Here is a 262991-nt window from a genome sequence, read left to right as displayed (position 1 = left end):
TTTAGTAATTAAAATTCTATTGCTAAATAACTCAAATTGACATTAGATCTGCTTTTTTTTTATAAATTAAAATACGGTATTTAATTTTTATATGAAAAGACTAATGAACTGTAATAAAAATTTTGAACGTTTTATAAAAGAGTTTAAAAATCTAAGACTAAAATATTGATATTTGGAAAAAACAAAAACCAAAATAAAAACAAAAAATCTGAAAAAATAAAATTCATATTATTGTAAAAAATCTATAACTGTTTGGTGTTCAAAAATTAAAAAATTCAAAAAAAAAATACATATATATATAATACGTATACCATTTTATTTATTTTAAGAAAAATTAAATGTCTGTCTAAAAAATTCAAAAAATTTGTAAAAAAAAAATTAATTTTTTTTTTCGGTATTCATTTCAATTTCGTAAGTTTGACTTCTAGCAAGAGAAAATAAAATCTATTAATATATTCTAAAATATGATTAGATAAAATAGAGTAAAAGATTACAACATAAAGAATCTACAAAAATGCATGAATGTCATTCAGCAATATAAAATATTATAGTTGAAATATTATACTGAATAAGTTAAATTGAAATTAGATTTGCAGTTTCTTAAACCAACCGGATCTAACGTTGAAATTGCAACAATTCTTTATTACTACACGATTCAGTCTATAATTTGTTATATTAACGCTGAATTATGTAGTAATACAGTACTATTACTATAATTTCGATATCAAAATTTAAGGTTATATTAATAGATTTTTAATTATGTATTAAAAAAAATTTCATATTGTTAGTAGTACAGTTACGAAATTTTATTTGATATGAGTACCTTCTATTTTAAATATTTGGCATTTATAAGAAAATTTATAAATACACAAAATTATCCCAAAATTAAGCTTAGTAACAAATATAATATTATATATTATAAAATTTATAAATAAATATATGTACATACACATAAATACTTATATACATACATAATATTCAAAAAATAATCTATCTATTCATACATTTATTATATAGTATATTATTAATTACAATATAATACTTATATTTATGTATATATTAATTCATATATGTATATTAATATTAATAAATTATATATAAATAAAAAAAAAATTTTTATGTTATCATATAATAAATAATAAAAATATTTATCATTATGTGTGTGTCTTCACGTCGCGTATACCTCAAAAACATCATCACTATATATTATTATATTATTATATAAAACAAAAAAAAAATAAATAAATAAATAAATAAAAATAAATGAAATTTAATTAATATACATAATTGTAAGTGTTTGTATATCAAATTAAATTAATGAACAGATGTGAAAATTATTGAAACAAGAGAAAAAAAAAGCAAAAAAAAAAAACAAAAACCTTAGAAAAATATATTATTATTATTTTAAGCTAAAAACAAAAAGAAAACAAAAAAAAAACTTTAAAATTAATAAGAATAGAATTCAAGATAAAAGAAATTTAAAATTAAATAAAAAAGAAAGAAACAAAAACTAAACAAAATTAGTCTAGTAAATATTTGAAAAACAAAAAAAAAAAACAGAACCTTTTTGAAAATTTCTGGCACCAATTTTTGTGACAATGTTTTTTCGTACATTAATACATTGTATTTATTATTATATTTATTATATATATACATGTATAAATATTATATTTATATTTATACATTATATAAACACAATTTTTTGAAAACATATTCTCTCTTTTTAAAAAATACAAACAAAAAAAAATGATAAATTTAAAAAAAAGAAAATTTAAAACAATTTAAAAAATTATAAAAGAAAAGCTTTAAAAAACTTGAAATATTTCAAAATTTTTTACTTAATATTTTTATTTTCTTCTATATTTATTTTCGCCCTTAATACAAATATTAAATTACATATAAAAATAATAAAACAGTAGATTTTTTTTTTATTTTTTGAAATATTTTTAATTTTTTAATAAAATTCTAAATATGAGAGTATCTTGAGTTTTTATCAAACTGACATTAATCATTTTTATATCTCTTTTATTCATGGTGTTCTTATTTATATTTTGGCAATCAAAAAAGAAATATAAATCAGAATTTCTGATAATCCGAGATGCAAGTTATGTTAAAATATAAATTTAAAAATGTTTAATGAGATTATATGAGAGAGATATAAAATTGTAAATATCATTTTTGATTAAAAAAATGTCAAATTACTCTTGAAATTACTCTATATTACATACACATTTACATAAATACATAAATTATTTTTTAAACTTTTAATTTAATAAACGATTCTTTTTAAAGTAAGAATTGTTATAAAATCAAATGCTGATTTTGAAATATGTACACAAATATTTGGTATATGTAAAACAATATAAAAAGTACATATATTATTATCATTATTCTTTAATTTATTATAATATGTTAATCAAATTTTGATTAAACAAAAAATCCAAATTTTTTGAAAAATGAAAAAAAAACAAGGCGCATACACAGTTATTGTTTTCAAATCTTATGTTTTATAAAATTTATTAGAAAAAATATACAAAAAATAATAAATAATATACATAAATATAAAATAACAATATTTTGGTTTCTTCTATAAAATTAATTTGTTTTTCGATTTCTTTCTCTTTTGTCATAAAATTAAAATAATAAAATACACAAAAAAAAAAATTATCTTTGGAAAAATTTTTACATGAATATTAAAAATTATAAATATGTATACAAAAATAACATTTTAAATATTTAGAAAAAAAAAATAAAAACTAAAATCATGGAGAATATAATAAAAAACATTCATCACATTATCAAAATTGCAAAACCAAAAAAAAATATATATTTATTATATTTCTATATTTGTAAAAAGAAAAAATATTTAAAACTATTTAAATGAAATTTCAAAGAAAAAAAAATTCTATATTTCTAAATATTTATTATTATTTTTCTTTCTTACAACAAAAGAAAAACCAATATTCAAATTTTATATTTTTAATAAAAACAAATAATTATTAATAATAAATTATATTAATTACATAAAATAATTATAAAAATATTAATAAAAAATTATTTTCGTTTTATTCTTTAACTTTTTATAAAATTTCAAATTTTTTTTTTTATTTTTTCAAAAATATTTCTTTATTATGATTTCCAATTCGCCAAGATTCTAAAAACAAAATAAAAAAATTTAGAAAATAAATTAAAAACAAAACATGTTTAAGAAAAATGAAGAGAAGGAGAATAAATTTAGTAAAAAAAAATGAATTGAAAACAAATAAAATCAAAAAGAAATGCTATTAAATTTATAATAATAAAAATACATAAAATATAATACATATATACATTTAAATAAAATATATTTAAAAATGAAATTAAAAAAAAACATAAAAAAAATTTAAAAAAAAAAAATTTAAGAAAAATATTTATACATATTTTAGCGACTATCTGTGATTTTTAATCCAAAATTTTGATGTACATTTTCTGAATTATAGAAAATATTAAAAAAAAAAAAAATTTAAAACATATAGAATTGAAATTGTATTATTGATTATTTAAAATATCTGCATATATTTTAAATATACATATATATGTATATATATATACATATGTATACGATATATATATATATATATATATATATATATATATATATATGTATACATATATATATATGAATATATATATATATATATATACATATATATATGAATATATATATATATACATATATTACATATATATATACATATATATATACATATATACATATATATATATATACATATATATGTATATATATACATATATATGCGTACATGTATACATATATATACGAAAAAGAAAAAGTATATATATGTATTTATAGCTATGGAAAATTAATAAAAGATATTTCTATGTAATATATTATATACACACATGTATACAAATAAATAAAAGAAATTCAAATAATATATATAAAATAAAGAATAAATTTATTAAAGATACCAAAAATCTCCACAACATTATTAACAACAAATTGATGGAAAAGAATTATTTGTACTGTTTAACAAAAATAATTAAAAAAAAAACAACAAAATAAATAAAAAATTTATATATGTTTCAAAACTAAATATATATAAATTAATTATATGTATATATAAAAATATAACAAAAACCAAAAATCAAAAAAAGAACAACAATATAAAAACAAATTGGAAACACACAAAAAATACCTATTGCATATTACTTGTATACATATACACAAGTATATTATTTATATATATAAATCTATGTATTTATATATTATAATAAAATATACTAATCGCCTGTTTGAGACTATTATATTGAGAGGTTTTACATAACATATATATGAAAACACATAAAATACATATATATATATATATATATATATATATATATAATATATATTATAATTATATAACATATGTATATATAAAAACTTACTCAAAATAATTCTATATAATTATAGTTTAAATTAAATTAGCTAAATATGTAATTAAATTTTACATGATGTATTTTCAAAAATTTACATGTATAGTTATAAATTTTTAAATTTATCAAAATTATTTTATTTTGTGACAAAAAAAAATATATTATGTATTATATAACTCCCCTCTTTTATATACATATATTTTATTTTTGCCTATACAGCAAATACAAACTATATAAAAAGTAAGTTTTCTTTTTCCTATTTTAAATTTCTTTCTCTTAATTTTTTTTTTCAAATAAATTAATTTCAAAATTAATTTTGTATAAACAAAAATCATGTAAATATGAATGCAATTTTATATTTTATATTATTATTAAATTATTATAATTATTTATATATATATATATCTAATATATACAGTAATAAAAAATAAAATGTATATAATATATATAAACTGTACAATAAAATAAAAATAAAAAAGAAAATAATAATATAAAAAATATATAAATAACTACATATATATATAGATATTTGGATAACCATAAAACTAAATTTGGAAATGTTTGGCACAAAAAAGTAAATAAATATTAAAAGAAAAAAACCAAATAAACTAAAAAGCCTAAAAACTAAAACAAAAAAAAAAAGAAATCTTTCAATCATTCCTGCAGGCGTATATTTTCGATAATTAAACAAAAACCAAAAAAAATTTTTTTATATTTGAACAAAAAAAATAGAAGATACTAAAAAAGTCATTAAAAATATTAAAAATTTAGCATACATACATATAAACATAAATAAATATATTATGGCCATGTAAAAGCAAACTAAATAAATATTTAAAAAAAGAAATTTCTTTATGTTAAAAAAATATTAAGTTTGTTATATAATACATACAAAAACTCTCAACTATTCATTTTTTTCGTCATTTTGCTACAATATTTACTCTTAATGTCAGAATTTTGGAAATCTGTTAAAATAACTTATTTCATTTTTAATCATTCAATACCAAACAGAATTGTTAATTAATTCTTATGAGAATTTTATTTATTCTCTCAAAATTTTTAATAAAAATCTCATTACTCTAACACAATTTTATATTTGACTTGAAAATGCTAATTACTATATTACTAGTATACAGTATTGCAATAGTAAATTTCGATGTTCATAATCCTAATTTTTTAATAAGTGTAGAAAGGAAATTAGAAGAATTTCCAATTGATTAGGATATTAGCAAATTTCAGAGTAGGAGGCATATATAATTTTAAAGACCCTTGTAAGCTTGTAATAAAATATATTGATACAAATTTAAATTTACGATATTGTGTAGCAAATGAATTACGATCATATATTCTGATCGTTTTTTCCAACTAATTATTTTATTGAAAATTTTACAATTCGTTTTCTTCCATTTAAAGATTTATTTAAATTTTTTCTTAAAAAAAAATTTTTGGCACACTCTCATAAATTCAAAAAATTACGGGATTTTTGTATGTAAAGTTGTAATTTCTTTTTTCTTTCATCTTTCACAAACTAGTCTTTTTTTTTTGTATTTTTTATACTTATGTTAACATGTAAAATAAAATTTAATTATATAAAATTTATATAAAGAAATCAAAATGAAAAAAAATAAATAACAACTAAATAAAAATTAACACAACTGTAAAACAAAAACAACAGAATAAACCTGTTTGTAAAGCATTTGTGAAAAAAACATAACAGTTCTTTTATAAACAATTAATATTTTTTTTTTATTTTAATATTGTTTTAATTAAAATTTTTGAAACTTTATATCTAAAATAAGAAACAAAAAAAATAAACAAAATAAATAAATAAATAAATAAATATGTAAGTAAGAAATTTAAAAAAAAAAAAGAATCAACAAAATTTTAAGTGCAATTAGAACGATTTAACAGTAAGAAGTATTTCGTTAATAAAAAAAAAATTAAAACTTAAAAAAAAATCATTAAATAAAATTAAAAAAAAAAAATAAATTAACTTAAAAAAAATAGGGAATAAATAAATAAAAAAAAGAAAAATGTATTCTATTTACATAACATAAAAAAAAAATGCGTAAATACTGTAAAACAAAATGAAAATAAAATATAATCAAAAATATATTAAATTTAATTAATCAAAAAGAAAAGAGAAAACAAAAAACCTATATTGATAAATTATATACAAAAATAATGAAACTGAAAAGAAAAAGTAAGTTGAATGCAGTTGTTATGGATTAAGGATTCAAGTATACTGAAATAAATTGAAAAAACAAAAATATTAAAATAAAGGTATAAAAAAATTTAATATTATTATGAAATGGAAATTAACTATGGAAAAGTGTTTTAGTATGATAAAATAAATTTTGCTTATTAGGTTGCAGTATTCTTTATAGAAAATGTTTAAAAATATTATGTTGATTTTCAATTTTATTTTTTCTTTCATTTTCTTAATATTAATTTTTTTTTTTTTTGGAAATTGATCAATATATATATATATATATATACCAATATGCGATTATTTATAGTCTATAGGGAATTTAATTTAGAGCAGAAATAATAATTAATAAGAATAGTAATTAACAATAATGATAATAATAATAATAATAACAGTATTTGTAATAATAATAATACGCCAATAGTACATATGCCAATATACACGTTCTACCATAATATTATAAAATTAATTCTCTTTCCATGAATTGTATGTATTTTCTAAAATTGGACGAAAACATTAGTTATTATTGAAAAAATCAATTAAATACTATTCGTTAATATGACAGAATATAAAAATCAGCACTCATAATAAATATGTATGTATATAGTTTTCTCAAATAATTTTATTAATTTTAAAATTATACACTCAATGATGGAAAACAAAGTATAATTTTCCTTTTAAACTTCAATTTAAGAAAAAATAAAATATTTTTTTCTTATAGCTTTTTTTTTTAAATATTTTGTTGAAATTGATTTTAGAATAGTTTTACTTAAATATTACAACTAAACAAGTTCATACAATATTTCGAACATTTATGGGCTCATATTCTGAACTTTCAAAATAATTAACATTCAGAAATTTATTTTTCTAAAAATAATCAACAATATGAAATTCATAAATAAATAATTGAAACTTGTGAATTATGATAGAAATTTTATTAGCTATTTTCTTTAAATTTTCGATTAAGAATATATTTAAAAAAAAAATGGGAAATTTATAGCTATAATTTTTATAAATTTTTTAGTAATAAATTTTCCATTTTCAAATAAATTGCTCTCTGGTTCTACTCTTACAAAAGCCAAACAAATAATATCAATAACATTTTTCATTTTCTATACTCAAGCATTAATATAATTAAATGCGATGAGTTAATATGGAATTGGTGGAGATAATAATAATACGAGTAGTACATTTTAGTATATAAAAATAAAAATAATGAATAAATATTATTTTTGTTCTAAAATAAATATCGACTAAAACATAATTTTGTTATTTAGCTGGTTCTCGATTATACATATACATATATTTCATATATAACCGCAATTTATAATAATATTGCATATATATAACTATACTTCAATATAAAAAAAATATATTATTCATGTATAGTTCCTGATTCATCTCGGATTTTATTTTAAAAAATATAAGATTTTCAAAATTTCTATTTTTCAAAATTAAGCTACTATCTAAAATAACTATTGTACTACAATGTATATATACATATATAGTATAACAAATAGTATATACATATTTTCAAAATTATTATTCAAAGTAAATTAAATTTTTTTTTTAAACAAATATACATATTATGTAATTCATTTTGTGACAATAAAAATATCACATTCAAATTAAATATTTTCAAAATTTAATAAATTTAATAAAACTAAAAGAAAAAAAATCAAAACCAAATTTTCATTTCTGTTGGAATTAAATATAACTTCAACCTAATAAACAATTTGATTTAGAAATTTAAAAATTATTAAATCACAATAGTATAATTAAATTTAGTTAAAAAGAAAAAATTGTATAAAAATGAAAAAATAATATGAATTTAAAATAAAAATTGAAAATATTAAATTTTTTTTTTAATATTTTATTTTTTTTTTCGATTTTTTTTTTAATTTGAAATTTTAAACAAAAAAAAACAAATTATTTTTAAATTCAGTAATTTTAAATTAATTATTAAATTTATATAGCTAAATTTGTATAAAGAAAAATTAAAACCATAAAATTGGAATTCCTTATATTCAAATCCAAAAATAAGAATTTCAATAATATGTATAAATAAAATAATATATGAAAATATTATAAAAAAAAAAATAATTTAAATTGATTAAAGTTAAAAAAAAAAATCTTTGTGGTATGTGTTTTATATTCGGAGAGACAAAAGATTGATTATATAAAATTAAATATACATATATACATACAATTGAATTATTTGTAAAAATTAAATAAAAAACAAATCAAATGTTTAAAATACAAAAAATGAATTATGAATTGTTTTTTTTTTTTTATATATTAATTTAATAAATTTCTCAAGTACGTACATAATTTCATTTATGTATTATAAAAGGATATAATCAAATGTAAAAATTAAAAAAAAAAAAATTAAATGCCTTTTAAGTTTTGTTTAAATTATAATATTTTTTTAATTTTCATATTATAATAAAATTAATTAATTAATTTTAAATACGTATATAGAAATTTTGTTTTAAACAATTTAATATTTGAATTATAGAATTATTAATTTCTATTATTTGTATATACATATATAAAAATATATACTTTTATGAAAACAAAACAAAAAGAAAAAAAAAATTTAAACAAAGATTTAAAAACAATTTTATAAACAATTGATTTTAATTTAAATTTATATAGTGCAATTATTTCAAAAATATTATATAATATATAATTACAGAATATTGTGTATAATAATAACTTTTTAAAAATATATACAACTTTTTTTTTTTTATATTATATCTAAATTATACAATTATTAATTAATTAAAAATTACTTAAATTACAAAATAATTATAACAGGAAATTCGGAAAAATATAAAATCCCACACATTTTTAAAATACGTATATAAAATATTTAATATATTATATATAACAAAAAAAAAACAAAATTATATATTTTCGGTATATTGTGAAAAAAAAAAATCAAAAACATATTTTTTACTTCCTCTATAATATATAATAATTTTATGAGCTATATAACCTTTGTGTTAGCAGCAATATAACGTAAATAATTTCATGTTTAATACATACTTAATATTTTAATATATATAATATATACTACGAATGTATAATATAAACTCATATTTAGATCCTATTCAATTCTTTACCTTATATTTCATATGTTAAAAAATATTTTCAAAATTTCTTGGATTAAAATGCGTAAAATTCAATAGTATTTTGCAAATTAAATGATGAGCTTAAAAAACAATTATTGATGACATTTAAAAAATTAATCTACTAAAATTTAGTTAAACAACAATTCTTATTACTTTTTCAAAACCTTATGTATTTATCAAAAAATTTTCCTATGTCTTATAACACAAAAATTAGTATTTTCAGTCCAAAACAATTATACTTGAATTTTTTAATTCAATCCCTCTAATAAAACATTTAAGCAAAGTGTTGTTTGGAAATAATTTCCCATTTTAAAATTTCATTATTTTTCAAATTTATTCTTAAAATTATTGGAATAATTAAAAATTGTTGAAAGAAAGAAAACACCCTGAATGTAATTTATGCTTTATAAAGTCAACTTTTCTTTTTGCTTGTAATATAGTTATGAGTACGCATTCTATTCCACATAAATAATAAAATATAGAACAAAATTTATTAAAATTTTTTATTTAAAATTTTGTAATATATATATATAATATAGTATTTGAATAATAGATAACCAGCTAAACTTTTTAGAAAAACCAAAAATTTTAAAAATAAATTTTTTTAAAAAATAAAAGAAAAATTTTAAAAATGATTATTTTATATTTTTCGAAATGAATAATTGTATGTTAGGAATACTAATAAATTTTATTATTAATCCAAAAGAACTATAATAAATATAAAATAAATATAATATATAATAAAAATAATAAAATAAATAACAAAATTTTCGACAATTTCTTTTCTAAGATGTTAAAATTTCTTTTTTTTTTTTTTTTGTTTCTTTATTAATTTATTATTAATAACTTTTTAAAGAAAGTTTTCTTTCTTATATAATATATACCAATATTAAAATTAACATATATATACAAATATATATAATTATAATAAAATACCACCTAAAAGTTTTCTAGTGTCATTTATTGAAGAAAAAAATTTTATGAAAGTTCAAAAATTTTTTTTGAATTTTAACAAAAATCTTTATTAATTTTTTCTTTTTCCGTTGTATTTCAAATAAAATTCAAAATAACAAAAACACAAAAAAAAAAAACAAAAATGAAACTAAATTTATATTTTTTTAAACACATACTAAATAAGAAAAAAATACCAGTATATTAAAATGAATAATAAAACAAAAAAAAGTCTTCTTTTGATTTAAAATCTAAAACAAACAAAAATTAAAATAAAAAAAAGAAAACTAAAAACAACAACTTTAATAACAACAAATCAAAAAAAAAAAAAAAACAAAAAAAATAAATATCAATCAATAACAATAGCCAGGCCTTTTTTGTATATACATTTTGTATATATAAAAACTCCCTTACACACACACACACATTCACACATTCAACAATAGAACGAAATAAAAATATCAGAAAAAAAAGAATAAAAATAAATAATAAACTTACAATTTGCACAATAGTTTTTATTAATTACAATAAAATATTTTTAAAATAATAATAATTACTTTATAAAATAAAAAAAATGAAAATACAATTACAAATACAAATACAATTTATAATAGTAATCAACTACCCCCCTCCCCTAACTTAATCTAAGCCGACAGTCGATTGTTTGTTTTTAAAAAAAAAAAAGAAAAAGGAAAAAAAAATTATAATAAAAATACAAGAAAAATAATTTTTTCTTTTGTTTTTTAATTTTTTTTTTTTTTAAAAACAACATTTTAATTAAATATTCAAAACATACACACATTTTCACAATAGCCATAACTTAAAATAGATATAGAATTTTTTTTTTTGATTTTTAAATATTAATTTTTTTTTTAATCTTTTTCTTTGTTATTAGTATTTTAAAAAAAAAATTTGTTGGAAATTAAAACCAATAGTTAAAAAATTGGGTGTTTTTTTCTTAAATAATTTTTATTAATTTTAATTTTCAATTTTATTGTTATTTTCCAATAACATTTTACAATTTTTTTTTTTTCATTATCTTTTAAAATTTTTTTGTTAATTTTAAAAATTTTGTTTTTTATAAAAATTCTCATATTCAGTTTATTTATTTACCCGAAAAAAAAAAAAAACAAAAAGTTTGGTTTTCAAATTAACAAAAATGTTAACCTTTTTTAAATGACACAATTTGAATTGTGTGCAATACTTCAAGTTATAGAGAATTCCTATTAATAGCCATTAATATAAAAATATTTTGCAATATAAATTATTGAGCGTTTTCTACAAAATGAAAATTTTAAAAACAACTTCTGTTTATTCAGCAATATTTTCTATTAAAAAAAATTAATTAATGGTGGAAAATTAAAAAACTATTAATATTATAGTAATAATTCTACCTACTAAAAACTATTAATTGCTCTTTATTTAGTTATAACGGTAACAATCACCCGTTACATTCCATATTGCTAATGAAATATATTAAGACAAGACAAGTTTTATTATATGTCAATTGGATGTTTTAATTTTAATTGAATAATTTTTAATTATTTTATTATTATATCTACATATATCTTCTACATATGAATGCATCACAAAAAAATAATTATTTCTCAAAGTTAATAAAATATTATTTTTTCCTGCAATAAATTTTAATAATACTATTTTAAAAGTAAAAGTATAGAATTATTCAATAATGCAATTTAAATTAATATTAAATAACAACAATCATTTCTAATGTCATTATTTATAATATTAAAATGGAATTCTCTAAACTTATAAAATCGAAAATTTTTTTAATTTAAAGAAAATAAATAAAGTTTTTTTTTATTTTTATTTTTAATAACGTTAAAATATCTTTACACAAATACATATATATTTTTTTCATTACTTTAAGTAATTCTATGTTTTAAAACACATTTTTACTATTTTTTTTTTAATTGTTTTTAATAATTTATAATATTTTAATTTTTTTTTAAAAAAGCTGTTTAATTTTTTTTTAATCTCTTTATTATGTTTTTAATTCTTTTTTTAATTTTTTATAATTATTTTTTTTTCTCTTTCTTTAATATTGCATATTTTCATGTTTATTGTAATTTTCTTCTTGTTCTTTAATATTAAAAATAGATTTTTTTTCAATAGAAATTCAGTTAAAAAGTTATTAAATAAAAAAGAAATCAACTATTAATAAAAACTTAACACGTTAATGTAATATAAAAAAGATTTGTTCTTTTTTAATTTAAAAATATATAGAAGCCTTCAAAAACATACCAAAATAATTCATTTTATTTTATATTAATATGTTTTAAAAAAAAATACATTTTTTTTTGGTTTTTTTTTTACATTAAACAGTAAAAAAATAATTATAATTTTAACTGTACAAGTACAATTTATCATTTAAGATTACAAAAAAAAATAAATAACATTAATATAAATAAAATAATTAACAATTAAATATAAATGTTAAATTTAATTTACAATACAATATATTGAATAAAAATATAAAATAGAATATATAAAGTTAAAAAATAAAAAAAAAGACGCAAGAACACAAAATATAAATGAATAAATAAAATGAAGCAAAATATAAATAAACAAAATGAGAAGAAGCAAAAACTAAGAAATATAACAAAAAAAAAACAAACAAACAATAGTCCGTAAGTTTAACAGTTATTCTTTAAGGATAACATAACAAAATTGCGCGAATAAATCAACAAATAAAATTTAAATAATAGAAACAAAAATTTTCTCTTTTATTTAATTAAAAATAATTTTTATAATCAATCAATAATTATATTAAATACATAATTATATTCAATATAATAATACTTACACTCATATATATGAAAAAATTAATTTTACTAAAAATAAAAATTACATCAACAATATTTTGATTATAACAAATTAAATTAATTGGACAAAAATTCAAATTATTTTTTTACATACATAATTCAGTTTTTCTTTTCAAGAACAACTTTATATATATATATATATATATATATATATCATTTATATAAATATCACATATATATATATATATATATGTATATATATATATGTATATATATCAATAAATAATCACATATAGATATATATGTATATATATCGATATATATCACATATACATATATATATATAGATATATATATATATATATATATATATATATATATATATATGGAATATTAAAAATGTTTACGTTCTAAAAAAAAAAATCTACAAACATTCTGAATTATAAATTTCCATAAAATTAAATTAATTAAACAAAAATGAGAAAAAAAAAAAAACACGGCTGGAGAAAAAAAGAAAATTTTTAATATTTAAAGAAAAAATTTCTCAAAACCAATTAACTATTTTTTACTGACTCACTATTGTATATTAATTCTTTAGTTCAAATTTAAAATACAAAAAAAAAGAGAAATATCAAAATACTTAACTAATTATAAATTTTACATTTCAATGTTTTTTTTTTAAACAACTCTCCGAAATTTTCATAAAAACTTCTTATAACAATTCTCCGAAATTACAAAAAAAAAAGAAATGATTTTAATGCATCACATTAATTCTCAGAGTAAATTCAATTACATAATATATTTTCAATAGAAAACATATTGGAAATATATATATATATATCAAACAGTTAAAAAGAAAACTGAAATATTCTACAAAGTTTAATAAACCAATCCAAAATATAAAATAAATTTAATATATATATTCCTTTTTTTTTTGAAAAATGTATACTTAAAAATTAAATAATTTTAAATATTTAAATCTATTTTAAATATGTCAGCTTTATATATATATTTATCGTATATATATCATACTACCACATTCAAAAAAATCGCAAATAATTATTATTCTCTTTAAAAAGAAATACAAAAATCTTTATTATACATTCTTATATTTTAAAATTTTATGCATTTTTTTTTTTCCAAAATGCATTTAATTAAGAACAAAAGTAAAAAAATAAAAAATTTGTTAATCAGCTTACAAAACATAATTACAGTTACATTCTCAACACATCTTTATATATATATATATATTATTAAATAAGTATATAATGAATTATTAAATTTATTTTTTATATGTTTTATAATTTTTATAATAGTTTTTTTTATTTTATTATTTAAATGGTAAAGAAATAATGGAAAAAAATTATTTTAATTATAATTATATTTTTACATTATTATAATGATATGGTCTTTTTTTTCATTAATATATAATAATATATTTTAATATATAATTTCTAATTGTATAAATATTTTTAATTAATTAAATAAAATATTAATTTTATATATAAAAGTACACATAAATATTTGATCAATTATTTTTAAATTTGATCAAAATAAATTGTTTTCCATTATTATAAATTGATTAATTAATCAATTTAAAAATAATTTTTCTTTAATATATATATATTTTTTTTATAAGTACATATTATATAATTTTAATATTTAGATTTAAATATTATTATAATTTCTTTTTTTTTTAATTATTATTAATCTTTAATTTTTAAAAATTTTAATTTTTAATTTTTGTAATTTGTATAAAATTTTAAGCTGTTTTTATTCGTTATTCAGTTTACATTATTATTATTATTATTTTTAATTTTATTATTATTAAATAAATTTTAAAATCTAAAATAAAGTATAATTATAATTAATATGTATTGGTAAAGATTAAACTAAAATTTAAAGAAAAAAACAACAAAAATATAAAATGTATACATAATATATATAATATATGCTTAGATTAATGTTAAATCAAATTTTAAAAAAGAAAAAGAAAACCATTTATACAAAAAAAAAATAAATAAACAAATTGTAATGTATTTTTAACTCTTAATTTCATTTTTTTTTTTTTGGAAATATGATTTTTTTTATTAAAAACGAGAAATTTTTGTTTGTTTTATTTTATTTTTTTATTTATTTTTCAGTTTTACTTTATGAACTTTGAATAATTGCAATAATGTCTTTGAGTTCAGGATTTAAATAATTTTTCATTTGCCTTTGCATACACAATACAACAACGGTTGTGTTGAGTTGACGATTTCAAATTATATTTAATCGTTTCAAACGATTCATTGGTTAACAAAAGCTCTTCATATTATGTGGAAGTTACAGCAAAAAAATAATAACATTACTGTATCCATGTTGAACTACTTCAAAAGTTTTCGATTCTTTGACATTTTATGTCCTTAAGAATGCTCTTTAAAATGTCTCATCTACAATTTAAAAAGTTGGTGCATAAATAATTGAATAAAAAATTTTGATCATTAATAATCTAAGCGGTGCTATACAAAGAATTGAATTTTAAATCGGAATTATTAATTATTTACAAATTTATTGACTGTTTTTCATAATTAATCGAAATTTGAAAACATATAATGGGCTATAATATTTAATGGGACATGAAAATATTACATGATAACGGACGAGTTACCAAATAACAAATTTACAGGAAGTCTCCTAAATGAATAATTATAAAGTATAGTGTTAGACATGATGGTATTTTCTTAAAGGACAGTATTTTCTCTTTAAAAATTTTTGTATACGTTGTATACTCATAATATAAATTCTGATGACAATTCAAACACATTGAGCGCAATGAACCAATAAAAAAGAGAATTAATTTAACGAAATATATGGTGAATGTTAATCGGTACTTCATACATTAAATACAATATTCTTAACTAGATAATTAAAATAAGTAAAAATCTCTCACCATATACTATTATAAGAGAACAAGAGAAATTATACTGTTTGGAACGAATTCTCTATTCAATCTCTATAATATCTACATACGTATTTTGATATTTACTCTAATTTCATGAATAAAGTGAATTAACAAAAAAAATAACTTTATATTAATACTTATATATATATAACAATGTAAATATAAATATATATAAACAACATACATATAATTTTTATTTTAAAAATTTATCATTAAATTTCTTATTACATATTATCAAAACAAAAAAACCAACACAATAAAAACAAACAAAAAAAAAATAATTTGCAATAGATCTAGAAATATTTAAAATTATCATTATTAATTACATATAACTATTGAATAATTAATTATAATCATTCATATTATTAACTTATTAACAAAAAATCAAAAACAAAAAAAATAAAAAAAACAGTTAATATACAAATTATATTACTAACAATAGCCCAAACTAAATAGTCACATATTTATTTATAAAATAAAATCTAAAATATTAATTTTTAATTAATTTAATTCTTAAATAATTAAATGTTAAAAATAAGTTGTTATATAATATTTTATTAACATTTTATACATTAATGATTTTTACAAATATAACAATCAGTGTAATCTTTTTAAATTAGCTTTATAATAAAATATTTATTAATATTTCAATTTAATTATTATAATGTATAGGTGCTCAATTTCGAGTTCATTTTTTTATTTTCTTTAATTAAATCATGAATTGAAAAAGGTTTGTATTATAAATATTATTACAAAATTTAAGTTTGCCTTTTTATACCCTGCACTTCGTGAAGGGTATATTAACTTTGGTATGGAGTTTGTAACTACTTGAAGGAGTCATCTGCGGTATGGACATATATATATATTCTTGCTCAGCGTAAAATTCTGCGTCGATTTAGACATGTCCGTCCGTCCGTCCGTCCGTCCGTCCGTCCGTCCGTCCGATCGCACGATAACTCAAAAACGAATAATGCAATCGACACCAAACTTTCACAAGTTTTTTCTTTTGTGCCAAGGACGAACCCTATTGTTATTGGACTAAATCGGACAACGGGTTCGGGTAGCTGCCATACAACTCCAAGAGTTTATTTTAATTATTTCAAAAACCAATAAAGCTATAAATATAAAATTTTGTATACGTGTGTCCAATTATATTCTACACATGCTCTAAAAATTATAATGGGATAGCTGCACCGGTTCGGGTGGCTGCCATACAACTCCAATAGCAAATTTTTTATATTCGGCAAAATAATAAAGTCAGATTCATGAAACTTGGCAGTCATGTGTCCAATTATAGGTCAAATATATTTCTGAAGTTTTAGAGGAATCGCTTGACAGGTTCGGGTACCTGCCATACAACTCCAGAAGCTAATTTTAAATATTTGGAAAAATAATAAAGTCAGATTCATGAAACTTGGCAGTCATGTGTCCAATTATGGCTCAAATATATTTCTAAAGTTTTGGTGGAATTGCTCGACAGGTTCGAGTAGCTCCCATACAAGTCCAAAAACTTGTTTTAAATATTTGGAAAAATAATAAAGTCAGATTCATGAAACTTGGCAGTTGTGTGTCCGATTATAGATCAGATATATTTGTGAAGTTTTGACGGAATTGCTTGACAGGTTCAGGTACTTGCCATAAAACTCCAAAAGCTTATTTTACATATTTGGAAAAATAATAAAGTCAGATTCATGAAATTTGGCAGTTGTGTGTCCGATTATAGATCAGATATATTTGTGAAGTTTTAGTGAAATTGCTTGACAGGTTCGGGTACTTGCCATACAACTCCAAAAGCTTATTTTACATATTTGGAAAAATAATAAAGTCAGATTCACGAAACTTGGCAGTTGTATGTCGAGTTATAGGTCACATATATTTCTGAAGTTTTGGTGGAATTGCTTAACAGGTTCGAGTAGATCTCATACAAGTCTAAAAGCTTATTCTTAATATTTGGAAAAATAATAAAGTCAGATTCATGAAACTTGGCAGTTGTGTGTCCGATTATAGATCAGACATGTCCGTGAAGTTTCTATTGAATGATTTCAGAGGTTTGGGTAATTGCTACACAATAACGAAAGGTGCAGGGTATAATTCAATCGGTTTATACCGACTGAAACGTTTTTACTTGTTTAATTTTTAAATAAACAATTAAATAATAATTAATTCTTAATTTATTTTAATTTTTTTTTTTAATGAAAACACAAATTCACACATTTGTTTTCAATTATTAAATTTCCTATATCATATATATTGTTAAATTTATAATTATATTGCTTATACACATTATTTTATTAAGTTTGCCTCCATTTTGTTTTATTTACATTATATTACTCTAATATTATTATGCTTATTTATTTTATATTATATAGTTTTAAAATATTTTTCAAAATTTAATTTTATATAATATTATATAAATTAATAGTTGTGACTATTTTTTTAACAATAGACTAAAAAATAATTTCAAATAAAATTTAATTTTAATTATATGTATACTTATTCGTATAAATATAATATGTATATACAATTTATGCAATATACTCGTATAATAAAGTAAAGATTTTTGAAAAAAAAAAAAGAAAATCATGAAAAAAACAAATAAAAAATAAATGAATATAAAATAAAAGTGTTATAAAAAATTGAAGAAAAATTAAAATTAATTATGATTTATTTATAAAAATTTATTTAAAAAATGCAATATTATATTTAATATAAAAAATTAAAAATTTAATAAAAAATTGTTTTTTTTTTAATTCTAAAACTTAAATTGACATATTCAATAATTTTTCTTATAGCCAGTACGTAAAATTCCATAATAAAAAATTAATAAAAAATTTTCAATTGTTAAACACGGGAAATAAAACCATTCGATTGCAAGTATTATACAATTTCCTTGTTGTATATGAGACAAATTAGGACAAAAAATATACTGTTCAAATTTTATATATTCCCAATATACAAATTTCTATTAAATTTGTTGATGTACAGAGAATGTTTCAGTTTATTTATGAAAAACAAATTGTTATATCAACAGTATGTTACCAATTCTATTACCTATTCATTAATTATTTAAAAAAAAATATATTTAAATTCCTATTGGAATAAATTTTAATTTAGAAAGCCCCCTAAGTGTTAAGGGGGTAAGTATTAAAAGAATTTATTTCAAGAATATTAGAATTTTTAAAATTAATTTTATTATGGATTCGGCATAAACGTACAATTCTTTTATTTTTTAATATTTAATTTATCACTTTTATATTTTACATTATAATACCTTATATTCAGAGGTATTATAATAAAAAATCATGTTCCGAAAATTATGTGAATTAAGAGAACATTTATGAAAATATTGAAGCTACAATATTACTTACATATATACATTATCGTATATATACATTTAAATTTCATAAATTTTATTTTAATAAAATTTAGTTTGCTTTATGGAAATTGAAGCTTTTATAATTTGAAAATATTATACATATATATATATATATATATATAGCAATGATTCTATATATTATGTTAGTATATATTATTAATGGCAAAAAGGTTAAAACACCAGATTCATAAAATACATATAAAAATTTTCCAATTTTTATCTTCTCCCAATATGATTATGTTTTATTTATTTATATACAAATAATAATTTTTCTTTTTGATATTTAATTTAAATTTTAAAAATGTAAATTCGGAACCAAAATTCTCTGAATTCATAATTGCAGTATTTTACGATATTAATATACATTTCAGCAATTACAACTCTTAAGCTGAATTATTTTTTAATATCGTATTATTGGAATTTTGAATTCAGGGAATCCAATCATTATTACACAAAAAACCAAGAAAAAAAAAAAATTAAAAAGAAATGATCAAACATATAAAATATATTCTTTAAAAATCTTCAAAAAAAAAATTTTAATACATACATACAAACATATATGGAATAACAAAAATTATTCACAAAATATTGACTTTTTCAAGAAAAAAAAATCAAACAAAAAAAAAGAGAAAAAAAATGAAAAACTTATAAAAATTAATTAAGGATTAAAATCAAAAAAAAATTAATTTTAATATTATTCATACGGTATGATGTAAAAAATTATATAAATATATTTATAAACACAATACATACATACATATATGTATAAATTAAAAATAAATATTTTGAAATAAAGAGAAATGTAAAAAGAATAACAATATTGTAATAATAAAACATTATAAAACTATATAATATTTAATAATAATAAAAAAAATAATATTAATATAGTAAATTTGATATAAGAAAAAAAAAGGAAGAAGAAATAATAAATAAAAAATACACCACTACAAACATATAAAAAAGATCAAATACACATTAAGAAATTTGACATCAAATAAATAAATAATTAAGATATATAAATATACATACATATATATGTATATATATATATATATATCAAACAAAATCTTCATTAAAAAAAAATAAAAAGCAAAAAAAAAATTAATTAAATTAAAGAAAAAAAAAACAAATATAATGAACAGATGATACTGTAATATATTTATAGTGTGAATTTTGAGTATAATCAGTATTTATTATACTGTATAAAATAACAAAAACAAACAAAAAAAAAATACAAAAAAAATATATATATTTAAGAAAAAAAAAACATTAAATCAATAAAGTGTTAAAAGATAATTTTTAAAGCGTATTTTCATTTTTATTATCAAATAAAATAATTAAAGAGAAGTGAAAAATAAAAAGATCAGGTTAAGCTATAACTCACGAGAAACATACTCTCGTTCCCTTTTCAAACTCCTGAAAATAGGTAAAAAAATGATTTGCATTACAGATAATATACAAGAGAGAGTAATATGAAGTATTTTTCATGTTACTCTCTCTTGCATATCTCGACGCCTAAAATTCTGCAATTTTCATTGATGTGTTTTCATAATATAAACACAGTAGCAATGATGTGTTATATATTTATATAAAATTAACTTAATTATACGCACAGATAGATTCATAAAGTATCTAGTTTATAGATTCCTCGGTGATTCGACAAAAAATATGAAAGAGCATTAAAAATTGAAAAATATTCTTATGATATGCTCACGCTACACCGTAAAGTCATTAAAAAAATGTTTTTAGTACAGATTACGAAAAGTTATTACTTTTTTTTTCATTAACAAAATAATCACATTACTTATTCATAACATATAAATGGAAATAATTATAGATAAGGGTCGACAACGGAGATAAGGGGTAGCTTACAACGGAGTATTTGAAGACGTTAAGACAAAGATTATTGAAATTGACCTATTTGTAAACGAATTTTTCTATAAATACTCATATCGTCAGCATAATATGTAGATATTTATGTCACAATTTTTTAATACCCGAGTAACATCATTTATACTAATAATAAATAGAACAGAGCCCAAATGATTACCCTGAAGTACACCAGAATTAGCAACAAAGTAATTGGAGATGCAAGAACAAAGGTTATGAATTAAAATTACAATAATTATAAAATATCATAATCAATTGTGATTTGACCTTAATAGTTATACTCGTATATGTTATATTAAATAATTAAAAAATCGGAAATTCAACAAAGTATATTAATTTTCATTGCTTTAAAAAACGTTTAACAACATATTTAAAAATAAATTTAAAAATTTAAAGTAAAAAAAACCTTGTTCAAAATATATTTACAATATGACAAAAGAATATGTACACAAATATATATATACACAATGTACATCCACATGTACATATATACGAAAATATTGAAGTATAACAATTTATATTCAAGTATCATTCAAATCATAATGCAATACTATACATATACCTATTCGAATTTTGCTCTTTTCATACGAAATTGTTAAATGTAGTACAAAATGATCATGATTCGCAAATTATAAGTCTTTTCCTACAAAAACAAAAACAAAGAAAAGGCAACAAACAAACAAAAAAGAAAGCTTTTTAGAATAACCATAAGAATCATCAGTTTGTTTGCTCCCATTGCATTTTACATAACATATATGAGCCCATCTAATCATAGATATCTCTAGGTCTAAATAGATGTATGTATGTAAGTGTATGCATTTGTGAACGACAATATTTTAGCAAAATTCTTTATTTTTGCAGTTTTTCAGTTCATTTTTTGCTGTACTTTTATATTATATGCATGCTGCATAGCATATATGTATACATACATGCAAACAATGTCGTCAATTTTATCGGCACATTAGGTTCGTACTGATATTATGTAAGTATATATATGTATATAAATTTGTACACAATACAGGTGCATACCTTTATCTATTTTTGACTTCAATACCTTCGCTCTGTAGATGTTCATTGCTTTTTCGCATATACAAAATATTGTATTAAAAGTATATACAAACTTCTAAAAAGATAACAAACAAAAATACCAACAGAACAAATAAACGCTTAAAAAAAAGAAATAAGTAGATATAAAAAAAAAAAAAAACAACTGAATTCGCACAAACAAGAAAAAAAAAGCAACTTAAAAAAAAAATTTTTTTTTGTGAACAGGTGAAAAAATGCGCGTGATAAAAAACGATTCGTATACAAAAAACAAAAACGACAAAGCAAAATAAAGAGAATTTGGTACACAAAAATAACGAGCCAAAAGAAAGAATAAGACAACAAAATAATAGCAGCAACCTATTTGGAGTTAAGTAAGGTTAGTACACTCTTTGCTAAAAGAAAAAAAAAAAAGTAAGTATGTGTATAAATTTTTTTTATTCTTGTTTTGCGTTTACACTATATTGTTGCTCTTCCCGTATTTTGCCTTTTAGTTTTCTTTTTTGTTATTTATTTGTTTGTTTGCATGGTATTAAATGCGGCAAAAATACAGAACCTACCTCAACTTAAATTGACTTTTAATGGAATAAATACATACCTATATTAACATACACACACACTTATTGTATAAAAAGAAGAAACTATAAAATTAAAGAAAAAAAAAGAACATAAGAAATGTTTTCAAATCTATTTGGTTTTGGACATTTTAGTTAAAATTATATTTTCTTTTTGTTTTCATTTAAATCTCATATGTCTGGTGGATTTTAGAACGAATTGAAAAATATGCTACATATACTAATTTGAAAAGATAAGTCTTTAATGAGAATTGCCAAAATTTTTTTTATTCTAATTTAATGTATGGTAGATATCTAGTAGTTTATAATTGTATTACGCTTTTCTGTTATACAGGCAATTCTGTTATACAGAGATAGCAAATATTAGTAATATATAAAAAATATTATGTAAATAAATTCAAATTGCAAAATAATTATTATGTAAATGATTATTTGAAGAATTTGATTATTTTGATTTGAAATTTTGAATTTCTTAATATTAGAAGATGCACATCCTTATTCTGTATATCTGATAGCACAACCAATAAAATGTATAGCACGTATACCTTATTATATCAAACAAACTGAAATTTAGTTGAATTGTTCATCAAAAATTTCATACTTCTTTACTTGGATTGGTACAATTAAAGAGAATAGATTTTACAATATTGGCCCCTAAAAGTAGATAACCAAATTTTAATATTATTCCAATAATATGTAAATAAATATTGCATATTATAGAGCAACATAAAACATAATTTAAATAAACAATACTAATATCGAAATATATACAAAAATAAATTCAAAGCAGATTAACCATAGGGACAATCGTAAAACATCGAAATTTCTACTAAATCTGAAATTATAATTTAATTTTAAAAATACGGATCCAAATTAAATTTATTTTTATGGATAATATCCAAGAAAATTTCAAATCAAAAACAATGCACAGATAATACTGAAAACCGACACCTTTGCTTGAATTTAATTAATTTAAGCAAAGGTGTTGAATTTCTTCCCTTCCCCCTTAAATTTAATTAATTTCAAAATATAAACTGAAAATTTTTTTTTTTTAAAACAATTATACCTTTTTAATTCAATAATGAATTTCAAATAAATTAATAGACTAACAAACCATAATATTCATGAAAAGCATATTTTCCAAAAACAGAATTCCATTTTTTAATAGAAATGTGAATTTTAAAAAAGAAAAGAGAAAAATTCTTAAAAACAAAATTTATTCACAAAAAAAAAACCAAAAACATAAAAAGAAAATAAACCTATAAAAGAATCAGGTGTAAAAGGTTAAGTTACATGAAAACATCTTTTGTACTTTTTATTCCAGTTTTCGTTGATAAAATATAATGTTATACGTAAACATATTACAAGATATTACAATGTAATATAGCGTTCCAAGATATTACAGTATGTACACACGTATATCTGCTTACTCTCTGTGTAAAATAGAATAAAGAAATATGAGAAAATATGAAAAATATGAAAATTTCTTTTTTTTTGTACACAAACTGTATATAAGCACTTTCTTTACCACCACCTTTAGAATAGTATCGCATCAGTCAATATACACTATATAGTATATAATATAATAACATAGATACACAAACTTAGAACAAACGTATTCTATACCACATGTATAGCAAAATCTACTTTAAATATATGAACAGTACGTAGGAAGAAAAATCTATAATAGTAGAGGAAAAAACAATTTAATGATAGTCGAATTCTTGTATATTTGAAGAACTATTTATTATTGCTATAGGATTTCATTGCTCCTGTTTTGTTCTCTTTTTTTTTTTGTTTTTTATTCGTTTTTCGTATTAAATAAGTTTTCCGTTCAATTTCTCAATGAAAATGTATGTTGCATGTACACATATAAAAAGGAAGAAAGAGTTCTTAAAAATTTTCGTACAAGGGAAAAAAAAATTGTTTGGTTTTTCATTTTTCGGTAGGTCTTCTATAAAATATGCCTTTTTTTTTTAATTTTTATATTTGCTCTTTACAGCCAACATATGTGTACTTAAACTGTTAAATACAGGTGAACAGTATTCAAAAGAAAAATTGAGAAAAAAAAAACCAAAAATGAGTAAAAGACTAAAACAAAATAAGCAATGCAAACTGTTGTTTGCTTGAATCTACGGCGATGTCTATTACATCCGGTCAGTTGAGCATTCTGTAGGGTGATTAAATTTAAAAAAAAAAAATGAAATAAAGGAAAAGCAAAAACAAAACAAGGAATGTTAAAGGAAATTAGAACTAGAATGCTCTTCTGGATGTTTTTTGTCATATTTTTGTTTATAAATTTGCAAAAGGAAATGTAAAAACAAAAAAAAAACAAAAATAATAGATTTGAATTTTTCGTTTTTTTTTTTTTCAATTTCAAAAATGGATGGTTTCTTGTTTTTTTGTATTTCACTTCAATACAATTGGACACTATAGGTGAGGCATTCACTTTCAACTACAAAGAAAGGACGCAGGCTAAACATATTGAAGCTACAATAAATTCAAAAGATATCAATGATTCGCAAATAGTTGAATAATCATATTGTATAAATGTATATGGGTATATGTACAATACTAAATAGACTCAATTATAAAAGATCTTTATAAAAAACGGAGCTTTTATGAATGAAAATAGGAAATCTTAAAACAAAAACCAATTAAAATATTATTGACGATTGCCTTATTAAAACTATCTTACTGAAACCTATCATCTTTTATATATACATATATTATAATATATATATATTATTGGTCTTTTCATAAACGCAATATATCTCAGTATATAGCGAAAATTGCAGTATATTTTATTTTAAGCTTATACATATATTATAATATATGTATATATATTATTGGTCTTTTCATAAACGCAATATATCTCAGTATATATAGCGAAAATCGCAGTATATTTTATTTTAAGTTTATTCATCATGTGAAATCAAGCTTATTCATAAACATTGAAGTTAAATCATATGAACTGTTTTATTTTTATAAAATTGTCAAAACTATATTGCATATTGCATATCCATCATGTTATGTTTTTGCAGTACATATTGCGTTTATGAATAACTCAAGGAAAGTTTCAAGTAAAAGACATTTAAGTTTAGCAAAAAATCTGTTATTCAAAAATGTTCTTTGAAGGTTTTTTTTTAAATATTAATTTTTAAATTTTCATTTACATATATATGTATATGTTTATAAAAACTATTATACAAAAAATATATGTATGTAAAGAAATATGATATATAAAAACTAGATATAAACACTTCATTCACAATATTAGATTCTATATTAGAACAAATAAACTACTAATATATCATTCATTTCGAAAAAAATAACTTTAAATTTTATTTACGAATCCTAATTACTAAACTTAATTTTTATGTAATTTGAGTTAATTCTTTCGTAGTGTTTCTAATTTTTACTTCAAGCATATTTGAATAAAATTTTATAAGAACCCGAAATATGAAATTATAACAAATCCAAAATACTACAATTTTACTTCTGCCTACATTATTTCGACTCTCAGTTTCTGTTCAAAATCAATAGATGGCTTAATTATTTGATTAAAAACTTTTCTATTACACAAACATACGAGTATAAATTAATTAAGCCCAAATAAAAGTTTATAATTGATAAATTTGATTGATAATTTTGCTCTTTGTCCAATGATGTTGTCATATTGTATAGTACAGATTTGCATACGCATGTTTTATTTATCAATAGAATTTTTTCAATATTTCACACATTTCGAATATACCTTTAAAATATTGTTAGGTATATGTAGCTTGGAACAATGTAACTCTCAAAATTAAATAAAAAATTCTAATTTCATATGTATCAGTAATAATATTAAAATATTATGATTATAAATATAATTAAGAATAAATAAACGCATAATCTACATAATATATAGGTACCAAGTATGTATGAGCACTTAGTGTTTTATAGGTTTTTACGTATTAATATAAGTATGTATTTATATTTCCCTTATAAAAAGAAGATAAGAGAAATGGCATCAAAATAACTTTTCAATTCAGCAATTAAATTAATTTTTTAAAAGACAATATTAACGTACTATAATTATTTAAATTAACAAAAATACAAATACCTATAGGTACATGTATATACTTACCTCCACATAATACGATATGTCTTTATTATATTTATATTAGGTACATAATATTTCATGTGTGTGTATATGTAATTATATGACTTCATCCAAACTTAAACAAAATAATTTATTCGTTATGTATAAAAATATCGCAAACAATAATAAATATGATGAAAAATTTCCATTTCTGCCAATATTTTTTCGTATTGCATTTTCTTTTTCTTACATTTTTGACATTTATTTCAAACTTCCCCTTTTTAAAGTAAATTATCAAAAAAAAAGAGTAAAAAATCATAACAATGAGAAAAAAAATTTAACAAAATTACATTAAAAAATATAAAAAATAAATAAAAATTCTAAAAATACTTAAAAAAAAAATTTTTTTCTTATAATTTTTAACACAAAACAGACACAAAAATACAACAAGACCGAATCTTTAAGAACTGACCATGGGCAATAACATTGACCCCGTATATATGATTCGTGTATATGAGTGTGTATATTAAGTTATAAAAGAGTGGTCGTTGGCCCGATTAACCGCCTTGCCGGTATCAAGTTAAAATATTTTTGTTTTTTATATTTTTATTTTACATTTTTTTTTTTAAGTTTTGTGTATTTTGGCCCGAAATGTTTATTTTGTAAAAAAAAAAAAAATAATCGCTGTATTTTTTTGTCTGCTATTTTCTTTATAATTCATTTTTTGTGTATTTTTGCGAAATCTTTGGAACTTAAAAGTCTCATATTTTTTTATATTTTGCATTTCTTTTTCGTTAACAAAATTCATTTTTTTATTTTTTTCTTTATTTTTTTATTCTTAATTTTATATATTTTTACTTATGCGAATTGTTTACTCAAAAATTCACACTTAACCATTAGCACTCTCTGCTTCTCTATAGTTGTATTTTATAAAATATTTAGCATTTTTTTTTTATTTTACTTTTCATTTATAAATATGCGTGCTGCTAAATAAGGAAAAATTTGTAAATAGAATTTTAAAGTTTAATTTGCGGTTTTGTTTCCCAGTAAGAATTTTTAAGAAAAATTTATTTAACAATGGTAAATAATGGTATAATGACGCATTTTGCCAATTTTTGTATAATTAAATTTTTAAAAAAAATTTAACATCACAATTCGTTGATGATGAAGCTTTTAATAGTTTTCTAACAAGGTACTACTTGACGAATTATAAATTATAATAAATAATTATACAGATTTTCTCACAAACTCAATCGTTTTCAATATGATTATTTGATAAAAATGGTGATCGACACAAAAAATTTAAAGCAAAAACATAATCTGTTAGGATTTTTTGAAAAATGATTATTGCCACCGAAATTTTCATTGTCAATTCTTTTAGGATTAAGGTGATCAGATGATTACAATAGATTTTCTATATGTACTCGGTTGATTCGCCTAGTAACTACTAGAAAATTCGCCTCGTTTGAAGTTGAAAAGCATTATCAGTTTTTGCAAATGGATCTTCAAAAATATATTCAAAAAATTTTTTTATTTTTAATACATTCATATAAACTTACTTATTTAGGTATGCACTTATTTTTATGCTACAAAATTACTATACAAAGCATAATTATTTTTCTGTTAATTTTTTTTTATTCGTTTTTATTTAAATTCCCATGAATAATTTTAAATTTTTACGATAATTGAAATTGTATTGTAACTAGAACTTGTCCATTTTGCGTAGAAGCAGGTGATTTCAGTTTAAGGGACTAAAAAGCCGTCATTATTAGTTACTTTTTGTAATTATTAAAAAAATAAAAAAATTTTAATCTTTTGTTTGGTCAATCATTTAATAAAATGGGACATTTCACATAATATTTAGTGAAATGTCCCATTTTATTAAATGATCATAAAATTACGAGAATTCATATTTATATATGTATGTATATTTTTTATGCAATGTATATTACTTTGAGCACTTAAATTAAAAGATACATGAAATTCCTAAACACTAGACAAAAATTGAATGATTAAAAATGCATGATAACCAAGCCCTTATCAGTTGTTTATTTTAGATTAAAGGATCATTGTTAATTGGATAAATGTCCGGCTTATAAGGTTTTAAATTGCATCATTTTAAAACAGGTTTTGATTTATTGAAAGGATTGTTCTAAACATTTTTAAAAATCCTGTTGTTTCCTTTTAGTTGCAAATTTACAAAATAAGAGCTTTGAATTGAAAGAAAAATGACAAATTTGTGAAATTCTTCGTTACTTTTGAGTAATCAGAAAAAAACTTCAAACAGAAATATCTTCCTAATAGTTTTATTTTAAATTAATAAAAGCGTATGTTTAGATGAAAAACTATTTTAATTTTTACATCTCCTCTTTTAATTTAAAAACGGTGCACCAAGGACCACATACATACTCAGCTACTACAGAAACATTTATATTTTCTATTGGAATAAATACATCTACAATGTCTTCGTTGTTTTCTGTTTCTTTTATTATACCTAGTTGATTGTAAGCGTTCCAGCCTGATCCATATATAATTCCGCAACTCATTTGAACTATAGTGTGACGAACTCCACATTTAATACTAACTGCACAACAGTCATTGATTTCATTTACATTTTTATCTTTGCAACAGTTGCAATCTATATCTACTATCTTTGGTAAAGGATAAAGAGTAGGATTCCTAGAAATGTTCTTTTCAGGATTTAAAACACTTGTCTTGTTACAGCAGATTCCCAACTGGCCATGAACATTACTACCCCAAATGTAAAGATCTCCGAAAGCAGATATAGCACCACTATGCCAACCTCCGGCAGAAATGTATATTATCTAGAAAAAAATCATTTAAGTCTTATATCAATCACAGTACAAAATGAATAAGTTTCTACTTTAATTCCTGCTAAAGCATCAACAATTGTTGGACAATCCACATTATCTAATTCGACATGACCCAGTTGTCCTCGTCTAGAACATGTTGAAAATATGTACATAATTATATTTTTGAATTATGTATTTATTTTCATAAGTATATTTACGATCCATTCCCCCAAGAATAAACGTCTCCGTTACTGTTTAATAGTAAAAAATGTTCAAGCCCAGATACTAAATACTTAATTTTCATATGACTTGGAAACTGATAAATCTTATCTGGCAAACAATAAACAGAACCATTGCTAGTAATGGCAATAAAAGCCGAAATACAACATGCTAAGTGCGTCACGGTGTCTAATTTACAAATTTGCTCACCAAAAATTGAACGCTTTTTTCCTGGATTTGTTATACGAAAGTTTACCTCATTCAATGACTTTTTCATCAAATCAAATTTTAACATCTTCTCACTTTTTAATAAAATTAAGCAAATTTTCTCGTTAGAACATATTTGTTTAATATCATCTTCGAGCTCTATTTTGGTAACCTGTTTTGAATTTCCATCAATAAAACCACAAATTAACAAAATTTTATCACAGGCAAATATGTTAAATGACCATAAGCAATTTATCAATACGTTTTTGTTTCCTTGCATGTGTGGAATTTCGAAAACTGAAAATATTAAAATATTTAATTTGTTTCTTTTATTCGCATATGATCAAAAAATCACCTGTTGGTTCAGTAGTTTTGTTAGTTGTGCAGCCAGGAAACTGCTGAAATCCATTAAAGCCGCAAAATTTTAATGACATTATGAAACTCTGCAAAATTATTTATTTCTTATTAACTAAATATGTAGAAATTTTTTAAGAACTGTCAGTTAGTTGCACAATTTGCTTGGTTCTAGTTCCTCAAGGCAACATTGATATCCTTTGAATCCCGGTTTTCGACGTATTTTAGAACTTGATTTCGAGTTTTTTTGGAAATTTTTAGCCAATTTATAATAGAATGGTAAGTAAACAATTTTCAAAAGGGAACCAATTAATCCAAAACAAAATTTTAAATTCTAAAAATTACATTTTTCCTTGTATAAAATTAATAACAAATATTTGTATCCATGCGACCAATTTAATTCTCAATTACCCAAACAAATAATGACAGTTTGACACTTCAAATTTTGCAGACAGTCAGCGATTGGCTGTCATTTTAAACAGAATTTCTCAAACATTTCAGACAATCATTGAGTTAGCGATGTACAATAATTCACTCCAAAACTTTAATAAATTAGAAACATATTGAAAACGAAGTGATTATTAAAACAATATCTTTGTGCCATTTTGAATCAACTGCTCAGAAAATTTATTTTGAATAGGAAAATTTTTGTTTTTTTCTTACAAAATATGATTTTCAAACGTTAGATTGAAAAAAATTAATAATAAGAATTGTTTTATATTATTTACTAAAAATTTCGTATTAATCTGTTTAATTCTTCTTATTATGATTCTGAGTATTAACACTTAACAAGCCGATAAAATATATCACCAATTTCGGAGTTAACAAAAAGGACAGTGGCATCTTTGTTACAGAATTGCCAAACTTCCAAAAAGGATAGAGGAATATTATTTTTACTTATAGAATTAGCATTGCTTTGAGATTTAAAAGCCATTTTTATGTTCATCAAATTTAAATAACCTACTTAAGGATAATTAATAATGTACTTGGTAAAAAAATTTTAAAATCTTACATACAGGGTCTGCTATCTTTATTGCGTAAAATACGTTCTAGTCCAGAAAAAGAAGCTCGAATATTACTACTTGGTTTAGATAATGCCGGAAAAACAACTCTTTTAAAACAACTAGCAAACGAAGAAGTTACACATGTAATTTAGAAAAATAAACATAAAATAAAGCTTTTTATGATTCCCGACTTTATTTTTAAAAGGTTACTCCAACAGCTGGGTTTAACATAAAGTCTGTTGCTGCAGATGGATTTAAACTAAATGTATGGGATATAGGAGGACAAGCTAAAATTCGTCCATATTGGAAAAATTATTTTGAAAATACAGATGTTTTAGTAATTATAATTAAATTTTGAAGTGTGCATATGATTTTGATTTTCGTGTTTTAGATTTATGTTATTGATTGTAGCGATAGAATAAGATTAAAAGAAACTGGTGATGAACTACTAGAAATAATAAATGATGAAAAGATGAAAGATGTTCCTTTACTTGTTTTTGCTAACAAACAAGATCTTCCAAATGCTATGACAGCTTCGGAAGTTGCAGAACATATTGGTCTAATTACCTTAGAAAATAAAACATGGCAAATTCAAGCTTGTTCAGCTGTTGACGGGACAGGTGTAAAGGTAATAACAATATAAATAATAAGTATTTTTAATTAAAATGTTTTCTTGCATTTTAGGAAGGAATGGATTGGGCATGCAAAAATATGAAAAAATAATCTTTTTTTTTTCTTTTTTATGTAAAATTCCTTACTCTCTAAATACTTGCAGAATTTAAAATTATATTGAAAATATGTTCACCTCAGCACTTTTAAATATAAAAAAGTATAACCCTTACTTTTATATTATAAATGTAAGGGTTTTAATTCATTTCTATTTATACTGAATAAAAACGGATACTTTAACTTTTGCATTTGAATTAAGTTTAAATTTACGATATTACAATAAAAGTACAAATAATTCAGTACATACTCGAATTCAGTACAAATTGTATTGCTGCAAAAATAAAACCTAACTGAATAAAAACTGATATCGTGAAAAAATACTACATATTACGTGTAAACACAAACCAATAATTTCATCTGATTCGTGTCTACGATAAATTTAGCAAATAAATTTTGTGTGAAAATATTTATGGCGAAATTTCAATAGCAAAATTTCTTTAAAATTTTCAGTTTCCACATCTATGGTAAAGCGATCAACGCTTTATCAACTTTATCGTAAAATTTCACACGAAGTGCTACACTAAAATAGTTCAATTTGCTTTCTCAACAAAAACTCCACAATTAATCCCAAAACTTTATCTTTTACGTATAATTTTACGATCAAAATAAAAATTTAAACAAATTTAACGGTATTTTATTAAGTTTTATTCAGTTTATATCAAAATATGAATCTTATACAAAAAGAATATATGTATGTATGTAAATCATGCCTATCACAATTGAATAAGAGATGTAATTGAAAAATTTACCACGAAAACGTATACCTTATAAAATTTAATTGACTATTTTACTATTATTCAAACATATGAAATGTAATGTATCATGTAAATTAAAATTGAATTTATAAATTTATTTTAATTGTATTGAGTATTTTTGAACATTATATTTTTATAACATTTATATATACATATAGTAACTCGATTTTACCTTCACGATTCAAATTTTGTTTTTTTTTGCGCCATAAAAATGTAAAATATAATTTTGTATACGTAAACAAATTTTAATTGAAAATGAGAGCAAATTACTAAAAATATTTTTTAACAAATTGTTTAAAAAATAGGATTTTTTTTTCAATGTGGTCTTTGATTAATTCTAAATTTGACATTATATACAAATTACTTAAATAATTAAGATATTCTCATTAATTTATATTTTAAAGTTCATTGTGAATATATTCTGTTGTTACTTTAGCTTCTCCTTCATGAAATCCTGTACAATCATACGGATATTTCGCCTAAAAAGAAAACAAAAAATAAAATACATAGTTTCAAATTATTTTATTTATATTATATATTTGTAATATTATGTGTATATTTCTCAGATGAAATATAGTGCTCATAATAATTATTGAAGCTAAACGCACGGTTTAGCTAACAAAGACCGTAGTAAAGGTCATATTTTACTAATTTTTATAAGTTCTCGTAATCATTAATTGTCTTTTTAAGTGAGAAGGTTTCTATACCTTAGAAGTATAATAAAGTTGGGTCAAACCAATGGTTTGTAAAGTAGCAATTTTCCCTTGAATAAGTGAAAATACTGATCTATGTTTACCTATTGCACTATTAAAATTAATTTCATTCATATACAAAATTACTTCAAGAATTGCATATATTTGGGATGAATGATTTATGCAGTTTTTGAAATAAAGTAAAAATAAATTTAAGAGTTAATTGCGTGATTTAAGAAAAATAATTATATTTTTTAATGCCATGGAATTTATCGTTAGCCCTCTGCGTTTATATAAATTAGAAAAACCCTACAGTTTCGGAAATGTAAGGTAATCTTTAGTAAAGAAAAAATTCTCTTTTGGGATTGTGGAATACCTTAATACCTTAATTGTACGTTGATTACATTAATTGTGCTTCTTAATTAGCATATTTCAAACTTTTGCTAAAAATTCTTTAACTTAACCAATATTTGCATTATTAATAAATAATATTTCATTAATTAATGTTTTCAATTTTCATTAATTACCTGACAATTATAAGGTTCATTAATAACACCAAATAGATTCCAAAACGGTGTTCCTGTTTCTGTACTTACAAACCATGCTGCAGTCATACTACCAACTTTTGTTATACCAGATTTAATACCAGGTAAACCTAATTTTTCATTTGGATCATGTGAATTTAATTCACATAAAACATATTTGTCACATTGTGGATTTTCTGTAGCGAAACGATAAGCTCGATGTACTTTTAATACAGGTTCAATAACCTAAAAAATAAATAAAGAATATAAAAATAAAGTAAAGAGAATACAAAAACATAATATGTACATATAATATGTGAAAAACTATATATATGAACGTATGTGTTTATAAATATATATTTATATAAATGTATGAAAACAGGCTTGCAAAAATCATTGAAGAGAAAAAATATAGAACAAGTTAATGTGCAATATATTGTAAGTATAATGTGTAATAAAAAAATGTTAAAATAACCATGAAATATGAAATACTTACGCCTTTTGGCATAAATTTTTTATAACAATTAAATATAACATTTATATTTTTATATATAATTTTCTTTTATAACATTTTGAATGAATCATCTTCGTATTAATATAGCAATTGAAACTATTAAAAAATGAAAATTTGAGTAAAATACTATACGAATACCTACATATATATAGTTTTTACTAATAATTGACATTTACTTTAAAATATGTACAAGAGTATGTGCACAAAATTTTTTACATTATAGAAAATTATTTTGTTTGAAAAATATTTACTAATGATTCTTAATTTCCAACTCATTAAATTTTCGTACCGAGCCCGAAAGTGCCAGAAAATTAACAAACAACATGTAAAAATTCAATTTGACGTTACACAAAACTTTGTTTTTAAATTTACAGTTGCAATTTCTGCTTCCAATTACTGTTAACGGTACTAATGACGTAAATAATTCCCAGTTGTTACTGGATGACGTCAATAGTCAAATACTGCCGTATTTTTTTAAAAACTAATTGTAATACGCATAATTTATAAAACGTAATAATAATATCGTAAAATAATATATAGTAATATTGTTATAAATTAAACAACTTCTATGTAGCTCTAACCACACTATACATATGTAAAAAAAACACAATCAGTATATTTGAGAATACACTAAAATTTAAGTAAATATGTACAAGTATTTAAAAAATTTTAAACTAAACCGGCAAATTTTCATCCGGTAAATTAAATTTTTAATTAACGCCACATATTATTTACTAACTATGAAAGTTTTATAGTGCTATCAAATAGAAATTATACATTTGCCTATAGTTAAGGTACATGAATCTATATATTTGACTTATACATGCATATTATTAATTTATAACATATTTTTATTATTCATACATAGTGTTTCATTCAAAATTACTGAAATTATTATTGTCTCCCCTAGTGAATAATCGTTAAATACTAGTATACTGTATAAGTAAATCACGAATCCATACGTTTATCTATACATCGGCATTGATGCTAATTAAATAAACGTTATTAGTTCATTACATATTATAGTTGAGCTTATACAAATTGGTTATGATACCTATGGGTAAAGTACAGTACATAATATAAGCAATCTTGAACTAGTGAAAAAATGTGAAAATCATAGATCGAAAAAAAATTCAGTTATTATTTAACAATTTAATTTTTTTGATTAATAAATTTTTATATCCCACTTAATTTATACATTTTTGTTTTCAATCTTTTTTTTTGGAATCTTCAAGAATTTTTGGTTTTTTTTTTATTCAAACAATTTAACCTATATTTTCTTTTTAAACTGGTCGATATTTAAAATTTAAATATTTTGTAGAAATTTTCATTTCAACATTTATTTGTGTATAATTTGTAACAGTTTTATAATTATTCCACCAATCCCCCCAAAAAAATAAAGATTAAAAAAAGAAGAAGGTGAACCAAAATTTTTTTTTCAATTCAAATTGATTTTTTTTTTACAAAATAATATTTATGAAGAAAAAACAAAAAATCATGTGCGGTTTTAGAAAGAAGAATTTTATTATTTGTAGGCACACAATGTTACGCTTATTTTCTTACTTATACAAATGCAAATAAAGTCAAAGCTAAAATCAGTAACAATAATGTGAATTACTATTCCAAAGAAGAAGATAAAAAAAATTAAAAAAAAAAAAATTCGATAAGAATGAACATCACCACCAAAAGAAAGTTATAAAATTCAATTTCACCCAAATTATAAAAATAAAGAAAAAAAAATTGGGACCAACTTTTTGTAATAAAAATTCAAAAAAAAAAAAAACAAAAAAACATGAACAAAAGAGAAATATGTAAAAAAAAATTAATTTAGAGTTCTTAATCACTTCTTTTTATACATATCTGTGACAACAAGGCAAAACTTCCTAAAATTTAATTGTCAAAGTTTAAATAAAATTCTGTAGCTCAATTGGTAGAGCATTCGCCTAGAAAGCGATAGGTTACTGATTCGAGTCCGGTTCGAGGAGAAAATTTTTTAATTTTTCTGTCTTTAACTCGTTCCTTTGATTAAGTCATCCATCTGTTCTGCACTTATATGAAGAAATTTCCATTAAGTTAATATTATTAGTGTAATAGGCACATTACTTATTAATTAAACAACTAGACGTTGTATTAGAATTCAAAATAAAACTCCTTTAAAAAACTGCATCAAAAAATTTTTTTAAAGAAACTTTATGATTTCGAAAATTTTGTTAAATTAAACAAAAAATTACAAAATCCCTGGCGTTGTAAATATCTTAAAGACATTCGGACACAATGTCACATGATCAAAAATGTTCAATGAAACCTCATTAAAGCTTTCGCCATTGTCACTCCGTCTTTCACATATTCGTATGTTTTCAAAAGATCGGAATAAATACAAAGTGCTAAAATAGCACTTCTTTCTCAACAAATTTACTTTTATGAAACCAAAATAAATTTAGCTGCATATCATTGTACATTGATAAAGTTACTTTTTATTTTTAACTAAAATAGAGAATAAATAGAGCTGACCGTGTCAACTCTGTGAATATATACTGTGATGTGCGAAAAAATATGCCATAATTGACTATGGGACAGACTATGACTTTAAGCTGCCGTATTACCCTACTAATTTATACGAAATTTCAGTATTGTGTTTTTCAAAATTTCAATATTTTCTATGAGAAACCAGTCAAGAAATTTCAATGATTTTTATCACATATAACAGCCCTAACAATACACTTATTTTGACAAGATTTCTATATGATAATTTCAATTACTTCTGAGTTAATGCCAAATGACTTTTAGAGTTTTATGGGTGCTACCAGAAAGAGTTAAGCAATTTCAACGACATTTATCCAATACATTGGTCCTATTAATATATTTACTTGTGCATAGTTTCTAAGATATAGTCAAATAAATTTTTAAGTCGTATGGCAGCTACCCGAACCAGTACCAAGATCATGTCCAATTTAAATAGGGTTCTGGAACTTATTACAATAAATCATTTGTGAAAATTTATTCAATTAGTTTTTGAGTCACGTTGGGACGGACGGACGGAAGAAAATTGCTAATGTTCACTTATGTATGTATTTTATTTAAATATTCGAATTTTTGGATAAAAAAAAAATTTATTGACTGAAAATTTGTAAGTAATGAAAATAATCAAATCTTAAACTTAAAGTAGTTTTGCCTGATAGCCACAGAGACATCTATATACATAAATACATGTGTATAATTATGTTGTGCGTATGATTGTATTAAATGAACAAATTTATATAAAATATTTATGTGCATATTTTACCTATAACACCTTCTTTCTTTTCTTTATTTTCTTATGAATCATTTTAAAGAAATTCAAAACATATACACACAATATATTATTATATAAACTTACCTCTAAATTTAACGTATCAGTTAATTTATCACTTAATTCTGTTGAATTGAATTTCTGTAAAAGACCTCTAGATTGACCTAATTTTAAAAGTTCTTTTGTATATGAAACGGCTGGTTTAACATAATCTCTTGTATCAACTTTAATACTAAGATGAGTTTTTGCTATATGATTTAATAGCGATGTAATAGTTTCACTTGGACGATTTGGATCAAAATATGTTGTTTTTGGATAACCTTGTGATTTAAGAAAACCATTTAGCATTATTTGAGCTGTTTGGAAATACCTAAAATTTTTAGAAATTAAAAATAGTATTGATTTTGTATGAAACTGATTATTTCATTGAATTTTAATATTTTAAAATTTTTAAATGAAAACAAAAAATTAAAATTTTATCCATTGAAATTAAAACTAAAAAAATTTTAACAATTCTTGCAAACAATCTTATTAAATATTTCATTTTTAAAACAAATTTAATCTACCATTATTGAAAAGCAATAAATGAATGAGATTTCATGTAATAATTCGAAATTAAATGGTAGATGTTATACATGGCATTCTCAATTAGAATCTGCCATTCGAATTTATAGTTACCATATTTAAAAACTGTAACTTTCAACAGTGATTTTTTCTAAAATTGCCACATTGCATTGAAAGTATAACAAAACCAATTTTCCAAGAATAGAACTCAAATCTATTTTGTATGAAAATTTCGCATTTAATCATATACATATTTAGATAGGTATGTGTATATGTATTGATATATAGTATATAATATATAAATATTATGTACATAATTTCTAATATGAGTACGTGTTTTGTTAATATACATAAAATTGAACCAGTTCTTATCTATATTTTTAGATATAATAAATGGAAAAATAAAAAAGGTCTTTAATAAAAATTAATATACGTTTTCAGAAAATAAAAGCGACAATGTTTCAGGTATTTTTATAATAAGTATTTTCGCAGTGAAGAAAATTATTTTAAAACTGTTCGATATTAAATATAGAATTAAATTTACCTTTGATAAACTTCTGGCTCTGCAATATAATTTGCCCAATCAGCTAAATATAAGGTAGCAGCTTTAATCCATCTTCTTCTAAATGATTGATTATTTAAGGATTCAAATAATTTATTATAATCTAATCTACCGTCACGTCCAGTAAAACCCTGAAAATAATTTTTTGAGTAGTTAATATAACACCTTAACATTTCACAGATTTAATATAATTTGAATAATATTTTTAAATATGTGTTCGTCTTATTGCGTATGTAAATTGTATTTAAAAGTTATTGATATACTAATATGAGAAATAAAAACAAATCGATCGAACTTAGCAAAAAATTTAAAAATGAGTCGTATACTGTAAATGAACAAGCTTAAAACCTTTAAGTTACATCAGCTGATGAAATACATATATTTCAATGATGTGTGCATGGAACTATGTACCTTAAATATTGTATGAATTCCAGATTTTTGCCATAATGCATTAGCTAACTCTGAATTACTAAAATGATCCCATAAAACATGAATTTGTTCTAAAAATGGTGGTAAAACCCATGCATGATCTTTATGTTTCTCTTGAGTTTGTTGTCCTTCTGGTCCATTAAATGAATTAATTGCTTGAAATATCATTGGTAATAATGTCATAAAATTATTATCATTATTAGAATTTTGATTATTCTTTTGAGATTTTGTTGGACCTTGATTTGAATTTGGTTGATTATTCATAAATGCAGATGCTATTTGAATAATTGATTCTAATCCAATACCAGAATCTTCTTGTTCTTGTTGACTTTTATTATTAATATTACGTTTTTCTCTTACATTATTATTTCTATTATTATTATTATTATTATTGTTATTATTATCGGATGAAGTTGTAAACATTTCAATAATATTTCCAATTAATGAAGGATCAAATCCAACTGAATTAGTAGAACTTCTACCATTTTTATTATTATTATTATTTGCTGCATTTAATCCAGCAATAATACTACCAATGCCTGATAAAATTGCAGCACTAGAATCTTGTCCGCCACCACTAGAAGATTTTGCTCCACTACCATTTGCTTGCATAAATGCTCCAATTAAAGAGGCAGCAAGTCCAGCACCACCACCATTCATATTTAAACCATTACTACCAGAATTTCCATTTTGTTGACTTAATGCATCTGTTATAAATGCTGATGCCATATCAATAAATGGATTAGAATCATCATCATCATTACCATCACGATTTGGACGTTGTGTTGTATGACCAAATGATATATTTATCCATAAAAGTGATAAAATAAGTAAGTGTTTCACTAACATTTTTAAAAAACTATTATTTTTATTTTTATAATTTTTATTTTATAAATTATTTATATAACAAAAAAATCAATTTGAAAGAACTTTAAACTCTGCTTTTTTTTCTCACTATTTATTTATATGTATCCAATATTCTTATAAATGTATGCAAGTATGTGTTTATTTCGTTACTTTATTTAACAAAAACGACTTAAATATGTGTCAAGTAACGGTATATCTCTCCGTCTTATGACGTTCTTAAAAAAAAAAAGTAACTTCTCTTTTTATTAAAATGAAATTTTAATTTTAATTACACACAACAAAATTATTTATTTTAAAAATTAGAATATTTTTAGGGTCCGAATTAAAATTTATTTTAAATTTAGAATAATTTCACAAAATTATAAAATATTAATATGTATGTATATTTAAGTGACTAATAAATTTAATTTCCGATATTAAAATATTTTTACTCAACAACGTCCACCTTTCTCCAATGTCTTTCTTCTTCTGACTCAATAAAATAAGTAAGAGAATTTTATTTATCTTTTATTTTTTTTTTCTTAAGTTTGAGTTAGACTTAAAATACTCTATAAAATTAAACGTAATTTACAATACATAAAAACGGAGGTAAGAATTTTTCAATTAACATGTTTGTATGTAGCTATTACCAAAAGAAAGTATATAATCAAAATTTAAAAATTCAGGTAAATTGTACACTATAAGTAAAAAGTGGTAAACTTAAATTTTTTAAACCTATGGTAAAGCTGAATTATTTAAGTGAAATATTAAATTTAATTGAAATTTAATATAAATTTCATATTTTACTACAAATTTTCATTATGAGACAATATTGTCAATTATTATTTGCAAAATATTTTAAATATTAGTAGATTTATTCATATTAAACCATTAAACCTAATGATTCAATATGAATAAATAATCTAATTAGTTAATTTGAAATTACCTTAACACCTAATGACCTATGTTTCAATGGAAATGTATTTCAGAAATCAACTTCTTTTATATAAAAATGTTTTATAAAAAAAATATTTATTTATGTATTTTACGAAACCATTTGATTTTTTGTTGACATACCTGGGTTATGTCAGGCTCACGAGTAGAATAACCAACTCTTGTGCAAAATCAAATATCCTATATGATATTACTATGTTATTTTAGTATCTACTTGTTTGTTTAGTACCTATTTGTTTGTTTAGTATATTTTCCTTTCTAAAATTAACAATATATTTAAAAAAAAATTTAATGCAGAAAATTAAAAAAATATTAATATAGATTATACTACCATGCTTTTTAGTCCCTTATTTTCACCAGTTTATTTAATTTTATATTACGCCATTGTACTAGACTATTACAAAATTTCTTCAATAAAATAATAAACAATAATTTCAAAATTATCAAAGGAATTCTTTTTATTACCGAATGAGTTATTCAAATATCAATTTATTAACATTTTGTAAGATTTAGTGACTTACGTGATTTTATTTTATATTGAATAAGTTTTGTAACTTTTCAATCAGTCTGTACAGAAAAAGTTTACTATATATTGCATTTTATATAGTCTGACTCAACGAATATAAATGCAAAAGAGAATTAATGATTAGATACTGGTATACAAATTTCTTTTTTTTTTTTCTTAGCTAAACCAACCTTCGTCTATATACGACGATGGTAATTTTCTTTATTTCTTTTCTTTTGAACTTCATTTCTTTGTAAGCTGTTATTTGTATAATAATATGTATCTTATATATTTAGGTATATTAAGTATATAAATATCGAAATATCGTAAAATTTTTACGATATTTTATTATAAGATAAAAATATTCACTTCTTTATTATAGAATAAAATTTCAAAATTAATAAAAAATAAATGTTACGTGAATTTTGTAAGAGTTGAGTGTTTACTCAAATGTTTTGATTGTCAATTTTTTAATTAAAAAAATTGTGTCGGTTTTAAAAATTTTTAAAAATCTTTTTTAAATTCTTATTTGTCATTTTATTTTAATGACATTTCAATTTAAATGTGGAGTAAAACAAATGATTTAAGCGAGAAACTTCAAAATTTATAGTGAACACACACTTATTTAGTTCAATATTCTTTTGTCAGTAATAACTTGTTATTTTTGTTATTTAAGTTAAAAAAACATTTCTGTTATAAAAATTTTTTCTAACATTATTTATTTACCTTTTCATTAATTATTTGTATATAGTATTATGTACATATTCAAATTATAAAAAAAGTATATTTATTTTTTTTTTTTTTTAAATGTCAATTTCAGTTTTTTATTCTTTCAAATTATTCCGTTTATTTATTCATAATCGAATATTAAATCTGTGCCTTTGGTATTTTTCTCAATCCATTCATCAAAACGTTCCAATAAATCTCCTTTAATATAATTTTTCCAATCACCAATTTGTCCTTTACGTATAAATTTTATTTGTTCACAATTTCCATTATCCGAACATTCAATACCATTTTGAATAATTGGATTATTAATAATTGGATCCAAATTAACAGCTGGATTTGATTGCATTTTATCAAATTTTAAATGTTCACACATTCTTTCCATATCAGAATTACTTAATTTATAATCGATTTCTAAAAATTTAGCACATTCATGAATTATTTCTGGTAAATTTCTTTTCATATCTTCATATTTTAAAAATAAAATATTTTTATCGTAACGTTTCTCCCAAAATGGTAATATATGTGACCAATATGATCCAATTGGTGATGTTTCATCAATAAATAATTCACAAAAATCTTCGAATGGTGCATATAAACCATGTACCAATTTGCAATAATGATAGAATGATACACATAAATCTTTTGGATTTCTTGCCGTATAAACAATCTAAAAAAAACAGAAATTATAATAAGCGTTCTTAATAATATTACTTTAATAAATAAATTAAGTATACTATTTCTTTAATAAAAAAGTTTAGATTTTGTTAAAAGAACAATTTCTTTATAAATAAATAAAATTTACCTTCGGTTTTATTTCTTTTAATTGTACTGGTAGAAGTTGAGATGGTAAATGTGATCTAGCAAATCTTGGTCGTGGCATATTTTTTACACATTCTACCGTGTTTCCTATAGAAGATCTTTAAATAAATGGAATATGTATATACATATTTATAAAATATATATCCAAATTCACATATAGGAAACACAATACTTACGCAACCCATTCATGATGATCTTCTCCAAATATTGCCGTTAGTTCTAATAACGGTGAACGAATTTGTTGAATTTGTTTAGCTCCTTCAAAATCTAAACCATTTCCTAATAACCAAATCATTTCTTGTGCCCATGTTGATCCTGAAAAATTAAAAAAAAGAACGTATTGGTGATTGGATGCATAACTCTAAAAATTCAAACTAAAACATTGTTACCAAGGATTTATAAAAAAATAACAATTGAATATTATTAATAGGGCACAAAATATATTCAAGTAGAAATCTATGAAAAACTAATTCAATAGAAAAGTATATTGAGAATATTAAAAAACAAAATTATTAAACACTGAAGCGCACTTCCCAGTGACGTACTAATAATTTTGGAAAACAACTATATTAGGCTTTATCATAAACGTAGTACATAGCGAAAAATGCGCAATATTTTTATTCATAAACAAATATTGCTAACCTAATTTCTTCATAATCATGACTAATATTGCGCAATATAGTAAAATTTGCATGAGTAGCGCAGTTAAATCATATGAGCTTTTTTAATTTTATGGAATACTGTAGTTAAAAATGTAATACACTTTCATCGTGCTATGTTTCTGCAGTATTGCTTTAGTATTGTGTTTATGAAAATCCGCATTCATTATTTAATAGAATTTCGTTCTATTGAAAATTTAAATATAAACAAAAATAAAATTAATTCCGCTCTGCCTTTTCATTTGACACAATCTATACAGTTTTTCATTTAATCGAAAAATTTGAGTCATATACAAAATTAATCTGTTGACAATGTTCTGTTGATGGCATATTTTTGCTGAATAATTCAAAGATTATTAAAATTTACAAAAAAATTTGTATTATGGCTGAAGTTTCATATAATATTAGAACTATGCCGTAAAAAAAAGCCTAATACTTGTGAAGAATGAATACATTTTTTAATATTTATTAATTGATTAAAATATTATTTTCAAATTTTTTTATTTTATGACTGGCATTTCTTTTTAATATTAATATAAAAATCAAGTTTTTAGCTAAAAATTTTTGTGTAATATTTTATTTGACAACGCACTTATATCGCTTTATTGATAAAAAAAAAAGAAAAACAAAATAATTTTTAATACCGTTATGTCTATTTGAACATATAACAGTTAACAAATAATAAAATTTAAATCCCAAAAAATTATTTTTTTAGTAGATCTTTTTATTAAATCCAATATTGTACTTAACTATTCCATAAAATCCCTTTAGGAATCATTCCATTTTCATAAATTTTCATAAATTAAGAAAGAAAAATTTTTAAATTACCAGTTCTTGGATATGATATCAACCATACATCATCCGAATGAATAGGTAAATCCAAAATTGATTGTCCAATATCAATGTATTTTCGTGGTAAAATTACTTTTCCTGGATTAACTTCAATAAAACAATTTTGAACTGGAAAAAAATTATACAATTTTTCTGCAACATGTTGATCAACATTTTTATATGAAAATTTCATTTTTAATATTTTTAATTTTTTTCTTCTTTTTGCGAAATATTTTCTTATAATAATATTTTCAATATTAATTAAATTTATAATTTGTTTTCAAATTAAAATTAAACAAATTTAATTTGATTTTGTTAAATATAAATAAAATTCGAATATAAATAAAAGAGAAAAATTTATATTGGAAAAACAACGTAAAAAAAATTACAAATTTCACCGAAATGATAAAAATACTTCATTTATGTCCAAGAAACAAAATTCAACTAAAATGCAATCCGAAGGAGATATTTTTCGCAAATTAAAATTTTTAAAAACAACTAAGACTTCTATTAAATATATTGCTATGTTAAAATAAAATTCAAATGTTTACAGAGTGTCTAATCATAATTTTTATACTAAAAATTAATAGGTATATACTAAAAAATTTTTCAGCCTTATAACACTAAGCGCATTGAAGAGCGCTCTTTCTTTCTATAATACAATATCCAAATAGTGGTTCGAATTACTATTGCGCCAACCGAATAATAGCCGATTATTTCATGTTATTGTGCCATAAATTTTGTCTATTCGTGATTTATGAATAATTTTAATATGTCCTAATTGGGACCATGAAATTATTTATTATAAAATACAATTAAAAAATCATCTACGATATTATATTTTTATTTATTCAAAACTTTAGAATCTAAATTAAATAATTGCTGCATTAATACTTTAATTTTTCATGAAATTATAAAAAACAATATTATTTTTCTATATTAAAATTAATTTTCATTTTCAGAACTTTGAAATTTTAATCACAAAAAATTTATTTAAATTATAACATTACGTACGAGTATGTATATCACGCTTCTACTACAAAATTTATAGATTCCATAATTAGTATAATATGAAACACCTTGTATATTCAATCTTAGATTTCCTAACTATTGAAATCAAAAAATCTACCATCCATAGCATAGATTGCAGCATTGCATATATCAGATTTAGAGAAAGTGATTTTTATATACAAATAAAATTATAAAGAAAAATAATATAATAAGAAAAATAATAATAAAAAAAAAAGAAAATAAATAAGAAAAAATAAAAATAAAACACAACAGTCTTGAGTTATATTTTACGCTAACATTAATTTCAAAAAAAAATATTATTAGACTTTAGTTGCATCTAACTGGTTTCGAAATATCGAAAATAAAACAGGTATATTTGCCATTTATACAAAAATTTATCCTAAATCTAATATAACGGCTTTTTTTTTTTTTAATAAATGCCTTGTTAATGTTGGTATGTTGAATTTCTTAACAGCGTCATATAAAATATTGCACAAAAAAACAATCTATGCATATAGTTATTGGTTAATACTAACTATACTTAGTTGCGCTTAAAATCGTAACAAGCAATTCAATTTATTTCTTATTCATTACCTTATTCGTTATTTAAAGTAAAAAATTAGGTTAAAATTTTTATAAGATTAGAAATAATTGAAAATATTATTTATTTGAAAAAAAAAAAAACAAATTCTCCTTAATCATATTATTTTATATGAAAGAAATGATAATATGAAATTTTTGAATAAAATTTTATATAGTTATACATAGACTGATATTAGTGGGGCTGTAATATTAAGCAAACGACTATTAAAATTAAAAAAATAATGGTAAAATATCAAAACATAAAGTCTTTACTATAACAAATTAAAAAATGTGTTTAGTGCAATTAATGCATCTAATAAAAGAATTATAAAAGCTATGAATCGCTCTCCTTCCTTAAAATCTTAAAAATAAACCAAAGCTAATTATTTGGGTTAAATAGATTCACATGAATTATTGTATACATATTATAAATATTAGAGTTTATGTAATATGAATGCTTAGATTTATGTTTATAGTACAATAATTTATTTTCCAATTATGAATGCTAGTTTATGTAAGTAGTAAAATTATTTTACCAATTATTTTAAATTACGTATACAATTGATTTTTTTCTTTACTTAGCTTACATTTTGAATATCTTAAAATGAACTATTTAAATTTTAATTTTTTATAGAACTTTTAATCATAAAAAAAATATTTCAATATCCATTAATTATTTCGTATAAATAAATTATCAATTTCATATCGAATTGCTTATTTACTTAATACAAAATAATTTTACTATCGAAACTATTAATTCTAATTTATCAATATTTCTATGTAATAATGGGTATTAACGAATTAAATGAATTAATTATGAAAAATGTTCAATTTTCAATAAAAAACATAATGCATAAAAATAAAGAAAAATAATAACATTTATTGTAAATATATATAATACCAATTACGCATTCTGATATCGTAAAAAACTAGTTAACACTTTATTTGTAAACATTTTTTTGTTACAATTACATTGCAAAAATGTAAGATGACTAACTACAATTGTGAAAAGTAAACATTTTGTAGAAAAACATTGAATCATATGAACACTAGTTCCATATAAAAGCCTAAAGGAAATAAAAAACAAAAAATTATTTCAAGAAAAATAAATTAATTGTAATCATTTGAAATTATGTATATACATATATACTTGAACATATGTATTATCTATCTGATATTTATGTTATATATAACAATGCATTAACAATATTATATATAAAAGCAAAATTAATAATGTTTATTTATTATTGCAATGCACTACGTTTGATATGTATATATATATACGTATATTAAATCAATTATTAATTATGCAGCAATACAAAATAATATTGATGTCTTACTTTTTCTTGCAGCAATGAACTTGAAAAATTCTCGTGATCTATACATACATCATTTGGTTTAAATTTAATTATTGTACTACAAATGTATTGGGGTGTTCTTATACTATTATTGGAACAAAAGCAATTTTTTGGTAAATGTACTCAAAAACAAGTAAAAACGTTTCAGTCGGTATAAACCGATTGAATTATACCCTGCACCTTTCATTATTGTGTAGCAATTACTCGAACCTCTGAAATCATTCAATAGAAACTTCACGGACATGTCTGATCTATAATCGGACACACAACTGCCAAGTTTCATGAATCTGACTTTATTATTTTTCCAAATATTAAGAATAAGCTTTTAGACTTGTATGGGATCTACTTGAACCTGTTAAGCAATTCCACCAAAACTTCAGAAATATATGTGACCTATAACTCGACATACAACTGACAAGTTTCATGAATCTGACTTTATTATATTTCCAAATATTTAAAATTAGCTTTTGGAGTTGTATGGCAAGTACCCGAACCTGTTAAGCAATTCCACTAAAACTTCACAAATATATCTGATCTATAATCGGACACACAACTGCCAAGTTTCATGAATCTGACTTTATTATTTTTCCAAATATGTAAAATAAGCTTTTGGAGTTTTATGGCAAGTACCTGAACCTGTCAAGCAATTCCATCAAAACTTCAGAAATATATCTGATCTATAATCGGACACACAACTGCCAAGTTTCATGAATCTGACTTTATTATTTTTCCAAATATTTAAAATAAGCTTTTAGACTTGTATGGGAGCTACTCGAACCTGTAGAGCAATTCCACCAAAACTTCAGAAATACATTTGAGTCATAATTGGACACATGACTGCCCAGTTTCATGAATCTGACTTTATTATTTTTCCAAATATTTAAAATTAGCTTCTGGAGTTGTATGGCAGGTACCCGAACCTGTCAAGCGATTCCTCTAAAACTTCAGAAATATATTTGACCTATAATTGGACACATGACTGCCAAGTTTCATGAATCTGACTTTATTATTTTGTCGAATATAAAAAATTTGCTATTGGAGTTGTATGGCAGCCACCCGAACCGGTGCAGCTATCCCATTATAATTTTTAGAGCATGTGTAGAATATAATTGGACACATGTATACAAAATTTTATATTTATAGCTTTATTAGTTTTTGAAATATTTAAAATAAACTCTTGGAGTTGTATGGCAGCTACCCGAACCCGTTGTCCGATTTAGTCCAATAACAATAGGGTTCGTCCTTGGCACAAAAGAAAAAACTTGTGAAAATTTGGTGTCGATTGCATTATTCGTTTTTGAGTTATCGTGCGATCGGACGGACGGACGGACGGACGGACGGACGGACGGACGGACGGACGGACGGACGGACGGACGGACGGACGGACGGACGGACGGACGGACGGACGGACATGTCTAAATCGACGCAGAATTTTACGCTGAGCAAGAATATATATATATGTCCATACCGCAGATGACTCCTTCAAGTAGTTACAAACTCCATACCAAAGTTAATATACCCTTCACGAAGTGCAGGGTATAATAATCTATTTGCACAATTATTTATTTTAGTAACACTAAAAATTTGACCTATCACCAATATACCAAATTGTTACTTTTTATTTTAAATTACAATTACAATATCTTAAATGTTAAATTTATTAAATACAGTAATTAATATTGTACATTCGAATTAAAATATTTTCTAACGTGTGCATGTGTGTTTACATTTAATTTACGTAGTGTAGGTATTTAGAAAACTGATATACATACATACATTGGGTTTAACCAATTTTAAATTTAATAATCATTCAACAAAAGCTTAAAATTTCAAAAAAAATTAATAGCTTCCTTTTATATTTTTTTAGAGAGGATTTAGAATACACACAACTTGTATGATTTAGAAAGTTTAAATTTTTACTTTTCTTTGGAAAAAGAAAAATTAATAAATGAAAAAAATCAATTAATGGATTAGTTTTTTTTTAATTTTCCTTCGTTTTTCGAAAAATTATTAATTTCAATAATTAAACATGTTTTTTCTATATTAAGAAAATATCCTTTATTTAAATATATTAAAAAAAAATACTCATTCAATAATTAAGTACAAAAATGTAGTACAACTAAAATTATGTACATTATCCAACATTATACAAAAAGAAAAATATAATAGTAATAATAATGTCTGCTTGAATTATTATTATGAATTTATACTTTTGGTTTTTTTGTTGAATGACCACCTTCCATAGACATTCGACAACGAGCATGAACTTCATCCGCCATTAATGTACATTCACTATTACGCTTTCTCGGTGGAGTTATTTTCTCTGGGGATTTTTGTTTCAAACATTCAACGTCATTAAAAACTACTTGTGCCCCACCAGCAGCAGTTGGAATAACATTTCCCTTGTATAATTTTGTTTCTATTTCACCATCTGTATCAGCTTCTTGAGATATCAAGCAATATTTGGATAATTTGGGGTTTGTTATGTCTTTTGCATCAGTAAGTTTTGTAACAAATTTTTTATTTTTAAGGTAAGGCTGCAATATTGTCCCAAGCGGTACTGGGTGCGGTGAACGATGTTCCAACCATTTTTCTCCAGTTGATTTTGATCTTCTATGGCGTAAATTCGCAACAGGTACTCCCTACAAAAAAAATTAAAAATTTATATAAACTCATAATTTTATCTCTTTAAATTTGTTGTTATTGTATACCTTAGTTGTTGAATAAATTGCTTGACGAGAACGTATTTCAGATGGAACTACGTTTTTTACTACAGTTAAATCTTCGGTGCTACGTGATCTTCTTACGTTTGGTAATTCTGCATCTCGAGAAGCTTTCATTATTGTATTGATTTGTTCAAATTTTTTTTCGTCTAATTTAATTCGTTCCTCTAATTCTGAACGCTGTTTGCTCATTTTGATTTCTAATTCACTTTTCATTTTATCTTTTTCAACGGCCAATTTCGATGTAAATTTCTTTCTTTGCTTTTGCTTTTCCATCTCTTTTCGGTCAAGTTCAAATTCTTTATCATTTAGCATTCTTTGAAGTTCTTTTATTTTATCATCTTTTTGGCGCATTTTTATGTTTAAATCATCTAAAGAACTTTCATATACAATAATTTTATTTTCCATAGAACGAGTTTTGTGTCTTTCTGTTTGGTAAGCAGCTTTAGCAGCCGCTAACTCAGTTCGTAGTGATATGTTTTCCTTTTCCATTTCAAATAATGTCATTCTGAATCTATTACATCTATTTTCAAAATCTCCTATTAATAACTTCCTTTTTTGAATTCGTCGTTCTAAATGTTTCATAAGATCTGTAATAACATTTTCCATTTCCGGTGAATCAATTTTGAAGTCAGGAAAGTTTGGTCCTAAATTGTAAACCAACCCAATATCGGTATCTAATTTACGTGCTTCTGCGAGACCTATTGAGTTAAGATTTTCGACGGCGGTCTTGAATATTTTGTTGGCCTTTCTTCGTCCTGGTGTTAAGCCAAAATCTGTTTTCATTGGTGTATTTCTTGTTATTTGAACTTCTTGTGACATTTCAGCAAACTTCATCACTTGCTGGAATAAGTAAATATTAAAATTAAAACTTCATAAAAAAAAATAAATTACCGAATTTTCGTCAAAATCTTCAGCTCTGGGATTAATACACACTATCATAGATATAAGACCTTCTCCTTCAAAAAAATTTTTGAACAAATGTGTGAGTTTTGAATCTCTATAAGGTATTTTCCTGTTAGCATTATTCAGTTGATTTTCTCTTAGGTATTCCATGCAAGTTCTCAAAGTCATTAGAGAGTTATTTATATTTCCAGCTTCTCTTAATCGTTGACCGGTGTTTTTTGTTCGGTTGGTACGTTCACTTCCTGCTAAATCAACTAAAGATAATTGACTTACAGTTATTACACTTTTATCACGCATTATATCTTCTCCTTGACTATCAACTGGTGCCTGAACTAACCTAATGGTAAATACAGAGTGACTTCTACTTGATTCAGCATTTAATATGGTATGGCCCATTCGTTTACGTTTCTGACCCGTTTGAAAAATTTCTAAAGCTTCTTCCATTGATTTGATTTCAACCTCCGTCACTCCGTGAACAAACATATTATGATTTGCATCTTCTCTAACAATCTTACTTTGAAGGGTTCTAAAATTAAAGAATTATATAAAATAACAATCACAAAAAAATAAAAACGACTGCAATTTTTGAGTTTACCTTTGAATTCCAGTTTCTTCTAATAGATCAAAAACACTGTTGTTATATATTTCGACATATGTAATAAACACTGCATACATATTGTCTTCATCCAAACCATCTATAGGTTTTGCTTCGGTTGAAGCTTTGGATGCTATTTCAGGATCAGAATCTTTTCGTTTTGGCTTAGCAAAACGAGAATTCATTTCCGCTTGACGCTCCAGTAAAGCATCTGCGTCAGAAAGAATTTCGAAGCCATTCAAACGATCTGGTTTGAAGACAAATTTCTTTGTTTGATAATCGGATATTGTTTTGAATAATGCATCTAAACATCTTGGCATAATTCCTTGCTCTTTTGTATCGCCTGTCATGGTAAATGTTTTGCCGCTACCAGTAACACCATAAGTAAATAAAAGGCTATTTTTACCACGAACCAAATTTTCTACTAATGGTCTAGCAACTTTCTCATACACTGCCCGTTGTCCAGAATTTTCTTGGAAAACATACTTGAAGATATATTGCATTTCCTTGCAATTTAATTTGTAGTTTACCGCGATTTCAGGGGGAGAGAGAATTACTGTATTGAATTAATTACAATATATAAGTTCATGTGTATATAATATATAGTAACAATAATTGTACCCGTATTGAAATCCTTTACTTTAACACATTTCATGTCAGCTTCGGAAAGCAAAGGTCGCAATCTGCAAAATACTTGCACTGGTTGTTTAGGTGATTCGTTCGCTTTTTTCAATTTTACTCTATAAAATAAAAATACTATATTATAATTAATTATATTAATTTGAATTTTACAAATTACCTTTCCATGTTATCTATTAAAAAACAATACTTTTAAATAATACTATCGTAAGAGCTGATTTTGGTTTTATTTTCGGCACCTATAGAAAAAAATCGGTTAAAAATTTCAAACTTTAATTGTCAAATTGTCAAAATCAGGCTGGCCAGCTTTATTAAAGAACTTTGAACAACAACCTTGTTTATTGGGTTTTAGTAGTCAATAATAACATTTTATATAGCCTGTAAATAGTTTCAAACATGACATACTCTTTTATGCAAATTTATCTTGAACAGAATTGTTTAAAAAACTATGAACTAGCAAAAACGTCAGTATGTATAAGTATAATTAGTTAGTAGGTATAAGACATTTTTTTTAACCTTTATTGAAAAAAATGTATTTTTGTGTTAGATTTTCTTTTGAAATTTACAGCTGTATATTATAAATAATACTACTATAACACCAAAATAAAGGTAGTTGCGCCAATAAAAATTAAAATGCAACATAATCTAAAATCAAATATCATAAGGCAAACTAACCAAGGATTGTCAAAAAAAATAAAAAAACAATAGCCTATTTCCTACAAATTTTGAACTTTCACAGAATTACAAACAAAAAGGGACTGCCTTTTGCAATGAAGTAACAAACACTTACTGGATCATAAATTTTCAATAGAATATTTCAGAATTCAATAAAATATTTATTCATACACGGTTCAAAAAATTTATCAAATTGAACCAGCCAGAAAAATTAAACAAAAACTATTTTACTTAAGTTGCACATTCAACTTTCAAAATTGTTGTGAAATATATCATACATCAGGGATATGCAGTTGACTTTCAGTCAAAGTGTTCTGTTGGAATTCTTAAAACGTTAAGATTCAAAATGTTTTGCAAGATCGGCAAATTGTTTAAAATATGAAAAGATGTCAGGTTTTCAAAAATTTAAAAATTAAAGATTATATAACGCCCTACATTGTTGAGGTCAACAAAATTCCGAACTATATAAAATTGTGTTTACACTCGACATCAAGTTCTTTCAACGATAACTACAAAATTTAAAACTGCAAAGTATTTTTGAGAAAATTTTGACATTGAGAAAATTAATTCTCATTTATTAAAGTTCTCAGAATGTTAAAATATACCTAAAATGTAGGATTTTTAAATTATTCGTAAGTTGTTAAACTACAGTTTAAAAATCTTTTAAACACTCGTTCCGTCTAAATTTATTAACAAAACTGATCAACTTATGAAAGTTCTATGAATTTCAAATCCAAAGTTTTACTATCCATGTATTGTCAAACAAATTTTAAGAATGCATTTGGAAATATTTTGACATAAAATGTCGGAAATACATGTTTATATACAAGTACAGGCATCTTAGTTAGCAGTGTCGTTTGACATTTATTTCAGAAAAACATTTTGGTATACCAACTTATTTAATCATAAAACCAGTGATGGTTACATAATATATTTTCTTCTGTTTGTCAGCGAATATGCCAAATATGAGAAATTTCCTATTCTTTTTGTTGTTGCTGGAAAATTGTACGAGTATATCTTATAGTTTGGTAATGCTGAATTAAATGTCAAAATAGTTTCGTTCAAAGAAAATTTTATACAATTTTTATTACAATTTCTGATTGGAAATTTTTTTTTTAAATTTTAAAATATTTATCAATTTCGTAAATTTTTTATTTGTACCAAATCATAAATGTTAGAAATTAAATGAATTCAAGCACTTTTAGTGATTTGTGTAGCTCATACACAAATAAAATTTTCAATTCTCCGAATTCGTTATTATGCAAAATAAAGAGTACAAATCATGAACTGTGAGTATTTGAATTATTTTGAAAATAAAATTAGTCGCAATTTGTTAATGTAACCATATCAAATATTTAAAAATATCTATTTTAATAGTGTTGAACAATGTAAAAGGGCTATAGAAGGTTCACAACTAACTAAAGGTTTGAGAGACGAATTAGAAAGTTTGCCTAGAGAAATCAGACGTGAAATCGTAAAGAAAGTGCGAAACGGATGTGCTCCATTGTTTTTGGTATATTTTATCAACATTGCGTTATATTGATCCCCCACCTTGATTCCAATATTCACATAAAAACAGTAACTTTTGAAAAAATATGGAATATTTTAGTCGAATATTGTGCCTTAATATAAATTCTAGTAATCAATATTTAAATAAAATAATGATTTATTACTATTATTCTTTAGGTATGCAAGAGAGGTTGCGTAGAAATCGCGGAGTATTTAGTAACAGTTTGTGATGCTGATATTGAACAACGGGGACTTTACGAAGTTCCTGAAGATAGGTCATTTCATTTTGGGACACCTTTGTGGTGCGCTGCAGTTTCTGGAAAGCTGGCAATTGTAAAGTATTTGGTTAGCATTGGTTGCGATATTAATGCGCCATCGGATTCAGGTTCTACCCCAGGTAAAAATGCTTGGAATAATTTTTTTGTTGTAATTACTTATGATGTTATTTTAATATAGTTAGAAGCGCTTGTTTTATGACTCATATTGATATAGGTAAGTCAATATTTAATAAATGTTTCATAACTTGTTAGATATTCTTACGAAATCATAATTTGTTTTCAGTTGAATATTTAGTGGAAAATGGAGCTGATATTAGTAAGCCAAATATAAATGGTGGGACATGTTTAATAAACTCAGTGCAATCAGTGTCTCTATGCCAATTCTTGATTTCAAAAGGGGCAGATGTGAATGCCAAGGATATCCAAGATAAAACCGCTTTACATTACTCTATTCAAGAGCATAGGTAAAATTAAATAATATCAAAATATATGTAAAGACATTTTATCGTTATAAATTATAATATATAACATTCAAACTTGCAGATTAGAAACAACTAAACTGCTATTAGAAAAAGGAGCTGATCCGTTTGCCAAAAGTCGTTCAGGGGATGACGCATTGCAAACAGCATGTTTGAAAGGTGCTCATCGAATATTTGATTATCTTAAATCAAAACTACCTTATCCACTTGAAAGACTTGCTGATGCTCATGAGTTGATTGGATGTACATTTCTCGATGAACATAACGAAACACGCTTAGCCATTTTGCATTGGAGATTGGCACTTCATATGCGACATAGGGATGAAGATTTTATCGGTATTAGATTTCAATACACATTCAAATTTTAATTAAAGGCACATTTTTATTTTTAAGAAAAAAAACCTGTTATCCCATTACGTGCTGCTTATGGTTATGCTACTGAATTTAAAACCGCAGAGGAATTAAATAATATTTCAACAGACGTTGACGCTATGCGTATCCAAAGTTTGTTAATATGCGAAAGAATATTAGGAATTAGTCATAAAGATATGTTGTTTCGATTAATGTTTCGGTATAAATACGAATTTATTGAAAATTTTTCATTTTTTATTTATGAAATTTAATTCTAGTGGGGCGTCATATGCTGATGCGTTACGATTTCAAAGATGTATTGATCTCTGGCGTTTGACATTAGAAATTCGTATTGAAAGGTTTTCAATGCTATATTCTGATACATGTTTTACCGGTAAGATAGCTTTTTATTTAATTTTTCAAAATATTTCACGATTATTTTGCAGCCCAAGCCCTTGTACGTCTTATGTTAGATTTATTTTCTCGATATAATAATTTATCGCCAAATGATTTCAATGAACAAGAGTTGCCAACTTTTAGCGATGTACTAGCCGTTTTTTTATTATTAACAAATGATATAATGGAAGCACAGAAATTGCTTCAAATCAAGCCAGTTTTTCGTAAACAACAAGAAAATTTTGATCGTGTTCTTAAATGCATTACTCATTTAATATATTTATTAATTTGCATTGCTAATTCAAAAAGCGAAAAACAACTAGTTATTCAATCTGTTCATGCCATAAATAGGTAATTACGTAACAATGTTTTTTGTTTCAATGTTTGAATAAAAAAAAAACAAAATTGCAATTTTTAGACAAAAAATTAGAAGTGCATGCACAAGTGATTCTCTTTTACATTTATGTGTATCTCGTTTAAATGTGATAAAAAGCACGTATTTCACAGACGAAAATAATGTTAGAGTAAGTGGCTCATAATAAAATAATGTAGTATATTATACTTTATAAGTTTTTTTTTTAGAGTATATTCCCAAATTTTGATGTAGTCAAATTATTAGTAGAGACTGGGTCTGAAATTAATGCAAAAAACGAAGCCAAATCGACACCCTTACACGTAGCATCTTTGCCATACAATTATGAAAATGATGTAATTTTTAAATTTGCTTGAATTTCAAATAATTTTACACATACATAATTATGTACATAAAATTGAATGTTTTTATATAAAACTTTTTTCATACTTGTATTTTAGATTGTTTTATATCTTTTACAAAATGGAGCTGATCTTGATCAACCGAATAAATCAGATGAACGTCCAATTAATATGATAGCTAGCAATCCGCTCAATAAAATTCCATTAATGAATTTTATAAATTTAAAATGTCTTTCAGCAACAATAATCAATAAATATCGTATACCATATAGAAATCAAATACCAAAATGTTTAGACGATTTTGTTAAGCAGCACGAAGTTTAAAATATCTAGCACTTTCATTTTTTTTTTTTTTATAAATCATTATGATACAATTAAATATCAAATTAATAACGTCATTTAACATTACTAAATCATTATAATAATCTATATTTATTTTTTTAATATATTTATAAGTAACATTATAAACTTTAAAGACGTTTATTAAACATACATATATCGTTATATGCTCTGGTATATTTAAAAACTTTGAGAAAATAAAATTTGAAATTCAAAATATTTTAAAATGCTAATAAAGAGATTAATATAAAATTTAAAATGTTCATGAATATAGAAAAACCATATACATAATTATATTAACATTTAATATAAATTAATAAATTGTAATTTCTTTTTTTTTTTACTTTTGAATATAAAAATTAATTTTAAAATTTGTAACCGATCATGTGCTCTTTCGTTTTTGACTTATTTGTTAATTCTAAAATTTTAAATTATATATTATGAAAAAAATTTAATAATTAAAATTGACTGTTGTATATAATATATAAAAATTTTTAATAAATTATAATAAAAAAATAATTTTTAGTTTTCTTATTTCTAAATTTTGTTTGATCTTGCTTTAATCTTGCTTAAGAGCACCTGAATTATTTGCCTGTATTGGATACATGCAAAAACCATTTTCGATTCTCACTTTACTTTATATTTCCTAAAATCGTCTCGTTATTGTTACTTTTAAAAATATTTTTAGGCTCAACTGATATTTGTCTTGAAAATTTTATTTTGAATAGTTACACAGGAGGAATCAAGTGATGAACTAAGATCTTTGGTATTCCGCAATTGGGTACAACTACAGTATTTAATTACAAAAACTTAAACGTTCAAGTAATTATTTAGCAGATCATCGCAATAGCTGCATTTTTTTTTTTAATTAAAATCAAAAATTTACTAATAGAAATTTAAATTCGTTTATTGTGTTTTTTTTTATAAAAATATTTTGATCGATACTAAATTTTTTATGTACATGCATACATACATATATGTACGTAATGATTCAGTCATAAATTTTTACAAAAATATTATACTTTATATTACATATAATTTATTATTTAAAATATCATACATATAAAATAAGCCCATATATAATAAATATGAACTAATTGGTTGATGTTGAATATCTACAATACTATTTCTTGCATAACTATCAATAATATGAATTTTCCATCCCATATTTGCATGCGTAAAACTGTTATAATAAACTGTATCTGGCCATGAAGAATTCGGTGTGATTTCTAAAATAGCTGGCTCACCATCTTCACAATGATATTGTAAAGTTCGATTGAATTTTTTGAAAGTTGGGAAACGATCATCAAAACGCCTATCATAACCTGCTGGATATGATCCCAAACATAATGGCCCAGCTAAAAATATTTTTTCGTTAAATATTTATTCGTATTGAATATAATGTAGGTATGTATATATATATATAAAATTTAGTTCAAATTTATTTGGATTCTGACCAGCTTTTGGTTTTGGACGACCTCTTCGTGTAAATTCCACCCCAGCTAAAACGCGTATTTCACTTTGTTTAGCATCTGAAAGTCGATCGAATCCGCCTCGGGGCTCATCAGTTATAACTAAAGGATGATAGTATTCTGGTGAATGAGGATTATTACCGCCTCGAACCTAAATTTAAATCGATAGTTTTATACCATAAAATTTAAAAAGTTTAAAATAAATTTTTTCAAGTTTATACATATGTATGTACAGTAAAAAATTTTATTTGAAACTTACTTTAAACGCATATGTTAATCCCCTTCTTAGCCACAATTCTGGAATTAAATATCCATTGATATACCATGCCAAACCATTAGAAACATGACCTTAAATAAAATTCATAGATTTATAAATTTTTATATTAAATGTGGTTGCACAATTTCTACCTGTCAATCCTTGGTATCCTCTTTTTCCGGCAGATGGACCCAAAATTGCAGTAAATGATCGAATTGCTCTAAAGTATTTTTTTACAAAGCTCATATTATTGTTTACTTTTTTTGTTTTATGTTAATTATTTCATATTATAGAACAAATATAAACTTGCCTGTCTGTTATATGTACTTGATCCCAAATTTCTAGTGTTTCTTTGGGTTCACTTTTTGTAAAAGCAAAACAGTCATTTACTGGTTCACTTGTATTAAAATGAATTTTTACATCACCTTTCGGGAAAATATCATGATAAGCTGGTTCATTATTTGAATCTAGTTCTCCTAAGGCCCAAACAATATACATATCTCGATCAAGACGAAATTCTTTATCCCCACTATCAGCTAAAAAATTTTTTTTAAATTACTTCACTTAATTAGAACAACTACTTATATGCTTAATAACAAATTGTTGTAAATTTAAAATTTCGTTATTTCATTCTGAAACATACGTGAGATTAAAGTTCTTCTAAAATTTATTGTATTAATTCCATTTTCCCTTTTATATGTATTTAATTGAAAACTATCATAGCCTCCAACAGCATCATCCCGACAAACGCCTTTGTTTTGACCTAAAACTTGAACACACTAAAAGTACATATAAACGGTTGGTGAGATAAATTTAAAAATGATTAAAATATTTGCTCTACTTTACCGGAGCCAATGAGGTTATATTATAATCAGTTGCGTATCCTCGTATACTGTCAATATATGCAACGACAACATCTGCTCCAATCATTTGACTTCGACTTTCAGATCCAGAGATACCAAAAGACATATAATCATTTTCATTAATTTGTCCTGATAATTGTATCGTTATTTGAGGCCCAAAAACTTCCCATGAAACATGAAAATCTTTATGAAGTTGACGACAGTTAGGCAGTGCATCTATATGCGGATATACTTTTGCTAATGACGGTGGAACATTTAAACCATCTATAATAATAATAGAACCAAAATTTTCGTTTGTCTCCAAATCAAATACACTAATCCAATCTATATCAAAAATAGTTGTTTCACCAGGAAGTTCTAAAATAATGGTTTGTTTTTCATATTTTCCAAGTGGATCCAAACTAAAAATATAACATGTATATATATTAATTGTAATCACCTATAATCAATTTACAAAGAATTATTAAAGTTCTTACTATCCCAATTCATTGGGAATCTTATTTCCTTTACTCGATGGTTGCGGTCCGACACCAGTCCAAAAATGTGCTCTTTTACCATTACCATCATAATTAAAATCGGTAATACGAATTGTTTTTGAATCTAAAATCTCAATTTCACTACTACTAACATTATGGCTACGTTTCGACAAGGTACCAATTCTTTGTGGCATTGGAGGCTCAAATTCATCCGGTATATAAATATCACCAAAATTATTTTGACTATTTAAATCATAAATTGCTAACCATTTGATTTCGGTAATTTTCTTTTTATCGGGCAGTGATATTGTGAATTCTTTATTAAAATAACGTTCTAAAATATTTGTTCTAAAAAGAGTTTTGTGCATTATTGTATACATATATGTATATATATATATATTTATTTGTCATATTACTTTCCATATTCGTCAGGAACAATAAAACCTTGCGGTCCAGGTCTATTAGATGCTCCTGCCCAAAAAAAAGTATCAGCACCGTTTCCATCATAATTAAAATTTGATAACAGAAATTTATATTCATTTACAGCGTATACTTCACCAGAAACCTTTGAATTTATAAAAAGAAAATTAAAATAATTGCAAATTTTGATAATTAAATATTCAAGTACCTGATGATGATAAGAATTTAATTTCCCAATTAGTTTTCCTTGATATGGTCCATCATCTTCACGAGCAGATTCTGTAATTTATTTTAATGTGTTAGGTGAATGTGATAGAAAATTTGTAATTTGCACATTTTTTGAAAAAAAAAATATTATTATAAAAATGCAATATGAAATAAAATTTAATAAAAGTTAAGATTCAGTATTATATTTATTAAGTGCATGCATCATATGGGATTCAAAGGTTTTAAAAATGAATTTCATTATATTATGCTCTACTCTTCACTCATGTTTATCTTATTTATTTCTACAGTGGCCTACTTGCAAAAGTGACATTTCGAGTAAACATTGCGACTAAAATATAATAGACAAAAACGAACTTAAGTCAACATAGAGTGAAAAGAGGAATAACCTAAACAATTCGAAAATGTAAGACAATTCTTTAGGCCATTACAGCTCTATTGAACATAATAACTCATTTAGCAAAAATGTTAGATAGACAACTAATGTGCTGAGCACCACAAATAACAGTTCAGTTCTGCTTTCATAGTACATACTTTTCTTTTGGTTAACTAACGATCTATACTCATAAATAATAAATATTAAGGAATTAATTCAACCGATACCATATAGAGTTAGTTTTCGGATTTTAAGAATATCGAAGCGTAAATCTATATTGTCTGACTAATTTAATACTATTAATTTGAGGAATTACTCAAATTAATAGTATATGCTTTTCTGTAGATTCAACAGTACAAATCTATGTAAATATTTTAATATAATAATTTTTGTATATAATATGAATTGAACATACATATAGTGATTTATATACCAGTACATATACTATATAACTTTATTCAATACTCCAACATGATATTTATTATTAAAATGAAATAGCGTTAATGTTTTTATATAATTAAATATTATAAAAATTATTTTTTTTATGTTCTAATAATTTTACAACTTTATTATCGATAATTTACCATTGCTATATAGACATGCAAGGCACTTTCATTTTAAATTAATATTCCAACTGTTATACATATTAATATAACATAAATACAAACAGAAGTTTATAAATAAATATATTATCTCTATACATACATACAAATTATATATTTGTTAAATTGACTTTTAAAATACTGCAATTGTAATTACAAGTTATTGATTTTGATTCAAGCAGTATAATATTCTTATAATTTTGAAAATTTTTCAAAAATTTTTAGACTAACAAGAAAGTTTTCAAAACAAAATATTAGGCAAAAATAAATGCAGTATATCGCTATGTATAATGTAAACTGCAGTAAATTTATGTTTATAAACAAATATTGCTGACGTAGATTATCCACCAACATTGCTAGATAATGAACAATATAGTGAAATTGTTAGATATATGGGTAGCACAGTTAAATCTCATATGAACTGTTTTGATTTTATAGAATAATTATTAAAAATACATTCATGTTATGTTTTTGCAGTATTTCGTTTTACAGTGTTATTGTTTTGCATTAAGTATTGGCGTTTCTGAAAGTATCTATTATTTTAACTTCATTAAATTTTATATTATAAATAAAATTATAAAATTATTTTAATTTGTCGACCCACTTAATATAAATGTAGAGCAAAATTTTGTTCTAAATCGAATTAAAGAGCATATTATGTAAATTATAAAAGTATTTATACTAATAGCTTTATTTTGCTTTGCTCAAAAAATTTATGAGATTGTAAGTATAAATAATTTATAAGTAAGAATCATTTTATAGAGATTTAACTGTTTATATATTTATTTATTTACAAATAATACAAATCATTATCAATTTGTCATACAAATTATTGTGATTCACCCTATACTCAAACCTTTTTTGGTTTTTTCTCTTTATTTTTGTTTGATTGAAGCATTTTTTTTTTTTGTATACGTTAATTGAATGCTTAATCATTTTCTAACTATAATATTCTTTAATACAATTTTCTTATTCGAAAAAGTTCATTAAACTTAACATAAATAATGTTTAACTTGTATATACATATATATATATATATACATACATAAACATCCATAAGATTAATCCACACCGGAAATAATTGAACATCGGATTGAATTGAAAATTTTTGTTTTGTTTGTAGAAAAATGTAGTTAATTGTAAATATTTATTGGAGTTAAAAATTAAAAGAGTTGCTGTAAATAAATTGTAATCCCTATAGCACAAATTCACTTCGATCTAGAAAACTTCCATATACTTCCATTTCTAAAATTTTTAATATAAAATTCCTTACTTAAACATTTAAATCTTGCTAATAAATAACCCAAAATTTAAGAGTTAACTTTTTCCAATTTAATATAATAGTTTGGTATAAACCTCTGTTTTAACAATTTTGCTTTCGAAAATCGAAAATTTTCAATCAAATTTTTAAAATATTTAAAAAATCAAAGTATTTACGTTTATTAATTTTTATTTCGTATATTGTTATACAAACTATATATTTTAATTTAATCACGGATCTTCACTCGCAAAAGTGTAAAAGATCGTATATCGATTTATTTATACCTATATAATCAGAGCAAAACTTTGAAATTTCTTCACTATATTGCATAAAGTATTTGCTTTACAGAACGTAGTGTAAACAACAGCAATAAGGAAAATCAGTTTTGGTAAAATGCGTATGTAGCGTACAAAATTCTTATATTAGCAAAAATAAAATTATTCTATTTTTGCTAAAAAAGGATTTTTTCTTTTTATACACCTAAAAAAAAATTTTTAGTATAAAATATTTTTTGCCTGAACAAAATTTTAAAAATGACATTTAAAAAAATTTCATTTTATCAAATTTTTTTGTTGCACGTTCCCTATTAAATGTCAATTTGTAAATACAAAAAAAATATATATTTAAAAACATATTTCCGAACCTAAAAATTCTTAAATATTTCCGAAAATAAAAATTGTACGACTGTCAAATTTTTACGATAAATTTTATATCGAAAATTCCTTTATGTCATTTGCTAATTTGAGAAAATAAAATTTTTTTGCTTTGTTTTTTGCACTAATGAGTGGAAACCCTTAATAATGTATTTTAATAATTATTTTTAAGGTTAGAGTAATAAAAATTAAAATAAAATACAGAATATAATTTAGGTGTCATTTTATAATTAATCGAATTTCAAAGTATTTTTAATGCGTATTTATACGCAAAATATTTTTAATAAATATAATTAAATATTTTGAATAAAAATATTAACTATTTTGTCATCACATTATATAAGTCATAAATAATTTACTTCGTATATAAGTATGTATGTATAACAATAATAAATTTTTTGAATAAACTACAATAGTAAAATAACTAATTTAAATATATTCTATACTCCAATTATTCACATTCCAATATTTACATGAATAAATAGCATTCATTATGGCATTCATATTTAAATTAGGTTTAGTAGCTTAATATTATATATTTGGCAAGAAGTTAGTGTTTACTTTTATACTATTATAAAACATTCTTAAGAATAATGTAGGTTTATGTGTATAAAATAATCAAATCAAGTTTTCTTTATTTTAACGTAAAAAAAAAACTAAATAAAAAATGTTTCCTGTCTCGTGCACTGAAGTCTTTGGTTTTTAATATTTTCTTTCAATTGTTGCTTTTGTTTTTTAGCTTGCTTGTTGATTGTTTTCTGAACTAGTTTTATAAAAACAAATAAAATGACCATGAGGAGTTTATTCTTTAATACTTATAACTTTTATGAAAAATGTGCGTATGGGTGTGTGTGTATAGTGAATAGAATAATAAGAACAACAATAAAATAAAACAAAAAAAAAAATACTTTCTATTTCACTAAAAGCAAAAAAAAAAGAAAAGTAAAAATACTAAATTAAATTTTTCTCAACTATTACTTTCGTTTCCATTGTATTAACAAGTTCATTTCATTACTTACATACATACCTATATAAATATATATATTTAACTGTTAAAAGAGCTTTGCAATTAATATGAATCTTAATTCTCAAGTTAAATACCTAGCTTATCTTTTTCTAATAAGTTTTTCTTAACAATAAACTCATGAGAGAATCGAACTAGTGTCAACTTTATTAGTACGACAAAACAGCAAAATTTAAAATTTTTGTCCATAATAATTTCGGGTTTTTTTTTTCTTTCCTTTCAAAATTTTATTAAAACATCCTAATCTTGTTTAAGAATAACAATAAAGTACAATAATTTTTTGCTTACTGATTCAAAGATAAATGAGTCTATGACTAATGAAACAATATGCAGAAATTTATTGGATTTTCCAAATTAATGCGATTATCGACTCACATAAGATTGAAATTTCAATTAATTCCTCGAAGTCACCATTGGTGAGACAAGTGTACTCTTAATATACTTAATTAATTTGTTTCTCATTCAATAATATTATGTATGTGTGTATATATATGTATTCTACGTATGTGCATGCAAAATAAATTGGAAATGTTGCAAAAATGATTTGTTGGTAAGTTTATCTCTTATAGCTAAGACTATTCAAAAATTGGTGATTTTAAAAGATAGAAATGATTTTTTTTTGTCGCAACTTACCTGTACAGAAAAAACATGAAATTAATGTTATGGCAAAAAAACTTAACATTTTTAATTATTTCTTTTTTTTTTTGCAATTTTTAATTCGTAGGTACCTACTCTAGTTATTTTGAAACACTTTCTCTGAAATATTGCTTAATTTTATAGATATACACATATAAACGAATTGTATACATAAGTATAGATAATATTTTTCATGTCCAAATTTTTTTTACTTTTAATCTTAAATTAAATTGGTATTTGTTAATATTGGAATTAGTTGTTTTTTTTCAGATTTTTTTTTAATAAAATTTTAAAAAATTAACCATGTTTGTTTTTTATTTTTTTTTTTCTTTTATTTTATTATAGTAACATTATTTTAAATTAATTTTATATTAAAATTATTTCTTCGTAAAATTTATTTGCATTAAATACTTTGCGTTTGAACACCTCGTATGACAATCCACTCCGAACTAAAATTTAGCTTTGTTAAAATGTTCATACGAACTGAAAAATTAAAAAATTTTATCTACAAGAACAACAATGTTATTTTGTAAGCTTTTTAATGTGTCCAACCAAACCACGTTTAAGCACAGATTAGAAAAACTTTTCTTTTCTTTATTAATTTTTTTCTTTTTCTTTTATTCGCAAAATATGTATGTACATAATATTAAGAAACAATGTTGCCGTTGTTAAAAAAATTTTTTTTTTTTAATTTTAAATTTAACGTTAAATATTTGAGCATGTTATATATGTATATATGTATATATACATAGTATTTATTGCTTCATTAACATGTAATCAATAGTAAAAATAATATAAGTAACTAAACTAAGAAAAATCATCTTTTGCTTAAACTTTACAATTCCAAAGATAAAACCACTTGGCGTCGGCACTAAAAATGAGAGTATGTACATTTGTATGTAAGTACTCATTTTATTTTAATACTTTAGTATTTTTAAGCGTGCATTAGGGTATGTAGTTCTTACGATTATGAGTCTCAAAACTTTTTTTTTACCTTTCATGCATATTAACCTTTTCAATAACTTTTTAAAATTTTGGGCATCAAATAAAAATTTAATAGACATATTCTATACCAGATCTGGGAATTTTTTTTTATTCTCGGAGGTCATATTTAAAAAAAAACAAATCAAATTTAAATTCAGTCTTTCTTCGATTAATTAAAATAATCGACTACCTTAAATATCATTTAAAGAACTTTACGGTGAAAGGCGCGCTACAGGCTCTCCATCTCTGAATTTTTAATAATTATAATAAACCCATTTAATAGTTCATCCTTTAAAAATACATATAATTTTAACATCAATCCTCTAATCTTTATTCAATCTCTTATTTCAAATCAATCCTCAAATTTTTTTGACATGAGTCCTCAAATAAATTTAAAATTAAATCTATAATAAAAGTTTTTTGTTTTTTCTTTCTCGGACTTTCTTGGGTACTATTAGCGTTATAAATCAAATTTTTTTTTTATTTGAAAAAAGAATTTTTTTTTTTGGTTTAGGTCCAAAATTTTCTAAAAATGGTTTATAGAAAAATGTGAGTGTTAAATTACATACGTATATGTACATATAAGCATATGTAATATAACTATTTGGAATATGGTAAGTAGGGTAGTTATTTCATTTACAAATTTTTTGTTTGTTTCACATGGGCATTTTCGCTAATTCAGTTCTAACTTAAGTCCTTATAAATACATATATGTATAGCACGTCCGACAAATTCAAACTGTAACATAAAGCAAGTTCGAAAATGACAGTTTCGCTTAAAATTCTAAAAGTTTTATAACTAATAAAATAAGAAGCATAATAGAAATATGTTTGATATTGAAAAATTACTCGACTTACTAAAATGGTGTTAAAAGAATTTTGAGACTAAATTTAGAACTTTCAGTGCATGTTTCAATGAATTATCCAAAATCTCTTACTTATGTATAAGTTTGTTATGTCTCTTTTTGCTAACAAAATAGACTTAAGAACAGTTAAGATGCCCGCAAGGGGAAAAAAAATCAATATTTTATTTTCAAAGAAATGTTCTGTAATTACTTTCAAAAATCCTTTTTTGCATAATCTTTTTTCTGTTTTTTATTTTTTTGTGTTTTTTTTTTTTTTGGTTTTTCTTTTTTTCTTTTTTGAGGTTATGGAATTCTATAAAAAATATTTTGTTCTTGTGTTTGCCATCAAACTCTAGTAACATTTATTGCATCGTTATAACATCGTTTTGTGTTTCTTTCATTTTCAATTGATTTTCAGCAGGTAATTAAAAAGTTTTTTTTTTCAATTTATTTTTATTTTTTATTTTTTTTTTTTGTGTTTTTTAAGTAAATTTTATTTTTGTTTTTCATTAAAAAAAGTTTGCCACATTTTTTATGTGAAATCAAGGCTACATATATATTTTCTTATTTCTTATTTGAGTTATTTTTTTTTATAATTTTTATTTTTATCTTTTTTTATTTCTTGTTTTAGTCCTTGGAAATAAATAACTAAAATATGTTCAACATTGCATACTTAAGCCAAAATTATTTGATTAAAGCTTTTTGTTTCTTAAGTTATCTTTCCGACTTCCGAATCTGTTAAGATAACAAAGCAAATTTTAATTTGTATTTGTTTAGTTTTTTTATTTATTTTTTTTAATATAAAAGAGAAAATTTGTGTAACTTATAAAAATTTTGGCTCAAATACACATTGAATCCTTGCTTGTTTTTTTTTTATTAAGCCAGTATGTATATTATTTCTTTATGTTCAAATTTTTCTTCTAAAACAACTTCCAAATTAAATAAATCATCATAAAAATATGTGTTTAATTTTTTTTTTTCAATTTTATAAATATGGCAAAAATTTTTATATCAATTTTTATTAATTTTTTTTATTTTTTGTATTTGTTTTTTTTTTTTTTTATAAATTTTTATTCGATTCATAAACTATAAATTTGTATATTACTTAACACTGTAAACTAAAAATGAGAAACTAAAATAGAATTTTATTAGAAAAATATTAAATTTTGTTTTTTAAGCAAAATTATAATTATATTTTTATTCGTTCTTTCTTCTTTTTTTTTTCCCCTTTATTTATTATCTAATAAAAATTTTTTTATTTCGTTTTTAAATTAGCCAATTTGCAATATTCCTATAAAAAAAAAAATTGTCCATGAAATGAACATGGAAAAATTCCCAAAAATGTTTTTTATGTTGTTCATATTATTAAAGTTACCTTATTGTGTGTGTACTATGAAACAAAATAATTTTGAAGATTAAGCCATAATATATTGGATCATAACATTTCCTAAATTAAAAACTTGGAAGAACTTTGAATTTAAAAAAATAATAAACATTTAATAATGTTCTTAATACCAAGTTTATAAAAAAGTTTTCAATTTTAATATTTTTATCTAATTTTTTTCGATTAATTAAAAAATAAAAATTTTGGATCATTAATATATTTTTTAATATAATGTAAAAATGAAGTTTTCAATTAAAAAAAAAAAAAACACATTTTGAGTAGAAAATTCTGTACTTAAAATAATTAGTTCTCTTACAATAATACAAGATCTTAAAGTTTATATTTTAAATATAATAAATTTCATGGTGTAATGAAGGAGGAAGACTCATTTAAATGAAGATAAAAAATTTTTTTTTTTTTTTTTAATGAATCTATTCTTTGATACTCATATGTATGGATGTAATTTCCTGATTGTATGTAAAATTTTGGATTTTACAATCATGGGAGAGTTTTTAATCAAAATAAAATAATCTATACTTTTCTCATAACAATGTTTCTTATACAAATTTACAATTATTTACAATATTGTTGTTATGATCCATTTTTTCTTGTATGCATGTATAGAAAAAGAAAAAAATACAAAATTGTAACAAACTGGAATGTTAAAAGTCTAAATGAAAATAGATAACATTTTTAAAAACAAAAAAAAAAAAAATTATTATAAAAATAATTAAGTTAATTTTAACTGTTTTATTTTATATTTAATTTGCCCTCCTAATGTATTTGTTGATTTTATTTTAATACTATCTTCTCATCGTGATGCTCTTTCAAGTATAAAATTCTATTATGAAGATTTCTTTTTTTGCACTTAAATTAGAATTTAACATTACATCTTAAGTTTTATTAAAAAATAAAAGTATTTTATAAAAATTTCTGTGTATAAAGCAAATGCAAAAATTAAAAAAAAAATATTAAAGAAAAAAAAAATGAAATTGATTTGATGTAGCCACTTAAAAAAAATTTAATTAAAATCGGGTTAATTGCCAGATTAGCAAAATCTTTAAGTATAAAAACTGATTGCAAGTCTGGTAAATAAAGGTGTAAAACTACTCTACATTTTTTAACTGATTGTATGTATTTACATGATTTCGAAAGATTATTTTACATTTATATCGAAAAAATTAAAAACACAAACGAAAAATATGCTTAATTTTTAATTCATTTAATTTGCTGTTTTAAATCTTACATACAAAAAACAATTAACTTCAATAGATTAGTATAATTATTCAAATATTGTTTTTAAAATTTTTGTCAAAATATTAAATCCATAAAAAAAAATATTTATCTTTTACTTAAATGATTTTGTTGACCAGACTGTGTGTAGGTTGAAAACAAAAGCAAATTTAAAGTTATTTTTTTTATAACTTAAATTCTCGTAGAAAAATCAACAAATCAATAAACTAACTCAATATGCTAACTAAAAACTAATTCTATTGAAAATAAAAATTAATTCTATTGAAAATAAAAATTAATTTGATTAACATTTTTGGAAAATTTTCATTTAATGCTTTTTTATTATTATTTTTAATATGATGAAAATTGATTTGAAACAAGTACATTCATTTTTTTTTTTGTGTATAAAATAGAAAATAACAAAACAAAGTCCTTGTTCGTTTTTTGTTTAAATGTTTAATATTCTTGCATAACATATAATTAATATGCATGCATGTTTAAATATATTTATGCACGTATAATTATATATATATATATACATATATATATGTATATATGTGTACACGCTATATTATACGTATAATTTTTACCTATTTATCTATTTAAAAAATTAATATTAACTTAATTCCTCCTTTAAATCAAACATAATTTTAAGTATTAAACTTGTTTTTTTCTTGTTGTTACATAATTTTTATTTTATTTTTTTTTTGCTCTTATTATAAAATCAAATGTATAAACTATATTATTTATGTAGGTATATAATTCTTATGTTTGTTTTTAAAACAAATAATAAAAATTTAATATTGAATTTATAATAAACTATAAATTGAAAGGTTTTATAAATTTAAAATATCATTTTGAAAATATGATTTTACAAAACAAAAAAAAAATTTATATTTTTTAATTTTTTAGGGCAGCGGCAGGATAAAACCGTTTGAAGAAAAAGTACTGAAACAAAATGCAAATTTTTACATGTAAAAATAATAGTAGAATTATTTTTTTTTGTTGTATTTTATAGATTTTATTTTTATAAGTTATTTTTATTACAATGCTTTTCATATGAAAAAAAAAATCAGGCTCTAAAATATTCTAAATAATCATTTTTTATTTCCTTTTCAAATCATCTTATTATATTGTTTCTTATTATTGTTATTAGTTTTTTTTTGGTTTATGAAATTTTCTATTTATTAAATTTTCATTGATTCTGTTTTTGTATGAATGAAGCATAAAATCTATTCCCTTTTTTTAATGTTAGTGATAACTATTTATATATGAAATTTCGTTTTGCTTATTAACAATTTATAATTCTTTTTTATCTTGAAAATAATTAATTGAAAAATGTAAAATAAATTTCGATTAAATTATCTTTTTTGTTTTTGTAAAAAAAAAATTTTAAGCTTAAATAAACCAAAAAAAAAAAAAAGGATAGTAAAAAACTATAATAAAATTATATTTCTCGTTTTTTGTGTTTTGTTTTATTTTTTGTTTTTTTAAGGAATTTTTTAAATTTTTGTAAAAGTTTTATTAAATTTTTATTTATTTTTATATTATTTATTAAGGTTTGATTATTTTTATTATCATCTTTTTTTTTATTATTAATTTTATTTTTATTAAAAACAACTGTTAGCTAAAACTTATCTTGAAATATGAATAAATTATTTGTAGCTGCAACAGCAATAATATTTTCTAAAGGATGCCAGGCCGTATGCAATATTTTTTTATTAAAGTCCAAACAATCAACACTGATCTCATCTTTTTTACGTTTTCCACCAGTACAAACTTTACGAGGTTTTAATATTGTTTTCGGTTTAATAATATCCCTTGACGCTTCTAATGTTACATCTTTTTTAGTATTACGATCAAAAACTCTAAAGAAATTATTATAACTGCCAGTCATTATTGAAGTATCATTACCATTCCAACAGCATTCAAATTTATCAAAAATACAATCATTTTCATATAACGAACATAGTTTTGCTCTTAAATACTCATGAACCTAAAAAGAACATAAATATTTTAAAGATAGAAAGTTTATATTTTTTTTTAAATTTAATTAGATGGAAAAAAATTTGTATTTGAGAAAACTATTTGATATAATATATATTAAATATGTTCATAACTATATAAATTTCATATAAATTGAATTTAACAAAATTCTATTTAAAACATTCAAAATTTTTTGTAACCGTGAAAATTAAAACCTAATGGTTTAAAACTAAAATAATATGGACTGATGGATGAAGCAAAATTTCTTAATTTTTCAAAACTTGTGGTATAGTTACAGAGTCGTAAAACACTTCTATAAAAAAAATCTAAATTGCTGCAAAGCAAAATAGGTTTATAAATATTCAATAAAACGCGGCAATCGAATAATTTTAATTGTTACTTTTGAAAGTGTATATCATTTGTACTATCTTAAAAAAAAAAATCAAAATATTTTAATGCAGATCTTACCGGGTACGTTTCAATTGGTTTAGTTTCCATATGCAAATCCCATACTTTAATGCTTAAATAATCTCTAGAGATCATATAACGACCAGAATTACTTAATTTGACATCACTAATCGAACTAATTATTTCACTGAAAAAACTACGATTTGTTGGATTTTCTGGTTCTTCAAATTGTTTAGCATGACGATCACATAACGCCGATGATCTCATATCACATAAACGTATTGTGCCCTTACTACTTGAATATACAAAAATATTGCAATCATTTGGATGAAATTCAGCTGCTGTTATTACTTCAGTTAATTCTTCCATATTTGTTGGTTTTATATCAACAATATTAAAGCATTGATCGGTTATCTCTAAATTCCATAAATTAATGCGCAAATCATCGGCGGACAAATATGTTTCAAGATCTGAATTAACTGATATTGAATTAATATGATAAGTATGCGCATTAGCAAATATACGCCTAGGTGAAGCTTCAACCATTAACGCAATTTGCTTAATTGAAGGAACTCTTAAAGATGTTATATTATTTGGGTCTTTAATTAAACCGTTTTCTTCTTTTGTATTATAGCCTTCAAAAGCCTTATCACGTTCAGAAACTTTCCATAATTTTATAGTTTTATCGTTAGTTGATAATAAAAAGTGCGCCGGATTTTTCCGCCTAAGCCATCTTATTTTATTGATTTTTTCTTCTATTTCTAATGATTTTAAATAATCGAACTCCGGTTCATGCGATTGAAATGTTGAATAAACATTGTATTCTCCACGTTTTGGAATTGCTGTTTTTGAAGCTGGATCTCTCTGAAACGATATAACAATATAAAATCAATAATAATGATATAATTGAATTGATCATAATTGTATAGAAATATAATTTGGCATCATAATGTAAAAAATGAAAAATTTTCTAATTAAAATCGGCTTTTTAGTAATGTAATCATTTTCTAAATTTAAAACCCTTTTTTAACAAAAATAAAAATTGTTAATAATTTGAAACATACTGCATAACTTCAAAACAACAAACTTTGCTTTGGAACACATGTCAAAATAATTTACAATATGAACAAATCTTAAACTAAAAACGGTTTACTTAAATTTTTATTAGAATATAATTGTTATCAAATTTAGGAATATTTCTACTGATAAAGAATCAATTTCTTATCAAAAAACTAATATTTATTTTTAGAATTGTAAGTAACCATTAGTAGCAAATTTAATATTTGTACTGAGTGACATTTTATTGTGCAAACTACAATGCACTTAATAAGCAAAGTGCTTAAAATAAATCAATAAAGTTTATGTTCTACAAAAATTGTATTCTAATACTTTTATAAATAATATTTTAATTTAGTCTTATAAATACAGAAATTCTTTAGTCTTATAAGTAAAGAAATTCGTACATGTTACTTAAAATATAAAATTTTTCAAAATACTATTTCATAGAGTCTTTTTCTTGTGCTTTAAATTATCATTCTAATTGTTTTTAATTAATTATGTAGGTACTTACCTGGAAAATGACAACTCGTCCACCTTTATCTCCAGTTGCTAACAGTTCACCATCGTGATTATACTCTACACAAGATATGATATCAGCATCAGTCACATCATCATCTAAAGCCCCCTTAATTTGTGAGAAGCACCAGGACGTTTCGCCATTACCTTAAAAAAAAAATTAAATATAAAAGAAAAATGTATTAAAAAATCAAAACTAAAAATTTTTATTTACTTCGATATTTTTGTCTTAAATATAAATTGCAAACAATCATACGAAAATTATTGGGCCACGAAAATTTATGGTGTTAATCGTTGAAAAGTACTTATCATTTAATTGGGAATAAAATATTTTACTTGTGTTTTACTAAAATTAATTTAATAATAATGTAGGTAATTATGAAGATAAAATATTTTACGATAGCTTTCTATATCATTTTTTTTTGTTAACAAAATTATTTGGTAGCTATCTTATCACGTCATTATGTGGTTTATTGATGAGAATATAAAATAATAACTTTAGGGGTATTTAAATAAGCGAACAAATTTAATTAACATTGTTTTATGTTTATAAAGAATTTTCTAAATTCAAATACTTAATTGCTTTAATATTTAAGTTTTCAATTTTATTTAAGTTTAACATTTAAGTTTTTTAAAATTTAATATTAACGCAGTGCAATAAATTATTGAATAAATGTGATAAATAAATATTTAGTTACAAAACTCACAATAAAATTTTGACCATAATAGGTGAAGTTATTTTTATTGCATATTTTAAAAATTTTAAGTGATAAACTATGATTTAATTAAACTATGATGAAATGCCTACATAAATTATTTTGCATTAGAAAAACTACAGAATATACATATCAAAACATTTTGTTGTTTACAGAAACTTTTCTTTTTGTACAATTTATTTTAGGAATGTTTGCTAACAATTTTAAATTTTACATTAAATAATAAATATCGTTATAAAAATTAGAAATTCTATTGCTCCGATTTTAGTCAATCCCGATTGATTTATTTAATTCAATTGAATTTATTGAAATTAATGAATAAAAGTAGACATAACTACCCGAAAGTCTAGTAACATAGGAATAAACAATATAAAAATCATATAATTGATTTTATTTTAAAATAGAATAGCATAAAATAACAGCTGCAATAACATAAATTTTTCTGATGAATAAATCATTACTTTAACTACATTATTTTCCCATTTTCCACCCAAAAAAAAAAAAAAAAAAAAAAAAAAAGAAAAAGTACCTAGACTAGATGGTATACAAAGGTTGATATCTGCATTATATTTATACATTTCTTTTGAGAATTAGTTTTCAAACATAATTTGACATTTTTGGGTTATTCTATATATAGCATGCACTCTTAAAATCAATATAAAATTTTCTGTTTTTACATATTCATATATTTATTTAAGTATGTATGTAGGTATGTCTGATTTGTTAGTTCTATAATGTGATCCTAAATAGGCATTACTTCAAATTTTAATCTATCCGATGAATTCTCATGACTTGATTTACAACGTACATATTTAAAGTAAAATTGTTTTTGTTTCAATTATATTAAATTGCCAATTTCCAAACTAGACAGATTACAATTATTATTTTTTTGTTCAACATAAAATATACTTTAATTTAAAAAAAAAAAAATTGTACCAAAGCTTTTGTAATTACTACTTTAAATTCATAAGCATGCTATAATACTAATGCAAATTAATATATGTACATATACGTTATGTATATATGTATGTATGTACAGACAGGTAGACCTACCTAAATATAAACATGTAAGTATAGGTAGATGTATAACATATATGGATATATATATATATTTTTGTATGTATGTAGCTACTCTGGTATATGCATATGCTTATTACCTTCAAATTTATTAAAGGTAGCTAGGTAGGTATTTATATTTGAATTCTGATTGCGCTAATTACTTTAGATCAACGCTAAGTTATTTTATCAATATTATTTTACGCAATTCATCTATTATCTAAACACAATAATAAATTCTTGGTACCTACCTACCTAGGTATTAATATCTTATAATTTTATATAAAAAAAGCTTTTTCTTTTTTCAAAATAATTTTTGATTTACAAAATTTTCAAATACGAGCTCTAAACTGGACCGCATTGTTTTAAAATTTAAAAAACCTACTGAGTACCAACCTAGCTAGATATTAAGCTTATCATATTTGCAATACACATTTTGGTTTTAGTAAGTACGTAAATCTAAATTGAAATAATTGAATTCAAAATATATTTTTTATCTTCTTTCTATTCAATTTTCTGTAAGCGTGACTTTAATCAAGCTTTTTGTTTTTAAACTGAAAAATAAATAATATTGTATGCTTATAAATGCAAGTGTGCGTTTTTTCTTTTTTATTTTTTATCCACAAGCCACATATAAGTAGTGAGATTGTTTGCTGCCTATTTCATATTTTTTTCTAAAATTGAAACAAAATGAAATTAATGTAAAATAATGAAAAAAAAAAATTTTTTTTTTACTCTATCGTTGCTTTTTATATTTCCATCTGTAAGATTTCATATATTATATTTATATATTGAAATATATTATATATATATATATATATATATATATATATGCATGTGGATATGTATGACTATATTCATATTTATATGTATATATGGATATAATATAGCGATAAACATAAAAAAAAAACCACTTCATACCACTCACACTTTCAATGGCATAGAATTATTTTTTACGCGTGTTTTTTTATTAAGACTTTTCGAGATGAAAATTCATATTGAATTTTAATTGTAAATTGTTTCGGGACTTTACATAGAATTTATAATAGATTAAATATTGTAAATTTTTAATTTTTTTTTTTTAACTCACCGGCCATGTCAAATTAACTGTTCGCACACGGCAAAATTGAATCAGCGGCTCTCATAAATGCAAACATAAAAAGATTGAATTGAATTACTACTTGACGGTAGATATTTTTTTTTATTCTTTTTTCGCTTTTCTTCAAAATTTTTTACTTTTTTCTTTGCAAAAAAAAAATTTATATATAGATATATATACTGTATATATATGTAATTATATATTATCCTCCAACTTTTTGAATTGTAGTGTAAAAATTTTTTTTTCTTTTTTTTTTTAGAAGCACATATATTTGATTAAAAAGTAAAGATTTTATGCACTTTTATTTGATTTCTTATATTCGATTAAATAATAGACTATGCTAATTAAATGTAATAATTCTTTAACAATTTTTTGATTATTTTTTCAATAGAAATCTTGAAAATTTATTATAATTTTCACAAATAAAACAGAACATTTTTGACTTCTCACTCTTTTTTTGTCAAAACTCAAAATCCGAAAGTATATTTTTTTTCTTTTTTGTGATTCCGAAAGTCTAAATTATTCCGAAAATCCGAAATAAATTATGGCGTCCGCGCGGCATTTAAATGTCAGTGCTGCCTATTTTTAAATTAATGACAGCCGATGTCATGTATTTGAAATTTTGTTTTTTTTTTTATTAGAAAAATAAAAAGTGTTACCATATTAACAAAATTTAAAGCGACATCTATTAGAGTAAATAGCACAAATTTTTTGAATATGACAAATAAATTTCTCTAATGATTCTTTCTAGTATATAATTAAAAACAAAATAATATAATTAAATTTATACATACTTGTTTGCGGTTTATTCTTTGAACTATTCATGGCTGTATTGATCATATTTCCAATTTTTGTTAAACTTGATTGCCTCATAAATGTCCTTAATGAAAAAATAAGTAAGAGTTAATTAAAATTATTTTACTGAATAAAAAATAAAGAGTTAAATTTCAATATTTTTTAAGTACAACATAATGTATGTGTCTTATTTAGGACAAAATGAGGAAACTAAAGAATAAACTATGAAATTGGGAGTAAAGTCCAGTATTATTATTTTAATATGTAATTGAATTATTTTTTTTTACTTACTCACCTAGGAGGTAACGGTGGTGGTTCAGGTTCAAGGACAGGACTTTGGCGACCCCATCTTCCCATTGCTATAGAGTTTAATGTTTTTAACACTAAAAATTGAATGGAAAGAAAAAAAAAATAATATCATGATTATCAAAAACGCCCAGTTGAAATAAATTTGAATATAATTTTTTAAAATTAGAATTTTAAATAAAAAGAAAATTTCGAACCAAGCAGAAAATAATTTAAAACATAGGAAAGGCAAAAGAGAAGAAAATTTGTTTAGAATTTTTATATTACAATATTTTACATTTACCAATATAACATGTATGATATATACACATAGACAAACTTAATATTTAACAAATAAATTTGTTATACAATATAAATAGACAATAAATAATTTTGAGGAAAATAATAATATATAAAATGTATTATTAAGCACAAAATAATTGCAATTAATTACACAAATTGATTTTGTTAGTTTCCAAAACAATAATATTCCAAAAAACGAGTATACCATAACATAACAATAGACCATAGACAAAAGCTAATACTTGCGATAATGAGTTTTGTATCAGACTTCTTCATTAAAAATTTCACTATTTTTTATCACTAAGATACTTATGACATCTATATTTTGATAGAAAAATGTTAGTCAATATTAATTTCGATTATTTCTTTGAAATTTATTTTTGATTTTATGATTTAATCGATTTTTTATTTTTTCTTTTACATTTGAATTTAATAAAATTTTTTTCCAATAAAAAAATTTCAGTATTTTTTGTACTAAATTTTTTTTTTTGTTTATTTTTCAATTTTATTTTGATTAAAATTTTTTTTATAGATTTATTTTTGAAATTGCCATTTTTTTGATGAAAGCTTACAAAACAAACATTTTAATCATGAAAATTTTTTAACATTTTTTTTGCTAAAATTTAATTTCCCCTTCGAAAAACTTGAAAAAAATAAATACATAACAAAATGTTATTCATTTATAAAATATTAGCTATTATTATTGGCTTCATGTTATTGTGCGTACATTAAAATGCCTATAAATAATAAATAAAATAAAAATTAAAATCCATATTGAGTACCATTCATAGCAATCAAACCGGTTTATACTTAATATCAAAGTTTATAAATTAATTCATTGCTTAATTTATGCTTTTATAAAAATTTTCATATAGTATAGGAAAATAATAAGTTTTGACTTTAGAGGCGTTTTTATAAATAATAGTCATATTGACGTCAAAATAGAGCATAATTTTGTGACATTTATAAAACTCATCATTGATGGCAGAGTTTCCAATTACAATTTATATCAAATATTTACGACAATCGTTTGTCATTAAAGGAAATTTGCAATATTTAAATTAAAAAATAATTCTTCGGAACTTCAAAGTCATTAGATTGTTATAGGAAAACTAATTGTGTCGAAATCACTAGTATTTTTTGAGTTCCGCAAATGGAGAAAAATAGCAGCTTTCCAATTTTTACTACGAAACATTGTGTTTAAATATAAACAAGTTAAAATAAAAAATATCTTTATATAAAAATCAGACATAAAACTAGTTTCTTTTGCATGGAATATTTCTTTATGACTGACAAACGTTTTACGGTTCCTCTCATTTTTATCTATTTTCATTCTCTTTCAGTTGAATCTGAACGTTTTGCCAGAATTGTAAAACATAATTCATACTTCTCTTTTGAAATTGTTTTGATTCCATAACCGGTTTTGTTCGAATTTAGTCGTATTTTGCCAATTTTTCAATTATACACAACTTAAAATTAATTTATAAGCTTTAGTACTTGATACGCAGTTGAAATTGGAGATTTAATATCAATATTTTCTCTTTTCTAGTATGATAGCGTTTCGAGCTGTATAAAACACAGAAAGAATACATATGCAAAAGTTTTCACGTCCACATTATACTGTGATTCCGGTTGTAACTTTATATAATTAGTTGGTAAATAAACTGTTAAACTGTTGTGTGCGTACCCAGGCTTTATAAATTTTGTTTGATTTTCGTTTACATAGTGTAGCAGATAAATTTTTCGATAAAAATGTTGCAACTTGCAATAACTTTTTAGTTTTTTTTACGATTAAACTTGTGAGAGAAATGTGGGTGAGAAAAAAAGTGTGGGCAAGAAAATGGAGAAGTTTCACGACTTTATTTGAAATTTCAAATAAAAATGCTGAAATTTAAGCTAAAATTGATATTCGGCTACAAACAAAGTATTTAAATTACAAAACTTCTGAATGTTTACCCTTCTTATTCGAATTTGGCTCTTTTTTCTTAAATATTTGACTCATTAATTTTTTAATAGTGACCATCCTGTTATAGTAGCACAGCACGATTCATTTTAGAAGAGAATTATTTTGTGTACTCCACATCATAGCCCCAAAATATATGCAATTTGATTTTAATAACTTACAATACATTGCACTTTTCTTTTTAAGTAACTGTAAATTCAGGGGAAATGTTTTTTGGCTTATAACAAAAATCTGGTCCTGATTTTTAGTTTTGCATAATAATTTAATAATTATGTATGTGTAATTATGTATAATTTAAAATTTATTTTGAATAAACTAAATAAAAACGCCTTCATAATTACACTAAACTAAATATGTTAAATAAACGAAAATCGAATGATTTTTTATATTAAACTTAAATTTTTTGTTATATATAGAGCAAGAACTATCTATACCCTCTTTTTGTTTTGTTATTTTTACTATTTTATTATTATATTATGTTAAAATTTAAGTTTATTCAACGTAAACCGTAATATACTTAATATAAGTAGTTATATAGAGGTACTACTATGTTACTGCATTTAAATATACAAAATGAAATTCATTTTCTTCATAAATTTATATAAGAAAAGTAAGTTAAGTATAATTATTGTTATATTTGTTATATTTCACATTAGTTAGATAAATGGTTTAACAAATATTTTCGCAGCTATATTGACGTTAATTTATTTACTACTCTTCTTTTTTTTTATATTTTGTTGAATTTTTTATTGTAATTTAAATTTAATATTATATTATATATCTTTTTAATGATTCCAGTATTCATAGAAAATTAAACTGCAAAAGAGTATTTTATTATACAAACGTATAACAAATTATTAAATTTTGTTCAACTACACTTACATATATATGTATGCAAAATTCGGTTATGAATAAAATTTCTTTGTATTTAGAATGTTACTTAATATGAATTCCGAAAATTTTAACAACATATTTTAAGTATAGCTTGTATATTGGGTGACATAAAAAATATTTGGTGAATAAAATCAAATATCAAAAAGCTTAAAGAAAGGAAGACATTGTCTTTAGTCTTAAAAGGCAATTAAAATTTCAAGATTTCATTGGGTAGTTTAACCTCTTATAGGTTTAATATATATTATGTATGTGATTTACATACGTCATGAGAACTAGTTTTTTAAACACATAATTGAATGTAATATTTCGTTATATTCGATTAAGACGATATCAAAGGGACTATATTTGTAATTACATTTAATTAAGGACTAAAATAAAAATTAAAATACTAAGAGCAAGCTTTCTTCCTATTTCTCTTCCGAAAAGGTTTAAAGCAGAAAATTGTTCAAGGATCGTTTTGAAAATTTCTAATATCAAGTATTTTGTAAATTAACAAGTATTGCAAAGTTGTGATGCAACCTCTAATTATGCAGTTAAATTTTGCCACAATTTTACTATTGCGAAATTGAAAAATTTATTAAAATTGAAAAACCAATGTAATGACATAGAGATACGAGCTACATATATTTATATGTACATATATCTGGGAATCAATGATTGTCTTTAAGAGTTCAGTTCCATTTTGTTTTACTGTAATATTAAATATCTTGCATTTTTGAAATATACCTTTTTTTAAAACCCGATATTTTAATATAATTAAGTTAAAATTATAAGTTAGAATAAATTAAGGTGTATATGACGAATTAAATTAAAATTTTTGATCCATAAAGTTCAACTTGAACTTTAAATTGTTGATAAACAAGTTCTACAACTTTAAAAAAATTTAATATGTATGTATGTATATATAACCTAATTTTAGTATTTTATCTATTGAATATTTTGCATTTATATACTTAGTGTAAAATTAAAGGTCGTTAGCAAATTCTAATGTACATATACAATTGCATAGTATAGTTAATTTTTTAATGTCAAACATATAAACGTAATGTGTACATTATGTACATATATACATATTTATTTATACACATTATATTTTAATAAATATACTTATATATAAATGAGCTGGAATTAAAAATTTGTTGCAATTATCCTTGTAAAATAATTTATTATTAATTTTTACTTTTCTTTTATGTTAATTTCTTTAGCAAAATTTTATTAAACCTACGCATTAAAAACATTTACTTTTACAAATATAATTATTCAAATTATTATATAATTTTCATTTTAATATATAAATATAAATGTACATGTATATATTGATACATACAAACGTACATGTGAAAAAAATCAATTTAATGTTTATAACATTGACATTAATTTTATTAAAATCATTATGTTATACACATACATACATCTATGTTCATAAATATGGAAAATTTGTGCATTTTTGCACATAGTTTGTGTGATTGTAAACATATTGTAAATATATACATATGTATATATTTTTTTGTATTTACAAAAATAGTCATTGTAAAATACGAAAGCATAAATATAAATTCTAGATTCTCGATAGAAAATTTATGAAAATCTTAATATGACATTAATTTTTATAGCAAAGAATTATAATTTAATTACGACGCTATTAAAATGCTATTGGTAATAATATTTTATATATTTATATGTATATGTACATAATGTAAAATTACTTTTATTTTTATTGAGCAATATTATTTATTTCTTGCGATTTATGAAAGTATGATAATTATTCGCGAAATTATTTGGGGAGGAGGGGGGCAAAATGAATTGATTTCAGAGAATGATCTAAGGTATTCAAAATATTGGCATGCTGTGTACATAAAACAAATTTTCGTTTTATTTAATTGTATAATATGCAATCTATCAGAAAAAAAGCTCAGAGGGTAAGTATATCAAAAATAATTTCCAAATTGGACTATAATTTCCAAATTGGTGTGAAGCAAATTTGATTAATATTTTTAATTATGTTGATTCTAAATATTTAAATATTATCTAAAAAATCGATTGGTATAAAGTCGCAAGAGAAATTCAATTGAAAACTTTTTAAATCAATTGAGAAATTGCGTATTCCGATTGAAATATTATTTTTGTATATTTGAATCGGAATACTTCGGAATCATATAAAATGTTACTTAAGCACTCTTTTTGTAAATTTTGTTACCTTAGAATCACTATTTTGGAAAATGATTTCAGATTTGCGGCGTGATAAATATGTGAATGTGTATGGTATATTTTGACACGGTCAATTTGTATTTTTGTTCTGATCAATGTACATTTGACGGAAAGTACTTTGCGATCTATAATTATTGTAATTTTTATGATTTGCCATATTTTTCTTTCCCATTTACACAATGCCTTAACTCAACCTACATATGGATAACGTATAAGTTATGATTACCATGAATCACACAAAATATTATGTACCTCATGAAGTGCCATTAAAACACTTATGGGCAATTAAAATTTTGTTGAACAAAGGAATTTTTATTGCGTTTTCGACAATAATTATTTGTGTATTTTTAATAATTCAGTAATTATTTGTTTTTCATTTTTTTTTTACTCATTCACCAATATTTTTTTTGAATGATTTGTTATCTTTATATTTGTTAGCGCGAAAATTATAATCAAATAGTAATAATATAAGGTATAATAAATAGTATTACTTTATAATCAGATTAGAAATATAGCGTGGTGATCATAAATTAAATATATTACATTAGATTAGATTATATTAGGCTATAGGTATGATATGTTTTTTGAAGTACACTTTAAAACAATTAAGTAAATTTTTAACATTATTATAAGTAAAATGAGTCAAAATTTATAAGTGAGTTACATAATACAAGTGAATTTGAGTTAAAATTTTCTTATTTTCTTTAAAATATAATTGAGAGATCAATTCTATGAGAGTCTAGCGAAAAATAGATCTAACATCGATTTGACTTATAGAGCAATTAAAATTGTATTACGGAATAAATCAATTTGAATTTAGATTTCAATTTTGGTAAATGCCCAATATTTTCGAAGTTGCAATTTTTCATTATTGCGATTTCAAAATTTTAAAATAAGTTCTTGAGTAGTAAAGTAGCTTGACCAGATTTTCATACAATAAAGACTACATATTTGCATATATTTTTTTCTGTAACGAAATATTTCAATTTTTGAAATGAAAGTTTTTAATTATTGGGTTTATTTTATTGTTCTGGAAAATTTCAAGAGCTTTAAAATGTTAGTGTTTCGATATAAAATCAAAATTCAGCAGTGAATATTTTTTATAATTAACTGAGAATCTGCTGTATGTACATATTAAAATATAAATAATATGCAAAAAAAAATTTAAAAAATTAAATCATAAATTCACTGACAGTTTTAGATTAAATTAAAATTAATAATTAAAATTGCTTATCCAAAATTATCGTTCGAAATATTCAAGATTCGCAACTACTCTCTTTTGATTTAAAATCATTCGTGTTAAAAGTCTTGATATTACGAAATATGAATGGAAGAATCAATAAAGATATTAAAAATTACAAAATTATTACAGAAAAAATTGCGACATGCTTCTTCTGCTGCGGCATAGCATCATTTTAAGTATTTAAATGACAAAATTGCCCTTAAAACAGTTGTCTAAAATCCGTGCTTTTTTTAATTTTTGATAATGTTTTTCGTCTGCTTACTTAATTGCGTGAGTTACAATTACCCCTTGAATTAACCATTGCACATAATATGCAATAATTTGTGATTTGTTGTATTCCAATAAAAGTAATATATAATGTAGCAAATTACTTTTAAAAGCAGTATTTTCGTTTGCTCAAAGAAAATGTGCCCCTTTACAAACCATTGGTTTGACTCAATTTATTTACCTATCACTTGGGATCACAATTAAATTATTTGTCATTGTAAATAACGTAAATTAAAGTTTCTAGCATCATACGTATAAATGTATATATATACATACCTTCACATTATGCATAAACAATTATTTTATCTATTAATTTGAATTAAACAAAAATAATTTTGTATAAAATAATTGAAATGAAAAATACATAAATGCAATTAATAAATTGTATTTAGTGGTATGTACATATGACGTAATAAATGTTTTTCTAAATAAATATATCGTATATATGTACAAACGTACAATAATTTTCTTATTCTGCAATTTTGTTGCAGTAGTTTTGTTTAGAAACCGTTCTAAATTTCAATGTTCACACTGAAAAACATTTTTTATAAAAATTAATAGAACTTTATTGTTTTTTATGATGCTTACATGAACACAGCGCGTATATTTTACATTTATATGTACTACAATCTACATTCGTATATACATATATATATATATACATATGCATTTGATAATTGTATTTAACCTTATATAAAACTGGTAATAAAAATTTAAAATGGCATTGATCTCTAAATTTAGCAAATTTTTATTTTTCTCTAGACTGCATTTAATGTCCACATATTTAGAATTTGAAGTTTATGTTGTAAACAGATAAATATAATATGTAATGCTTGTATTTCATATGTAGATATTTATGATATTGTGTACATATATAAAATTATTTTCCTATATTCACACCTGTAATTAAAATATTATTGTTTGTTATGGAATTTTGTGTATTTATGTAATTGGACTTATAAAAGTTTAGAGTGTAATGAAATGGAAAAAATTAAATTTATTATAAATTTGAAAATTTCATTTAATTTGAATAAAATATGTTGTCCAACTTTGAATCAATTCTGATAGATTGCTGAATTTTGTATTAGTGTAATATTTTCTCAAAACCAACGTATTTGGGGCTAAATTGTGCCTACTCGACAATTTAAAATAATAGTGTCCTAATATGAGTTTTGTCATTTGTATGCCTATAGCGAAACTTGATTAAACCCTGTTGCTGCAACTAATTTTATTGTTTAATGTATCAGATTAAATAATTGAAAAAAAAACGTAATCGTTCGTTGACATCAACATATTGAATTTATTTATTGATTGCTGTTTATGGAGTAAATGGAGTTTAATTGCAGTGAAATGTTATTTTATGCTGATGATATGAAAATTTTCAAAAAATCCATTCTTTGTATAATGCAATTTCTCTTCAATATGATCTTAATAACTTTTACATATGGTGTACTATGTAATTACAACTTGAAAATGAACGTCAGAAAGTGCAAGCTAATGTGTTATTCCAGACAAAGACAACCAATAATTTCAGATTATACATTAAATAGCCAGATTTTTAGACGAGCTGAGATTCACTTAAAAACCTGGGAAGCTATCATTCACCAATTATTACCATGTGATTGGAAAGGAAGTTCTATGTTGGGATTTATTGAAAAGGAATTCTGTTTTCTAAAAGAAAATTTTAAATTATATAAGTATAGAAATTTAAAAATATTGAAGAACATTTGATGAGTATAGAGTTGTTGATTGGTATAATCAAATAGAAATTGTAGAAAATGTTATTTTACTCTCTATATTACGCAGTCCGTTTTTTTTCTCGTATTTATGATGAGTCACGATTCTCCTTTATCTTATAAAGATTAAAATTAAAACGTAAATAAAATAAAAATTAAAATATTTTTTTTTTATGAGAGACCGTGTAAGCATTTTGATTAATCTACACCATTAAAACAGGGGTGAAATTAATTCACTTTTTTATTTAGGATGAGGCATACATTATGATTTTGTTATATTAGGTCTATATTATGAACTCGTATATTCACGTTTAATTTAAATGTTTAAATAATATTTTTAATTTAATTACAACTTATTTTTTTTTTATTATATTTTTTAATTTCGAAATTAAAAGTTATCTTTCTTTCTGTACAAATTCTTAAAATTTTTTTTTATTTGTTGACATCAGGAGATTAGCAATAAATTTGCAATTTGTTAACCATATTTTAATAAAATTTTAATTTTATTTTATTAAATTTTTTTATTAATTAATTTCATATTATTGGAAATTTACCAAAAACGAATATAATTTGGCATATAGATAAATCATTTTTTTATAAATTAGCAGGAGTAATTAAAAATAAGAAAAACAACATGTGTATTCGATACATATTCGATACGTCATTATTGTGCAACATTTTTCTTAAAGCATAATTCCTTCGAATCTCTTGCAAAATAACAACAAAAATTAAACCTTCAAATTTTAAATAAACATTGCAGTAAATACATTTTCCTTGTTTACTTAGCTAAACCATAAAATTAATCATTAAAAAACGCATAAAAACGTCTTGTATTTTAAAATTGAAGCAAAAATTCGAATATTAATACTACAGTAGACTCTTGTTTATATTAACATACACTTAAATGAACGCTCAATTCAATGAACAAAAAATTTGCAGCCTAAATCAGTTAGGCGAGACCGATGATTAGTGACGCACGTCTTTTCCTTCGGCATATAACATATTTGTTTTCAAATATTTTGTTAGATGTGGTTTGTATCTGGGAGATACATATTTTAGCTATTTATAGCAATAACAACACCTGTTGAAAACCAAAAATTAGAGATGAAAAACTAACACCGGCTCCAATAAGGTCCTATAAAACAACATTTGGGTGCCGTAGTGCTAACATTTTTTGAAAAAAAAAAACAAAATTGAAGATTGAAAAAAAAAAAATTTGAGATTCACTAAAAATGACACAGATGTCTGTTGTTAGCTAAAAATTTTTGAAGTATCTAAGTATTTGAAATTCAAAGTTTTATGTTTTATGATTGTCAAATTCCTTTGGCTTATAGCTCGTGAACTGCACCATTGTTCAACTTGCCACTGATGCTTTAAATAACCATGTATATCTCAGATCAATAAAACTCACAATATTTGCTTTAAAAGTTCCAAGTAAGTATGTATATTCAAATGAAAATATAGAAAAGAAATTTGGTTATATAGAAAACATTCGGTTTCTTTTTAAAAAAACACTACCATGAAAATTTTAGAAAATTTAAAAAAAATGATAACGTGTGCGCAGTCTACAACTATTGAGAAACGCATTTAAAATGAAGATGACAGGAAAAGAGAAATTAATATCGCAGAGAAAAAAGGTATTAAAATAAAAGAATGAAGCTAGAAAAACCACTGCATAACATGAGCCAGTTTAGAACAGCCTCCCCATTACACAATTAAAATTTGGAATTAGGATAATTATAACAATAATAGAAATATTGAACTGGAAAAAAGCAATTCGCTTAATGAACTTTCAGATTCATTTGATTTCAACAAAATTCTCGGGTTCAGATTACCGTAAAATAAGCTATTGAAGTTTTGAGAGCAATTTGAGACAATAGAATTGATTTCGGTGGCTTATTAGCCTTAAAAAGAATTCGGAACTGTGTTAGCGTCTTTAAAAAAAATAAAATAAAAACAGACAAAGATTTCAAAATAGTGTCAATTACTTTGCAATTATTTTTGGTTTTACATTTTTATTTTAGTAAAGTTGATTAATTTACATTTAGATTAAAGTTGATAAATTTACAAAACTATACTACAAAAATTAGTGAAAACTCACTCACTCATAAAACACACACACTCATATCAGCCACTCAATTATATCAACGGCCTTCAGTTCATATAACTAAGAGTTTACTGTATTTACTTATTTACAGAATAAATTTTTTAAAGGTTTCTGTAACGATATACATATACATATAAAACATTGCATCATTAAAACAAAAACATAGAAAATAAGTTTACATATATACGTTAGTATTTCAATAGAAGCCAAAATTATTTTTAAATAACAAAAAATGATTAACGGAATGAATCTTTGAACAGATGACGTTAATAAAATGTTAAACTTTTTATTTTGTTTAAAATAGAATTTACACATACACATACGTATATAAAAATTATTTTTGGGGTTATTTCGTAATTTCTAAAACCTTTTCTTCACCTGTTTTTTTAGTAAATTTTTTTTTTAATCAAATCAATAATTAATTAATTTCATATACGAGTAATTTAACACCTATAAATGTGCGACAACGTTTTTTTAAAGGTAAGTTTTTTGTGTAAAGCATGATTTCTTTGTGAACAGATCATTAATAAACAGGGTGGTTCGGACTGATGCTAAATTTCTCAGGAGGTGATTCTTTGGAGTTTTGAATTATTTTTCTTAACCACTTAAAATCACCTCTATAGATGTCCGAGTTGATCACCCCCAAACGAACAATTTTTTTATAATAAACTTCAAAGAATCACTTCCAGAGAGCTTTAGCGTCATTCAATTTCGCTCTTTTCATTCATTTTGGAAATTGGGGATTAAATTATTGTGGTGTTTTGATTATTTCACTTTACCATAAAATTAGACTTAAATGAACTAAATGAAGAATATTTTACTTTTATTTTTATCTTACAGTTTTGGTAAAAGAAAACAGTGGGCCTTCTTTGAATAAGGTCTATAATATCTTTGGAATTAATGCCAAATATATGATTTCGAAAGTTTATTTGAAGGAATCATTAAGTATGAAATGAAAAAAAAATATATACATATATAAGTACTTTATTGAGATTTTAATACGTCATATGAAAATTTGGCAGACTTTATTTGAACAGGTGCTAATAATCAATATCTGTCTACTATTTTTAGTTATAATATATTGTATGTGGTATATACAACTTATATCTTTTTGCTTAATATATGAAAAAGACTTTGAATTTTTAACATAATTATTTTACTATTGAAACTATATTTTATCCATTACATCAAAAAAATTATAATTAAGTACAAGTCTATTTAAATTATTAAGAAGATTGGGCTACCTTCTATCAGACTGAAGAGACCTGAAGAAAGTACTGAGGGCATAGTCTGATTAGATAAGCCTGTCGTGATAACAACACAGGCTGGGTCCAAAGTCTCGAATAAACAACTCTATCCAAAGAATCTTTGCCATTTTTTTCACTATAGATACGAGGGTAATTATGACCTTTTAGTAATTTTAATTATATTTGAAAAGATCGTTCGCGACTTGGCTAATCTGCGTAATATGCTCACCAATTAAACAATGTTCCGTTGTCATAACTAATTTATCCTCTCAATGACATTTAATTCTCCGTTAGGCACAGATCAGGTTTGGCTACTTAATATTCTGGCCGAGTTGCATCTTCTTCTGTTTACTCTTCTATACGATTAGCAAATATAATTTCCGTAGTTGTTTAACTCATCTGTTCATAAAACCTGATGTGCCGGATCCCAAATCAGATTAATTTCAGTTTTAAAATTGAACGTTACTCATTTCGATAATCAAAACACACCGCAAAATTACTGATATTTTTATAAATTACTTTATAATCAAGAACAATATGCCAATATTAAATTTTTAATCACAATTTCAAGTACAGTTAATCCTTTTGAAAATTAATTTAATCTACTGTTTTATATAATTTGAAGTACGCTCATATAAAGACATTTTATAAAATAAAATTTTGAAAATTATTCGGTTGGTACTAATTTATAAGAATGTACGGATAATGTACAGGAAGAAGGGGAGCAATGGAACTTTAACTGATCTCAAATGAAGTGTAAAATTTTATGTTAATTATTTTTATTCGGTATCATCCTTTATTGTTTTTTTTATTAAAAATGGTCGCTATATTTAGGCAAAAAATATCAATACTTATTGTATAAAATATGTGTATATAGAGAAAACGAATTAAACGAAAGACGTTAACTACATGTATAAATTATGGATTTAGATCTTAAAATATTTTCATTAACTTTAGAATTACAAAAATAGATATGAGACCTTTTGAAGGTAAAATTAAATTAAGAACAAAAAAAAAAAATAACAAATTTATTTATATATATTTTTTATTTTTTCTTGTTTTTTATTTAAAATTAAACTCGTGATTCAAAAAGCTCGTCATTTCGATAAATGCTTTCTTTTTTTTTGGGAAATAAACGAACAGTGATACGAGTATAACAGTTTTCTTTAATTTTGAAGGCCAAGGTTCTTAATTATTTATAAAAGACGTAAAATTATGAACTGTTCTCGTAAATAATTTGAAAAGCTTTATTATTTCCAATGAGATCCTTGGCAAATGAATACGATGGCGAGTATATAATGATTATATTATGGAGAAATTTTAAAGAAATTTGAACATTTAAAATTTTCCAACGGTATGTTGATTTTCAGAAAATTCACCAAGTACTTTATATTTTGTAGTCAGCAAGAATTTGTGCAATTAAATTGTTAATTTTTTTCAATTTTTTATTGAAGATTGTTATAAAAATTTAGTGCTTTACTATAAGGCAATTTTCTATTTTATTCGAATAAGAATTCCCGTTTTTCTAATTTTATTTCGATTTATTTTAAAATATTTTTTATGCAGAATACAATTAGTAAACGTGCCCAATTCGCTACATTTCCTTTATGAAAACTAAATGAAAAGATTTCAAAGGAAATGAAAATCATAATTCAATTATTGTTAAAATTAGCAAAAGTTCAAAAAAATAAATTTACTAATTTTACAATTAATAATTAGTTTTAATTTATAAGATATTAAAAAATTAAATTTTTTGTTTCTTAAGGCTTCTCAAAAAATATTTGTAAAATAAACATTTCAATGTTTTGAAAAGATTTGCGTCATTAAAAAATATTATTTGCGTCATCATTAATTACCAAAACTCTATTTTTTTATTAAGAATTACTAAGAGATATACAAATATAATGAGATTTTATTTAATTTTTAGCTAAATCGTAAATATTTTACTTGTTATTCTAATTAAAATATTGCTTTAAAAGATGGTAGTTATCCGCACAAAAATGTTACGCATTGTAAGACTTTTTAAGATGATTTTTATTTGAGGAAATGACGAAAAAAGTAAATGTAATAATTTTAAACCAAAATTTTTGATTGTAAGCATGAGCCATATACTCGTAAAGGGCTACTACGAGAGCTTCAATAAATTTCACTTATTTACATATATGTGCATAAGCCAACATTAAAACCAGAAATATATTTGAAAAAATATTCCGTAACATGTTTTTTCCTTACTTTAAAAGAGTTGGGACAATTTTAAGCGATCACACCAGTGATGAGCAACAAGCGGCCCACGGGCCGCATCCTGCCCGACAAATTTTTTTTTTGAGACTTAAAAAAAAAATTAAGTTTGTTTAACTTATTCACTTATTTACTTATTGTTTAAAAAAAGATTTCACAAATTGAATTGCAATGTAAAAGCGACCTTAAAAATAAATTTCGAGAAGTTAGTCTCATCGATTTTTATAAATTGTACTTCCCCGCCGAGAAATTCGAGATATTATCTGATCATGCAAGAATGATGGGTAGTCTCTTCGGAAGTACGTATCTTTGCGAACAGCTTTTTTCAAAAATGAATATTATCAAAAGCTCAAAATCGACTGAATGATGAAAGGTTTCCAACCTTTACGTGTCGCAGTTTCTAATACACCCGCAAATATTTCTAAACTTGTCGACAAGAAGCAGTGCCAAATTTCTCATTAAAATTTTTAATATTTATTTTTATTTTTTCTTATTAAAATTTTTTCAATCACTATTGTTTAAGTTTAAGAAAATAATTATAATATCTAAGATACATTCATTAATAATTTAATAATAACTACAAAATGCCTTGAAATTACTTATTACTGAAACTAGAAAATAAATCTGCTATAACTGCGGCCCCGGAAACGATTGCTTTTTCTCATTTAGCCCAATTTAAAAAAAGGTTGCTCGTCACTATAGAACACAATTTGGAAAAAATTAGTTTTTTTGACACAAAATTTTTTCCATAGAAAAGCTATGGAAGAATATTTTTTTATAAATTAAGTAGCATATATCAAGAAAAAAAATGTTCTTGCATATTTTTCGAACACAAATTAAAGGCAAAGCATGCTTTGTCTATTATTTCAGAAATAATTTTTGCTTTGTTTTCCCGAACTTTAATATTATTTTTCCGTATTTTAATACTAATTTCGAAACAATAACTCTACATTACGTACATACATTATATACGTTGTAAGTGGAATTTTGCAACTTTCAAATACGTGCATATACAACAATTAACCGAACAATTCATATATAAAATTAATAACTGGAAAAATGTATCAAGAAATTTTCAACATTTTCAACAATTTTCAACAATTTATATAATTATAATTTTGAATCCTAATTATTCTAATAATGTGAATTTCTCTTTCTTCGTTGTCATTTTAAAGTACGTACTCGATCAAACAGGCGTGCAATATTTTAGAAAACTTGTTATTTTATATTTATAACCTATGCCGATATATATGTATATACATGTGTGTATATTGTGCCGATATGTGAGGGAACGTTGTAGTTTTGTTTTTAAGAACCCATATAAAAGTTTTAATAAAAAAATATTTTAAAGTATATAAATAAACATTTTTAATAAACGAAAAAGAAGGAAGAAAAATATGCACCCGTCAATATTAAAAAAAAAATATACTAAAAATAAAGTGGGTCGATGGATTACCTATCCGAATGAGATTGCACACTTCACATGAGTTTTTGTTTTTTTATAATAAACTTGTGCATGGTGTATATTTATGTACACATGTATAATCTTTGTGTGTAATGGATTGCGTGTTCAAAGAAAGTTTATGGACAGTGAATATACTTAATTAGAAAAAAAAAAATTTAATATAATTTAAAATTTAGAAAATGCATATTGCAAATAAAAATTTAAATTTGTGGAAACTATGACTCTTAATTAAGGTCACATAATACAAGAACTATTGAATTTTTTGTTTCAAAATATTTTAAAAATTTTATTCGTGTATAATATTTCAACATGTCTCGATTGCCAACATTAATCATTAAGAAGAATAGTCAAATGTCAGGCTTTACTATTTTAAATTTTTTTTTGTGTTCTAAAGATGTCATTGTTTCTCATATGATATTTTAAATATATTTTTTAATTGTTTACGATTTTTGAACTGTTCACTTAAGCACAAAATTAACTAAAGACTAATGGAATTAGAATTTAAATCAAGATGGGTGCCGAGATTAATTATTAGATTAAGAATTATAAGTTAAAAATTATTAAGCGAAATTATATAAGCTCAGTCTAACAATAAAATAAGTTACATAACTTTTTAAAGAAATCAGGTATCAACAAGTGGTCTTTTACTACGGGCCAAATTTACTTTTCTGCTCATATGCTGCGAAATGGTCAACCATTTGAAATTTGATTTTTAAAATCTATGGTTATTAAAGAAATGGACCAGTAAATTTTTTGAAAATGTCAGGGTTCGGAAACAGAGCTTTCGCTGGAGATCAATTTTACATATATTATACGTATTATATTTCGAGAACCACATGACGAAATTTTTTTAAATTTAATTGAAACTGTTCAATCAATACAGTCGGCTGTATGAGGTTCACATCAGATTTTTTAATACAATTGTTTCGACTTTTATTAATGATTAATGAATTAGAATAGTTTTGTAATTGTTCCATCATTATTTAAAGAAAATTTATTCAAGGCAGATTTCTAGAAACGCATTTCGCTTATTCTGGTAAACTTTATTGTATACGTTTAAAAATATGTGTATAAAAGTATGTATTTATGTAGTTTAATATTAAAATATAATACTTATACGTATATTTTACTCATATACAAATTGTGAATTTTTTTCCCAAAGTGCATTTACTAAATTCCTAATAAATATTAAGAACGTTTGTCTTCTTTAAGTAAGTATATAGCTTTTAATTTCGAAAATTATGGTTTTAGATTCTTTTCCTTAAATTTATTTTGAATAACTTTCTCTACTTGTAAGCTCAATTGCTTCTATATTAACTACGTTAATATAGTAAGAGACCAATAATATCTAAAACAACAGAATTTTATTTAATATTTTTTTTTCAATATTGTAAATGTGGTATACTTGAATGTCACAGGGATAAAGGTATAATGTGTAAATACTTAATATTAGAATTCAATTTTTTGAACAACACAATACACACAAGCTTTATGTATATTAGGTACATACAAACGTAGAAAACTTTTATTTTAATTTCGCAATTTTTTAACATGCTTATATAAAAGTTGTTCACTTATTATTACATACATATATGAATTGGATAGCAATTTAATAAGCAAATTGCGTCTTTTGTTTCACATTTTTCTAATCAAATATTAATAGATTTTACCTTGTATATCGCGCATTTATAATTTCCATAACATATTGAAAAGTAACGTGAATAGAAAAAAAAATATTTCATAGATATGTGAAATTATATTTTTCTATTTCAAGTATACAAAAATACATTCATGTACGTAAAAATAAAATAAAAAAAAAATCTGATGTGATCAGCCCATAACAAACCGCAACGTGTATTGGCTAGTCTAACGTAAGAAGATTATGAAAATGCGATTTAAACAATTCTTAGAAAAATTGTTAGAACACTAGTAAGCTATTAGTTAACTTTTCTCGAAAAATGTAAATTTAGCTCTTAGTGGAGTTTTACTTTATACTATTCGAGTTTCCTGAAAAATTCGTCAGGTAGTTTCGGTAATAACCAGAACCATCAATTACTTCCATAGGTTCCATCAATTAGTACCTTAGATATTATAATAAAAAATGTAAAATTTGTCCAAAAAAATGTATACGTTATTTGAAAAAAAGGTCCAGTTCCCCGGACTTGGCATATCCCAAAAGTTGATGAATCCGTGACATATAGCCAAAATAAACACATATAAAAGTTGATCAAAATTAGTTCATCGAAACCCCAGACATACGTGTGTACTCACAGACCGACCGACACATAAACAGATAGAAAAACAGGAAACAGATGCTACTTTATCATGGAGAAATTCGTTTTCACAAAAAGCGCGATATTCAAAATTTGATGCCATCACACCACCTTCCTTATCGTATGTAATGCGGTCGGCAATAAGAATTCACTTTTTTTTAATTTTGTAATTCTTAGTAATTCTTAGAGATAGTAAAGCGCATTTTGCAAATATTTACCCTTATAAACAAAACAAAAAAGAAAAAATATTTACTCATATACGTGATTTACCAAGTGATAAAATTGAAACAATTACTTGACATTTTTGAAAATTTTATAACCAGTAGATGCCAGTTAAACATCTAGTTATAACTAAAAATTTGTACAAAAAAAAAATTAACTTTAATTTCATTATTAAGTTAGTCATTGAAGTTTGGGAAGTTTTTTTTAGCGCATAATATTTAAAATTATTCAGAAGAATCTCGTATAAATTTCCTTCTAACATAATAGGTTGCATTTTAATATAATACATTCCTTATTTAAATTTACTGAATATTAATATAAAAAATTACTGAATATAAACAATTGATTTTTTAACCTTACGGTATAGGAATAGATATAGGAACGGTATAGGTAATTAATTTTGGAACAAATAAATTTTTTTTGTTACATTACTTGTACTCGTATAAAAGGTTGTAGAAATATTTATTGTTAAAATACATTGCGATTTTGTCTTATGCTTTTAAGACCCAGTTTAACGATATTAAAATGAAACCGTTATCATCGTAAATTAGGTCAATAAAATTTTGTATTTGATCTTGTTAATGTTATGCACAAATGTTCCCTGTGAAAGTGAAAAGACACCGAATCATATACTTGATATTAAGTATAATGAAATTTTTTCGGCATTATGTAGCTATTCCTTACATAACATGTTAAAAATTAGAAAACTTGAGACATAATCAAGTAATGCCGGAATTCCTCCTATATTGCGTTGTTTTTGGTACCGAAAAGCTTTTAATTCAAGTAAAATTAAAAAGCTAATGCCTTCTGTTACACATAACTTATAATTATTAGTGTTCTTGTCGATCCATAATTATCGAGTTAAGAACAGTTTCTGTGTCCGTTTTCTTAAAAGTACGAAAGTTTTCTTAAAAGTAGTTTCTACGAAAATCTCACGAAAAAAAGTTTTATTAAACGACGTAAAAATTATATTAAATGAAAATAGATTGGAAAAACAAAAATCTTTATAGGACGCATTACCGTAATTTGGTATACATAAGTATGTATATTTAGAATGTTTATTATTGACTGACATTTTAAATGTTTTCCTATACAATACATAAAATCAACATAATGAACTTTATATCACTATTTGTTTATAGAAAAAATTTATGCTGCATAATTTGATTTTACCACATCGGTGGTCTTCCTGTTTAAAAAAATATTGAGATATGTATATTATATAAATGTGGTCTATTTAGAAATACTAATTTAGTAAATCAAAACAAATTCTTTGAGATTTTCAATGTTATCAGCAATCATACTGAAATCGAAAGCAAAATTAATGAAACTGTGCTTTACAATATAAATGCGGTAACAAAATACGCCTAATTGAACTAAACGATCAGGGTTTAAATGTTAATTACTTTGCAATACAAATAATATAAAGTTACTCCAGGGTTAAAGTATTAATTTAAGAAATTTGAATGAACGCAATTATAATATTAACTGAGCGTCGACAACTTTTTAAATAAATTATTACATAATATTTATTATATATTATTATTACATAATATTACATAATATATTATACGTATAAAATTAAAAATTGTACAATAAAAAGTTTACTGGTTGTCCACATTTGAGGCTATTAGTGGGTGTACTCACTGAACATTGCCTTTTGATGAACAGGATGTGAGGTTTGCCGTCTCTGGATGGAATAGGGTGAAACAGCTGAACGCCCTTTTATGTGAATGCAATGCTGCTGGCTTATGACTGAAATGATTTATTCAGAAAGGGTTTTGCGACATCGATGGAAGTTTTACGGCTTGTGTTGGCTACTCTACTGCCATTCAATATAGGGCATAGATACAGTACAAATTTAGAAGGTGGCTGAAATTACAAAATATCCTATGGATCGATTGAGAAAGGCCTAAGGATCTCGGTCTCCTAACGGAGAAAAGAAGAAAGAAATCTTATATAAACGTTTTGTATATACTTAAACTCAATTATTATCCATTCTAATTTTAATATTATAATTATATATGAATAATTAGGAAAATATGTAATCAGTACATCTATTAAACTTATAGAATTTAAAATTTCGAAAATTTCAATAAAAATTATTTTTTATTTTTATATATGTACATACATATGTGTATAATGAATTGACCTAGTCAACAAACACAAGCTATTCTAATTTTAATCAAAATTTATAATGTACATTTTATGTTTTTCAAATTAAATTTCTTTAATTATAATTTGTTTTAAATTACATTTATAAAAAGTTCACCGAGACCGGCTAAATAAAAAATCATGCGTATATATTTTTATCTATATGGAAGAGAAAAAACTGGATTCAACTAAACTATAAAAAATCTAAAATAAAATTTAAATATTTAATTAATGTATAAGTATGTACAAGTATATAGGGTATGTTTTCTAGATGAAATTTGTTTTTTCAAAAATTTATGTGTGTACATATGTTAATGTCACGTACATGTGTACTTTTTATTTTATATAAATATAGCCTTGAAAAAAACATATAAGTATGTATGTGTATTAATGGTCATATAGACTCAAGATCAATTACTTCTGCAGCAATAAAAATATTTTGCGGGTAATTTTATGTGTTACAAATTAGATGAGTAAAATTAACCGAAATACGAAATTTCTTAACATTTTTTACATACACACATATGTATATAGAAAATGCGAGGTAAACAATTTTATACATTTGCATTTTACATAACGTACTATATAAGAATTCCTCCATTTGTTATTGTTTAGGGGATTTTTATTACTTTGGAATTTTCAGTAAATCTTTTTTAAGTGATCTTTTCCCACGCTTTGTCTATAACAATATTATCTGGGTAAGCTCAAATAAAATATGTTCTCTGAACTTTCTCTAGTTTATTTGAAATTTATTTTTGAGCCATGAATTATGCAAGTTTTTGTTCTTATTGAATCACAATAAATTTTCCTAAATCTGGATTCGAATTGCAAATTCGGTAATGAATTTTGAATATAAGAGCGTGCATACATGCGTACATACAAATTATACTTGTACAATATGATTAAATCTTTTCGGATATTCTATAAGTAGAGTGGTAGTAGGTTAGTATCGTGAACTTTAAAATATTATTTATCAATTTATTTTATTTATTTGCGTACATACATACAAATGTACTTAATGATAAAAAATTGTTTTTTTTTTTAGATATTCTTTGGTCATAAGTAAATGTTTTTTTTTTGTTTTGTAAACATTTTTAGACATACTTATTTCACTTAGTAAATTTTGACAAGGTTAAAAAACTTTTTTTTTTCGACAAAGTAAGTAAAGCACAATTTATCTTAAGCTTTGATTTGATCAAACATAAAAAATTTAAATTAATTTTTGTATTTGTTATTAAAATTCAAGAGCAAGTACCTATCTATCCAGGTACGTTTGTTTTTTAAGTAGAGCAAAAATTTCAATGACATATAAAAATTTCAGTTTAAAAAAAATTTATGTAAAATACTTAATACGAACTTATTTAACATACCAACATTGGTAAAAGAGAGAGTAAAACTGTAAAATGCAAAATTGTAAATATGTTTTTTAAGATATGTATTTAGAATTAGGTTTCATTGTTGTATAGCAGTTACAGGAACTTGCTAAACCATTCTATAGAAACTACACGAAAATGTCATGCGACTGCCAAGTTTATGAATTTCACTTTATTATTTTTCCGAATATTTAAAATTAGTTTTTAGAGTTGTATGCCATTCAATTAAATTTTCATAGTATATGTAATATGTGATATAACACACCCTTACAAATTTTAATTTTAATATCTTTATTAGTTTTTGAAATATTTTAAAAAACCTTTTTGAGTTCTATGGAAGCTATCCGAACCCATTGTTCCAATTGGTGCAATTACAATAGCAACCGTAATTGGCAGAAAAGAAACAGCTTTAAGAAATTTTAAGTCAATTGCATTATTCGTTATTAAGTTATTGTGCGATCGGATAAGTCAACATGTCTAAATCAACGGAGAATTTTTTACACTGAGCAAGAATATATGTATATATACATATTCATACCGAAGACGACTCCTTTAAATTGTTACAAATTCTGTTTCAAAATTAATATACTCTAATAATTAATTTTCATTGCTTTTATAATCAGTGTTGCCATATAATTCAAACTCAGAACAAAAGAGTATAAAATTGTAATTTAAAAATTCTTCTTGATGATCACTTTTCTAGCATATTTTGGAAAAATTTTAAAAAATGTTTTTTTTTTGTTAGCTTCATTCCGATTGTGTGTTGGTTCCGATTGTATCTAAAGCTTTTTACATAAAATATACATAAACATATGTTTACAAAAATATCAGATCTAGACTTACGTTGTTATATTTTACAACCCGTATAGTTGTTATGGACAACGTTGTTACATACTTATTCATTGTGGTTTTTTTTTTCGATTGGGATTTTTATTTCTTAGCTGGGGAATAACTTTAATTACGTATATTAAAAATTATACTAAAGCAAGTAACAAAAAATCATTTCAAAGTTACTTGATTATTTCGAGATAATTGATTAATTAATTGAAAATATTATAAATGTGAAATAAGTTATAAAATTTAATTTTAAACATTATAAATCACTTTAGTTTTAAAATAAAGAAAAAGAAAATTTTTTTTTACATTAATTTTCAGAAATTTTAGCATTTTTTTCATCGCCTTATCGATGCTTATTAGTATAAATTAACTATACTAGTCTAGATCAAATCGAACATGTTTCTTATGAACAGGTTTATAGTATACATACATATTTACAAATTTCTTAATAATTTTGCTTGTCACAAAAAAATTATGAACTTATTTTTAAAAAAATCTAATAATTCGGATGATTAACTTTTCATTGAAATTATTTTATAAATTTTTGAAGTTTTTTTTTTAACAAAAACATGTAGGTTTAAAAAATGTTTAACCTTTTCAAAGGTTAAAGTCAAACCAAAGTACTAAACGAAACACTTAAGATTTCAGTTTCAATTGTTTTAAGATTTCAATAAAAAGTTTTAATTAAATTCAAGTTTTATTATAACAATAATTTTAAAGTCTAAAATGTGCCTCTAGATTTAAAAGGGTTAATATTTCATTTTCGAATTTGACAATTTTAATAATTTAACAATTTCAAAAAATTTTGTCATAATGAATGAAAATCAATTTTGAATATTCAATTCTACATTATCATGTATACGAGTAGTACCGTATATCGGATATCGTGTTTATTAATAATAACAAAATTTCTTTGATTATTCAACCATTTTCGTACACCTAATCGAAATTCTTATATATATATTGTGTTTAGACTCTTAGAGTCAAAATAAAATAGAAAAAATAATATTAGTGGGATAGCAAAAAAAAAAACAGGTGATAATATCGAAAAGGAATTACAAAAAACAAAAAAACAAGAACAAAAGGGCAAAAATCAAAGCAAAACAAAGCAAAATACAAAAATTCAGGAAATGCTTTAGTTATAAGGTAATTTGGAATAAAAAAAAAATAATAAAACAAAAACACAAACAAATAAAATACATGAATATTATTGAATAAAATTAAATTTTTTTATAAAAAAATCGAAAAAGTAAATAAAAATTTATTCATAATAAAAATACAAAAATTTTTTATATATTTTTTATACACAGAAAAAAAAAAATATACCATTCAATCAAAAATTTAATGTGATTTATTTTTGTAATATGTTGGTAATCCAAAACAAATCACAAATGATCGTATTACAGATGGGTACAGATGCAATAATTTATTGATATTGATGAAGGTTTAGGTATACACAGGATGCGTTAACTTAAGTGATTAAGTGTGATGATGATGTTGCGAAAATTCTTTTAAAATTTGTTTTTTTTTTTGTATATTTTACTCAATTTCTGCTTTTCCTTATTTTTAACTTGTTTTCCTTGCTTTTAGTTGAAATTTCAAAATGTTTTCGGTAGAGAAATTTTTAAATATTTTTTAATTTTATTATATGTACACAAAAATTGAATTTTTAAAGAAAAAAAAAATTTTTTTTTTTCAATTTTAAAATTTTAATTTTAAATCACTTTTAATTGACCTTCCGAGAATTTCTTCTGTGATAATAAACAATTAAATTGTTATAATAATATTTTTTTAATTCATTTTAGAATAATACAGAATTTATTTAAATTTTTAACAAGTTTAAATTTTTTTTTTGGTTTGTTTGTATTAAATTTGTAATAAAAATCTAAAATAATTATTATTAAGGTGTTGAAATTCTTCACTAATATGTTTTTTATTTATTTATTTATTTTTTTTAATTTTTACTGAATAATGTACAATTTGCTTTTATATGTATACAAATATGTGCTGTGATTCTATATTTAAATGATTTTTAAAAATCTGAAAACAGAAATGTGAATAAATTTCAGTTTTAAAATTAAAAAAAAATAAATAAATAAATAAATATAAAATTAATTATCATGTTATGACGAATTATAAGTAATTATAAATGTATGTATAATTTATGATTTTCGTATATACCTGCATATGTATAAATGTTATAATATGAAGGTAAAATTATTATCGTCATACTTTATATGTTACGGTAAAAGAAAAATTTTCATAACATTCATTTTAAATTATTGTGTTAAATTTTGGACAGTTGTTTATTCATGAGTTTTGTTTGATTTGGTTAACATGTCATGTAAGTTGTATGGGAGAAATTTGATTCCTTTCAAACAAAACTCACAATTTGATGTCCACATAATTCGAATACCTGTCTTAAATTTAATACGGTATTATGTATAATAATATAATAATATAAACAGTTTAAGGTGATGGGTGATTCCCCGATTCAATTTAAGAGAAAATTTTATATTTTTAATTATAAGTAATTAAAAATATAAATGACATAATTAATGACGTTTTCGGAGTACGAAGCGAATTATCCGAATTATAAAGTTTATATCGTATACTATATCGTATGTTCTTTAATCTTTATGTTTCTGATATTTTTTATTTTATTGCTTTGTGTACTACATCATAATTTATTATTTTATTTATAATAATATTAGTTTCATTTAGAAATACATAAGCTTTTGAATTTGAAAAGGTCACCGAAATATTTCAAAAATAAATACGCAAATCAATTTAATTTCAGAAAAGGTGAAAACAAGAAATACGTGACTACATCCATTAAATAATAAAGTATAAAAAGGTTCTTTTTTTTGTGGGAGGGTTATGAAAATATATTCGCGCATAATGTTGTGCACTAATAGGTTACTGTAAGCAAATAAGATTTTTAACTAAAGACAATTTTAATTTAAGTAAATAATTGCTTTGATTGCGTAGCAGGCTTATTCAACTTGTTAATTATAAGTAATTTAAAATTTAAAAAATATGAAATTGAATAACAGGGAAATAAGAGTATGTTGGGATTATAATGTTTGAGAAAAATGCTGAACGCAATGAAATAACGCTCACAAATCTAATTAGAACAAATTTTTAAAACATAGTGTGCGTGTAGAAAATTTTTGAGTATTAAAATACGAAAATAAAAATTTTAAAGAATTAAATAAGGATTTGCTATATTATATGGTGATATAAATGTGTTTAATAATTATTAATAATTTTTACCGTAACATATAAATTATAACCAGATATATTGTGTAGTTATTCATGTTGTTGATCGAGAAAGCATACAACAAAATACAATAGTTATATACACCGATACATATTTTTAAATTATTTAAACTCGAAGGTGTTATATACAAAACTAATAAATATTGTAAATAATTTTTTTTTAAATACAGCTTATTTTAAAAAAAAATAACAAAATTATCTATTTAACACACTTTTCATTCATCACAATTTTTTTCTTTTCAAGTTTTAACATTTTTTACAGCCAGAAAATATTTTTTTTTTTAATAATAATGTTATAATAATTATATATATACATATGTATATGTATGTATTGTATATGATCACTTTATTTATTAAGTAGCTTTTTTAAAAATTTTAAAAAACTTTTTGCTATTTATCTTATGTTAATTATATCGAAAATTGGAAGTTAATCATTTCTCTTCATCATTATATTTAATAATAACTAATACGTATATATAAAGTGGTATACAATAACTATATTATAAATATCTATTAATAGTATATTAATATATAATTTGTATATATGTAAAATATTTGTATATAATGTGTAAAATGTCAAATATTTTATGAAAATTAATTTATTTTAAAATTTTATGGAGCAGATAATTTGAATTATCATCATTAATAATAAAAATAAATAAAAACAAATACATTGGATATTTTATATTATAAATTACAGTGAAACCTCGTTTTTTGCTTTTAATAAGTAAATAATATAAAGTAAAGGAAATTTCCTATATTGTATAACAATTATGTATGTACAATATTATGTGTTCATGTAGGTTTGTGGCATGTGAAAAGTAAATTTGTTTAAAATAAATATTTGATCAAAAATTTTTTTAAAGAATTTTATTATTGATTTTTTCAATTATTTTTGAATGATTATTAAATTAATTCGATAAAAAGTTCAATGATAAAATTTTAATGGCAAAAAAAAAATTTTTTTTTATAATAATTGTAAATTTTATACAACAATTATAAATTTATTAAAATAAACAATATTCTAAAGGTTAAAACATAAGTTTTAAGAAATTTTACTTATACAATGTCTATATTTAGTCAAAATATTATTCTATTTTTAGGCAAAATATTTATTTCGAAAATCTTTAGAGTGAAGTGTAAAATATTTAATGATTTCTCTATAAATCTTTTATTTTTTGGTTTCATATCTATTATATGAAGCATTACTGACAATTACTACTACTTTACAAAATATAGAATTTTTTCAGATATTAATTTATTCTATGGTGATTTCAAAATGATTTTGACTTAAGAGAAAATTAAAATTTAAGGGTTAATATCTGAGAATATTGCGTTAATTTAAATAAACACAAAAATTTACATTTTTAGATTTCATAAATTCACTCTTGTATGTATATACAGTGGAGTCCGCTTATAGTCACACAAAAAATTTCATAAAAATGTGTGACTATAAGCATCATATGCCTATAAGCGTCAGTAGAAAAAAAAATTTATAAATAAAACTCAAAACTTTATTTTTTTTTTAATTTAATTTTAAATTAAGTACTTATGTATATGATAATGTACATAAATAAAAAACCCATTTGCAACAAATATTGTAATTAAACTATTTGCCGTAAAGTAGGTAGTAAAACTACTTACCGCTTTAAAAAAAAAAGGCGTTCAGAGTATGTGACTATAAGCGACTTCAAATATATGAATTAAGCAATATGGTTCACAAAAAATCAATCCAATAACCGTATGTGACTATAAACATTTGTGACTATAAACAAATGAAAATACATGAAAATATAATAAAAAAGATGTTGACAACGAAATTGTTGACTGTAACCGAATTATGACTATAAACAGTAGTGACTATAAGCGGCTTCCACTGTACATATTATATATTTACTCTTTAAAAAAAAAATAATATATTCCAGATATGAGACACGAAGATCAAAATGATTTTAACATATATCGTAAAATAATTTTTTTAAATAGTCCAAATTCCAAGGAGTTAATCCCATTTCATATTACTTAAGTATTCATCTCTATTTTTGAGTAATACATATATACTTACTCATAAAGTATGTTTTGAAATTAAATTGAAATCACAAATATTATTCACAAAATGACTAAATCATGGTGTATTATAAACAATTAAAAATTTATAGTGTTTATAGAAATTTTCTGTATGTTATTAATTTTTAAGTGAATAAGTCACTTTTTTTATGTACATATATATTCACTATAAAAAATATAATTAATAATAAATAAATTGAACGCGTTATAGAAAATACGAGTACATTTGAATTTATTAGAAATTGTTTTGGTTTATACAAAATATTTGTTACGTGCTTCTAATCATATTTACGATATTATGAGGAGTAAGTATATTACGAGCAGTAAAAGTGTAGAACCTAAAGTACAATGTTGATGTTTTCTCAATCAATTTTAAAAAAAAAAAATTTGTTTTTGTACTTTAGGTGTTAACAGTAGTTCAAGCATAACAGTAAAAATATTTTTTTCAAAATTTTAGTTTATATTTAAAATTTCATTATGTTTATTTTGATTTCAATTAATGTTTTGTTTTCTAACATTGTTAAATATGTAGCTATGCGTTAAAAATACAAAATATTTGTGCTTTTAGAGTATTGGAAAGAGCTATGATGCTTAATCATTTCAATAGATTTTGAATCATAAATATATATATATATATATATATATATATATGTATTGTGGTAATAAGTATTAATAATAATAGTAATAACAAAATTAATAATAATAAAATTATTTGAATTATATTGAATTTTAATATATGAGCCTGTTACTCGTATCTGCTATTTTCCTTTCTTTTCCGACAATGAATGTCATGTAATATGTAAAGATATGTAAGTAAAAAACTTAAAATAAAATTTATTTGATAGGGTTTGGAGAGCCCAATTAATTAATAATATAATTTTGTTACTTAACGTTTTGTCGATAGTAATCGATCGTTCTAGGTTCTAGACTATGCTCTAAGAAAGCCCAAGGACATCTCGGGTAAAATAACCGAATACAATTTTGCGTAAAATAAAGAAAAACATTATTTTAATTTTGATTGATTTTGCTCACAAACACAATAAAGGCTGATATTTCGCAAGCTACTTCATAGATCATATTTGTAATTTGACATATTGCAAAACTAGATCCCTCTTAATTTAATTGGTTAGCTAAATTTGAGATGTTAATTTTTTTTTTTAATTTTCTGAATTGAAATTTTATTTCATTTATCATTCATTATTATTTCACAGCTGATCACTCATTTTTTCTGGAAAATATTTTATTAAATCACTTTATTCACGGTAAATTATTTATTCATAAACACCATTATTATCATATTAAATTATTAATAATTTCTGAAATTAATACAATTTAAATAGTATGATAATTTTAAAAGGTAAAATATCGAATAAATTCTTTCTTTTTAAAATAATTTCTTTTTTTTGCCATTTTATAATAATTTTTGGAAAATAAAATATTCGCTAATTAACATGTCTACGTATGTACATTTCTTTAATATTTGTTTATTTTAATTTTAAATACTTTTGAGGTGTACTTATATAGGTGTGGATAAAGAATTCAATATGTCTTAAATTTTTAATAAAAAAAAATTTAAATGCAAATAACATTAATAACATTATATGAGAAAGTTAAAATATTGTTAAGTTATACAAAAACTAAAATCTACATAATGTAAGTCAAATTTCAAATATTTCAAACTTTTCTTTATTGTACCCCCTGCTATAATTCATGCTAATACACAAACTTTAATACAATTTATGTACATACATACATATGTATACGTAAATAAATTCAAGTACGATAGTTTTACGTTTTAATGTTATTAATTTGTTTTTGTTAGATTTGGTCTAGATTTATTATGACGGTTGAAAATTTGACAATGTTTCACTGTCAAAGGTCTGTTATAAATTCTGTAGTCTATTCTTTCTATATTCTGTTATAAATATAATAGAATTCTTTCTATAGTCAGGATCAATTGTTTATGTGGGTTATTGAAAGCAGCAATTTACAATAAATAAATTCATTGTGCCTGGAAACTTATTTGCAGTTGAGCTGCCCAGGTATATTTGTTTTTTCCATAAAACTTAATTGTTATAGGTGTATACATATACCTATGTAAATTTAAAAAATTTTTTGTGAAAATTTTATAGTTTTTGAATTTGTTTATTTACACATTCATATACATATCTACACATTTGTTTACTATTTGGCATATAAACAAAATGATCATAGTTAAATTAATTGGAATTCCAAAAAAATTTAAAATTCTTAGAATTTTTGAAACTTCTTTCAAATCTACATACGCATACACACCTATAAAATATATATATATGTGTACAGTTCATTTACATACACTTGTATAGTTTTGTAATTTTTATTTCTCGCCTGTCTATAATCTTGAATAAATTTGGCAAGAATATACAGAATTGTAAATATGCCAAAAAAAATGTAAAGGATCTTCTTAAATAAGATGTATGTACATTTTATATGTATTTAAGGATTTTATTAAATTATTCAAAAAAAAATATTAGCTTATAAAAGATTATTGAACTCATATTTAACTATAATCAAAAGAGAGAAATAAATTAAGAATTAAACAGGCTGCTCACATGTTTTTTTTTTTGGAAAAAATAAAGCTCTTTCTTGTTTTAAAAGTTTCTGCTGGCATAACTTTTTAATTTTTTGCAATTTATGAAGAAATTATACATATGTATGTATTTATAAAAAACCATATGTACATATGTATGTTTGTACATTATGTATTTATGTTGAATTTCTTTTATAACTTCAAAAAACATGTGTGTAAAGGCCAAAGATTAAATTAAAAACTATTAAATAAGAAAAAAATTAGGTCAGACAAATGTTTATGAAAATAGTTTTAATATTATTAGGTAAGTATGTGCGATTGAAAATTCTTCCAATTAAATTTAAATATAGATTTATGTATGTATATGTAAGTGTATAATTCGATTTTTTTTTATGAAATACCTACAAAATACATGTATTTAGATGAAGATGTTGAACGGGAAAACTTAAAATTAAACAAAATTTTTTAAATATTGTGATTTAAGAAAAAAATTTTTTTTTGAAATAAAATTCAACTTTTTTAGGCTATTGAACTTCGAATGTCGTCAGTTAAATTTTTTTTTTTTAATTTTATATTTATGTTACAATTTTTTGATTACATAAACTAAATCTAAACGTATACATACATATTATATGTTTACAGTCGGACCCATTTATAAACACATCAAAAATTTCCTCAATTTTCGTTGTTTTATATCCCGGTTTTTCTTATAAACTAGTTCAGTTACAAGAAAAAATTTTTCTCCCAAGGGAATTTTCAACTTATATGCACAGCATGACAAGTATTTACCCGAATGACAATTTTGTGTTATAAAATTTTTGTTTTTATAAAAGGACCTTCATAAAAAATAAGAACGAGATAAATGCGGAAAATTTATTCGTGTTAATAAAACGTTTTTGTTTGTAACCGAAGTATTTGGAAGCATGTAAATTACGAACAAAAACAATTTCTTTTTGTTAATAAAGAAGTTTTATTTTTATACGAATATCTGTATAAACGGATCTGACTGTATTATAATTTATGGAAACATTTATAGCAATTTAGAATAGAATTAAAAGTAGGCGATATTACTTGTGTCATTTTTATATTTTGATCGCACTTCATGTTATAATAATTTATCACACGATGCGGGGAATATTATAAGTACAACACTATCAGTTTTATATACTTAGATACATTATGATCATGCTCGCATTATTATGAATATGGTAACAATATGAAAATAAATTGAAATTTTTTTTGGATATAGTAACCGGGAAAATGAAATAGATTTCGGAATATACTTGAAAATAAACGATATTACAGTATTTAAATAAAGATTCGGCAAAGTATTATACCAATATAATAAAAAAGGAATCGCGAAGTTTCATTACGTAGGGTAGATTTCCAATCCAAGACTTGTAGTAAGGCAATACTAATAAATATACGTGTATAATATTCTAATCAATCGCTATTAAAGTGTTTTCACACCTTTTTTAACTTAATGGAAATTTCTTCATGCAACTGCAGAAGAGATGGATGACGTAATCAAAGGAACGAGATAAAGGCAGAAAAATTAATTAAAAAATTTTTCTCCTCGGTTTCACACCATTTAAACTAAAATCCGTTTGAGAATTATTAATATAAGATCAAACAACATTTATATTGCTTTGGCGTTTTCGTGTAGTTCTAATAACTCTTTTTAGTTACTTTATACTTCTATGAATTTCTAACTTCTATATAAGCTTGTATTTATTTATACAATATATTAATTGTAGTAATAGAATAACTAAACGTTCATATACAATTAAATATCGCATGTTCTTATCTTAAATAAAAAATACACTTTATATAAAACATAAAAAGAAATTCAGGTTAAAAAAATAATAAAGATTTAATTTAAAAAAAAAAAAAGGTGGAAAACAAAAGACGGTGGAATTGATTTTGTTTACATTGTACATTGTGCATACACAATTGTAGTAAAACATTAAAAAAAAAAAAGCAAGACCTTAAAAAGTAATCAGAAGAAGAGAAAACAAAAATATTTTAATGAGGTCGTTCTGTCATAACTTTTACTTGTTTATATTATACACAGAGGATTTTAATTGCAAATTTTACTTTATATACATATGTAAGTGTATCGAAGTTGTGGATATGAAAAATTATTCAAAAGTAATGACATATTCGGAATTTATATAAAATGATCGATCCCATTAATGGTGGCTTTAACTTTTTTCGATTATTATGTTTTTACTTTTTATACGTATAGGGCGGACATAACATTATTATGTGGTGTTTACACATTATGTAATGTCATATTTATATATCTATCAGGTTATGAAGCTGAAATTATTTTCCGAAATATTCTGAAACCGAAGTAACAAAATTTACGAAAATAATGCTTAATGTTCCGAAGTATTCCGATACTCTCCGAGTTGACATTGTATAATGTGATATACATAATTCTATTTTTTTTTGTTCAAATATTAAGTAGCTGCTCTCAATTTTTCGAAAACCTCCTAAAAATATATTATTAATTGCTTATTTTTTTTTAATTTTTGCGAATTGCAAAAAAAAAATGGTCGAAATGGTTTTGAATTTTAAAAATTTTTAAATTAAAATTTTTTTACTGTAATTCATACTTTGCCCTTACAGGAAAGGTCCAATCAGAGGCAATAAATTTTTTAAATACATACATTTTTCTCATGAATTGCCAAACCACTATTTTTAGATTTAGATCGTAACATAAGGATGTAACTCTAACAATAGGATTTTCGTTGTAGAAATTAAAATTTCACCAGAAATAATGCTCAAATTTACTTTTATTAAAACGATCAAATCTGAGGCTTACAAAAATTTTACTTTGATTTCTTAAACATAAGAACTTCCTATACGATTTAGGGGAAAATTTCAGATTTGACAATAATCCAATTTTTTTGGGTCTTTAATAATTCTTTATCGAAGAAAACGTTTCGCATTTTAAATGAAGTTTTGTCTGAAATAATAAATTTTGGCACTTCTATTCAATTAATAATTCCGATTGCAGATTTTGATTGTCAATCACAGCTTTAAAAATTTTTTTATAAAATTTATTCCTAAATTTTCGACACAAGAAATATTAAACTATGCTTGCATAATTTTAATTACAATAGTCACTATACTTATTGTACAAAAATATTTTATAAATTGCTTCCTTTCTCTGTCAAAGATATGCGACAAATCAACTGGTAATCATACTCGTTTAATACTCGTTTATTTATAAGAAAAATAATGAAAATAATAACAAAAATTTGTAATATTCGTGAATTCAGGATTGTGATTCGTTATATTCCCACGCGTTCGATAAAAATAAACACAATATATAGTGCGATGAGAATCAATTGTTGCTATATAGATATACTCTATATATACACTTTTTTAATATAAACTATAATTCTCTTTGGGTCAATTCAAATTTACAATAGCGTTATATTGCTTAATTGTTTGAAAAAGGATAAAATTGTATATTATGTCGTCAATTACGTCATTTTTTAGTCGTTATGTCGAAAAAAAAATAATTTTTATTTTAAATTATTTAACATTGTATGCGTATGTATACAGAGTGATACAGAAATATATTAAGCTATACGTAGCATCAGAGCAGGGGATCAGACGTGGGTAGATGCAAAATCTTAATAGTTAGCGAAATTCAGTTATTTTAAAGAAATTTTTTAGAATTTTTGCAGGTTCTTCTTATTCGGTTTAAGAAAGGTATGGGCTTCGAACAAGCACTCTTTTGAAAAATCTTATTAAGAGCTTTAAGATAACGGATAACTTATTTTCGTGCTCCTTGTTATACTTTTCCCATTGAGATTTCGCACCCATCCCAGAATAAAAGCTTTATTCATTTCATAGATTCTCTAACCAGTATAGTTAGTATTGGTGCTTAACTTTTGGAACCACCTTGTATATGTATAATAAATAATAAAAATATTCTTACATTTTTACTATTTTCATTTTTTATATTTCATGTGCTCTACTTACATATATGTATATGTTTAGAGTATGCTGTTTGTTTACTATTAAAAATTTTGCAAAAATATATTTTTAACGTATGTGTGTCATATGTTTGTAGTTAAGTAAGCATAGAAAGAGTACCCTCCTTTAACCTATCAACATTGTCATATAGCAATAGAACTGTTGTTTTAGATTACTCTACAGTTTCAGGAAAGTACATAATATGAATTTTTATATCTTTACTTAAATGAGCTCGAGTTTGGTGATCCTATATAGGTATAAGAAAGCTATTATATTTCATAAATGGGAGTTTTTTTTCGGCCACACTGTAGTTCTTATTAATAAATGAAACTATTTTTGCTTACTAAAATATTAATATATATTATTTTATTTGTCAAACTATAACATTTAGTTCTAGATTAACTTTATCTTATCTTAAAACAAAATAAAATTTTTGCCTTCAGTTTACAATTGTTTTTTCTTTTTTGTTGGAACACTATTTGTTTTGTAATTAAAATTATTCTAATGAAGTTAAGAAACTTCTATAAGGCGATAAAATATTTAATTGTTACTCAGATTTCATAAACAATATGTGTTTGTACAAAATGAAGTATAAATAAGAAATACTTTGTTTTTCGATTAAAAATTTATTAATTTAAATTATAAGACTTCTCTATTTAAACTCATTTTTTGTTTTGGGCTTGTTAAATGACTAATTTAATTGTCCCGAAGCAAAGATTATACACAGGGTGTCCGAGACATTATAGTTCTCTCGCAATAGGATGATAGAATTACTCAAAACGAATAAGAAACATTTTGATTTTTAAGCTCTTCTTCCCGAGTTGTGAGTCCTCAAAATTAGAATTTATAAAAAACATCTAATTTTTATATTTTTATTGATAACTTAGCAAATATGATAGGTAAAGCCAACTTTTCATACTTATTTTGAAACAATAAGCAAGGAGAATCAAACTTCCACATACTAAGAATTTTTAAGAATAATAATATTGATAATTAATATTAACCTCTGTAACAGTTCTAATATAAAAGCTGGTATAGTAGAGGCCAAAAATTGTCTAATTGTAAGTAAGTACATTCTAAATGCAATAGATTCATAATAACATACATTGTTTAGTAGAAAAACTGATATACTATATAAAAAGAATCTCGCAATATAATCAAGTATTGAAACAAATTTGGACGCTCTAAAAGGAAGTCGGAAAAAATTAATATTACAATTTACCGAACATTTTGACCTATTTTAGTTTAGTTTTTTTCGGAAACATTTAAGAAATATTTTCATATATTTTATATGTATGTCCGTACTCTATACAATAAAAGCTCCTAGCAAAGCTCCTATTAAACTATAAAGGAATATAAAATGAAAATTGAGGATTTTTGAAAATTAGAAATGTGATAAATTTGCTTGTACGACGTTTTATATATGTTATCAATAAGTAAATAGTTAATTAGTTAAGGCTAGAGACTGGCAATAACTGAAACGGTTAATAAATCTTTATGAAATCTTATAAACGCTAAATGCTTATACTGTTTATACCATTTACTTTTTTTCGACAAGATTATTTTCAGGAAGGGTCAAATTTTAAATATATTATAAGTAATACATTTATACGCATGTACTATAAAAATTTTTAACCCGGAAATAATAATTTTGAATATTTATCTAAAAAAAAAAAATATACTTGATTGTGTGTATGGTAGGTACAAAAAATTTTTGCAAGAGAAAAATATTTTGATAATACTCGTATAGTAATCAAAAATAAATTTGTAAAAATATAAACATTCATAAAAAATATTTTTTAAATTTAAATTGAAACTTTTAATAGCAGAAATATAAATAACACCGGAAAACCTTCTCACATACTTTTATATGGTTACTTTGTTGTATTAAAATTATAAAAAAAAAAAATTTAAAAATTTTAGAAAATCACTAATAACAAAATGATATTTTTTATATTCTCAAGATCAAGATTAATTTTTAATTCAAATTTTATAAAGAAAATATTATTCATCTTGAAACAATGACGTTGCAGCAGTCACAAAAAAAAAATTTTTTTTTATTTATAACTTAAAGTTTTTTGGTACATAAGTAATGAAGACTTGATACATATATATTTGCAAATATGATTTGAGTTTACCATCTAGTACACAGCTGCAAGCCACATGAAATATATGTAAGTGAATAAATTATAATGAGTGCCAATATTTAAGTGCTTTATTTTTTCGAAATAACTTGTGTATGATGAATGCTTGTTTATATAAACAAATATGTACCTACATGTTTTTATGTTCATACACATGTATGCAATGTTTCCAAATATATATTATTTACATATATTATGTACTTAAACATATATGCACACATATGCATACAATTATTTTTTATTTGTGTATATTATAAATTTTTGGCGGTAAGCCATTTTATAATTTTAATTGCTAATAAAATTTTCTTTTATTATTTTCTTTTAATTTTATTTTTGGAAACAAGTATAGAAAAAATAAGGCATGTTTAAATATAAAAATTATATTATATACAAATAATAATAATAATAAGAGTTATTTTTAGAGGATAATAATAAAAAAAAATTCATCTAGCTATTTGTTTTAAGTACAATTTTTTTGTTTTTTTTTAAATTGTCCAATTGTAAAATTTTTTTTTGTTTTTTGAGTTAAACATTTTATTATGATTAAAGCCATACCTTTTAAAAAAATTGTTATTCAGTTGGATCATGGTTTTTAAAGTAGCACTTTCAGTAATAATATATTAGTTGCATTATTTAAATTACTTTTATTCATATTCCAAAATATATCTATTTATTGCATACATTTGGGCTTTAAAAAATTTTAAGAAGAGTTAACATAATGATCAACAGTAACAGTAAGTTGTACCGTTACGTTTTCGCTTTTTTAGAAATTTGAAAAAGTTTCCAATTTCGGAAACATAATGTGCTGAAAATTCAAATTTTACGAATTTTGTGAGGCGATAGCTTGAAAGGGGTGAAGATGAAAAAAAATAAATTTTTTATTAGTGTCTAAAAGCTGCTAAAATTTCAGACTACCATGCAAGTACCCACTAGAAAGAAAACGATATGATAAATATTATGAATAATGGTTAATTTTAACGGTTAAATGCCTGTTTAACATTCAATCAAGCGTGCCTAAGCCAGCTGACGGACGGACGGGCTAATAGGAGCTTTTTTCAATTTTTTTTTTTTGGAAAAGGGCTAAAATCTATATTTACTCATGAGAGAAGCAATATGAAAATGAATTAAAACTAAGTATACGTATAGTTAAATGTAAACAAAGAAAAAGTTCATAAGGGATGGGCTATTTTATACTTAGGTGCCAGTCACTAATTCATTTTAAAGCTTACAGTAGAAATTTATATAAAGAGACAAAATTACTTGAATTAATATTGGCAGAATGTAAATTTGACAAATTTTATATAAATACACATGTATACTTTACAATCCGATTAGAAAAATAAAAAATACAGATATTAAAATAAATTTTAGGAAACATAGTTCTTGAACCATATACCATCGGGTAGACAGATGAAAATGAATAAAATTTTTGTTGGAATATAGTGTCAAATCCGAAACGTTTTCGAGCTGCAGCGATTTTAAGTAAATTTGGCGAAATTTTAATATACGTAAGTTTTTTTTTAATAATTTGAATTTTCTTTATTTTTTATGTTATAACATTTTTTTTATTCCAACACTTTCTCATGAAATTTTTTGAAACTTCCAAAATCCTTTTTACAGAATCTTCCCTCTCTGTTTAAGCTTTAGTTACAGTCGCTAAACGTTAAAAAATTTTTTATAGCGAAAAATCTTTTTTAAAAATAATTGACACATTTAAGAACTCCATTACACTAAAACATAGTATAAATATAAAATTGTATAATATTAAACATATGCATACATGAGCTCTAACAGAATATTTTACATTTTCATTTTTATGTAATATATAAAAAATTAACGTAAATTCTTTTATGTTTTTATGTACATAATAAACACATACATATAATAACAAATTAATGTTAATTAATTGAAATTCAAATTAATGACACATTAAAATTTCTTAAATATTTACTACCATTTTACATATTGCCCATGTATATGTTGTGTGTACATGTGAGCACATAATATCACATATTTATGTACATTTTTTTATTCTCATTCAATTTTTGAAATTTTTTCTTCTCTTGATTTTGATAAAATTACAAGAATTTAATTTTCATTGTCATTTTATAAACACAATCGAAATCAAATCAAGCAAACAAAAGCATTTATTTTATTTATTTAAAATTTAAATTAAGAAGAAAAATTTAATTTATTTAAATTTGGATTTCATTTAAATTGGTAATATACTACATACAACTAGGACATACACACATATATAAGAGTAAAATCACAAAAATTATAAGTAAATTACAATATTTTCTTGTTTTTACATTTAAATTTTAAATTTTTCTCTTTAATATAGAAAACTATTAAAATTAGGTTATACTTTATAAGTGCATAAAAATTTTGCGTATACACAAAAATATACAAAGTGATTTAAAATAATTAAAATATTTTAATTATTTTTTTTATAGAAACATGCCTTTAAGAATTTTATTTTGAACGTATAACAAAAAAACATGTTAATATGTATAAATAAAAATGACATTAATTGAATAAAAATAAATAATTAAAATAAATAATTTGAAAAAATAAAAATAATAAGACTTACAATGTCACCGTGTAAAATTTTAAGAAATAAATACCTCAGAAATTAAATTATTAAAATAATTTATTTTGGCGGGAACTACTATAAAATAAAAGAAAAACAGGAATTAAATTAAATAAAGTTGAGTCAAATGAATGGTTTGTAAAGTAGCATTTTTCCTTTGAACAAAAAACAATACTTCTTTTTAAAGAATATCGCCTAATTATTATTTCCTAAAAAAACAAAAATTATATTATGAAAAAAAATATTGCATACTTTTAGGAGAGAGAGAGAGAAAAAGCGGAGGGAATTGGAAAATACCATTGCCATAATAGTCGGTTAATTTGACAGTTAATTGTCTTGTTGAAATTTTTATATTCATTGAAATTTGAAAAAGCACGCCTTTGTTAATGCATATACAAGGGGCCGAAAAATAAATTTTGCCAATTTCGAAGAATGAGGAAAAAAATAATCTTGAAATGTAATAAATTATTTATTAATATCTAGAAGCTACACAAAATTTCAGCCTTTTTTTTGTACAATACTTAATTAAAAAAATTGTATTTTTAGAATTTTTAGAGGTTATAACATTTCAAGGGGACGCGAGAAATAAGGATTTACAGAAATAAGTTTTCACCAAAGATCTATACTTTTTTCTTTTTAAAATTTTAATTTTCTATGTCAAAATAGAGGTTTTGTAAATAGAAGCACGGACTGACGAACGGACGGAGTGATCCCAATAAACTCGTTTATTTCCAGCTTTGTTTGAAAATAGAATGTAAACAACAAGACAATATTAAAAAAAAATTAATTACATATGGACATAAATATATAATTACAATCATTGTAAGAAAGGATAAGAGAAAATTTGTAAAGAAAATGACATATGCATTTGACACATAGCCATTTTATACACCTAGCTTTTTACCAATCACAATAGTAATAAGTAAGGAAAATATTGCCATCGCACAAAATTTCACAAGTTTTAAACGGAATATTGTAATTGAACTGAATTTCATAGGGGTTAGAGTTAATGTTTGCGAAGGGATGTGATTTTAATTCATTTTCAGAAAATAATTCCTTGAAATTTTATGTATAGATCACCGTGCGGTGTTACAATATAACGAATAAATAAAATTTTAAACTAACTCATCGAAACAATTGGAGTACAGATAATAAATGGCTACTAAAAAACATTTTTGCATTTGTGTTGGTCTACATGAATATTGTTAAATAAGCGGAAGTTTAGGAATAAGTGTACCAAAGACGTACTTCATTATCTTATGCAGCTACCTTTCGCTAAACTAGTAAATATTTTACAGAAATGCTGTCGGTTATGCGATACCTTATCAGATTTGTTTTTCATCTTTTGCGTATGCAATGTACCTGCACATGCATATAATTCGAACGTATATAAATAAAATATTTTAAATATAGATTTTACATACATATTTTTTTTTTCTATTTATTTTATTATTTGAAAATAAAAATGTGTTCAAAATGAAAAATTTAATTACGAAAAAATATTTACCATGAAATATTTCACGTGTTTTTGTATACTCTTATTTAAAATAAAAATATGAAAAGAAAATCAGAATATAATTGATGGTCAACTTAATACAAAAATAGATAGGTCTAGTTAATACGTAATAAAAAAACAACAAGAACTGTATAGTCTATACTTTTATGTATTGCAAATAAATAATTAAAAAAAAAACAATAGTCAAGTACATGCAATATACAAATAGCAAAAATAATTCAGTTAATTTATTATTTATTGCAAATCAAAGAAATTAATAGTTGGCATAGCTTACTTTAAGATATTAAGTACATTATATATGTCTTTCTTAATTAATAAGATAATAACAATATTTTATGCCAGACTATATTAATTTTTTATTCTTAAGAAATTAAGTCTTCCATTTTAATTTTAATGTTATATACGAGTACATTCCAAAAAATTTAATTTACTCTTCCATTTCTTAAAACTTATGCAAACAAAATGAAATCTTTCATTCAAGTGATTCTAAACTAATTAAATTTTTTCTAAGATTTAAAAAATAAATATTTTATGCATACGATGAGCTCTACATATTTCGTATGGGAACTCAATAAGTAACGTACTCATAGATTCGAATCCAAATCATAACATAATGGACTTTGGAAAGAATTTTTTTGTGTAAAATATATTGGAAATGCGTCTGCTCGAAAAGCCTTAAATCTGAAAAAATTCAAATGGAATTCTATATTCGACCCAGATTTTTTTTTTTTAATATATAAAAGGTAATTATAAGCAGAAAAAAATTTGGGAATTTTGTAAATTTTTGAAATAATTTGAGTACATAACGTACGCTACGCCTATGTACACCAGCAACAGCTGTAATTAAAAAATTTGCCAATAATATACACACTTATTTAAATACCGAACATTTATTAGTCACATTTTCACAGACATTTTAAAAATAAGTATAGAACCTTTTCAATTCTTATTACTGTGTAAGAACAAATTTTTTATATTATACAATAATTTTTTAAATCAACATTAATAACAAATAATTGGCAAATAGGTATTCGAAAAGAAAACAAAAAAAAAATTTTTTTTGGCGAATTATTAAAATAGTCTTAAACTTGAAAAGCTCAATTTTTCCCTCCAAATTTTACGATATTAATAAATTATTAAAGAAAATAAACTAATAAATTAAAAAACAAAACCTTTTTTGTTTCTCTACACTCAATTGACTAAAATTATTTTGAATAGAAAATAATATACAAATGAAATATGTATACTATATGTATATGTATATTCGTATATACATTAGAGTCTAGTTCAAGACAATTAATTTCTTCATGATACTTTAAGTTTTTAAACGTAAAATATTTTTTTACATTGTTTGCGAATAAGTAAATATTTAGCGAAAATAGTTTTTGTATGTTTTTAAAAATCAATGGCATATGATTGAAAAATATGGTAATTTTTTGGTATTTAAATCATTTATTTGTGTATTTATTTTGTATAGTTTATATATTCGATATACAAATATTATATTCTTAGAAAAAAATATAAAAAAACGCAGTGTGAATATAGCAAAAATACATTATATACATAGCGTACAAGGTTTCGAAAGAAAAAAAAATATCAAAATAAAATACGGAACAAATTGGTATACCTACATATATAATTATATATATATATATAAACCTCGTGTATAGTGTGTTGTACAGATTTATATAATATACAAATCTGTTTATATATAATATAATTATACTTACTTATTTTTTGTTAAAAAATAGAAAAACAAACCATTTTTATTCTCGTATTTAAATTTAATTTACGATATTGAGTGTAAGTGAAATGAAAATTTTCAAATATTACATGTTATGTATATAACAATAAATAATTATATATGTATAAATACATAAGTATTATATACATATATTACAAAGAAATTATTATTTGTATATACATATGTAAAGTAAGTATTTTTTTGTTTTCAAATCATGAAATGCTCAAAAAAGGCCTACACGCGCTTTATAGAATTGAAGATGATTACTCACTGCATGTACGTAAATGATTTTGTTTTTTTTGTTTTTCATTTTAAACAATCCTTTAAAGTTCTATGAGTATTAATATATATTTATTTTCAGATTTTATGTACATGTTCTAAACGTGAAGAAGCTTAAGGTTTCAATGTCAGAAAGTATAGATTTTACAAGTTTAAATTGAGATAATTTTCAGCAAAATTTTTTTTTTGAAGTAACAAAATTTAGATGTTATTTAAAACGAAATGAGCTTCTGAAATTTTTGATTCACTTATGTCAAAAACAAGAAAGTCACCATACACAAATGTCATCAAATGTTGAAGACATTCTCATTTTATTATTCCCAAAATTTGCAATATTATTCCGAAAAGGACTCCCCAAATTCGAATTTTATTATACATTATCGCAGATATCGTGACGTTAAATATAACTCTTGAGGAAAGCATAATAAACGTAGTTTAAACGTAAATAAAACAAAGGCTATGATAATTAATAGTTGCAAAATAATTTAAAAACAAGTAAAACGTTTCAGTCGGTATAAACCGATTGAATTATACCCTGCACCTTTCGTTATTGTGTAGCAATTACTTGAACCTCTAAAATCATTCTATAGAAACTTCACGGACATGTCTGACCTATAATTGGACATACGACTGCCAAGTTTCATGAATCTGACCTTATAATTTTTCCAAATATTTAAAATTAGCTTTTGGAGTTGTATGGTAAGTACCTGAACCTGCCAAGCAGTTCCACCAAACCTTCACAAATATATCTGATCTATAATCGGACAAACAACTGCCAAGTTTCATGAATCTGACTTTATTATTTTTCCAAATATTAAGAATAAGCTTTTAGACTTGTATGGGATCTACTCGAACCTGTTAAGCAATTCCACCAAAACTTCAGAAATATATGTGACCTATAACTCAACATACAACTGCCAAGTTTCATGAATCTGACTTTATTATTATTCCAAATATGTAAAATAAGCTTTTGGAGTTGTATGGCAAGCACCCGAACCTGTCAAGCAATTTCACTAAAACTTCACAAATATATCTGATCTATTATCGGACATACAACTGCCAAGTTTCATGAATCTGACTTTATTATTTTTCCAAATATGTAAAATAAGCTTTTGGAGTTTTATGGCAAGTACCTGAACCTGTCAAGCAATTCCATCAAAACTTCACAAAAATATCTGATCTATAATCGGACACACAAATGCCAAGTTTCATGAATCTGACTTTATTATTTTTCCAAATATTAAGAATAAGCTTTTAGACTTGCATGGGAGCTACTCGAACCTGTCAAGCAATCGCACCAAAACTTTAGAAATATGTCGGACCTATAATTGGACACACGACTGCCAAGTCTAATGAATTTGACTTTATTATTTTTCCAAATATTTAAAATAAGCTTTTAGACTTGTATGGGAGCTACTCGAACCTGTCGAGCAATTCCACCAAAACTTCAGAAATGTATTTGAGCCATAATTGGACACATGATTGCCAAGTTTCATGAATCTGACTTTATTATTTTTCCAAATATTAAGAATAAGCTTTTAGACTTGCATGGGAGCTACTCGAACCTGTCAAGCAATCGCACCAAAACTTTAGAAATATGTCGGACCTATAATTGGACACACGACTGCCAAGTCTAATGAATTTGACTTTATTATTTTTCCAAATATTTAAAATTAGCTTCTGGAGTTGTATGGCAGGTACCCGAACCTGTCAAGCGATTCCTCTAAAACTTCAGAAATATATTTGACCTATAATTGGACACATGACTGCCAAGTTTCATGAATCTGACTTTATTATTTTGCCGAATATAAAAAATTTGCTGTTGAAGTTGTATGGCAGCCACCCGAACCAGTGCAGCTATCCCATTATAATTTTCATAGCATGTGTAGAATATAATTGGACGCATGTATACAAAATTTTATATTTATACCTTTATTAGTTTTTGAAATATTTAAAATAAACTCTTTGAGTTGTATGGCAGCTACCCGAACCCGTTGTCCGAATTAGTCCAATAACAATAGGGCTCGTCCTTGGCACAAAAGAAAAAACTTGTGAAAGTTTGGTGTCGATTGCATTATTCGTTTTTGAGTTATCGTGCGATCGGACGGACGGACGGACGGACGGACGGACGGACGGACGGACGGACGGACGGACGGACGGACAGACGGACATGTCTAAATCGACTCAGAATTTTACGCTGAGCAAGAATATATATATATGTCCATACCGCAGATGACTCCTTCAAGTAGTTACAAACTCCATACCAAAGTTAATATACCCTTCACGAAGTGCAGGGTATAATTAACAATGAATTTATTGAAATTGTGAAGTAGATCAAATATTTGGGTGTCATAATTATTGACGATAATGTGAATTTCGAGAACAACTTGGATTTTATGTGCAGAAAAATTTTTAAGAAATTGAATTTTTTTGTGAATAAATAGGAAATCAATTATTGATTTGTTCTGATAACTTTTTCGTCTAATGAAATACATTAATCGCTTACAAAAAGTTCCGAAATTTGTGGATTTTCCTTTTATCTCAATCATAAATATGATAAAATTTATTATTTTTATGACTATTATAAAATTATATTTTCGGGAAATCAGCTAATTTTTTTCAATAAATTTTTTAATTCTTTTAAAAAAAACAAATCATGAATTTATTAAAAAGGAAGAAAATTTTATTATACACCTGCATTGTGATAGTCTATCATTTCTAATATAAATTTCTAATTATGATTGAAAATTTTTAATCATTATTAATTATTTTACATCCAGGTTGTTAAAGGATTTTCTTTAAGTACTTGTTAATTTTTTACTCAAAAATGTGAGGGCAGTAGAATAGTTTCTATAGGACATTGAAATTCATGTTGATTATAATACGAGTAAGGGCCAAATGTAACTATGTATATTTCTTTTTGTTAGTTATTTAATTATGTATAGCAATCCAATTTGGTATTATTGTTAACAATATAGTATGTAAGTTCTGTAACCAGAGCTTTAATTTTTTTTGTTTAATGTACGTATTGCGTTGCGTTGGTTATGCGGTTAAAATATTAAATTTTATTATGGTTTATGGAAATGTAATTAATATTTTAGTAAATTTGACATATTATATGAGTTTTATAAACTAAACAATAAATTTTTTATCAATATATTGTTTTGATTCTAATTAACGTACATACATATACATTATAATGTAATATATAATTTATTGTTCAATGTATGACCAAATTATGGCCAATAATGAAATTTATAATATAAACAATGTGTATATTTATTATGAATTTTATTATTAAAAGATAAAACTTATTAAAATTTTGGAAATTTTATTGGAAATTGCGTTTGTTCAAAATATTATTATTCCATAATAAAATACAGATTACGCGATTATTATAACTTTTTATATCTAAATGGAATACTTATATATAATTAACAAATATGTATGTCAATCAATCAATGTAACCATTATAACATTTAATAAAAATTTTGAATCGTGTATTAAAATCTTGTCTGTAAAATGTAATTTAATAGTAGCCAGAAGCAGATGTTTCTATATTATTTTTAACAGAAAATTATTTTGAAAAGTAATTTTTTAAAAATGTTGTATAATTATAGTGCACTTATAAACAGCTATACTTCTAATATTAAGGGTATAAAAATATAAAAACTCTAAAAAATTTTAAAAGTTTTTTCTTTAATTTAATCACTTGAAATTGTTTTGTGTAACCAAAAAGTATTAACACACTTAATTATGTAAAAATTGTTTTATAAAAACTTTAAAGAAAACATATTTTGTTCATATACACCACCTAGAGTGTATATGAACAAAATATGTTTGAATAGAACATAATCGGCGGCCCCTGCTTATAAAATTTGAGAAATTCTGGTTTTGAAAGGAATAAATCGCTTTCCTCTTTTGACTCCATCATAAATTCTTTACAGTAAGAGGCTGTTAACTTCTGATAAACTGAGGGTTTATGAATTATGTATATTATGTCAAAAACTGGTTCGCGAAAGAATTTTTTTTTTATAAGAATTTAATTATTATGATTAAAATATTTCTTGCTTAATTTTAAAACTTACAAGAATTATCCTAAATATTGCGTATGAGACAAGTGCTCAGCACTTTTTTTAACTGTTTCTATTTACTATAAATAAATAAAAAAAATAAACAAACTAATAAACGTCATTTAAACGTAATGTCATTAAAATTTTAATCATTTCGATTTTTTTCCTTAAATAATTTAAATAAATATATGTAGCAATGTTGCACAAAATAGGTTCCTCATTAATACATAAAATTTGTTTATATTTCAAGACTGTATACATAATTATTTTGTATATTATATAATGTATATTCCCAATTTTAATAAAGTCTACAAAGGCATTATCTCACGAATGTTAATAATGATTTAATTTATTAATTAATTTGACAAGATTATCATATGATTAAATAATTAATTTTGAACGGACATAAACCTTCTTTCAGTATAAAAATAGTCCACAGGAGTATAATTAAATCCAATAAATAAAGAGCTCAGCGCATTAGTGACCAACTTGAAAAAATGACATTTTGATTAAATTGAAATTGAATGTTAAATATTTAATTTTTAAGAAAATTTTTAAAAGGCAAAAACAAAACTTATGTCCAAATAGAATGAAAAGAGGAGTAAACTAAGTTTTTTGAAAAATACAGCGAAAAGGGAATAACATAATAACTCCTTTCTGGAAAAATTTTGGTTAGGCTACTAATTCGCTGAGCGCCTCAAATATAATTGCTACTTAATATTATTAACTTTTATATAAAAAATCATTTAATTACAATGCATAGTTAAACATTTATGTAATAATTTTAAAAAAAATTGTCATTATTGTTTCATGCTATTTTCTATTTTGATTCTGAATTATATCAATTCATTTATTAAATATAACATTTATATTAAATTTAGTATATAAATGCGTACCCACATAAATCTTATGTACTTGAATAAATTTTATTTTTAGCGAGATTTTAACTTGAAATTTGATTAGAAAATCAAATACATTTAAGTGATTTGTATTTAAAAAATTATTTGACGCTTGTCTTACATACAAAACACATTGTCTTTGTTAATAATTTATACAATTGTTTTTAATTACGTATTAATTAATTGAGTATTAAATTGACATTATAATATAATTTATAATATATTTTTTAATATTCAATTTTAAATTTTTTTTAATTAAAATTTATTATTAATTATTATTTACTTTCTCAAAAAAAAAAAAATATTTTCTGGCTTTTTCACTCCTAATAATTAAAACTATTTTATTTTATATTAAAATTCGCTTATATCGTAAAAAAACAAAAATATATCAAATTAATCTATTTTATAAATTTGTTAAAAATTACAAAAAACAAAATTTTATAATAGCACACACATTGTTAAATAAATTTTTAATAATAAATAATAATTAAATATTATATAATTATTATATTTATATAAATAAAATAATCTATATATTAATATGCTAATTAATAATATTATATAAAATTTATATCATACTTTTATTTAAGAGATGTCAAAATAAATATTTTTAGAGAAAAAAAAATTATATTTTATTTTTTTCTAATTATAGTTAATTACCGATTAATGTTAATTAAATATGAAATATCAAATATAAAATAATTATGTAATTATATTTTTAACACTAATATACTACTTTTTAATACTAATTTTTTGTATATAAGGATAGTTATTAATATATATATTTAAATATTTTGTTATCAAAAATATTCTACACTCTTTTAAAATTTTTAAGTATTATTATTGTGTAAATATACAAAAGAATTTTAGAATTTATTTATTTTTCAAAAAAATTTCCAAAAAAATGCACAATTTTCCAAATACGATATTTATACTTGTTATATTTAAAATTGACGTTTTTGGTAACATGGAACACTGTACAACTTTTTTTTTTACAATAATTACGTGTAAGGATCAACAGGTGTTTTGTTTTTCGTAACAACTGAATAATTCACAAGTTTTATATGTTTGCCAAATAAAAATTTTCAAAATATTTGGAGATTATTGTTGTTCTTTTTTTTTACATTAAATAATATATCGGCATGTAATACTAATTTTTTTGTTCGTTTCAAAAATTAAATAAGAAATTTTTATAATTTTTCTTATAGCTTGAAATTTAACTTTTTGGTATAAATCTTTTGGTAAAGCTTTAGATTATGTGACAAATTATATTTAAATTTCTCTAAATTCTTATCACTTTTTCATTATTTACAATCATGAACCAGGTTTACAATAAAATTATAATTGAAAATTCTTTTTTTTTATTTAATAAAATAAAATTTTTAATTAATTAAAAAACAAATAATTCGTAAAATTCAAATTTTTCTATTTTATCATTTTATTTTTAATATTTTTAAATTAACATAAAATTTACCGCAAAAAGTTCAAGTTAAACGTTTGAAGTTCTTTAAATGACTAGACTAGACTTTACAGTCTCACATATTTCATGGTCACCTGAAAAACAAAAAAAAAGGAAAAAAAAAAATAGCAATAATAAAATTTAATAATAACAATAAAAAATAAAAGAAAATAGAATAAAAAGCGAAAATATACATTGTCTGTATAACGTATGTATATGTGTATGTATGTATAATTGCTATGATATAATTGACAGTGAATATTTTTTGTATGAATGTTTAAATATGTATGTATGTATATATGAGGAGCTTTTAATCGTCAAACTTACCATATGTTTTTTTCTCTTCAAATTTTATACTGTTGATTATATTTTTATTCTTTTTACTGTTGCTTTCTCTATATTGTTGTTGTTGCTTTTGCTTTTCATTTTCTTTTCTTTCTTCTTTCATGTGATAAGATGTATGAATATATGTAGGTATATATTTTGTATATATACGTTTATTATTTATAATATTATAGATTGATTTTGCGAATAGGGTATTAAAAAATTGTTTTATTGTTTATTCTTTTTCTAAAGTATACGGTATGAAATTATTACTTTAACATTCTAGGCCTTTTTAAACATGTTTAATATGTTTTAAAGGCAATCTCATAGTTATGAGAGATAAAGAAAAATGTTATTTGTATTATTTTTTAGTATTAGCTCTCATCGTAGCGCATTAGTTTTCGAGAAATTTCGAGTTTTTAAAAAAAAAATTTCAAAAGAAAACTAAAAATCTGATCTAAATGAGTTTTATCTCGAAAACCATGGCTCAGATCAAATTAACTGTATAACTGTAGCTGGAAAACGAATATATCTGCACTCCACCCATACAATTTTTGATAAAAGAATCGCCTCTGTAATTATTTGCCCCCTGTATATTGCTGATGTTATGTTTTTGTAGTATTGCTTTTATGAAAATTTTTTCTATGTAGTTAAGAAAAAAGTACCAAATTGTTGGTAAAATAACTTATGTACTAACAATTTTTTTATTTTTTCTTAATCAGCATATCGAAGATTTGGAAAATTTCAATTTTCTAAAATTTTGCATAATTTTAGGTCACCATCTCTAATTACATGTTCTAATTTGATTCCATAATAAAAATATTTTAAATGATTTGTATTTAAATTATATTAACAATATTTTGAGATTTATTTTAATTAATTACGGTAAAATATTTAAGATTTTTCTATTTTTTCCTTGATGTAACCGGGAACTGCAATATTCTTCTGTCGATTTTCCCAACGTTCCGTTCTTGATCAAAGGGTTTTATTTTTTAAATTGTTTTAATTAATTTTTATTTATTTTTCAAATTAATTAATTCGATTTTATTAATCTAACATTTTCTTATTATTTATCAGTTATTTTTACTTTAAAACTTTTTATAAATTTTATATCCCATAGTACACTGAATTATATTATTATAGCGTTCAATATATTCATCATTAAAATACGATAATGTAGGGCAAGAGTAATAAAATAATAAAAAATACACAATTATAGTTAAATATATTATTTTTCAAGTGATAATAATAATAATAATGACTTTTAGGGTGTACAAGCATGCATTAGATATTTTGTCGCCTAAAAACGAAAGAAAAAAGAATGTTGTCCATAGTTGATTATTGTTTAAAAAATTAAATTCAGAAATTTTAATTTGCACATAGGTACATACTTAATATGGATTACATCATTTATATTCTTTAAATCAATTCACAATAATTATTTTTAACAGAGTGCGTATAGTCTCATACATAGGTATATGTAAATATATGCGCGTTCGTACATATAACATAACTTAAGTGCATTGTAACACGTACGATAACCCAAATGTATGCAATTTTATTCATAGTTACGACTATGTTTACGTTTCTTCAATAATATAAAACGTAAATTAATACTTATGTATCAAATGTGCTTATATATAAGATATGTATATACTTTTATGTAAATATGTATAATAAATGACATATTTACCTACATATTGAGCTATATGTACATAATATGTTTAATTGTTAAGATGGGGTTCCATGAAATTGAACTTATGTATAGAAAATTATCCTGATTGACAATAAAAATTTATCAGGAAAAATTATAATTTGTTATATGTATATAGTATATGTATATAGTATACATATACATATTTATGTATTTCCATTAGCTTGAAACTATTTGCATGTCCATATTATTCTATGTTACAAAGGGGTGTACATTTATATTGTGTATGGAAAAATACGAAAAGAAATTTGTAGGAGAATAATTAAATACCAAAAAGGAAATTTAAAAATACAATAATAAAATAATATTAAAAATTAAATTATGCAGAAAAGTGTAGAAAACTGATTATTTTGTTTGTATATATATGTGTATAAAATTGTTTTAAATCTACCAATACTTGTCTTTTTTAATTATATATTTTACTATTAAACATACGTCATGTTACACGTGCAGGGTACAGATTTTCTGTTAATAATATGGGTAGTCTACGCGACAATTTTATTTTTGTACCGTTACGTGGTATTAAAAAATTTAAAATATAGATTCATTAAATAAAAATAGAAAAACTACGCACGTTCGATTTATAAAGAAAACTTAATATATACACATATGGTATATAAGGAATGTGTATATGCCCCTAATACCCACAGTTAGTGGTAGCAAAAAAATAATAATTTTTAAAAATAAAAAATTTTGATTTTTTTGCTAGATTGATGGACATAAAAAATATAATTTAATAAAATATAATTGTATATTTTACTAAAATGTAAATAATTCATTAAATGTATAATTTCCACATTTCAAAATTTAATACATAAAACTACAATTTCATCAAATTCTTTTACCGTTAAAAATCCTTGTTTTTGCTTATATTAGTCAAAAAATTAAATTGTACCATTGTTTTTTTCAAACATTACTTGACATTTTTCGTATTATATTGGATTTAATCCTTGATTTATATAAATTTTTCTCTTATATCAAATAAAATATCTACATATATGCAAATATATTAACATAATATGCATACGAGTACATAACATACATAATATTACAGATTTTGTACTTTGGCACGATGTACAAACATTCTGTAGTGAGAACAAAATATGAGTAAAAATTTAAGCTTTGAAAAAATGCAAAGCTTTTGCAGAATAAGATCATTATGTGTTTTAAAAATTTCTGTAATGGCGAATTATAAGAACATAATAGGTCTATCTAGTACAAGAAAGTTTTTGCATGAAAAGCGTCTGGGATAATATTTTTTGAACAAAAATTGTAAAGTAAAATTCAGTGTCTTAAAAATCCTACAGCTGTCGAAACATATGTTTTTCTTGGTTAGGTCAGAAGGTTTTTTCAATTAAAAATAAAATAAAATAACCAAAGTGGGTTCACAAATGGTATTTTTTAAGTTTCAAGCTTTTATAATCTAAAATTAAAATTTTCAGTTTTTGTATAACCAAAAAATATTTATGTATGTTTAATAAATACTTTTTAAATTTGACGTTTATCACATATCCATACATATACATATAAAGTTTTTAAAAGTTTTTTTAAGTTTTCCGTTTGGTTTATTTTTTTTTTAAATGAGAATTTTTTTTCTTTTTGCCAGAAATTTCGTCATTGTTAAAGTTCTTAAAGTTTTTTCAAGTTTTATCCCAGGCAGACCTAATATTATTAAAACTTATGTTTAATTTTTCTTATTTTGTTACGACCTTATTTTACTTTCAATTATGTAGGTATAAGTATAGAAAAAAAAATTAATTATAGGAATTTAAAATATGAAAATTTTTATATAGAACAAAGTTTTTTGCATGTTTATAGTGCTATTTAATAATTTTAATCCTCATAATTTTCTTTTAATATTAAAATTCACATTTACTTAATTCTGATCCTAATTCTTTATACAAATGTTATTTTGAATATTATAACAGATATAAGTACATATGTATTATGTTAAAAAATATTTACTTCATTTAGGTTTTAAACCATTTTATGTTAAAGCAACAGCTACACAGAAATTTTATTATTTTAAAAAGGCTATTTAAGACTTAAACCAATTATAGTCTTTGGCATAAATAATGAAAAAAAAAACAAATGATATTTTATACCTATGCTACCCATCAAACTACAAGATTTAATACATTACGTATGCATGAGTAAGAGAGAGACTCTTTTCTAATTTCAGGCAGGTAAATTTTTCTTTTCATGGCTAATGTTCAAATCCGGTAACATCTGTCGGCAGAAAATAACAACTACTAAAATATTTGAGTCAATGAGCCTTATTCTAGTTGTCGAAGTAGAGCGACAATTGTCGTCACGACTTGAATTTGATATTCTAAATGGCGATTAAAGTGACACGTGTCGTGGAATAGCGGGAAAATGTGTTTCAGGTATATTCCAGTTGTCGTTGTAGAGCGACACATGTCGTAGTGAAACGACGTTTTTTGTCGAAAAGTATTTAACAAGTGACAAGCGAGATGGATACACCAAAAATGTAAGTTTAAACAATTTAATAAAAATATAAAAAATTATAAATTTTGTAATTTAATACATAAATTAAACCATATAATGTATGGTTTGAAAGTCTGTAATAGCTTATAAATCTGTGAATAAAATAAAATGTTTGTAACTAATGTATTTGAAAAAATTATTATCTTACACTCCATTTAGCAAATCCAATGGATTAGAGCTGTCCCTAATCTTAAATCTTTTGATCCTTAATTGTTGCTTTTTTTTCAATTTCATCACTCTCGGAGTCTGATGAATCCATAAACCATAATGCAAATGACGACATTTTTTATTTCCGTATTTAAAAAAATAAATATATACACCGAATTTTTTTTTTTAGTTTGAACTTTACTCGCCAAAATTTCTTTTTAAAATGTATCAATTTCACTTGAAACGTTTCATTTTCGTTTATTTCTCGCAGTCACGTCACTCGACAACTAGAATACCATATTTCAAATGATGTGACAACGACAACGACAAATGTCACGTAAGTGACGCGACAACTAGAATAAGGCTCAATATCTTTACATTCCAAAGATAAAAGACTGACTGCAAATTATTTAAGCATTTTAACAAAAATGAAAATAATAATATACGGAAGGTTTTTATAAGTCAATTTTTCATATTTGACAGCATAAAAGAATTTTGGGCGAATCAAAAAATTGTAAAAATTTGATCTTATTGTTTTTTAAAATCGTTTATTTCAACATTAAGTTAAAGTATCCATGTTTTTTATTTATCATTACTTAAAAATCGATACGATTTTTTTTTTTGTATTAAACCAATTATTCAGTTTTGTTAAACATTTTACGAATAAATTTTCAAATTCACTCATGTACTTAAATGCATTCGAACTTATCCACTTATCAAAAAAATGCTTTTCTTTTGATGGATGAATAGTGTGAAGCTTAACAATGACATATTAATTATTTACAAGTTTGAATATTTTTGTGAATGTTAAGTTGTCTGATCCTATACTATCAAGCCTATTTCATTGAAGTGTTATAAAAGTAACTTTTGAAGTGTCAAAACGTCAATGTTCAAAGTACAAAACAGCGAAATTTACATATAAAAGGCAAATGAAATTAGTTGTTTTTTTAATGAAAAGTAAAATAAAATTATTCTGCTAATCAAAAATTTCAAGGAACAATTCAAAAGTAACGAAAGCCGCCTAAAACAAAATTGAAAAGGACGGTTTTGTGGTACAAAGCTGTGGTTTTAAACATGTATTTTATAGCATTCATATTTTTGTTACTTATTTCTTAGCGATCTATGGATTGGTATTTAATAAATGAGGATATTAAAATTTAAAACGAAATTATCATTCAACTTTTGGTTCTAATATATTTCTTGTCAATATTTGACTGTTCATACTCTTAATGTCATCAGCGACATCTAACATAAAAACTCAAATTTTATTTAATTTCTTGTTTTGACGTTGCGTGTTCAAAAAGGAAAATATACCCAATTAACAAATCAAAATGACATTCCATTAAATTGCCGATTCTGTGTTTTCTGGTTTGTTCTACCTTTCTAAAGTCTACGTTCGGCGTTTTAAAACCACATGGATTGTATGGGAATTGAAAATTTTTAATATTTCATTGTAAAATACAAAAAAGCGATGTTAAAATATTGAAAAAAATTTAACAATAAGTGTTTTCATAAATTGAGAAAAAAAACTTTATAAAAACAATCAATAAATTAGTGGAAAAATTTTATAAAAAAAAAATTGTTCTACAAGAGCTCTCCATAATAGATTTTTCTGTAGTGTTGTGTGTGATTTTGACACATTTGATTTTACGCATTTTAAAAAAAAAGTGGATTTTACATAATTTCGGAAAATTTAAAAATTAATCACTAATATTTAAATTATAACATTTATAAGTTTATTTGATATTGATTTTTGATTTATCCAGTTGGAGGAGTTAATACGTACATACATACTTTTTTGTAACCTTTCAAAAATTCTGTTTAGGGAAGAAAATACTACTTTATTTTGATATGATCTTTGATTGTATGTGCGAGGATTAAAAAGCCAACAAGAAAAAAAAAATCAAGAAAACGTTTGAAGTGGTGGTAGTGTGTTGACATTTTTATTTACGTTCTTTGATTAAAAATATATATATAAAAAAAAAACTATTTTGGGTATAGAATTCTTTAAAATATTTGAAATTTTGTGTTTTCGATTTTAAAAATTTTTTGTTTGAAATATTTAGTTGTATCATAAAATATTTTTTACTAATCATTTATTGTTAATAATTAAAATGAAAACCTAAATGAAGTAATGTACGCAAATATAATGTAATTGAAACGTTTTCGACGAGTAATTGTCATTAATATAATAAATATATAAATTATCTAGTCGTACGGCTTTACAATTTTGGATTTAATAACAAATTCAAAAAATTTTGAATTTCGTCAGGAATTGCATTTGTTTTGATTTGTCATACTTTATCTGCGTTTTAATTGGACACCAGAAAAGTTAAATCAAAATAGTAATGTCAAGTACCATGACTAATGAAACATCCAAAACAACGGCAGATGCTGAAAATAAGGAAAAAGTTTCAGCAACTACCGTAACAGAAACGCCGACAAATAATTCTTATGCTACTGTTGCATCAAATATTGAAAAGACTACTGAATCTACAATTCAATTGAATGCAATATCTGATAAAAAGGAGTCTGCATCAGTTATTGATATTGATAATAAAGAAAATATTGGTAACAAAGACAAAATCGATATAATTGAAACAAAGAATGTATCAAAACCAAAACCAATAAAATCATGGCGTGAAGAATGCAATAAAACGTTGGCCGGTAGTATTGGAGCAGCTAGTATAAGTAGCGAAAAACGTTCTTTTAAAGATTCTGAAATTGATGATAATAATGATTTTGTTCCTGTGGTTTCACATAATCGTAGAGATCGTAAAATGCGTCGTAAAGAACGTAATGGACCCGAACGCCCATGGGCAACTGGTGGTGTTGGTTCTCATAATAAAAAGAGTAGTGGAGGTCTTCAACGAGTTGCTAATAGTGGAGCAACTACACAAAATGGTAATCCATCATCATCTGACGAACGTGGTAATAGTGTAGGAAGAAAAGGTCCTTCAAGAAGACAGCGAGATAAACGATCAAAATTGAATAAACAAAATAAAGACTCGATCAATAATAATGCCATTAATAACGATAATAATAAGGATATTAAAGATAATAATCAAACAACTGAAGCAAATGGAGGTGGATCAAGTGGAAGCGGAGGTGAAGGAAAATCGGAAGAGCAAGCAAAAAAATTTATTGCTGCTCCACCACCAAAAGTGAATGCGTGGAAGGTAAGTAGTATTTTTTTTTTTAAATTAAAATACAAAAAAATCAAAAATTAGCTCGGTAAATAGGTAGCTAGTTATTTAAGCTCCTACTAAATTTAGAATAAAAACAGTTGATAATTTTCAAAAACGAATATGATTAGATATAACTTACTTACCTATACAGATTGGTTTAATTAACAATTTTGATTTACTAAGTATGTATACTTAAATAATTTTTATAATTTTTGGAATACATATAAATGTAGTAGATAAGATAGGTCAGGTAGCTTATACATGACTACTGTTTTCGAATAAAATTATTTGATCTTAATCTTATTCTACATTTTCAGCTATTTTTCCTAGACTGTAAGATTACGTCAATATATTTCATCGTACTAAAGTATTTTTTCTATAATTTTATTGCAAATATTTTTGTTCTATCATTTATCTCTCACATATTACTAGTATTTTTACTTACTGGAAGAATTTTGTTATTAGTCAGAAGAAATTTTATTAAAAATGCTTTATTTACTTTAAGTGGGTACTTTTACACATTTAATATTTATTATACTGGTGGGTATCTTCCTATTTCAATGTAAAAATTTCTAATTGAAAATTTTTTGTACAAAATTTGCAAATAATTAGCGAATTTTTTTTCATTAGAATTTTACTTAAACATTAAAAAGAAAAATTGAAAAATATTATGCAATTGTTTACGTTGTTTACGTATCTGTTTAAGTATGAGTTTGTATTTTTTTTTTGCGTTTTTATTGTTCTTATTATCTGCGAAATTCATGATCTTTTCTTGAGAGAATTTTCATCTTTCTGAATCTGAGATCAGACAATTTTCAATACTCATAATGACAGATCTTGTGCCATTAATCTGAAATAATATTAGTTTTACTTTATAATTATTGTGTAGGAAATCAGTAGAAAAATAGCAAGGAAGGTAAATTTTTTTTTGGTTTTAAACTGATGTTTTTTTTGCTTTTTAACATTGATAAATTAATTATTTTTATAGAAATTTTTTTAATATTTTAGAATACATAGGTACATACTAGCTTTATTTTCCATTTTTTTGTTTTTATAGTCTAATTTTTTGTTAACGTGCGGGTGAGCGAAATGTAATGCTTAATTATACTTACATTCATCTGATATAATAATTATTATTTTTTTGTGTTTCTGCTCATAAATTTAGTAGTAAAACGATAGGTAATAAAAAAAAATCACAATTTACTTAATTGAAGTGAACCGAAATGGTGTTTAAATTTTAGAGCTTTGGTTGCAAGTACTAAAAGTCTGTTCGCTTTAATCAATTGGTTTTAATATGGTTTTCATCAAATGTGCATGACTGTGCACTTATAAATTTTTACGTGAACTTTTTGCGATCAATATAAAATTTTCAATATTTCTCGATAATCAAATAAGGTGATTAAAAAAACTATTATCTCAACTCACTATCAAAATAAAAATTTATGATCAAATTTAAGTTCCATACTTATGTTGAATATCTTCCATTAATTTTTATATTTTCTGTATATTTCCAAAATTATTATTTTTTTCAAATTATGTTCAACCTTTTACATTCAAACAAGTCAAAATAATATTGAATGTGAAAAAGCAACCACTTAAAGTAAACAAAGAATTTGTAATAAAATTTCTTCTGTAACTAATTAAACGCACTACTTATCTAAAACTTTTAACATTTTCTTTAAAAATACTTGCAGGGATGTTAGGCAATATTACCTAATTGCTGTTTTTCATAAAGCCCTCTATTCAGCTAATATGACAGATATACTTTTTGACAGAATTTTTTTATTTACAATATGAATAGAATTAGATAAAAAAATTTATATAAAATTTTGTAAATAAATATCTATTTTTAATTAAGTAAGTATGCGAATAAGAATGTCTATAAATTTATTCCATCTTTTATTCGAACCCCTTGAAAAGTTGTAATATTTTCTAAAGATTTATTTTTCATTCTCTTGTGTCTGAAAAGCTTTTTCTTGAATATTTTTCTGTTTTTATTCTTTCCTTTTATTATTTTGCCATTCCAATACTTATTTATTTATATATTATGTATATGTCCGTATAAACATAAATTATAGATACAAGTATACCTACCTGTATATTTTATTCAACTATTTTATTATAATAAAATATTTTTTTGTAAGCAAATATCAATGAAATGAAAAATATCTTTATAGCATTTATCTCTCGTATTTAGACAGAAAAAGACTTAAGTTTATTTCTTCTTATTATTTTTTCGCTTTTATTTCCGAAAAATAAAAAAAAAATATCAAAGTATAAAATATACTTAAATTGCCAACATATGTTTTGCTGTTTTATTATTGTGACACTGTGGCAGTCTGACTGTTCTTCTGCGCCGTCGATTTAAATAAATAAATAAAAAAAAACGGATATGTAAAATAAATGCTGATGAAGTAATTAAATAACAAGAAAAAGCAAAAAAAACTGAAACTGAAAATGTGTTAGAAAATAATTTGTTCTTAGTATTTTATTTTTTTAATAAAAACTAACTAATAGTGTGTTTAAAAAGAAATTATAATTTTATACATACTTACTTATACCTATATACAAAAGAATTATATAAATAAAAATTATAAGACAATTAAAATAAGAAAATCAATAATAAAAGTACAGTTTTGGTGACTTTAGCTGAAGCCAAAGTTAATTTAATCGGAGTAAAGTAAACAACAACAATGGTATGTGTATAGAAAGCAAAGTAGGAACCTACCTTTTTATATTTTGGTATTTTCACAGTAAATATATAAGAACTTTTTCTGGAACAATATTTTCCTGTCTTGTCAACAAGATTCAACTAATTTCTAATATTTTGTGTATAAAATTATGATGTTTTAGTCTTCGATTCAATACCTCACAATGAATATCTCAGTTAACAGTGTTAAAATAAACTTGAATTACGAATGATTGGATTAAGTTTTTAATTAAAAAATAAATATTATAAGAGCTTCTAGGTAGTGTAGTTGCATAAAATAGCTAGAATTTCTTTTATTGCTGTTTATATTATGTTAACAAATTCTTCTTAGGTTTTATTTATCTTAAAATAAGTATACCACTGCTGGTGTACTCAAAATCTAATTATTTTTTTTTGGAATTAATTTTGATAACTCAATTTCAAATAATTTGCAGCCCTCGAATTAAACTTAATAATTATATTAGATAGACATATTTAAAGAAAGAAACCAAAATTTTATTATATTTATAAAATAAATAAGTATGTGGATACCTACATACTTTCAAGAATGTTGAATTTAAGGTGTATTTGCTCAATGTTGCAATTTGTAATTTTACATTTTATTCAATAATTTTTATGTCGTAAGCAAACGCATTATTTTTACATGTTATATACGAAACGTTTATTGACCTCAAATATCCGGTATTTTATATTAAACCCAAGTATGTGTTTTTACTAAGTAAAACATTAGTTACTTAATTGTTATTACTTACTAAGTAAACAAAAATATTCAATTTGATTTTTATGATTTTATTATTTTGTAATATCAAAAAATTTGAAGGCGGTAAATAACATATGTATAAGTATATATATAAGTCAATATATAAGTATATTTATATATAAATATGCACTGTGTATATATAAATATTTTGAAGTAGAGAAAAGAGACTTATTAAATATGTACTTACTTAAATACAAAATTTATTAATTATAAGTGTCCATACTTAAATATAAGTGTTTAGAAAATTTCATTACATTATTTAAAAAAAAAAAACAATAACGTTTTACATTTATTTATATTTTATTTATAATTTTCGCTTTTTAGAATTATAAATATATTAATTACTTATACTTAAGTACAAATACCTATTTAATTGTTATACATTTAAAATACCTTTCATAAGTACACGTGCTTATAAATTTGGTATCGATCAAGTTTTAATAAAAAAAAAAATCGATTAAGTATAAAGGTTAAAATGAATAAGTATGCAAATTAACTTGAAATATTGCTCAATAATTATGTAATAAGTTTATTGTGAAAGATATTTAAAATGAAAAATGATTAATTATTATTCAGTAAATAAGTACTTTATTTATTTTCGTGCTATGAAAATTACGGGGTAAATATTATACACAAATAATTTATATCTTTACAATAATATTTTTCTTAAAAAATATTCGATTGTATTGCATGTTTTCGAAATTCTAAAAATATTCCTCCTTGTTAATTTGATAAAATCCTAAAAGATAAAAGTTAAAGCTACAAAGAATTTAAATTTCAAATAAAGCTGTGAAATACAATTTGAACGGCTTTCCCCTTGTAACCACAGAAATATATTTTATAACTAAGGTAACATATTATGAAAGTAGCAAAAAATTTTGTTTTATTAATTTTTAAATTATATTTTATACAATTTTATCATTCATTTTTGCAATAAAATAACAAAGAAAACAGCAAAAAAAAAACAAGTTAAACACGCTAACAAGTTTTTGTTAGTTCTGAGTGATGGGTGAATTTACAAAAAAAAATTTTTTTTTTTGCTAAAAAATTAAAAATTCTGATAATATTATTATAATTTTTGTTTTAATTTTTTTTATTTTCTCCAATTAACTGAGCCGGATTTCAATCTTTGTATAATTTATGGGGAGATTTATAATGTTAATTTCGTTTTGAAGATTCAAGATATACTTAATTTTATTATTTTTATATTAATACGTAGATGTATATATGTATAAGTCGATATAAGTATTCATATATACATAAGTATAATGTAATTGTATCAGTGGGCACGTTATGTAACATCAAATTTAATAAAGGGTAAACAGGTTAATATTATAATTTAAAAATTTCAAAATATAAAAAATTTTTTAAACTAGATATTTTATTCCATTTGAGTGATTATTCGTTTAAGAAGAAAATAAAAAGAATAAATATTTACGAGAAAACTAAATACTTAAATAGTATAAAAAGTTTTTTTTTAATAAAATTGTTCATAATGGTTTTAAAGATCGATTCGAAATCTCTATTGTCTCTAAGATTTTATTCAAGATCAGAAAAATTTATTGATCTTATTGTGTTCACGAATTTTATTATTATACTTGTTTGTATACAAGAATTCAATTTGTTATACCCTACTTACTACTACTTATTATATTATAAACACGTGCGGTGTAGCATGGGATGGCACCCATCGATCTCATTAATTAAATTGTTGCAGTCATTTCTATAAATTTCTTATGTGTAATTTTTTTTTCTCTAATATTTTAATTCAACTCAACTAACTTTTCTCAACTAATTATTGGAACCCCTAGGCGTAATCAAATCAAAATTTGACAAAAACATTTGCAAAATTTTTGTTACAGTAAGAGTCAAAACTTTAATAACCTATATATACGAGTAGTATACTTATAAAACTAAGTATCTATGTACAATTATAAAAATTTAAAAATAAAAAACTAAAGTAAAAACGTTTGGTGTGATAGCTTTAACTTTGACGAAATGCGAAAGTTTCGAAACCACATTTTTACTTAAAATAACACGTTTAACCAAAGATGTTATAATTAATATGCAATTTATATCGAATTTTAATATATATAATATAATGTAATTTTGACCGAATTAAACCGAAAACAACGAAAATTAAAAGTTCGGTCATAATTTTCTATATAAGTTAATTATTTTATAAATTCGGAACATTTTTATTAAGAACAATTAATTATGCAAATATTTAAAAAAAAAAAAAAACATTTTTTTATTAATAAAATTATGCAATTGTATAAGTACGTATTTTGTTGCTTAACTTGATCTAAATAATTCTTTAAATATTAAGTTCATTATAAATGTTTTAATTATTAACCACTCCATGAGTATTTACGACAATTGACATGTGTTTTTTTTTAATATTTCTAAAAATATGCTAAATTAAAAAAAAATGCAAAATATTTTATTTCTGAACCTGTGGCCGAATTTCGCATATGTTTCGCCTACAGTGTAAACAATTTAAAAAAAAAAATAGAGAAACAGAAATTTAATTTGTATATATATGTATATATGTACATTTATACATAATATTATAATATATGAAATTTAAATTTCAACAACATTAAGTACCCATGTAGTATAATAAAACTTGTTTTTAAATAAAATATTAACATTTATAATAAAAATAAGAGTGTACACCTGTAAATATATTCTCTATTTATATAGTTACATATGTATATGTATATACATTTTAATTTTTGTTTATTTATTAAGAAAATATTTATATTTTTATTTTTGTTTATTTTAGAAAAAGAAATAAAAAAAAATAATAAAAAGCTATTCTATCAAAATAATATTCTTTATTGTAGGCTATTATAATAAAAAGAGAGAAAGTAGAAAAGATCATGAGAGAGTTTTAATAATTATTATTATCGAACTGCTATATGAGTAAAAATTGCTAGAGTCTAACCTAAAAATAAATGTCAAGGTCATAACGTAATAAATTTTTTTTTTTTTTTGAAATTTTGATGATTTCTATGTTTTTTTTTTCTCAGTGTGTATTTTCTATAGTTTTCAGTTGTTTTCGTTTTTATTTTCTGTTTTTTGCCTTCTAAGCGTAAATTAAAATTTGTTTATAGCTTATTTCATTAGTTAAAATTCTATTTAAAAAAAAATAGGAAAAAAAAAGTAAAGCAAAGCAAATATGTACACACATTTTATTTTTCGCGATTTCTAATACTTGCTTATTTGTTGACTAAAAAAAAAAGAAGTGTTCTGTGTGAACGAACAAATGTATTTTTAAATGTGTATTGGTGTTTTTTTTTATGAAGTATGAAATATTGTTGAAATTATTTTTTTATAATTTTTTTTTGTTGTTAATAATTTTTAATTTGTATTAGAATTTTTCTATTTAAATAGATACTTATGTATTTGTATATCCATATATTGAAAAACTAAAAACAAAAATAAATCATATGAAATGTATCATATGAACGTCAAGCAACAAGCGTGTGTTACTGCCGATTATGATCTAATTACGTTCAACAATACACTTGAGTACCTACGTACCTACAAACGTATGCATATGTACATAACTTCTAAGTATGGAAAAAAAAAATAACAAAAAAAAAAATCAGAATGTAGTTAGTCAACGTGTTGAAATTCTGTCAAATTTTTTCTAAATTTTAAAAAGTCAACGCTATAATTTTTTGTTAGATTGTAGATTAGAACTTAATTTTTGAACTAGTATGTGTTTTTTTATAAAAGAATTTCTTTTGATATTTAAGAATCTTTAATAAATGTATGTTTGTTTGTATGTAGGTATAGTAGTTATGTATTCTTTTGCTTATCATTAGAAAATTTTTTATATCAAATATGTGTATATATAAGGTATGCTGTAGGTATGTAAATAGGTACTCTTAAATTTCCAAGTATGTAGTTTTAAATTTTGAAACGTGGACTTTTTTTTTGTGATATTTTATACATAATATTTTCGAATAAATTTACTGACGTTTACTGAACGGAAATTGAAAGGCAAGCATTTTATCATTTAAGATTAATATTGGTTTTATAACTACATACATACATACATCCATACACATTATTTATGTGGCTCATTTAATAGTTTTGTCTCTTCTGAAATTTTAGAATTTTCTTTTTAATATTATTGAGTATTTTTTGGTACATAACTACATAAATATTTGAAATTTTTGATTGAGTTTTATATTAGACATTTATGGTATCAAAATTGATTGAAATACATACATATATATACATAGTTCTCTACACTCATATACACATACATATATAATTTATGTATAAAATTTTAAGTTAACAGTCCCATATTTCTGCAGATAAACAATAAAATCTTGAAATATTTGAATTTAAGAAATATTTTTTGCTTTATTCATTTATTCTAATTTGGTGTACACCAACTTAAGCACTAATTAATTTAAAATAAGTATTTGCTATAAAACTAAAAATAAATAATTTTATTGAAAAATTTGAATGAAAAAATTAATAAAACAAAAAAATTTACCCATATTAAACTACAAATTTGTGCATTTTGAATAGAATCCATATCAGAAATATTGATTTTGAATTTAATTATCTTATTTTATTAATTTTTGGGTTTATTATGTTCGTTTATTCAGAAACATATTTTCGGTTTTATCCACTAACAAATGACTTGTATTTATATCTTCATACATGATTGTATATCCACATTGTGGTACATATACATATCTACCTCATGCCTTATTTTTAATTTATTTATTTATTTAAAAAAAAAAATTAAGGTTAATTTTAATTGGATTTAAAAATATTAAAAAAAAAAAGATATTTGAGATTCATAATTTTAAAATTAATGGAATCTGACAAGAAATGAAATGATAAGACATTTTGAGAAAATTTTAATATTATTATGGTATTTTTTAAAAGTATGTACCTGTATATACATATACATTTAGTTCCATTTAGTTCCACTTAGTTTTAGAATAAAGATTGAATTTAGAAAATCATAAAAAATCCACAGAAATATTTTTGGAAATTGCAAGTTTTTAGTTTTGAAATTTCGTTAATTAAGATATAAAAAATTAATTTTAAATAATTGAAAAGTTTGTCAGATTCCTAGAAATTCAAAAGAAGTATGAAAATGGGTAAATTTTTAAAATTTCTTAAGTTTTGTTTATAAAAAATTACAGGCTTTAAAATTAACGGCAAAGTCGCATTTAAAGGAAAATTATTTATTATATTCATTTTCATTTTTGAAATAAATGTTCCTTGTTCAATTTTATGAACTTCTTTTTCTTTATAAGAGCACACGTACATGTGTGTTGCATAATTTACCATTCATATGTAAAGTATGAATTTGTAGGAAAATGAAAATTGTAAATATTGTTTTTTTTTTTATTATTACTAAAATAATAGCTAAATTTAATAATTAGAAATTAGTAAGCAGCGTGGAAAATGTTTTTATTGCTTTACATTTTTTATTTTTAACTTTTTAAATTTTTTTTTTGTTAAAATTTTTTGATAACATTTTTACTTGGTTCTTATTCAAATTTGTAATCTATTGTTTTACATTGTTTAAACTTTCCGAATGGACTGCAGATGCTGGTTATTTATTATATTTTCTTCAAAATTAATTCTAAATAATTTTTAAAATTAAGTAGTTCTAAATAATGAAATTATAACTAAATTTCTATTGATACTTTATTAATAGAAATTTCCCATTAACATAAATTTAGAAAAATTTAACAAATAATTTTGATAGATCTAAAAATTTTTAAAGATTTTTTATTTCTGAAACTTTCATTGCGCGTAAATGTTTTCTCTATTCGCTTCTCAATTGATTTAACTTTTTGGTAGAAATTTTTGAAACTATTTTAATTCAAAAAATGAGCTTCATTCAAAGCAGATTAATACGACGAAGAAATAGTAGAAATTCAGTTCTATGCATACACGTATGCGTATAACTGCGTATAACATGAATCCTTGAAATTCTGTTTTTCTGCTGTTAATGCGATATTTGCTTGCGGGTTATAAGAAAACACTATCGGTTATAATACTGCTTCAATTTGCAAGATTTTCAATTGACCTCTATATGATAGCAAACAGTGTGTTATGCATATACATACCTACATCATATTAAACTTGTGTTCTTAAAAATTGAAAGAAGAATTCAATCCGCTTGTTTTATGATTGATCAAGTGTTTTTCTTTTGCTATGCAGGTGTAAGATGTTGTGTTTAGTTTTCAATTAACTGAAAAAAGAGCACTTATGTAGTGGTTTAGATCAGACGAAACGTGACGAAAGAAAATTATTGAAATGTAGTAACTTTTTATTCTTTTTTATTTTTATCTACAGTTAAGCTCTTTCATTTTTAGGTTAGATAAATCAAATACAATAGAAAGTTTTCGAAAAACTGTAACAATACAAAAGTCTCTGTGTAAATTTTTATGTAGTGTAATACCTATATAACAATTTGTGCAGATTGTTTTTTCTTTATCTCAAATAAGAAGCGTATTTTTCTAAAGGTAAAGTTAAGCATGAAAAAATAAAATCAGCCGCAACTACAATTAACTAGCAAATTATAATTTGTATTGTGCAGTATATTTTAAATTGCGCCCAATATCGAGTTTTTGAGTCTTGTTGAATATTGCAGTCTTGAAGCATTTAAATATTTTTTCCTAACTCATTTTTTCTGGAATTTCTATTCCAACTTCTTTAAAAATTGTCGAACCAAACTAAAATATAAAGTTTAAAAATATTATCCTAGATTTGATAAAAAATGTCAAATTCCAGTAAACGTGTTCCAGTAAAATCTGTGAATTCATTGTTGTCATAGATATTGTATCAAAAATATCAAAACCCCTATTGGTTATTTGATAATTCATTTACTTCAACCGCATTCTGACGAACAGTTTAGATTTAAAGATTCCTCAAAATTTTTTAACTGAAAGTCAAAATGCCGACATTTCGCTAAAAATTGGATTTTTTTTCTTTATGTCTATATTTCTTTAGTACCTATTTATATTGGAAACTTTACAGAGTTTTTTGTTTATTCGATTATTATATTTTTTTTCAATTTCGATTTTTTTGGGGCCTAACTCTTTCAACATTAAATTATTCAATGAAACCTTTATAAATCTAATAATTTTGCTTTGATTAAAATTTTTATATAAAAAATTTAATTATCAATTGTTATCATTTTAAATTAAAAAACGATAACCGCATATTTACTAAAATTTGTTGACGTGCAAATTTACTAATTTTATGCAGATAATAAGTAGATTCTAAGAACTAACTTAAAAACCAAATGTAATTATATGATGTAAAAACATATTGCATATTCATAAATTATAATTTCTGGGTATAATAGGAATAAATTAGAATTTTTTATTGAAATATAAATATATTATAATTTTTTATGGTTAATAGCAAACAGTAACGAAATATAAATAAGAAAGCTTTTCTTAACACGTATTGTTTCAATATTTGTAACGCAAAATTTTAATAAATAAATTTTTAAGTGGATTTGTTTATAAATTGCAGGACTATTGTTTCCAATTTTATTACTATTATTTTAGGTTTCTAAAATAATAATTACGTTTACAAAATAAGCTCTAGTTCTAATTTAATGATAATTTTATTACTTACCTAATCACATGAACCAGAAAATTTCCAGAAAATTTGCATTCAATTGAAAATCAAAAATATTTAGAACATATGTATGTATTTGTACAAGTCTTATACAAATCGTAATTAATCATGCGGCTATCTAACACAGGAGCGTTTAACTGGTTTTAGTTTTACCAAAAATATCAAAAAATAAAAGAATAAAGTAGAAATTATTTAAGTTCTGTAACTTTGTCTTCATACAAACAAAATTATTACCTATTCATGAGATTCTATACAATGGTCAATAGCTGTGCATTTAGATATGAGACATCCTGTATGAACTTAAATTCTTATGTGTTTAGTTTGTATTATTATCGATTTTAAACTTTTTTTTTTAAATTTTGAATTGAAATTGTAGACCTAACAGAAACTAAAGACATAATTATAACAGTTATTTAATTAAAATACTTTTTTTTTGCGAGATATTTAATTAATTGAATTAAATGTGCTACAAAAAGAAGCAAAAATTGAATTGTATTTGAGCAGCAACTATGTATGTATTTATTACTTTATAATCGTTTTTAACTTATGACCTTGTTCCATGTGCTCTTGCGTAAACATATGTGAAATAATTTTGATTTGAACTGATTTTTTGATACCACACAATTCGATACTTTTGTTTTAACTAAAACGTATGTACATACATACTTTAAGTAACAATTTTGAGCAACTGTTTAACTAACATTAAGAACAGGTTTCACAATTAAATATTTAAGTAAACTAAATTAAATTAAATTTATATGAATGTAGTTTTTACATGTTTGTATTTAAATTTATGTTTGTAGTTTGAAATTTAACAAACCGCTACTCTGTATGAAAATATTGCGTTTAGAACCTGTTTTTTATTTTGGTTTTCTTTATCATTTTATTATTTTTTATTTTTTTATACATTAAGAATATTGATTTCACTACTTACCATGTGCTCTAATAATTAATAGCTTTTATTTAATTTTTGTTTTTTGTTTTATGTTTTTGTTGTCGATAAACAAGTCATATAGAAACAAGTCAGTCTTTTAATAAAGCTGATCATTTTTGATTCCACGTAACAAAAATTTTTTTAACTTGTACGAAAAAGTTTAAATCTTACCAAGCTTACGATCCTCTTGTTGTTGATTGAAATTAATTTAAGTTTATATTGGAATTGCTTTGCTAAACATATGTACTCATGTATATACATATGTAGCAATATGAAATCAATTTACCCTTCTTGTAAAAATAAGATTTTCTGAATTAGTTATACTTAAGTATGTTAAACTATTAAAAGTTAAAGACTTTTTATTCGTGATTAATTTTTGTGAAAAGTTACAAAATAGGATTGTTTTAGTTTAATAAAATTTATATGTTTATTTGATTCATACTACTTTCTTTATTTTAACCACTGATCGAAATGAGGGGGGATGTGATTCCATCCCGGTATTTCTTAATAATTTTACAATCATTCTACTACTTCTTATAGAGAAAAACGCGTTACGGAACATTTTATAAGTTAATTTTTGCCAAGAGAATTTCATACTTTCAACAGAATGTGACAAAAATTTTTTATAAAATATTTTCCAAATATATCTACATATATTATAAATTTCCTTGCCAATTTTCAGGTGCACAAATTTATTTTTAAAAAAAACTTTTAAAAGAAATTCGAAACCTATCATATATTAAACACAAATATATACATATATATCGCATTAATTCTTTAAATTTTATTAGGAAATTTATTTAGTTGTAACTTTTAAGCAATGTATAATAGATCAATAAAAAAATTTGAAAAAATCTTGATGAAGAATAATACGGTGATAAAATCGTGATGGGAAGAGAGAGGCCCCCGATTTACCTACTGTATCAGTCAAACCTAGTGCAAGGACGACAATATATCAAAGGGCGACAATATGTCAAAAGAGCTTATTGTTTTAATGGCCTTAGACTACTGAACTGAAGCACGATGGAATAATCTGCTGGAAATATATGAATAGCTGAAAACAGATTTATTTTAATAATTAATAATACAATTAACGTGCAACCTCGACCACTGATTTTAATATATATATACATATATACATATATATATTTTTTCAATTTATTTACAATTACTTTGAATCGAAATACGAAAAACATAACGTAAAATTTAAATTGTCAAATGCAATAAATTCACAAGCGATTAGATGAAAAAATTCTAACTAAAGATATAAAATTTATACTAGTGGACAAAATGATTTTTTGCATACAAGTAGACTATTTGTGTAAATCAAGTTCTTCCTTTCCACTGTGTTAAACCGACATTATGTATATCAGAAGAAATTTGAGTTAAAAAGTTATTGGTGAATTTTACATACTTATATAAAACTTTTAATATTATAATATTGAAATGGATAAATAATAAAAAATTAACATTACTTGCATTTTTAAAATGACCTCAATCGATTTGATTTAAGTTAAAAATTTTTTGGCAATTTTCATTATGTCTGGGTGTGAGAATTTGGCTATATTCCAAATGTAATTATAAAGAATCTGGTTACATACATGTAGTATATACGTATGCGATTTTTTGCTTTTTATTTTGTTCATTCATCTTATTTTAAAAAAGAAAGAAAATATTGATATTTTTTATTTATACATGTATTTGTAAATACATACATACATGGAAGTATGATGCATCTTCTCTAAGTGAGCTGAACTTATCTGTACTTTCCATTTTTGAGAATGTTTTAAATTATTTATTTAGTAAAATCAATATATATAATTAAAATTAAGATTAGCTTATCATGTACATGAAATTATTAAGAAATTATTTTTTTTTATTTCTACAGGTATCAAAGCAGCCAAGCCCAAAAACTGGTTCCGTTCCTCTTGATAAAAGAGTTCTCCAACCCAAACAACAATCGAAAAATACTAGTAAGATTTAAGTTTAACACTTTCCATTATTATTATGATTAAAAAGTTATTGTTTTTTTTTTTTTTATTTATAGGTAATAAAAATGACTCAAACGAACCGACAATTGTTAAAGCTTCAAAGGATAAAAGAAAGATTAATCAAAAGGTATTTTTTTGTTTGTCTTTTAATTCAGTCAATTTTGTTTTTAACGCGCCATTATATTATAGGCAAGTGATTTTTCAAATGTAGGAGATTGGCCTGTTTTAACTGGTAAGGGAACAAATAACGAAAATCATATTAGAACACGAAAAAATTCGCACAAAACAAAATTATCGAACAGCACAGATTCAACGAAATCAAAATCAAATGCTGAAAATGTAGCACCATCTACTGAGAATTCATCCGCTTTAACAGTTGGAGATCAAAAGCAAACAAAAGCTAAAAGTCCGGTTGCATCTACATCGAGTAATGTACCAAACAGTTCTGAGAGTCAAAATACAAGTAATGGTAATAATAATAACGCATCATCGACATCAAATAATGGTGCTTTGAATAAGAAAATTCCAAAACATAAATGGAAACCACTGCCAATAGATGTTTCAAAATCATCTCGCAACAAAATCTCAAGAAACCGTCGTCCTAACTTTCGCGATCGTGAGCGCAGTGATTATCATCATGAAAATGAAAGTACTGGAAATCGTGGTGAGGGTAATAGTGGTACTGGATATGAAAGAACATCAAAAACTCGGCGTTATAGAACTTCAAATTATCGTGGTCGAGGACCATCAGGTAATTATCGTTCTGGACCAAATCGCAATAGAAATTCACGTGCAGCAAACGGTTACATAAATTATTACACAGAAGGTAAAGGAAGACCGGTTGTATTAATGGGAACACACTATTATAGTGGTATACCTCAAGCTTTTATTGACTTAGATGCATTATCATTAAAAGATGCTATTAAAAAACAAATGTAAGAATTTGTTTACCTATTACACATTTGCATTAGTTACTTTAATTAATTTCGAATTTAAAAAAATTAAATTATTTTTTTATATTTTTAGAGAATATTACTTTAGTGAAGAAAACTTAAGTGGAGATTTCTTTTTGCGAAGAAAAATGGATCCAGAAGGTTTTATACCAGTCACATTAATAGCTTCTTTTCATCGCGTTTTAGCGTTGACTGCTGATGTTGCATTAATTCTGAAGGCTATAAAAGAGTCAGACAAAATCGAATTAGTCGATGGATATAAAGTTCGCACAAAAACAAATCCAACTATATGGCCAATAAATGACGGCGTACAAGTAGCTCAAAATAATCCTCCTATACAAATAGTTTCTACTCCATTGCAGAGTATTCCCCCACCACCTGTGCCTAGAAATTCAAAAAATATTGCAACAGATCAAGACGAGTTATTAGTAGCTGTTCAGGAAGCTGCTGCTGAAGCGAATGAAAGTTCCGAGGAAGTTTCTGAACCAAAAACTTCGCCAGTCGTAATTAGCTCATTAACAAAAACATTTGAGAAACAGTTGAAATTAGAGGCTCAAAAAAATGAAAAAAATGAGAATATTTTATCGCCGGCATCTAGTCAAATTCAAAAGGCTGAACATAAGGATCAAGTAAGAGAAGAAAAATTGCAAAAGTCAGATAAACACACAAACAAAGTACAATCTGAGGAAATTTCGTCGTCACCTTTGAATAAACTTTTAAAAGGCATTTCCGGAAATGGAACTTTCAATTCACCTAATGAAAAGGAAACGGCTCCAAATAGCAAGAAACTTGAGACAACCCCAAAAAATGATGAAGATGATGACTCTCCTTTACCGGAAGGTGTACCTAATTTATGGAAGGAGGTTAAACGTCGAACTAGAAACGCTGGAACAAAAGAAAATGTTGGTAAAGCTTCAACTCCACCTTCTTTCCCACTTACAGTTAATAAACAGCCGGTTGAAAAGGAGGAGTTGGATTTTCAATTTGATGAAGAACTTGATATTCCATCTACTGGTCGTGTTAATAATTTTACAGATAATTGGTCGGGGGACGATGATTCCGATTATGAATTTTCTGATCGTGATATTAATAAATTGCTAATTGTTTCACAAGTTCAACGTGCACCCAAGCATGAAGGTTATGACAGAACTGCTGATTTTACTAGTCGAACAAAAATTACTCAGGATTTAGAACAGGTGATTAACGATGGTTTGACTAATTATGAAGAAGATTTGTGGACAGTTTCAACTGGACCTACTGAATATAAAACGGTTAATGTTATATCTCAGGAAGATTTCCAAAAGATCATTCCAAAACAACCTAGTAAGAAAGCTAATCAAGAAGTTCCTCCTCCACCGCCACCAACTTATATTGATGATGAACAGAACTTGGATGAATCAATGAATTCAACCTTGAATAAATCCGCAAAGAGTAGTGCTCAAAGACGCGCCAGATTTTATGCGGCCCCTAATACAAACGATATTGATCCGCGTACCCCACGTAAACGTAAAACTCGTCATTCAGGAAACCCACCATTTGAAGGTCATATTGGTTGGGTGTTGGATTTTGTTGAACATCGTCCACGTACTTCGAGTATGGGTAGTTCAGCTGGAACTAGTCCTACAACTTCGAGTTACGGATCGTCTGTTCCTCAAAGTTTGCCAGTTTTTCAGCATCCATCTCACGCTTTGCTCAAAGAGAACAATTTTACACAACAAGCATATCATAAATATCATCATAGATGTCTGAAAGAACGTCGTCGTTTAGGATTTGGTCAGTCACAGGAAATGAATACATTGTTTCGTTTCTGGTCATTCTTTTTACGTGAGAATTTCAATAAAAATATGTACAATGAGTTCCGGCAGTTAGCGTTAGAAGATGCAGGTCAAGGTTTTCGTTATGGTTTAGAATGTTTATTCCGATTTTATTCTTATGGATTAGAGAAAAAGTTTCGATCATTTTTGTATGATGATTTTCAAGAGGAAACAATGGCTGATTATGAAAAAGGTAAAATGAAGTTATATCATATATTATTCTCAATTCTCATATTTTTTCAATATTTTAATTTAAAATTGATTATTATGATTTTAGGCCAACTTTATGGACTCGAAAAATTTTGGGCATTTTTAAAATATTACAAAAATGCTCCCAAATTACAAGTTGACCGAAAACTTCAAGAATATTTATCTAAATTTAAAACTATTGAAGATTTTCGAGTTGTTGAACCAGAAATAAACGAAATGTTACAAGGTGTAGGAAACTTACCTCGATCTTCCAATAATCGACGCCATCGTAGCTTATCTGAAAGTGAAAGTTTCCAAGCTACTGGTAGAAGCTCAAGCTCAGGTAGTGGAAAACGCCCTAATACAACAATTACAAATCGGAGTGATTATATTGGTAATCAAATTCATCAAAATGCACATCAACATAACGCTGCAAGTGGCTACGGATCTAGCAATCGTCGAAGAACCGGATCTTTTGGTTCAAAATATGAAGTAAGAGTACGAAGTGGTTCAATGGGATCTAAACCTCAAATAGTCAATAATAATAAAAGTAATTTTCGACGAAATGGAGGTAGTAATGCTGGTAGCAATAGCAATATATCTTCGAGTATAGGTAGCGGATCCGGTTTCCATAAAATGAATAAGCAAAATCAAAATAGACCGAGAAACAATGCAAACACTGGCAATAAACTTATAGCAACAGCATCTACTGATAACAAAGAAGTACAAAAGGAAAAAAATAGGACAAAAAATGAATCCAGTGATACTACACCGAAAAATGCAACAGCAGTTAAAGCACCAAATTCGATTACAACTACGACGATGGGAGAAGCTAAAAATCTGAAATCTAGACCAGAGATGAATAAAGAAAATGTAATAGAGGATAGTAAATGACTGAACGAAAAAAGTAAAACCAGTGCCAAACGTAAAAAGAAACAAATGATAAACTTGTAGAAAAAAATATAAAAAGGTTTATTAAAAATATAAATGAAATGAAATTGATTAATTCATAAAAACTAACATCAAATGTTATGAGAAAAAAAAATATTTTTACGAGAAAAATTATTTTTTTATATTTTTATTAACTTTAAAGCGAGTTCCAATATTAAATAAAAATTTGAAATTTTGTTAATTGAATTGTAATTTTTCATATTTTTAAGAATACAATATTAAAAAAGAATTATATTTTTTAGCATGATAATTAGAAACAATAAAAGAACATAAGTATGTAAATTCAAATAGAATACTGTATGTATAACATATTTTCTAGATAAGCAACTAGATCACTTTATAATTTGAGTAACTTAATTTCGACTTACTTCCCATTTTGTCATATTTATCATTTTTATCATATTATTATATTTGATAAGAAGTCATATGAACAATATGTCAAAATAAATATCTTTTATATTTTTATGTGCTTCAATAATTAAAGAAACAAAAAGTGTAAACGTCTTTGCTTCTTATAAGTCAAAAATTGTCGATTAATTGATTTACATACTATATTGTGTGATAGTTAATAGAATTATTATTCAATTATAAATCTGTTACAGTAAAATGAAAAATCCTAAATATTGGATTTATAAATACATGAGATACTAAAAAAATATTAAAAAATCTTAAAATTGGAACAATTTTAAAATAAAAAAATTGTGTTTTATAATTTTAAGAAATTTCATAACCTTTTTTGCATTAATTACTTGGTATAAGTTTCGTTTACTAATAAATTTTATTTTGAAGGATTAAATTACTCGGAGAACAAAATAAAGAGTAATCAAAGAAGAAGTAGAAGAACTTGAACAGATCTCTTAAAATGATAAGTGGAAGAATAAGTGAAAAATTCATTTATATCACTTAAAAATTGTGAATTTGCTCAATGCTGTATGTTTACTATAATTTAAATATAATGATTATTAAAAGCCATATATGTATGTACATAAACAAAGAAATATTTCATCATTATCAATAAAACAAGAAATATTCTATCACTATTTTTTTTTCTTATTTGTTAAAAATTTATTCAATTTTATACATTTTTTACTGATTAATATAAATTAATATAACGATTCTTAGGAAATTATATTAAAATTTCATTGATTCGGTCCGAAACAATGTATTTTGTACACAATTTTGATTTTTCAGTAATTTTTTCTCTAAATATCGTGTTTCCGTTTTCTAGATTTCAAAGTATACATTTCATCATTTCTAATTTACAAAATAGAAAAAAATTTAAATTAAGTTTTAAAAATATAAGATCACCAAAAAGTTCCGAAATTATAATGGATTATTTAATTAAGACAAGGTTTATTAAATGATTGCAAATTTTCAGAAATAGTTTAAGAAAATACATACTTTTTAAAATATAAACAACAAAATGATCATTATTTATATTTCTTTTTAAATTAATTTGGTTTTTCATTTATTATGCCAAAAAAAACATGCATACTTTTATATTTTCTGTATTATAAATTAAATTAAATTAGAAAATATTAAATTTTAATTCATAATTTATGATTATAAAAAGCAATATTTAAATGAGCTACAATATTTATACTAAAGTGTAATGTGAACTGCTTTTAACTAAAATTTTTTATTACAAATTAAGTGAACTTATAAAGTTATAAGTAATTTATTCAAAACAAAACTCAATGTACATATATTTATACATAAAAACATACAACATTTTCTTCTAAGAAAATTAATATAATAAAAGGAATAACTAAACAATATTATATTTTTAAATATCGTAATGGATTTGCTTAATATGTGAGTCTAAAAATATTCAATATAAACAATCTATTAGACATGTACACTAATAAAAACTTAAAAATTCTTTTAATGAATTTCGATGTAACGTATTTGGCATATTACATATATGTTATATTGTATAAAACGTTCAAATATCAAAATCATACCTATATATAATATATGAAGTTAAAGTAACAAAACATTACAAAATAGTAAATTTAAAAGTATTGAATTAAATAATAAAATGTTAATAATCAATGAAAATATGTAATTTTTACGAATAATAAGTAATACCATTTCAACAATAGCAAATAAGTGCATAAACAAAAACATATAAATTCACAAAAATATGTAAAAAAAAATAAAATATGTAAATTTAAAATCTATATGTACATAAATTGTATTTAATTAAATTTTTCTTAACGGAATTATAATACCCTTTAAATTAAAGTCATTTTAATAGTTTTTCTTTTAATTTTGGTTTATGCGTGATTATAGAAAGCAAATAACATAAGGTTATGATGTATTTGATACCACAAATGAAATGTGCCTTTTCGTAATTAATAATAATTTAAGACTGCGTGCCACATTTTTAAAATTATTTTGATTTTGAAATATTTACTCAATTAAAATAACGTATTGTGCGTGCCTATTTTTAAAGAAATCATTTTCAATAAATTCTAATTTAAAAAAAACTATTTTATAATGTCAAAAATTAATCGTAAAATATACTGTTATTAAATATTATACATATATAATTTTTTTGGCATATGGGTATCAATTTATTTATTAAAAAAATATTATTACAAATAAATTAGATTTTGAATATAAATTTTTTTCTAATTTGATTTGGAATATTTAATATTTTTTTTTATAACCTTGCGAATCTAAAATGGTCTGTACTTATACGAAAAAAAAACTTTTATTTTCATTCTTAAATATTTAAAAAAATTTGTGATATGGAAAATACTTTGTTTTAGCTCCTATTACAACTTTTATTTTTATTCGAAAATAAATTAAAATTTCGATAAATTTTGGATGAATAATTTTGCTTTCTATTAATTGTTTGAAATGGAATTTCGAAATAAAATTTATGATACTAATTTCGCCGATTTATTGATATAATGAAAAGTATTTATAAAAAATTCTTTTAACACGTTTTCTTGTCTTGTAATATTGACTGTTACATAAAATGAAGCTAAATTCGTGTTCACATAAAATTTGAAATAAAACAAAATTTTTATAACAAAATTTTTGAAATAGTATAGAAATCCAACCATATGTATACCTTTGAATGTTATATTAAGTACTATTTATGAGTTGATTTAAAATAAATTCTGAGAATTGAAGTGAATTATTTCCTTCCATCCTCTTTTTGCTTTTTTTTGTTATATTTTTTTTAGGTAAAATCGTTTTTTTTTTTGTATAAAATTAATTAATAGCGTTGTAGTGAAATTTTCTTAAAATTCTAACAAAATTTGTTTTATTGAAAATTGTAGTAATATTTAAATTTAAGAATTAAAGATTGTATTGATCTATAAAAAAAAAACTATACACAATGAATTATTTTACAAACTCAAAATTCTTTTAAACTGTAACAATTCAAAATTTTCATAGTAACATTAAAAATTTTTCTACAATTTAATTACAAAAAAGCTATAAATCGGCAGCTTAGAATAAATAATTTCAAAAAATTGAAAATTATGTGCAATTTAATTGTACTAAATAATTATAACATAATTTTTTATTTTTTAAAAATAGAAAATCCTAACGCAATCATCTGCTCACTTACGGTTAATTTTGCCATTCGAAAAGTAGGATTATTATTTGAAATAGATTGAAAAGTTTTGCACAAATTATCATGTTAAAATAAAATATTTTCGAGTTGTTACTGTTTTGCAGCAATCAAGCGATATATAAATATTTATAATACATTTTTTGAAAATTTATGAATTATTAAATTTTAAGATTAATTCAAGATTGATTAATGGAGTTTCATTGGTTTAAAAAAAGCACTGGTTTAAAAAAAAATTATTGAAATTTTTTTTTTTTATATATTTTATAACTTATTTTTTTAAGATTGTTAAAATTTTCAAAAATATTTTAAACAAATCGATAATTTGTACATATGTGTGTATAATTTAAAATAGAATAAAGAAAAAATAATTATTATCTATTAGATTTAATAATGAAAACGAAATTTACATTTATACATATATACATATTTGATATTTAGCTAAAGAGAAGATCGGTTCTTTTTAGAAAGAAAATTTTCTAAAAAAAATTGTTTTTCAAAATTTTTTTTTAATTAACTTTTTGTTCCTTAAGTTCGATTTTTTTTTTTATATAATTTTTTATTTCCTTTAACAGTTTGTATTCATTTCTTTTTTTTTTTTAATATTGTAGTTATTCATATTTTGAACATTTTATATTTTTCTTCTTGATTCTAATTAGCTATTATTAGTTGTTATTAAATACTTTAAAATAATTAAATGAAAAAAAAAATAAAAAAAAAATCTTAAAAAAAATTAAATAAAAAAAAAATTTAAAAAGGCTGTAATAAAAATGAAAATTTTCTATTAGCATTTAAGTTATAATATGAAAACTGAAAAAAAAAGATATAAAAAGTACGTAGAAACTAATACTGAAAAAAAAAACCAAAAAATTTTAATAAAAATTAGAAAAAAAAATGTTGAATTTTTATAATCATTAACACTGAAGCAAAAATAGTTATATATATATATATTTTTTTTTTGCAATTTTTAATTTTTTGTATAAAAATAAATTTACAATAAAATGATATCAAAGTTAAAACATGCCTCTGGTTATATTTATATTTAAATTGACTCTTAAAAAACCATAAAATTTTCTATTAATTTAAAGATTCAGTGAATTAAATAATTCCTAATTCGTTTTTTTTTCACAACAGTATAAATTCGTTATGATAAAAATTAAATTAACTGCCATCTTTTTTTGTATATATTTTTTGATTTTCTGTAGATATTTTTGCATTTTCAACTACATTATAAAATATTATATAAATTTCATATTTTGTAATACTTCAAATTAGATGAAATTGTTACTTAAATAGTTAAAAAGTGTGGCAAATTGTTTATTTATTTTACATAATTATAATAATAATTTTCTAATTGAAAGAAAAAAAAAAAAGGAAAATTTCGTAAATTAATATTGACTGGGGTGCATATTTTATAAATTAATTATTCAGAAAAATAAAATAATATAAAAAGTAAATAATTTTACCTAAAATTAAAATTTTATTTTTCTAGTTAAAATATATTAAAAAAATACATATTCAATATAAGAAAAATATATGAACACTACATAATATTATCAAGTTATATTAAAAAAAAAAATTAAAATTTTTTTTTTCTCTTATGAATGTTAATATTCGTATGCGTGCCTGCATAGAAAAGCATATGCGTACATTTGTGTGCAGGATGATCTATACGTAATATGAGCATAGAAAAATTTGTATATAAATGCAGATTTATATGGTTTTATATATTTAAATATCAAAATAATTATCATATTTTTTTTTTTTTGCATAGCAATAAGAAACGCGTTTATTGTGTACTATAAAATAGAACATTATCCTAAAAAAAATTATTATAAAAAAAATTAGTTTTAAGAAATAAAAAAACAAAACAAAAAAAAACAAAAAAAAAAAAACAAAACAAAACGTAATTTATGCATTTTTATTTTTAAACCATTTTTAATAGGATAATAAATTTTGAAAACCTTTGTTAAAAAAAAAAACTTCTCGAAATTTCAAATATCCTTGACGTTTGGAAGATATATATTTATAATATCTTGAATTCAAATGCTTCGATATTTTCGTTAGTTCAGTTTTAACTTAGTTTTAATAATATATAAGCATATTTGACAAATTCAAACTGCAAAATCAGCAAAAAAGGCATGTTAAATTTCAAAACATCTGCAAAACACAGTAGTGCTAAAAATTTATAAAGAAATTTTTAAGCCTTTTTATGACCGTACCGCAAATATATGAATTTAAAGAACAGAATAATAGAAAAATATTGGATATGGAATAATTGCTCGAGATTTATAGGTATGTGCAATGTGCAATATGAATCTTATAATTACTGATTAATTGTATGTACATTAAAAATTTAATTATGAAAATGCAATTATTACTTTCTTTTCAAAAGTTTTTCTTGTTATAGTTTGCAAAACTATTGTAAATCAGAAAAAACTGGTCAAAAATTGATATTAATTTGTTTGATTTTAATTTGAGTTTGCGCTGATTTAACGATTTGAATCAAAAATTAGGTTTTATAACTGCTTTTAGTACTGAAATTTTGAATGTGCTGCAATTATTAATTATACTTTGTATAACAAGACTCAAATGTTAACAATTAGTTAATTGTTTATTATTTACATTACAGTGACACTTGTTTCATTCCCAGAATCAAGCTTTACTCAGTCTAGCTCTGAAAACCTCTTTATATTTCAGTAAAAGATAAAAAAAAGTCAATTCAATTGTAATTTTCAAAGCATTTTACGTAAAATTTGCAAGATACATAAAATTTGTAGAAAAAATAAATTTAAATAACTTTGATTTTGGATATGGCTGCCGAAAATTATGGAAATTCAGTTGGAAAAAATTATGTTAGTAGAAGAAATGATTTAAAAATTAATAAATGATTAAAGCTCAGATTAATTATCACATAATTTTGAAGATAAGCAGATAAATGTATGGATAGAAAAACGGGCGGACAGGCATATAGCTAAGGGGATTTTCGAAAATTCAGTTTTAACTTGAATCTTAATTAAAAATATGTTTTATAAATCAAAACAACAAACATTTCAAATGCAATATGTTTGATAAAACTTTACTACTAAAATACTAAAGTAGTACTACTAAAGGTCAAACGATTTTTTAAGAATTTTTCCCTTTAGTTTTTATGCAAGTCTAAGACCATGGACAGACATTTAAAAACTTTGCTTTTTTATAGTATGTGCAAATAATTTGTGTGAATTGAAATTTTTAAACTACATAATTATGTAAAAAATTTACACCTTTAGAATGTTATCTATAAAATTAACAAAATTTTCTTGCTCAGACTTATCACAATTATTAATGCTTGTATTTTTAAATGTATGTATGTATAATACAACTCTGTTTTGCATACAAATTTTTAAGTGCTACATTTGGGGGTACATTGTATATAATACATTGCGTATATATTTAGTATAGTATGTATTGTATAATACAATTATGCAAACAATTGCATATATGTACATACTATAGAACATAGAATATAAATGTACAAACGTATTTAAAATGGATTTTTATTTCAAACGATTTTATATGGAAATATAAAATTTTGAGGCGGTACTGATCAGATGAAAACTATTCGAATTGAAAATGAAAATATTTCTATTATATAGATGAAAACGCATTAAAAAAATGAAAAGAGAAAATAAAACAAGGATATAAGCAATAAAAATGCTTGTCATGATAAAAATGACAAGCTTTTAAGCATCTATATATGCTAATAGAAGTTTTATTGTTAGTGATTGATGTCAATTCAAGGAAAAATAGATTGAATTTATTAGGAAACATACATACATACATATATTATATTAGTTCCATTATTATTATTATTTTTATCGGAATTGTTTCTGAAATAATTATTTTCTTTTAAAAATTGCACTTTTCAAATAATAAAATTTCAATTTAAAACAACAATTAATTTATTTATTATAGTGAATTTTTATATTTTTTATATTTTATCTCTCTTTTTTATAACAATAAGAATTTTTCATTGAATTCAAGATTTAAAAAAAAAGAAATTGCTTTATTAAAACAAAATACAAGCAATAATATCGTAACATAAAAATACCATAATAAATTTTATTTAATAAGGTAAAAGTACAACGGAATAATCCATCAAATTATTGTAGATTTATAAAATCTTAGCACTTAAGATCTTAGGACTTTTTCTTACAATTTTTGATGTCATTTGTAATTAAGAACAGATTTCTGATTTCTTCGAAAAAACATATTTTAACGAATGATACATTCTGAAATTTAAAAAAAAATTGTATTCATATTTAACACGAGGAGGACGGGGGGGTCGAGAGACTGCAAAATTTTCTATAAACGATAGTGCATTAGTTATCACCTTCATTAATATAATACCGAAAAAATATAACATGATTAGATTTAACAATATATTTCCACCTATTCTAGTATTCTATAAAATTAAAAAAATTCATAACACTTAAAACGCTATAATATCTAAAGATTTCGCTAAAATTACAAATATTTAGCAATGTTTATAAGTTAACGTGACTAGCAACATTTGTTTATAAACACAAATTCAGCGCAATATTTGCACTATCTATTTTACGATATTCCACTATTATTCAAAGACCTCTTTTCACTTCTGTATTACTGAATATATTTAAGCATATTTTGTATATATGTAATTAAAAAAAAATAATTAAACAATAAAAGCATTTTATATTTTATATTATGTATTAATATTTTCAATATGAACATTTTATATATAATATTGAATAATATTTTATGTCCAAAAAATCGTTAAAGAGTAATTATCTTTGCAGTTCTATAGTTTTACAGAGTTCTGATTAAAGAAATAAATAATTTGATTTATCTTGTATTTAAAATAATTTATATATATTTTATGTATAATATGTAGTTATGTATATACATATATAACACAAAAAAAATTCATGTCATGTCGTTCAATAAAAATTATATTATTATTTTTTAAGATATTTATGGATGACCTGTCCGAATGTATTTTGTACATTAAGAATGTTAATTAGTTTTGTATTTTTAAATCGTGTTTTTTCCACATATGATTTCAATATTTATTTTGAATGTATTCATGTAAGTATATATAGAATTTTCATTCTCATCAATGATGAAAATTAATGATATTTTTATATTTTAAATAATTATTATTCGCTTATATTTGTTTTGTTTATTTGTTTTGCCCATCAGTAAATACACAGAATTTCTGTTTCTTTATTGTTTTTTTTTTTTATATATTTTTTCTTTTAGTAATTATTACATTAATTCAATATTAATCTTGTAATATTAAATTTAAAAGGATTGCTTTTTAAAGTTATTTTCCTCATGTTTTTATTAAAAAGTTTTGTTACTAAATGTAAAATATTTTAATGTATGTATGTGAAATAAATTAATTGTCACTATGATATAAGAATATCGATTATAAATACGATATACGATTTTTAAAATTATTTATTCAAATAATTTTAATTCAAATGATATTAAATCGTTTTTAAGGTTATTTAGTCAGTATTGTAATTATTATTTTATTTTTTTTTTGTAATATAATTATACATAATTATATTTGAGCTGCCGACTTAGACTTAAATGCTAAGATTGCAGATTGTATATTCAAGAAGAGGGATATATGGATGTAAAGGGGAATCCTTCATGCCTTTTCTAAACCGATAGGAGAACTTTAATGATATATAATTATATGTAAAGATCTTTTATTATATTAGAGATTAGAGCTTGTTTTAATAAACAATCTTAGATTGGTAAATGATTGAATTCAACGGATATTCGATGCGGATATTTTGAAATGTATTGCTTTCAAATCATACAACTAGTTAATTTTCAATATATAGTTAATAAATGAAAATAGTTCTCTGAGCAATTTGTAAAAGTAACTTAGATTTAACTGAAATTTATTGGAGTAAAACTAAATATTTTTACATTTAATTCGATTTTTTAGACATAATAATTTTCCAAAGTATAAAAAATACCTTAGCAACATTAATTTCAACTGGAAATATTAATTTTTTTAATACTGTGTATGTTCGAATAATATTTTGGACAATTTGGAAATTAGTAAAATTTTTATAAAAAAGTAATATTGAAGCGAGATTTTTGGCTAAAACTTACGAATTATATACATACATGCAAATATAGTATCTCATTTAAATCCAAAATTAAAGTTCCAACATGCCTGTACATTATTAGCGTTATTGGAATTGGCAAAAATAATTCTGTATAATATAAAATAATTTATAATTCTAAAGTTTATACAAACTTAACTTAAAACATAACTTAATATAAAAAAAATTAATGGAAACCAAGTTTTCCGACAGCTACAGAATTTGCCTCAATAGGGTCTTAAGGGAATTTAAATTCCTAATATTTTTAAGTTGTGATAACAGACGATTAAACGAGACCGTCATTGACAAACTTCGTGAAGAGATCAAATTGGAGCCAGCTTCCACTCCAATGCTATCTCTAAATCTAGTATTCAATGCATGATTATGTATGCTAGTAGAAATATTATTAATTATATTAATTGTTTAAAATTTTAAAAATAATTTGTTGGAAATTGAAAATTTCCATCACAGATAGAATTTTATTGTCAAAATCCAAATCATGTGTACTATGTAAAAATGGCAAACCAAAAATGTTTTTTCAAAATTTTGTTTTGAGACACTTGAAACTTACGCAACTTGCAACTCAAAGTAGTTAATTTATTATTATTATAGATGAAAAAATTATAGACAATAGAACTTTATTGTAATTATTAATTAAATTTATTTTAATAACAAGTATATTTCTATTACTGTTCAAAAACGTGTCGTGTCCTTCATGCACTACACTTGAATACATGAGATATGAAATAAATACGATAATTTAATTGTATAAGTAAACAAAATTTTAGATGAATGATGGTAACTCTAATAAAAATATCCTACCATATTTTCATTATCGAAAAATATTTTAGGCATATGTGTGTTGTCATGTCACAATATTATACTCGTACATATGTATTTGTTCTAGAATTTTCGTATTTAAATGATAATATTACAAGTGCTATTATCGAAAATGGTTTTGACCACATTTTCACATAAATAAATAGCTGTTAAAATTGTAATAAAAATAAATTTTAAATAAAATTTATTTCAATTGATTTTTAAATGAAATAAAAATAAATTCGAATTTACTTTTTTATTTATTTTTTTTTTTCTTTTTTGTTTTCACTTACATCAATTTACTATTTTATAAGAAATAAAATAAATTTAAGATGAAAAAATCCTATGAGATTCTATAGTATGGGATATGTGATGGATTTATTTATTTTACATTTTATTTACAAAATATTGTAAAAATTAAAGGAAAAAAAAACAGAAAATTTGTCAATTACTTTCTTCAACTTACACACATACTATTTTTTTTCTTGTAAGTTAATTTAATATTTTGGTACTTTTTGAAACAAAGTGAAATAAAAAGAACATTTTCGTATATTGGGTAATATCGGTATTTCTATAGGCAAAAAAGGTCATAAATTCTTGTAAGTTTTGTGTAATTTGTAATTATATTACAATGTTTGTTTGTTTGTAAATATTTAATAACATTTTGCCATTATTATTATGCTCTTTATGGCCTGGTATATTATGCCGTAAAATCTTTTTGCAAATAAATTAATTTGTGAAAAATTATTTTAAAATTTATTTTCATTTTTATAAGTAAAATTGGTGGTTAACACGCAAAAAAAAATTTAGTTTAAAAATAATTTTTAAAACAAAAAGTTTGCGATTGTTGAATTAATAATGTTATGAGGTTTCGGATTTCGCCTTATCTTGAATACATACAATATTATCGACCGCTTTGAATAAAATAAGGGAGGCTATGAGACAGCGAATTTCGAATATCGAGTTTTTGGTGGCAAACGCTCCATAATAGGGAAGCATAAATATACTATTATTAGAGGCCAGGCTTGCCTGCCTGCTCGCCTGGGACACGAAAGGGTGCCGCCATGCGAAAGTTTTTCTTTAGGTGTGCTCCAGCGGATTCACCTCAGAGTTGCTGAGGTGCGAGTTTTTTCACGGGGTACTTCACTGCCCAGTGAAGTACCACCTGCATAGGCTGGGGAAGTCGGGCTCCCCCCTGTGCAGATTTTTTGGGGGTGGCGATGAGACCGTCGTGCACTGGTGTCCAACTCCCTTAGGGATATCTCCGGCTTCGGGGCTGGGACGGGGATATTATTGGCGTGGGCGTGGGGGGGCTACAATAAGTCAAAAATGGCTGCGGTGGCTTGGGGGGTTACTCCTGTCCCACGCGGTTTCCTTGGAATCTACAATCTACTATTATTAGAAGTATGTCGGCCTATCTGTCTATATTTTTGTCTGTCTGACGGTCTGTGTGTGCGCGTGTGCTTCTCAAGTTCGACTGGATCAATTTTAGTGAAATTTGATATGTGGTTTTATTTTGACAATGTTACGGATTGGAAAATCTTTGGAATATATCAGACCTCGGGAACTGAATTTTTTTACGGGCCGTTGTTACATTTTGCGCGACTAAAGAGAAAAAACCAACCAATTTCCTTAAAATTTAATATTTATGTTTGATGGTAATATTATAAAATAAAAAATTTTTTGAAAACATCAGTACTCAGAAACCAAACTAGAGGTCAATTTTACATTTTTTATCATAAACAGGTTTTAACAAGGAGTTCGGATGGCACAAAACGAAATTTTACTAAGAGCCAAATTTATATTTTTTTTGATATGTTAACTAAAAACTTTCTAACTTCTTTAAAATTGGAAAGAAATGTTTAAAGAGAATTTTCATAATCATCTGTAACACTTTCGTTAAACTAAACAAGACACATTGCGGTCGATTATGGGCTAATCATATCTGAATATTTTCGTCTATAATTTTTAATATTTATTTTTAGAATTTGTAAAAATGATTTATTAATAAACGCAGGCTCATTTGAAAATATTGGGATTATTAATAAGTAGGTATCTATAGGTACATATATTATAAAAATTTAATTAAACTTTTAAGTTAACCTTTAAGTTCAACCTTTTAAAAAAACTTTGTATACAATATTACAACGCAGTTTTATATTATATATCAGCCATATTTTTTATAATATAATAAAAAAATATTTACCGATATTTATATAGTTATGGCATATGTATATACTATTTCATACTTTCATAGATATTTCATTTAAAAATTCTTTAAATCAAGAAATCATTAATAAAGTTGCAGGCGTAACATTTCATTCAATTCGAATCAATAGATAAATAGATTTACAGCTACAATTACAGAATTCAAAGTGCATAATACATAAGTACATAAGTATTTTATATATACATACCTACCTATAAGTATTTTTATTATCATTTACTTCTTTGCAATTAATTGTAAGAGTTAATCATTAATAAACAAAAAAAAATGAAATTCTCCAACTTTCCTATTTAACTTTGTTACACTTTTATGTTAGTAATTTAACAATAATTTCTATTTGAAAATAGTTTCTCATTTAATGCTTCAGATTCACTTAGCTATATACAAGTACAAGAATAATAAGTACATTTAATATTATTTGTTGTTTTTACCCTTCTTTTTTTTAGATTTTTCTTTTTTAGAATTTTACTAGTGGATTAAAAGTGAATTGAATTGAAAAGCTCGAAAATTGTTTATTTTATACTTTTATTCACTTACTATATATATATATATATATATATATATATATATATATAATATACTTTTATAATAATTATTATGTACATTTTATACTCAATTTAATTTGAAATTATATTACTTTATTAAAAAGTAAAATATGAAATTGTAATAACAGGAATTTTAACTTATTAAAACAATTTTTAAGGATCATTAGATTTTATACAATAGAAAAAAGGAAAATTATAAAAATATTGTAATTAACTGTACTATTGAATATTAATATTGAATATTATAAGAGTATTGAAAAGAAAGGTAGAAAAAAATATTATTTCAATTTCATATTTATAGTTTTTAATAATTACGCATAATTTTCTATATAATATAAAAATTTTTATATAATATACAATTACAATCAATGATTACATAATTCATATTTAATAATAACAAACATATAGTATATGAATTAACAGCAGATTTAAGTTTCTGATGTTTGTTTCACTAAAAATCTATATAAACATAATCAGGATACAAAGATGTACTTCAAGATCTGAAAGTTATTTTTCTAATTATGTCCAATTAAATATAATTAACATTAAAAGAAGGTCAACAAAATTTGGGAGTTTCAAAATTTTCTATATAATGAAATTAAGACAATGATGACTTCAATCTGTTATCATGCTTTTTTTTTTAAGGGCCGCAGATTTAAAATTAGAAAATAAAACTAATTTGAAATGCTGTTTTAAAATTGCATTTTAATACCCTAATTAAAATTGCTTGTAAAACTTTTCCACGGTATAATTATATAGTAGTTCAATTTTGTTGCTGCTGCCAAATATTCGAGTCTAATTATCTAATAAACGAGAGTTTACATGAGTTAATGAAATGTTTAAAATATAAGTAAAATTATAAATACTAAAATAATTTTTTTTTCTGCCGAAAATTTTACTTCAGCTAGGTAAAAAAATTTTACTTTCAAATAAAATAAAGTAGTTAAGTAAAAAAGTACTTCTATAAGAGAGAAATAATTGGACACATTTAATGGAATTGAATTTAAAATTTCAATATGAAAAGTAATAAAATTTTTCTCTATAAATTTTTAAGCTAATTTCTAATTCTTTTTAAATAAAATTTAAACCCAGAAAGGCGTTCCATTTACAAACTATTTCCGAGTGAAATTAGAATTTTATTATACTCGTATATGTACATACGTACATACGTCTGAATGAACGCCGTAAATTCGAAATTACTGAAGTCTGAAAAAACAATATTCGAAAAAAAATTTTAATAAAAAATAACTAAGTAGGCCATATTACAAGAAAAAAAAAAATGAAAAATAATTCAGTCAAATTTTAATAAATAGTAAGCCTTGGAAGATTTGTTCTAAAATAAATTAGTTATTTTTTTACAATGTCAAACCATGCATTTCCTAAAATTAATACAATTTGTTAAAAAAATTCAATAATAATTTTTGTTTTAAAAACTTAAAGTTAAAATATAATTTAGTTTTGCGATGGGACTACTAAAAAATTAGTTACGACGGCAATAAGCCGGAAGCAAATCTTGTCAATGAAGTTTGAGTTTAAATTAAATATACAGATAGCAACGTGATGAATTTCATATGTACATACATATGTACATATGTATAATAAATTTTTCTTATAATAAATAAATTTACAATGTTTCCGGGGAAGCCAAACTGAAATGAAACCAAATTAATAAAAAAGGTATGTGTACATATTTTAATTAAAAAATAAATTTTTAATTGTTGGTATGTTTAGGTACTTATTCATTTCACTAGATCTTTGGAAAATTTTTACATATTTGGAAGTCAATTCATAATACATACATATGTGGATAATTCTGAATTTGAAAAATATTTTACCATACAAATTAATAAATTACAAATTTTTTTAATTCTATATAAAATTCAATCTCATATGTACGTATGTATGTAATTATATTTTCCATATTTTGCACAAAATTTTTACATTATTAAAATCTTTTTGTATTAATTAAGTATTATATTAAAATTTGCTACTATTTTTTATATTTATAAATTACATACATACTTACATTTTAATTGTAACTTAATATAAAGCATTTGATTAAAAATGAGTACAAATTTTGGAAAAATATTTATTACAATTTATTACCTACATATACTTTTATATAATATAGACATCAAATAATTACATAATTTTTCTACATTCGCACAGTAAATGCATATACATATGCATAATGTGCATATATTTATTGAATTTTATTTTAAGTTTTACATTCAGCTATTATAAAATTAATTCTAAAAATTTTTTTGATATCTGCCATCAGATGTCATGCTAATTATATTTCCATATTTGAATGGACATTCAGAATTATTTAGCAATATTATTAGAACCCAAAATATGTATGTGTATCGTTTATGGTTGTTCGTATAAAAATATGCATACATATATCAAATTTATAAGTTGAATATTATTAAGCACAATAATTTCGATTTATTAGTTAACATATAGTGAATTAATTTAATTTTAGTACATAATATGGAATTACGTGCTTATGCAGGCAGGGTTATTTGAAGAGGTATGCAACAATATACATGTGTACCATTGGTCAGAATATATGCATACATAAAATTTAAAACTAATTTTTTCATAGAAAAAATTTTATAAAAAAATTTGTGGAAATTTCAAGATACGTATTTTCCATCAAATTGTAGGGAAAGAAAATATAAAAAAAAAAATTTAAAAAATCTGATTTTTCTTAAGTTTAAAAGAAAAAATTAGAGATTAATTAATTAATTAATTAATTAATTGTCCTTTAGAGCTTCTATAAGCACAAAAAGTTAGGCAAATTTAAGTATTCTGAAATTTTTGTAAAATTCCTGTATCTCGGAAACCGTAGAGATTTGACATTAAACCCAACACAAAAGTTTTATTAATTTTTGATCGTTCAACAAATGGTTTATAATATTGCATATCTTTCTAAATCCTCCCGTATATATACATGCACATTTGTTCTGTATACATTGCAACAGTATTAAAATGAATAAATTTCTTCCTATTGGAAACGCAGCAAAAGTATCGTTGTAATAAAATTCAAAAAATATAGAAATATTTTTATATTAATAGGTTTTTAAATACCTATATTATGCAGTATTATACAAAATGCAATTTAATATACAAATTAAGAAATAAAATATTCTATTGTTGGGTAAATTAAGTATTTTTTATATTAAAATGTATAATTAATATTGAAATATTTATGTTGAGTTTGCATCATATGCTCATATTGCAATTAAAATATAAAAAATAATTGAAATTTTTGATACACGAATTAATACACATTTTGAAGATTCCATAATAGTTACATTTTTTACAGGGTGGGATTGTTAGTTCTACGCCCAACCCCCATCTTTGGAGAACGCGGAGATACCCCTGGTTATTTTGCCGAAGGTTTTGTTTTCTATGGTTATTCCTTCAATACGCCGTCGTCATTGCCTCATCCGTTTTAAACGGGCTCTTTCACGTGAAGGTTGAGGATGACATTTGACCATAAGAGCCTATATAATCGGTTCATGGCCTATAGAGTTCAATTAATACACAAATTATTAGATAATTTTAGAATTCATAGATTCAAATATTGCTTTTAATAACAGGATTACTTAAATTACATCAAAGAACATCAAATTGTTGCATACATTTGGGATGAGAAAAAAAATTACAAAAGCGTTAATAAAAAGTGGTTGAATTCTACAATAGTTAGTTATGATAAAATAATTATTTTTTTTGATAGCAGGGCATTTACCCTAAGCTTTTACCCTTTCGGAAACACAAGACCTCGTATTTTATAAATTTTGATAGTCAATAACTTGGAAAGTGTTGAAGATGGAAAAATATTTTCTTCTAACGAAATAGATTTTTTACTAGTGTAAAAATTTTAGACTTCTACAAGTTGCTGAAACAAGATGAAAAACGATAAATAATCGATTATTTGCTATACCCATATTTTATAGGCTTATAATTTATTATATACCTATGGCAAGATTTAGAACTTTTGAAGAATTTGTTAAGAATTTTGTCCGAAGCTCTTCTGATTTTCCGATCTGAACATTGACTCTGTATATTTTATTAACAAACCTTCAAAAAAAAAAATCATTTAACTTTTTTATAAAAAAAATTTTTTTAATGGCTTTGAATTATTTTTAAATTATGATCAAGTTTTGATATAAAAAGAAATCTTTAATAAAATGTACTTGAACATAAAATTAATTTAAAATGAAAGGTGTGTCAAAAACATGCCTAAAAGAAGATTAAATATTCTTTTTTTTTACCAGAAATTCTGAGATTCTCAAATTTTTTAATTTAAAAAGTATAAGGAATATTATATTATAAATTGTTTGTTGTATAGTTGATTTATGATCAAATTTAATATAATCATAATGCAAATATATTTTCGATACTTGACATACTAGATGTATTCTTTAAAAATTATATTTAAGTCTAATCATATTTTAGTGTACAACAGAGAAATTTCCATTATTATTAATCTACACATGCATAAAAAAATAAATTTTCCAAAAAAACACAAGAAAAATTATAATATAAGTTTAGTGGAAAATAAAATTAAATCGTTTATTAAATGTATTCTCTTTGTTGTCATCTCCTTTTGTTCTTAAGATGAAAACATTTTCTATCCTTTATATAAAGAAGATTTTAGAGAGGATTTTATTCTACGTGCTCGTATATAAATTTATAAATTTACAATATATAGTATATTGGACGCTTGATATAAAATTTTCCAAAATTAAATTTTTCATATTAACACTTTGTGATAATATTTATTGTTATTAGAATTAATTTTAATTAAATAACAATGATGAATGCTCAGGATTTTTAATATCAGCGCGATATTTATACTATTTGAAATAGGCATCAATGTAATATTAAATTCTAATTTACTTTTGGGTGAAATCACATTAGAAAGAGAAAAATTCGAAAAAGCAGTCGAAATTAAAGTTGACACCTTAATAAATCTCATTGTATTTAGTTGCCCTTCCACTTACGGGGCAAAGTTATTTTCAAAAATCTTAAAATTAACGCATTAATTTATTTAACATGTTTAATTTTAATTTATTTAAAAATATCGGAATTAAAAGAATATAACGTACAGCTATATATCAGTGGCCAAGCAAATGAAATGATTTTATTTAAAAAAATAATGATTATAATTTAATGAAATTGTTGAAATTGCGCGGATTACAACAAATATAATACAAATTTACATACATATGTATATACGTATGTATATTCAATTTGGTCTGAAATTAAAGTATTCTATTGAGTGATACTTTAACATCTTGATTTAAATTTCATCATGAAAAAACAAAATAAGGAAATACAAAGGATAATATTTTAAATGTGATTTACTTAATTTCTGAAACTCAAATTACTTTTCTTTCATCTTTAAAAATAGTAAATTTAAAAAAAAAACACTGCCATAAAACACAGACCGTTCCCTTTACTATAATTATAGCAAATTTATGAAAAGGTATTATAAAGTTGATTTCGTGTCAATTTTTTATTATTGATTTTGAAATGTCGTATTTTGGAACATTCCTAATCTCACAACTATTTTGTTTGGTGAACGAGTCAAAATTATTGCTTTACAGAACTGCTCACCTTAATGAAGTCGCATAACGTTATCCAAATACGCTAAACACATATGCGCTTCTTGGAAAACCAAAGAATGTTAATATGTAATTATGCAAAAAGAATTGAAAAGGGCAAGCGTGATTAGTTTGTTAAATGGTAAACCTTTTTTTAATGTGCATTTAAATAATTTTACTCTATTAAGGTAAATTTATATTAAGGGGGCGCAAAAATCACTTATAATATTAACTGCGACGAATAAATCGATCCTGTTCTCCAATTATTCACTTGTTTCGGTTTTGGAATTGGTAGAACTAAAAGCGATATTGCAAAGTTAAAAGAAATGTAGTAAAGCATGTTTTATCTGTGCAAAAATGGAAAAGAATAGTATATGAATAGTATAGGTATTAGTACCCGCTTGTGTGGATTGTCACTTAATCCTATTATAAGCAATATGAATGTAGAAACTTATTCTAGACATTTTTTTAATTCTTATATTTTTTTTCAAAAACTTGTTATTTTTTGAGTAATAGGGTCCTCAAACTTTTTATGTACGCGGATCCGGATGTATACATTGTATATTCGCCCGCTACGCAACATTGTTGCCCATACTACGCTGCCCGCTCATAATGTGTCAATTTGTATACTTATTATACAAATTAACTGGTGCTACCTTACCATTTTACCGAACACAAAAATCGTTTCACTTTTCAATTTTATTACATAATAAGGTCCTTGGAGACTCATATTGCAATGCGCGTATTTATTGTAAAGTGTAAAACGATGCTAAGTAACAAATTTTTCAAAATGTGTTCTTTACAACAATACTGTTTTCAAACTGTTCTCTTTGTATGTGCACGACTTTTTGTGCAAAAACTCAAATATTATTAAAACACTTGTTTCAAATCAAAAACTAATTTAAGTAGTTTGATTAGAAAAAATGAATATATGTATACCGTTTAAACTAGAGACTGTGTTTGAACTCCATTTCACCTCTCTCCTCTCCTCTATAAAACTTCGATTGACTTCGAGTTTTTTGGTACAACTACATCCTTCTTCCTTTATAATTTTATTATGTTTTTACACTTTAACTTATGTCATTACAACTTTTATATCTATACATATATAATTCCTCTCTCTCTCTCAAAAAAAAAAAGCAAAAACAAAAAGAAATGAGTGAAAAAAAAAAATTGGATTTTCATAAATAAATGCTTTTATTTACAAAAATCCATGTTGGTTTTACGGTCACATATTTTATATGAAACCCATAGTTATATTACCTCAAGTAACTTTCTCTCAAATATGGTAAATAAATAAAAATAGGAAAAATAAAAAAAACCCTTGTTTTTTTCGATTACCATTCCAATCATTTTTTTTTTTTTTTGATTTCTCATTTTGGGATTTTTTATTTTACATACTCTTGTTTTTGTTATTTTTAATTTGAAGTACCGTATTATATAATACATATGCACACATATGTATAAATGTATATGGCTATAGTTTTAAATTGGTGTTTTATAGCTGACGCTAATGATATTTTATTAGTTTGCTGTCATAGTATTTTACAGAGAAAATTTGAGAAATCCATTAATCGGATACAATTTTTTTTTAATGTTATTTTCTTTTACAAATTCTTTTCTGTTGATCTCTTTTAAAAATATAATATGTATATGTATAACATGTATATACATAGATGACCGAAAAGGTACAATTTCACTTGTTTATTTTTTTCTTGGACAATATAAAATTATAAGTAAATTGATCCAGATGAATATAACATTTGATACAAGTGTATTTTTTAAATAGTTATGCGCCATAAATATATAAGTTATGTTTGACTTTGTATATACATACATATATATATATATATACATACGCTTGTACATCTTATATATTATTATGCAAATAATAATTGTAGATTTCAATGCAGTTATTCATTTTTGTCTCTTTTATTTTGTGGGATTTAAATAAATATCTAGAATGAATTCTTGCAGAAATATTATACAAATATAAGTAGGTATTATATGTAGGTATTCATATTGTGCTTATAACTTAGTATTTACAAAGAGAATCATTTTGAATTTTGAATTCTATATTTTGTTATAATATTAAAAGCGAAAAATTTTTGGAAATTACATTTAAGATATTCTTTTTTTTTCTGCTTTAATACTATAAATTTGAGCAAATTTACTATATTGGTATAAAATATATTTGTATATAATTATATATATGATTATATATTATACTATTGTGTACCTGTGTATGTATATATATATAGTTTGGTATAATGGGTAATCTGATTGCATTATTCTATTTCTTTACTTACCACAATTGAAAAATGTCGTATTTGAATGAGGGATATTTAAAGGATTTTTTTTTTAACATTTAAAACAATTTTTTTTTCTGTTGTTGGGCAATCCTATAAAGAAAATATCATATATAGCCCTAAATTCTACTACATTAATTTTATAAATGTGCGGTATTCCGTTTAAACTGTTTTAAGAAGGACTATGTGTTTTTAGTTAATTAAATGTAAAAGTTTATGGAAAATTTGAAGAATTTCAAAAGTTTAAATTTACAATTTTCAATTTAAAATTAACAAGTTCGTGCTTACAGGTTTTATTTTTTCTAAAACATTTTTAGCTTGATAAGATTTTCGAAATCAAGATGGCATTTGCTTTCACTTTTGAATTTTGAAACCTTAGATTTATATATTTGAATTGAACAGAATATCGCTATGGAAGGCGATTTTTAATACGGAAAACTCAAATATTGTTAAAAATTTATACACTTTATAGATTTTGTTGCTATAACTAGATATTCACCAATATGAGTTTATGTCGGACAAGTGTATTTCAAACAAATTAAATTTAAAAATTAGGTTTGATTTAAAAAAAAATTTATAACTTTTAATTTATAATCTCGAAATCAGTAAAATCAGTATCAGTAACAGTTGTAGCTTCCAACCACACAATATCAATAAGAATTATTATATAAAAATAGAATATTTTTTTTTGGAAAAACATAATTTAATTTTTTTTTTTAAATTTTATAATCAGACAAATTGCTTAGGCCAAGCATCAAATTATTATGCAACTTAATATTGTACGAAAAAGCTGAGACAATTATCATTCAGATGCACAAAAATGCAAATATCCGGCTGCCTAATGAAATTGTTATTGCCTAGCGAAATTTGATAGGGATGGGAAAGGAAGGGAAATGGTGGAGTTTTAATAAGGGCTAGAGTTTATTAGTATGAGAGACACAAAAAAGAAAATATTTCGGATTAAGCCCAATCACAATTTTACTGATATCTAAACCACATTTAACACACTAACCCGCGTAATAACAATTGTTACCATGTTTGATCACCAATACATAAATTAAGGAATGATCGTCCTCAACAGTGAATATCTGATACTATAATAACAATGATATACGAATATATGTATATGTATATATAATAAAAAAAAAAAACTAAAAAGGATATTTTTGCTTCCTGTTCAAAAACTAACAAAATAGTAAAATAATAAGAATAAAATAATCAGAGTAGAATAAAAAAAAAAATTGTAAAGAAGAAAAATCTATTGAAATACATGGTAAAATACATTCATTTTACAGGCTTAATTCGTTGATTTACAGTTATCATTGTAGGGATAATTTTCTGATTTAAAATGATAAAATAAAATTCATTGCACTTTAAATGGCATTTTTAAATATTTTTGTATTTATTTTTTCTCTATTTCTTGTTTTTTTTTTCTCATTTTATTTTTCCCAATTTTTTTTTGTTCTCTGTGTATAGTTAAAATAAATTGGTAGGATTATGGCTGTTCTTTTTTTGAGTATTTTCTTTTTATATTGTTGTATTTTTATTTTTTTTCTTTTCGTTTCCCAGTATCTATGTATGTATAGCTACTTATTTTGGTGATTTTAAATTTATATTTAAAAAAAAAATAAATCTACGTTGCTTGCATATGTTTAAAAATAAGTTATTTGAAAAAAATATAAGGCAAAAAATAAATACAGATGAATAAAAAGTAAAAAATGAAAAAAAAAAATTATTTATATTTATAAATACTTTTAGCAGTTATTTTCATTTTTAATTTTTTATTATTTTAATAATATTTTATTAGATTATTTAAAGGATTATATTCTACTTATTTTCAATATATATATACATATATATGTACATATAATTTGGTTTTTAGTGTTTTATTAGTAAAATTAAATTATTATAAAAAAAAAAAAGAAAAAAAACAAAAGGAAAAATTCAATATTTAATTTACACAGGATTTGCAATTTTGTTTGTGTTTTTTCTTGTTTTTTTTTTTTTTGATATTGATAAATAAATTCTTCTACATTAGCATTTTTATATGGAATTTCAATTTTTGTTTTGGAGTCAGTTGCTTGTCAAAATAATTTAATTTAATTTTTGGTTTTTCCATTTTTTTTTTTTGTTTTTTAATCTTTATACCTACGTACATTATTAATATTTATTGAACATAAATTGGTGGTATTATTTTCTTATACGGTTTAAAATCAAATACAAATGTTTGTATAATTTGTGTTTAAAATTTCAAACAATGCTTATATAGATTTTATATTATTTTTTTACAATAAGTTTTGGTTTCTGATTATTATTAAGGTTTAATTAGAATGCAATTATTTTATCCTGGTTTGAAAAGAAGAGTGTAATATTAATTTGGTTCTAGAATGAAAGTAATTATTTTAATTATTAAGAGGTTTTTTGTTGGTCTTTATAACCCTTTTGAATTTTATCAGGCCCTGTTAATTTACATAACTAATTTTACAATATGTTGATAGAATAACGTTATACAATTCAAAAGTAAATAATTTAAGTAAAAAATATTATAGTTTCTTAAAAAAAATTAATTTCTTAAGGGTTAACTCGTTCCAGCCGGTTTTCGAATAGTTTAATAGTTTACTGGTACATGTGTATCAGCTGGGTCAAAAGAGTTATCAAAATTCAAAAAATACTTTTATGACATATTTCGTCTTCACTTTCCAAGACTTGAATATTGTAATATTTGACACTGACACTTGAAATTTTGTTACAATCATCAAAAATGTGTTAGATGGTTAAGCTATTACCATAATGTAAATTTAGAATATGTTCTATTCTTAGCCTTGTAAATTATATTTTTCCATTCAGTTATATTTGATTTAATATTTCTTATAGTTAATTATTTTGTATATTCAACCACTCTTGGTTCCGGGAATTTTTAGTTCCTTTGTTTATTAATTGTTGGTAATCTGAGTAAAAAGGATACACTTCTTGTCTGTCGTCTCAAAAATCGTGTCTGTTGGTTCTTCAATTGACTTTTTTGGTAAATCATTTGCTTCTTAATTTCCATGAATACCAATGTGACTTGAGATCCACCACATAAAAGTAAATGTATGTTTTAAATTATTGTTGATAATTTGTACAATATTTTTTGATTTCTCGTATTTCACTAAGAAAATCAATGCATATTATTTTTCTTAATGTTCTTAAGATTCTAATGTTTATTTTTCTTAAATGTTGCATATAATTCGGCTGAATATGTGCTTGAGTGTTTTGTAATGTGAAATTTTTCCGATTGAAATTTTTATATTTTAAAAGTAGAACCAGTTTCTTATCATTGCACGTACAATGTAAAAGTAATTAAATGAGTAATTAATTTTACATTTTCTTTACATTAATTTTGACTACATTTTAAATTAGGTTTAATTAAAAGGAAATTTCAAGTTCAAATTTTTCTGCCTTTAACTCGTTCCTTTGATTACGTCATCCATCTGTTCTTCAGTCGTATGAAGAAATTTCCATTAAGTTAAATTATCAAATTCTTTATTATAAGAGCTAGAAATATAGCCGCTTCTCCAACATTGAATTTATTAGGATTCGATGACAATAATAAATACTGTTATCATATTTAAATAAGAGACAAAATATGGAAGCTATATTTTACGCTGAATTAATGATTCACAATTCCTTAATATATAAAATTCGAACACATTATTATTTTTATTCCTTTGTTCCGCAAAAACATTCAGAACTATATAGATTAATAATATTAGCACTCCGTTTAGTATATACAAAATTGACTCAACTATTTTCAGTCAATCATTTCAATTAAATTAATTATAGATCTTAGAGTGTAAAAAGAATAATAAATTTTGATTGGAAAATTCTAGTATTTTATAGTATCAAATGTCGTATGACTTGAAATTTGTGTATTACCAAGCTGCACTCCACACAAACACACCCAATTATGTAACACATTCTTATGAGTTTAATATCAAAAACTTTTTTTCATTGCAGATATTTGCCTTTTTTTCTCGTTTTTGTTTTGTGTGCATTTATATTTCATGATTCTTAGAAAAAATGACATTTATATATTCAAGTGAACGAAAACAATTTTTTTTTTTTTTATTTCTATCGAATTGATTAAAAGGGCTCTTATATATAAAATTTAAAGATTGACTTTTAAAATTCTCTTTTCAACTTATGGTATACTCAATGATTTAATCTACCATAAAATTAAACTGAAATTACAAATTTCTATTGGAACTTTTTCAAAAAAGCATAAACCTAATTTAAGTTGATATTTTTTTTTAAACTCGTTTTTCCTAGCTAGTGAATAATTTATGTATTATTCATTATCCTTATCCTATATATATACAATATTTTGTATATGTTAAATGCATGTAGTACTTGGTAATATAATTAAATCTATAACTATATTTGCATATAAATATACTTAAAGTCTATATTTTCATTTAAGATCATAAGGATACTTTTGAAATTAGCTTTACGCGCTATTTATAATAAATTACAATTTTTTTTTTTTTGTGAAAATATTACCCTTCTATGCACACATTTACGTTCAATATCAAAAGGAGTGGTTGTGATATAAATGTGTATTAACAACTTTGTATATTGTATACATAATATTCTTTAACCATTAATGCAGATAATTGGATATTGAACAAGATGCAGTTATATTCAATATCAATTTTGTCACTTTCAAATATCGTTTTTATTGATGCAATTTATAAAAAAGAAAAAAAATAATATTTTTTTCATGCATTTGCATGTGTTCCTATAATTTGCATGTATGTGTGTGAGTATTTGGGAAAATACATAGAAATAATGAAAATTGCGTTATTTATAAAATATTGTAGGAATAGGTAATTTACCCAATTCAAGGATTTTGATTAAAATTTTTTAAGTTGTTTTTACGCATATTAAAAAGGTTTTTTTTTTTGAAATTTCTGTTTATTTTGGTTCTTTTCTTTTTCGGACCAGGCATTATAAATACAAGTTTTACTTTATAATTACGGATAAAATCATTGGCGAAAATTCATAAAGTATTTGTTTGTTTTGTTATATAAAATTTTGAAATTGTACCCGAAAATTGAAGAGAAAAATTGTTTTCCTTACGCAATGCGATATTTATATTTTTAAAAATTTACAAATTTCGGAATTTAAATGCATTCGTTAATTGTAATACAGAAATTGTGGTATTGCAAAATCATATTTTATTGATCCTATTTTTTTACATGTAATTTTAAAAGAATATTTTGATTCAAGAAATAAAATTTTCAAATTTTACTGAAAATATTTCGAGTGCTTTTGTATTTTAATATTTTTTTTGTGATAATTAAATGGTTAATTAGATTTTTTGTAATGTTTTATAATATTTCTGCAAAATATATATAATTTTAGATTTTAATTAGCAAAAATAAAATATTTTCAGTGAATATCAAATATTCAGTAATAAATAAAATAATTGGATTTTTTATTTTTGGAGTGACCTTCAGCATATTGGCAATTTTAAAGCTCTTTTAAAAATTCCAAAGCAATAAAAATTTCACAGTTGGAATTGATACTTATTACAGTTAAAAAATTGAAAAATGTCTTTACTATAAAGCTAATAACAAGTTTACCAAATTTTTAGTACCATCTTAACCCGATAAGGTACAATATTTCATTTTTACTTAATATGGGCTCAAAGGCATTTTTAAAATAAAACATTGAATTATTGATTGGATTTTATAAAATTAATGTCAAAAAATAATTCCATTTGTAAAACAGAGATGAAGTCATAAATTTTTTTTCCAATTCTCCTAACTTGATAATAAAAAAATGCAGAAGCTTTTTGTTTTTTTAACAATTTTTTAAATGTTTACAACAAGATTTTCGTAAAAATTATTTTTGTTTTTAAAAATCCAAAACGTAAAAATAATTATAAAAAAAATATGGAACTAATAATATCAAACAACAATTAAACTAATATTAAAGTAACAAAAAAGGTTTAAGTCGCAAACATCTAATTAAAATAAAGCAGGCATATTAAAAATTGGCGTACTTTAAAGAGCCTTGCATAGTTTCAAGCGCAAAAATTAAAAAAGCTTACATTACTATCAGGTCCTATTGTTCGGCGCTCCACCCAGTTTCTAAAAAGTTCGCCACAACTCCTCCCACGCCCTTTTTCCTACATTTCAAAGCAATGAACAATGTGTAATAAATATTGCACGTTACGCGTAACATATTACTTTCTTGAAATTTTATCATGCTGAATGCAAAATTAGTTATAGAATAAAAGCCTAGAATTCAACTTTCAGTTTTTTGTTTTTCAATGTTTGTATAAAAATACATGTTATCAATTTAATTTCTCTGTAAAATTGGAAAAAATTTTTATTTTATAAAATTAAGACGAGAGACGAGAATTTTTTTTTTCAAGTTTTCAATGGTACCTTTGTTTTACGACGCCCATTACGAATGCTTATTTTAGCTTATTTTACATACATTGTAGATCCGGTGCTGTTCATTTTTAAAACATTCTTTTATTATAAAAATGTTAATAGCTCTAATTGAATAAAATTAAAATTAAAAGACTAAATTTACAGTGATTTATAAAATAATGGGCCAAAAAAAAATATGAGAATTATATTTCTGTTTTGCTAAACCATAAAATTAATATGTCGAAATTGACCTTAAAACTAGAAGAAAAAACACAAAATCTATGTATGAACACAATTTCTTATTGTCATTATTCAATTTATAACAAAAAACACAAAATATCCTGATTCTGATCATTCTTTTAAATCCTTCATAAAAAAAATAACAAAATCCGTTTAAAAATGAAATACTTCTTTGATAAATTAATTATTTTTTCTTTTTTAATAAAAGACCAACATTTTTTAACAAGACTTTATCTCAAACAGGTACCGTAGAATTGATTAGAACACAATCAATATTTTCCTTCAATTTTCTTTAGGGGATTTTCTAGAATATAGACAAAACAATATGATCGTAAATAACATAAGCACTATTGCAAATAATCAAATAAAAAAAAAAAAGAAAAAAAGGATATATTAAAAATTATTGCGGAAATTTTAGGAAACAAGAGAAGATAATAGTGAATGTAGTAGCGTTTTTTTTTGTTGTTGTTTTTCTTTATGATTTAATCCAATATATAAGGTTTATATTGTATGTGTATAAGGTAAATCTCTTTTATGATGTTAAAAATAAAAAATGTTTTAGTCATTAAACAACAGTTTAGTATAGCATTTTTTTGAAAATATCAAAAAATTAATTATGAAAATTCATGCACGGTAGTTCTAAGAATTTTTATTCTAAAAACAAAAAGAAAAAAAAAAATTCAATATTTTCTGGTTCTCTAGGCAGGATAATAGCGTTCGTTATGCAATTAATTTTTTTTTTTTTTTGGAAAAATGTGTCATACTATAGAAGTTTTAGAACTGTACAGATATTTTGTTATAATATGATGCTTAACAACCAAAAGTATACGACGAAAAATTAATTTTTAATATTTTTCTTACCTACATTTATATTAAAGGATAAAATAATTTATTTGTTATCCTTGCTCTCTTTATTTTTAAAGTTTAACTTTTTTTTTTTTTTAAATAAAATAATATTTTGTGTTGTAGGTAATTTGTTTTAAGTAGACTCTTGAATTTTAGAGAATTATAGTGAAAATTTTAAATTAATTTTGTTCTTCTCACCGTTTTTCACGAAAAATATTAAATATGAATTTTGAAGTATACTGATGAAAATTGTAGAAGAAATAAGGAAAAATATTGAAAGCAAAGAATTTTATTAATATTAATAATAATTTTAAGTATAACTAATAAATATTATACTAGACATTCGTATTATCATTAAACAAAATAAACTTAAGATATCTGATATTAAGAAACCTTTAAGAATATGAAAATTAGAGAAATTTTCAAACTGTTATCAAAATTTAAGTATAAAAATTCTAAAAAATATTTGTGTAGGTTTCAAAAAGTAAATAATTAAACCAAATTATTACAAATATGAGGTATATATCAAGATCAATTCAATACCAGAGGATCGAGAATTAATATTGACCTTTAGCTTAAATTCATATACTATTATCTTATAATATCTTGTTAAAATGCTGAATATTTTGTTTGTTAATTGGGGATTTCAATTTTTATCAAAAACTAAATTCCGGAATTTTCGGAATTACATAAAATGAAGTCTAGAATTCCGGTATAATTCCGGAATTATTGCAAAAAAAAATTCAGAATGAAAGTTAAGACACTATGATACACGCGCATAACATCAGACGCTGAGGTCAGCATAATTTTCATGAGAATATTGTTTAGCAATTTACCTGTGAAAACTCTATTTTTATAATTCCCACAATAAATGCCTAACAAGCTTTTTTAACTTTATAATTTAGCTTTAACTTTATAATTGTAATATTTTGCTTAATAATCAATTATTTACTATAAATATGTTCAAAAATAGTAATTAAGTTCAGTTAAGTTTTGTCATTATAATTAAATACATTAACTCAATAAAACGGACATTAGTCCACGAAAATATTTTTTTACAAGAAATTGAACTATAATTTCTTAACTTGAATATTTTTCATTGCTTAAAATATTACAAATTAAATAAAATTCAATTTTTATTTAAGAATTTTAATAAAACAACATAAAAATTCAATTAGAAAAATGAAATTTTGTAATATTTAAAAAAACTAAAAGCTTCTACACTCTTTCATTCTCAAGTTAGGAAAATTAGTAAAAAATTGAAAACTTCATCTCTATCTTACAAATGGAACCATTTTTTGACATTAATTTTGTAAAATCCACTCAATAATTGAATGCTTTATTAAAAAATAGTTTTTTTTTTAATTCTGATTTTTAAGAAAGCTTCTTAACATACAGTAAATAATTTTGAGTGCACAACAAAATTTTCTAAATCTTATAATTGTAAACGATAAAATTTACCTAATATGCTTTGAACTGAGCTTGTATAATAAATATTACATAATTAATATTTATGAATATATTTTTACCGTATTAAAAACAATGAAGATTAAAATTAATTCTACACAAAAAAAAACTGATGGTATAGTGCTACAAATTATCGAATAAATCGTTAATATATACGTTAAATAGCTTTTTTTTTTGAATTATGTTTATGCACTTGTTGCAATTGCCTATGATTTATTAAGAAGGAGAAAACGAACGATATAGAAATTCGAATAATCTGGAATTCAATTTATTTTGATTCCGGAATTTCGAATTTTATAAAAACGAAAGAGTTTTGGAATTCCGAAATCCTGCTTTAGATTCTCTACTTATAATGACGTTTTTATTTAAATAAACAGTATTTGTATAACAATAATATTATAACTGTTAAAATATAATATTGAACTCAAGTAGTTTAATACGAGTACTAGAATTAATAATTACTTAATCTATACATGTATTGTGATTCTTTTAATTTTGTTTTTTGCATATAATATTAATCCTTTCTGCATAAAGATCATATAGTTTTTAATATTGTAATAATAGTTATATGGTATAATATTAAATATTAAATTAATGCATTTACACTCAATAAAATGTTCCCAATGTATAATTATTATTATATGTATATGCAAAATTTTAATTAATATTATAGCCTTTAATTAGGTAATCTTTATGCAACATCATATTGATTTACTTGAAAATTTTATAATCGTGCCTTGTAATAAATTTTTATTTTAATACAAATATGTTAAACTATTATTATTATTGTTATCATTATACGAGTATTATTAAGGTGTTATATGTATATTAATTTTGGATACTTTATACTTATATATATACAATTAAATGGTGTACTTTAATTTTTTTTATATAACATTATCTAATATCAGTGCACACAATATTTTTTATCTTCATTTAATATTATTATTAATTTTAATATTATTAAAATTTGTGTTATACATATTATATATAATTTTAATCAAAATCATTATCAACTGTGTATTATCATTATTATCATTATAAAATCATTTCGATCATTTTTATCATTATTATTATAATCATAACATTCTTCGAAAATATCTATATATACATAGTATGTACACTCTTATAAGCACTTTTTGAAATTTTTTTAGAGAACACTTATTATAGGGCGTATATAGTGATAATATAACAAATATATATCTGAAATGTTGGTAAATATCATAATATACATATTTACCTAAAGGTGTGCTACATGTATACATTTTTTAATAATCTATCTATAGTGAGATTTAACATAATAATATAAAAAGTGTATAGAGTTTTTACTTAATGCTCACCATTTTTTTTAATATAATTTTTGAAACTGAAATTTATTTTTGCCCCTTTATTCTTTTATATTATATAATAATATTATGATGAACGTTATACTTTTAATAAAAGCATCCTTTAATATTAAAAACTCTTGTATAAGAATAAATTTTAATATGAATTTATTGTAAATGTTCATATATAGTGTTCTTGTATGTTCATATTAAAATGTTTGGAAAATATTTAAGAATTTTCACCATTTACATGAATTTATTTAAAATATATATTATGCATATTTATATAATACATTTATGAATTTATCAAGGAATATATAGATAGATTTAATGTACGGATATATGTATATATAAAATTTACATAATATACATACATATGTGTTCATTAAAATATTATGAAACTATATAATGATTACATTGATTATTCCTGTATACATGAATATAGTAGGGATGTTTATTAGTCGAACATGAAAATTAAAAATTTTATTTTGTTAGATTAATTAAATACTGAGTTTATTTATGTATCAATAGTTTCACTTGCATTACCTATACTGTAAACTCACATATATATATATGTATAAGTACAAATTATGAATAGCACCGTTATTTTTCTTTGGTTTCGAGGGATCAACGAAGAAAATGTTTTTGAGGTTTTAACACAATACTCGTAATATATTTTGGTGTACATTATAAAATTTGAGGGTTTATACTTTTATGCTGTCTTTGTGTTTATGAGAAAAAACATTTATTAGACTTAAGTATATGGAATTTTAAAATATTTTCTATGAAAAAATGTTCAGTAAAGTCATAGGGCTTCTACAAAGCATCTCCAACGAACTCTGTTAGGGGCCATTTTTTTGTACTTCTGTCCATGTTGTCTAACACTTCTTTTACCGTAAGGATTCCACTCTTATACCTTTCTTGTGATAGTTTCAGGTGGGCGTCGCAATGTATGGCCTATCCATCCCTATTTTTTCTTCTTTATTACCCTTCTAATTGGATCTTGTTGGGTTAAAGCTCAGAGGTCTGTGTCGTTAATTCGCCTCTGCCAGAATGCACTTCAGATGATTCTTAGGTTCCTATTTATGAATACCTGTATTTTATTTGCGTATTCGTTTTTCACTAGTCATGTTTCGGAATCACACAACAGGACCAACTTCACACATTTGTTGAATATTCACAGCTTTGTGTTCCTGGATAAGTGTGAAGACTTCCATATATGATCCATAATCTGCCAAATGCCGTCTTAACAAGCTTCAATCTATTTAGTAGTTAAATTGTTCGACATCTCGTGTAGCGGTTGTATTTATGACGAAGGGGATAGTGTTTGCTGCGTTGACTCAGAGTGATTTAGTTTTTCAATATAAAATAATATTATCACTTAAAAAATTTTAATATTTAAATCTAAAATTATGATGTTCATTAATTAACGGCAGAGTAACGCCGGAATAACTTTAAATAAGATAACTCTACATGTCGAACTCCCTAAATTTTGTAAAAAAAGTTGAGATTGAAAAAGTTCGAATTAGAAAAACTAAAACATATAAATAAATATAATAACATGCTAAGGAAATTAAAAAGTTGTTAAAAAATTTCAATTTAAACACGTGTAAATTAATTATGTATAGAAAAACTAAAAAACTATACTACGTCAATGAGGAGAATTTTGTATAAGCTGATTCCGTACTAATATCATGAACGCAATAAATTAACAATATATTAAACAAAAGAAATCTATTATACTTGTATAATAAGTGCAAATCGCATTATATTCAATTTAGAAAAACGCAAAATGAATTTTTAAGTTATTCTTAGCTCCAGGGTAAGAAATAACCTTACATATATGAGTACACGTTATATAACTTTGAAAATTTATACTTGAATAGCATATGTTTTATTAAAAAAAATTGTTTATTCGCTTGTAATAATTATTTATTATTATATTATAATAATATATAGAATGCAAAAATAAATACTTGAATAAGCGCATAATAGAGTTGCAACTAAGCGAAATTAAATTATTTTTAATATTGCTTATAGCAATTTGGCATATTATTTAATAAAAAAAAAAAACAAAAATCTAAATTGCAAAGTGCATTTCCCTACCTTATCAAAATTATTTTGAAAATCATAATTTAATAAATAAGTTATTAAAAAATATTTTGTTGTACATAATTAAATACTTATATATTTTCTTAATATATACAAAATATACACACTTTATTCCTCTTATGCATTTTATGTATAACAAAATTTATTATTTTGATGATCTTCTCTTTTCTTATATATAATAAACAGTCCCCATAATTTAAGTAAAAATATGCGTTATAGAATACTTACAAAATATTTAGCAAAATTAACGCTTAGTTAATTAATACTGTGGGAAAATACCTTTAACAAACTTATTACATAAATTAATTTTGAAATTTTAAAATTTCAATTGTAAATTTACACTATAAATTTAGTTGAATATATTTTGTATGGTAAATTTTTGATAATATGAAATAAAATAAAATTACAAATTTATGAAAATTACGGGAAATTTTTTTGGAAATTACATAATCTAACAATAATTGTAATATAATCAATAGTGTAATGCGCATTTCTGCAAACAATATTAATGCTGCAGGGTTGAATTTTATTTAATTATAGGAAATAATTAAATTAAACTTTATACTGAATTGAATTATCTGGTAATAAAATTTTAATATTAAGTAAAATACAAATTTGATTTTATAATTAGGATTTTAGAAAAATTTTTATAAAAATTTTCATAAAAAGTTTTAAGAGTCAAAAATAATTTCCAACTGAAAAACATTGTATTCATTCAAATAAATTGCAATAAAAAAATAAATTAGAAAACTATTTTTTTATTACCTAAATTTTCTTCATTATTCTGGTTGATTTCAAAACCAAATCTAACGCATTAGACAAAAAACGAAAAAAAAATTATGAAAGCACGTATTTCTTTAAAATTAAGACATTACAAATATTTCTTCAACAAAATCGAAAACTTTATTTAAAGGGGTTCGTTTAATTGCAATTTTTTATTTCCTTTTATAATTAAAACCATTTTACAATAAATTAAAGCCATTTACAAGAAATTTAGGTGTTATAGGAAGAAGAAAGTTTGAAATTATTTTTAATTTCAAAATAGGAGTGCACTTTTATTTTTTTTATATAGATTTTGTTCAATAAAAATTTTATTTTTAAATTCAATTAATCTGGATTTATATCACAAATTTCAGTAGAAAAACTAATTCAAATGGCCTATGTTATAGATTTTATATCAAGGGTTGTCATACTTGTATATATTTTATTTGCACATATTTTATTAAATTTTAAATTTTATTTACAATTTTTTTAAAAATTTTAAATGAACTATATGAAACCCTAAAATTTCTAATTAAATTGAAAAATTATTATTTTCAGACTCTTTATTTAGAAACCGAAGAAAATTTAGAAATTTTAATTATTTTTCTAGAGCAAATGTAATTTTTTAATTTTCTTAAATATTTTTTACTTTATATGCATTCATTAATAATAATTGCGTTATAAACACATACGCTAGGCTCCTCATCTAACCTAGTAAGCCCATAATGATGCAAGAAAACTGATTATCTAAGATATCATGAACCAGCCCTATGCTCCTCGCAAGAATGAAGCAAGGTAAAAAAAACATGAATACAACATAAAATACCGATTAAAATCAAAAAAATTTGTATTGCTAATCAAGATTTCACAAAGAATAAAATAATGCAATATAATTCCTCAATAAAAAGTCTTAATAAAAAATTTTTCTTATTTTGTGGCTGCTTTTAAGGATAATTTGCAGAAAAGTATGATTGTTAGATCAGATCTGTTCATTCATTCGTTTTATCATTTCCAAATCTGCAAGAAAAGAGAGAGGTATTTTGGATATTGTTCAAAAGTGAATTTAAGAATAAAATTTATTTTTCTAGACTAAAATTTTCATCTTCTCGTTCTCCATTTCAACATGTAGCACTTCAAAAATGTATTGTTTTAACAACTTATTGTGCCGAAATTATATAAATAATTTTTAAATTTTACAAAATGTATATACATACTCACAACTATATAATATCTCGTTTCCTGCTTATTTAGGCAAGAAGAGCTATTGAAGCAAGAATATGTAAATGTGTATAAATGTAAATTTTGATCATAACATCTTTTATAATTTTTGAGACTGGTATTGGCATTTTGCATAAGCATTTAAACCCATAATGTAAATTATGTACGTCATTTTAACAATATTTTTTCTAACTTCCTTCTTCCTAACCAAGTTAACACACCTCTAAATTAGCAAAACATCATTTTTATGTCGAAGCAATTAGGCAACCACAGGAAAAGTAAATTTATTAAAAATTAAATTAATACCTATCATATTTAAATTGCATTAATAATAATTTACAATCGTAATTATTGCACCTTTAAATAAATAATTACAAAAAAAATTTTTCTACCCCTAGAAATATGCAACTATAATAAATAAAAAGAAAATACATAATTGTAATAAAATTTCGTTTTTTAACAAGAAAACGATGAATTTTGAACAAATTAAATATTTAAAGGGAAATGTGCTACCCTACCTACTTAACAGCTTTCATTTGTGTTGGCTTATTAATTTAATATACTAAGGTCGAAGTATAGACTGACTATGTGTATCAATGTCAATTATATTCAACTCATATCCAAAAAGAAAACAATATAGTAATGAAAACTTGATATTTCACTTTTTGTAAATCTTATACAGTATATGTAATAAAATCATATTAAATAACATAGTTGTAGAATAATTCCTTTTAGCAATCACACAAAAGACAAAAAGAAAAAAAAGAAAAAGCACAGTAGAAATTTCTTTTTGAAAAATTGCATAATTTTCAGTTTCCTTCTATAAAAAAACTATACAAAAATACACATATTTTACTATATTTGTGTAAGACAAGTTATAAATGCCAAGTTAAATCTCTGATTTTTGAGTCTTTTATTCAGGAAAACGAAAAAAAATACTTTTTACTATTATACATTTACAGAAAAGGAGAAGAAAAGGATTATGAAAAGTAAAAATAAGAAAAACAAACAAACTAAAAATTCCTTGATCTGTTAAACCTGTTATACATGAACATATTGCATTTCAGATACACCATACATGTGTAAAAAAAAAGAAAAACAGAAGAAAAAAAAAACAAAATCCAAATTTTAATGTTAAAATCCTGTGTTTTTTCTTCCATTCATTTTTCTCATATATTTTCCAATCTTCCTTTTTTTTTATAAATATTTATATATATATATATATACATATATATAATGTGTAATCCATCTGTGTGGAAAAATTTTTTTTCGGTTTTTGAGCATTCCATGAACTTGTGTGTTTAAATTCCATTTTATATACGTGGTAATGAAATCCAAAAAGAAATTCTAATATGAAACGAAAAAAAAAAGAGCAAATTTGGTTGCTTTTTTTTAAGTTGTTACCTTAACATGTTGCAGAACGACAGCTTTATTATATTCCTTTGAAAATATCTTAAAAGAATAGAAATTGGATCAGATATGAAATATCTATGAAAGTTTTAAAAATGTATTTACAATAAAGTCTAACTACTATACATAAGATTTAATCTTTTTTTTTTTCAGTAGATTTCGAGGTTTACTATTATTGTGGGTTTACATATTATGTATATAGTTAGAGGCTTATTATTTAATAACTCTTATTATTTTATATTTTCGTATTTTTATATTTGAACAAAAAATATGATTAGGTATGATAAAATGTTTGTGAATGGTTGTTAAATGTTTATTTCATTCTTATAATGGTGTTCTTTATTTATAATCCCTGCTATATTTGTGTAGGAATTATTAAAATACAATAAAAATATTATTTGGTGGTTTATAAAAATAAATATTATGTAATATTTTTGAATATAGTTTATATATTAACCCTTAGCGTTCTGAAAACGTAACAAGTTTTAGTTAAAAATTATATTTAGTCAATATTTAGTCTGACAATTCCAAAATAAAATGAAATTTTCTAGGGTGACATAATTGGAGTGCCGCAAATGTATGGGAATTTTGAAGAATTTTAAAAAAAGTTTGATTGCGAGCAGTATATACATATAATTGATTGAATTATACGCATTTTCTAAAAATACTTGTACAAATTTAAATAAATTTATATTTTTTCTAATTTGGTAAAAGAGTTACAGAAGAATTAGAGAATTTTGAAAAATTTTAAGCTTCAAGGTAATAAATCGATTTTAGAAATTCAATTGTTATTCTAGGTTTTCATTTTTTGGGATTCGATTTTCACGAAAAGAATATTTGTTAGTTAGCCAAACAGAAATCTAGTAATGTATTTTAAAAAAATCCGACAATTTTTCCCTTAAGTATGAAATACATGAAAAGCCTTTTTGCGCTAATAAAATTATAATTGACTTTTTCGAGAAAAATTTTTAGTTTAAACAACTGTGTAATTGGGAAAATGTAAAATTTCTTTACCTGGTCATATTAGCAGAAAGGGAGGGATGTAGATATCAGTTTTGCATGCTGATTCATTTATATCGATTTAGTCAAAATTGAGATACCGAAAAGCACATAGGCGGTTGGCGGAAAAAACTATATTTCAATTTAAAAATAGAATATTTAGTTTTGTCCGATAGAGAGACGTATACATTGCCGTTCAACTTATCTAATTTGGTGCGATCAGAATATAGTAGATTTTTTAATCCTTTCTATTATGACAGCGATTTACAACTTTTATGCTTGTGTAGTAAATATTTGCGTAATACTCGTGTAGTAAGTGCGTGGAAAGTGTAATCAGTAATAAGTGATTTCCGTGTTCACTTTCAATATTATTGTACACAAAAGTAGTTCTATATATAATTGTATTTTCTTCCATAAAATTCTAAATGTAAAAGTTCTTATCAATTGTGGGTCATTTTATAAGTTTCTTGGCTTTTATTTTGTTTGAAATTGTGAAAAAACTGATGTCTTATTTTTTCTTGTTTCGCACTTTTTATAACAGCGAAAAAATTCTATTGTTTTTAGTTTTTTTCTTCGTTTTCTCGCCTGGCTAGTACAAAAGTTAAAAGTAGAAAAAAAAAATGTTAGAAAAAGCACTTATTTCGACAGTTTGTTGTTTTCAGTTAAGTTTTTAATACAAAACAAAATATTGTAGCCTCCTGCTGTCTAAAAATTAAAAACTAAAATAGAAAAAAAAATCTGTAAAGAATTTTCATTCATCTGTCGTTTAATTTCAACAATTGTTTTTAAGCATTACACAGAGCACTTCTAGTGCACAGTTTTTTTTAATGCAAAGAAAATTAAATGAAATTTCAAGTCAAGTTTTTTCGTTTTAGTTGTTTAATAACAGCATATAATGTAATGTATACAGACAGAGCATATATATATATGTAGGCTTTAGACTAAGTAGAAACAAAGGGTCATTAATTTTTTGTTTAGTTTTATTTAATTTTTAAAATAGAAATAAGATTTCTCGACAATTTCATGATGTAGCTGTGAAAATTAAAATTAAACAATTTAAAACTTAAATAAATCGAAGTTTTTAAGGCAGCTGGAATTTTAATTACAAATTGTTAAAAGTGTTATTATAGTGATTTTCATTTGAGAGCTGGCTTGTTAGAAGATCATCCTCTTTATAAAAGTTAAGAGCTATCAGAAATTATTCATATTTAAGACCCATAGACGATTTTCAAACCTGATGTCAGTTTGAAATCACATAAGATATTTTAATTTTTTTTTCTGTTTTTATTCAATTGAATGAGTTGAACTTCTTATAAGTTTCACTGATTACTGAGTGTATGGCCATTTAGTAACTGGCAGACAGAAATCATATTTCGGCAAGATTCATATTCATTGTAAAATAACATGATAATTAAACACACACTCATTAAAATATATAATAAACTTAATATCATGTAGATTCCTTTTGTTATAGAACAAATTTTCATAACTGATATCTTCCTACAGAAGACACATAGTATAACAGAACGATATATGGAAGGAAAAAAAGGAACAATTATTCTCATTTTCAAAATTCTACGTATAGACAAGACAAGTTCCATTATAATATTTTGTCTAAGTTTCATTACCATAACATTTGTATTCTTGAAAAGAAAACTAACAAAAAATAACTTAAAGATTCTTTTCAAATCATTGTGTGATCATTTTTGTTTTCGTCGGAAAATTCTCTCTTTTGTTTTCTCAACATTCATTTTTATTATTTTCTATTCAATATTCTAATGTGCATGAGTATGTTTTCCAAAGAGAGAAGAAAAAAAGAAGGGAAGAAATTGAAAAATTGGAAAAATATAACTATGTGTTAAGTTTTATGGAGTGTGGAAAATAAGTGGGAACAACAAAGAAAATAACAAAGAGTAACATAATAAACTTAAAATGAGAAAAAAAATATAATAATCTAAGTAATAATATGCAAGAACTACAAAATTAAAAGAAAAGAAAGGATTCAAATTGGTAATTAAATTTTAGACATAAAAAAAAGGAAACAAAAAATATACAAAGAAAATTATTATTATTGTAAAAGAGTGAACAAAGAGATGTCAAGTTTATTAAAAATAATTGAAAATTGTAAAATACAAGTCTATAAAATAGATAAACCTAACGTGTCTAGAAAAACAGATAAGTTTCATATGAGGTTTTTTGATGTTTTTTTGCCGGAAGTTAAATTTTATTACGACCTTTTGTTAAATTTATTTTAATTTACTGATTATAATTCATGTCAATGTGTACAATTATTAAATTATATATACAGAGTGTATGGTATCAAAGTGCATCGCTATATACCATTGCATAGGTCCTGATGAGTAGACAAAACTTTTTTATGAAGACGATGTTTATAGCTCAACCTCTTCGGAGTTACAGGGGCATAAAATCAATCCCGGCTGATTTTTTTAACTTTGTAAAGTTTTAGGTATAACTCGGTGCTTATGCAAGACAGGCGAATTATTAAATATGACTTAGAAACTTCAATATTTATAATAATAACTTTCTTTGAATATCTACATTGTTTAAAATTTTTGCACATTTCGAAATCATATAACTTTAAAGTTCGAAAAATTTGAACTTTTCATTTTTAAAATACATTAATTTTCTAGGTGACGTTCCATTGAAGCTTTCTCCAATTATAGCACAGTTAAATTTAGTGAACAATTTTAGCACAGCTAAGTACAGTGCACTCTATATACAACAGTGTACTTTGATTCGAGGCACGCTATGTATGTATTAACTAAGTGTCAAAGATATAGCTCTCACTTATACTACAAAATATATTTTTGAAGCTACTTTAAAAATTGGGTTTTGTTCCAATAAACACGGTATAGCCCATTGATGAGACAAGAAACTTTTGTTTTACTACATTTCACCAAAATGTCCTTGAAGGATAACAAGCACCTTCTGAGATAAAAATTTAGAAATATTTAATTATAAACCAAATATTTCTAATAAATGAAGTGATAAATGAATTGATTAAAGCTTATTAAATTAAAAGTTGGAAAGCCACCTTCCATGTTTCTATACAAGAAAATATGACAACTGTTAGACAACGGTTTCGAAGATAATAATGATTTCTTTTTGAAATCCTAATATCACTTATGCATTCAATAACGGCCACGATTGATTAATACAGTTTTCTTTGAGAACTTGTTACAAAATTTTAATCGGTGATTAGCTATCTTAAAGAGGAACTGTTTTGTCCTTGAAATTGAGATTAACATTGCATTTGGATTGTGTTAATGCCATATATAACTATCGGGCCTCCAAGCTGAAAATATTTTCTGAAATTTTGAATCGGAAAAAAACACAAAAACAATTCTTAATGTTTTATGTTTTCGAAGTACGCCGATTGAAATATTTTTTTTATGAAATTTTTGAGAATTCTCAGCACATCTAAATTATAATTATTATTTTTTTGGTTTTTTCCTCAATTTATTTTTAAATTCTACTTTTTATTAAAAAATTTTACCATGTAATTCAGTGCCCTTCTCTTTGGAAGACAAGAAAGGTTGACTGCGCTAAAAATTTAATTTTTTTTTTTAATGCATTTTTCATTTTTAAATTTTAAATTTCAAAAAATATGTAGAACCAGAAGAGCGAAAAATATTAATCAATTTCCTTCACACAAATAAATTCCGACACCCCTTTCATTTAAACTTCATATAAATTCCGAATTTATTTTTGATTTGCTCTCTGAGCTTGATGGCCTCTAGATATATATGGCATTAATTGTGTTATTGTAATTATGATTACTTAAGTTATTTTATATATGAATTTCTCATGTTGGTCATCTCTTTCTTTTCTCAGAGAGTTTAGAGAAAATAGAGATGCGTAATCGTTTCCATTTCAACACGTTTAATAGCGTATATATAGGTTGACAAATGAAAGAAATCTGAGAATTACTCTTTTTACAAGTATAAATGTTTAAAATGTTGGTTCTTTTAATCATAAAGAAGATTTTCTCTTAAAATGTTTTCTAATTTCTTTTCTATTTTATTGAAATTCGGTTAAATAATAAATAATTCCCTTTTAAAATTATTTTTTTTTTGTGTTTCAATTATATTTTCCAATTGTAGCTATTAATTTCCCACCCTATTACATAAATTTATTCAATTAATTTTTATAACATGTTCCTAACAAATACTTTATTATTGAATTTTTTTTTAATTATAATGTAAAAAAATTTATTTTATTGTACTGCAGTAATAGAAAAACAGGGAATAAGACTCATATACATTAAGAATTGCGGCATCATAACATTAAATTATTAAATCCTTGATATTAAATTATTTATCTACATACATATATCCTTGATTCCATGAATTGAAACGATTGAAAATTAAAACAAACATAAAAAAAAAGTAATGTGTCGAAGAAAATAATTTTTATTTAGATTTGCATACCAATATAAGATTTATTGGAATCCATTAATAAAAAAAAAACGTATGTTTTAATTTTTTTTTTTCTCAATTTTATTGTATTTTAACATTAAAAATTTAACAAACATTCATAGCAATAAAATAATAGATATTCATACCAATATACGGAGCATAAAATCAAAAAATAAAAAAAAACAGTAAAAATAAATAAATTCCGTAATCAAAATAGCGAAAAAAAGGACAATTAATCCCGTAAAATTGATTGCTATGAATTATGTGATTGCAATTTCATAAAAATGTATACGTAAATTGTCGCATATATGAGTGTACATTCTTATATATAATATAATGGAAGAATTAAAAATTTAAGTAGAATTTAAAATTAAATAAACCATATGTGCAATAAAGATAATAAACATTATAATAAATCCTATAGATATGTATATAAGCTTCAGTTCGATATGGTCGTATATGCCAATATTATTATACACATAAGTATCGTAACACGAATATGTTAAGACTTTTACTCTTCTACCATCTACTTTAGAATACTTTATATTTCTATTGGAAACTTTGTATGGTGGCCCTAATTTTCATCTTTTTAACAGGAGATGATCTAATACTGCAAGGATCAGATATAAATGTCTTAAAGTTAAATCATATTAATATGCTTGTTTAATTTGTGCACTCTTATGTAGCTTTTTTCAAATTGTATACTTTATATTTTCTACAATAATATTAAGATTTATAAAACTAGTTAAATAATTGTAACTTTATCGCACTTTTTTAGTCAATTTGATCGTTTCAACAGATTTAGGTCAGTTCATTTTCAATATTAGTCCTTGGTTCTCAATTAAAGAAGGGGACTCATCCACGACATGCATGTACTAGGCCAACAATAAGGCTAATCATTTGACAACTCCTATAAGGAGAAATAAGAATCTCCAGATCATCTATCGAAACCAATCAACTTCCTTCACAAATTTCAATAGCATGTATTCCCTTATAGCCCCCTAAACACACCTTTAAAAAGAATCCCAAAATGTGTGTCTTTTCGGAGATCAAACACGGGCAGGCACAGAGAATATTTTCGGCTTACCTTCGCAATAGTCCGGCGTCCTCGGCAGACATTCGTTTGCAGTGAATTTTCCATACTACGCTGTTATTTATAATAATTTCAAACTGAATGTAAATTTCTATGATAAAGAAGAAACTATACTGAAATCGGTAGAGACTGGTCATTTTTAATTTACTCTTTGCCAAAATTTTATCAATGTACTTTGGGATTTGTTTTTTAAGATTAAATTAAAATTTTGAGTTTAATTTTTATTGGAAAAATTAATTTTTAAGATTAATAAGTTTTTTCCCTATTGGTTTTGAGTTTCGCTAAGAACCCGCAAAAAAAAGGGATGGACAGCGAAATTTTTCTTTACAGCGTAATTTATTTCACATTTTTATGTTCGCAATATACACAATTTATTAATCCAACATTTAAAAATGAAATTTATTAATCTTTATAATGGCAATTTTTGATTTTTATATTCATAGAAATTTTTTAATGATTTATTTCTAATACAAAGTGTAATTTATATTGATGAAATAAGGTTTTCATATAAATATAAAAAAATAAAAAAAAAATATTTTATCGTTTACTGTACAATATTAATAATATTTTTATACTGCATAAATGCAACGGTATGTGTTACGGAAAATTATTATTTAGGGAATCTGAGAATCTGCAGCAATTAACCATTAAATTTTTGATTGATGCTATAATGCTAAACATTTTATTCTAAATAATTCTAAAAAATCTAAAATACTATATCCATCTTGCAATTAATATACATATGTATTGTACGTGAATTTAAATTGGTATTTTAGTCACAATTTTTTTTTATTTTTGTAAGAACATTTGTGATAACGGTACAGAACTTATTGTAATCTTGAACAATTTTTTATATTTTTTATAGTAAATTTACATGTAAGCGATTCTTCATAATTTAATTTTTCATTAGTTTGCGTTTACTTCTTCATTCTAATGTACATTCATTGAGAAGGTGCATCGGTGTCCCTTTCCTTTCCTAGAGTACCTGCAAAACCTGTCACTTCCTAAGTACAATGTACGTTAAGATGTTTTGTCCCAACAGAATCTGGAAGGGAGTCGGACATGATTCCAGAACCGTAATGGCAACTAGACAATCGGACACTATCTTGGGTGCATCTCCATAGATTCGAAGTATTTGGTCCTTGGCCTAAATATCCCAGCACCCGATCTAGAACACATTTTCGACCCGTTGATATATTATTTGATAGTGTTGCAGCCTTTTGAGCATCCTCCTCCAAATCATTTTGTCGCTCAGATTTTTCAGAGCTGCACTTTTTGATCATATAATGTGCCCGGCAGGCACAGTGGGAGAATCCTTCTGCAAAAGGGGTCTCGGTGCATTGGCCCGATGATAATCTCTCCGCTTCCAGAAATTTTCCAGAGACATAATCAGAATCGTGAAATAAAACATATTTTTATATTAACACAACGTTAATGATTGAAAAAGTTTCAAATGTGTTTTTTACACCTTTTGTGTCAATTTGAAAATTTTTCGAAACATTTCCTATTTCACCGACACTACAATTTATTTCTGTAAAGCAATAGACATATAGTTTTCTATTATATAATAATAGAAATGTAACACAAATGTTTTATATTCTAATAAAAAAAATTGTTACTGTTATACAAGTCCTATATCATATTAATTTGGGAATTTGGGAAAATAAAAGCTAAATTATTTTTTACTTGAAACTATATCAAAATGATCGGATCAATTCGTCAATTATTTGACGAACTGATTTTAATTTTGATTTAATTATTATGCTCTATCCTCTCTTTACAGTGAGGATTCTTACTAAAAAGCAAATGCTTTTAGTAAATTAAATCATAATTTGTATTTTCATGCTGCTCCTTAGTATTTTCCCACAAGTATAATTTTTTTATGTTTATGCTAAATTAAAATAGTAACTTAATTAATTAATTTTGAAACAATGGTAAATGGTGAAAAATTAAAATATACAAATTTTTTAATTGCCACATAATTATTTTTTATTGAATTTTAAATATAAAAATTGAAAACAACCAATTTAATATTGAATATTTAAAATTTTTAGTGGCCGAATTAATATGATTCAGGGCTTCTACAATAACTTTGTCTTTGATTAAATAAGATACAATAATGAAAAAAAAAATTAAAATTAATATCGATGGGTTTAGGAAAAAAATTTCAAAATCACAGGTAAAAGGATACTTTGATAAATACTTTGATTACAATTGAGTCCTTTAAAAGACAAAACAAAAAAAAGAAATCAAATAGATTTCTGTTATGGTTTGCATATTATATGTTTTAATACATATGCATCCACATATATGTATGCATGTAGTTATGCATTATATTTGTGTATATATTAAATATAACAAGTATATGGCAATACAAAGAATCATTAAATTTTATGCTTTGTTAGTCCAAAAGTCCGGAAGCATTAAATTCAATGTATAATATACACATTTATTCTTTTATTTTTCTCCTTGAATTTTAAACAAATTGAAAAAGAATTATATATAAATTACAGAGTGTTTACTAAAGAATTTATATAGTTGCTTTAATGTTATTCCGAATTAATTTAACATTTCGTTTGTATTAGAAATTAAAAAACAAGTCAACATTATTGAAAGTTTTTCTGAATTATCACAAAGAATGGATGAACATAGGGTTCTCCTAGATTACCAGGGTAATGCTTGGACGTTGTCTTTTATGGTGCTCAGAAATTTTCAAAAAATTTTCCAAATTTCGGCAATTAAGTTCTAGATTGCGCCACAAAATTGGATGAATGGATTTAATATTCTTGATTTAGTCTTTGAACACTTAATGCTTTTGTAATAGAACTAAGTTAATAATAATGAAAAATTATTTAATAAGCCAATAATTTTATTAAAAACTTTAGTTAATATAATCTTACCAGATTCATTTGATAACAATAATATGTTGTTCGAGCAGCACCCTGTACGTGTGTCATAATATTCCATTTAAAATAATAGAAGTAATATTTCTGTTTTTTACTTTTTTTGTTGATTGTTGATTTTCAATTCGAATGTTATCATATTATATCCCAGGTAATCTTTGATTTTTTGTTTTTTTATACATATTCTCATCTCTTTCTATTTATCCTCAGTGGTGGTTTAAGGAATAAATGATTAATTTTATATGAAATTCTTTAATTTTGTTTTTCCTTTTATTTATCCTTTTTTTTCTATATAAAAAAAAATATACAATAACATTCATGAATATTGTATAATTTTCTTTGATTTAAAAATTCTTATTGTTATGTATAATATGTAGAATTTCATATTTATACAATTGATATTAAATTGAAAAAAAAAAGAGAAAAGAGAAAAAAAAAATATTGAAATTGTTCTATAAAGAATGTTTAATTCAATTGGAATTATCCAGGCTCTCTTCAAAATTTCTGTATAATGAATATTTTAATATATGCACATGCATGCGACATTAATGGCTATACGAATCAATGTATAATATTATAGTTTTCGATATAAATACATATATGTACATACATAATGGTATTTGAATATACCCAATAAACTAAATTAATGTAAATCCATCAGATGTTTTGAAAAAAAAAGGAAATATATTAAAAATCATAAAACATCAGATAGAAATGTCAATTGCATTACGAAGGATTTTTAAATTTTCCAAGGTAATTTTGAATATTGAAAACTGTGTATAATTATAAAGGATTGTACGTCTAAAGCTTACTATAAAACATTTAAAAGAAAATTAATTTTAACATTAAAATTAAAATAAATTGAAACTCGTGATTTTTAAGTATTGAAATGTGACTTAATTGTTTGTATGATTGAATTTTTACTAGAACCTTAAGGTACGAGTATTCTCAATACAGAAAGAATGAAATATAGGAATTACTAGTTTTTGAAATTAATCTTTTTAGTAGCCCGCAAAATGCTCAAGTTAAAACTTAAAAGAAAAAGTTAGAAAAAAAGTGCATATTAGTCTCAGTTTTTCCGTCGCCGTCCGTCTGTTCCTTTCACTCCCTACTGAAATTTTATAAATTCCACAAAAGCTGAAAGGTAGCGATATGCTTCTTGTACCCCGGAATAGCACAGTTTAATATTGAAATTATCACTTCTCAATCAGCCAAAATTCTATAACCCTTGAATTTAACCATTACTTGATTGCCTTTTCTAATTTTTTTTGTATCTCATCCGAGATGTATGCAATCTTTGATATATACTCGTATATGAATGAAAGTAATTTATATAGTAGCTATAAATAGATTGTTAATAAATAATAAAGTAGCTATGTACATACATCGTTTTTAAAAGAAGTATTTTCACTTTTTCAAGGGAAAATGACTACTTTACAAACCATTGGTTTGACCCGAGTTTATTGTTCTTAGGTTTTTATCTTTTGCATTGAAAATTTTAAGTTATTGTGGATGTATTGGCATACTAGCTGTGAATTAGATTCACGTGGCAGAGAATATGTAATTTTTTTTCAAAATTTATCAAAAATTTTTATTTTTAAAATTTTAAAATATTTATTTTGGTTTGATGGGAAATTTTTAGTTCGCATATACAACACATAATATGTACATACACATATATTATACATATACGAGTATGTTATATTATTCTCATTTACATTCCATACATGTTTGTAAATAGATTAAAATATAATATTTTGATTATGAGATCGTATTGAATAATATACGGTGAAAAATATACGAATCATTAGTTCCATATATATTATAAAGTTAACATAAAAATGATATTAATATTTTTCTATACATACACAAATATATAAACTAAGTCTGATGCATGAGTAGTAAAATGAATGAAATATTAAATGTTCATTTAGTTATGCTTTCTCTCTCTCTCTCTCTCTGTACGAAATCCTAATATAATATGGGTAGATTAGAGGTGTATAAGTGTATTTGTATATATATGTAATAGCATAATAATTGTAATGTACATGATTCAATCTTGTGGAAAGTGAAATATCGGATATTATAAGTTATGCTTTATGTTTTAAATGCATTTAAAAATCAACAAGAATTTCAAGTAACAAAAAGGCAAACCAAAAACAAAATGGAGAAGAGAAAAGGAACACAGAATAGTGAAAAAAAAAAAGAAATTTATGTAAAAGTGAAAATTATTCCAAATGATTTGTGATTTAATCATTGTTTTTTTTCTTTTTCTCTTCTCTTTGTTTTCTCTCATATATTACAGCTCTTTATATAATAATAAATGTATGTATGATGCAGAAAAGATTTTCCAATTTCGCTGTTACTTTTCCACATATCATGTTGTTCTCTTTTTTTTTATAGGTTAATATGATGGATACGATGATGATGCATTTTTCTTTTAATAATATTTCAAAGTTAGTTTGTGTTTGAAATTTTTCTTGTTTCTATTTTTTACACTATGTGCATTTGGTTTCTATAGAAAAGTATTACTTAAAATATTGTACTATAATTTTTTTTCATAACAAGAAAAATTATTACATATGGGTTAAATTTTGTGAAAATATGAAATTGAGAAAAATTGCAGCTAATATTCTTGCATACTTGTGTATGTGTTAAGTTTTTTTTTTAAATAAACATTTTATATTATGTGTTGTATGTGTAATAGAACAATATATAGTGGCTAACAAGATTAATTTATTAAATTGAAAAAAAAAACTGATATTGTGCAGAGTTTCATTCAAGCAATGACCAATTGATTATTAAAATGCAAGTATTATAAAAATTTGCATATTTTTAAGAAAATTGATTTCTAAAACATTTTCCTACATGATATGAAACTGGCGGTAATAAGCATATTTCAAATTAACTAAAACTTATATTCTGCAAATATAAAAACTGTGAAAATTTTCCAATTCCCGATAAACCATTTTTTGCCTAACTTGAGTTAGTGATAAAAATAAAATAATGTTAAAGAGTCAATCTTTGTTTTAGCAGTACTCCATGAGCAAATTAAATTAAATTAAAAATATTAAAAGTTATTTAAGCCATAATCAGATAATCGTAACTATAATCAATTTTATGAAGTTGCAGAGCCCGATATTTTCCTCATCGGGATTGAGAAGTTTCTTGATATCAAGTTTGTGCTAATTTCCACAGAAATATTTTTTGTTTGATAGTTAAAGATTGCAAATCAAAAATTTTTGTACTAACAGAAGTAGCACAGATTTGTACTGTAATGTATGACTAAGGTTTAAGACTATGATTTTTATTGACTTAAAGTTTTTTGTGATATTGGTCTTACTTTGATCTTATTTTGGTTTTTTCCAAAAATAAAAAATCGAGGTGAGATATTGAAATTCCAATGCTTGTCAAATTAATAAAAACCATGTTTTATATGACTAAACAAAAAATTTTAGCATTTTAGTGATTTATTTATTTATTTTAGAAATCGCTGTATTTACTTATTTTGTCTGATTAAATTAAATTGTGTTAGCCACAAAGAAAAATTAGCGATTATTTGATATTATGTGGAAGATTCATTTTAATTTTAATTTCATTCCCTTCAATTTTAAAAATTTGAAATATATCAATCTTTTTCCAAAAATTCGTTATTTTTGTATGTAATGTAACAAACTTTCTTCTAATAAATTTATACTTTTCAATTATATTGAATAAAAACATTTCAATTTATAGGAAAATAGGCTTAAATAAATTGCATAAATTAGTATAGAATTACACGTTATGTAAAATCTATCTGGATTACGTCAATATTTTGTGTTAAATTTTATGGGTATAAAACGTCAAAATTTAGTTTTGAAAAATATTGCTATGCTTAAGTATAGGTTCGTATATATAGAAATTCATCAGCATTGGAAAATGTTTTTGCATATATTTATATATAATTATTCTGTTTGATTAGGCTATGTGTTGCATATTGAAGCACATATGTGATGCTATAGGCATAAATACCGCATATGCCTATATAGGAAGTGTTATAAACATGCATAATAAATTTAAATGTGTTTACAATGTACCAATTATTTGTGCTTTTTTCTTTTTATTTTTTTTTTATTTAATCATTCACATTTATTTTAAACGATTTTCATTCTCATATTTGAATACAATTTTTCATAGAAATATTTCTACATTGAGCACATTTAAATTGGATTAAAATTGTTCGGACATTTTGTATTGATATGAAAGAATGGAAGGGATAAAATGTTTAAGTATAAACCAAAAAAAAAAAAAAATTATACTAACACTTATATTGTTTAAAAATTTTTGTTTTCTTATTGGAAAACACTTGAAAACTTCATGAATGCAGATTTTGTACACATTATTTTTTTGATCGATATTTTGGAAACGCATTGGAATCAAGAGCCACTAAATTTATCGTCACATCTAAAAATGCGTATTACAATATTTATAGTAAAAATTTCTAGTATTTTGAAAATTATAGACTAGAACCAAATAAATCCGAGGCATAAAAATTAGTGTAGTTGAATATCGAATGAAACTTCATGCATGTGTGTCTGGAATTTTATATTTAAACTCCGCTTCTTAGGATATTTTTTAAAAAATTCGGAATAAAGAGACAATTTTCTATTGAAAAGTAAAAATGTAACATTAATTATACTCTTAACAAAATATATGTCCCTATTTCTTCACGAAATTAATTAGCAATTTTTATTGATTTTTATAGCAACACGGTGTTTATGAAAACTATTACTTATAAGATTTATCCTAAATTTATGCAAAAATGTAAGAATTATGGCAATAGTACTTCGTTCTAATTTTTTTAGATATATAGCTTCAATTAAGTTATAATTTTGTTTCCAATTATTCGAAATTTCCAGGAATATTTACGATTAAATAATATTAAAATTACAAAACGAATTCTAACATACGCAGAAATATATTTTTAAAAGTATGTAATAAAAAATTATGAGTATAAAAAAAATATAAAAAATTTTAAATAATTATAAGTTTATTTTTATTGTCAATATTTTTTTATAGTTATGTAATCTTAATGTTTTTAATTTAATTTAATATTTTATGAAAATTTATTTTATGTCAAAACTTAATTATATAACTGTAAGATATATGCAATTTCTCATATTATATGCACGTGTATATGTGTATAACAATTATTTGTTTTATCTAATTAATGAGTATAATTAATAATTAATGAACCGTTTATTTTTTAAAAGTGTAATAATTATAAATCACATATTATAAATTTAATTAGAAATTTTTAAAAAAGTGTTTTTTAATTAAATATATTACAGAATGTATCATATTTATATAATTATTTCAATTACAATAATTATTAATTTGTAGTTCATATTATAAATACTAAAAATATAGGAAATATAAATATTAAATTGTAGCAATAAAATTTTCGTACTTTAAAAAAGAAAAACCACAATTTTAAATTTTTTTTTGTGCATCTTTAAGAAATTGTGGTATTCTTTTATTATACTTCATATTATAATTATTATAATTGTTAATAATTTAGTAATTATTAACAATTATGTCTTAAATATATAGGTAATAAAAAGTAATTGTTATTAAAGATATAATATCGAAATAAATATATATAAATAAATAATATAACAATCATTAAATTTTTATATATTCAATATAATGTACATATATATACAATATAATAATTAAAAAAATAATTATAATAATTAAAATTATGAAAAAAAAATAAACAATTTATTTGTTATGTAAATTATGAGATTAAGTTTGAAGATTAAAATAATAATAAATTTCAAAAAATTTATAAATTAAGTGTTAGAAAAAAATAAATTATTAAATTTATTATATTGTGTGTGGTAATAAATATACATATGTAATAATAATTAATTATATGTGGCAATGCAATTTCAAAAAAAAAAAAATTGTAATCATTAATATAATTTAATAAATTTCATAAATATATTTAAATTTTTAAATTGGATTTTTATATTAAATGTTATCATAATTAGGTATAATTAAAAAAAACAAAAAAACAAATGAGAAAAAATTAATTATATGCAATTTGAATTTTAGCTTCAATGATTTTTAAAGATAAAATCAATGGATATTTAGAAAAATTTATTATTGAGTACTTATATAATTTTGAATTTTATTAACCGAAAAAAATTCAATTATTCTATAGTATATTTTCATTATTGTTATTATATGAATTAGAAAAAGGACATTTAGCAATTTTTAATTAAAATATTATTATGATATTATTGATAATTATCAATCAGTATATTTATATAAAAATGCAATAATAGAAAATTAAAAATATTAGAATACTAATTAAATTAAAATGAAAATTTATGGTTATTTTATGAATTTTATTAACTTGTGCATAGGGTTCTTTTATATAGAACAATGTGAGCAAACCGAGAATATTATCGAGTACGATATAAATATACTACAATAAATGAAAACAAAATGCCTTTTAGATTTAACTTAATGGAAATTTCTTCATGCAACTGCAGAACAAATGGACGACTTAATCAAAGGAACGAGTTAAAGGCAGAAAAATTAATTAAAAAATTTTTCTCCTCGAACTGGACTCGAACCAGTGACCTACCGCTTTTAGTCGGACGTTCTACCAAGTGAGTTACAGAGGCATGAACCTACAGAGACCATTTAGATTTTGATTAAGGAAAAATAACAAAAGTTGTTGGCAAAACAAGAAAACTAAAAATTTGTAAATGTGAACGAAAAAAATTGCATAGTTCAAAGTTTAAATTCAATTTACGAATGTAATCGCAAAATAAATACTACGTAAGTTAAAATTTATGTTAGCTGTACTAAAGAATATGTGATATGTAAGTAATAAAGTTTGAAAAATGTTTCATAGGTAAGGTCAACTCTGTGATGACTGCACCAACTTGTTATCCTATTTGTGAATTTATAATACCCTTCTAATAATAAACTATTTATATATAAATAGTTGCTGCCGTATTTTCATATTAACTTTTGTAAAATTTAAGTACTGCAATTTCAATAGTTCGTAAAATATGACTATTGAAAAAACAATTGAAGTTGCATGGCAGCTGCACACGCTAACTGTTATCACACATAACAATCTCAATGTTATACTTGTTTGCGCGAAATTTTTACATTAAAAACTTCAATAATTTCTGATATAATGCGAAATAAATTTTGAAATTGTATGACAGTTTCCACAAGAAGTTAAGAAATTTCAACAATTTTAATCAAACATTACAGCCCTAATCATATATTTGCTAAAAATCATATATTTGCATTTTTGAAAATTTAGTCAGTTTAGCTCTATTAGTTTTTGAGTTACAGTTTGGACGGGCCGACGGACAGATGGACAAACTGACAGACCAACAGACCAACAGACGGACAGAAGAAGGAGAAAATTATAAATTGACTCGAAATTCGACACTGATCAATAATATACTCATATGTCTATATCTCATTATTTTTTAGCGTTACAAGCGGTAAGGCAAAATTTTTAATACGTTCGTACGGGTATAAATATAAATTTAAAAATTTTTTAAATTTGAAGATTTCACATTATGTTTAAGGTCCAGATTGTTGGTTATTTTTTTTTTGCCTATATTAAGATTGCACATAATTATTGTTTTAATGTCATTTTAACCTTTTTATTTATTGTGTTCGAATTTTTGTAATTATTTTAGAATGAAAATAGTTTTAATTTTTTTTGTTAAAAACCATACTAATATTTTTATAAACTTGAATTAGAAATATACTATGTAGGTATGTAAATAATAAAATTTATTTTTTAATTGCAAAATGAATGTCACGTTCTTTCAAATTTAAAAAAATAAATGAAAAGAAATAACAAATTTTTTGTGTCATGCGTGTTTTTTTAAAAAATTTTAAAACAGCTTCTTTAAAAGGAATTATTGTTACAACGTGTTAAAGACTATAAGAATAATATAAAATAAATTAAATCGTTTATAATTCAGCCGTTTATTTTATACACACTCGTAGAATATATATACTTATGTAATTATTATCATTCTTAAAGTTTTATTTCACGCAACATACCATAGTGTTATAATAGTATATAATATAAGTATATAGATGAAAAAAAGTGATTATGAAAAAGAAAATAAGATACTGTCATAACATATCTGTTTACATACATATATACAAACAAAATTTTTTTAAGAAGGAAACTTCAAATATAATTTTGCCTTTGATGTTAAAAAAGTATAATATTTCCGATGAATAAAATGAAAAAAAAAGAAAAGAAAAACAGAATCCTTTTTCAGATCCGTTCATTTCCTTTTTTTACTCATTAAAAAAATATCTTTGAAACTGAGATTTTTTTTTTGTATATATAATATTTCTGCATTTTAATTTGTATATGTCCGGAATTCTTTTGAAATCACACATATTTATTACATAAGGTTCTTTTTATTGCTCTGTTTATAGAAACTAAAATATATATATATGTATACATATATATATTATTATAAGAATATAAATGTATATTTATTTTTATTTTAATTAACGTTCTGCATTTGCAAAAAAAAAAAAATTTTTGTTTTTGTAAGCAAAAAATCATCATGAAAATTATCTTCTTAATTTTTATAACTATAAAACTATTATGTAAACGTGTGTAGCCACTATAAATCGATAATTTATAAAAAAATTTTGTCTCTATTTAAATATCTTAAAATTGTTATGATAGAAGTAGAAATTATGAAATATTAGTTAAAAATTTTAAGTCATAATTTACACAAATGTTTTATACACAAAATTTTATGAAATTGCGAAAATCTATTGAACATAATCTACTATACAGATTAGACTGAATTTCTGAAAGCTTATAAAATTTTAAATGATTTCTGAAAGCTTATAAAATTTTAATTTTTCGTTATCGCGAGATCATTTTTATTCTGTCCGTGATCACACTTGAGAAAGCGGCCTACTGTTCGAGAATTGTTGGAAAAAAATTTTTGGTTCAACTCACAGTATGTAACGTTTCCTTTAATAGAATTTGAAATACATACAAATAAAGTTGGGTCAAACCAGTGGTTTGTATTGTAGCACTTTTCCTTTCAACAAGTGAAAATTCTGCTTTTAAATACAGTCTATGTATACCTATCACACTATTAAAATTATTTTCATTCATATACAAAACTATTTCTAGGATTGCATATATTTAGGATGATGCATACATGCAGTCTTTGAAATAAAGCAAAAATTAATATAAAGTGGGGTTAACATAATGCTCGATTTTAAGGTTTAATTGTGTGAGTTAAGGAAAGTAATTATATTATGGGTTTTGGAGGGGTATAACTTCTAAAGGGGGGGAGATAGGTAAAAATATTGTTTTACGGAAATAAGTTTCTAGTAAAGGTCTATGTAGGTGTTAAATTTCAGCTTTCTTTAAGGGAGTAGAAGTTTTGTAAACAAAAAAAGCGGACTGACGGACTGACCGAGTGAAACTAATAAACACTGTTTTTCAAAAAATTTTTGGAAAAGTGCTAAAAATAATAAATTTATAGAAGTGAATCTGATTTATACCTTCTGTTTTTAAGCTCTCATATACAGTCATTTTGTACAAAATAATGCAAACTAAACTTATCTTCTTAAAATCAAAATCTTTAATTCGACTACCAAATTTTCATTCCAATATACACACAATAAGAAAGAATTTTTTCTACTGAAATTTTAGTTACACATTTTTGTGAAATATGTTTTTGTGCTAAATTAATTTTACTATTAACATTACGTGTACCTATGTACTTATATAAAAGGACTGGAATGGTCTAAGTTTTTTATATACATTTGAATATAAAAAAGTTTTAATAATATTATAAAGTGCTTTTAAGATCTCATATGTAATAAGTTCGGAAAATTCGTTTTGTTTTCGTTTATACGTTTCCTATTTTTATTCTTATTTTGATTTTATTTACGAAGAAATAATGGCGTTTTATGGTAAAATTTCAATGAAATTTTTCAACATTTTTAAAGTATTTTACGAAATTAATAATTATAAATAAAATTTGTCATATTGCTATATTGTTTTATTTTGTCTTCGTTTTTATATTATTCTGTGTGTAACTTTACAACTTTTCTCTTATTTTTAATTAATTTATTTTAATTTAAAATTTACAACATGGCATAATTGCGTCAATTTATTAATTAACCGACATTTTATTACCATACCAATTTAATAATAGAAAAGGGTATAAGAAAATATTTTCATGTTGCTTTTTAAAACCTATTTTTGTTAAAATATTTTTGATATACATATATACATATTAATATACAAATATGCGTACAAGTAGGATTTTATTAAAAGTTCTTCCAATACAAGTATGTAAATATTTCTGAATATTTTGCAAGAACATTATAATTACATATTATAAGGTCTACTTTAATTTTTAAGGTTTTGTAATAAATAATCAATATAACACATAATAGAGGGAATTTTAATGATAAATATTTGAACTAACAGGTTATTAAATTTTTTTTGATAATTTATTATAATTCTTAGAACTATTTGATAGACAAATTTCTTCAGAAAAAATTAAGCAATAAACTTCTAAAGAAGAATTAAGCATCATTGTTGTTGGCTACTTTCTTAACTTGAGCCGATCTTACAGATCTGTGCCAAGTATTTCTGGGGCAAGGATCTTGCTTCTTGTGGATTCCAATCTAAGCTCATTTTAGCAATGTAATTAATAGGTTTCCTTATAGAATGTGTCAGATCAAGCTCCATTTTTTCCATCGTATTTGCTTCTCGATAAGTTCCACGCCTGTAATTACCCAGAGCTCCCCATTGTTAATAGTTCTTGGAGTGAATATTCTGCATATAATTCTGAGGCATCCGTTAATGAAGACTTGTAGCATCTGTGCGCTAGCTTTTAATACTAGTCATGTCTCGCTCACATATGTCAGAACTATTTTCACACATGAGCTTGGAATATTCTGAGCGTGGTTGCTCGGGATATCTGGCTGCTTTTCCATATCGGCTGCAATCTGCGAAATCTTCTATTGCTTTTTTAAGTCTGTTATACATATATATCTTCTTGAACCCCGTCATCTGGTGTTACGATGCTGCCCAAGTAGCAGAACTGTTAAGAAACTTGTTATTTGCTCACTATTGAGCTTCAGATTCGTCGTGCTGGTGTTATTTATTGTCATTGCCTTGGTCTTTTCTATGTTTATTTCTAAATCCGCATGCTTGGCAAATTGTGCAAGTTGGTTAAATTTCCTTTTATAATTGGATAAGGCGGTTTGACCGCCTTCCATATTTTATCACGCTTGACAGTTTCGAAAGCCTTTCGGAGGTAGATGTATATAGCGATTAGGTGATTTCTGTCTCTGATTGGGCGTGCTGTGTTGTCCCTTTGTCTAATAAGTTGATTAATTATTCGTTGCAAATCATGTATGTTTTTATGGTTGGGATATTGCTCTACATGGGATTTCATAAATTCTTTTTATGATGAAATAAAATATAATTGATATAAGAATTTTTTTTTAATTTTCATTTAATATAAATTTTTTACTAAAAAAAAAGGTTCGAAATTCACCAAAAATTTTAATGAAGATTTTTGTTTATGCTTAACTATGAAAATAAGAATATTATTACTAGCGATAGCATTATACAAAAATTTATGCACACAAAAATGGGGTGACAATGTAATCTTATCAAATTTTACATGTCCATTTTTCAACAGAGACTGACAAGAAAACCTGTTTGTGTATCTAGCAATATGACAAGGATATTAGTTGAATGAAGTAACACCGACTTCTGTAATAATACAGATTTCTTAGAAATTTTTCAATTTCGGTTATGATTTTTGATAAAATGGAATTTTTCTAAGAATATCACGCCTGAGAAACTGAACTTTCGGTAAAGCTTGATTTTACATTTTTTTCAACAACATACGGGAACTCTTCATTTCTGCCGAACATTTCAGGATATTCGGATCGCATAAAGTGAACTACTAAGAAGTAATGTAAATTTTTCTAGGTTTGTTAACTGAAAGTCTACTAGGATTCCAAAAATGTGATAGAAATGTTTTAAATGCACTTTGATAACCTAATGAAACATTTTGTCTGAAATAGACACTACAATTTACCGGCGAGTATGTGCTGACCACATCAATTTTAAAACTATTATATTTATTGTGTATATTAGAAATAATTTCAAGTAACAAATGAATGTACAATTTGCATAAATTTTCCAAAAGAATAATTAATATTAAATAAATTAAATATGAGCTTTTCATATGTTAAAAGTTTCTGGAATAATTAAAAAACGTGAAAAAAAAAATATTTTTCTCAACATTATACATACAAGTGTTATTTTACAATGTATTTTTCGGTTAAAACTTTTTAATGATTATATTTTTTACTTTAATGATTATATTTTTAAAACAACTTTAATTTATTATAAATATTATGAATTGCATATAAAAATACAAAAATTTTTTTTTTATTCATGCACTTTTGTTAGTAGAAATTTTAATTTTTTCGCCATGATTTATTACTCTTTTATTTAAAATACTTTAATTTATATACTTCATTTATATATGATATTATATATGTATATAAAAATAAAATATATAATGTTCATTTATAATATAAAATAATATTATCATTATTAATATATTGAGTAGAATAAAATTTATATTATTTATTTCACATTTAATTAACAAACTTGAGAAAAAAAAACTATGAAAAGTAAAAAAATATGGAAAATGGTAGAAAAAAATGTGAAGAAAAAAAATATAATAATTATTGTTTTCACAATTCTCTTTTAATAAAAATTATATAATAAAATATGAAATTAAAGAGATGAAATTTATGATGACTTTAATAAGATTAAATTCCTATATATGCATATATATATATAAAATTAAAGTGTCACGAATTTTAAGCCTTCGGTAAACACACTTATTAAATTTTTATCACTGTTTTCATTCAATTTTAAAGAGATGATAAATTGAACAATTAAGGGAAATTATTTAAATGCATTGCACTACTGTGAAACATAATTTGAACTGGCTGTGAATGGTAATTTTGGTTGTGAATCTTCAATTATTGGCATGATGAAATATGAATGAGTTCGAAGTTCCTTATTTAAATTAAGCTATTACATAGTAATTGAAAAAATATATTAATGCCAGATTATTAGGCTTCTCTTATTTTTTCGGTTTTCCTTATAAATATAAAAATAACAATGTATAGCCTCTAATTGCATTATTTTAAAGTCTTGTATTAATTTGATTTTGTTTTTATAATTTCCTAAAATTCAATTCATTTTTAATCTTAACTCGTTTGCGATAACATTAAATAAAACTCTGTCGGAAAATTTGAATCTGAATTCTTACTAATTTTTTAACAATATGATTACGATTCTTTGTAGTTCTAGTATGAAATGTCGTTGTAGTTCTACTATATATTGCTCTTTTTAATGTGTTTGTGTATGCACATAAGTAAAATTTTATATAATAGTAAAACTAATTTATAATTTCCTGCACATATGTACGAGTATGTTACATAAAATGTCAAACAATATTAATATTTTTAAAATATTTTTTTTTATATCTTATTAATTTCAAGAGCAACTCAATTAAACAATCCCCAAATTAGGTTTTACAAAAATTTCACTTCCAAGTTTCAAAAGAATAACGTAGAAAAGAAAAACTTAAAAATATAAAGTTATTGAGGATATGCAAGGATAAATACTTTATAAATATTGTTACTTTAATCTGTTGGCATAAACTATAGTACATTTTATTTACATATATACTTACAATATATTCTTAATATTAAGATATAGAATATTCTATTATAGTAATTGTGCATTGAAAGAAGAAAAAAGCTATTTTAAATATAAGATGTTCACAAATCCATGTACATATTTAATAAGAATTTCTTAAAAAATAAAAAATATAAAAGGAGTAAGAAATGGAAAATAGTAAAAACAAAATGAGATTTGCATATAACGGTACCCGCATTTTCTAATATTTATCGCTGAAATGGAAAACTTTTTATGATTTTTCTCTAAAGTAGTTTCTATATGTTTTTCTATTTGATGTTGTTGTTTTTCTTTTTTTAATAATTTTTTACTCTTCCATTCAAAAATTGTTTTAAAAAATATTAAAACAAGTAGAAATATTAATATAAAAAGTCACAAGTAAAATTGTTCCCTAGTTCCCATAAGTTGAAAAAATAGAGGAAAAAAGTTCTTTTGTTTTTCTTGATACAGTTGCCATCCTTACCTAGAAAATTGTTCTCAATTTTTGCTTTCTTTTATTGTTATTATTTTCTTATACTGTTTTTGTTTTTTTTTTTATGAGGAAATTCTTAACTTTTTCTTATATAGAGTTTCTTTTAATATTGAAAATTATGGTTGGTTATAACTGGAATTTGAATAAAGTATAACGATAGAATTTTTGATCTTTTGTGGTAAGCATGGAAGGAATATAATGGCGTTGGTGCAAAAAAAGCGTTATATTAAAAAGAGGAAAATAAACAAACTAGAAAAACTTTTCTCTCTATTTTATATTTTTGTTTTTTTGTTTTATTTTTTTTTTTAAATTAATTTTTTCTTATTTTATTCTTTTTAGCATATTTGTTTTGAAATTTCAATTTTTTGTTGAAGACAATATGAAAATCTGTTTAGTAATTTAATTTATATTTCAATTTTAGAATATTTGAGCCGGATAGAGTTCGAAATTGTGATAAATAATAAAAAAATGTTAATTTAGATCAAATTTATATTAACACAGGAAATCATTGCTTTACCAATTTTAATTATAAACTATTAGGGAAAGGCTGCTCTAACGCAGTACTATAAGGTGAAATCGCGAGAGTCACAGCTTAATTTCAAATTGGCAGCTTAGTTTCAAAGAAAATTCGAATAATTTGGTAGCGTTGTTGAAGTGTTAGTTTGATGAAGTAGAATTGATAATGCCATTATATAATGATCGTAAATTTCAAAAAGACATTTAACTCCTCTTATAAGCTCAAAATTCTTATAATTTCATAGAGTTCGCTTCTTCTTACAAGTAGATATAACTTTCATCCTATATTAAAATAAATTTTTTCAGTGAAAGTTTTGATAGGATCAAAATCTGCTGTTAGCAGAGTTAAACAGTATCTTTGTCGCGTTTTGAGAAATTGTAATTGTAACTCAGGTTTTAATATTTAATCAATTAAGAGGTGTTTTACGAGAATAGTGTTCCGAAAATTATTGCTACAGATTTGATTTGATTTTATATGCATAAGCTTTTCACAATGTACATGTAAGAATAATTATGGTGTAACTCACGAATAGTTTTTTTTCACTTTTGAATTTTTAAAATATTGGCAATTCAGGAAAGAAAATCATCTTTGAATTTTTTTTTAATTTCCTGACATTTTTTATTGTTTTTATAATATTATAACAATATTCTTTTTTCGTTTTAGTTCCGGTTTGTCCTTGTATACTAATAGAACATTTATTTTTAATATTTTTTAATGTTATATTTTATTAAGATTTGTTGTTTTTCTTTTGTTTTACTTCCTATATTTCATAAAATGATCTTTGGTTTGTTGCAATATGCCAAAATAAAAAAAAAATAAAAAAAAATGTAAAAATAAAAATAGGAAAGGAAGGCAAGCGAAAAAATTTGTAATATGATGAAGAATAAAGAAGTTTTTCATCACTTTTCGTATAACTGCAAACTAATTTTTACTTTTCCTTCTGTTCCTCTATACTATTGTTGCTGAATCTTTCCTTGTCGAAGTTTTTTTTGTTTTCCTTTTATTTTAAATTTTTAGTAGTGTTATAATGGCGTTTCATTTGAATATCTTTTCCTTTATGTTCTATAGTCTTTTCCCGCCCCCCCACGTTAAACTCCTGTCTTTTCCAGCTAGTTCAAATTTTTGCTCATTTTCAACAATCCATTGTTTTTAGTTTCTTATTTTTATAATAGAGTCTTGGGAAATCATCTTCTTTTAGTATTGGGGCATTATCATGAAATATTTTTGTATATTATTTAAAATGTAATAAAAAACATATACGTATACATATATATACTTACATATTTACTTAGAATACGAAAAAAATATACAGTCAAAGAAAAAGGAATGAAAATTTTAAATAAAATCTTAATTTTTATTTATTTTTTTTGTTGTTTTTTAAGCAATTCTATATTTTAGAAAAAACAAATGTATTAAAAGAGTATAGTTAAATTATAGTTTATGTAGATATATACGAATCTCAATATATAAAAAATGGTGTGCTACCATTAATCATAAAATAGAAAATTAATTTTGAAAATCTCTTTGGAATAAAATTTTCATATTTTTATTAATGTTAAGTTTTAATTCTTTGGTGCAAGTATATATTAAAATAGAATAAGAATTAAATTAATATTAAAAAATAAAATTTATAACCATATCAAAATTTTTAAGATAAATACCGTTGTTCAATCAAATTAAAAGATACTTTAGCCAGAAATATTTATCAAAAGTATGTAAAAATGCAGCATTCAAAATTTCAGAAATATTTTGAAAAATGTACCAGTTTTTAATTGAAAAATTTTTTAAACCTTCAAACCGGGTTTCGTGACCCTTCTCATCTCAGGTAATAACATATTTTTAGATTCATTATCCAGTCATATGAGCACTATTTCTGAACCTCTAACAGATCTCAGTACCACGTGTATTTGATGTCGTGAAATATGCAAAGTGGTCACAAAGACCCGCCTGAAGCATTTGTGCCTGAACTCCAGTCTGGCACAGCAGATGCTCTACCGTCTCATTCTGCTCCAAGCAGAGATGACACAGCATACTCTTCATGCTTCTCAGATGAACCATGGTGAGACAATGTTCAATGACTGCTCCAACCACCAGCCTCAAGTCTTGACGACTCAACAAGATCAACGATCTCCTCGGATTTTTAGGGGGGAACACAAATTTCTTGGAATACGCCATGCACTGATCTTTTGTTCATATCACGGGTTATTCAACCATCATAGGTCCCGGGGAACGTCATGGTGCCAAGGACCCCAATTATCACTATTAGAGTTCGAAATAAATTCATGCAAGTTCAAAAAAATTCATTTTATGTTCAATTTCATTCAATTAAAATCGGGCTGAATGCATACAATTCACTTTTAATAATATTCTATGAATAGATTGCTTATAAACTTTCATAAAATTCTATAATGTGTTTAAAAAAGAAAGCTCCATAATCTCCAAATAGAAAAAACGATAGAGAAGCTATTGTTATTTTCAAATTTTATTTCCAAAAAAAAATACAAGAATAAGAAATTTTCAATAATAATTTTACTTATTAATAAATCAACTTAAGCAATCTTTGTGTATATTAAAAATAATATTTTAATTAATAAAATTTTTTAAAAATAAAACTTTATAGACAATTATAATTTTTTTTTATATTTATTTTTTGAATAATTTTAAAACCAACCCTTCATAAAATTAAATATCGATAAGAATATCAAAAAAAAAAAAAAACTTTTTAATAATTCATTTATGTTTATTTAAAATTTTATTAAAACATTTTCATTAATTACCTCATATATATGTATGTAGCACCTACATAATAAATAGGAAATATTGATATAAATTTTACAATATTATATGAAAAATTGAAATATTTTTATGTTAATTGTAAAGAAATTGTAAGGATTTGATGTCAATTTGAGGATGATAAAATTTTTTAATTATAAATTATAAATTAATTATTAAAAAATATTTATATTTATATATATTTTTTATGTATAAATTAATGACACTGTATATAATATAATATTAATTTATAAATATTCATGAGCAACAAGGATATTAAACATATGGTCGTTTGAATATTTCTTTTTTTTTATTAATAATTAATTAAAATAAATTAATTAATAATACTGAATGCATATTATGTACATGTATATGTAGTTATAATAATGATAACTATGAATAATGAACGTATATGTAATAAGACCTATTTTTATAATTCATCATTAATAACTTATACATATTTTAGTTTTTCAATATTAATTGTTCAATTGAAATGGATAAATATAATCTTAATCGAAAGTCTTTCACGATCTGGCTATTGTTTAGAATACAATGTTTGTTGATACCTTTTATTTGAGTCTGAAATTTAAGTACGATAGTATATTACAGATTATATCAAAAAAATTGTTATATCGATTCTGATCATTCATTCTAATCAAACGTACTTTTTTTAGGAATATGTGTAAGAGACTGCCTTTCTTAAACAAAAGTTTTAAACCCATGGCATTGTCTGAACAGAAATTAAATTTAATTTATAACAAATTTTCTTTTATTGCCTAACCAAAAATTTCAATGAAAATATGCCGGCTAAAAATTTTTTCCGAGCTTTTCTCAAGGTCTTTTTAAAGGTTATAACAAAATTCCGGAAAGCTCTTTAATACCTTTGAGAAAGCTTTTAAATACCTTTCGAATGGAATACTGCAAGCATTCGTATAACAGTTAAATTTATTTTCAGTTAGAATTTTTAAGATTCCTTTTATCGATCTTATTAGAACTTGGATTAGAAAAGTTTCAAAGCTTGGGGCTCTTCTCACTAATTTATATCAGTGAGGAGATGAATTTTTAATATGGCATATGGAGGAAAACTAAAAGAGAAAGCATAGGCTCAAACCTGAAAAAAAAATTAAAAAAATTTAATAGTTAAGATACTTATTTATAATTTTTTAAATAAAATTTTAGTTAATTTCCTTATATCCAAGTGAAAACAATAAAAATTTTGCAACCAATTAAAATATTTCACTCAATATGTGTATTGTAAATTTAAATAAATTGTATCCTTTTTTCATTTCTTTTTCCCGACTGCATTGTACTGAATAAAGGAGGTATTGTGTTGGCAACAAATTTCATAAAGTTTTCAGCGGAATTGGTTTTTTCGTGATGGTAAAACGTAAACTTTTTGCTATAGATGTCGTTATGTCGGTATGTTTGTCTGTCGCTGTATCGATCTGTGCAATTGATTGAATATCTCAATTTGGGGTGAATTGATTTTGATCAAACTTTATATATTTTACTTTGGTAATTTGGCGGGTTTGTGATACAGCTCGCAACAATTGCACCTTTACTATATGTGCCGATTTTACACTTTTGTTTTTTATTCTATCAAAGGAAGTCTAAGTAAGTAATTAAGTAAGTTTAAGTTTTGTTTTTTGACGAAACTAATTCAAAGAATGTTCAATCACATTATCGAAACTGAGCTTGTATTAAAAGTTAAAATTAGTTTTTTCTCTGCATATAAACTGGGTTGTAGATCTTACTAGTTTTTTTAGAATTTGAAATAAGTGTTTGGAGAAAATTTTATGCAAAATTTTCATGAAACTAAAAAATAAAAAATAAATTGATTCGGAACAGATACTGTGCGATCGGTTACATGCTGCTCACATCACATTTTTTTTTACTTAATTCCTTACGATTTCACTGATGAATTAAAAATAAAATACCTTTGTTGTTGTATACTGTATCCGTATAATATCTTAAATATTTTCCAAAATTTACAATGCATATGGAGGAGTTAAAGGAAATAAAAAAATTTATTTATGTCTTATATGTTTGTGTATATATATGGTTGAAATTTCATTTCAAGTATTTTGAACAGACTTTTCGAATTTCGAAAAATTTTTCAATTTAAATTCCTTTAAAAAAAATATTCAACAAAACATTTATTTTGCTTAAAGAAATCCAACATGTCAGTTAAAAATTTTGAAATTTAAGTTCATTCAAAAAATAATATATTTTTAAATATTTTTTTACTTGTGTGTGTGTATATGTATATAGAAACGCACTATATATACTTGAATACAATTATTGTACGTATAGGTTACGTAATTTTCTGAAAAATATTTTACTGTTATAACAATAATCAGTATTTTATTTTAATTTAAATCTGAATTTTTTTTTTTTTGAAAATACTTTCTCCTTTTTACTTTTATTTCAAAAGAATTTAAGATATTTGAAAAAGAAACAGAATTTATTAAGTAACAAGAACAAAAAAAAAAAAAATAAAATATTTTTTAAAAATAATTATATGTAAAAACATATAAAATATGTACGTATGTATATGTATGTAACATATGCATTTCGTTCAGCAATTGTTCACTCAATATAGCACATTGCTTTTTTAAATTATTTAATAATTTTCTTTATTAAAAACAAATATTTAATAATTTAAAATAACCATGCCATACACACATCTACATTTACCATATATGTATATAAAATTTTTAATTAAGTATTGAACAAAGAGAAAAATTAAAGTTTTTTTGTAATAATAAAATTACCTGACTATTTGAGAAACTAAAATTTTTTGTAATCTGTAATTTATTCATAATTTTATAATAATTATAATAATAAGAGGTTCAATTTTGTAACTTTGCTAAAAAATAAGACAAGAAGTTTCGATTTGTAAGAACAAAAATAGTGTTTCACTCGTATTAGTGATTGAGTACGTAATTTTATAATTTGATTCTACAAAATTGTTTTTGTATTGCAATAAAAAATACTAAAAAGAAGAAATTATTTTTTCCGACCTTAACTTAATTTTATACTGTGTAACATAATTGCTTAGCATATGCTTGTATCGAATTATAAAATAAATAATGGAATCAAGCAATCGAATAATAACCCATGCCGCCCGCCTCCCCCTCCATCCCCTAATGCTGTTAAAGTTATTTTAATTCAATTAACTGAGAATAATATATACATCTCGTTACGAATTTTTATAATATAAATGTATACAAAGTTTTGTTAATATTCGAATGTGTTTTCGGACCCATAGAAATTTAGAACTCGAAAATTTGAAATTTTAATAAGCTACTTACAATGACACATGGTGCAATTGCAGTTTTACAGGTATAATATAAAAATAATTGCCCGTTAATCCATAATAGTCGATATTGCTTACCAATAAAAAAATATTAAAATAAACTATAAAATATTAAAAAAACTACGACAGGCTGGCACCACCCATAGTGATCTGTAAAACTGATGCTTCAAGTGGAAGATCGTAATGCTCCCAAGAAGGAGTAAGGAAAAAGACTTATGATTACTAATCGTTTTGCTCCTTTTCAAGTATATTAGGGCAATATTTTTTTTTTGTAACAGTATCAATACATTTTATTTGATATGTTGCTATACGATTGCTGCTTTGCCGATAGATATACATAATTCATTTCAAGGAAAAAAAATTTTGAATAAAAGTCGAGATTTTTGATTTTAGAATATTTCTAGTCCTATGTAATTTTCCAAATAATTTTTTTCCAGTACAAAATTAATAAAATTCTCCCAATTTGTATAAAATATTAAAATCATTTTCTGATTATACAGACTAAAACTATTTAAACTATTTAAACTTTAAAGTTTCTTATGAATCATATTTAAAAAAAAAAACTAAAATTTTTGAACAGAAATATGAAAAGAACTAAAATGTTTTTATATGAGTATACAAATATAGTCACTTATAGAAGTTGTACTGGCAAATGTGTATCTAGATGAATGCAAGTTTTTACATAATACTTTTGCTATTAAACTCTTGTTTCACTCACTTTTTCTTGAAAAATTATAGTGCATTTTACAAAGGCAAGAAAAAAAAAAATTATTTTTTACTCTTTCTTTCTAAAATATGATAGAGATGTAAATATAACTAAATCCTAATATTATGTAAAGTTGAATCCTGGATATTGTAATATAGTGGTACAGGAACTTAAGTAATTTTGGCCAGAGGAGAAAAACTAAAACCAAACAAAAAAAAAATGTAAAAAATGGAATAACTTTTCATCCTATACAGTAAATGTAAAAGAACAAACTTCCTAAAAAACAATATACCTTAAGTTATGTGCACAAAAGTACATAAAATATTAAGTTAAGGAAATATAGAGTGTCTTAAAGAAAAAAGCATAAAGGAACAAACGGAAGAACAAAAATTTTATAACAAACAAGATGAAAAGAAACAAAGTGAAAATTAGTAACAAGAAAAAGGGAAAAAGCAACTAAAACAGTAAGTTACTAATGGTAGTATAAAAGTAGAGTTTTGTTTGATGAAGTAGAGAACGTAATATTACTAAAAGTAAAAAAAAAATTAAAAACTATCACAAAATAATCAAACTTGGAAGTGTTCTAATATTCAAATTTTTATTTTTGAAAGTCGAAAATTTCTCGAAATTTCGAAATTGTCCATAGTTGTACAACTTAGTGTGTGTCACTCTTTTCTACCTGCTTATTAGACGATTCGGTCTCCAAGATATTTTACAAAACATAAAACAATAGGAACAAAAATTATTAATAATTTTGTTAACAGTATGCTTATTTAATTTTCCATTTAAATAGGACCGGATTGTATAACATTGAAATTCGAAAACTGGTTCATATCGTAATGTAAAAATGTAAATTTTCTTGAGGATATTAAAATTATAAAAAAAAATTATAATATTTTTTTGAGTATAAAGTGGTACTTCTTCTTAAATTTTTTCTTTTGTAAATAAGTTAATTAATTAATTTAGAAAATATAATAATTGAAGTATAAAATCAATTTGAAAAATTATAAAAGATTCAAACAAAGTGAGAAATATTTTATTGAGTGAAATATTCTAGTTTCTCAGAAATCTTCATAAATTTTATACTGTTTAGTTTTGTATATATGAAATTTATATTCTACTGAAGTAGCCTTTCATTTCAAAAACTTGTAAATATAGTAAAGAAGAGTTATTGGTGAACTCTTTATTTACTTTCCTCTTTATTCACATACTCTTTTAGGAGTTAAAGCTCCTGAAAACCTATTGTTATATTGCTTATACAAGAGTACTTTGGTTAGCCCGGACTTTACATACCTGCGCGCTATGATCATTCTCAACTCCAATATGTTATAGTTTATGTTTTACATAAATCGGTTCCCAAATCTTCAAATAATATATTATATTTCCGTCTACATATTTGAAAAATAATTCACTATTCTAATTAAGAATTAATAATTATATACAAATACATGACTTACACGAAAATTAAATTTTAACATTATTTAAAATAACAGAGAATTTTATTATAAACATATACATATATATACATATTTTATTTTTCACTTATCTCTTTCTCAAGGATATTTATAAATATTCCTTTGTTCTATGTCTTCTTATTTAATTTAATATTAATTTTCCTTGAAATTTGTTTAAAATAATATGATCATTAAGTAAAATATTTTGCAATGTCCTTAAATGTTTATGTTATAATATTATATGTGTGTATGTATACGTACGTATATATAAAATATTTTTGAACTTAGATAGTTTATGCAAGTTTTATAAAATGTCAAAAATATTTTTATTTTTTTTTTTTATGGGAAGGACAATTTAAAAGAATTTACGAAAGAGCAAAATTATTAAAAAAAATAAGAAAAGATTTTGAATTTTTCAATATTATTAAAATTCTTTTCAAACTAAAATTTATTTTGAGAAATTCCACGTAGAAGTTATATTAACACTTTCCTCTTGTATTCTTGTATTATTAAAAATTGCACTAGAGTGAAGAGTTAAATTGCTATAAATATATTTAGAAAATAGAAAAGAAAATGTATAACAATAAAAATAATTTAGTCGGTTTTAGATTAAAAAAAAAAAAAAAACAAAATAAAATAAAAAAGTGCAGCTAAGATGTCATTTTTTAGGTTTTTGTTTTCAATTTTCCTGATGTTTGTACATTGAATTTTCTTTCAATATATCGTCACCCAAAAACCATATTATTTTCTGTTTCTTTTCATTTTTCTCTATTTTTCTGTTTAATAAAAAGTTATAACATTTTAACCATAACATATGACATCTGCTCGTGGTATTTTCTATTCTATATTTATTTTCTTTGTTATATTTTTCTCAATTTGATTGTTATTCTTTTTCATATTATCCCTACATATGTGTATGTGTATAAGTATATGTATATTTAATACATGTATGACAATTTTATTTAAGGTGGCCGAACCTGAGTGTATATTGCAGAATCCAGTAAAGACAACGGGCCGAGCTAATTAATATCCGTTCAGGTAGCTGGTAGTATAGAATAAATTCTAAAACAAAGAATAGCTTTGTTTCTTTTTGCTCTATAATTAGTTGTAGTGAATGTCAAAATTTTTGAATGAATTAATTCTTTCTTTAATTTGAAATTTAGTAACCAAAGTTTTACGTTTAACACAAATAAAATTTTAATTTAAAATAAGGTTCTGAACCGTGAAAGTATTAACTTTTTATATAAGATTAACGGTCTCATTAAAATACAGATTGTATTTTCAAAATAATTTTTTTTTTCTATATTTTCATAATACTTTTCGAAAATTTCTCTCTGTACTTCTTTAGAGAGAAATAATTAAGCATTATGTGGAATTAGCAATTCATTTCATTTGTTTGAATTCTATTTGATTGAGAGTGGGATTGTAATTAAAGAAATTTTTTGTAAAAAGTATAAAAATATACCATATACAAATGCATGCAATTTTTTATGTAGTGTTTTCCTCATCCTCTATATTAATAAATTTTAATAATTTTATTGTTTTCACATTAAATTAAAAATCTAATTCATTTATTTAATTGAATTTATTTTATATTTTGAATTTATTTTACTTAAAAAAAATTTATAGTAATTCAAAATTGTGGCATATCTTTAGGCGAAATTATATATTTTCAATGGCTGGTTGTGTTATACAATAAATCTAATTTATGATTTTCGTTTAGAAATCGAAATTGAAAAGTGTAATTGGTGTGATGTTTGTATGAATAAATTTTTTAAAATTTATTATTTTTTCGATCATATTTACTTAGGTGACCTTCCTTTTATATTTGATATGGTTGACTACTTTCAAAGCAATACTTTGATGTATCTATATGCATATTACATATATAAATGTTGGGACGCGATATATGTGTGTATGTATATTATGTATGTATTAAAAAAAGAGACAATTGCATTTCCCAAATCGTTGTTTTTATATTTTTTTTTTGTAGCTTTAAATTTAAAATTTTTTGTTTTTTTTTTTATTGTTGGATGCTAAAATGCACTGTCGTTGAATACTAAATAGAAATTATTTTCATTCCATGCCCCCTTTTTTTTCAATATCCTTTTCTTGCATATTTTATAATCAGCCATATTTTGTTATATTGGTTTTTTTTTTTATTTTATTTATTTTTTCCATTTATTTATTTACAAAAATAAAATTTGTATTGAAAATTCAATTTTTGGTTATTCCTTTTTTTTTTTAGGACATTTTGCTTTTATTTTCTTTTTTATTATATAATACAATATTTTTTTTTATAAGTTTTTCCTCTTATTTTCAATTTGGTTGTAAAATATTTTAGGATTTTTGTTTTTTTTTTTGTTTCGTTTGGTACAAATCCGTGTAAAGAGTAAATAACGGATGACATTTAAATATTTATTGTGGCATTAGGAAATTCTGATTGTATTAAGGATGCAGAAAGTATGGTTCGGTTTTGTTATTTTCAATGGGAATGCATGTTTAACAATATAAAAATTTGAATAGATTGTTTTATTATAATATGGCGGTTTACTTCGAAAAAAATGTATAATATTGTTTTGTTGAAAAAAAAATTATACATTTGATATTAATTTAAAATTTTAAGAGATAAGAAATCTTTTAGTACATATTTCAATTTTATTTCAATGCAATAAGAAGTATTTAAATTTTGTAGTTTAATATACATAAGTAGATATACGGAGATATTAAGTAATATAGCAATTATGCTTGTAATATTTTAATGAATAAGTTTTTCTTTGGTTATAGTATAACAGTTGCCCGTTTCATCATTTAACAATGCTCAACGTTTGAAAGCGTTATATTATATTTTACATTTTCTTATAAATGCATTTTAGGAGTGCGAATAGAGAGAGGAAGGCAGAGAAAATTTATAATAAAGGCTTTCCGTTGCAGTACATTCACTAACTCAAAATCAATACAATTAAAAATTTTTTTATTATTGATTTTTTTTATGTTATTTCTAAAACGCCGAATAAATTGCTATGTGAGTCACTCTTGAAATGGAGAAAACACTGAATTAATAAGTAATTAAGGGAAATTAGAAATAAGGAAATTCAGAACTTATAATCTTTCACATTAAATTCACATTAAAAGGATTGAGTCGATTCAAAAAATTTTTTTTACGATTTGGGCTTTGTCACTTTCCTTGGGAGGATCCTACTTTTCTTCCTTCTTATGAGGACAGGCTTAAATTGATTGACTTACCCACTTTAAGTAAAAGACATGATATCGTGGAAATGATATTCATTTTTCAACTTATGAAATTTGATTTGATTTCTCCCGATATTTTCAATGAGATCATCGTCAATTCTAATGTTAGTTCTCGTTCTTCTGATTTTTTTGTAGTTCTGTTTCAAAGAACTAATAATGGGAAGTATGAAAGAGTCAGTAGAAGATTTTGGCAGAACAATCAATAAATTGAATACAGTATACAGCAGAATACAAGTATATCGGCGGTTCTCGTAATGAAATTTTTTATGTGATTCCACCTCTTCTTTTAAATTTATTTCTAAATTGCTTGACAAACAATAATTTGTGTTCAAATATGTGTGCCATTACACGAAATTTAAATTATTATGTAATAAATTTTTTTTCGTATTTGTGCAGGTCTTCGTATATGCTAAAATATTAAAGCAATATTCACAATGTCCCAATTGTATACGAAATAAAAAATTTTCATTAAATTGATTAAAAATTAAAAAAAATTCTTGTTACTTCTTATTACAATTGAGACTTATTTTTTGAATTAAAATTAATTTTTTTTTGCCATTGTTCTCGAATCTTAAAAAATTCACGTAATAATAAACCATAAAATTGTCATATTCAAAAATTAAGTTTATATAAAAATATATTATTTGCAATTATGTATGCAATTTGCTATAAAGGTTTAATATAACTTAAAAGATCATTAATATTATTTACATTATTATATAATTATTATTACAAAAATATACAACATTAACTGTGCGGAATTGTTAATTAAATGAAATGCCGCGATGAAGTAAAAAATCTACGGTTATTTATTCTTAATTTTTCCTCCATCATTTTTTTTATGCAATCTTTTAAAAGTTTTTCATTTTGTTTTCTTTCTTCTCATATTGTTCAATTTAAATTTGGTGTTTTTAATTTTTTGATTTTTTTTTTTGCATTCTGTGTTGTTGTTAATTATACTTTATAATTCCCGTACCTTTGCCATTTTTTTCTTTATTTCATCTTTTAATTAACTACATACTATTTGTAATACAGTATCGTTTTATTATATATGTATGTATGTAGGTAACCTTTTATTTTATCAGATATATAATTCTATTGAAGATTCCATTTCTGTTGGGAAGATTTAAACGGGTTGAGTATCTCATGAGAGCAATTTCATTTGCTCAATTTAACTTTATATACTGCACATACACATATAAGTATATGTGTATGTAGTTAATAATGAAACTGTGCCCAAATGAATTAACTTATTGCGAATTACTCTATATGTAATTTGTATTAATATATTTTTTTTATGAAATTGCCCTCAATTCTTTATAGTGTAAATAATATAATTTCTATATAAATAGGAAATGAAAGTTATATAGAGAAGAAAAATGTGTAAAATATATTGGTTAAGTTTAAAGGATAAAAATAAATTGGTTAGTTATGAAAATTGTTAACTATATAATTTTGATAACTTTTCATTCATTAAAAAATATTAAAAAAAACTGAAGAAGAAAAAATAATAAATCAAAAATTTTTCAATATTCTTTTATACTATAATTACGTAAGGTAAGTAATGGAATGAAATTTAAAAAATTATGACATTTCTAGAGTACAATAATGTTCAATGTGGCTCAATATAGTAGAAGATCAAACTTACTGTTACTTGTATTACGAGAATAGTAAAAATTTCTACTGTCGCTTTCTAATAAAAGAGCATAGAAATCAGACTTCGGTTAAATTATAAAAGAGTGATTAGTTTCTCTTTTCGGATCACTAGCGTGAATGATTATAAAAATTTATTTTATGCGGCAGATATTGAATGAAAAGGAAAGGGAATCACTATATGTAAAAAGCAATGAATGTCACTGAATTATTTTTATTTCTTATAATTCTACTATTTATTTTCAAGTATGTTCGAAATATTTTAAACTCGATTATTTATCTTGATAATGCAAATTATATTTAATTTTTTTAACTACATGGAAACTCAATAGAATCTTAAAGATTACTGTAAATTATGATATATCGTATGATAAATTTTTATATAGTGTGGTATTGCAAATGTTAAAAGTAAAAGATTAATCTTATACATACCTCATCTCACTTGAGTACATACATTTTGCAGATTGTACTCTAATGTATATAAATTAATTAATTAGATTTGAAGTTAAATTGGTTTTTTAATATTTTCAATGTGTTCAATCCAACAAACTCCGCAATAAATTCGACTTATTACAAAGTTTTATTGTAATAAGTCAAATTTTATTTAAAATATGAAAACTTAACAAAAATGTTGAAGAACTATTAAAATATTTCTATGCTAGAATTTTCAAGATATGATTTAAAATTCTTACCCAATTTCCATTCTAGAACTTAATATCCATCAAAGTCTCAAAAACTCCATTTATCGCATAAGTAAACATTATACAATGACGAAAGTGCCATTAAAATTGATTGTTATCTTATGTATATCTGCTTCATTTTAAATTTTTAATATAGTCTTTATCTTACACCAGAAATTTTGAGCTTCTTGATACTAATAAATAATTTGTTTCATTAAAAGGAAATTTTTCCCTTTCCTTTCAACCAATCACTTCTCCAAATTTCACGAAATTTAAATTTTTGGTACTCTTCTTATTTCAAAACTCAAAACTTTCCGAATTTTTCATGAAGGTAAGAAATTAACGGTAAATGTCTTGTCATTAGTATGACATAATTACTTTCCTTAAATCACCTAATTAGACGTCGAATCCAACTCATCAAATTATCTAATGCTTCTTATAATCCTGAAGGTATGCAATGATTAATTATTTTGGTTTATAAAAATAGTTTAATAAGAATAATTTGTTTAAAGGAATGTTGCTACTCTATAAACCATTCATTTGATCCGAATTCTGTATTTAATTTAAAGAGCAACCCGGATTGAGCTACTCAATACTAAAACGATTTTTGTACTTTAAATGATTGCATCACTTGCTATTGTTATTTATAATAAATGTATCATGTATATTAGTTTATATAAGTAAAATGTATTACTTGCATATATTATATATTCTTTCATATACATGATATGTATATAAAGGGTACATGAAATTTGTTGTCACCACAGAATGCAATTTGAATTGAATCGATATAAAAAAAAAACTGAATTCTATTTGTCATTGTTTGTATGAAAGAGAAATGTGGATTTCTGTTGTCTTTTCATTTTGTATTTTCATCATTGTTACTGTTGTTGCAGTACATACTATACACACAAAAAAAAAAACAGCAAAAATATAAGTTAAGTGAATTGATAACACCACGACAGCAAATTGTATACGGCTCAAATTTTGTTGCCAATAAGTTATTTTAACAGTTAGGTACATTGTCAATTTTAAAATGGGAAGAATGAAAAAAAAAATTTTTCGTTTTTCTTTCTTTAGAAACTATGATTAAAATACGAAAAAAAAAGAATTAAATAAAATAAGATAAAAAATAGTTAAAAAATCTTTTGTTATTTTTATTGTTGTACTTTTTTTTTTTTTTTGAACTTATTCATTTAAACGTCCATTGTATTGTTACTGTAGTGGCACGAATACGCAATTGTGAGTTTTATATGCGTTTAATGAACATAATGTATTAGTTTAGATGTATGTATGTACATATATAATATATATGTGCATATGCAATAGAATAACGTAAATATAAAATATTTATAGTAACAATAAAATTTTAATTTTTTATAAATATATGGGAGGGAGGTTCTCATAGTAAACTAATTACAACTGAATAAAATGTTATTCAAAGAATTTTTTGCGTTCAGTCTATCTTAATACTCTATAGCGACAATACAAATTTGAAATATTTAAGAATCCCATATTCTTTTCTATGTCTATTCAATGCTTTGACGACCAAAAGTTCTGTATAAAATATTGTATAAGTTCAGTATAAGTAAAATTAAATCCTAAATTGACAATATGATTTAAATTTTTTCTTCAGTAACTCAATTTAATTTCATGTAAGATAAATTTAAGTAAATTTAAGGTAAATTTTAAAGCAAATGTTGGAAATCGGAAATATTGATTGAGGGAACCATTAAAAAGATGATTTTTATAAAAAAATTTTAATAATTTCAAAATATTTATAATTTTGTAAATTAAATTGCAATCGTCCTTTCTTTCATCTGCAAATTTTTTTATATTGTACTTGTAGGTTTCAAATTACATTGAGTTTGTTGAGGTTATATTAAGAGTTATTTTTTAACCGACCTAAGAGGTTATTTAATACAAATGAAAAACTTTCATTTTTCAAATTGAATTTAAGGAATTTCATATAAATTTGTGATTGTTTGGTTTAATTTTTATAAGAAGTTTCTGAGTTTCGATAATTTCTCGATAAGTTAGCATGTATAATTTATGTAATCTTTTCTGTATTCATTTTAATAAAGATTTGCTTTCAACTGCGATTTTTGCTATATAGTATGTCATAGGTACAAGCAACAAAATCTTACGATTTTTATTCTGGAAACAACTATGATCAATTGAGAAATACTTTGAAGATCATAATTAAAATACTATAGAAGAATATTGGAAATTAAAAGATAACTCCATTATATTTGACGCAATACGAATATTTGGTTAAAATAATTTTTAAATCATGATAATTTTCATTTGAATCAAAAAATTTTTTAAAATTTCGGTAATAATTGTTTTAAAATCAAATAACAAAATCGGTCATAAGTAATAAATTTATGAAAATTTTTGTTTTAATTTCATATTGATGTGTTAAGGATATAAATCACAAAATTTTTGTTTCGTCATTAGAGATTTAAAAAAAAAAAGAGATTTATAGCAGGCGCAATTTCATTACAATGTATTTTATTTATGCACAATAACATTTGTTTAAGATCTGTGTACTAGTTAGTTGAAATATAAATTAAAATGAATTTGAAATATTTTGAGTTGTGGTTTGAAGACAGTATCTGTGTACAAATGAACAATAACAACATTAGATTGTCATTATGTGTTTCAAAAACAATTGAATGAATTGATCGCAATTAATGTAATGTTGGGAACAATTTGCCGGTAATTGCTTCGTACCTCTGGAGTTCAAATGGTAGAGTATTCGTTTAGAAAGCGGTAGGTTACTGGTTCGAGTCCAGTTCGAAGAAACAAAAATTTTTTCAATTTTTCTGCCTTGATTTGTTCTCATTTGTATAACATTTTTTTTTTAAATTTCATGTGAAATAATATAATTCAAATTTCTCTTATATGCAACAATGTGTTTATTAAAATTATTAGCTGACAATATCTTTGATTTTGTTGCAATTATGTTTCGACTTTACAATTTATTATTATATTATTTGCTCTACATTTTTGATTACATGTAGGTTTTAGTGATTATCCATAATGATAATGAAAATATACTAAATTATTAAAGCAATTACTGAATTTTGAATCAAAAGTATTACAGCTATTGGCGAGTCCTTTGATTAAAAATCAATTTAAAATGCTAAAAAATTTTAAGAAAATCAAATATAATTTTCAATAGCAGTCTACAAATCAATTTTATACAAATTTTTTCTTAAAATTCATAGTATATTTGTGTTCCATAGTAAATAATAATTTATTAAAGTTCTACAACACTGTTATACAAATAAATTATTGGACTATTATTAAATAATATCAAGAAAGTCTTTTTTTTTTCCTTGTTTTTTTTTTAATAATTTTAGATGACTCAATTCAGAAAATAACATGATGACAACTTATAAATATTTATTCTTGTCAGCCAATTTCTTTATAGCTAAAGAATTCATTTGTATGCAATGAACCAACTATGTCAAAATGTTCGCTATGACTTTAGAGACAATAAAGCAAAAGCATGAAAATGAGAAAATTGATATAAAAAGAATGAAATAGATTTTTTTTATTTTGCATTTTTTTTTTTTTTTTGGAAAAGAAAGGATATAAAAAGAATGGGGTTAAAAAATTATATTAATTTTTTTTTTTATTTTTTCAATACGAATATTTTTTGTGAATTTACAATGAATTTGTCAGTGTTATGTAATGAATTGTATTAAAAAAATAATTTTTTTTCTGTATTTTTAACATTTCAAACCACTTTTGGGGAAAAATGAACTAAAATCTGAATTTATAATATTTTTATATTACCATATAAATTTAGATAGTGTGCATATAATGAGTAATTGTTAAGTTTATTGAGAGTTAATAAACTTGCTTTAAATCAATATTCGGAATAGATTCGGAATAGAAAGTAAAAAAAACTGATAATGAAATTTCAGAATTTTATGTTATACTACTGACAGATATGTATGTAATATCGATATTGTAATATGAATATTATAATGCCCAAATATTATAACATTAAAAATCAGTGATAGAACCCAAACGTAGTATTCAAATTTTATTGTTATAAGTATTTAAACAAAATTTTGAAAATCAAATTATAAATGTATTATTAATTGACTTTTATTGACATGAGAACTTCAAATTGAAAAAAATTGTTCATATATTTATCACCAGAGTGCTTTGAAGAAAAAAATAAACAAAATTCCTATCGCAAATTGCAATATTAGACAATGAAATATAGTATAGATGCCGAATTTCTATTATATATAGCTGACACACATCTAATATTAAGTCAATATACAGAATATCGATATTACACGTCTGTCAGTAATATTAATCTACAATATTATGTTCAGTTATTGTACAACCCAATTAACATATTGCTAATAGAAATTCTAGTACAAATAAAAATACCATAGCTCCAATAATAATGCATCGAATAGAAAATGCTGTTAGTACTTCCTATGGTTCAAATTTCTGAAATTAAGGCAATTTTTGACCGGAATTCAAGGCTCGACGTAAATGTAAATAAAATTACTTTATTTTACAATTTTTTTTGCTTATAAAATATTTTTCAAACACTTTTTAGTTTTAGACCCTTTGGAAATGTTCTTAACGCAATTTTTATTCGATAAAAAATACGATAAATATTATATTATATAATATATAAATATATATTCACATACATGCATACGTATATAAAAATATCAGATAAATATAGTTGATTTTACAGTAAATTACTCTGTCGTAATGTGTTGTACACTATACGAAAATAATTTCCTTTTATAAGCCAAAAAAAATAAAAAAGAATGAATAATTCTTTTCGAAAAGGATTACAGTTTTGACATGAAAATTACTAAATTCTTACAATAGATTGACAATGTACTTGTATTGTAGATCAAAAAGAATATTTCAAAAATTTTATTTTGTAAGATTAGAAATTTTTACATTCATGACAATTTTTTAATTTTATTTATTGAATTTCTTTCTTTTTTTTATTTTTCTTATTTAGTTGAATATTACATGGTTAGAGAATGTTGTTGTATAATAATAACATTGATAATTCTATTTAGTCTTTGTAATAAAATTGTACAAAGTTTAAGTATGTGTTTGATAATATTTTTAAAAAATTAAAAAACATTCTGATATTTGCAGCTGTAAATAAGTATACTAATTTCGAATATATGTAAGTTACATAAACATATACAAATATGATAAGTTTAATATTGCGATATACCGAACCGCTTACAAAATTACCTGATTTCCGTTTGCATATATTCGGTTTTTCTTATAAAATAGTTTTCTTTTTATTTTACGAGTACGTAGCAAGAGAGAATTCGAACAATTTGAGGTAGAGCTTTTCAATGTCCGTCATCACAATACGGATTATGGTAGAAATGAGCCGATGATTAGAATGTTGGGTGCCTTCAATTCTAATTTTAGTTATTTTGATCTTAGTATTGATGAGCTGCTCTAAGGTATGTACTTGCTAGGAATTTGAACTATGTTTAACTGTGGGTTATACAACAGTGGTACATTGAGGCTTAAGACTTTTATTTTCACTATTCTTTTTCTCTCTCAGCAAATGATGACGATTTTGCTAGATAATCTGATAGCCGCATTTTGTGCACCAAAATGATGATTACTTTGGCTGTTTCATGCAGTATTAAGTTTTATGACAATTAATATTTGGCCTAAACTTCATATCAATCTTTTAATCTTTGTAAATTTTAACGGTCATTTTGTTTTTTTTAAAGTTTAAATATAGTATGTCGGAATTGAAGAAGCAAGCCACTGCTTTGCTGCGTTTGTAAAATTTAAGAAATGCATATGGTTTCGCTGCAACAAATGGTTAAAAAATGGCATTTTTAGGGTTTTAAGGGGATATAACTTTTAGAGGCGGGGAGATAGGTAAGATTTTTCGTTCTACGGAAACAGGTTTCTAGTAAAGATCTATATGTACATATTAAATTTCAACTTTCTATCTTTAAGGGTGTAGAAGTTTTGCAAACATGTCCACGGACAGATGGACAGACAGAGTGAAACTAAAAAGCACATTTTTTCAAAAATTTTTTGAAAAAGTGCTAAAAAATAGTACATAACGGTTTTTTTTAGGGTAAAATGACCTCAATAAAGACATTTACCTCTCTTTATTAACAAATTTATTTGTTTTTATAACAGCCGAATTGGTTATAAGAGTGTAAATTATAGAAATATATAACACCAATTTTGTTTTTTTAATAAAGGAGGTTTTTTTACACAAGTTGCTTAAATACGGGTCCGACTGCACTTCTGTTGGAGTAAATTTTCGTACAATTTATAATTGTTGTAATTCATTAAATATTTTACATCACCTAAAGATTTTTGTGGAAGTGTAATTTTTGTAAAATACATAATAATTTGTTTACTAAAAAGTTTAGTAAATTTTATTTAATAATTATCTTTAGTATATGATTATTCAAAACTTTAGTCAAATATATTCGATGTTCTGATTTAAAACAAAGTCATTTCGAGTATGCAATGAACTTAAGTTGTTATTTCTCTTCTATAATTTTAATAATATTTCAAATGTTTATTAAATAAATTAATTAAATAATTTAATAAAGTGGCATAATTGTATATTTTTGACAGAATGCAATTCTGTTATTGTTATAACAACATAAGTAAGTAGCTCTAATATTAAGTTTCTTTGTCTTTCTTAGTTAAATTTTAAAAATATTTCACTACTAGAAATATTTTATTTTTTAAAAATTAATTCCAAATCTAAAGATTTATTAAATAGGGGTATGAATGGTTTTTTTTTGTATTTATTTGTACATAAATAACTTTTTACAAGTTTTACACCTTAAATAAAATATGCAAACATCTGTACAATTCTCCCCAATTTTTAAGAGCCCCAAATCGCATACAACATTTTGTGACAGAATTCAACAGCAAAATTAAAGAAAATAAAAAAAACATTCTCACTTTAACTAAAATGTAAATTTTTTACTTTTTGAAAAAATCAAAAGGAATATGCATAGGTCGAAGTCTGAAATTTCAAATAAAATTTACATATATTGAATTTTAATTAAAGCCAACCCCAAATAAAATCCATTCCCTTTATAAAACAAAAAAAAATCTGATATACTTTTTATAGTACAAATATTTTTTGTTTCATAATCTTTTGTCGCGAATTATTTTAATATAAAATATGGTATAAAAAATTTTTATGCTTAATATGCCGAAATATGGTAAAATTTTATAGGTATGTTGTTACTTGGGCCTGCATAAAGAAAACTGCTTCAATCCAGAATCTCAAAAATTCAAAACTATGAGTTAAAAATATTCGAAAGAAATTTTAATATGGAAATTATTTTTTTTGAAAAATTTCATAATGTTTGCAAAAGATTTTACAGTTTAATTTCTGTTTTGATCAAATCGCTGAATGTTTTAAATACATTTCATTTAAGTGATAACTGATCGTTGGAAGACCAGTTTAGGTATGACTTAATTTATGAACGGAAATATTTTAGAAATAGGCGGCGTATCAAATATTTGTTTTTTCAGTGGTGCACGCAATTTTTGTTTTTTTTTAATTTCCATTTTGAATTTTGCAATTTTAGGAAAAGGAAAATTTTAAATATTCTTCATTTTAAATTGAATTTAGAATAAACTAAATGAAGAAATTATAAAAATATTTGAATTGTACTAGATCTTTATGTAGTTTAGCTTTAAATTTAAGTGAAATGTAAAAAGTTTTCAACAACAAAACATCCAGATTTTACCGAGGTTTGATTAATTTAGCAATTCTATAGTTTAGAAAATTTCCAATCTTATACTTTTTTATTTACTCATTTTTTATTGTACGATATCATTTTCAAATGTGCATGTCCTTATCATAAGTGTCTTTATATCTAAAATATTTTGTTTTGCATTTTTACAATTCATCTACAATGTGTATGTATAACATATATATAACTATACGATTGTATTAAAATAGAAAAAAAAAGTTCATTTTTTATATCTCGTTTTTTTCTCTTCTTCTACTCCTTCTTTTTCTTCTTCTATAATAAAATAGATCCTTGTATAAATACAGAAATATCAGAATAAATTATCAAGGATATTCATAAAAGCCATTAAACCATAAGTATTTGTTTGCCTGATGATTCGTTTCTATTGTAGATATTTCTACATATATATCTATATGTATAAATATGTGTATGTAAATAGTATCAATGGTATATTGTAATGATGAGTAGAAATCAAATAAAAGACGACATATAAAGTACACGTTTGGTAAAAAAAAAATAAAAAAAAAAAAATAAAATAAAAAATAATAAATAAAACAGTTTTAATTTCTTAGTGTAGAATTTCTATGTTGACATTCGATCAATCAAATAAATGAAAGATGGGGCAAAAAAAAAAAAAACAATAAAAAAAAATTTTCCAAATGATTTTGGAGAAAAAAAAAATAAGAAGCCTTAAAATTATTAGACAAAGAAATTTCAATAACATAAAAATGAAAATTGTTTTTATTTTTCAAATGCAGATTATAAAAAAAAGAAAATGAGTGTGCCTAACGTAGAACCGATAGAATTATGAATTTTTCGAATAGTATTTACCATAGAGATTTGCGTGTCCCCCAAATAAGTGAGCAAATAAATAACTGTGCTATGAAGCATAGTGCGCGTTTAGAGCAGCATGTAAATATTGAGTGCTCTCGACGAATATGTAGGTAACAGGGTTAGGACAGAAAAAAAAATGTGAATGAGACCTCTTGATTTAGCCTAAAAACCTGAGACAGAAAGCTATATTTTCATATTTGTTAAAGCAAAAATTTTGCAAATTTGTTTTTAAAGACATAAATTCTACGAATAGCTTCTTAATAGAAACTGTACTTATAAATAATGTTACAACAAATCTATTTGGTAATTACTTGTTTAAAAATTATCAAAGTTGTAATGGACCTTTTGCAGTAATCTCGAAAGTTTTTCAATTAATAAAATTCCCATAATAGTAAGTCCACATACCGGTAGACATTTTATTACAAATTATCTTGTATTTTCAAAGTATGCGTGTACTTTGAAAATTTTCACACTGAAACTACAATTCTGCACAAAACTTTATAAGAGTTTGAATACAATACCTTCCCAATTTTATTCAATGCAGTAGTTAGAAATTTTTAATATATTTTATATTTTTAAGTATACATGCACATTTTTTGTTTTTTTTTTTTTTCAATTTTCAATATTTTTAAAATAAGTAAAATAAATTTATTTTTCAAATAAGCAGAATGTGTCGTTTAAAAATATTTCTCTTTTTACAATAATGTTAATTGTTTTAGTTTAATTTAGATTCACACGTTTATGATGCTGGCATTAGCTATTAGATTATTAAAAATGTAAAATTCACTGACGATGGCTACTCCGTACAATGAAATGTAAAAACTTTAATAACAGGTTAAGTACACAATAACTACACAAAAGAATAGAATTAAAACGAAAATTTAAGAATTAATGCACGCAGTTGTTAAAAGTTAATAAAGGTCGTGGAGTGAATAAAAGGAAGGCAGGGTCTCCATATAAATTTCTTAACTTTTAACATTTAAGTATGTACCACATACAGCTCTTTCTTAAACAAAAGTTAAAATAGTAAAATTTTAATTTAAATAGCTAGAACCAGGTAATCGCAATACCTCCATAAATGTTGTTACATAAAATTAATGGCAAACCTTTTAGTGAATTCGGATAGCATAAAGCGAAGCTCTAATAAAAGTCAAATTTAAAGTTTTCTAGGTATGTTAACTAAAAGTTTACCAAATTCCTCAAAAAACATAAAGAAGTTATTTAAAAGGCATTTTCATAATCTTTTACATTTGCTAGACGATACCAATACAAATCGTGATTAGTTATGCGGTGACCACATGAAATTTTTATGATTATTACGATCCCGTTTATAAAACTGCATAAAGGAAGTTTTAAAATAAAAATTAAATAGCTATGTATTTAAAAAAAATTTTGACAATTTAATATTTGTAAAAATAAATTGTATAATTACAATATTGTTCCAAATTTCATAAATGAAAACTCACCTGTTATATTCTTTCCAAAAAACTAAAATCAAATTAGCAACAGAAAAAAAAAATAATTAATAATTATTAAACAACAGTATATTAGAATAAAAATTGCATACTTTTAGGTGTATATGCATTTATAATTTGACATAAGCAATAAATTGTGGTTATTTATATCAACGATAAAATTCATTCTCATTATATTCTTTTGTAATCAAAAATATTCAAGAATAATATCGATTACAAAAAAATAGTTTTGAACATGAAAATATAAATATGTACTCGCAAGTGTGTACTATGAATACTTAAATTCAAATAAGCAAATGAGCATGTACATGATGCATTTTATGTAGGTTATGTGTACTATATACCATTTGCATATAATATATGATATATATAAATATGCTATTTATATCATATAAGAATCACTTTAGTTCCGAATGAATGGAATTCCAATTAAAAACAAATGTGTCATTCTAATAGATTCAATGTTTATTTCTTTTGTATATTTTGTTCTTTGGTATTTTTTGAAAATTATTTTACTTATATACATATAACACTTCTACTTCTACTTCTACTATTGTGTGTATGTAAAACCATATCTTTTGTTCAACATGTAATCGAAGTAAGGATTAAATGTAATTTTGTGCGAAAATCAGGATAATAATATATGTATGCATATATATATATATATATGTACATATTGTATATAATAAAAACAAATTTATTGTATGTTTTATGAATATACAAAAATTTAAAAAAAAAAGTATAAAAATAAAAATAAAACAAAAAACATGTTCCTTTTATGGCAAATGGCAGAATGCGGTGTCATATCGAAGAATTTTGTATAAAAATTGGCGGTGTGGTTTTCTTTTTTGTTTTTTTTTTATTCTTTTTTATAATTTCTAATTTTTAATAAAACTGACATCTAAGTATAACATGTAAGAATCCAAATTTATATATGTATTAGAATATCGGGTATTTTAAGTGCATCTAATGTTCGTCTCTTTTTTGTTCATATTTGTATAATGGAAATGAAAATTTATTTTTAATAAGTTTATAATGGATTGGACTATAGGGTGTTTTAATTTTTGGGAATATTGTTGAACAAATTAAAATTATGAAAAAAAAATTCACAAATTACTACAAATTGGTCTAATTGAGTGATGCTACTTCAATTGAATGTTATTTATATGAAACACAATCCAAGTCATAAAATTGCCGCAATTGACGAGAACTATAATATAGATAATAAATGTAGATTTTCATATTTATATTTTGAATTATTTAAGGTTTAAATTTGTTCGCTAAACCTGTTTCTTTATAGGAATGGAAAAAGAGCTTTTCGGAACCAGCAATAATCTGGTTGAAAATAGTTTTATCAGTTTGCTATCACACACCCATTTTTTTTTTTTAAGGGAGGACCGAGTTTCCCGTGGCTCTTCTCACCTCGACCCAAAAGAGTTTTTGTGATTTTGTAAGACCGGGAGTTGTTAAACCTCACAGACTTCCACCTGAAGCACTTGAGCCTTAGCCGGGCCACAGTCTCTCACAGGCAAAGCAGATGCTCGTCATCTCATACTCTTTCACATCCATAAAAATATACGACTTTATGGAGATATTTTATGAATGTATCGTCTAGCGAATGTAAAAGATTATAAAAATGCCTTTTAATACGGAATAACTTTGCAACTAAATTTCATTACAGTTAAAAAATCAAATTGCTGAAAACACCTTGTACAATGCTTAAGATGAATTCTTTGTATATTATGGCCTTCCAATAGCATATTGCGCGTTTGTTCTTTGCAAAAATATTTTTTTAAAAAATAATTTTCTTTTAGATTGTTATTGATTTTATTTCATTTTTTTTGTTTTTTTTTTTGGAAATACAAAAGTAGTGTAATTAAAGCGCGACTATAAAAGAAGGACATGAGGGAAATTATTATCGTTTTTTCATTAATGCTGCGTTGTCTTGTATAGTATGGTTTAATGTTCAAGTACGTGATAAAAATATTTTTGATTTTAAAATTTGTATGTCTTTTTGTTTATTTTCTATATTTGGTTTTTTGTTATTTAACTGCAATGTGACTTTTAATTTCTAAAAAGCAAATTAACAAGTAAAAATAATTTGAATACTTTTAATCTTATTATGTATAGAAATAATTTGTTTTTCGTTTTGTATATTGTATGTTTTAGCGATATGTATTTGTATATTTAATTGTACTCTGGTTAGGAGAATTTCAACAACCAGAAATAATATTGAAATTTTTAAGGAATAGATTATAATTTATTAAGTAACATAAAATGTTGAAAAAAAAAGAATTTTCATTATGGGGCATAATTTAATATTGAAGAATTCATGCAGATTAGAAAATATTTTTTTATGAGGTTTTTAGAAGTTATTGGAAGTTATTTTCATGTTAAACTTATAATAAGTGATAAAAATGATACGAATATTTTTGTATGAATGTACTTAAGGTTGAATATTGAATGCTCTTAGAACTATTGATACAGTTAGTATGCTATTTTAAGTTGATTTGCACTTCATATAAAATTATTTTCATTATTTTAAGCTTATACCAACAAACATTATTCGTCGAACTTGTTGGTAAGAGCTATATGCTTGGCTTTCCTGATTAATTTTTATATAAAATTCATATAAAGTTTGAAATGCTCTCAATAATAATTAAACATCGAAATTTAATTATCGCTGCCCCTGATAAATTTAATTTAAATGGATATTCAAACTTACTGATTAAGATATTTATTAAAAATAATAGAGAGTACTCTAAAGGTTAATCTTGAAAATTGTTGATTAACCTTCATAGTAACCTTTAAAGCATTATACCTCTCCCAACTTCTCCATAAATGCTTAACGCACGATAACAAAGTTAACAATGAGTAAGAAAGCATAAAGTAGTGTGAAGGTACACAGAGAATATGAAAGTATGAGACAGAAATATAAGGTAGTAATTACAAAAGAAAATGCGGAAGGTGTAAAATTTACTACCACCTCAGTGGTTGAAGGGTAACAGCCATCAAACTATGGAAGAAATTGTATATCGTTATAAGTATTAATAATATGTTAATAATATCCATTTAAATCTTAAATATTCGGATTATTTTGAAAAAAACTATTTTGCTATTTTTTTTATTTTATTAAAAAAAAAAATTGCAATTTTTTTCTCTAGCTTAACCCCAGCTTTTTTTTTACTAATTTTTGTTAATTTGAATCACATATGAAATCAACTTTTCTGTAGCTAATTTTTAGCACTTTCCAAAAAATATTTGAAAAAAATGCTTATTAGTTTCACTCTTTCTATCCGTCCCGTCCGTCCGCCTGCCCGTATGTGGACATGTTTACAAAACTTCTACACCCTTGAAAATAGAAAGCTGAAATTTAATACGTACATAAATCTTTACTAAAAACTTATTTCCATAGAACAAAATTATTACCTATATCCGCCTCTCTGGAAGTTATTCCCCCCCAAAACCCTAAAAATACCATTTTTCAACTATTTATTGCAGTGAAATCATAAGCATTTTTCAAATTTTCCAAACTCAGAAAGGCAGTGGCTTGCTACCCCTAACGCGGTATACTATAGTTAAACTTAAAAAAACAAAATGGCGTTCAAATTACCGTTACTTAAAGTCCGTTTTATTCCAAATTTTTTATCTCGTTTTTCTTCTAGACCCCAGGTTGTGGGAGCCTGAAATTTTGCCAAATTTTAGGCTTTAATAAATAGTTCATTTCCTTAGAAAAAATTTTTTTTCCATCTCCAGCCCCTCTCAAGTTATCGTCTATTGAAAATTGTAAAATTTGAATTTTTGACGCCTTAAATTTCCGGAACCACAAGCTTTTCCAAATTTCTAAAAACGTCAAAAGCTAACTAATGGTAATGGTAACTAATGGTAAATTCCATGACATTAAAAAATATAATTATTTTTCTTAACTCACACAACTAACCCTTAAAATCGAGCATTATGTTAACACCTTTTTATATTAATTTTTCCTTTATTTTAAAAACTGCATGTATGCGTCATCCTAAATATAGGCAATCCTAGAAATAGTTTTATATATGAATGAAAATAATTTTAGTAGGGTGATAGGCATACATAGACTGTATTTAAAAGCAGAATTTTCACTTGTTGAAGGGAAAAGTGCTACAATACAAACCGTTTGGTTTGACCCAACTTTATTAAATTAATATTTAGAATATGCGATAAAATGCCAAAGCAATTGATTTTTTTTTGTTCCGAATTTAAAAACGTTCTGAATTAAAAAACTTTGTTTTTATACTCATATTGATCCTTTGTTTTTTTGTTATTGAAATATAATAATTTTTTTTACCGATCACTTTGTTTAACCCTCCTTTATACCTTGTGTAGAAACCTACACAAAAAGTTTTTTATTTATGAATTTTGCGGCAACTATTGTCACCAAAATCAAGAAACTTCATGACTTTGTTAGTTTTTCTATTTAATACCAGAAACACATAATTTTAAAGACTTTAAGGTAGATGTCACTGCTTAATTTAAAAATATCTCTTTTTGTCCCATGTGTGTAGATTTCTACTCATATGAGATTTTTGGTTATTTGATGTCATCATCACTGCTTCAAAATATAACAGAACAGGATTCTGATTTTGAAAACGAAGCCCCAGCTTCAAAACGCCTAAAAACCATTCCAGAACAGCTCAAAGGAAGAGGTAAATGCCACATTTGCTACGAAGAAGATTCAAAGAAAAAAAATAACGTACATGAGACAATCTGCTGTTGTTGCAAAAAACCATGTTGTAAAGCGCAGCACAATAGATATGTTTGCACAAAATTTTTTTCAAATAAATTAATTTAATATATTTTCACCTTTTTCTACATTTTGATTTGAATAAAGTATAAAAAAATAATAGATATTTCATATGTGTAGAAATCTACACATGAAGTATAAAAACGTAGTTTTTTTTTAAGAACAAAGGAGGGTTAAAATAGTGGGGTATTGTTTTCTTACCCAAAACTTTGCATGCTTTTGATTCATATTTTACCGTGTGGGAGCAGTACAAAAAACTGATTTTTAATGAGATGTCTGGCACTCTGTCGGTCTATTTTTAAAGAACAATTGAGCCGGTTTTCACGAAATTTATACCTGAACTAATTTTTGTAATTCAGCAAAATTTGAAGTTTTGTGGAACGTCAAGGTTCAGTTCTGTTACTTAAGTGGCAATTTTTTCTATTTTGTTCATATTAAAGAAAATAATCAGCGAAACTGATTGGAATTGTATTTTTGGATTGTTATTCTCATCAAATTTCCGAATTCTTTTCAAAGTTAACCTCTACTAAGAACCAAATTTACTTTGTTCGGGTTTTATTTATGAATCTTCTATTAAATCTCTTTTAGAATTTTTTTAGAATGTGTACAAGGTTGAAATTCCGAAAATTAATGCGAAAAATGAACATTGCATTTGATTGTGTGCTGATCACATTAGGTTTTTTTTTTGTAATAATTATTTTTATATTTTAAATTTGTATTTTTTGTTTTGGATATTTTGGAATATTCTATTGTTATTATTTTACTTGCTTGGATTATGTCGTTAAAAGAACTGATCCAATAACATTTGTATGCAAGAAATTTGTTTTATTTTATTAGTGAGGCAAAAAAAACCCCGAATGGAGAATTAAATAATTCCCAAAAAATTATCCGTGTTTTTTGTTATCATCAATTTAGTTGAATGAAAATGAGCGGAAAATGATTCATGGATAATTTATAACAAAAATGTTTAGATTAGATTTTGTGTTTGTTTTTTAATTTGTAGCTTTTATTTTATTATTGTATACAGTTGCTGAATAAATCAACATTTCGGAGCAGATGTATTAAAACCGATGTTGATGAACGAAAATCCGAATTTTTTTGCTCAAATTATAATATTTTTTGTTTAATTGATTCCTGCTCAACATAAATTTACAATGAAAAAAATAAACAACATATTAATTGGGCACGATGAATTTAAAAGAGAAACAAGTACGCAAACAAACAAAAAAAATGAATTCATTACTTTAAAAAAACACCAGTAGAAAAGTTACAGTAAAAAGAAAAACAGAAGCAATGCAAATGCAGTGCATACAAACAATAAATTCCAATTTGAATGTAGTAGTATAGAACAACTTAAATTTGATTTATTTGTGTATAAAAACTTTTTTAAAATTTCGAACGTGTTAAAATTGTATTTTTGATATCATTTTCCAAAAAATAACATTAAGGAAAATCATTATGATCACATTTTGTTCGAATTAGAATGTTCATGGTTTAATGATGATATTAACAAGTTTCTGCAAATTTCAATTATTACATTTCCTGAGATTTAATGTACTAAAATTGTGGTTGATTATAATGAGATTATGCGCTTAAACGGACTGATTTACTAATTAAGAATTCGTTTTTAAAATTATTAAGAAATACCTGTATATGTGAATATATTTAAAGCTTGACTATATTTTACAATGATATTAATTACGAAATTCACTAATAGCATTCAGGGAAACAAATTTTTATCTTATTTTAGCCACAAGTTGAAAGAAACATGTGATCTACATACGAGTATAATAAAAGTATAAAATTCAAAGTTTATACTCAAATTAATTGTTCAAAGTTTAAGGTTTCTGAAATGGGTTGAATATTTTAACCTATTTTTTGAATATAATAATTAAGCCTAAATATATTTAAACACTTCTTTGGAACTGTCTTATATTCCCGTTCAAACATAATCACTTTAAGTCGAATATTTTTCGTTTCATTGCATTTTTAATTTTTAGACAGCCCCCCGTTAATAAATTTCGATTGAACGACCGCTTAATTTTCGATTGTCTGATCTTACATGGGCTATAAGATTATTAATTAATTTTTAAAATTTTAATGACTATAAATATATAAGCACCTTCTATTTATTTCTTCATAAATAGAAAGTATACAGATGAACTATAACAAAAATCTCGATTTTCCAACATTATTGAAATATTTAAAAAAAAATTTTTTATTTTATTTTTGTCACATCATCTGGAATACTTTGTCCATGTAAAATATTTATATACGTTATGTAGGTACAAGTGCATGGTTTAGATATTTACATGAATTTTTGTAACAATTGCATGACTGTCAAGCTTTTCAAAGCTTACAATAAATATGCATTCGACATTGTTTGTATGCTGTTATACTGCATCATGTGATTCAATTCGATTTTTCTTTTTGTAAATATTATTATTTTTTTTTTTTTAGAATAACTGAAATATTTTCTCGTCCTTTTCTTTTCACTTTTATTTTGTGTGCCTTATAAAAAACTATAATATGTACATTGTTATATAATATTATATATATTTGTAGATAAATACCTACATTGGATTAATGGGTTTTGAAGTTAAGGATATTGTATATCATCATAGACTTACAAATACATGCAAGGTATACATTTATACATATATAACATAGATATATACAATTGAAGTAAACCATATTAATATTCAAATTTAAACAAAAAAAAAATTTGTAAAATTCGAAAAAAAAAGAAACAATTCCAATAAAACCAAGTAAAAATGTTTCAAACGCTCTCAACCGAGTGAATTATACACTCTGCATTTTGAAAATATGAGTATGCAAATAGTGATGACTGCACGATAATTTTGTCAAGATACCTGAGTTTATTGTTCAAATCGATCTAATTACAATACAGCCGCCCTTAGCAGAAAAGAAACAATTTCTTAAAGTTTAGTTGTGTTTTCTGCTTTCGTTTTTGAGCTATCGTGCAATCGGAAGGACAAACGGACATGCGTCAGTTAACGCAAAATGTCCAAGAAGATAGTTACATGTTCACACCGCCTATGACTCTTTCTAATCTTCTACACTCTTTCATAGATCTTCAATCGCCATGCCAAAGCTAATATACCTTTCACAAAGGTGTAGGGTATAAAAATGTGAATGCATGGTAAATTTAAAAAAAAAAATTAAAAAAAGGACATAAGGACGTTAAATATATTTGGATTTATGCTCATCAACCTATTTTGAAGGATTTTTATTTTTTCTTTTTCTGTTTGCTTTCTATTTGATTTATTCGATTTGGAGAGTGCAAAATAATAATGTATGCAAATCCTTATTTCGGTATTATTTTTATTTTATTTATTTGATTTTTTTTTCTATTTTGAATTTTCCATTTTAGGTTTTCGTGATAAAAAATCCTTTTTACCGACCGTATTGTGTAAACAATAGGTAGGTTATGTGATGGCAACAAATTTTGCATATCGAGTTTTCGGTGGGAATGCACTTCTCCATAGTAGGGAAGTGTAAATAAACTATTTTTAGCAACCTGTCGGTCTGTCGGTCTGTCGGTCTGTGTGTGCACGCGTGTATCTCAAGTTCGTCTGAACCGATTTTGATGAAATTTTATATGTAAGTTTGTTTCCACCATGGCACGGATCGATCAACTTTTGGTATATATCAGGGCTCGGGAACTCCACTTTTTAGCGGGCCTGTTTTACATTTTTGAACATTTTGAAGAAAATATTCAACCGATTTACTTGAAATTTTATATATAAGCTCAGCTCGACCGTCCGCAAAAATTCGTATGTTTTGGAAGAAATCAGGCATCAGCAACTAGACGTTTACTACGGGCCAAATATACATTTTTGTGTATATAAAGATAAATAATCAACCGATTTCATTGAAATTTAATATATGAATTCCCCGTATTAAAACAATGAACATGTAAATTTTTTGGAAAGATCAGGCATCGGCAACTAGACGTTTACTACGGGCCAAACATACACTTTTGTGTATATAAAGAGAAAAAATCAACCGATTTCATTGAAATTTAATATATGAATTCCTCATATTAAAGCAATGAACATATAACTTTTTTGGAAAGATCAGGGCTCGAGAACTGATTTGCGGGCCGATTTAAATTTTTCACCATATCCACAGAACAAATTGATGGAATTTCTTGAAATTTGATATTTGAGTTCTGGTTGTTACCGAAACTAAATGGAGAGCATTTCAGGGAATTCGAGTAGCACAAAGCGAAACTCTACTAAGAGCCAAATTTAGATTTTTCTAAGTATGTTAACTATAAGCTTATCAATGTCCTAAAAATTGGAAAGAAGTATTTAACAGACATTTTTATAATATTCTGTAACACTTTCATTTAACTAGACAATACACAATGCGGTCGGTTATGTGCTGATTTTTTTTTTTTGTGTTGTTCTATAATATTATGTTTCAATTTAGAAAACAATATTTTGTGAATTTTTTCGACTAATTTTGTTTTTGTTTTATTTTTTTTTTGGGAAATGATTTGAGATGGCAACCAAAAGGGATATCAAAATAAGATTAAGTTGAAATTATTTGGAAATCTTTTTAGCCTCAAAAAAAAAACAACAAAAATATGTGCAAAATTTTAAGTACAAAAGCAATTATTTTAAATTTTATAATCGAAATTAATATGTGCCCCAAAAAATTTTTTTTTTTCAATGTAATTACTTTTGGTGATAGCATACGTTTAATGACTATGATCGCTTTCCAATTAAATACCTAGCTAGACATAAATAAAAATTAGTCATTTCGAATAAGTTTTAAGTGTTTGGAATTGTTTTTTTTTTAATAATGGAATAGCATTAAAATAATGTTGGAGAATTATTGCCAACAGGATTTTAAATATTTAAGGAAATATATTTAAGAATATATGAATTTTTTCGTCCTTTATAAAATTAAAATCACCAAAATGTCATATTATGTATATGAACATTGCTCTAGTAATTAAGATTGCCCCTCTATATATTCCGCTCTAAGAATTAACATACTATAAACCATGTATGTTTTGGAAATAGTTGTGCTTTTTTATTTAGTCCCATATGTCACAATAGAATTATTTGGAATTTTAATAGTAAAATCATAAATAATTATTAACATTATTCCAAAATTTGTAAATTCTTTTAGAAATACAGTTAAAAAGTCAATATTTTACAAAAAAATTCTTTTTAGAGGTGAATGTAGATTATAGATTGCAAAGAAGGGTTAACAGCACACCGCGACCAGAAAATATAAATCTATTGTGCCCCTCCACAAGGTGCAGGACAAAGCCTACAACACTCCTTCGAGATTCACCCTCCTGATAAATTCGAGCAACTTTGAATAGCTCCGCTGAAGCGGGCACGTAGCGAGCGAGGAAATTCAGGAGTTCTCGGCCCTGCATTTCCTCAGAAGCAGGGCCGAGAACTCCTCATCCTGCCCGCAAAAACCTGCAAACATCTTCACTTTTAAGGCCAAACCTTCTAAGATGACCCCTAAGCCTAGAAGTTTAGCCTGTCGAAGCCATACACTATTTCTGGTTTTTGATGAAATAATTATAAACTTTTTGTAAAAATTGTCATATCTGATAAAACTTTAAATTTTATTTACAAAAAAAAGGATGTCCACTTGTTCTTCATTTGAAATTTTGAAATACTTTTAAAATTCGCGAAATGTTCCTACAATTTATTATAAAAGAGTATTATTTGATTTACATTTAAGAGTTTTATAATGAATTTTTCAAAGATGAAAATTGTTTGATTGGTCATTTTAATGCATGTCAATTAATTTAAAAGCATATACGCTTATTATTATTCAAAAGTAAGTGATTTGGATTTTTTCTAATTTATTCTATCATTTTATTTCGTTGTATTCAATTTTATTAAGAAAATTCGATTTTATTGTATTTTTATAGAGAAGTTGATCATTATGTAAAAAATAATGAAATAAAAGTTACTTTTAATTTCTAAAATCAATATGCTGCAGAGTGCAATATTTGTACTGGGATATGATGAGACAAATTTATTTATTTATTTATTTATTTATTTAGTTTCAAATTTATCTACAATTTCATTCAATTTAGTTATTTTCTTAGATATATCTGAGAAGTACTTATCAAAATTTTCCAGTTTTTTTAGAATTTCTCCAACTTTTGTTTCTGAGCTACGGCTATCCACTTTATCAGCTTTATAATCTTTTATATTCTGATTGTTGCATGGAGTTGTAGGCTGATTAATAATTGTTAATCTGTGATCTTGGCGCTGCTTCTTATACAATTCGCAAAACCAAAAAATATCATTGTTATCCATATATTTCTTGTAGTCTTCACTCTCCATACCTATACATGCGATGTGAAATAAATTTTTGCAATTACCATCGCATTCTACTCGCTTTGCTTGTCCTTTGAAGCCTTTTTTACAGGAGCTGCATAATTTATTGTTCTTTACAATTGCCGCTATTTTGAAAATTTAATCAAAACCAAAAGAAAAGTTTTGTTGAACGCGGAGTGCTTGTAAAATAATCTCTTTTAAGTTTTAATAGTAAATTTTGTTGTTTAACATGCGGAAACATTCTCTTATTCATATATAATATTACAATTAACGACTGTGGCAATATATAGAAATTCCGACATCCTCACATATAAGAAAAATATATTCGAGACGCTCTCAATTAATGATAAATCAAATTTAGTTTATTTAATTAGTTTTATTGTCTATTTTGAAAGTAAACACTTCTAGGCAGTAAAAGTAAGTTTTTCTGTATAACAATAGAAAATTATTATAAATCCCTAAAAGTATATTAAACTTTTATTACTAGACCGTACACAAAAATTTTTAAATGTAATTTACCTATATTCTTTCCATCTGTAATTGAAGACTTCAATTTTATGAGGAAAAAATTGCATTTCTTATTTAAATTTTTGGTCAAAATCCCGTATCATTCTTAATATTAGAAATTTAAAGAAAAAAAAATTAAAATAAAATTTAATATTGGTTTAATTTAGTAAGTTTTCTAACAAATTATTGGTTTTAATCGAATTTGAGTTGTCTTCCAATTTAACGAAAGGATAACATAAATGCTGAATTTGTAACTTTCTTTTTTCCTACAAAATTTTATCCTTTTTTTTTCTTGAATTTTATTTATTATTTTTTTTTATTCTTATTGTAATTTTTTGAGTTATTTATTTTTCCTTTTAATCATATTCAAAATCAAGTTTAAAATTTTACAAAATATTTTAGTTAGGTTTTACCATCAATTATTATTAGGGTTTGTTATATTGGTTTGCCTTTTTTATTCCTTTTGCATCTATTTGAATATAACTGAATGTAGAATATCTATATGTATAGAGCGATGTAAAACAAACACGTACACTTACATGTATGCGTAAATGCACAATATGCACATATTAAACTAAATTTTTTTTTGTAATCAAATGTATATTGTTAGTGAAGTATGTAACAAGGTTGGTTTTCCATTTGAAAGTATAATATAGGTGAATAATATGTAATTCTAATGGAACCAATTAAATGTTGGGAAGTAGGATTATACCCTTATGCAAATTCAGTATCACGTTTCACCTGCGATAAATTTTAAGTTCTAATGGAAGGTGAACCAATCGAAATATTCTGCTTCTGCACCACATTTGGAAGTACTGAAATAAGTACTTATTCTTTCATCTTACTTTGTTTGATAACGCAATCATAGAAGAATTTATACGTACAGAAATTTATTATAATGTATGTTATTGGCTACGTCACTTATTATCTACACCTGTAGTTAAACAATCAATATTGGTAACCAATATTTTTTTATGTTAATGTTCATTATCTGTGCTGCTCTTTTAAGAGAATATGTAAAATTAGTTTACCAAGAAATTTTATCTTTTATCCATGAATTATTATTGTCAGTAAAACACAAAAGAAAGGGATAGATACAGAGATAAATGTAAATAGAAAAATAAATAAGTTTGGCTTATAAAACTTCAGTTTTACCCTAGAGTTTTCCGAGTCAACTTAAAATTTTCTTTATTTTTAAATATAATTTTTGTTATCTAATAAAACATAAAGTGAGAGAGACAGAGATAGAATTAAATAGAAAAGAAAAGAGATAGCAATACATAGATAGATAAGAGTTTTTGTCTATAAATTTTATTAAGAGAAATGGACATACAAAATTCTGAAAAATCTGAAAATTAAAATTTATAGAAAAGTTGTTGTTAAGAATACTTCTGCAATATAAGAAAATTTATTACTTTGTAAATATAAATGTATAATTTATTTATAGTACAAGCATATGCATCTATATAATATGTATAAAATGTATATACAATTGAATGTATGTATAATTTTTGTTCTGGTTTATTTTATGCATTATTTTTGTTTTATTATTTTATACTATATTTTATTTTTTCTTTTGTACAAATATCCTTATTTAAATGTTTAGGGGACCATTAATTTCAAGATTTATATCAGGATTTACAAATAAATATGTGTGGTTATCAATATTAAATAAATATTTACTATTTATATTTGCATACAGTTAGGCATATATATGTGTATATTATGTATATCTATATTGCATATTTTTTTATATGTTTGCTAGCATTTATATATTTGATAGGTTTTTGTGGTATTGATTGCCTATCACACAAATGAAAACCTATATGTATATATATGCGTTGCATAACTGTTATACTATACATATAGATACGAAATTCAATATATGTATAATAAAAACGAAAAAAATAAGTGAGAAATTTCAATGTTTTATTAAAAGAAAATTTTATTTAGTCCAAAATTTTAAATCTAAAAACTTTTCAGTTTAAAATTTTTGTATTCATTAAAAAATAATATACAAAATGTGTGTTTGTTGATATTAATTTTAATTGTTCATGTATTTAGACAAATAATTTTCTAATATTTTGCTCCGTTTAATTTATATGTTAATAAAAAGATTACCAAACTAGATTAATTTAATTAATTTTTTTAAAAAATATATAAACGAAAGAATTTAAATAAAATCTTACATTTTATTTATTCTTAAATAGAAGCAACGAAATTTAATTACAATTTATAAAATTATCCTTTCAGAACTATAAAGTTATCATTTTATTTTAATTGCTAATTGAAAATTTATTTCATATTTGTTCTAGTAGGTTAAAAATAGATTAATTTTATGATGTTTCTGGAAAACAAATCAAATATTTAGCTAAAATTTTTATTTATTAATATACCATATAGTAAGCCTTTAAAAATTATTATTTTTGTTTGAACACTACGGCAATTGAAATACATTGGGGATGAGAAAATTTTGTGCCGCATACACTTCCATAATTAAACTTAGGTCTAAATTATAATAATGTGCTATGTTTTTCCAATGACAATAAAAGTCTTAAAAAATAGAAGTGAGAAGTTCAATAAAACTTATATGCAACCTTAAAATAATTGCTCAGAAAGTTTTTCGTCAGAAAAAAGATTAGAATTTATAAAATAATCAATAATATTAACATTGAATAAAAAAATATTATTTATTAAACTGAAGTTTATGTTGTAAAAGTATTGCAGTACATTTATAGTTCAACATTATCGTAGCCGTAATACGAAAGTACACAATATACATGAATTAAATTAATATTTTACTTAGTTATCTTAATATAGTCTAATATTTTAACTTATCATGAAGCTGTCTGTGTTACTAATTTTAGGAATGTTACAATTTTTTGTGAATTGAAAATATTTGGCAACCTTAAAATATCATCGAATATTTACACATTATAATTTATGGTTGCTTATTGATACGATATAGAGGTATAGGTGTAAATTTACCTATAGTTAACGTATATGCGCTATGTTTAAAATAAGATGAGGAAATTGTCTTTGTTTGGTGGTCTCAAATCATTACTATGTATCCAAAAAGTATAAATATTATTAATTCTTTTCTAAATTTTTATAAACGCATTTTTATATTATAATAAAAAGAACAATATTTAATTCGAAAATTATCTAAAATACTGTATAACAGTTATTATAATTTATTGTGGTTTTATCATTATTATCTAAATAGTACACAAATATAAATATTAGGAAAAAGAGAAAGTTATAAAATTATTTTACAGTTAGTTTAATTAGATACGTTTTCTATTTTATTTTTATTATATAATAATTTTTTTTTCGAGTTTCATTGAATGGAAAATTGAAATTTTGAGGGCTATAAAAAATATTGAATTATTATTGATGAATTAGGCGCGTATGTACGTATATATGTATGTATGCATATATATGTAGCATTTTAAATAAATATCGTGGTAGCCTTAGGTAAATTAGATAAATATAATACATTAGAATTTAGTGTTATTTTGCGCAATTTATTTTCATGTTGAATTTGTGGTATAGATAGTGATTTTTTTTTTGTTAGTGTTTTCATAATATTTTATCGTTATGAAAGCAAACAGAAAACAGAAAAATACAAAAAAAAGAAAAGTGTTTGAAAAAAAAAAATGTTTTTTTTTTTTTATTTTGTTTTCGGCCACAAAAAAGACTTTTCAATTTCATTACTTTTAATTTTTTTATATGAATGCGAAAATTGTATTGTGCGAACGAAAATTCCATTGATTGGCTTGGAAATTGTAGATGCGTATAGAATTTTTTTCTTCGTTGATTTTCTAAAATTTCAAATGATTTTAAAATAAAATACTTGTTAAATCTTTTCTGAAATAAAAATTTGGAAGAAGGTGCTTATTAGTTTCACTCTGTCAATCGCGGACATGCTTATAAAACTTCTACACTCCTTAAAATAGAAAGCGGAAATTTCCTATGATCCTTATTTGAAATTTATTCTCGTAGAAGAAAATTTTTACCTATCTCACACCCTTTAAAAGTTATAGCCTCTCAACGACCTAAAAATGCCATTTTTTGAACATTTATTTTAAAAAAAACCATAAAAATTTTTCAAATTTTGTAAACGCATGAAAGTTGCGGCTGACTTCTTCTTCCGTGACATAGCATAGTGAAATTTAAAAAAAAATAAAATGATTATCTGAAATCCGTTGTTGTCATTCTATCCCATCAGGTAATATAACTATATTTCTTATCTCACAGAATTGACCCTCGAATTCAAGCATTATGTTAAAGGCTCTTCCATTTTTTTTGATTCAACCTCTAGGTATGCAACTTTCGAAATATTTTGGTATATAAATTAAAGTACTTTAAATGACGTCAAAGCTAGATTCTTTTCAACTGTAATTTTAATAGCCAGATTGTTTTTTTTAAATGAAGGGAAAAGTGCTATTTTACAAAACATTAACCAACTTTATTGGTAAATATGAGCAAATTGAAACATTGAAAACTAAATTTTAAACAATTCTTACAAAATTTTGAACTTTGATTGATAGCCTTATTTTATATTACATTTTAAATTTATTCAATATAACCCAGTATAACATAAAATTCATTGACTTTCCGTTATGTCATAACTATGATATTATTTTAATTTTACTAAATGTTTACGGTTATTAAGTTTTTAATTACATAAAATATCTTATCTAAATAATATATATCTACATTTTAAATAACATCCGTAAAATACTCATATATATTAAACTGTTATACTAGCATATATTATACGTACCCAATATGTACGTATTTTGGAATCCCCGTATCACATTATCTGAGAAGTCATTTAAATAATATTATTCTGTAGGTGTTATTAAAATTCGTATATACATTTTATATTTATAATATTGTCGTACACCACATTGTTAAAATGTTAAAAATTTTTAATATTTTATTCATCAATTTAATTAAAATGAATAAACAAATAATTAAATAATAGAAATATTAAATGTATTTATTATATAATAGTATATATACATATGTGAATATAATATATTTAATGAAATAATATTAAATTAAATATTATGTATTTAGAACGGAAGCGTTATTATGAAAGCATTATTAATAAATAAGCTAATACTACGTGCATGAATATCATAATTAAAATTAAACTTAATATTATAATAAATATTTTATAATTTTCTTGATATTTTATATAATATACTTGTATAGTATTTCCTTAATGATGTATATGTATTTATTATAATATGTAGATCCTTCATAAGATAACAACATTGAATATTTGATTTTAATTTTGAATTACCTATACATAATATAACATATATCCTGATAATCACTATTTGTTTTAAGGTATATATAGGTAGTAGGTACTCATATGTGTATTATTTGTATGTGTAATACAAATACTCGTATACGCCTAATTAAAATTTACTCTATATATACATATCTCTATATTTCGGTATTATTTAAATAAAATTTTATTATTGTGAATTTTGAATAAGAAAAACACAAAATTTTATTTATTTAATATTTAAATTTTATATTATATTTAATAGCAATTTTTTTTTCGGTTTACTATAATAATGTATAATTGATCTTATATTATTTTCAACCAAAATTATTTGTTAAATAAAAATTCTTCCGACACTTTCAGTGTAAGCTATATGAAAAAGATCTCCTTTTACTACGTTTTTATTGCCTCCGTTTCTTGTTTGTCTGGAAATCAGATATATATAAGTTAACAACGTTAACGAAAACTCTTGACAACATGTGACGAATTATTTTAATACGTTCCCACGAAAATTCGTAGACACTCATATTTCACAATTATTCCCATCAAAATTATTAAAAACAAAAATATCGTATTGCACTTTGCGTAGAATTAAGTTAATAAAACAATTGTAAAATTTTCTCATAGAAATTTGCCTAATCGGCATTTTATATTATTATAAATATCGTTAGCTTTTAAGTTTAGTTGATTAGTATTTTAAATATAATAAATAAATACGCATCGGTGCTACACCGTGCGAAAAATTAAAACTGTTGTTTTTTTTTACAAACAACAAGAAAAGAAATTTAACTGGCGCCCGAGCAGGGACGGCCAGAGTTGTGAAAAGTGCAAATTTAAAAAACAAAAAAAACCTGAAAACAAAATTAAAATAGTGAACACAAAAAGCCATATAAACAAAATTTATATAAATTATAATAAAATTAATTAACTGTAATAATATTTACAAATAAGCTAACTACAAAAAGCTGTAATAATATTAACAAAAACTAATAAAAAAATCAGTGGCCAAAATAAAAATAAAATAAAAACAACCTGCAACAAGTGTTCATAGTGAGAAAAAGTAAGGTTAAAAGAGAATCTAAGCATTCTCTTCATTGCAATAATCACACAAATCAGGAGTAACAGCCTAAGTGAAGGGGAACTAGGCCCCGGAGTAAACCTGTCAAAAGGATAAAACGGAGTTCGAAAGGAACAGCCAACCTTCCAGCTGCCTGAGAGAAATTGGTCATCCCAGAATGCTAATCCGCATCATCGTTATGTAAGTCGAAATTTTTTACTACTTGACTTGGTGCTATAAATTGTCAATTACTACTTTCAAGTAAAATAATACTTTCAAATAAATTTTTTTTTTTTTATGAAACAAATAGAAATAAAAATATTTTTTTTCAAAGAAAATTAAACATAGCAAAAGAAAAAAAAAATTTAGAAACCATATTTAAATAATAAATTTTAAGAATAAAAAAAAAAAAAAAGAAAAGTTGAAAATTAAAAAACGAGATTAAAAATTTGAGAAATTTAATTGCAATTGAAATTTAAGGAAAAGAAAAAAATCAAAAATTTTTTTAAAATTCTGGACAACATTTTACATATACATTGCCTATTACATTTAAGATAAAAATAATATTTTATAAAACTTTTAAAAATATAAACCTGTGAAACAATAAATATTGCTTCCTTAAAAAGAAACAAGTTAAAATAATATTAGCAACAAAAGTATTTATAATATAAATATTATAAATATAGATATTTTTTAAAGGTATTTTTAATATAGTGACAATAATTTGTTTTGAATTGATATGGAGGGAAAAGATGTTCTTCAACCTGCTCGTTTGAGTGTAGATGGTGCTAGGGGAGCTACTCCTAAGGCTTCCGGTAGTGGCCAACAAATGAGTATGGATGAACTTATGGCTCAAATACAGGGTTTGATTCAGACTTCTATACTGACACAAGTCCCCGATCTAATTCAGAAGTGCTTGAATCCAAACTCGGATGATGGCAATAATACGGATCAAATAATAGACCGCAATAAAGACCAAACACTTACAGACATGGATCGCATTCCTGATGTGGTCAAAAGTCTTCGCGAGTTCTCTGGGCAACCAGGTGAATTTAGTTCGTGGAAAAAAAGTGTAGATAGAATCCTGAATATTTACGATCACCTACGTGGAACCCCAAAATACTATGGGATCCTCAGCGTGATACGTAATAAAATTGTGGGTCAAGCAGATGTTGTATTAGAATCATATAATACGCCACTAAATTGGCCACGAATTTCGAAGTGTCTCACGCTACACTATGCTGACAAGAGGGATTTGGGAACGCTCGAGTACCAAATGTCCACATTGGTGCAGGGCTCGAGCTCTGTCCCGGAGTTTTATCAAGTCGTTTATCAACACCTCTCTTTGATTCTAAACAAACTTTCATGCATGGACATGAGTAGGGAATCATTAGACAATATGGTCAAAACATATAGGGATAAGGCATTGGATACCTTTGTGCGGGGACTGCGAGGAGATCTTCCTCGACTTCTTAGCATAAAAGAACCTAGCGATTTACCTCAAGCACTCCACCTGTGCCTTAAATTACAAAATATAGATTACAGAACTCAGCATGCAAACAACGCACGGAGAAACACTCAACCACCACAATTACCTAGACCACAACATAGCCGTTCTGGCGGACAACCATATAAACCAACATTTTACCCCCAACTCCTCAATAACCCTCAAATACCACCTAGACCTAATTTCAACCCCTCTAATAACTTCTCGGCTGGACCACAATTTAGTAAAATTCCACGTGGCCAGCTTCCACCGAAACCGCCTCAACCGATGGAGGTAGATAGGAGCATTCAGTCTAAACGTGTCAACTATATGAATAGGCCATTCTATGGTCAAACGGGGGATCGACCTTCTTTTAAACGAGATCGGTCACAACAAGTTCACGGTCCGGTGAAATCACAAAGGATTTATCACACGGAGCCTGTGGTCGAGCAGGAAGCAGAATCCTCAACGGAAAATTTGTACGATAATGAAGAAATCGAAGACTGTGCTTATAATGATTATGAAGCACCCGAGGGTCAAACAAACGACAGTATTGAACCATTAGACGATCTAAATTTTTTAGATTAGGCGGCTCTTCGTTACCATATATTGAACATGTAACGAAGGGCGGGAAAATATTAAAACTACTTATAGATACGGGTTCAAACAATAATTACATTCATCCTCAATATATTAGGAATCCTATTAAAAATAATAAACCTTTTTGTGCTAATTCGGTGGCCGGTGCTATTAAGATAACACACCATGCCATAGTTGACCTTTTTGGTCCTTTCAAAAATATAAAATTTTTTATTCTAAATAGTTTAAATTCGTTTGACGGGATCATCGGGAATGATACCCTTAAGCAAGTGGGAGCTGTTATTCATACGGATGGGGATTATATCACCACTAAACGGGGTGATACAGTTCCAATAAAGCAACTTGCTTCAACCTCGGTTAATACTATAAACATTCGGACTGAACATCTCAATCAAGAACAAAGGAACAAGTTGAACAGTATCATAGCACTTCATAGAAACCTCTTTTCCGATCCCGACGAAAGATTGACTTATACCACCAGGGTCAAGGGAGAAATTCGCGTCTCCAGCGACAAACCGGTTTATTCAAGGCCATATCCGTACCCGATGTGTCTAAAGGGTGAAATCGAGAGACAAGTGCAGGACCTGCTTCGTGATGGTATAATCAGGCCATCCAGATCTCCTTTCAATTCCCCTGTATGGATCGTGCCAAAAAAGGCTGATGCTTCGGGAGAAAAGAAGTATCGTATGGTCATCGATTTTGGGAAACTGAATGCAATTTCCATTGCAGATAAGTATCCTATACCGGAGATCAACGAGGTTCTTGCAAATCTTGGCCAAAACAAAATTTTCTCGGTCATAGACTTGAAAAGCGGGTTTCATCAGATTCCGTTAAGGGAATGTGATATGGAGAAGACAGCGTTTTCTATCAATAACGGAAAATACGAGTTCACGCGACTTCCTTTCGGATTAAAGAACGCGCCTTCAATTTTCCAACGTGCGCTTGACGACATATTACGACAACACATAGGAGAAAGGTGCTACGTATATATAGATGACATCATAGTTTTTGGTAAAACTGAATCGGAACATTTTCGAAATTTGGATTCCATTTTCGAGACGCTAGAAAAGGCAAACATGAAGATTCAACTTGACAAGTGCGAATTCTTAAAGCACGAAGTTGAGTTCTTGGGTTTTATCGTTTCTGAGCATGGAATTGGGACCAATCCAAAAAAAGTTGAGTCAATAGTGAATTTTCCGGTTCCGAAGACCTTGAGGGACCTAAGATCCTTTCTCGGTCTGTCGGGATACTATCGCCGCTTTGTCAGAGATTACGCCAAACTTGCAAAGCCTCTGACAGCCCTCTTAAGGGGGGAAGGTGGACGCGTGTCCAAGACGGCATCCAAAAATAAAAACATACATCTGGACGAGGTTGCGGTCGGGGCTTTTAATAAGCTCAAGAATTCTCTTATATCCCAAGAGGTAGTACTTTATCACCCAGATTTTACAAAAGAGTTTGAGCTGACGACCGATGCCTCTGAATACGCTATAGGAGCCGTCCTGTCTCAAAATGATAGACCACTAACATTTCTGTCGCGAACTCTCAGCAAAACGGAAGAATCCTACGCGGCCAACGAAAAGGAAATGTTGGCAATAATTTGGGCCTTGGGATCACTTAGGAATTATCTTTATGGTTCACGAAAAGTAAAGATATATACGGATCATCAACCCCTGACGTACGCTCTCGGAAGTAAAAACACTAACGCAAAAATGAAGCGTTGGAAGTCGATCCTGGAGGAGTACAATTATGAATTGAAATATAAGCCAGGAAGATCCAATGTTGTCGCAGATGCGTTATCGAGGTATCCCAATATTAATGCGCTTACATCAACGATGCATAGTGATGAGAGCTCCTCACATAATTTGATTCCATCTGTAGAGAGTCCCATAAATGTTTTCCGTAACCAGCTTATACTGAAGATCGGTAACGAGGACAGTTACCAACTGCAAAACCCTTTTCACAGATATAATAGACATACTATAATTAAGGACCAATACACGGGAACTGATATTGTAAACATTTTCAAGAGATACCTTAACCCAAATGTTATAAACGGTTTACTAACGGACGAACCCACGATGGGGCTCATTCAGACCATATATCCGGTACACTTCTCAAACTATAGGATTCGTTTTACACAGAAAATGGTTAAGGACGTAACAAATGAGAACGAAGAGAGTGAGATCATATGGCATACTCATAAAAGGGCTCATCGTAGTTCGCGGGAAAATGTTTCACAAATCCTTGAAAAGTTCTACTTCCCTAGAATGCACAATAAAATTAAAAGTAAAATAAAGCAGTGTGAGATATGCAAACTTAACAAATATGAGAGACATCCCAATAAACCATTTATAAATCCTACCCCTATACCGGCGTATCCTGGTCATACTGTACATATAGACATTTTCACTACGGAAGGACAGTTGGTCCTGACAGCACTTGACAAATTTAGCAAGCTTGCACGGGCCAGATTTATTAAATCTCGCGCTATTGAGGACATTAGGGTACCATTACGAGACTTACTATTCTTTTTTAGTGTACCAGAAAATGTCGTTCTCGATAACGAAAAGTCCTTTAATTCGGCTTCTTTGATCTCCATGATGGCGGACGAACTAAAAATTAACATATTTACCGTCCCGCCATATAAGAGCGAGATTAACGGACAAGTCGAGCGTTTTCATTCTACGCTCTCGGAGATAATGAGATGCCTCAAGGCAGAAAACATTGCTCGTAATTTCCAAGAATTGCTAGAGCGTTCGGTTAACGAGTATAATCATACGTTTCACTCGACCATAGGAAAGAAACCTGTTGAGTTATTTTATGGTAGGAGTCCTAATATTACGCCTGCCGAGTTCGAAAGAACGAGGTTCACCAATATAGAAAAACTGAAAGAAAAGCAGGCAAGGGACATAAGATACCATAATAAACGGCGACAGCCTATGAAAACTTACGCACCTGGACAGGTTATATTTGTAAAAATTAATAAACGTATGGGATCGAAATTAACACCAAGATTCTCTCGAGAAATAGTATTAGAAGACAAACATACCACTGTAATTACTGAAACAGGGAAAACCATACACAAAAGTAACATAAGGAATTAAATTTTCGTTCTAGGTGCCTCTTCTGGGTAACGAAAGGGGAGATCCAAATATTAGACTTTACAAATTCATACTTCATTCCTATACGGACTGGTTTTGCGAAAATACAAAGTGGCAATTTCAAACTCATACACTCAATAGACATAAACAAATACGAGGACTGCATAGCCCAGATTGTTCCAGTGATAGAATCCGACAAAAACCACTCAATTTCACCATACTTATTTCACGAATTGCAAGAAATTCGTAACTTAATTCAAAACTTAAAACCAGTTCGACCTAGAAGGTCAATAAATCTCTTGGGAACCGCGTGGAAGTGGATTGCCGGTAGTCCAGACCACGAAGACTTCATGACAATCAGACAACAGATGACAAACGTTTTAGAAAATAATAACAGACAGGTTATAATAAATTCTATATACAATGAAAGGATAAATAACATAACAAAGATAAATAACGAAGTAAGGACACTTCTAAAAAATTCTAGCAACGTGGGCCTCGAGCTTCTGATGAGTTTTCAGTACAAAATCAAGCTCATTAAGGAGGAATTAAGAAATATCAACTATGCCATACATTGGGCTAGGGTTGGCGTCATAAATTCAATGATACTATCTACCGAAGAGATCGATGCTGCAACTAGCATCTTATTGAAGGAACAATTTCCTTTCATGTCAATTGAAGAGGCCATGAATTTTGCTGAGGTAAAAATCATGTCCAATTCCACTTTTATTTTATATGTCATTAATTTACCAATCACTCATAATGTCACATATGAAAAGATACTTTTGAAATCAGTAAAGATTAACAATGAAATCCTAGACTTACCATACAAAAATATTTTCAAATTTAACGAAGCAATATTTGGACAAAAGAGCGAATGTAAAACATCTAATTTCCTAGAAATATGTAAAATTGATAATATTATAGATTTGTCTAACTCAAATTGTGTCAAAAATTTGCTAACAAATGTAAAAGCAAAATGCAATACA

General features: G+C 23.7%; 9 protein-coding genes across 13 annotated transcripts; 3 read left to right on the top strand and 6 right to left on the bottom strand.

Annotated features, from left to right (window-relative positions):
• Positions 1 to 29718: 29718 nt before the first annotated feature.
• On the bottom strand, positions 29719 to 31151 carry LOC129608810 (RCC1 domain-containing protein 1). The gene is made up of 4 exons (XM_055520547.1): positions 31013 to 31151; positions 30450 to 30954; positions 30303 to 30378; positions 29719 to 30243 (listed from the first exon to the last, which is right to left on the bottom strand). The coding sequence occupies exons 1-4, from the start codon at positions 31089 to 31091 to the stop codon at positions 29776 to 29778; spliced, it is 1128 nt and encodes a 375-aa protein (XP_055376522.1). The 5' UTR covers positions 31092 to 31151; the 3' UTR covers positions 29719 to 29775.
• A 21-nt stretch (positions 31152 to 31172) lies between these two features.
• Positions 31173 to 32847, top strand: LOC129608811 (ADP-ribosylation factor-like protein 3). Its single transcript, XM_055520548.1, has 5 exons — positions 31173 to 31290; positions 32030 to 32158; positions 32221 to 32352; positions 32407 to 32643; positions 32700 to 32847. Exons 1-5 carry the CDS (start codon positions 31288 to 31290, stop codon positions 32736 to 32738), a joined length of 540 nt encoding a protein of 179 aa, XP_055376523.1. The 5' UTR covers positions 31173 to 31287; the 3' UTR covers positions 32739 to 32847.
• Positions 32848 to 33883: 1036 nt separating this feature from the next.
• On the bottom strand, positions 33884 to 42258 carry LOC129608817 (ras guanine nucleotide exchange factor L). Its single transcript, XM_055520553.1, has 6 exons — positions 42254 to 42258; positions 40056 to 40932; positions 39627 to 39775; positions 38606 to 38888; positions 34719 to 34961; positions 33884 to 33978 (listed from the first exon to the last, which is right to left on the bottom strand). Exons 1-6 carry the CDS (start codon positions 42256 to 42258, stop codon positions 33898 to 33900), a joined length of 1638 nt encoding a protein of 545 aa, XP_055376528.1. The 3' UTR covers positions 33884 to 33897.
• A 970-nt stretch (positions 42259 to 43228) lies between these two features.
• LOC129608820 (luciferin sulfotransferase) lies at positions 43229 to 45609 on the bottom strand. The gene is made up of 4 exons (XM_055520558.1): positions 45414 to 45609; positions 44103 to 44241; positions 43910 to 44024; positions 43229 to 43774 (listed from the first exon to the last, which is right to left on the bottom strand). Exons 1-4 carry the CDS (start codon positions 45607 to 45609, stop codon positions 43229 to 43231), a joined length of 996 nt encoding a protein of 331 aa, XP_055376533.1.
• Positions 45610 to 50457: 4848 nt separating this feature from the next.
• On the bottom strand, positions 50458 to 53501 carry LOC129608799 (kinesin-like protein KIF23). The gene is made up of 6 exons (XM_055520529.1): positions 53391 to 53501; positions 53213 to 53331; positions 52592 to 53147; positions 51985 to 52522; positions 51079 to 51933; positions 50458 to 51009 (listed from the first exon to the last, which is right to left on the bottom strand). Exons 1-6 carry the CDS (start codon positions 53396 to 53398, stop codon positions 50572 to 50574), a joined length of 2514 nt encoding a protein of 837 aa, XP_055376504.1. The 5' UTR covers positions 53399 to 53501; the 3' UTR covers positions 50458 to 50571.
• Positions 53502 to 54977: 1476 nt separating this feature from the next.
• On the top strand, positions 54978 to 58199 carry LOC129608802 (protein fem-1 homolog C). The gene is made up of 12 exons (XM_055520534.1): positions 54978 to 55194; positions 55283 to 55418; positions 55592 to 55811; positions 55871 to 55906; positions 55976 to 56156; positions 56236 to 56507; positions 56565 to 56742; positions 56801 to 56916; positions 56969 to 57269; positions 57337 to 57442; positions 57501 to 57626; positions 57732 to 58199. Exons 1-12 carry the CDS (start codon positions 55091 to 55093, stop codon positions 57954 to 57956), a joined length of 2001 nt encoding a protein of 666 aa, XP_055376509.1. The 5' UTR covers positions 54978 to 55090; the 3' UTR covers positions 57957 to 58199.
• Positions 58200 to 58876: 677 nt separating this feature from the next.
• LOC129608797 (protein Skeletor, isoforms B/C) lies at positions 58877 to 66698 on the bottom strand. Its single transcript, XM_055520528.1, has 11 exons — positions 66233 to 66698; positions 61667 to 61737; positions 61455 to 61603; positions 61039 to 61386; positions 60546 to 60963; positions 60343 to 60478; positions 60010 to 60235; positions 59852 to 59919; positions 59703 to 59791; positions 59429 to 59594; positions 58877 to 59329 (listed from the first exon to the last, which is right to left on the bottom strand). The coding sequence occupies exons 1-11, from the start codon at positions 66279 to 66281 to the stop codon at positions 58995 to 58997; spliced, it is 2055 nt and encodes a 684-aa protein (XP_055376503.1). The 5' UTR covers positions 66282 to 66698; the 3' UTR covers positions 58877 to 58994.
• A 2227-nt stretch (positions 66699 to 68925) lies between these two features.
• On the bottom strand, positions 68926 to 127044 carry LOC129608787 (protein phosphatase PP2A 55 kDa regulatory subunit). 4 transcript variants are annotated; one of them, XM_055520509.1, is made up of 6 exons: positions 126953 to 127044; positions 78611 to 78698; positions 78315 to 78400; positions 74645 to 74796; positions 73135 to 73938; positions 68926 to 72676 (listed from the first exon to the last, which is right to left on the bottom strand). In XM_055520509.1, the coding sequence occupies exons 2-6, from the start codon at positions 78670 to 78672 to the stop codon at positions 72308 to 72310; spliced, it is 1473 nt and encodes a 490-aa protein (XP_055376484.1). In that variant the 5' UTR covers positions 78673 to 78698; positions 126953 to 127044; the 3' UTR covers positions 68926 to 72307. The 4 variants fall into 4 exon arrangements, with proteins under 4 accessions (XP_055376484.1, XP_055376482.1, XP_055376483.1 ...); XM_055520507.1 differs by having other exon boundaries at positions 126872 to 126991; XM_055520508.1 differs by lacking the exon at positions 126953 to 127044 and adding an exon at positions 102457 to 102792.
• A 7144-nt stretch (positions 127045 to 134188) lies between these two features.
• Positions 134189 to 153878, top strand: LOC129608805 (la-related protein 1). 2 transcript variants are annotated; one of them, XM_055520537.1, is made up of 6 exons: positions 134189 to 135623; positions 149569 to 149653; positions 149728 to 149798; positions 149861 to 150606; positions 150698 to 152631; positions 152716 to 153878. In XM_055520537.1, the coding sequence occupies exons 1-6, from the start codon at positions 134793 to 134795 to the stop codon at positions 153519 to 153521; spliced, it is 4473 nt and encodes a 1490-aa protein (XP_055376512.1). In that variant the 5' UTR covers positions 134189 to 134792; the 3' UTR covers positions 153522 to 153878. The 2 variants fall into 2 exon arrangements, with proteins under 2 accessions (XP_055376512.1, XP_055376513.1); XM_055520538.1 differs by lacking the exon at positions 134189 to 135623 and adding an exon at positions 137837 to 138328 and having other exon boundaries at positions 152716 to 153874.
• The last annotated feature ends 109113 nt before the right edge of the window (positions 153879 to 262991 follow it).

Source organism: Condylostylus longicornis, unplaced genomic scaffold (assembly GCF_029603195.1).
Source record: "Condylostylus longicornis isolate FDR11 unplaced genomic scaffold, ASM2960319v2 ptg000036l, whole genome shotgun sequence".
NCBI lineage: Eukaryota > Metazoa > Arthropoda > Insecta > Diptera > Dolichopodidae > Condylostylus > Condylostylus longicornis.
The sequence above is the reverse complement of the archived record's forward strand: the minus strand, read 5'-3'. Positions and strand labels throughout refer to the sequence as shown.

Coding starts and splice junctions, on each gene's coding strand:
- LOC129608810 (XM_055520547.1), bottom strand. CDS start 31,091: ATGTCATTAAAATTTTGCGGCTTTAATGGATTTCAGCAGTTTCCTGGC. Junction 30,379..30,449: donor TATTCTTGGGGGAATGGATC/GTAAATATACTT, acceptor AACATGTTCTAG/ACGAGGACAACTGGGTCATG. Junction 30,244..30,302: donor ATGCTTTAGCAGGAATTAAA/GTAGAAACTTAT, acceptor ATTTTTTTCTAG/ATAATATACATTTCTGCCGG.
- LOC129608811 (XM_055520548.1), top strand. Junction 32,353..32,406: donor TTGAAAATACAGATGTTTTA/GTAATTATAATT, acceptor TTCGTGTTTTAG/ATTTATGTTATTGATTGTAG. Junction 32,644..32,699: donor TTGACGGGACAGGTGTAAAG/GTAATAACAATA, acceptor CTTGCATTTTAG/GAAGGAATGGATTGGGCATG.
- LOC129608817 (XM_055520553.1), bottom strand. Junction 38,889..39,626: donor GAGCCAGAAGTTTATCAAAG/GTAAATTTAATT, acceptor TAAAAATTTTAG/GTATTTCCAAACAGCTCAAA. Junction 34,962..38,605: donor CTGATACGTTAAATTTAGAG/GTAAGTTTATAT, acceptor TTTATTTTTTAG/GTTATTGAACCTGTATTAAA.
- LOC129608820 (XM_055520558.1), bottom strand. CDS start 45,609: ATGAAATTTTCATATAAAAATGTTGATCAACATGTTGCAGAAAAATTG. Junction 44,242..45,413: donor GATATCATATCCAAGAACTG/GTAATTTAAAAA, acceptor TTAATTTTTCAG/GATCAACATGGGCACAAGAA. Junction 44,025..44,102: donor GATCATCATGAATGGGTTGC/GTAAGTATTGTG, acceptor ATTTATTTAAAG/ATCTTCTATAGGAAACACGG.
- LOC129608799 (XM_055520529.1), bottom strand. Junction 52,523..52,591: donor GAAGAAACTGGAATTCAAAG/GTAAACTCAAAA, acceptor CTTTAATTTTAG/AACCCTTCAAAGTAAGATTG. Junction 51,010..51,078: donor CAATTTATTCAACAACTAAG/GTATACAATAAC, acceptor TTTTTTTTGTAG/GGAGTACCTGTTGCGAATTT.
- LOC129608802 (XM_055520534.1), top strand. CDS start 55,091: ATGAATTCAAGCACTTTTAGTGATTTGTGTAGCTCATACACAAATAAA. Junction 55,812..55,870: donor GGATTCAGGTTCTACCCCAG/GTAAAAATGCTT, acceptor ATTTTAATATAG/TTAGAAGCGCTTGTTTTATG. Junction 57,270..57,336: donor TCTGTTCATGCCATAAATAG/GTAATTACGTAA, acceptor TGCAATTTTTAG/ACAAAAAATTAGAAGTGCAT.
- LOC129608797 (XM_055520528.1), bottom strand. CDS start 66,281: ATGTTAAGTTTTTTTGCCATAACATTAATTTCATGTTTTTTCTGTACA. Junction 61,604..61,666: donor TAAATTCTTATCATCATCAG/GTACTTGAATAT, acceptor ATAAATTCAAAG/GTTTCTGGTGAAGTATACGC. Junction 59,330..59,428: donor TCGTCCAAAACCAAAAGCTG/GTCAGAATCCAA, acceptor AAATATTTTTAG/CTGGGCCATTATGTTTGGGA.
- LOC129608787 (XM_055520507.1), bottom strand. Junction 74,797..78,314: donor AAAGAATAAACCGCAAACAA/GTATGTATAAAT, acceptor TTTTTTTTTAAG/GTAATGGCGAAACGTCCTGG. Junction 73,939..74,644: donor GACGAGTTGTCATTTTCCAG/GTAAGTACCTAC, acceptor ATATCGTTTCAG/AGAGATCCAGCTTCAAAAAC.
- LOC129608805 (XM_055520537.1), top strand. CDS start 134,793: ATGTCAAGTACCATGACTAATGAAACATCCAAAACAACGGCAGATGCT. Junction 135,624..149,568: donor CAAAAGTGAATGCGTGGAAG/GTAAGTAGTATT, acceptor TTATTTCTACAG/GTATCAAAGCAGCCAAGCCC. Junction 149,654..149,727: donor ACAACAATCGAAAAATACTA/GTAAGATTTAAG, acceptor TTTTATTTATAG/GTAATAAAAATGACTCAAAC.